Below are 265187 nucleotides of genomic sequence, written 5' to 3'. Positions count from 1 at the left end.
CCTCCCAGGGGAGGGGGCTCCACCCCCAGCCCAGCCCATCACCCCCCCAGCCCATCACCCCCCTCCAACTCCCCACCCCTCCCAGGGGAGGGGGCTCCACCCCCAGCCCTTCACCCCACCCTACCCAGCTCCCCCAGGTGGTGACCTCCACTCCCCCATCCAGCCCAGAGGAGGGGGCTCTACCCCCCCCCAGCCCATCACCCCTCCACACCCTCAGCCCAGGACCATCTCCAGCTCACCCCTTCCACACAAGGGAGACCCAGAGTCCTGAGTTTCCTGGGCCAGCCCCAAGCCCGTGGGGTTTGGGTGGTGTTTACTGGTTTGTCTGTGTTTGGGACAGATGGGGTCTCTAATGTTTTCCAGAGTTCCCTGGAAGTCAGCCCTTTGGGCTTAAAAAAAAAAAAAGTGTGTGTTTTTTTTTTTTTTAACACAGTGATTGAAAATTCCTTTAAAAAAATTACTTAGACTAGGAACCAACACAATCTGTTTCCTCTGAGCTAGATGAGGGTCTCCGCAGGGTTTCCCACCCTCCGGAGCCTCAGCTCGTCTGGGACCAGGGCATGTGCCACCCTGCCCAGCTGGGGCAGACCTTCCACCCACCCCACTGTGCAGAAAGGAACACTGAGGCTGGGGAGAGGAAGTTCCCGCCCAAGGTCACTCTGTTAGTTAAGTGGAGCAGCCAGCCAGGTTTAAAACTTAGGTCTTCGCAAGGTAGATTGGTAGAGATGTGGGACACACACATACACACACACACACACACACACACACACACACACACACACGGGGAACAAAGGCACAGCCAGAGGGAGGTGCAAGCCTGGCATCCCAAGTGAGGACCTAGCTCCCACAGTGGCCAGCACCTACGGGGATCCCCTGGGGGTGGCTCCCGGGCTCGGGGTCCCCTGCTCTCTCCTCCCCGGGACTGGCTTCCAGGCTGGCCACATGCCCCCCCCAACCCCTCCCCCTGCAGGTGGGCAGCACAGTGCTGTGCTTACACTGTGCAGGTGGGGTGGTCTGAGGGAGGACGAGGCCCCGGAGGACGAGGCCCCGCTGGGCCAAAGGTGTGAACAGGTGCAGCTGGGGCTGAGGCAGGGGTGAGGCGGGGTGGGGAGGAGGCCCTGCGCCTGCAGGTGCTCCCCGCAGCCAGCCTCTCTGGTGGGGTCGGTGCCAACAGCTGCCGCAGGACGGAGCTGGGGGAGGGGGCGGGGGCGGGGCCCGGTGTGGGGAGGGGGAGTGTGGACCTCAGAGAAGCCGCGGGGGGTCATCTCCCTGAGTCTCCCCCCCCTTCCACACAGGAGTGGAGAGGGGAGGGCAGAAATGGCAGCCGTGCCACGCGGGGAGGAGTAAGCGAGCTGTGCTATGCACCAACCCCACACCACGGGCGGGCAGCTGCCGAGCCCAGCACCAGCACACGCGGCCCCAGGACGCTGGCTGGGCCAAGGGCACAGCTGGCCAGGTGTGTGCAGGGGGGAGGGAGGGAAGGGGAGGAGGCCTGCCCTGGGACTCTTGTCTTCCACTCAGCACCCCCAAGCGCACTCAAATGAACCCCTGACACAGCTCCAAGAGCCCCCTGGGGGTGGGGGCAGCCCATGAGTACAGACCCCCCCACACACACACATACATCCGCTCCCCTCTACAGCTCCTCAGCCTTCAACCCAGATAAAGACGGATGTGCCAGAGCTGTGCCGCCAGCCAGACAGCGAGGACACGCAGAGAGCAAGCGAGTGAGCGAGGAATAGAGCAATTAGGGCAGAAGCAGAGAGAGAGAGAGAGAGGCATAGAGAGACTGAGGCAGAAACAAAGAGGGGGGGCGGCAGACACACAGCAAGGTAGATTGATATTGAGGCTGAGACAAAGAGACAGACAGAGAGAGACAGAGGAATGGACAGAGACAGCAATTGAGAAGCAGAGACAGAGGGGAGAGGCCAGGGTCTGGCAGGGCTCGGCTGCCTGGAGGGCTGGCTCTGTGCCTGTCTGGCTGGGCCGTGGGGCTTTGTTCCCCGGGGTAGCCTGGGTGCCACCACCTCCGCCTAGCATGCAGGGGCCAGGGTTCGAGGCCAGGGTCCTGCAGGCCCGGCTGCTCTGTCTACCTGCGCATCTGTGCCCGCATCTGTGCCCGGCTCTGCCAGCCCGCACCCCCACCACAGCTTCCGCAGCAGCGGCTCGGCCTCCCTCCCCTCTCTCCTCTCCCCTGCCTCGCCCTCCACCATCGCCGTCCTTGGCCCCCTCACTCACCCTGGTGGCTCGGCTCCCGCTGGGCCTCGCTGGACGCCCCAGGCCCCCCCTGCACATGCTGCCAGCCGCGGCGGGGGGGGGGGGTCGGGGGAGGCTGGGCCTCCCCAGCCTTCCAGTGCCTTCCGTCCAAGTTGGGATGGGGGAGGGGGGGCGCAGGGGCTTCTCGGTCTCCCTGCGCCCCCCCCAGGGGAGGCCGTCCTTTCTCCTTGTCCCTTTCTCCCGGGCCACCACCGCGGGGCGGCAGCCGCCCTCCCCGGCAGCCGCCTCCGGCCTCACCCGCCCCACGCCCCACTAGTCTCCTTTCTCTCTGGCCACAGACCCTGGCCCCTGTGGGGGTCCTCCCCCTCTGTCTCTGGCCCCCCTCTCTTGAGGAGCCCCTCGGATCCTTCTCTACCAGTTCCTCTGTCCAGCCTATCTTTGTGACTCTCTTATTGCTGGGGATCTGGCTCAGTCAGGTTCTCGTCCATCCGTCAGTCTGTCCATCGTCTGTCCATCTGTCTCTCTTGGTCTCTGTCGAGGGCTCTGCTTCTCTCTCTCTCTCTCTCTCTCTCTCTCTCTCTCTCTCTCTCTCTCTCTCTCTCTCTCTCTCCTCGCGATTACAATTTCTAGTCACACGGCAGTGCAGAGCCAAGCTGCCTCGGCTCGCTCCCTCCCCGCCCCCTCCCTCCTTCTTTCTCTCCTTCTGAGGGAGGGAGGGAGGGCTGGCGGACGTCTCTCCTCCCTCCTCCTGGCCCCCTCCCCGGCGCTGCCATGGGAGGCCTCCCCCTCCCCTGCTAATCAAAGGCTCCGTTATCTAATTAACCCATTGGTTCTGGACAGCAGGGAAGGTCGGGGAAGGGGGGAGGCGGCCGGGGATGGCTTGGGCAGTGCCAAGCCAGAGCCTCTGGGCACAGGCACCGACAGCTTCGCCTCAAGGCTGCAGAACCAGAAACTCACTCACCCCCAAGGCCGACTTCCAGCGGGACCCAGCACCGCCCACCCCCAGCCCCTCACTGACCCCACCCTGCTGGACCCACTTTACCATCCCCTGTCCTCCACCTGGGGCCACAAAGAAATCTACCCCAGAGCATCCTCAGCCCTGGACCCCATAGCCGGAAACCTGCCTCCTGGTGATCTAGAAACTAGGCAGACAGACTGGTCTTTATCTGATTAATCCATCCATTCATCCATCCCCCAGCCACCATTTTTCTGTCTGTGTACCCACCCACCCATCCATCCACCACCTTCCTGTCCATCCACCCATCTGTCCATTCATCTGTCCTTCCACCCATCTACTGTTCTTCTGTCTATCTACTCATCCATCCACCATCTTTCTGTCCATCCACCCATCTATTCACCCACCCATCTGTCAAGCCATTTATCCATCCATCATTCTTCTGTCTGTCTACCCATCCATCCGCCTTAGCCATCCACCCATCCATCCATCTATCCATCCATTATTCTTCTGTCTACCCATCCATCCACCTTATCCATCCATCCATCCACTATCTTTCTGTCCTTTTACCTATCTGCCCACCCATCCACCCATCCATCCACCTACCATCTTTCTATCCATCCACCCATCCATCTATTCATCCACCCATAGATCATTCTTCTATCCATCTACCCATCTGTCCACCTATCACCCACCCATCCATCCATCCACCGTCTTTCTGCTCATCTACCTATCTGCCCACCCATTCATCCATTATCCTTTCTTTTCTCCTTCTGTCAACCCTCCATCCATCCACTCACCCATCCACTCATCATTCATCCTTTCCTTCCTCTTCCATCATCACTCCCTCAATCATCCACCTATCCTTCCTTCCTCCATCCACATCCATCTATTCATCCATTATCCATCCATCTTTCTATCAACCCACCTATCCATCCATCCATCCTTTCATCCTCCTCCATCATCCCTCTCTCCACTTATTCTATCCATTCACCTATGCATCCACATTGTATCAGTTTATTTCTCCTACCTTCTGTCCATCCATCTCTGCAACCCATCTCTCTCCCTCTACCCCTCCCTCCCTCCATCCCTCTCTCCTTCCCTTCTTCACCTCCACTACCTCTTCTGCCTGTATCAGTTCCTCCACCATCTACCTACCCATCCACCATCTACCATCTTATCCATCTCATTCCCTCTCATCCATCTACCCCTCCCTCTCCTCATCCATCCACCCATTCCCCATCTCTCCCTCTTTCCATTCATCCCTCCCTACCTCAACCCATCCAAGTTTCCTTTCCCCCTCCCGTTTCTCCTTCCTTCTGCCTCCCCTCTCTCTACTCATCATCCATCCATGCCAAAACTATGTACCAAGTTCCTCCTAGGCGCTACACGCTGAAGTCCACGCTAACAAGTGCATATTCCCTGTGGGCACAGAGCCCCACGCAGCCCTCCCTCACCCCCCCCCATTTACTGCTGGGGCCTGGACTTGAATCCTGAACCTGCTGCTTATTTGCTGGGTGGCCTCAGGCAGTGACTGTTTTTCTGAGCTCCAGCTTTCTCCACAGAGAAAGGAGCGGTATGGGAACCACCTGGGAGGTTGGATAGCTACATACTTAATGAAGGGCTTTGCCACCCCAACTTGACAGACAGTCAGGTCACTTTGGTGCCCCAGGCTAGACCAGCACCCCAAGCCTGCACACCCCACTCCTCTCTTCACCCCTCCTCCCTGCCCCCTGCAGGCAGCCTAGGCCAGACCCTCCTGTGCTCAGGGTCCCACGTGGACTTCAAGCCTGGCTTCTGAGCTGGCCCCAGGACCTTTGAACTTGTTCACAATGCTCCTCCTTAGCTAGGCTTTCTTCCTGCCTTTGGTCACACCTTGGCCTTGATGTCTGTTTCTCAGTGAGGCCATCCCGAGCACCCCACTTCAGATGACACCCCATATCCTTTTCTGGAGCCTTCTCTTTATCCTAACACTTACTACCAGCTATTCTCTTCTGTACTCATTTGTTCCCCTCCAGGGCAGGGCTCTGCTGCATGTTTGGGGCAGTGCTCAGCACATAATAGGTGCTCAGCAAACACTGGATGAAGGCACTGCCATTGCTGCTGGCTTGGGTTTCTCCCCAGTCCCCTGCCGCCTCCCACATAGCCATGCCCACCAGCTGACCCACACCAGAGCAGGACCAGCAGCCCTGGACAGCCCTCATCCTCAGTCCCTGCCTGGCGGCGGCGGGGGCACACCCAAATAATGCCTGTCTTCGGCTGGACCCCTGGACTCCCTCTGTACTGTGGTGCCTAGTCTCAGTACTGTTCGGTCGCAGCACAGCTCAGACACTGCAGTAAACATCATGCCTTCAGGGAGGCTGCACAGGATAGGTCAGTGTGGCCACGCCCCCCCCAGCCTGGCTGTCCCCCCCCCCAAGATCACCACACCCACCACAAAGCACACCCACTCTTTAGCTCTGTCTAGGACAAGCTGTGTGTGCACTGACCCCAGGGCCTTTGCTCTTTTCTTCCCCTTCCCTTCCCAAGGCCCCATGGTTTCCCTGCAGCTCTGAGTACAGATAGGGAAACTGACACCCAGAAAGGCTCAAACATAGCATTAGGAAGAGCCCCCATGTTGGTATCGTCAGACCCACCCACGCTGGCCCTGTGGCACAGACCCACAGGGGAGCAGGAAGAGCATCAGCTCCCTCTGACCCCTGCCCTCTCCCCACAGCACAGGGTGACAACCCGCCAGCCCCCTGCACCCCACTGACAGGAAGGGGGTGTCCCTGTGCTGCTTGCCCAATGGGGGTGCAGACGCAGGGCTGGCCCTGTGCCCAGGCGACCCAGTGCTAGGAAGGAGCGTACAGACAACACAAGGCCCAGGAAGGGTGGAGAGGGCAGAGGGACGGAGAATCAGAGACAGCCAGGGGTGCAGGAGGAGTAATAGATGAAAGACAGACAGGCAGACAGACAGACAGACAGATAGACATACAGAAAACAGGAGTGACCCATGCCCAGCCAGGTGTAGTAGCACATGCCTATAATCCCAACTACTCAGGAGGTGGAAACAAGTCCCAGTTCGGTTGGGGGTGGGGGGGAGGCAATTCAGCAAGACCAAAATACAAACAAAATGGCTGGGGGCATGGCGCATTGGGCAGAGCACTTGCTGCCTGCCCAGCCTACAAGAGGCCCTGGCTTCCATTCCCAGAACTAAACAAACAAACAAACAATTTCAGAAAGTGACTGAGACTGGGGCCCGAGAGGGAGGCACGGGTACTGCGCCCCCCAGCTTCAGCAGCCTTGCAGCTTAGCTCTGAGAGTTCTCGGGCGCTGAGCCTAAAAGGATTCAGGCAGATGGCAGATCGGAAACTTGGGGGCCCAGGAGAGGCGGGGTGAGGAGAAAAGGGAGGGAGGAAATATTCCTGTCAGGCACGCTCATTTTTCTGGGTTAGTTCAGAAGGTGAGAAGGAAAAAGGAGTTCGCCTAGAACCATGGCAAGAGGGATGGAGGGGAGAACCGAAGAAGAACTTCCTGACTGGAGCCAGTAGCCCGGGAGGGTGGATGCACAGCAAAGCTGAAGGGGTGGGGGGAGAAGGAAAGCCAGGACAGTTAAAGCTCAAGGGAGAGGGGACCGCAGCTCGAGCATAGGGACAAGGCCACCTCCCTTCAGGGCTGCCTCTGCACCACTCCATGTCTGAGTGCTTTCCAATAACAGCAAGTCAGGAACCAGTATTGTGGTGCACATCTGTAGTCTCAGCTACTCTGGAGTGGAGGTAGGAGGATCTGAGTCTCAAGCTAGGTTATCAAGAGAACCTATCCCCACCCCCCCAAAAGAAAATCAGGGGCTGGGAAGGTGGCTCTGGGGTAGAGTGCTTGCCTTGCATGCATGAAGCCCTGGGTTCAATTCCTCAGTACCACATCCACAGAAAAAGCCAAAGTGGTGCTGTGGCTCCAGTGGTAGAGCGCTAGCCTTGAACAAAAGAAGCTTGGGGACAGTGCCCAGGCCCTGAGTTCAAGACTCAGGACTGGCAAAAAAAAAAAAAATCAAACTAGGGGCTGGGAAGGTGGCTCAGTGGTAGAGCACTTGCCTTGCATGCATGAGGCCCTGGGTTCGATTCCTCAGCACCACATAAGCAAAAAGAAAAAAGCTGGAAGTGGTGCTGTGGCTCAAGTGGCAGAGCGCTAGCCTTGAGCTGAAGAGCTGAGGGACAGCACCCAGGCCAGAGTTCAGGCCCCACGAGCGGACCCAAAAAAAAAAAATCAAACTAAAGTGTAAAGGTTCTGGGAAGGGGCTCAAGTGGTAGAGTGCCTGCCAAGCAAGCCTATGGCTCTGAGTTCAAATTCTGAGTTGAAATGATAAAATGTAAGACCAGCCTCGCAGTGCCAAGAGCTGAAGTGTCCTCTAAGGGGGGAGGTCAGGGATCTTGGGCACAGCAGAGAGGGGCTGCGGCTGAGGAGAGCCAGGTGTCCCCAGTACTGGGAGGGGGGAGGACACTGCCCTTTCTCCAAGGGATAGCCCAGCTCTGCCTCTCGTTCTGTCTTCCTTGCATCCATGGCCTCTCTTTTTCCCTCTGCCCTTGAGCACTGAGCCATGATCCTCTGCCTCCCTCCGGCAGATGCCGAGAAAGAGTGGGAGTTCCTCTAGTGTGTGTGGGGGGGGTCCCCACAACAGCTGGGGCTGGAGGGGAGGGCACAAGTGTGCAGGTGAAGTGCCCTCGTGTAACAAAATTGGGGGACAGCTGGGCGTGGCTCCTACCTGTCATCCTAGCTACACAGGAGGCTGACATTTGAGGATCGTGGTTCAAAGCCAGCCCAGGCAGGAAAGTCCATGAGACTCTTATCTCCAATAAACCACCAGAAAACCAGAAGTGGCGCTGTGGCTCAAGTGGTAGAGCACTCTCCTTGAGCTTGAAGAGCTGAGGGACAGCGCTCGGGCCCAGAGTTCAAGACCCACAACTGACGAAAGAAAGAAAGAAAGAAAGAGAGAGAGAGAGAGAGAGAGAGGGAGAGAGAGAGGGAGGGAGAGAGGGAGAGGGAGAGGGAGAGGGAGGGAGGGAGGGAGGGAGGGAGGGAGGAAGGAAGGAAGGAAGGAAGGAAGGAAGGAAGGAAGGGAAAAAAGATTGAGGGACAGAGACCCTGATTGGGGTCTTCCTTCCTTCTGGCCTCTCACCAGCCTGGGCACAGATGCCTGTGTGAGAGATGGAGACAGACAGAGAGAGGGGAGCATGGGCAGAATGGAAAGGTGGACAGGATACAGCAAACTGATCCAAGTGGAGAGCATGGGGGCTGCGCAGGCGCAGAGCAGCCGTGGCAGGGCCTGGCTGACCAGAGGGGATGGCGGCCGGGGAGGGGACAACATTGCTTCTAGATCCCTTGGTGCTGACAAGACTGTCGGCAGAGCAGTAACCTTGCTGTCACCCTGTGTCCTCCTCTGGGACGTGGGTGCTAAGGACAAAGGGTGGGGATGGGGTACAGGGAGGGCCGAGAGGAGGGTGAGTTACCAGCCAGAGTGGAAATACTGAGCAAATCTTATTTTTATTTTACTACCTTTTTTGTGGTATTGAGGATTGAATTCGGGGCCTTGAGCTTTCTAGGCAGGCACTCTACCAGTTGAGCCATACCTCCAGACCTTTTGTGCTTTAGTTATTTTTCCAATAGGGTTTTGAGTTTATGCCTGGGCCTACCTGACCTTGATCCTCCTGTTTACATGTAGCTGGGGAGACAGCTATATCCACTATGTCCACAGACTGACTGAGACCAGGTCTCCTGCAGTTGGATGGCTAGGCTAGCCTCCAGATGCAATCCTCCAGTCTCTGCCTTCCAAATAGGAAGACAGGTGGAAGCCATCAGCACTATATCATCTATCCTTATTGGGCTAGAAGAACAAACCTCCCCATTCTGTAACTCAGTCCCCTCAGCTATAAAGCCATTGTTTCGGACTGACTCAGAACCACTGGCTCAGTCAGCGTGGGTGTCCTTGGTTCTCCAAAGAGGAGTGGTTAAGGACAGACAGCCCAACGAGAGGCAGAGCGCCTCTTCTTAAAAGTTGGTACCTGGATCAGGCACTGTGGCTCAAGCCTGCAATCCCAGCTACTTTGGAGGGAGAGACCAGGGGCTGCAGTTTGAGGTCAGCCCAGCCTCCCCTCCTCCCTACCTCCCCCCTCCACACACACACACACACACACACACACACACACACACACACACACACACACACACACCAAGTCTGTAAGACTCCACCTCAATCAGAGCTGGGTGCAGTGCTGCATATATTCCTATTATACAGCAATAAAGGGAAGCACAAATAGGAGGATCATGATTCAGGCTGGCCCAGACACAAAATGAGACCATCACAAAAACAACCAACACAAAATAAGAGGCTGGCAGGAGTAAAGCCCCTGCCTAGCCAGTGAGAGACTGAGTTCCATCCTCAGTCCTGCTGCTGGGAAGGCTGCTTACTCAGGAAGTAGAGATCTGGAAAGTCTCAGTTCCAGGCCAGTCTGGGTGAAAGAAATTAGTGAGATCCCATCCTAATAGTAATAATAATAATTAATAATAATAAACTGAGCATTGTGTCTCAGCTACACAGGAGGAGAAGGTAGAAACATCATGGCATAGATTAGCTCTGGGGATACAGGTAAGCCCCTACCTGAACAATAAAGCAAAAAATGGGTTGGGGGCGTGGCTCTGTGCTGGGGGGCGTGGCTCTGTGCTGGGGGCATGGCTCCTTGCCTAGCACTTATAAGGCTCTGGGTTCCATTCCCAACATGGGACCCCCTTCCCCCAAAAAGTCCTGTTCTCCAAGACTCTATGATTAATCCCATGGTTTTATTACTGTTATTGTTTCCTAATTTCCACCTGGAGGGCCCAAATGCCCATCTCTGAGCCTCAGTTTCCCCCTGTACAGAAGTGGTCTCAACTGGGTCTGCAGTTGTCCAGTTGTCCAGGGCTTGGAGTCCTGGCTCTGCCGCTCCTAGCTGTGGGAGCTTGGGCACACAGTGGGCCTCAGTTTCCTTATCTGTCAAGCTAGCACTGATGTATACAAGCCCCACAGGAGTTCCACCACAGGGCAGGGCTGAGGCTGTGAGCCGCTCTCATTGTTTCTGGCTCTGTTGGTCGCGTCTAGATCAGCAAGAGCAGATATCCTCCATTTCTCCAGTGATTTCTCAGCCTCCCTCCCCCCACCCCCTACCCCTCCCAGCTGTGGCCAAGCTGCCTGAACCTGGAGGTCTCCGGACCAGAACTCAGGCCTGTGCTCTCCTCCCTGGGCTGGCAGGATGGGTTCAGTTCCCCCCTCTCCACACTGGGTCCTGGGGACACCCGCTCTATCACTCCCTGCCCCCCACGATGGGTTCCCCTGATCCACAACCCATCTCTGGGGTCTGCGCAGCCCCTTCTGACTGCCATGACAAGTATGGGGGTGTTCCAGGCAACAAGGGGCACCTGCCACAGTTTCTGCTTTCTTGCCACCCCGTCTGGCAAAGCACTCCAACCTCAGGGACTAGGAAAACCCCAAACTCAGAGGTTAGTTTCCTGTATCCTGCCAGAGGGAGAGAAGCAGTGTTCTCTCCAGGTGAGGGACGGTGGGCAGAGATCTACTGCGCACGCGCGGGCACAGAGGGACCTCACTGTCCGGTTCTGGAGGAGACGCAGCAAAGCCTCCCTCCCCCTGCCCCCGCCAGCTCTGCCCCTGGCTGCACCCCCCCCCCCATGGCTAATGGAGACCACTGGGGCCTAGTGACTCCCTCCATGGCAGGGCTGCAGATCACAGTGAGGGGGCGGGGGGGGGGGGACTGGCCCAGTACAAGTTGTATGTACTCTGTACCCCATCTCCAGGACCACACCCCCCAGATAAAGCACTCTTCCTGCTCACCAACAGGTCCAGGGCAGAAGGATGGAGGGGGACAGAAGGATGGAGGGGGACAGAAGGGACAAAAGCGCAGCCTCTGGGGTAAAGGAAGCTAGGGGAAGACAATGGAGAGCAAGGATGATCACTCAGTGGACATTCAGCCAACTCCTAGGGAAGACAGCTGGGAGAGCCTTGGAAACAGGTAGTGCAAGGGAGGGCTGGCAAGCCTGGGACCTGCAGGCTAGCCCACTGTGCCCCACGGGGCAAGAACTGCTTTTGCAACAGAAGCTGGCGATCTGGATTTTCACACAAAATTGCTATTTAAAAAATGCATTTAGCCGGGCGCTGGTGGCTCACGCCTGTAATCCTAGCTACTCAGGAGGCTGAGATCTGAGGATCGCAGTTCAAAGCCAACCCGGACAGGAGAGACTGTGAGACTCCTATCTCCAAAAACCACCAGAAAACCGGAAGTGGCGCTGTAGCTCAAGTGGTAGAGCACTCGCCTTGAGCTGAAGAGCTGAGGGACAGCGCCCAGGCCCAGAGTTCGAGCCCCACGGCCGACCAAAAAAAAAAAAAAAAAGCATTTAACCAGGCACCGGTGTCCCATGCCTGTCACCCTAGCTACTCAGGAGGCTGAGACCTGAGGATCGCAGTTCAAAACCAGCATGGGCAGGAAAGGCTGTGAGACTCTTATCTTCAATGAACCACCAGAAAACCAGAAGTGGTGCTGCAGTTCAAGTGGTAGAGTGCTGGCCTTGAGCTGAACAGCTGAGGGACAGCACCCAGGCCCAGAGTTTAAGCCCCACGACCGACCAAAAACAAAAACAAAATGCATGTAATCCTAGCCACTCAGGAGGCTGAGATCTGAGGATGGAGGTTTAAGGCCAGTCCAGGCAGGAAAGTCTGTAAGACTCTTATCGCCAATAAACCACCAAAAGCCGGAAGTGGTGCTATGGCTCCAGTGGTAGAGTGCCAGCTTTGAATAAAAAGATCTAAGGGACAACACCCAGACCAGACCCTGAGTTCAAACCCCAGGACCCTGAATGGGCTTGGGGCAGCCAGACTGGTGGAAAGCGATGGGGATGAGAGGGGTGACACCCCAGCACCGGGTCATAGGAGCATCTCAGGCCCTAGGGAAGTGGAGAGATGGGACATGGGAGGGGGAACATGGGGGGTGCCAGAGTGTGGGCTTGGGACATGGTGGCACAGAAACACATGGGCAGTAAGCCAGAAGCCCTCCAGAGATGAGGGCAAGGGGCAAAGGACTTGGGGTGCTGTGTGAAACGTGGATTCCACGCGTTCCTGGCTCTCTGCCCAGGGCCCAGCCCCCTCTCCACGTGGCCCTGCAGTGCCCTGCACCTGGCCAGGCTGGGCAACACCTCCGATGACCCGTGGGGAGGCTGAGGGTTCTGCACCCCTTTGTGGAGGACCCCCTAGGTCTCTGCATGGCTCTGAAGCAGGGCCTGTCTCAGATTGGAGTTTGGACACTAGGGGGGTATCCCTCTGTCACCCCGCTCTCACTCCCTGGGCAGCCTCTCTGGGTGCCCTGGCTCTGTGTCCCCAGGGGCAGGCGGCAGTGGCCAGGCCTCTGCCTGTGTGGCCGGGTCAGGTGGAAGGCAGGGGTCTCTGGGGCCACCCTGGAGGGGGGCTGTCTTTGGGGTTCCATATCTAGGGCTCAGGCTACCACGGTCTGTGGAGGTGTCTGCCTACTCAGTCCTCTGTCCTGTCCTCATTCTGGGGGGGTCTGGTTTGGGGTCCCCTCTGCTGCTCTTTGGCTTAGTGTGAGAATGGGGATGGCAGCTCTCCTACTTGCCCTTCCTTCCGGAAAGTGAGGGGGTGTGGAGCCTGGCGCAGTTTGGAGGGCTGGGTCCCCTCCCTGGTTTCTCCCTGACTCCACTGTCTGTCTGTCCTTTCCCAATGGGGCAGTAGACAGGGGAGAGGGGCGGAGGATGGAGAAGGAAGACAATGGGGCCAAGAGGCACTTGACCTAGGCACATCCTGGTAGGGAGGGTGGGGGTCAGGTTTGTTTTTGGGGGGTGGGGAACAGAAAAGAAGCAGCCTAAGCTACAACCAGCTGTCACTGGAGGCCCAGTTCCTGTCTGGCCTGACTCGGGTGTGAGGTGCATAGTGATGGGCCTGCGGGCAGATCCCAGCTGGGGAGGGGGGGTGTGGAACCTCCTGAGCCCACCCCCACCAGCTGGGCTTCCCCAGGGGATTCCCTCACCCTGGGAACCCCACCCTGGGAGCAGCTCCAGAGGCTGCAGGGCACAGGGCAGGGAGGGGAAGGGCCAAGGCTGGTGGAGATGGGCGTGGGGGCTCAGGGCCCTGGGGAGAGCCCCGAGTCCCTGTGGAAGCTTGGGGGGGGAGGGAGGGCAGGGGAGAAGGAGACTCAGACCAGAGCCGGAGGAAGAAGGAGGGGAGAGGCAGGTGGAGGGGAGGGTCGTGGGATGTAAAGGGGGTGTGGGATGAGGGGGGGGACCCTGCGGATTGAGGTATAGAAGAAAGGTCACAAAAGGGGCCCCAGAAAGAGCTAGGTCTGAGGAGAAAGTGGGGTGCCAGGGAGGAAGGGGAGAAGCTGGGGGTCCTAAACAGAGGGGAGGGCCCAGGGGGGTGGGGGGGGTGGCCGGAGTGGAAGGCCTGGGAGCTGGGGCGCGGGGAGGGGGCCGGGGGCGCGGGGAGGGGCGGGGCTTCGGGAGGGGCGGGGCTTCGGGAGGGGCGGGGCACGGGGAGGGGGCCATGTCCCCCGCGAGGCCGGGTCCGGGAGAGGCCCGAGGACCGAGGCCCTGAGGCGGAACGGGGTCCTGGAGGAGGGGGGAGAGGCCGGGGGCCCCCGGGAAGGCGGGTTGCGGGGTGTCCCACTCCCCATTCATCCCCTCGGTCTTTTCCATTTTCACTTCCCAAACTCCCCGGTTCTCCCCGGTTGCCACGGCAACCGCTCCTGCCAGGCGCGGTCACCAAGGAAACCCCGTGCCCGCCTCTCCCCCTCCCCATCTCCGCGAGCCCCCGGCCGCGGCGAGGGCGGGAGGGGCGCGGGGGGCCCGGCGCGGACCCGCGCCCCGGCCGCCCGCACCCCGATCGCCCCCCGACGCGGCCCGGACTCCGCACCCTGACCACCCGCTCCCCCCGACGCGGCCCAAACCCCGATCGCCCCCCCAGACGCAGCCCAAACCTCAATTGCCCCTCACCCCGACGTGGCCCGAACCCCGTGGCTCGACCGCCCCGTTCCCCCCACGCCCGACGCGGCCCGGATCCCGCGGCCCGAGCGCCCGGCCCCCGACGCGGTCCGGACCCCAGCCCCGATCGCCCCCCCAGCCCCGATCGTTCTCCCCCACCCCCCCCGACGCGGCCCGGACCCCAGCCCCGATCGTCCCCCCCCAACGCGGCCCGGACCCCGACGCGGCCCGGACCCCAGCCCCGATCGTCCCCCCACCACGCGTCTGGACCCCGCGGCCCGGGCGCAGCGCCCCATCCCCGACGCAGCGCCCCGGCGCCCCCGGCCCCGCCCACCGCCCTCTGCGGCCCGGTCCCGCGGGAGGCCGGGACCCCCGCCCCGCCGGCCCCGGCGCCTACTCACGGCGGGCGGGCTCCTTCCGGGGGACAGCATGCCCTGCGGGGGGGACCCCCCAGGGGGCGCCGGGATTGGGGTGCGAGGCCCGCGGCGGGGGCGGGGCGGCCCCCGGGCCCCGGGTGAGGGGGGCCCAGCGCAGACCGGGGTGCGGGGGGCGCTCGGCCTCGCGCCCGCCCGAATCCTGCCTCCTGCCTCCTTCTTCCCAGGCTTCCGTCCTTCCTTCCTTCTTTCCTTCCTTCCTTCCGTCCGTCCGTCCTCCTCCTCGGGCTGCCGGCGCCGCTCCCCCCACCCACCCCCCCCAGGCCCCGGCCCGGCCCCCGCCTCGGACGGTGCCGCAGCCACCGGGAGAGCGCGGCCGAGAGCGAGCGCCGGGGACGGGAGCGGAATACTGATGACGGCGGGCGGGAGGAGGGAGGGGAGGAGGGAGAGGGGGAGGGGAAGCAAGGAGGGAGGGGAGGGGGAGGGGGAGAGAGGCTGAGAAGGAAGGAGAGGTGGGAGCGTGGAGGGAGGGCAGAGGAGGGGACGCAAGGAATGGAGTAAGGGGGGGGCGTGAGGAGGGAGGCGGGGAGGGGGAGGACGGCGGGGGGGGGGACAGAGGGGCAGGAGAGGGAGATGGGGGGAGGAGGAAGGGAGGAGAGGCTGGGGAAGAGGAAGGGAAGAAAGAGGAAAGATGGAGAGGGGAGGGGAAAGATGGGTCCTGGGGTCCCTGCACATCTGCAGAGTGGACAGAGGGCCATTGCCATGGGAAGAGGATGTGGGGACCAAGGACGGAGCCCTGGGGAGGAGGTGAGAGCAGGGAAGGGGGCAGGAGGGTGACCCTGGAAGGAGGCGGGGAGAGGGACTCTTAGAACCAGAGAGAAGTCCCTGGACCAGGAAAAGGGGAGCAATGCTGGACAGAGATTAGGGGAAGGAGGGGGCTGGCAGCCAGGCCACAGAGGTGAGGGTCAGGGATGATTATGGAACTCCATTCTTCCCCCCCTTCGCCCCACCCACTCCATTAGAATGGAGCCTCAGACCCTGGAAGGGGCCAGGGTGGGAATCAAGCACACTGGCAGCTCTGACCAAGACAGAGAAGAGTTGGGGGGCCCTGGCTCAGAGCCTCCAGTCCAGAGGAGTCAGTGGGGCTGTGCCTGCCCGCCCTGCCCCCCCTTCCCCCCCCTGCTCCTGCCTCTCCCAGGTGGCAGCAGCAGGTGCTGGGGTCACACCTGGAGGTGTGAGGCTGCTGGTGTGGTATGGCAGGGAGGTGGAGAGGAGGCCACAGTGTGCCCCACTTCTGCCCTCCTCTACTGGACTCACCTCCCCAGAAGGGGGCTGGGTAATTGGGGGCAAAGAGGAGGCAGCTCCTGACCAGGCTGGCACTGAATATTCTCCCAGATGTTCACATCAGGGCAGGGACTCCTTTCCTGGCTGTCCCCTGCCCCTGCCCCCCAGACACATGGCCATTGTGACCCTCCTGCGGAGAACTCCAGGAGGGGATGGCGCCTCCACCCGCCACCTCACACGACAGCTGTGAAAGAGGGCAGCTGAGCCCTGAAGAGAGCCAGCCCATGAAAGGAAAGGGGGACATGCACTCGTAGGGTGCATGCCTGCAGTCCCAGCTACCCAGGGGGCAGCGTCAGGAGGAAGACCTAGAATTCCAGGCCAGCCTGGGCTACATTTTTAAAAAGCCTAATAGAGCCAGGAGTTAGTGGCTCACACCTATAATCCTAGCTGCTCAGGTGGCTGCAACCTCAAGGATCATGGTTTGAGGCCATCCTGAGAAGGGATGGAATGTAGCATTATGGGTCAAAGGACGCCCTGATGTGACAGTTTCACATGTGCCGTTTGATGGCCATAAATGTTGAAATGGAGTCTCCCAAAGCCTGGAGAACTACAGTGGGCGCTGAGAAACGGTGGGGGAGATTTCACAATCTCATAGCAGGCCTGTGAGTAACAAAGATGGCCCTGGCAAAGGTTTAACAATCAGCTCTTCAGAAACAAAGTAGCTGCTGGGATGTGGGGTGTAGCTCAGAGGTGGAGTTGCTCCCCTCACATGGATGAGGTCCTAGGCTCTACCCCAGCTTTCTCAGAAAGTAAGGTTGCTTCTATTAGAACTTTCATATTGTGTGTGTGTGTGTGTGTGTGTGTGTGTGTGTGTGTGTGTGTGTGTGTGTGTGTGTGTATGTGTTACTATGCATAGAACCCAGGGTCACACTCTATACCATGTTAGTCACGGCTTCTCAGTTCCTTTTGCTCCGTGTGTGTGTGTGTGTGTGTGTGTGTGTGTGTGTGTACACTGCCTGAGGCTTGAACTCCGGGCCTGGGTGCTGTTTCTGGGTTTGTTTGTTTTTTTTTTTTGTCGGTCATGGGGCTTGAACTCTGGGCCTGAGCTCTGTCCCTGTGCTCTTCAGCTTAAGGCGAGCGCTCTACCGCTTGAGCCACAGTACCACTTCCAGTTTTCTAGTGGTTTATTGGAGATAAGAGTCTCACAGATGGTCCTGCCCGGGCTGGCTTTGAACGGCGATCCTCAGATCTCAGCCTCCTGAGTAGCTAGGATTACAGGCATGAGCCACCAGCACACGGCTTCTGGCTTTTTTTGCTCGAGGTTGAGGCTCTACAACTTGAGCCCCAGCTCTACTTTCCCAAAGGAGATTCTTGATTGCCCCCCAACTTTGATTTTAGGAAACAGAGGAGGAAGAGACACTTTCAAAATCATTTCTCCACTCATCAAATCCCAATATCAAATCCTGACATTATGAGAAAAGAAAACGACATGCCAACATTGCTCACAACGCCATGGACAAAGTCCTTAGTAAAATATTGCAGATTCAAAAGAGGAATACCGGAAAAGGTTAATGCAGTGTAACAAGGGGATTTAGAGTGGGGAAAACTATTTGTTTAACATTCAGAAAGCAATGAGTGGAATTCAGCACAATGAGGGCTTGTCATGTGATTATCTCAGGAGAAAAAATAGGTGGCTGGGTGCTGGTGCTCACCCCTGTAATCCCAGCTACTAATGGAGGCTGAGATCTGAGAATCTGGGTTCAAAGCCGACCCAGGCAAAAAGTCTAGGAGACTCCTATCTCTTATCTCCAATTAATCACACACACACACACACACACACACAAGTGGAGCTGTGGCTTAAGTGGTAGAGTGATAGCCTTGAGCAAAAAAGCTCAGGGACAGCCTCCAGGCCCTGAGTTCAAGTCCTAGGACCCACACAAAATAAAACCAACAACCAAAAAAAAAAAAAAAAGTAGGTGAAATGCTCTTGATTCAGACATCATGTATGTAGAAAACCCCAAACAGCCTCTGGAAGAAATATGTGAAATTGAGTTAGGTTGCAATAGCGTTAATTAATTAATTATTTATTTATTTTTTGGGTCCGGTCGTGGGGCCTGAACTCTGGGCCTGGGCGCTGTCCCTCAGCTCTTCAGCTCAAGGCTAGTGCTCTACCACTTGAGCCACAGTGCCACTTCCGGCTTTTTGCTTTTTGCTTATGTGGTGCTGAGGAATCAAACTCAGGGCCTCATGCATGCAAGGCAAGCGCTCTACCACTGAGCCACTTTCCCAGCCCTTGAGTTAATTTTTTTTTAAGACATTTTTTTCCAGGGCTGAGGACTGAACCCAGGGCCTTGCGCGTGCCAGGCAGGCACCCTTCTGCTGGGCTAAACCTCCAGCACCAAGACATAATATTTTTATATACTAGACCAATATGAGAAATATTATTTTCTCCCAAAATAGCATCAAATGCATAAAAATAATAGAGGATGTTGCCGTGGACCAGTGGCTGACACCTGTAATCCCAGCTACTCTGGAGGCTGAGACCTGAAGGTCATAGTTCTGAGCTAGCTCAGGAAGAACAGTCTGCGAGACTCTGATCTCCTATTAACCAGCACATCAAACCAGGGCTGGGAACTCAAGCAAGCAAGCTCAGAGAGCACAAGGTGCTGAGTTCTGCTCTGGAACCAGCAAAATATAAATAAATAAACGCTAGAGGCTGCGCAACTCTTCGCTGAACATTACACAATGTTACTGCAAGAATAAATAGGAAAACCGCATGCTCAGGAGTGTGAGCCACAACTCCACATTTGGTGGTTCATTGGAGATAAGAGTCTCATGGACTTTCCTGCCCAGACTGGCTTTGAAATACAGTCCTCAGATCTCAGCCTTCTGAGCGGCTGGGATTGCAGGCGTGAGCCACCAGCCCCCAGCTGGCAGCCAGTTTTGAAAACAACTTAAATACAAAATCAGGGAGGAGAATGCGTGATCTTGAGGGCTGTGCTTTCACCTGCAACCTGCACTAATCACTCCTACCCTGCTTACTAATCATCTGTCTAGTATTTGGAATAAGTTTGGTGCTGGGTGCTGGAGGTATAGTAAAAAGCTATTGGACTGAGAGTAGTGTCGCATGCCTATCTATAATCCCAACTACTTGGAATGTGGACTTGGGAGGGTCACAGGTTGAGGCCAGCCCAGCCTCCTCCCCCCCCCAAAAAAAGTGAGATCCCCTATCTCAAAAAACAAGTTAGGAGTGATCGTCACACATACCTGTAATCCCAGCTACAAGGATTATAGTCTGAGGTCAGTCCTGGGCAAAAGCCTGAGAACCTATCTGAAAAAAACAAAACAAAACAAAACAAAAAAAAACCTGAAAAAGAACAAGGGGAGGGGTGGCTGAAGTGGCAGAGTTAGTTCTTGGACACATCTCAGCAGAGAGCCAGGGGGTAGAGGTAGACTATACTCCACGGCCTGTCAAGTGCACCTCTCCCGTTGACCCTACAGAGATAGAGATGACCCAGCAACACTGCAGGAGTGGGGAAAGCAAGAAAAGTCTCCACGTTCAGGAACAAACAGGAGAACTAGGAAAGGAAGCCAGAGGTTTCTGGAATAGCACTCTGCTCTTCAAGGCACGGGACCCAGATCTTTAAATAAGTCTGGATGGATTTCCAAGACATATTGTTGCATTTAAAAAGCAGGCCGTAGAACAATATGTACAGTATGTGAGCCATGCTACTCGGGTGGGCGAATACAGTAGCCGGCGCCGGCCGCGTGCGCATGCGCAGACGCGCGCGCAGCCCTGGCGCTTCCAGCTGAGGCTCTGCCACCACCCGCAGGCCTGGACGCGGGCAAGGGGAGGCCTAGATGAGCAACAGGCGACAGTGGGGACCACAGCTCTATCTGGTACACTTTTTCTTTTTTTGTGGTACTGGGATTTGAACTCGAGGCCTAGTAGTTGCTAGGAAGACCCTCAACCCCTTTGTGACTGAGTGTGTGTGTGTGTGTGTGTGTGTGTATTGAGCACTCACACGCGTGTGTCCTTTGTGGGGCTTGAACACAGGGCCTGGCCTGGGCAAGGCTGGTGCTCTGCCACTCAAACCACAACTCCACTTTTGGCTTCTCGATGGTTCACTGGAGATAAAAGTCACATAGACTTCCCTACCTGGGCTGGCTTTGAACCGCGATCCTCAGATCTCAGCCTCCTGAGTAGCTAGGATTACAGGCATGAGCCACCAGCGCCCGGCTTTAATGTTATTTTTAAGAGTCATCTTCTAGGCTGTTCCTGGTAACCTTGAGGTCTATCTGTCAGTCAAGCCGTCCATCTGTCCATCCCCATCTTATTCCTCGCCTCTTGTGCTTTCCCGCCTTTTATGGCTTCTCTCCCTCGAAAGGAGCATGTGCACATGCGCATCTCCATCTCTCCGTGGTTGGGGAGGGGGCAAGGGCCTCTCAGAAACTCTCGCGGGATGTCATACACTCGGCAGCCCGCTTGGCAACTAGTGACGTCATGCAGGCCTGGCCCATCCTTATTGGCTGTTTTCAACCGGCCGGCCATGTGGTGCGGGCTGGCTGGAGTAGGTGGCCAAGCGTTGCCAGGCACCACGAGGCACTCAGCGCTGGGGCTTACAGACCTTGGGAACCCTCTAGAAACTCGTGTCGTCATGGCAACTCAGCCGTCTCCAATTGGGTACCAGAGATATTTCTGCTAATCTGATTGGATCACTTTCAGGTTAATACCTATTTCTGATTGGATGTCAGGGAATTTGGACCACCCCTTTCTCAGCATTTGTCTCCTCTTCTAGCAGGAGTTCTTCAGCAATGTGGGCATAGAAAGTGACCCGGGTTGCCAAGGGGAGTGAGGGGTGTTGGGCTTGGCCAGATCCTGGGGTTGGCTCTTCTCACAGGCAGTGTCCCTTGCTTCCCGTCAGAGGGCGCCAGAGAGCACTGGGCCGGGTGGGTGGGGGGGTGGAGGGAATGCCTTGATGCCTTGGTGACCAGTGATGTCAGCGGTGGTCCGTTCCCGATTGGCGCCCTCTCTCCCTGTATTAGCATATTCATAATGAGACGATGCAGAAATCAAATATTCCTGGATCCAGGAATTAACGTTCTGTTCTCAAATCCTTCAATATGCAAGAGCATTTATCTGCCTTTATCATTACTTCTAATCTCCACAATCATGCCTACGCGAGCAACTTAATGAGAGGCCACTCATTAATAATGGACACCTGTTGTTCAGGCCTGACATCTGTTACCATGTTTTTTTTTTTTTTTGGTAACGAATTGACTTGAAAGAAAAAACATAACAAGTTTTAGGTTGATTGAAAATCTAGTGAGCCATCAGGCACTGGTGACTCACACCTGTAACCCTAGCTACTAAGAAAGCCGAGATCTGAGGATTGAGGTTCAAAGCCAGCCTAGGCAGGAAAGTCCGTGAGACTCCTATCTCCAATAAACCACCAGGCAACCGGAAGTGGCGCTGTAGCTCAAGTGGTAGAGCTCTTGCCGTGAGCTGAAGAGCTGAGGGACAGTACTCAGGCCCAGAGTTCAAGCCCCACGACCAACAAAAAAAAAGAAAGAAAGAAAAGAAATTGACATAAGTTGGGTGTGGTGTTCATGCTTATAGTCCCAGCTATTTGGAAGGTGGCAGCAGGCAGATCTTGAGGTTAAAGCTAGTCCAGGCAAACTCCTAAGACTCCATCTGTAAAACAACAAAAGGCTGGTGGTGTGGCTCAAGTAGTAGTGAGGCTTATCTAGCATTTGGGTGGTCCTGGGATCAACCCCTGGTGCCACAAAATAACAAAAGAAACTGGCAGTTTCATAGGTGAGTGTGGTGTCTGGTGGAGCCATGTCCGATGGCCTAACCGTGAGAACGGTAAGTAGAACCTATTGGAGAAAAGCTTTTTGCAGATGTAATTAAGAATCTCCAAATGGGGGGCTGGGAAGGTGGCTCAGTGGTAGAGTGCTTGCCTTGCATGCATGAGGCCCTGGGTTCGATTCCTCAGTACCACATAGGCAGAAAAAGCCAGAAGTAGCGCTGTGGCTCAAGTGGTAGAGTGCTAGTCTTGAGCTGAAAAGCTGAGGGACAGTGCCCAGGCCCTGAGTTCAAGTCCCAGGACTGGCAAAAAAAAAAAAAAAAAAAAAAAAGAATCTCCAAATGAGATGGTCCTGGCTTTAGACTGGTCCCCAGATCCAGTGTCAGGTGTCCTTAGAAGAAAAAGACACAGGGAGATTTTTGAGCCACAGCAGGGAGAAGGGGACAGGAAGACAGAGACAGAGTGGAGTGATGCATCCAGTAGCCAAGGAATGCAGGGGTCCGCAGCTGCTGCCAGAGGCATGCTGGGAGTTTTCCTATGAGCCTTGGAAGGAAGCTACCTGCTGCTGCCCTGATGGGACTTTTCTTCCAAGAGGAATCGATTTATGCAGACATTTGTTCAGATTGCCCAGAGCAAAAATAAAATAAAATAAATACACTGATGGTAGCATTTGCCTGGAGATATTTTGGAGCAGCTGTAATTGGGAAAGGAGACAAGACATGAACAACAGGGAATGTAGTGGACATCCATTTAGAAGGACTACTGCCCTGAAACGCCTTCAGGACAATCAAGGAATTTCCCTAAATTCCGGATTAAAGAAAGTTACATCTTCAAAGACATGAATTCGCCATTCAGGCCAAAAGCAATGACAGCCTGAGGGTGGTTGAACCAATAGCAAGTGAGACAGGTGGGGGGGGGAGAGGGGGGAGGTAGAAATGGAGTCAGAGATGGCAGAGGGTGCAGCCCAAGGGCAAACTGGATGCAATGATTGGTCCTAGGCGGCCATCCAAGGCCTGAGCATGACCAATCAGAATCCTTTTCCCTAATGTGCTCCAGACTGGGGTAGACAGGATCCTGCTTTGGTCTCCTGGGGGAAACCTGGGAAAACAAAAAATTCTGAAGGGGGAAAAAAAGTGATCACTAAGGGGAGGTGGTGTGTTTTTTTTTTGTTGTTGTTGTTGTTATTGTTTTGTTATCTTGGTTTTTTTTTCTTCTTCTTTTGTGCCAGTCCTGGGGCTTGAACTTAGGGCCTTGGTGCTGTCCCTGAGCTTTTTTCATTCAAGTTTAGAACTCTACCACTCGAGCCACAGCTCTACTTTGGCTTTTTTTTTTTTTTTTTTTGGTGCTTAATTGGAGATTAGAGTCTCAGGGCCTTTCCTGAGGTGGTTGGCTTTGAAGCCCAATCCTTGGATTTCAGACTCTCTCAGTAGGATTACAGGCGTGACCACTGTGCCTGGCTACATTTGGCTGCTTTATTAATGCCATGATGTGAGAACACATCGTCTGTACCCAGGCCGGGGGAGGGACAGCAGCCTCAGGGACACAACTCAATGCCGCCTGCTGCCACGCAGCTGAGCTAGCCCTGGGACTGTATGTCTTCAGGAGATCTGTTACTGGAACACAACAAATCTTCATCTCTGAATCTTTCCCTTGGAAATCCTGATTTAGGGTTTTATTTTTGTTTTTAACCAAACGCTTCCTAATAAATGAAGCATTACAAGCCTAGAGCTCAGAGGCCAGCGCATAACTCCTGCGAGACATGTCTAAGAAGGAAGTCTATGAAAGGGAAGGCAAATGTGAAAGTCACTTAACACCTCGATTCAACCCTGCCTGAAGGCTCCCTGTGCTGCAGTCTTCATTCACAGCGGCATTTGGGGGGTCCTATACACTATAGTGGTACTGACAAAGAGAATTTTAAGAAACTAAAGCTCAGACTGACACAAAGTTGCCCAAATCCTGTCCTGCCTGCCAGGTGTCATCTCAGGAGGCCAGAGATCTGAGGATCGCAGGTCGAAACTCTTATCTCCAGCTAAGCAGCAAAAATCCAGAAGTACTAAAAAATTTTAAAAGGGGGTGAGGGGGGGTGAAATAAAAAATAAATTTAAAAAAAGCCAGAAGTGGAGGGATGGCTCAAGTGGTAGAGCACCAGCCTTGAGCTAAAAGGCTAAGGGACTCAGGCCCTGAGTTCAAGCCCCAGAACCAGCACATACACATGTGTGTACAACACAATAATGATGATGATGATGATGATGATAATAATAATAATACAGTCACAGAGAAGCAGGACCAGGCAGCTTGAGGCCCACAGAGTGTTTATTCTGGCATCAGTAGCAGCAGCAGCAGTGGGCGGGGATCGGCTGGACTACAGAGTGGTACGCAGGGGTAGATACAGATGTGTGTGTGTGTGTGTGTGTGTGTGTGTGTGTGTGTGTGTGTGTGTGTGTGTGTGTCTGGGGTCACACAGAGGATTGGCCCAGTGACATTCACGGCAAGAACCAGGGTCAGGACACCAAGTCTTGGACAACAGTAAAGAGACAGAGACCGACAGAGGATCTAGGGAGAGGGGGTCCCCCAGACATGCATGGCCCCTTGCCTTGTGGGGGAACCCCAGGGAACAGAAGACAAACAGTGGAGGCTGAATGCCCCCCACCCTGAAACAGGGGCCTGGGTCCAGCAGCCTCCCGCCCACGTGCACGCCTCCAGGGGGGAGGAGCGCAGGCCCAGGGCTGCCTGCACCGGCGGCTCGGACACTATGGCTTCGAGGAGATGAGTTTACGGTCCGGGCAGGAAGGGATGGGGTCGTCAGGGGCCCTGGTTCAATCCCCAGCCTAGGCCAGACCTGCACAATGGGCAGAAGAGGAGAGGTCAGAGGAAAGGAGTGATGGCTTCACAGGGAGAAACATGCTGGGCTGGGCCCCAGCCTCCTCCCTCAGTCCCAGAGATCCAGACCCCAGCCTCCTCCCTCAGACCAGAGATTCAGACCCCAGCCTCCTCCCTCAGTCCCAGAGATCCAGAACCTAGCCTCCTCCCTCAGTCCCAGAGATCCAGACCCCAGCCTCCTCCCTCAGACCAGAGATTTAGACCCCAGCCTCCTCTCTCAGTCCCAGAGATCCAGACCCCAGCCTCCTCCCTCAGACCAGAGAGAGATTTAGACCCCAGCCTCCTCCCTCAGTCCCAGAGATCCAAACCCCAGCCTCCTCCCTCAATCCCAGAGATCCAGACCCTAGCCTCCACCCTCAGTCCCAGAGATCCAGACCCCAGCCTCCACCCTCAGACTCAGAGATCCAATCTCTAGCTTCTTCCTCATACAGGAGTCCAGACCCTAACCTCACCCTCAGACCCAGGGGTTCAGACCCCAGTCTCTTCCCTCAGATAAGGAGTCTAGACCCCAGCCTCCTCACTCAGATCTAGGATTCCAGACCCTAGTGTCTTCCCTCAGACCCAGCATTCCAAGCTCAAGCCTCCTCCTCCTGACCCAGGGGTTCAGGCCTCAATGTCCTCCCTCAGACCCAGAGGTCCAGGGCCTCTCCCCCTCCCAATCTGGGTTCCTTACCCCTCACTCTGAGTTCTCTTTCTCTGATAGTCCTTTGCTGCCTTTTGTGAAGCTGGTCAGGGTCTTTTCCTGAAGGAGGAAATCCAGAAGGTTCGGGAGTGGGAGTCAAATCGACCATTCCCTCAATAGGAAAGGGATCGGCCTTCTCCACTCAGTCTCAGCGGAGGAATGGACGGCCAGAGGTTGGGTGACAGCCAGGGTGGGCACGTGCCCAGCCTTCAAGGCCCAGTGCACTCACCTCCACCAGCTGGTGCCAGTGCTCCACTGGCTTGCGCGGGTTGGCCAGCATCTCAGCCCAGTGCTCCCGGCCGTGGGGGTCGGCCGCCTCGGGGCCCACGCGGCATACGCCGATCACCTCGTTGTGCCCGATGCTGTGGGGGTGGAGGAAGGTTACCAAGAGTCAGTGGGCTGCCCTCCACATCCCCCCAGGCCAAGGCGGGGCCCCCTGCTGCCCCCCAGGCCAAGGCTCACCAGTCGTAGTCCACCACTGCGATGCTGAGCCCCACATTCTCCACGCTCTCGGGGGCCACATCGAACACCAGCGCCTCGTTGTACGTGGGGTTCAAGGTGTTCTTCTTGATGGAGGTTTTCCGCTTCTTCAGACGTCGACCCTCACTGATCAGAGAGGCCTTTACGTAGGGATCTGGGACAGGAGAGGGGTGGGACAGTGACCTCCTCCCTCAGACCAGGGGTCCAGGGCCAGCCTCCTCCCTCAGACCCAGGCGTCCAGGTCTAGCCTCTTCCCTCAGACCCAGGATCTGGACTCCAGCCCTCCTCCCTCAGACCCAGGGGTCTAGACCCCAGCCTACTCCCTCAGACCCAGGGCTCCAGGCCCAAGGCTCCTCCCTCAGACCCCAGCCTCCTCCCTGCAGCTCACCTGAGAAGCCAGTAAGGTCCATCGCTTTGAGGTTGGAGGCTTTGATGATGGTCACTGTGAGGCGCCCGGCGGTGGGGAGGTAGCAGAGTGAGAAGTTGAGCTCCCCAAGATCTGCCTTTTCCTGCCATTGGGGAAGAGGGTCAGCAGTGCCAGTCCCCCACCCCGCTTCCTCCCTCTCCAGCCCCCAGCCTCCTTCCTGACACCCAGTGCTCCAGTCACTGGCCAGGGCCAGGCAACTCCCAGGCCACAGCTGCCCAAGTCTATCAAAGCCTAAGGAAAACAAGAGATGTGGGTGTGGGGTGCGGAGGGGAGAGAGACAGACAGATGGAGAAAGAGAAAGAGGGTAGAGACAGAGACCTAGAGAAGGGGACCCTGGGACCACATGAGATTCAAGGAGACAGCTGTAGAAAAGGCAGGAGGTGCACCCAAAATAGGATGGTGCCTGGAGGGAGAGGCTCTGCCTTCCGGGATGCCCAGGGGAAGCAGTGGCCAGAGCCAGTGGGAACCTGTGCCACGCAGCCTCAGAGGGGCCCCTGTTACCCCCCCCACACACACACATGTTGACCGGGCCCCTGCCACACTGCGTCCCCTGGAGTTGCCCTGTGTGCCCCACAGCACCAACTGTGACTCCCCAGAACACAAGCTCCTGAGGACTGTTGGGCTGGAAGAAAGAATGGCCTTGAATGGATGAATGACGGGGGGTGGGAGTAGAAGAGGAAGAGAAGGCATGCGTAAATGGGTGAATGGGCATGTGAGTGCATGAATGAAGGAATGAATGAACTGACAGACGAGCAAATAAACAAATGACTCATCAGTGAGTAAAGGAGTGCATGAATGAATGATGGAGTGGATGAATAAGTGAAGGAGTGGGTGAATGAATGCAGTGGAGGAAGTCAATGAAAGAAGGGAGAAAGGGATGAATGAGTGAATGGAGAGAGAGTGGATGAGTAAATGAAGGAAGGAGTGGGGAAGGCCTTAGGTTGTGAAGGCCAGAGGAAGTGAGAAGAGGGCACAGCAGGAGACAAGATGGTCCCTGGGGGACACGGGAGGGGGGGGCAGCAAGGAGGCGGGGGGCGGGGGAGAGGGGGGAGACAGACAGGAGCTGTGGAGGTAGCCTGGAAGGAAGTTCTTCTATACCCTAGTTACAGGCAGATACTTCACCCAGGTCACTGGCAGGTGGGAAAACAGGCTCAGAGCCAGACCTCTCTGGACCTCAGTCATGGCTTCCTGGCAGGGAACTGGAATGCTGGGAAATCCATGGCTAGGGAGCGGGAGTGTGAGGTTGAGGCTTCAAAGGCTCTGGGCACCTAATAGGACGGACCGTGGAGTCAGGCTGGGCAGGGGCTGGATCTAGACTCTGGGAGAACTGGGGCTGGGGGTGGGGAGAATTGGGGATCCTGGTGTGTCTGAGGCCTGCCAGGGCTTGGGGTGGGGGATGGTGAAGAAACAGGAGGGAATATGAACACGTTAAAATGCCAGGTATTTGCGAGATGAAGGCGTTCAAGTCTGGTGCGCCGGGAGAGGAGGGAAAATCAGGAGGCTGGCGGCAGAGGCTGCTAAGAGAAGCCAGCCAGCTGGAGTCACAGAGCTGCAAATGGAAGCCAGGAGATGTGAAGAGAGGTTCAGAAGTCAGGAATCTGGAGCCAGAATGGTGGTACCTGCTTGCAATCCCAGCTATTTGGACAGTGGAGGAAAAAGGAGCCCCATCGGTGCAGATCAGTACAGACAAAATAAAAATGAAAGAGCTGGGAGCGTGGCTCTGTGGGAGAGTGCTCGCCTAGTGTGTGTGAGGACCTGGGTTCAATCTCCAGTGCCGGCAAATAACTAACTAAATAAACCAATAAGTAAAACGAAGTGGAGAGTCTGAGATCCAGATCTGAGCTGGGAAAGACAAAAGCTCCTCTACTTCCCTCTCCACGCCATTCCTTTTTGTTTTTCTTCTTGTGCTTGCTAAGCAAGGTGCTCTACCACTTGAGCCACACGCTCATCCTTTTTGTTTTGGTTATTTAGGGAATGGGCCAACATGTTTTTCCTTAGGCCAGCCTGGACCTCGATCCTCCTATCTAAACTTCCTATGTAGCTGAGATGTCTCACACACACACACACATACACACACACACACACACACACACACACACACACACACACACTGTCACACACACACTGTCACACACAATTATGTCCACATACTAGTGGTGATCTCTGCCTCCCAAAAAGCTGGGATTACAGGCATGATCCACAACACCTGGCCTCCTCCTCCATTCCTGATTATATGTGGGAAGGAAGCCATATTCTCCGAACACAAGGTTTAGAAAGTCTAGAGACAAAGTGTTAAGATTCTACAAGGTCCCAGTGCTCAAAACCAATAGGCTCAGGCCCCGGGAAGGGGAGAGTCCAGAGAGGGTGCGACTGACCGAGCCACCCTCGATGATGTCCCTCCAGAGCGGGCGGTCGGGGGGCTGCTCGGCCAGCTCCAGGAGGTTGTCCAGCACCACCTGGCCGATGAGGTCATGCCGTGAGAAGCGGTCGAAGTCGTAGACGCTGAAATGCAGCTTGCGCTGGGCCAGCTCGGCCAGGGGCACAGAGAATTGGAACGTCTCATTGAACACGGGGTTCAGGGTCTTCCTATGCACCTGGGGGGGAGGTGAGAGGGGAACGGACATCACGAACCCACCCTCATTTCCCCTGCCAGCACCCTGGGAATCTATGCCCAGGCCCCAGCCTCAGGCCAAGGGTCCAGATCCCAGCCCTCTCCCCTCAGACCTTGGTCTGGAACTTCTTCTTGCGGTCGGGCAGCAGGTAGATCTTGACGTAAGGGTCAGAGAAGCCATTGGAGTCCTTGGCTGGGAGGTCCAGGGCCTGAAGGACCCGCACGACAAGCTGGTCGGAGCCATAGAGGTACCGCAGGGCAAAGCTGATGCGGCCACAGGGGTTTCCCCCCTCTCCAGAGCCTCCGCCCCTGCGGCCGCCAGGGCCGGTGCCCTGGTACAACTCTGGCTTAATCTGCCCGATGAGTTTGGCCTTTTCCTCGCCTCCGGGCAGGGGCAAGGGCAGGGCTGGCGGCCGCTCCTCGCTGCTTGGCTCCGGCTGCGTTGTCAGCGTGTGCTGGGTGAGGGGCCGGGGCAGGGCTGGGTACCTGTGGAGGGAACCAAACTGAGGTCAGTGCACCTCCATCTCTGTCTGCATCCGGGCACTTGTGGACTTTCCTGCCTCTTCTTCAATGTCCAGCCAGGTGATCACAAATCTTGGCCTGAACAAGACACTCATGCCTCAGTTTCCCCATCTGCACCCACCCTGTCTAAGCTCCCTAGACCTGCAGTGGCACCATCCCTCGAAGCTACTCTGGGTCACTGATGTCACAGAGCACTTGCTTTTTGGTCCTCTGGGGGATGGTGGGGTCCACAAATCTCTACAACCTGTCCCTTGTTGCCAGGCTGAGCCTTTCTGCTCCTGCCTGGAGTCTCAGCCTCTAGCCGCTCCCTCTTGATCACCCATGTGGCCCAATGGGGGACCTTCAACACACACAGCAGAATCCCTTCCTCTCCCTCTCTGAGTCTCCCCCGCCTCCCGTAGTTCCCCAGTGCCTCAGACAAAATCACTCATTCTGGAGTGGCCTGGCATCTGCAAGCCCCGTTCCCAAATTCTCTGTTTTCAAACGTGTTTTCAAAGCCCCATAACTCCTGGTGGGTCCCCCAGTGCACCACGCTGTCTTACCAGGGAGCACCATGGTCTTTTCCCACAATGCACTGTGGTCTTCTCCCACGATGCACCGCGGTCTCCTTCCACATATGATGTCTTCCTTTAGCCCCTGTGCCCTGGGGTGGGGTCTCACTGCTGCCTCCTTGTCCACCTAAGCCTCCTTCTCTGGGAAGTCCTGGGCCTCCTCCTAGCCTAGAACCAGGACTTCCAAGGGACCCTGCTGTCCCCCATGCCACCTTCCTGTCTCTCCAGGCCACTCCTGAAGTGGGCAGCTCTGAGGGTCAAGTCCAGGGGGTCTGGGTGCCTTCCTCAAGCTCGGCTGGTACTCAGTCCATGCAGACGAGTAAAGACGAATGAACGACTGAGTGGAGCCCAGGCCTCCGCAGCTGAGCCTCGCTTAGAGCAAAAGGCCATAGGCATTGGGGAATCTCATCGTTAGTCTCCTTGATGTTTCTGACCCTGGATTTTTGTCCGCAGCTCCTTCCTGTCTCTAGACTCAAGAATCAAGGCCTGGGGCTGGGAAGGTGGCTCAGTGGTAGAGCGCTTGCCTTGCATGCCTGAGGCCCTGGGTTCAATTCTTCAGCACCACATAAGCAAAAAGAAAAAAGCCGGAAGTGGCGCTGTGGCTCAAGTGGTAGAGCGCTAGCCTTGAGCTGAAGAGCTGAGGGACAGCGCCCAGACCCAGAGTTCAGGCCCCACGAACGGACCCCCCCCAAAAAAGAATCAAGGCCTCCAGCACCACCACCCCAGTTTAAGTCCTAGGAGTCTGGATCCCCATCTTTATCCTTAAAGGTTCAAAAGTCTGGGGTGGGAAGTGGCGCTGTAGCTCAAGTGGTAGAGCACTCGCCTTGAGCTGAAGAGCTGAGGGACAGCGCCCAGGCCCAGAGTTCAAGCCCCACGACCGACAAAAAACAAAAAAACAAAAAAAAAAAAAACGTCTGGGGTGCCAGCCTCATTCTCTTGGAACCCAAAATCAAAACTCCAAAATCTTCCTGACCTAGGACTCAGTTGAGGCTTAGGCGAAAAGCAGCCACAGAAGAGGAGCAGAAGTGGGGTGGCCCCCAACCCGGGGGGCCCCTCTCACCTGGTGGTAGGCGCCAGGCTTGTGACTTGCTGGTGCGACTGTGCGCTGGGCAGGCCCCCTCCACTGGGGGGCAGCAGGAGCAGCCCTGACCCTGCCCCAGTCTCGGAGGGCAGCTCTGGAGATGTCTGGCTCGGCTTGACCCCAGCGGCCACCATAGCTGCGGCGGCGGCGGCCTCTGGGTACGAGTCCATATCCAGGTAAGAAGGTTCAGGGGGCTCAGAGCCACCCAGGCTGCCCGGCTCCAGCAGCTCAGCAAAGGGAGGATGGTGGACCGCGTGGGCATGGTGTGGGGGGACACCAAGCAGAGGGTGGTCACCCAGGCCAGACCCCAGGTGGTGCCCACCACCACCCACCAGGCCAGCCAGCCCAACCCCGGGGCTCAGGTCCTTACGCAGTGGGCCACCACCCACTGCAGAGCCACCCTTGTCCCGCCAGGGCACCCAGCACAGCTTCCAGGACACGAAGAGAGAGACCCCTAGGAGGACGATGCCACAGAAGGTCACGATGACGGACAGCAGGCTCACAGAAATGTCTAGAGAGAAGGAGAGGGGCCTGGGGTCAGGAAGGGTCAGAGTGCATTTTCTACCTGAGCACTCTGAATGCAGGACTCAATCTGAGCTCTCCACCCCTTGGAAAGAGGTGTTTCTATATAGCCATTTTGGTTTTGGATAGTCCTGGGGTTTGAACTCAGGGCCTTGCCCCTGTGAGGCAGTCACTCTACCACTGACCACACCTGCAGCTCTGAGAAGCAGTCTGCTGCTTTCTGGCCCTCGGATCTTGCACAAGTCTCTTCACCCTTCTGAGCCTCAGTTTCCCCTGTTGAAAATGAGGCTGATAAGCCAGGTGCCAGTGGCTCACACCTGTAATCCTAGCTACTCAGGAAGCTGAAAACTGAGGGTCATGTTTCAAAGCCAGATCAGGTAGCAATGTTAGTAAGACCCTATCTCAATTAGTAAGTCAGGCATGGTGGTATGCACCTGTTATCCTGGATATATGGAAAATATCAGTAGAAGGATTGTGGTCTGGGGCTCAAGTGGTAATGTGCCTGGCTAGCAAACTCTAGTTGTGCAAGAGTCTCAAAGACTCCTGAAGAGAATATCTGGAGGTAATAGTTGGGGGTCCACAAGGAACAACTCCAAAGGTCAGGGGTCAGGCTCTTTCCACTTAGGAGTTTTGGAGATAAGGTAGCAGCAAGCAGGATGGAGGCAGGACTCTAAGTGGATCTGGTAGCAAATGAAATGGAAAGCCGAATTCTTCAAGTCTTGTCTATCATGGTATTGGAGTGCGGGGGCGGCTGTTGGAAGCTGAAGGGTGGGGTGCAGACCTGCATCAGGGCCCCGGGGGTAGCCTCGGATTCGCAGTTCATTGAACTCCTGGCACCTGTCGCTGGTGTCAGCATCCCGGACACGAGCACAGAGGTCCGAAGCCAGCATGAGGGCCCGTCGGCAGAGGCCATCCTCGTAGTCTCCAGACATGGTGGCCCTGGGGTCCTGTGCTAGGGAGAGGTGGGGAAAGGTAAGGAGGGGGACAGGAATGGGGGGAACAGGTGGGCAGGGGTACAGGGGTGCTGAAGAAGGGTAGAGGACAGGCAGGCAGGCTGAGTGAGGGAAGGCCAGCGAAGGGGCAGAATCAGGATGGACCAATAAAGGAGCAGATAGGTAAGGGGACAAAGATTAGAGGTGCACCAGTGGGGGGGGGGATAAAATTCAGGGACGGACCCTCATTCATTCATTCACCCAACTAATATTCATTGAGGGCCAACTGCAGACTTTGGGCTGGCTGCCCCAGATGCAGGGGAGTGGAGCCGCCCAGCTTCTGGTGTACACAGCCCAATAAAGGAGAAGAGCAAAGAAAAACACCAACCACCAGCAAGCAAGACCTGGAGAGGGGCAGTCAGGGCTGGCTCCCTGGAGGAGGTGGTGGAGCTGGCCACAGGCAGCAGGGGCTGGGGCAGGGAAAAGCAGGAGGCAGCTAGGATAGCAGGGACCAGGGGCTTAGGGGAAGGCACCAGGCCGGGGAGGACAGGGGCAGGAGAGGAGGAGGAGAGAGAGAAGTGGGTAGGTATGGAGGTGCAGGATGAGGTGAACTGGAGAGAGACCGACAGACAGACGTTGAGATTTGGGATGGAGGGCTGTGTAAGGGAGCAGGATGCACCGACAGCCCGCTGTGCAAGTGGTAGGAAGTAGGCACAGGGTGGACGGGAGCAGAAATCCAGGACAGATGGAAGGACAGACAGCCGGACCCCGGCCTGGATCCCTGGCAGCCCCGGGAGGGGGCTGGGCGGCACAGGGGGGAGGCCGAGGGGAGGGGAGAGGCAGGGCCCGGGTTTGGAGCCAGACCGAGGACGCAGAGGGCAGGTGGGGGCGGGCAGGTGGGAACGGGCAGGTGTGCTGGGCACCGCGGGCACCGGCGGACTCACCGCGCTTATCCCCGCCTCGTCCTGGGCGCCAGCCGAGGCGGCGGCGGGCGGCGGCCCATGGGGGCTGCAGGGCAGACCAGCGGGGTGGACCGGTCCCCACACGCGGGGGGGGGGGGGGTGCGGGCTCTGATCTGATGGACCGAAGCCGAGAGGAAAAACTCAGCCCGAGCCACCCATCCTGCCCTCCTCCCGCCGGCTGCCCGACCCCAGACGACCCCCGAGAGGAGGCGGGTGGTCCGGCCGCCCCCTCCCACCTCCGGGGAATGCCTAAGGACTACAATTCCCGGTAGGCAGTGCGCTCTTGCCGCTGAGGCTTCACAGACCCTATGCCGCAAGGGCTGCTGGGAGTTGAAGTCCTTAAATGCCCCTCCAGGCTGCAGAGAGGATGGGATTTTTTTTGCAGGTTGGGGCGCGGGGGGGGGGGGGGGGGTTAAGATGCCAGGGTCCCAAGCTGCTGCAGGAAAATAGGGGACAGCGTCCAGGACCTCGAAAGGCCACAGAGTCCCAAATACTTCGGGATCGAGGAATGAGTGGACGACGTCCGCGTTGTGGGGATGGATGGGAGGAGATGGGGTACAGCCAGGTGTGTCGAACCCCCCTTTCCGGGGCCGTGCGCCCCTCGCCCAGGCGGCCGCAAACACCACACAGCCCCCTCCCCAGCCCCAGGTCCACGCGCCGCGGCACCGACCCCCACTTCCCCGCGCCGCCCCCCCCTCGTGGGGTCGAGGAGGAGGAGGGGAGAGAAGGGGAGAGAAGGGGAGGAGAGAGGGGAGGGGAGGGGCGGACTCACCCGGAGCCGCCGCCGCCGCTGCCGCCGCAGCCCCGCGCGCCCGCCCGCACCGGCCCCGCGCGGCTTCTCCCCGCCCCTGCCGCAGGTCCGCAGCTCCTCCCCCTGCACCCCCTCCTTCCATCCCTCCGAACCTGCATCCCGAAAGCCAAAATCGCGAGGCTGCAGCGGGGAAGGAGGGAGAGTGCCCGGGACTGAGGCGCCACAGCCCGGGGACGCCACGCCGGACCCCTGCCCCTCCCCGAGGGGTGGGAGCAGGTGCAGACCTCAGGGGCAGGGCCCCAAGCAGGAGAAGCCATGGCTGGGATTCAGGAAAGTACAGACCCTACGTGCCCTGCCGAAGGGACTTGCGAGTTTGCAGAACCAGCCAACGTACATAACGCATTGGATCAAGGAGGCCCCTAATTAATACTTCCTAAAAGCAACAAATAAGAGCTGAGGGCCCATGGCTCATGCTTGTAATGCTAGCTACCCAAGAAGTTGGGATCTGAAGATGGCAGTTCAAAGCCAGCTGGGGCAGGAAAGTCCACGAAACTCTTCTTTCCTTGAGTGGAAAGGCTCGGAGACAGCAGCCAGGCCCTGAGTTCAAGCCCCACGACTGGCGCGTGCAAACACACACACACACACACACACACACACACACACACACACACACACACACACACACGAGTTTCTGGTATATTGATAGCAGCTAATAACTGCCCGTAGGCCACTAGGAGTCTTAGTCTAAGGGCTTTAAGGAGCTTTCCCCAGTGCGCCTTCACATGGGGACCTGAGGGTCACACAATTATAATTCTTCCCACCCCACAGGGCAAAAGATGGAGACTCACGGAGGCTAACTCCCTGGGGTAGAGTCCAGATCTACAGCGTAGCTGCAGCTCAGAAAGCTGGCATGACACCCCACCATCTCTCCCTTGTCACTGACAACAGTGGCGCTCAATGAATACATCCCTGAGCAAAAGGCTGTTTGCTTCTCCTGCGGAAGCAACGGAACACCAGTGTCGCCTGTGCAGACACCCACAGTGACTAGCACCCCACAGCCACCCCAAGAAATCATGACTCTGAAGTGATACCCAACCTCTTCATGGTTTCCCCCTTTTCCCATGTGGCTCTGCTTCTGTGCCAAGAAAAGCTGGCCTAAAGGCAGGCACCTAGAGGAGAACCTCTGTGGAGGTGGTGCAGGACAGAGCAAGACTATAGAAAACAACTCACAGAGGCTATGTAAGTATGGGCTGTTAAAATTGCCAATGACAACAATTCAAACTGAATTGACTTAAGTATAAAGAGGAAATGTATTGAGTGGACAAGGGTTTCAGGCATAGCTAGATCCAGCTGTCCCAATCATCACCAGGAACCTGTCTTCTCTTTGCACTCTGCTTCCCTCAAGTTGTCTCTGCTCTCAGGCAAGTCAACCTAGTCCTCAGCAGCTACATCCTCAGCTTTGACCAGCCCTGCAACTTCCTGAAAAGAGAAAAAAAAGTCTTAAAGACTTGTCTAAAGATTGTTTGCCCTTGAGATCAAGGTGGTATTGCTCAGAAAAATGGAGAACTGATGCTTGGCAGAAAAGCACAACAGGCAGGGAAGACGAAGAGGCTTGGGAGTGGGGAGGAATAGTCAGAGGTAAGGGCATGGTGGTACATGCCTGTAATCTCAGCACTCAGGCGGTGAAAGCAGGAATTCTAGGGCAGTCTGGGTTACATAGAAAGATGTATCTAGAAAGCTGTGAGGAGGGAGAGAGACAGACAGGAAGCTATCCAGGCCGAGCCCTGCAACCCCACCCTGAAGTCCAAGTCCCCAGTTTCCTCTTCAGAGCCCCACCCCCGCCCCCAGAAGTACCATGGCAACCGGACCCCCAGAGGAAACCCCCTTTCTGTGTGTCACCTGCGTGTAACCAGTTCATGCGTAAGACACAGGAATGGGGGTGCGCGGGACGGGCGGGGGGTGCGCGAGGGAGGGGAGGAGAGGCGGGGGGGCCGGCGGAGAGTTGGGACACGCCGAGGGGGACGCAGGGGCGTCGAGAGAGGGCCACAGGCTTCCAGAGAGGCAGACGGGGATGAAGAGAGGGAGGGCGCGTTGGCCGGGATCATGCTGGGGAAACTGATGCAGGCGGGGGAGGAGGAAGAGGAGGAGGACGACGAGGAGGAGGAGGACGAGGAGGAGGCGGGGGAGATGGACCCGGGGAGGAGAGAGGGGACGAAGATGACGAAGCCCAGAAGAGCGGAGACGTGGGGAGAGGGGCCGAGCGGGAGCCGGGCTGGGAAGTGGGAGGCGAAGGAGGAGCAGGGCTGGAGAGAGAGCGCCCGGAGGCCGGGAGAGACGGAGACCGAGAACGGGAGGTGGGAGAGGAAGAAGTGGGGCGCACATGAAATCCCCGAGGTTAGGGGGACCCGGCTCTCCATGTGGTCCCAGCCCTCCAGCTCGTCGTTCCTCACCCGGGCGGGGTGGACCGGCCCGCGCCCCCCGCCCCAGCCCCCCGAGCCGGCCCCCGCCCTCCCGTCCAGGGCGCAGCGCGAGGCGGAGCCCCCGTGCTCCGCCAGCCAGGGCAGCCCGCACAGGGAGGCAGGTACGCGGGGCGGGCGGGGGTGCACGCGGCCGGCCCTCGTCGCGGGACTGCGCGGTGGCCTTTACCCGCAGCGTGGGCTTGGACCAGTCACTGTCATTTATTTCAAAGCGAAAGACTTCCCCTGAATTCCTGAACTAGCGTCCTTTGGGCTCCAAACCACACTTCCCGTGAGCCTCCGTAGCTTCCCGGCCAACACGCTGGGAAGTCAGACTTCATTTCCCATGAGGCACTGCGGCTCCCCGGCCAATAATCGGTTTCTAGAACTACACTTCCCATGAGGCTCTGTGGCGCCCCGGCCAATTCGCTGGAAGCAGAACTACACTTCCCGTGGGTTTCCGTAGCTCTCCGGCCAATACGCTGGAGCACAGGACTACATATCCCATGAGCCTCCGGAGTCTTAGCAACTTCTCGGAGGCCATTGTTCCCCCTAGATACCCACCCTCGTCTTCCGCTGTAAGCAGAGTATTCTTTCTTCTTACCCTGTTTTTCATTTTCAAATGACCGCATTACCAACTCAGGCACAGAGTCAGACCCCAGAAGCTATTCCTCCCCGTCTAGTCCCCATTCCTTCGATCAGTCCCCATCTTTTTGCCCTTCTACTTCTCTGTATGGTCTGAACTCAAAAGGACTGGAATCTTGATTCAAGTGGTGGGGAGCGTGCCTAACTAGCAAGAGGCTTTGAGTTCAATCCCCACTACCAAAGAGGAAAACAAGATAAAACTTTAAAAAACAAAAAACAATAGACAAAACTAGAAATGGTTTCACCTGTCATCCTAAGCACTTGGGAGATTGAGAGGATCACAGTTCCAGGCCAAAAGGGCACAAGACTGAACAGCAGCCTGGCACATGGTGGCATGTGTCAGTCATCTCAGCTAAACTATAACAGGTGTCTCTGGAGGTTTTAATCATGTGGTGCCAAAATGAAGAGCTATGGTTGCCCTGAGAAGGCAGATTAAGGCAGGAAGGGAGCTGTAGAGGGCAGCAGACCGTGGTTCAGGGGCAGGGTAGAGTCCACCACTGCGTCTGTTGTCTTATCTTGAGGCTCCAGGAGCTAATGCTGTGGCTAAAGAAGTGGTCATTAGTCAGGTGTGGTAGTACAGGCCTGTAATCCCAGCACTTGGGAAGCTGAGGCAGAAGGATAGCAAGTTTGAGGCCTGCCTGGGCTACATAGCAAGATACTGTCTCCAACAAAACAATAGAAACAGACATCAGCTCTGAGCCTGTAGAGGGGTTTGATCTTGTGTGTATTGTGGATGGGCACTGTTTGTGTTCAAGGCTCTGTTGAGGTATGAGTGGGGGCGGGGTTGGTACTCTGTCTTGGTGCATCACGGACACGGTGATCTTGCCAGGTGTTGGTCTTGTTTTGCTCAGCAGGAGTGAATTGTATTGGCTGTCAAAACACTTGGGAGACTGAGGCAGGTGGCTGGGGCTGTGGACACTGGAGCTCACGAGTTGATCCAGGGATCCAGATTGCTTTCATGTTTGGCTCACCATGTCATAGCACCAGGACAGCTGACGTTTTGCTGGCCCAGCCCAGCCCAAGGGGAGGAGGAAAAGGCCCAAGACTAACAATGTTCTTTTCTTCCTCTGGCGATTCTGGGGATAGAATTTAGGGCCTCATGCTTAGTAAATGATGGCTACCACTCTACCACTTGACCCAGAAACCGTTTTGCTTTTTTTTTTTTTTTTTTCAGATAGGGCCTTACTGACTTCCCCCAGGCTGGACTCAAACCTCAATCTTGTCTCTGCCTTCCCAGTAGCCAGGATTCCAGGTGTGTCCTCACCACACCTGGCCTAAGCAATTTTAAGTAAATGACTCCAAAGTTGGACCTCTTTCTAACACTCTGTTAGGGAGAGCATGGTCACATGGCCACACATAGCTGTAAGGGAGGCTGCGCAGCTGTGTGCTAGGCACTGCTCAGTACAACTTCTAAAGTTAAAAGCGAAGGGGACACTGAGAGATGGGCTGTAGGAAGCCAGCTGACAAGTAGGGGCCAGATATGAGGCAATCATCTGTTAGGTTTCATGAAGTAGGCTTGTTTCTTAAGAGAGTTCAGGGGCAGGGGCAAGGGAATACTCACAGGCTAGACTTAAATGCTTTTTGGTTTTGGTGTTGCCATACTGGTTTTGCTCCATTCTTGCTCTTGGTAAGCAAGCACTCAACCACTTGAGTTACTCTACCAGTCCTTTCTTGCATTTTCAAGATAGGGTCACAGAGCTGTGCACTGATGGCTCACACATGTAATCCTAGCAACTCAGGGGGTTGAAATCTGAGGATCGTGGTTCAAAGCCAGCCTAGGTTGAAAGTCCATGAGATTTTTGTCTTCAGTTAATCACAGAAAAAGCCAGAAGCGGAGCTGTGGCTCACGTGGTAGAATGCTAGCCTTGAGCAAAAGGAACTCAGGGGCAGTGCCCAGGTCCACAGTTCAAGCCCCAGAACTGGCAAAAAAAAAAAGGGGGGGGAGTGTCTGTTTATGCCCAGGGATGTGATCCTCCTATTTGTGTTTCCTTTAGTTACTAGGATGACAAGTGTGGACTACTGTGCTCAGCCAGTGGTCTAGATAGTCTGTGAACTTTATCAAAGAGGTTGGCCCCAAACTGTGAACCTCCCTATCTGACTCCTAAGCAGCTAGGATTATTGACTTGAACCACTGTGCTTGACTCAGGCGACATGATACAATGAAGAAGCCTGGTGGGGTTGACCAGAAGGGGAAGCAAAGAGAAGGAAGGCCATTTGCTTCTTCCAGCCCTGTGGTCTCCCTCTGGTGCCCCCTTCAGGCAGAGCTTGATGAGAACACGGCTGTCTCAGCTCCAGCTTCAGGGAGCCATATGAAAGGGCAGCATTTGGAGCTGAGAGATGAAAACCCTAGAGCTGGCCTCTGTGCACAGTGCTGGGCTCAAGGCTGAGGAGGGCTTGGGGACGATGACACTGGGGTCTCTGTCCTCAGGAACTGTCCGTGTGGACCTGGAGACTCCGGAGGAGATACAAGTTCGCAGCCTGGGCAGGCTCTTCAAATCCTCGTGAGTGGCTTCTTCCCCGCACAGCCTCTGCTCTCAGCCGTCCCCCTCCACAAGGTGACAGCAGTGTCCCCTGACTTTCGAGACCTTTGCTCTTTGCTCTCTCCCCAGGAAGCAGTACATGAGGCATGTCATCGCAGAATATGAGGCACTGGACAGAGACCTCCCATGCATCCGCAAGTTCTCCACCCCTCCCGCCGCCCAGCCGCTCTGCCTGTGCATGGAGACCTCAGTGAGTGCCCTCCCCAGTGAGTGCCCCTTCCTCCTCAGTGAGTGTCCTCGGTGGTCCCTGGGTTTCTAGTCTGGGTGGGAATCAGGATTGAGGTGTCTGAGGTTAAAAATCTCGGCTCTGTGGTACACCAGCTGTAGGCTTGGCCCTGGCCCCATTTGCAAGAATCAATTGTGGATTTGTGAAAGGATCACTTGTTAAACTTCAGCATCCCAGAGGGGAGGCAGAGAGGCAGACAGCCCGAGGCTGAGGGCAAAAGGAGCCCTGTGAATCGATCTGCTGAGGAATTCTGTGATGTTTCAAATATAACAAAAAACTCACAAGGAAAAACCCATGCTTTTGCCAGAGTTGGCCATTCTGCAGAGTCCTTTGGCAATCACATCCCACAGTTACAGGTGGTGGCTTTGAGGAGGTGATCCTCCAGACTTTCACTCATCCCTCCTGGGAGTGACCAACTGCCTGGTTTCACACACAAGCTGGGCATAGTACTGTGGTGCGTGCCTGTAATCCCAGCTAGGCAGGAGGGGGAACGTAGGAGGAGCTTGGTCCAAGGCTGGCTCTGGACAAAGCTTGAGACCCTATCTGAAAAGTTAATTTGAAAAAAAGAAAAGGTTAGAAAGGAGGCTAGAGAGGCAGAACCACGCTGGATGCTCTGAATTCAAACTCCAGGACCACCAAAAAAAGGAAAAACCACGCACGCACGCGCACTCACCCCTCCTCACGAGTCTCAGCCTCCGCGGGCTGAGCATCCCTTGGGATGTGCGCGTTAGCCCGGCCACGTCGGCGCCTCCACCCCGGCTTGCGGGCGAGGCCACCCGGGCCACGGGTCCGGCCACCGGCTCCGTGGCTTCCCCTAGCCGGAATGACTGAGGACGATCTCCGGCCCCGGACACGCCCCGGACGCGGGCGGCCCCTGCCCGCTCGACGCCACGTGGAGCCCCGGCGGCTTCCGCACGTGGGGGGCCAGGGTGGGTGATGTGGGGACCGGGCTGGAACCGGGACGTCGAGCACTGAGCCTCTCCACCTGACTCCTCCAGGAGGATTTCACCCACCTGGAGGTGCTGCAGGCGCTGGAGGCCGAGTTACCCGGGGCCATGGAGGGCGGGCGCGTGAACAGCATCCGCTTTGAGAACATGAACGTCATCTGCGGGACCGCGGGCCGCCGAGACCGGTGAGCGCGCGCCGAGGTCTGCGGCGGAAAGCGGGTGGGCGGGGCCAGAGGAAGGCCGTGGGGGCGGGGTTGACAGCGCGCAGCGGGACTGGGCGGGGCCAAAGGAGGGTCGTGGGCACGCGTACTGATTGGCGGGGCTAGAGGACCGCGGTGGGGGCAGGGCCGAGGGCGCGTAATACGGATGGGTGGAGTCTGGGGGGGGGAGCACCGTGAGGGCGGGGTCTAGGACGCCTAAATGGTGGGCGGGCTCAAAGGAGGGCCAAGGAAGGCAGGGCCGAGCGCACTGATACTGGTGGGTGGGGTCAGAGGCACGCGGTAGGGGTGGGGCCTAGAGCGCGTAATGCTGGTGGGCGGGGCTAGAGGAGAGCATGGGAGAGGGGCGGTGGTGAATGCATGAGGGTGCGAGGCCAAGAACGAGGAGGGCGGAGTCGGGAGAGGACAAAGGGGGCGGGCCGAGGACGAAGGGAGATCCCAGGGAAGAGATCCGGAGTGACCTGGGTCGTGATGGGTACAGGTAAAGCCAGGATGTGCGTTCTGCACCTAGAAAGGCTGAGCGAGAAGGGGACACCTAGAAAAACGTAGGTGAGGGTAGGGCCGAAAGGGACTCGAGGGACAGAGTGACCGGTGTACGAGGACGCGGCCGTGACCGCCAGCCAGCCAACGTGGCTCCCCTTTCCCGCCGGGCCCCGCCCCCTCCGCAGGTGGCTCATCTCCGTCGCCGACTTCCAGACGCGCTCGCGCCTGCTGCGCTCGGGCCTCAGCCCCCGCGGGCTCGCGCACCAGCTGGTGCGCCACGACGACCTGCTGCTGGACGACTACCGCCTGCACCTGCGCCGCTCTCAGGTCCGACGGCGCATGCTCGAGGCCCTGGGGGCGGACCCGACCGAGGAGGATTGACGCGCAAGGCGGGTTCCGGCTGTGCCTGCGCCCCGCCCCGCTGGCTCGGGAGACCCAATCCCCAACCCCGGAGGACGAGGGAGCGGCGCCTCCCCAGGAAGGAGGCGGGGCCGGCTCGAGGGGGTGGATACTGCGAGTTTAATTATAAAGAATGACCTGGTACAAAAGCCATTACTCTCTGCAAAATCTCGGTGGGGAGTCAGGGGAGGGAGGTGATGGGGGTAGGGACGAACCCCCACTTTATAATCCCGCCTCCCTAACCTTACTCCAGCCCGGAATGGACCCCGGGGTTCCAATCCTTTCAGGGATCACCGTAGCAACCCATGTCTCTCGAGAACCGACGTCTCCACCCGCCCCTCTCCCTCATCTCCCCACTCCCCTTGGAAGACAATTCTCGGGCTTTTATTTCAGGTTTTTTTTTTTCTGAAAATTTTTTTGTTTTAGGGTTTTTTTTTGTTTTGCTTTGTAATTTGTTATTTCTTTTTGCTTTGTATCTCCTCTCCACCCCGCGCTGCACCCACCCCGTCCAGTCCCTCCCCCCACCTCTCCTCCCCCCCTCCCCACCCCCTACGCCCTCCCCAACCCCGCGGCACCCATCCAGAATGAACAAGCCCTTGATAGACAGGCGCCGCGCAGGCCCCCTGCGGACTGGGGGCATCCGACCAGGGAGAGGGGGCGGGTAGGGGCCAGCGCCACCTCAGCTCTACTCCTTACCCCTCCCCCCTCCCGCGACCCTCCCACAAGGTTCCCCGCAGATCCCTGACGTGGTGAGGGGGGGCTGCCCCTCCCCTCATAGACGGAGCGGCCCCCCCCTCGGGGGTAGGGGGCAGCAAGGGGGGAAATGGGCTGGAGGGGGAGCTCCCTTCTTTGGCAGCTGAACAAGGGGGACCTGAGGGCAATGCCTTCCCCCCCCTTTTACCCACAGCAGGGGAGGGGCTCCCCCGAGGGAAGGGTGGCTTAAAATTCCCAAGCCCCATGAATAAGGGGAGAGGAGAAGCGTGCGGGGAGGGAAGAGCCATGCTGGAGAGGGAAGGGAGATGGTGAAAAGGTGGGGGGGTTACCTTCCTGCAAAATGGACAGATAGGACAAGGCAGAGCAAGAGGGACGATGGAGGGCTGGAGGCAGGGAGGGGAGGTGGCAGGAGAGGAAGCCTGGTGAGCTGTGAGCAAGTGTGCATGCACCCCTCCCTTCTCTCCCAGGAAGGGGCATGAGCACTGGAACGAGGGTGTCAGGAAAAGAAACAGAACAGGATGCATGGAATGAGGGGCATGTGCTGGGGTCCCCAGGCAGGTGGCAGAGGCGGCCTAAGAGCTGGAAGAATCTGCAGATGGGCTGGGGTACTGGAACGCTGGGAAGGAGAGGTTCACAAAGGAGTCCAGAATGGAGTTTGCAGGGGGGGGAGCACATGGGGTGTGTTCAGGGCGGTGACTGCAAGGTGACTGGCCAGAGGGGTTGGCGGTGACTGCAAGGTGACCGGGCCAGAGCGGGTGGGGTGGGAGGGAAAGTGCTTAAATAATGAAAATGGAGGTGTCCTGCCCAAAGGCCACCAGGGCAAGTGTGCAAGGACTGAGCGAAGCCAGAGGCCTTGGGAGAGGGAGGGCGGAGGTTTGTCCCATGTGTGTCTGCATCATGGGTCTAGGAGGGTGGGGGAGAGTGGCATGTGTGCGCAGGGAGGGCCCCAGGGGACGAGTGTGTAAACAGAGGACAAGGAGTGTGAGGGGAGAGATACCACGTGTGCAAGAACTGAGAGCTGAGAGGACCTTGCAAGCTGGAAGCAAAGGCGGTGTGCAAGACGGGTTTGTGCAAAACTGCAGGCTGCGGGGGGGAGAGGGGAAGCAGGCGTGCAGAGCGAGCGTGCAAGAGGCGGGGGGAGGGCAGCGGTGTGTGCTGGGGAGAGGGGAGGCAGGGAGAGCCGAGGGGCTGGAGACGGTGGGTAGGAAGGCTGTGAGAGGGGCGGCAGGTGGTGGAATCTGAGGGCACCCCTTCTCCTGCGGCCTGGGGGACGGCCCCCATCCGGTCAGGCTTGGGGCTGACCCTCTATGGCTCTGTCTGTCCCCTCCCCCATCAACTCTTCCCTCCAGTCCCCCCTCCACGTCACATCGTCCACTACCACATTCCCCCCTTCCCGTGTCACACACGCAGTCTGGTGTCAGCTGCTCCCTCCTGTGAGGTGCAGTGTCCGGCCTCCGGGTCGTCCCCCGTGACCTCAGGGGGTCTCGGGGGACAGGGCAGGGCGCAGTTTCCACAGGGTCCCCGCCCTGGAGGGGTCGTGGGATCTCGAGGCCGGGCGGGCCCGCAGGCCGTCCATCACCTCTCCAGGAAGAACTTGAGCGCGCGGTCGATGTTCATGCGGTGGCCCACCCTGGTCACGCCCAGATCCACGTAGTCCTCCTTGGTCAGGGCGGGCAGGTGCGAGCCGTCGATCTCGTGGTCCAGGAACCGGGCCCGGTGCTCGGCCAGGCCCAGCCACTCCAACCAGTCGGCCACGTCGAACTTGGTCCAGAACCCCAGAGGTTTGGCGCCGAACGGCTTGTCCGGGGGTAGCGAGAGCAGGCGAGTGGGCGAGAGGGAGCGCGAGGCCCCGGTCAGGGCCCCTCCGAGCCCCCCGGAGATCCCGGGGTGCGGTGGCACGAAGACAGGGGCGAAGGGGTCGCTGGAGCCTCCGGCGCCTCCGGTGGGCGAGCCGCGGATGTCGAAGAGGCCCGGGTAGAGGGGTCCAGACGGCAGGATGGGCAGGGACGAGGGCCGGGGCGCGGGGCTGACCTTGTGGTCCGAGGCGGGCAGCAGCGAGGGGCTCGGGGCCCGGCGCAGCAGGGGCGGCCGCATCTCGAAGTCCACGCCCTGGAGGTGGCGGGAGGATGAGGAGGCCGCGGAGGCCGTCGGGGAGGTGGCTCCGGCAGCCCCGGAGCCCGCGGGGGGGACCCCGGCGCCTGTGGGGAGCGGCGGCAGGGGGGTTTTGGGCCAGTTCTGAAACAGGCTGCTGACGGGCTTGGAGAGGAGCGAGGAGGACTGGGGGTCGTCGGAGAGTCTGAAAAGTGACAAGGGGGAGGGGGGAGGGACAGGGTGGGGAGGGCCGAGAGGCGGGAGGGGGGCGGGGAGAGAGATGGAGAGAGAGAGATGGAGGGAGGGCCGGGTAAGATGAATGCCAGGACAGAGTGAAGGGAGAGAAAGAGGAGAGGACAGGGAGAGGGCGACAGCCAAGAGAGATGAAAAGAAAAAGAGACATTAAATGATAATAATAGTTATCGCCACCACTTACTGCTGCTCACGTGTGCCAGGCTTGGTGCTAAGAACTTTAGGTATCACGTCTCAATTTAAGCCCCAGGACAGCTCTGCCGCCCGGGACAACTGCGGCCCAGACAGGGTTAGGTAACTTGCCTAAGGACACACAGCCAGGAAGTGGCAGAGCGCAGTTATAGGGCACCGAAGTCTGAGCTCTTAACCACTACTCTATACTGCCTTTTGGGTTATGGCCAGTCATAGCAGAGTGGAAGACAGGAAGACGAGAGAGAAAGTGAGAGGGAGAAAGAGAGAGAGAGTGAGGGGGAAAAAAGACAGTGAGCATTCATGGGAGAGAGATGGAAGGGAATGGGGGACAGAGAGAAAGAGAGATGAAGAGAGGGAGATGAAAGAGAGAAGAAACAAGGGGAGAAAAATGTTCCCCTCATCCCTTTAGCTCCTCCAACACAACCCTGCCTCTGGGCCTTTGAACTGGCTTTCCCCCTCTGCACACTTGGGTGGCCCCACTCCCTTCCCTCCTCTCAGCTGTCAATTGAGAGCCCTTTTCCAAGCACCCCAAGCTGCCTCTTCATCTTTCTCCCCAAGGATGGCTGCAAGGATTATTTTCCTTCTTGTCCAGCCTCCATCCTCACTTGGGCCTGAGCTTCGCTCTTGCTCAGTGTGGTCTTCTATGTAGATGAAAAGTCCAGCACACAGGCCCTGATAGACTACGTAAGCAACCCTCTCCTCCCTTGAGAACACTCCAGAACGAGTGCTTTAGGTCTCCAAGGCCCAAGAACCCCCCGTGGTGGAACATGAGCCCCAAATGATCCATGGACAAGCAGAAATCCAGGGACCTCTCTTCCTCTGATGCTGAACTAGGAATGTGACTCCACTTCCCCCTAACACTGAGGGTCCAGAGTCGGCTCAGACTGTGGCAATCTCAGCTAAGCAGCTGCTTTGGGAGCAGCTCCCCCCCCCCCCCCCGTCCTTCCCCAGTCTCCCCAGTTTTTGTTCATTTGGTGGTACTGACAATGGAACCCTGGGCCTCTACCACTGTGTCTCCCCCTCCCTCCAGCTCTTTTGCTTCGAATTTGAATTTCAGAAAGGGTCTGGTGCTTTTGCCTAGCAAGCGTCAGACTTCCAGCTTTCTACCTCCATCTCCCCTGTAGCTGGGATTATAGGTGTGTACCACCATGCCCGGCTCTTCCCAAATCTTCAGGTAGGGACTGCCAGATCTCTTCTCTACAGAGAGGTGGAGTCCTTGGCCCAGACCTCGGTCACTCTTGTTAGCTGTGACCTTGGAACCAAAAGCCCCCCAGATTTCAGGGGCCTGCCCCTCAAGGCGCAGACAGGAGCCGGTGTTGTTCTCACTGCGGGGTGCAAGGGATCCTAACAGACTCGGGACGCCACTGGGAGGCGGCAAAGTCGCAGCTTATTCCTGCCAGTGACCCCGGGGCGAGCTCTGACCCCGCTCAACCTCCTCTGCCAGCCTCGTGCGCCCCCCCCCCCCCTTACCTCTGCCGCTGGAGGGAGGAGGTCCGCTCGGGGACGTAGCCGGCTCCCCCGTGGTGGCTGTCCCCGCCGCCGCCGCCGCTGCCACCTCCCCGGGCCCACGGCAGAGCGCCCCCGGCGACCGAGGAGCCCCCGAACTGCTGGAGCTTGGAACTGAGTTCGCTGATGATGCTAGCTTTGACGGTGGCCAGGGCCGAGGCCGGCGGCGGCGCCAGAGGCCCGGGCAGCGGCGGCGGCGGGGGGCCGGGCCCCTCCTCCCAGGGCAGCAGTTTCCGAGGCAGGGAGGAGGCTGTCGGTAAGGGCATCGGTGGGGCTTCGGGCTCGACCGACCCCGGGCTGCCGGCCACGCCCGTGGCGGACGGGCCCGCGCAGGCGCTCAGGGCCAGCAGCCCGTCGGTCCCGGCCCCGGTCACCGAGACCGTGGGGCTGGTGGGGGTGGCGGGGTCGCGCAGGCCCGCGCCGGGGCCGGGCCGGAGGACCCCGCCGGTGCCCAGGGCCCGGCCCCGGAGCTTGGAGGGGGTCATGAGCTGCGGGGGGAAGGGCGGCCCGGGGGCCCCGCCGCCCCCGAAGGCCTGGCCGTCCAGGTAGGCCACGTAGGTGTCCAGGAGCTCGGGGCCGCCGGCCGCCGCCGCCGCCGCCGCCGCCGCCCCGCCGCCCGCGCCCTCGGCCGACAGGCTGCTGAGTGTGGACGCGCTGCTGATGGTCTCCAGCGGGTGATCGCTGCTGCTGCGGCTGTCCACCTCCTCGATGCCCGAGTCGGTGCCCGCGGGCGGGTCGATGGCGGGCGGCGGGCCGGGCGGCGGCGCAGGCGCGGGCGCGGCGGGCGGCCCGGGAGGCGGCGCGTCCCCAGGGACGGCGGGCGGGCCCTGGGTCAGCGTGGCCACCTCGCTGTCGTAGGATGTCAGGCTGGAGGCGGTGGAGTCCAGCGCGGGGCCGGTGGGGCCCGCGCCGGGGGGCGGCCCGGCGGGCGCGGGCCCGGCGGGCGCGGGCGGGTCGGGCAGCGGGTGGGGCGGCCCGGGGGTGAGCGGAGACTCGGGCTTCTCGAAGCTGTTGGAGAACTCGAGGGGCGGCGGCAGCGGCTCCACGAAGAGGAAGTCGCCGTCGTCCACGTCCACCGACGGGGCGGGCGGCGGCAGGACCAGCAGCGGGAGCCCGTTCTCCTCGCCGGGGCCAGCGCGCGGGGAGGTGGGCGCGGGCCGGCGCGGGCTGGGCGGCGGCGGGACCCCCGGGCCGTCGGTGGCCGCGGGCGCGCGGGGCTGGCAGTTCTCCAGGAAGCGCACGTGCAGCGGCAGCCGCTCCGCCTCGTCGGGCGCCGCCGCCGCCGAGCGCCAGGCCTTGCCGGCCGCGGGGTGCGCGTGCGCGTGCGCGTGCGCGTGCGCGGCGGGGGGCTCGGGCCCGAGCTGCAGCAGCAGAGGCCCGACCCCGGGCACCGCGGGGACGCCGGGGCCGGCGTGGGGCAGGCGGTGCAGCAGCGAGCGGCGCGCCGCGGGCGGGCTGGCCTTGTCGGGCCCGCCCAGCCCCGCCCGGAAGCCCAGCTCGCGACGGGCGGGGTCGGGCGGGGCCGCGCCCCAGAGGCGCAGCACGGGCTCGGGGTGCGGGTGGTGGTGCGCGGCGGGCGGCGGCGCCTCGTAGCGCGGGGACGGAGGCCGCGCCGGGGGCTCCGAGGACTCCTTCAGCGCGCGCTCGCGGGCGGCCAGCGCCAGCCCCAGCGGGGACGCGGGGTCTAGGGCCTTGCCGGTGAGCGGGTGGAGCAGCGGGCGCGGCGCGGGGACGCTGGAGAAAGCGCTGCCGCCCGCGTAGGCCCGGCCGCCCGCCGCGTAGCCCGCGGGCTCCAGGCGCAGGTAGGGCTCGGCGGAGAACATGCCCTCGTCGATGGACTTGGAATGGCGCAGCCGCGGGCCCGGGGGCTCCACGCCGCCGCCGCCGCCACCGCCGCCGCCGCCGCCGTCCTCGTCGCCCGCGTCGGTGGACAGGAAGAGCGTGGAGCGGCGGCGGGCCTCGCTTTGCCAGCCCCCGTCGCGGCGGGCCGCGCCCACCAGCGCCGCTCCGAACTGGCTGGTGAAGTCCAGGGTGGCCGGGCCGCTGGGCGAGGCGGGGCTGGGCGCGGGCGAGGGCGCGGCGGCGGCGGTGGCGGCGGCGGCGGCGGGGGGCGGCGCGGGGCCGGGGGTCGCGGGGCCCGGCTCGGCCGCGGCGGGGGGCTCGGCCTCGGTGCTGCTGCCCTGGCTGCTGCGGCCGCTGCTGCTGGTGGACGGGGCCTTGATGATGATGGTGGGGATGGCGATGGAGTTCTTCTCGGCGGCGGGCGCGGCGGGCGGCTGCGGGGAGGCGGGCGCGCTGGCCGCGGGCCCGCCCTTCTGCGGCTCGCCCTCCACCTTGGTCTGCTTCACCAGCGGGCCCTTGCGGCCGCGCCCCGCGCGCGCGGGCACGTACATGGCCGCGCTGGCCGCCCGCGGGGGCAGCTGGAAGTAGCGCAGCGCCGGGGCCTGGGAGCCGGCGCCGTGGTGCGAGGGCGACGCGGCCCCCGGGCTCGGGGTGGGGCTGGGCCCGCCGCCCCGCCAGCCCCGCAGGCTGGGCTGGGGCCCCAGGGCCAGGCGCGGCGGGGGGTCGTCGGGGGACCCGCCCGTCTCCATCTCCGGGGGGTGCGGGGGGTGCGCGTGGTGGTGGTGCGGCAGCGGCGGCGGCGCGTGGTGGTGGTGGTGGTGCGGGGGGTGGTGGTGGGCGGGGGGCAGGGGCCCGCCGTGGAACAGGCTCTTCTCGCGGCCCCCGACGCGGCCATCGGGGGGCGAGGGCCCGTCGAAGGACGAGGGGGAGGAGGCGGGGAGGGGACCCCCGGAGCCCGGGTTGAAGGGGGCTCCCCGCGGGGAGGGAGTGAGGCGGCCGGAGGAGGAGGGGGCCGGCGGGGTGCTGTAGGGGGGTTCGGGTGGGGACGTGGTGGGCGGCGGGGGGATGTCCTCCGAGCCGGGCACCGACAGGCTGCGGCTGAACTTCATGGCTGGCGGCGCCAGATAGGGTCGGTCATCCTCCGCGGCCCCTGGGGAGACAGAGGGGTCCGGGGGGGTCCTGGGCTGCTCCCCTAGGCCGCAGGCACCGCCACCACTCAGAAGGCTCGGGGGCGCCGGCAGCAGCTGCCCAGCGGACGGCGGGAGCTGGGGCTGTGCACTGCGCAAGCGCAGCCCGCGGAGGGAGCCGCCCGGCTGCGTTCCCTCCTCAGGCCACGAGGGGGCGCGCTCTGAACTCTGCAAGAGGGCTGCGTGTGCCGGGGAGACCCTGGGCGGCCAAGGCAGGTGGGACAAGGTGATCCCCACAGCAGGGGTTTGAACGCGGGCCCCGCAGTGGGCCAAGCATAGGCTCCACTACTTGAGCGACATTTTCAGCCCTCTTGTCCTGGGCTTGAATTCAGGGCCTGGGCGCTGTCCCTGAGGCTTTTGTGCTCAAGGCTAGTGCTCTACCACTTGAGCCACAGCTCCATTTCCTGCTCTGGTCTTCCGTTTTTGCCTGGACTGACCTCGGACCAGTATCCTCTTAACTCCACTTCCTGGATAGCTGGAATTACAGACATGGGCCACCATGCCTAGCTCTGATTGACTTCATTTACTACCTCTCTATTGTCCAGTCCCACCTTTATGTCTGGGACCCCATTCTCTCCCATACTGTCGATGCCAGGTGTGCAATAGGTCCTCATTTCCTAGCTGCAGAACTCAATGCTCAGAGAAGTAGAGACACCTGCCCCGAGTCACACAGCAAGGAAGGGAATGAAACATACACACATTTCTCAGACTGAGCCTGACCTGAGTGAGCTGTGGTCTCACATGTGAGCAGAATACATGCCCCCCTGTTCCTGTTTCCCCCACAAATGGTCACCTCGGGTCCTTCATTCTTTACGCTGCCCTCTTTGAGATACATACCGATAGATTTCTGCCGAAGCATCAGCCCAGGTCCAGGAGGCAGGAAAGAAGGGCGTTCGTAACTTGGCTGGGAGCGGTGATGAGGATCGAAGCTTGACTTTAGGGTGGCAGGTAGAGAGAAAAGATGACAGAGAAAAATCAGTGATGGTGTAAGGTCTTGGGGCTTCTCCACAGCTCACCATGCTTTCTCTGAGCCTCTGCAGGGAATAGGAGCACCATGAAGAAGGCAGAAGGGAAGGGTCAAGTGTTCTAAGTGTGGGCAGTGGGGAGAAGGGAAAGGAAGAGTTTGGTTCTGCCTGCTGTACCTCTGAGCTGGCCACTTACTACAATTGCTGCCGAGACCCACATCCCGCCACTCAGCGTTTGCCTGGATGGCTGCAGTAGCCTCTTGCTACTCTGCTTTCTACACAAGTTAGAGGATCTTTCAAAAAAAAATTTAAGGTGTGCTACTGCCCTCCTTAAAAACTGAAAGTCAGAGAAGGAAAGAGCTAACGCTTATACTAAGCTGTTCCACTCGAGGTGGAAGAAATAGTTGTATTGTCAAAGCTCATAGAATTCACAAACATTATAGACCATGATAATGGCGATTTGCCCTGTGAAGATTAAACCGTGTTTGTGACTTTAAGTATTACTATCTCATAATTCTGTGAACTTTGTGAAATTTATGTAATCACTTAATAAAAAATTATTTAAAAAAAACTAAGGTCAGTTGTGTGTAATTCCAGCACTCAAGAGGCAGAGACCAGAAGATTATGAATTTTGAGGCCAGCCTAGTATAGAGTGGAGAAGCAGGCTTCACAGATGCAGAACTCCAGGGTACAGATCACTCACACTCCAGCTGCAGGCTCATTCCAGCAGGCGGATTCTAGTAGGCATCCTTCTGGCTGACCTCTACCCACAGACCCACCCTGCCTCCATCCTTAAGTTTACCCTCTTAGCACCTGGCTTTTGTGACTCACACCTGTAATCCTAGGCATTCAGGAGGCTGAAATCTAAGGATCATGGTTCAAAGCCAGCCTGGAAAGTCCAGGAAAGACTCCTATTTCCAACTAACCATCAAAAAACCAGAAGCAGCCGGGCGCCAGTGGCTCACACCTGTAATCTTAGCTACTCAGGAGGCTGAGATCTGAGGATTGTGGTTTAAAGCCAGCCCAGGCAAGAAAGTCTGTGAGACTCTTATCTCCAATAAACCACCAAAAAACCAGAAGTGGCACTGTGGCTCAAGTGGTAGAGGGCTCACCTTGAGCTGAAGAGCTGAAGGACAGCGCCCAAGCCCAGAGTTCAAGTTCCATGACCGATAAAAACAAACAAAAAAACAAGCAGAGCTGTGACTCAAATGGTAGAGTGCCAATGTTAAGGAGAAAAGCTCAGGGACAGGACCCAGGCCTTGAGTTCAAGCCTTAGGAACGACACTCACACGTACACACTTTGAGGTGGAAGAGGGCAGGGGAAAAAAATGGGAGAGCTTGACACAGTAATACTGAAAGTGACAGAGGAACCAGAACACTGTACAAGAAGGCCCTGGGCCCCAGATGGACAGGCTGAGCTCCACCTACAAACCCAGAAAGCCCGCCCCCTGCGCAGAGGGGAGGCCAATCAGATTGCACCATGTGAGTGACGTCACCAGTTGCTGGGCAGGATCCCGGCACTTTTAGGGTCCCGAACTGGGCCCTCTTGTGTGTCCACACAGCCTGACCAGGGGCTGGGAAATTCCTTCTGGGTGACAGCAGGACAGAGCAGGGAGGGAGAGATACACACAGACCCAGACAGATTGGCAAAGAAATGTGAATCTAGAGTAGGAGAAAGATTGGGGGTAAGAGGGGAGGGAGAAAAACGAGATCAGAATGGAAGAAAAGATGAGATAGGAAATAAATGCCCCAAGGAGGGACAGGAACAACAACGAAAAAGCGCCAGGTGCTGGTGGCTCATGCCGTAATTCTAGCTGCTCCAGAAGCTGAGAGCTGAGGATCAAGGTTCAAAGCCTGCCCAGGCTAGTAAAGTCTGTAAAATTCTTAACTCCAACTAACCAGCAAGAAAGAAACTGGAAGTGGAGCTGTGGCTCAAAGTGGTAGAGTGCCAGCTTTGAGCTAAAAGCTAAGGAAGAACACAAGACCTTGGGTTCAAGCCCTGATACTGGCACAAAACACATAAACCCTCCTCTCAACTGAGAAATTCCAAGATTCCTGGTACACAATTCTTTCCCTTTTTTGGGGGGGGGTGAGGAAAGGGCATGTCACTGGGGAACTGAACTCAAGGCCTCACACATGCTAGGTAAATGTTCTAGCACTTAAGCCACACGTCCAGCCTTTCCAGTTTGTTTGGAGACAGGGTCTTTCTTGCCAACTTTGCCTGGGTTAGCTTTGAGCTTGAGATTCTCTTACCTCTGCTTTGCAAGTAGCTGGGATTACAGGCATGTCCTGCTTGCTACACCTAGCGTGTTAACTGCTCATGATTCTTGTAGCCGCATAAGGTCTTCTACAGCTAGTGGGGGACGTGGCCTGTGAAGCAGCCTTCTTGGGGCCTCTGCACTTGGGCAGGAATATGTCATTTCTCTTTGCTGTCCCATTCTGCAGTGAAAACTCTGCTCTTCTTCAATTAAGGCAGCAGGCAACAAATGCTGCCAGTCTCAGCAATACTGGTGTCTGCCTTCCCAGAAGAAGTCACAGACACTTCCACACCCTACCCAGCCGTGCGGATTCCTCCAAACAGTGTTTATGCTGCTTGTGATTGTGAAATTAGAGTACTTAAGATCTACCGCCAGTCTCACAATGGAATGTGTTGACGAAGATAACCATATTACCATATCACAAATTGGGCTTTAAAAAATATTTTGATAACTCTATTTTGGTTTAACTGGCTTCTTTTATTAACTTACATATAACATTTGTGCATTTATAAGCATCTCTCTCTCCCTCCCTCCTGGTGCTATTGATTAAACCCAGGGCCTTGGGCATGCTGGACAAGCACTCTACCACTTGACCCCCAGCCCTTTTGGTTACATGTTCTTTATGAGTCAGGGATGTTTGGGTGTCCGTGGCTTCATCTAGTGGGAGGCACCAGGGTTCCATCAGAAGAGCCAGGGCTCCCTTGGGGGTGACATTCATGAAGAAGAGGAAAAGCAAAAGAAGAAGGAGCGAATATGATTGGACTATTTTACATGGGTGTGTGAAAGTGGAATTCTAAGCCATTAACACAGTTATAAAAGGGAAGGAGAGGGCGGCTGGGCAGCAGCTCCTACCTATAATCCTAGGTGCTCAGGAGCCTGAGATCTGGGGGTTGAGGTTCAAAGACAGCCTGGACATGGAAAGTCTGTGAGACTCTTATCTCCAATTAACTACCAAAAAGCCAGAAGCAAAGCTGTGGCTCAAGGGGTAGAGCACCAGCCTTGAGCAAAAAAGCTAAGGGAGCCAGGGACTGGTGGCTTATGCCTGTAGTCCTATCCACTCAGGAGGCTGAGATCTGAGGACTTTGGTTCAAACCAGCTGAGGCAGGAAAGCTCGTGAGAATCTTATATCCAGTTAACTACCAGAAAACTGCAGTGGCACTGTGGCTCAAGTGGTAGAGCGCTCGCTTTGAGATGAAGAGCTCAGGGACAACACCACAGCACCAGGCCCTGAGTTCAAGCCCCATGACTGACCAAAAAAAAAAAAAAAAAAAAGCTAAGGCACCACGCTCAGGCTCTTAAATTCAAGCTCCAGTAGAGGGGTGAATTTGATCAGAGTAATATGGAAATATGTAACTATCACAATCACAATTAAACTCCTTTGTACAATTAATACACAAAAGCTGGAGCTTGGCTGGGAATGTGGCTTGGTGGTAGTGTGCTTGCCTAGCATGCATGAAGCCTTGCGTTTGATTCCTCAGTACCACATAAACAGAAAAAGGTGGAAGCTGCACTGTGGCTCAAGTTATAGAGCACTAGCCTTGAGCAAAAGAACCTCAGGGACTGTATCTAGGTTCTTTGAAATGAAATCTTATGTCCTTTGCTGAGTCTCAGTTTTTCTATCTGTAAATGGGCTAATAATTGCTTATTGCAAGCATGATTCTCAGAAATTATTGAGATAATCTATTTAAAACCACAGCTTCAACCGGCACTGGTGGCTCATGCCTGTAATCCTAGCTGCTCAGGAAGCTGAGATCTGAGGATCACAGTTCAAAGCCAGCCCAGGAAGGAAGGCTATGAGACTCTTATCTCCAGTTAACCACCAGAAAACCAGAAGTGGAACTGTTGCTTAAGTGGTAGAATGCTTGCCTTGAGCTGAAGAGCTCAGGGACTGCGCCCAGGCCCTGAGTTCAAGCCCCACAAACGACAAAAAAAAAATTACAGCTTCAGATGGGCACTGGTGGCCTCACCCCTGTAATCCTAGCTACTTAGGGGGCTGAGACTTGAGGATCATAGTTCAAAGCCAGCCCAGGCAGGGAGGGCCATGAGACTCTTATCTCCAGTTAACCACCAGAAAACCAGAAGTGGAGCTGTGGCTCAAACTGGTAGAGCATTGGCCTTCAGCAAAAAAGCTCAGGAACAGCACTCAGGCAAAGTTCAAGCCCCATGACTGGCCAAAAAAAAAAAAAAAGAAAAGAAAGGAAGGAAGGAAGGAAGGAAGGAAAAAGTCACAGTTTCTAGAAATGGTTTGCATTCACCAGAGGTTAGTTTCTTCTTGTGTGGAAGGATTGGCAAAAAAAAAAAAAAACACAAACAGAGAAAAAGAATCTTTTTCTTTGTTTGTTTACAGACAAAGTTTTCCAGGCTGTTCTCAGGCAACCTTATTGCCTTAGCCTCAGACTATAGGTGTATTGTACTGTACCCAGCTTAATATGAGTATGTTAAAACTACTGTATGTTGAGCACCTGTCACCATGGCGATGGCCATGCTGGGGTTGGCCATCTTTTTGCTTCCCTAACGCTCCTGAGTTGGGTCAGAAAGAGGTGGGACAAGAGAAACAAGGGGAGGAAGGATGAATGGAAATAAAAGGAGGGGTGTGGAGGGAGGTAGAATACCAACGATGGGCAGTGTGAAAGAAGGTGCCCAGTGTGGGGGAAGCAGAGGAAGCAGGAAGTGGTCCCAGGAGGAGCCTAAAGAAGGGCGGGGGAAGAGGACAGGTGTGCCCGAGCCAGGCTGCCTACCTCGGTGGCGAAAAAGCCTTTGGGCCGGTGCTTGCCCAGGGATGCCAGGCCCCCGGGCGCAGGGCTCTCGCTTGCGCTGATTGTCTGCTGAGCTGCTGCCAGGATTTCGTCCAGTTTGTCTGCGGGGTCCGGGGAGGAAAGCTTGCTTCACACTCGCCCCACGGCCAGGAGGGAGACAGGGAGCGCACTCGGACCAGAGATGGAAAGGGTCCACCCCTGGAGGTACCGCCTGGCCCGACAGTCCGGGGGCCCCAGCTTTGGGAAGGGGTGCAGGCAGAGGCGAGGTCCCGCAAGGAGGGAGGAGGGGGCCGGCAGGAGGGTGGAGGACAGGGCTGGAGCACCGACTGGGCCCCAAGGTTCTGGGCACTGATGGTGGCCCAGAGAGGGTGGGAGCCGGGTGAGGACTGGGGCAGCCCGGGATCGGGGCTGGGTATCTTACTGAGAGCCATCTGATACACCGTGCGCTTCTTCTCCATGCTGGGCACCGGCGGGGGCTGCTGTTCATATTCTGTGGGCAAAGGGTGGGGATGAAGCGCGCGCGAGCGCCCCCTGCCGGCGAGCGGGACGGGGTGGGCGTGGCCGCCCTGCAGGCCGGTGGGCGTGGCCCGCGGGCGTGCGCAGGCGCAGTGGGGCAGTGAGGGGGCCAGGGGTCAGGGCGGGGCGAGTCCGCAGGGGCCCTCCCGCCAGTCCTGTGCCCACTCACCACTCTTCTTCTTCCAGGGGGAGACTAGCCCGGGGGGGAGGCAGTAGAGGAGCCAAGAGTTAGGAGGTCAGGGGGACGCCAGGGGCCCCCTTCTCTTGGATGCCCTCCTCCCTTAGGGCGCCCTCAGGTTCAGGGCGGTCACATGCCCGGCTAAGCTCCTTGTCAGGGGCAATGGGACCCCCTAGGTTCATTGGGCCCTGTCTGTTAATGGGAACCAGTGGAAAGAGCTAGAGAGTGGGGATGGGTGGTGGAGGGGGTCAGAAGGAAAGAAAGCACGATCGGTGGAGAGGGACAGAGAGACCCCGAGAGGGACACAGAACCAGAGAAGGACAGAGACCCCAAGAGGGACACACAGAGACCCCAAGAGGGGCACATAGAGGCTCTGAGAGACCCCACAAAACCCCAAAAGAGACAGGCCGGGAGAGAGGGACAGAGACCCTGAGAGATTCCAAGAGGACACACAGAGACCCCGAGGGACCCCAAAAGAGAAACAAATTCAGGGGGACAGAAGGAAGTCACAGCTCTGACACCCTTCCCTACGACATACAGGTAGGCAGGCCCCAGGCGGGCCCCAGGACCAGGGGAGGAGACGAGGGACAGGGTGAGGACAAGGACCCCTGGTCACTAACAACACTGACAAACTCAAGGGGCGTCCGGCCCCGCCCCCTCGCCCTCCCTGCCCCATGGCTTGGCGGTTCAGGTCCAGCTCTTACCCATTTCCTCCAGCTCTGAGGTCATGGACTTGGACCGCAGGGAGATGGCTGGGGGCGGGAGCCGCTTGGCCTGCTGAGGTGCTGGAAGAATGAGGTGGGGGGGGCTGGCATTAGCACGACAGAGAGAAACCCCCCATGGCCCCCCAGTGCTACAGTGGCCCTCTGGAGGCAGCACCTTTCTTGTGGACGGCCTCATCCATGTCCGGGTGCCTGGTCACCATGACCACCTTCACCATGAGCGTGTTGCCTCCTTGGCGAATCATATTCACCACCTGCCGGTGGCCTACCTTCACCACATTCTGCCCGTTCACCTGCAAATGGGGAGTGCTTCCGCTTCAGAGCCCTGTCCCCGGGAAAGCTGCCTTCTACCCTTTCCTCCATTCCTCTGTCTAGGAGCCCAGGGATGGGAAGGGAGGGGCCCATCCCCCTCTCCTTGTCTCCCCCCCCCCCAGTCTGGTATGTCTTGGGGCAGCTCTCGGCCATTAGAAAGAGTGGCCTTTAGATGGAATTTCTGGTGAAAGCACAGGTGGGCTACAGGGTAGGGCTGGTGTCCAAGAAGGATCTAGAATGGGTAGTCAGATCTTGGTGTGGATAATGGAGGGGGTGGGGGGGGGGTTGTCTCCAGGACTCACCTCGATGAGGAAGTCTCCCATCCGCAGTCCAGCCCGCCATGCCACACCGCCCTCGTCCACCGATTCCAGGTACTGCAGCGCCGGGAAGGCCGGGGTGGGGGTGAACTCCTCGATGGGGGTCTGCGCTGCCGGCGGGCGGGGTCGGAGGGGAGAGAGTGAAGAGACCCAGCAGGGGATGGGGCTCAGACCCAAGTCACAGAGGCCTCACTGTCGCTGGGGGACCACCAGCACCCCAGGGTGGGGTGGGGCAGTGGAGTGGTGGGCTGGGGTCTTCCCCACCTCCCCTTCCCACAATCCCCACCCTAGCCCTGCTTCCTGGGTCCCCAAGCCCTCAACCCTGCCCCTCCCCTCCCTGGCCAGCACTCACCCTTGGCCCCCCGGAGCACGAACCCAAACCCTTCGCTGTCTTTTTTCTGTAGCAAAACGGTCTTCTCCTTGATGATGTAATCGCTGGCAGGGAAGCAGGAGACATGGGGGGGGGGGGCGGGAAATGATGAGACACAGAGTCCAGGCCCCACCCAGCGCCCAGCACCCCAGCCCCGGATCCATGGCTGTTCATGGCACCTCCTGGGTGGCTCTTCCACACTCTGTGTGCATGTGCTCCCCGCAGCCATCGCAGTCCTCCCCCTCAGAGCTCAGAGTGCTCTGGCTCCCACTCACTGATTTTCATTCATCCATCCATGCTCCCCTCCGCCCGCCATTCAGCAGGTAGTACCCAGCCTGCCCTGCACACGGCACCCACAGGAGCGCAGGGGGAAGGCCCCGCATTACCGCCGCCTGCCTGGGGTCCCCGCTAGCTACTTCCTGTCTGTGACCTTGGGCCTATGCCTTTCACCTTGGGTGCCTCAGTTCCCTTATCTGTTATGGAGGCAATGGCAGGCCCCTGTCTAATGGGATCATGGTGTGGGGGGGCGGGTGGAGGAGGAAATACACAAGCAGTGTTCAGCACAAATACAGCAAAGGTGTGTCTCCAGTGGGCTTCCTTCTCTGTTTTTAGATCAAAGTAGTGTGTGTGTGTGTGTGTGTGAGTGCCAGTCCTGGAGCTTGAACTTAGGGCCTAACTACTGTCCCTGAGCTTTTGTTTGTTTGCTTGCTTAAGACTAGTGTTTACCACTTTGAACCATACCTCTACTTCCAGCTTTTTGGTGGTTAATTGGGGGATAAGAGTCTCACAGACTTTCCTGCCTGGGTGGGCTTTAAACCATGATCTTCAGATCTCAGCCTCCTGAGCAGCTAGGATTTCAACCACCAGTGCCTGGCTAAAGTAAAGTATTAAGCTTACTTTGCCCTACTGGTTTGATAAAACCCATGACCTTGGCATATGGTAGGAAATGGCTCTACTGCTGGCTCTAGCCACCAACTTCCCCCACTTTTTTGTGGCAAGATCTTATTAACTTTGCCCAGGGGCTGGCCTTGAAGTTTTGAACTTCCTGCTTCCCAAGTAGTTGGTATTATAAATGTGCACTACCATGCCTGGCTTGACACACGTCCTCTGATTATACTCCTTCACACCTCACTATGTAGGTATGACTATGTCACCTCCAAGGTGTCTGGGGCCATGGGAAATACAGCTGGCTGTGCTCCGCCCAGTACCGAGGTCACTAGCTGTCTGTGACTTCCTGTCAATGCTCAGCAAAATGCAACTTAAACATGCAGCCCTTCCTCACAAGGCCACCTGCCCTCGGCCCGTGTGGCTACCGTGCAGGCCAGTGATAGCTCACAGGAAGTTCTGGTCGACAGCACTAACTTCTGTGTCCCCCAGCTCATTCCAAGTCTATCTCTGCATGCATGTACCAGCCAGAAAAATACAAACTCTCCACCATGGCCCCTGTCATGCTAGCAGACCCCCAACACTAGAAACTCCCCATGATGGCACCAGCCTGGTAGGGCAGAGCCCACTCACTCAGTAAGTACAGTGAACCCCCAACTCACCACCTTCCTGTCTCAATGTTTGCTTAGGATCCCCCCCAAACAACAGTGCCAGACTCCCCGACATCATCATGGCACTCCTCCCACTGCAAGAGGACTCCACAGCCCAGTGTCCAGCCCACTCCCTTCCAGAACCCCCTAGAACCCTCCAGAGCCATCAGAACGCATGCCCAGCCCTGCCTCTGAGCTCCTCTGAGGCCCAAGGAAAGAGCACTTTCAGCCAGAGCAATGCCTGGGGTGTGCTAACAATGCCCAGGCCCCCTCAGTAAACCCCCCCTTGGGGCCCTAACATGCTCCAATAATAGCCAAGCAGGCTGGCTCCTCAATTACTTGCACCAGAGTCAGCAAAGCCATCCTCCACGCATACTCCCAGGTCTTGCACAAACCCCCACACGCTCCAATAATATAACTCCCCCTCCTTCAATCCCGGTCTATTCCCCAAACGCACCCCCTGCACACATCTAGCAGGGAAAAATAACAGCCCCATGCAAGCACCCCTGAGTGTGGCTCTGACTCCCTGCAATGCCCCAGCTGTGTGCCAATGCCACGGTGTGCTGCCTGTGCCCCAGCAGCCCGGCGCCTGGTGCGCCCCACAGCACATGCACTCAGACACACTCTAGCCACTCAGCCCTGGCTGGCTAGCCTCACTCACATTCCATCCAGAGAGCCCAGTATGATGGCTCACACCTGTAATCCCAGCTACTCAGGAGGCAGAGATCTGAGGAGCACGGTTCCATGCCAACCCTGACAGGTCTTCAGTTAACCACCAAAAAGCTGGAAGTGGAGCTGTGGCCCAAGTGGTAGGGCACCAGACTTGAGCAAAAAAAGCTCAGGGAAGGTGCCCACATCCTGAGTTCAAGCCCCAGTACTGGCCCAAGGGGGGAAATAAAATCCTGGTCCAATAAACACACCCGTACTCCACCCCACCCCCATGTCCTCCTCTGCCTGACCTTAGCTGTGCCCCAAGGGTCAGGCCACCTTTGGGGAGGGATGGGGCAGGTGTGGAAAGGACAGAGTGCTGAGGGAGGGAGGGAGGGAGGCTCTGAGGAGGGGCCAAGAGGAGGCAAGTGGACACAGCTAATGGAGTTGGTTCAAGGGGTCACAGCTGCTTGGTCCTGACCAGGCTTTCCGTGACACACTCGCCCATCCCTGACCCTGACCAAGGCCTCCTCCACGTCCTCCACGTCCTCCGTGTCCTAGCTATGCCCACCACCCCAGGTCTCTTAAGGCCCCCCTCCAACAGCCACCGGTGCCCTTCAGCTCTCCTTCATACATCACTTCTTTTCTTCCATGCAAGCCCCAGACCCCGGCTCCCCCCATCTTTCCTTCTATTCCCCATAATCTGTCTTTCAGCCCCACACCATCTTCATACCCTATCCTGAAACACAGCCCCCCCCCCCACGCTGAGGGGAGCTCTCCCCTGGCAAGACCCTCAGCTCCCTCCTGACAATGGGCTTCTGAGACAGAAGGAAACAGAGGCACAGAGACAGTGACTTCAACAGTACCCCCAGAAAACCATGCCCTCCATTCCACAGCACCCGCATGCCCTTCCCCCCTACCCAGACACTCCAGATTCAACCCCCAGCCACCCCTCCAGCACCTGGAGCCCGTCCAGGTTGAAGCCAACCCCATACCACAGGTGACCCACTGAGGGCCAAGCTCTTCCCCTCTAATTTGCATGTGTATCTGCATATTCACTTAGTCCCTGTTGTATTTACATATTCCCACCAGCCCCTGGAGAGGCTACACCAGCCCTTGCTGCCCGCTTTCTAGCGGTAGAAACTGAGGCACCGAGAAGGAACTCGCTCCAGATCACACCAGCCAGACAAGACCGTGTCAGTCCCAATCTGAGTTCCCTCCCAGAGCGACACCCCCAATAATCAATGCACCCCGAGTGTCCCAGCACCTGGGCCACGACTCTGCGTCCCCCTCACCTCTCCTTCATCCCGCAGACCTCGCAGCCCCACTCCCATGACCTTGCCAGGTCCCCGCTGTTCCGCGAGCCCGCCCCTCACCCCCCACCCCTCCCACCCCCGGGCGGCCCTCGGGGCCCCTCTGTGACCTCCCCCTCCCCCCTCCGCTCCCTCCCAGGCCTCCTCCATCTCCCTCCGGCCTCTCCCGCTCATACGTACCAGGGAGGTGACCCCATGGCGCCCCAGGCTGCTCCTGCACTGTGGCCCCCACCCATGGCCGCGCTCCCGCGCGTGGATCCCGCACCCCTCCTCCGCCGGCGAGCAGCCGCGCTCATTTACATTCTGCGTCCTCCCGCTCCACCGCAGCCCTGCTCAGCGCCACGCGCTCTGCACCCACAGCACCCGGCTCTGGCGTCCCCCCACTCTCCCTCTTCCTGCCCAGACCCCGCCACCCCCCATGCCCGCTGCCCACGCAGCCGCGGCAGCATCCCATTCACGCTGGGGCGCGCTCCACCGGCCCGGCAGGAGCCGGCCCCGCGCTCGCCCCCCCCCACCCCGCGCCACCACCCCGCGGTCTGCGAGGCCAGGGCCCCGCCACCCGCCCGGCCCCCTCGCCCCGCAGATCCCCTTCTCCGCGCACTGCCGCCAGAGGCCCCCACGGGGAGGCCGGCCCCGTCCCCCACGCTCAGGCCCAGCCTGTGGGCCGGGGGGGGCCCTCCACGCTCGGAGCCCCCCCCACGGGCACGGCGGGAACTGGGGGAGGGGCGGGGGGCAGAGAAGCGGGGGAAGGGCCGGGCAGAGCCGTCGCAGTGCCCGGGAGAGACCCACTCCCTCCCACGGGCGCACACGCACACGCACGCAGTCCTGCTGCAGGTCACACAGACAGACACTGTGACAGGGACACACAGACAGATACAGCTGGGGGCGGGTCGCGGCCCCCACCTCCCCGTTTCACACACACACACGCGGGCACACGCACTACCAGTCGCGTGCACTCCGCCACACGGCCACTGTCACACACGCAGCCCCACGCTGTCACTGCCACACGCGCGCTCGCTCGGCCGCAGGCCGCCGCACGCGCACCCACACAGCCGCACACTGACACGCAGCGCGGCGAGCGCGGAGGGAGGGAGGCCGGGGGCGGGGGCTGCGTGACGGGGGACGGCTGTGAATGGGAGCGAGGGGCATGAATGGGGGCCTGGCCCACTCCAGGCAGAGGGGCGGGGACTGGGGGCGCGGAGGGCGGCGGGGAGGGCCCGGCCGGGCACCCGGGGGGGGGGACAGGGGTCCCATGGGGGGGGTCCTGGACGGAGAGCCGGGGAGGCAGGGGGGAGGCGGGGAGGCTTCGCGGCTGAGGCCGTGTGCGGGGAGCGGGGGGGGGGGGGCCGGAGAGGGGGTCGGGAGCTCGGGGAGGGGGCGGCGGGCCCGGGGCGGCGGCGCCGGTTACCTGTAGATGTACCAGACGCTGCGCCGCCGCGGGCCCAGCGCCGGCCAGCTGGAGGAGAGCGCGGGGGGCTGCGGCACGGAGCCCCCCGCGGGGCCGAGCCCCCCGCCCGCGCCGCCGACGCCGCCGACCGCAGACAAAGCCATCGCCGCCGCCGCCAGGGCCCCGGCCCGGGTCCCCGTCCCGGTCCCGGTCCCGGCCGCCCCCGCCGCCGCCGCCGCCGCCGCGTCCCCGCTCGGCCGAACCCCCGTGTCCGGGCCCCCAGGCCCCGCCTCATGCTGACCCGCGCCGGGAGGGGGGCGGGCGCGGGGAGGGGGCGCGCACCCCCGCGGGAGGGAGGGCCGGCCGGGGGCTCACATGCCGGGGCGCGGGGGGCGCGGCGGGCGGCGGCGGCCGGGCTCCACGGACGGCTCCGGAGGCGCCGCGCGCTTTAACCCCTTGGCGTCCTGCGCCGGTGGCGGGAGGGGGCGGCGGGGGGGGGAGCGGGGCCTCGGCGGGAGGGGGGAGGGAGGGAGGGCGGCACTTCCGGTCGGCCCCCCTTCCCCGGCCCTCCCGCGCAGGTGCAGAGGAGCGCACCGCATCACGCCAGGCGCCCGGCCACCGCGTGTGGGGACGCGAGGACAGAGCCCCCCGCCGCCGGCGCGGGGACCCCGGCCCCCACCCCACACCGGCCCGGCACCCCCTCCCCAGGAGGCCCGGAAGAAGCAGGACCTCCAGCCTCGGCCCGGGCCTGGGAGGGGAGGGGCGAGGAGAGGAGGTCCTGTTCCCCCTCCCCTTCCAAGGAAGCGGTGCGGAGGGGCTCGGCCCCCGCGGGCCATGAGAGCGGGGTGGGGGGAGCAGCGGGAGGGGTGCGCGGAGCGGGGCACGCGCCGAGGGGACCCGCCGGGGACGCAGGTGCACCGCACAGGCCCGGCCGGGCACTGCGGAGGGGGCGGGGGGGAGGGACTCAGATGCAGCGCGGCGCGCACACACGCACGCACACGCGTCGCATACACACATACATGTGTACACGCGCCCGCACTCGCACCCGCGCGCGTGTGTACACGCACATGTGCACGCACGCATACAGGCGTGTACATATGCATCCACACGCACACGCGCGAGCACACTAAGCACACGTACACGTGCACACACGTGCCTACACTCGGACACCTTTACGCCACTATACACACGTGCGCGGACATGCACACGCATGCACACACACCGGGAGTGGAGACGGCCAGGCAGGTGTGCGGGACGGGAGGGAAGAAGCTGAGGTCCGTCCCCCACCCCGCACGCACGCGCACACACTCGCACACTCAGCTGCTAGAAAAAGTGACTCTCCTCACTACCCCCCCCCAAGGCCAAGGAGACCCACGGAGAGACAGACAAGAAGCAGATTTGGGGTGCGCGTGGGGGGGCACCTCCATACTCACCGGGGCCCAGCGCGGAGCGTGTCCGGTGGTCAGCACCGCTGACCCTCCGGGCGCCCCCCTCCCCAGCCCGGCCCCAGTCCCCACCGGCCAGAACACAGACACGTAGGTTTGGACACATTTAATGGAAGGGTGCTGTGAACAAGGGGACCCTTCCCTGGACTGGGGGTGCGGGGGAGCTGTCATCTTTCTAGACACCAAATCAGGACCTTCCCTCCCCCCCACGGTCCTTCCCCTGAGGCCCCCAGAAGGGAGGGAGGCACCCCAACATTCCAGACTCCCGGGGGGGGGGCGACACGAACACATGCACACCGGGTGCCGGCGCGCTCGCAGACCGCTCCCCAAGCCCCGACGTGCGCAGCCAGCCGTCCGACACACGCACGCGCAGCACCGACACGCACGCACCCGTCTGCACGGGGCGGGACCCGGCCCCGGGTCCGAGGCGTATTGACAGCCAAATCCATGGAAAGGCTTTCCAGCCAGCCACACATGCGGACAGAAAGGCAGCCATGCAGGCCCGCGGAGACGCGCCCTCGGCTCGTGCACGCGCACACACCCGCACGCGCGCCCCGCCCCCCGGCGCCCGGCCTGACCCCGGCCCCGCCCCGCCCGCCCCTCTCACCTCCCGGGGCCAATCCCATCCATCAAGCTTCAGAGGCAAATCAGCCAGCAGCCAGGGAGGGGAAAGGTGTCAGTGCGCCCGCCCTCTCCCCGCCCCCCGGCCCAGCCCGGCCCTCCCCATCCTGGGGACCCGCGCCCGCGAGGAGACAGGGGCAGACGGGCAGGACAGACACCAGGACGCTAGCCAGCCGCGCCCCCTTGAGCACCCCAGGCCCCATCCAAAGCTGGGCGGACTCAGTGGCTGACAGGGATGGTATGGGTTTTTGGCTGTGCCGTCTGAAGCTAACTCAGCTCCTCCCACCCAGCAGACACCTTCCAACCCAGAGGAGGGTCGCTGTCTAAAGTAGTCTTGCAGTGGGGGTGAGGGGTAGGGGAGGAAGGACACCTGAGGTGTGGGGACATTTACCTTGGGGCATCAAAGCTGTCGTAGGAGCCCACAGTATAGTGCCGGAAGAGTCTCTTGGCCTTGTCACTTCGGCTTTCTGCAAGGGGCAGGGGGGAGAGCAAGGGACACTCTGGGACCCTTACTTTGTAGATCCTCAGCCCATCCCCAGCTCCCCACCAGTAAGCCTGGACCCCCATTCCTGTCTGCAGGAGAAAAAGCTGGGCAGCAGTGGGGTTCCCTCACCTTGCTTGCCCTCTTGGGAGCGGTTTGCCACCTCTTCCAGGCAGTCAGAGGGAAACCATCCAATGCGACCTTTGACCTGGCCTTCCCAGAAGCCTCCTTCCCCGATGCTGAGCACTGGAGAGGGTGCAGAAAACAAAAACAAAAACAAAAACAAAAACCAGCTCCAGATTTCTGCTCCTCAGGCCCCAACACACTGCCCTCCCACAGTCCAGTCCCAGTGTTTGGTGCAAGGGCGGCCTTCAGAATTCTCCATGGAGGTGGGGAGAGGATGGTGGTAGAATGGAATCACATCATGGACCCAATGGGGAATTCAAAAGGCCTGGCAAAGAGATCTACACCTGTAATCCCAGCTACTTGGGAAGTGGAGATTGGAAGGATCAAGGTTCAAGGCCAGACTGGGGGGAAAAAAAGTTAATTCCTCCCCACTGCCCAATCAATAAGCAGAGAATGGTAGGGCAGGCCTGTGACCCCAGCCATACAGGAAGCAGAGGTAGAAAGATTAAGGTCAGGCCACCAACAAAATGTGAAATCCAGTCAGGTGCCAGTGGCTCACGCCTGTAATCCTAGCTAGTCAGGAGGCTGTGATCTGAGGATGGAGTTCAAAGCCAGCCAGGGCAAGAAAGTCTGTGAGATTCCTATCTCCAATTAACCACCAGAAAGATGTAAGTGGTGCTTTGGTAAAAATGTTAGAACACTAGCCTTGAGCTGAAGAGCTCAAGGGACAGAGTCCAGGCCCTGAGTTCAAGTCCCATGACCAATTAAAAAAAAAGTGAAATCCTATCTTAAAAAAATACCTAATGGGGGCTGGGAAGGTGGTTCAGTGGTAGAGTGCTTGCCTTGCATGCATGAGGCTCTGGGTTCGATTCCTCAGCACCACATAAGCAGAAAAAGCCAGAAGTGGCGCTGTGGCTCAAGTGGTAGAGCGCTAGCCTTGAGCTGAAGAGCTGAGGGACAGTGCCCAGGCCTAGAATTCAAGCCCCAGGGCTTGCAAAAAACAAAACAAAACAACAACAACAAAAAACCCTAAGGCGTAAAAGGCTGGGTTTGTGATTCAAGTGGTAGAGCACCCAAGTTCAAACCCAGTACTGTTCCCCCCCAGGATCCCCCAAGATAAGGGGCAGGTCTACACTTGGGCCCTGTGGCCTGCGAGCCTCGCAGTTAGCACAGGTCTGCCCTCTGCCGGTTCACGCAGCGCAGGTGGACTGGATGGACAGAGGGGGCGGGGCCTCCACACTGGTAAGTGATGACCCAGGAAGCCGGTCCCCTTTTGGTTTGAGCTCAGGGCCTGGCACCTAATAGGCAGGCGCTCTACCACTTGAGCCACCCATGTCCCTTGCCCTTTTGCTTTTACAACCAGAGTGTGTTCTGCTAACGCAGAGCGTCCAGGTCAGCAGAGCTTGGAGCTGCAACTACTGGAAGAAACTGAAGAGCTATACATGGATGCTGTGCCTGGGAGAAGGGAGTGAATTAGACAGCAAAGGGGTCCAGAAAGAAAAGGGAGGGAAGGAGGAAGAGGAAAAGGAGGGAGGAAGGGACAGAGAAAGAGGAGAAGGAGGGAGGAAGGGAAGGAGGAAGCAGAGAGGGAGGGAGGAAGAAGGAGAGGGAGGGAAGGAGGGCATTTTGGAAGAGTTGAAATAGAAAATAACAGAACATTTGATAAGCAGCCAACAGAATGAACCCCAGAACCCTGCAGGGGGCTCAGTGAGGACACTGGCTTTGAGGGAGCTCCCTCACTGACTCCTCAGTTTGGGGTTTGGTTCAGTGATTGGGGGTGTGGGCCAGGCCTGGCCTTGGATGCAGGAGGGTGTATAAAGCCAGAGGACTGCCAGGCATAGGTGGCTCATGCCTGGAATCTTAGCTACTCGGGAGGCTGGGATCTGAACATCCCGGTTCAAAGCCAGTGTGGGCAGAAATGTCTGAGAAACTCACAACTCTAACTGACCGGCACAAAGCTGAGTTGGAAGCATGGCCAGGTGGTAGAGCACTCAGAGCCAAGCAAGACTGCAAGACCCTGAGTTTTTTGTTGTTGTTTTTTTTTGGGGGGGGGTCCGGCCGTGGGGTTTGAACTCTGGGCCTGGGCGCTGTCCCTCAACTCTTCAGCTCAAGGCTAACGCTCTACCACTTGAGCCATAGCACCACTTCCGGCTTTTTTCTTTTTGCTATGTGGTGCTGAGGAATTGAACCCAGGGCCTCAGGCATGCAAGGCAAGCGCTCTACCACTGAGCCACCTTCCCAGCCCAAGACCCTGAGTTTTAACTACGGTACTGACTTACAAAGAAAGAGATGACCCAACTCCTGCCACCCCACCAGATCCCTTGGAGGGCATCTACCCCTCAAAGAAAAATGTCAGGTGAGGGTTGCTGGCCAGGCCAGGGGCAGCACCAGAAGCCCTGCTTCTGGCCTGCACAAGTGAGCAGGAAAGACCAGGTTTGGACTGGAGTCTGTCCACCTGGATGATGGGTTTGGGGAGACACTTGTGACCCAAATGCCCAGCCCCACAGTTACCTTTGATCTTCTCGCCCTTGCTCAAGGAGATCTCTCCTTCCCCTTGGGCCTGGTAGGATTTCACAGCCATGAAGGACCGGCCAGGCACGGCTGAGTAGAGCTTTCTCCGTCTTCCGCGGCTGCCCAGGGAGCCCCCGGGGCCCCCAGAGCCCCCGGTGCCCCCGGCCGGGCCTTCCCGGGGGGCTCCACTGGAGCTGTATACACAGAGGGTGTGAGAGGCAGGGGGAGTGGAGGGAAGGGGCGCCTTGGGTGGGAGGGAGATGAAGCATCAGCTCTGGGGTCTGGAGTTCCAGGGAAGAGGGCATTTGGGGGGGTGCCATCTGCCTGCCCATGCCAATCTGCAGCTCCCCTCTCCTGACTGCACCTCAGCTCCGAGCTGCGTCCCAGCCTCTCTACATCACCTCATCCATCATCTCCTGGGTCACCTCCAAGTCCCCTGCCAGCTGCCTCCTTATCCCACAGTGGCGCCTGCCCTTCCTGCCCTCTCCCTTCTCTTCCCTCGGTGGCCTCAGTTTCTTCTGCTTTCCCTCCCCAGCTCATCTGCAGGCCTGAGGACAGGGTCAGGAGAGGGGCTCACCCAGAGACAGCCAGGGGCTTGGAGGGCCCTACCACGCTAGGGACACGGGCTGGAGTTGGGGTGTTTCTAAGGAGGGCATCTGGCTGAGGTGGGGGGGGCTCAAAGCCCTGCCCTACCTGGGCCGCCCACGAGGCTGCCTCTTAGCTTCTTCGGGGTGCCTTCCTCTGGACGGGGAGCGGGCCCGGGCCCCGCGGGGGCTGCTGGCACTGCGGAGGGTCCCGCTGCTGAGCTTGGTGCTGGGGGCTGGGGGCTGGGACTGGTTCTGGGGGCCTGAGGTAGCACCGGGGGCCCCAGAAGACGAGGCTCCCGGGGCCGAGAACACCATCCAGTCTGGCAGTGCCATGCTGGTGTCGCTGTTGGCTCGAAGCAGCGCTGGGGGCACCGTCAGCCCCGCCCCGGGGGTGCCCCGCCGCCGGGCTGCATACTTGGGGGACTCCTGGAAGGGCACTGGTTGGGGCACATGGGGTGGGGGAGAGATGGAGACAGACAGACAATGAGGAAGAAAAGGAGAATGAGAGACGGAGATGAGAATGAGGGGGACTGAACACACCCTCCACTCTTCAGGCCTGGGGATTCTAGGTCTCTTCCTCATCCATCCAATCAAGTTCTGACTGTGTGTGTGTGTGTGTGTGTGTGTGTGTGTGTGTGTGTGTGTGTGTGTGTGTGTGTGTGTGTGTGTGTGTGTGTGTGTGTTCATCCTGGGGCTTGAACTCAGGGCCTGGTTGCTATCTCTGAGCTTTTTTGCTCAAGGCTGGTGCTCTCCCATTTGAGCCACGCCTCCACCTCTGGCTTTTTTTGGTCATTGGAAATGAGTCCCATGGATCTTCCTGCCCAGGCTGACTTTAAAACTCAATCCTCAGATCTCAGCCTCCTGAGTCACTAGGCTTATTGGCCCCAGCACCAGTGCTCGGCTCAAGCCTGGACGCTAATCCCAACATCAACCCCAGTGACCCCCATGGGCTCCCTAGGTGCCACTCACCTACATCCTGTTCCCGATGGTTGCGAATCAGCTCGCCCAGCTCAAAATTCCCAGCAATCACGGCCACCTGGACGGAGGGGTGCAGCCAGAGGTCCAGGGGGAGAGACAGGGCAGAAACTTACTGGGATCTCCCCAACTTAACCTTCCTTCCAACCCGCCGCCCCCTTTTTGCAGCACTGCTTTGTTGCCTGATGCCTCATCCAGCCTTTTTTTTTTTTTTTTTTTTTTCTGTCACAGGGCTTGAACTGAGGGCCTGAGCGCTGTCCTTGAGCTTTATTGCTCAAGGCTAGCACTCCACTACTTTGAGCCACAGCGAGCTTCTGTTTTTAGGTGATAAATTAGAGATAAGAGTCTCAGGCCTTTCCTGCTTGGGTTGGTTTCTTTTTAGTTATTTTCTCTGAGGTACTAGGATCTGGACTCAGGCACTCAAACCGCTGAGCTACACCCTGAATCCAGTCCCGGGTGGCATCTGGACTGTGATTGTCCTGCTAGAATGACAGTGCCCACCACTGTGCTCAGTTATTGGCTGAAAAGGGATTCTGTGAACTTTTCTGCCCAGGAGGGCCTCAAAGCACCATCCTTGCTGACTCAGTCTCCCCACCTGAGCCCGGCTCCCTGAGTCCTCTTTATCGCCGCCCCCACCCCAAGCCTTGCAGCCACTGTCATAGCCACCACTGAGCCCACACCTGGAAAGGAGTCTGTCCATTGTTATTTTTCACATCCTTGTTCGCCCCTCGATAGAGAAGGATCCTGGCACATGTCTCCTGGGTGTGGGGGGGAAACAGAAAACCAAAATCAAGGCTGCTGTGAGTGCCTGGCATGCAGGGAACCACCTGGAAACACGAGGAAGAAAACCTGCTTCGCTCAGGATGGCACCACACAAGCATTCTGGATTTGTCCTGTTTCCTCATTGTGTTGAGACAGGGGCTTTCCATGTAACCCAACCTGTCCTTGAACTCATGATCCTCCTGCCTCAGCCTCCGCTTGGGCTGGGATTACAGGTGTGCATTCATTACTACACTCCGCTCATAAGCACAACACTTGATGGTTAGTCCAAAAGGGTAAAATACACGAGGTTTCAAAGATTTAGTATGGGGAAGAAATTAAATGGTCTAATATTCCATATTTAAGGGAGAAATTAAGTGATGTGCTATTCCTCCCCCCACCCCAGTCCTGAGGCTGGAACTCTGGGCCTGGGTGTTCCTGAGCTTCTTTTGCTCAAGGCCAGCACTCTACCACTTGAGCCACAGTGCCACATCCAACTTTTTTGAGTAGTTTATTGGAGATGAGATTCTCAAAGATTTTCCTGTTAGGGCTGGCTTTGAACTGCAATCCTCAGATCTCTACCTCCTGAGTAGCTAGGATTACAGGTGTGAGCCACTGGTACCTGGCTGTAGCATTCCTTGTTTAAGTGATATTTTAGAAACATCAGGTTAAGTAAAATATGCTACTGCAGTGAAAACCACCAATTCCTCTTTTCCTCGGCCACTAAGAGGACATTTTGGAGCTGAGGCTCGAGTTATATCCTATTAGCCAGAGCTGAACAGAACTAGGGTTTCTGGACCCCAGAGTCATCTGGGGCTGAGGCTCCTGGGCGAGGAGCTATGGCCCAGATTCTACCACTAGATGGCAGTAGCACCACACTCTGCACGGTGCATGGAAGGTACTCATTGGATTTGTCCAAAGTTCCCAGAGAGAAAAATGAGTACCTCTGGTCTCCTAGAAACTTCCAGAACACCTCAAGGTCATGTGGCTGGTGATAAGTAGTGCTCAGACTCAAGCCTAGGACCGTCTCACTCTCTTAGACTCCGAAGGAAGGCCCAGATGCCATCCACACCCATTCTTTACAGTGCCAATCATGTCATCAAACTCTTGCCATGAGCTGGGAAGTCCTCACCTGAGCTACCTCACGGGAGGCTCCTCCTGCCCTGGCTCTAGAGGCCTGGCCTCCCCCTCTGACCCCCCCCCCTTGCTCCAGCCCTGGGCTTTTGCACTGTGATTTCCTCGACGCATAGATCTCTATTCCCAGATTACTTTCTCACCTCATTAGGGTTTTGCTCAATGTCGCCTCTCCTGAGGCAGCCTCTGTCTATGAAAGAGCCTCTGATACCCGTCCTTCCTTCATTGCCAGGTCTCAGGCATTCTTCTAAAGCCAAAATGAGCCTATTTGCCCCAAATTCCACTCTCTATGCCATTTGTCATTTTTGTGTCTCTCCCCACTCACCCCAAAGTTGGTTTTGTTTTTTTGGTTGGTCGTGGACTTGAACTCTGGGCCTGGGCGCTTGCCCCTGCGCTCTTCAGCTCAAGGCCAGCGCTCTACCGCTTGAGCCACAGCGCCACTTCCAGTTTTCTTTTTTTTTTGGGGGGGGTCCGGTCATGGGGCCTGAACTCTGGGCCTGGGCGCTGTCCCTCAGCTCTTGAGCTCAAGGCTAGCACTCTACCACTGGAGTCACAGCGCCACTTCCGGCTTTTTTCTTTTTGCTTATGTGGTGCTGAGGAATCGAACCCAGAGCCTCATGCATGCAAGGCAAGCACTCTACCACTGAGCCACCTTCCCAGCCCCCCACTTCCAGTTTTCTAGTGTTTTATTGGAGATAGTCTCACAGAGTTTCCTGCCCAGGCTGACTTTGAACCGTGATCCTCAGATCTCAGCCTCCTGAGTAGCTTAGGATGACAGGTATGAGCCACTGGCACCCGGCTCATCCCAAAGATTTTACAAAGGGGTACACTTTTTGGGGAGCAGCACTAGGGTTTGAATTCAGAGCCTCGCACTTTCGTCCAGGCTGGCCTGTGATTCTCCTATTTATGCTTCCTTCCATAGCTAGAATGACAGACACACCTGATACCACAGCCCTTCTTTCTTTGAGATGGGATCTCATGAACTTTTCTCCTCCAGGAATGGCCTGGCATCTCCATCCTCCCTCACAGCTAGCAGGACAGCCATGCTCCATCACATTCAGGTATTTGTTGAGATGAGATCTTAAGACAGCTTTGGGGCCAGGCTGGCCTCAAACTGTGATCCTCCCAGTATCAGCCTCTGGAGTAGCTAGGATGACAGGCGTGAGCCATCACATCTGGCTAGTGGATAGGGCTTTTTAAAAACAGCTTTCTTTCCCTTGTCTCAGCCTGTCAAAACCCAGGCCAAGCCCCAGTTCATCGCCACTTGTGCCCCTCTGTTCCAAGTCACAAATGCCTTCTCATCTCAGCCCTTCACAGCATGTCCTCTGAGGCCCCTTGGACAGGGCAAGCTCAGAGAGGGCAGTCCCAGGCTCCAGGCCACACAGCAGTTAGTAGAATAGTCAGTATTCCAACTGACCTTCTGGCCCTGGTGTTCATCTGTGTCCACGTGATGGCCAAGGTGACCATACAGCGAGAGACTCCAGCTAGTGTGGTGGGTGTTCTGTGGGAGTGCGCATGCGTTCACTGTGGCCATATGCTTTTTCACATGTTTGTGTCTGCCCGGGGTCCCACTGAGAACTGTGGGCCCTATCCCTGGCTCCCATCCATGGGGTTGTCATCCTGCCCTGACCACTTTTAGATGTCACAGACTCCGTGGCTCCCCCTACTGGGCATATAAAGAGCCTGACATTTACTTGGAACTAGCGGGCATCTCACAGGGTGGCACAGATTTGTTCGCACAAGCGTGAGCCTCCCCGGCCCTCTCCCTGGTCCGAGCCCCGTCTCAGATCCCTCTCCTATCCCCAGCACCTGGTGCCAGGCACAGGGGAGGTGCTCAGCAAATGTGCACAGAACAAGGATGAGGCTGGGGGATGCAGAGCTGTCAATCAAACTTCATCTGCTGGAGTCATTCATTTATTCATGTGTTGAGTCATTCGATCTGTGGAAACAAGCCACCACCTGTTTTGAGTTCTGAGCCAGTACATAGTCCTGGTAGAAATCCAAGATGGCTGACCCATGATTCGTTCATTCGTTCATTCACTCACTCACTCACTCCCCAGAGATGCAGCTAAGCCTACTATGTGCAAAGGGGCCTTGGGACAGAGCGGTCCATCAGAGCCAGCCCTCATGATCTCACAGCCTCGACATGGACCTGACCTCCACCACCGGGGCTGGATGGGAATGCCAAGATTAGAGAGTGTGGGAAAATAGCCAGACCTAGTCCTGGCCCTTGGGAGCAAAGACAAGGAGATAGAGAGCTAGCCTTGAGCTGAGGAGCTGAGAGACAGCACTTAGGCCAGAGTTCAGGCCCCACGACAGACCAAAAAAAAAAAAAAGAAAAAGAAAAAGAAAAAGAAAGCCAGGCACCAGTGGCTCACACCTGTAATCCTAGCTACTCAGGAGGCTGAGATCTGAGGATCGCGGTTCAAAGCCAGCCCGGGCAGGAAAAGTCCGTGAAACTCTTATCTCCAATAAACCACCAGAAAACCGTAAGTGGCGCTGTAGCTCAAGTGGTAGAGTGCTCGCCTTGAGTTGAAGAGCTGAGGGACAGCGCCCAGGCCCAGAGTTCAAGCCCCACGACCAACAAAAAAAGAAAAAAAAGAAAAAAAAAAGAAACATAGGAAGATAACAGACCAAGATATCCTGAATAAAATGACTACACCCTATCTGAAAAATAACTAAAGCAAAAAACAAAACACAATAAAATGAAAAAACCCCCAATGGACTAGAAGTATGGTTCAAGTGGTAGAGCATCTGCCTAGAATGAATGATGCCCTGAGTTCAATCCCCAGAACCATCTGAAGAATGGAAAATAACCTCCCATTTGTGGACATCTGCTTGGTTATTAGCATGCGGGAGCAAGCAGCACCTAAGTCCCCTGGATCCTCGTCCATGGTGGGTGCTACTGTCATCTTTGTCCTAAATTGTCCCTGCTCATATGAATAAGTCTCCCGACCAGATCCAGAGTGGCACGGGTGGCAACATTAATACTAACAATTATTATGATCAGAGCTGTCATGAATACAGGATGAATACTAGATCCCCAGATCAACATGCTGAGGGGGCGTGGCTTGCGGGGCCCTAGTCTGTAGGAAGGGGGGGGGAGTCCTTCCTGCTCCACTACACACCCTCCCTCCCACCCCACCCCCACAATCTGGACTAGAGAAACCATTTTACCCTTCAAGGGAAAAAAGCAGGGAGGGGACGTGTAGGCCCCGCATGGATTTGGTTTGATAAACACTGAGTCCTCCCTGGCCGATGCCACTGGGCCACACCGGGCCACCTGCCAAATCCCCGGCACAGCAAGTGCTCGCTCACAAGGCAGAAGGAGGTTTTGGAAGACTTCCTGGAGGAAGTGGCTGGCAGACCAGCAGCCTCACAGCAGGCTCCCATCTCCTGGCATCCCCACATTCAAGGGCAGCGAACTGGCAGGGGGTGGGCATGGTAGGAGCAGGGATGCTGGTAGCTCATACTTAGGATCTTAGCTGTTCAAGAGGCCACAAATGTGGCTCAGTGGTAGTGTGCTTGCCTTGCATGCAGGAAGCCCTGGGCTCCATTCCTCAGCACTACATAAACATAAAAAGCCAGAAGTGGGGGCTGGGAAGGTGGCTCAGTGGTAGAGTGCTTGCCTTGCATGCATGAAGCCCTGGTTTCGATTCCTCAGCACCACATAAGCAAAAAAAAAAAAAAAAAAAAGCTGGAAGTGGTGCTGTGGCTCAAGTGGTAGAGCGCTAGCCTTGAGCTGAAGAGCTGAGGGACAGCGCCCAGGGCCAGAGTTCAAGCCCCACGACCGGACCAAAAACAAAAACAAAAACAAAAAAAAAAAAAAAGCCAGAAGTGGCGCTGTGGCTCAAGTACTAGAGTGCTAGCTTTGAGCAAAAGAAGCCCAGGGACAGTGCCCAGGCCCTGAGTTTAAGCCCCAGGACTGGCAAAAAAAAATCATGAGGCTGAGATCAGGGGGATCACAGTTCAAGGCTAGTTCCAGCAAAAGATCTTTCATCCATCTATCCATCCATCCATCCATCCATCCATCCATCCATCCATCCATCCATGCATCATGCATCTACCTGTCCATTATGTGAGACTTCAGCTCAACAGAGAATGCTGGGCATGGTGGTGTGCACCTGTTGCCCAGCTATGATAGGAAGCATAAAGAGGAAGATTATAGTATGAGACCCTACTATCTCAACAATAATCACAGTGAAAAGGGCTGTGGGTATGAGGTAGTAGAGTGTCTGCTTAGCAATCACCAAGTACTAAGTTCAAATCTCCCCCTTCCAAATAAAAAAAAATATATATATATATATATATATATATATACATAAATAAGCAAAAGAAGCAGGAAGCTGCAGCTTCTAGGAGCACTGCTGGGGAGAAGAGGCGCTGGGGCTCAAGCTGTCACCATGAGCACTCCAGCTGCCTTTCCCAGAGAGTCCTACGTGGGGTCCATCCACCAGCCTGGAAAGAGCAGGACCCTATGATCCCTGTCAGGAGCTGCTTCTGGATCTTTCCTCTGTCCCCACTTTGCCATCACAGCTGGCTGAGTGCAGATGTCCAGCAAGTGAAGGCCCACATAGACCCCTTTCCACTTCCTGTCATGCCCCCTCCTCCCGCCTATTTTATGCAGGCCAAGCCCTCTGCCTGCAGCATCCTCCCTCCACTATTCTGTCTGGCTGACTCTTGATTTCATAATAGTCTGACTGGAGCCTCTTCCGAAAGCCACCTCCACCCAGGCCCACATCCAGACCCACGTCCAGATAGCACTCCCTTGGGACCTCACTCTGAGCACTCCAGGCCATAACATCAGGGGGTGTCCCCTAGCAACCAACTCCAGGCCTGATTCAGGAACTTAGGAAGGAACTTGGGGAACATTTGTTGAATAGATGGCTGGTTGGCTGGCTGGTTGATAAGTAGATGGAAAGCTATAAAGATGGATGGAGAATCAGATGAGTAGATGGATGGGTGGATGGATGGATGGGTGAATGGATGAGTGAATGGATGGGTGAATGGATGGGTGTGTGGGGCAGATGAATGGGTGGATGGATGGGTGAATGGATGGGTGAATGGGGTAGATGAATGGGTAGATGAATGGGTGAATAGATGGGTAGATAGATAGGTGAATGGATGAGTGGATGGGTGGGTGAATGGATTAATGGATGAGTAGATGGATGAGTAGATGGATGGGTGAATGGGTAGATGGATGAGTGGATGCATGGGTGAATGGATGAGTGGATAGATGAGTGGGTGTGTGGATAAATAGGTGAATAGATGGGTGAATGGGTGGATGGATGAGTGGATGGATCAGTGAATGGATGGGTGGATAGATGAGTGGGTGTGTGGATAAATAGGTGAATGGATGGGTGAATGGGTGGGTGGATGAATGGGTGGATGGGTGAATGGATGGGTGGATAGGTGAATGGGTGGAGGAATGATGGGTGAATGGATGGGTGAATGAATGAATGGATGGGTGGATAAAGGGTGAAAGCATCGGAGAAGCAGACATGCACATCTGGGAGGCTGGGATGGAGAGGGTCTGAGGCAGGCATCAGTGCGGGGAAGGTGGCTGAGGTGGCTGAGGTGGGAGGGGCTGCCAGGGCAAACCTTGTTGTAGAGAGCACAGATGTGCAGGGCCGTGTTTCCCGAGGCATTCTGGGCTCCGGGTTCAGCCCCGTAGAAAAGCAGGTGCTCCAGGTGCTGAGAGTGACCTCGCTGGCAGGCCTGGGGGATGGGGGAAGACAGGAAGCACAAGGCCTTGATCAGACTCATTCTGAATCCCTCCAGGCTCCTCCCTGTTCTTTGGGGCCATGAGCCCTCCCATTCACCTTCTCTTCACCTTCACCTCTCATTCCTGCTTAGGGACCTAAGATGCCAGCTTTACAAGTACAAATGCTCCTTTGAAGGCCAGAGGGTCCAGTCTGAGCCCTCATGAGGGACAAGAGGGCAGTCCTTGGGACCCATTGTGGGTCCCAAGCTGTCCCGTCTTCTGGCCCGTGCCCCTCCCCAAATACTCTTTTTTTTTTTTTTTTTTGTCGTTCGTGGGGCTTGAACTCTGGGCCTGGGCGCTGTCCCTCAGCTCTTCAGCTCAAGGCGAGCACTCTACCACTTGAGCTACAGCGCCACTTCCGGTTTTCTGGTGGTTTATTGGAGATAGAAGTCTCACGGTCTCTCCTGCCCGGGCTGGCTTTGAGCCGCGATCCTCAGATCTCAGCCGCCTGAGTATCTAGGATTACAGGCGTGAGCCACCAGCGCCCGGCTCCCAAATACTCTTGGTGTGCATCCATGCTCCTGACTTTCCCTCCCCTCTATCCTCACTCACCCCACACAAGAATCCCAGCCTCCTGGAAGCACCAAGGTTCAGTTTCCCTCCCAAACATCCCCTCCCACCCCAGCCTCAAGCACCTGGTGGATTTCCTGCCAGCCGTTCTCGTCAGCTACGCCCAGCTGGGCCCTGTTGTACAGAAGCAGCTCGCAGCAACGGGGGTCACCCCCTACCATGGCCGTGTGGAACAGAGGGGTCAGTCCTCGACGGTCCTTGTAGTTGGGGGACCCCCCAAGGTCCAGAAGCGCCTAAGAAAGGAGGCAGACCCGGGGAGGAAGGACAGTCACAGGAGGTTCTGTAGGACTAGCAGGGAGGTGGCCTCCAGTCACCCACACCGCCAGTGCCATCTCAGCTCTGCGTTCCAGCAGATGCACCTGCTCCCACCATAGATGAGCCACTGGAAGACAGCCGTGGCCAATGTGGCAGTGCCACTCCACACTCTCTAGAGGATGCTTATTGGGGGACCAATGTGAGAATGCAAAACACGAGGGATCTACCAGGGCCCCCGGCCAAATGGAAAATTGTTCTAAAACAAAGTATCCTAAAAATGGGTCTAGAAAACAAGTCAAGCTAGGACAGGGCAGGCTCTGAACCAGCCTCACAGGGACTGGGGTCTGGGGAGCAGGATACGGTTCCAACTGAAGCTTTGGATGTAGAAGAGCAAGCACCCTCAAGTGTTCCAAGGAGAAAGTGCTTGCAGCCAGCCTGCCCCACAAGCAGGGGAGCAGCCAATGGTCTTCAATGGCACCATCCAATATGGCGCCCACATGGGGGCCATGAGCATCTGAATGGGGCTTGTGAGCCAGAGGAACTGACCACTTAATTTTGCTTTATCTTCATTAATTTAAATGTAAACAGCCTTGTGTGGCCAGTGGCTAATGGAATGAACAGTGAAGGTTTGGAGTGTGTGTGTGTGTGTGTGTGTGTGTGTGTGTGTGTGTGTGTGTGTGTGTTCCTGAGGAAAGACAAGGTGCCTCTGGGAGTTGGAGGAGAGGAAAAGCCTTTAAAAAAATTTTTTATGCTGGTCCTGGGGCTTGAATTCAGGGCTGGGATGCTGTCCTTGAGCTTTATTGCTTAAGACTCTTATTCTACCACTTGAGCCACAGCTCCACTTCTGGCTTTTTGCTGGTTAATTGGAGATAAGAGTCTTAGAGACTTTCCTGCCCAGGCTGACATCAAATTGGGATCCTCAGATCGCAGCCTCCTGAGTAGCTAGGATTACAGGTGTAAGCCACCGGTGCCCGGCTTCGGGAAGAAGCTTTCAAACTAGGTCTATACAACATGACTCTGTGTCATATTTCAATGGGGGTAGGGTTTGGATCTACCCAGGTTGGGTGAGGTATGACCCGCTGATGGTCACGTGTGTCCCCATGCAGAGCCTGAGAAAGGTCTCTAATTCAGTCAGAAGAGTGACAACTGAAAGAGGTACCCAGGACACAAAGAAGGACTGTTTTTAACATATAAGGAAGAAAGAAAGAAAGAACGGAAAGAAGAAAGAAAGAAAGAAAGAAAGAAAGGAAGGAAGGAAGGAAGGAAGGAAGGAAGGAAGGAAGGAAGGAACGTGGATGTTGACAGAAAAGCAAGAGAAAAGGAGAGAAGGTCCCAGGAGTGCTGAGGGCACCCTGGTGACTCACCGTGAGAGCAAGGCAGTGCCGGGCACAGGCAGCCTTGTGTAGAGCTGTCATGCCATCCCGAGCCCGGAAGTCGATGTGGGCCCCGCCCAAGCACAGAGTTCGAATCACCTCTACAGAGCCTTCCGTCTGGGCGGCCAACGTCAAAGGCGTCTCTGGGGTGAAAAAGGCCATCCATCACAGGCAGTTCCCACTCCCTGTGCTTCCCACTTCCCAGCTCTGAAGGTTTTTCTGTTTCGTTTTGAAGACAAGAGTTTCACTAACTTTGCCCAGGCTGTTTTTGAACTTGAGATCCTCCTGCCTCTGCCTCCCACATAGCTGCGATTACAGGCTTGCACCACCGAGTCTGACGCCTGCTCTCCTCCAGCGTGTGGAGGACCTCCTCCCTACCTCCTGAGTCCGAGTCATGGTAGTTGGGGTCCAGCCCCTTGTCCAGCAGCCGTGCCACCTTGTCGGATGTCCCAAGCTGCACATACTCCAGGAACTTCTTCAATCCGGTCTGGGGGAGGAGGAAGAGGGGAAGCTGCTCAGAGATCTGAAACAGCGCCACCCAGTGGAAGACAGAGCCAGCCACAGAGAACACCAAAAAGTTTCCAGCAGCCACCTCTAAAGGAAAAAGGAAGCTGTGTGTGGTGGTGCATCCTTGGAATCCCAGCCCTCAGGAAGCTGATGAAAGATTTCAAATTTGAGACAAGCCTAAGCCACATAATAAGATTCTGTCTCAGAAAAAGAAGGCCGGGCACAAGTGGTTCACACCTGTATTCTCAGCTACTCAGGAGGCTGAGATCTGAAGATCAGGGTGCAAAGCAGCCTGGACAGGAAAATCTGTGAGCTTCGCATCTCCAACGAACCACCCAAAAACTGGAAGTGGAGCTGTGGCTCAAGTAAAAGAGCAGTAACTAGCCTTGAGTGGAAAAAGTTTAGGGATAGCACCCAGGTGCCAAGTTCACAAGTGCAAGCCCCAGGACAGACAGACAGGCACAGACAGAGAGACAGACAGCGAGACAGACAGACACACAGACACAGACACACACAAAGACAGACAGACAGACACAAACACACACACACACACAGAGGAACCATCTATTGTACTGGAATTGAACAGCTGAAACTGTTCTTGGATTAATAAATCCACGCTATTACTATTCCAACAGATGAAAGCTATACTGTTATTTTACTAGAATGCCTCCTGTCCAGATCAGCCATGTTCCAGATGGCCAGTGGCCCCCTAGGACCTTTCAGGATGGCAGGGGAAGAAAAGCCTAGGGAACTGAGGAAGGAGTGAGATGTATGGTGTGGGGTGCTAGGGTCCCAAGAATTCTCCTCTTGAGCTAGGCATGGAGACTCACAACTGTAATCCTAGCTACTCAGGAGGCTAAGATCTGAGGATTAAGGTTCAAAGCCAGCCCAGGCAGGAAAGTCTATGAAACTCTTATCTCCAATAAGCCACCAGAAAACCAGAAGTGGTGCTATGGCTCAAGTGGTAAAGTGCTCGCCTTGAGCGGAAGGCTGAGGGACAGCGCCCAGGCCCTGAGTTCAAGCCCCACGACCGACAAAAAAAAAAAAACAAAAAAACCAGAAAATTTCCCTCTCTAAGCCACAGCAGCCCCTTCACATCCTCCAGGTGATCAGGGGAGACTGGGGGAGATTTGGCATAAGGACTGGAGAAAATATGTAGGTGATCCTTGGACTTGGTACATCCAGGTGAGCTCAGAGGATGGTGGAGGAAGGAAATAGCTTCCATTGGACATTGGGGCCTGGCCCACACTGAGGGTTGCTGTGGAGAGCAGGGAGGTGCGAGGGTAGGCATGGAGGGGGGAGGGGGAGAGGGGGTTGTTCCATGCCAGCAGGTTTCTCTCACCTTTGTGTGCAACTTGGCCAGCTGCTTCTCGTCCAAATTGGTCTGTTTGTAAACTCTCGTCTTGTATCGGAACTGAGGCATGGAGGAGAGACCAAGATTGGGAACTGGGGTCTTGACTGGAAGTGTCGGGGTGGGGGTGATGGTGGAAGAGGTGGCCTCTGACCTCTGACCTCTTCCTTATCCCCAGGGTAGGGCAGGACTGGTGTGTCAACAGCTCTGGTAGGTTGGCTGGGCGGCTGGGCAGAGACTGACTTTTCTGAGAGCCAGGCCTACCTTGAAGGCTAAAGGTGTCTGGCTCCTGCAGGGAGTCAAGGACACCTTCCCCAACTCACAGACAAGAAGGGGAGAGGGGGACAAGGACTTTGCGAAGGCCACCCAGGGGGTCAGAGGGGGAGAATGATTTGAAATCAGGCCTTGTTCTGGGCCTCTCTTGCTGGGGAGTCTTAGGAGAGCCCATGAAAGTGTGGGGTGTGTTTATTTTGGGGCATGCCTTTTGTGTTGTTGGTAAAAGGTTGGGGAGATGGAGGTCTCACCTCCAGGTAGGGTACCCCCTTCTCGAAAGACTGGGGGTACTCCCTCAATAGCCTCTCCTCCTCCAGGAAGTTGGCATCGCGGCCGGAGGTGGCAGGCTGGAAAAGGCCATAGTTCAGCACGTCCTGGAGACTCTCACTCAGCGCACACAGCACCTGCTGCTTAGCAGCCCAGATGGTGGCGTCGGGGTTGAAACGCAGGCATTTCTGGAGGAAGAGGGGGACAGACAGGAGGACTCAGGTAGGTCAAGGGTCCCAGGTAGGCTGGGAAGGCATTTCTGGAAATGGGGGCCTTCCCCGGAAGTGGCTTCCCACCAGCTGGGGGCTTCGTCCCCACCTCTGCCAGATGGTGGGTGGGTGGTCAACTCACGGTCTGGTGCAGGTCTGGGATGCCAATCCGAAAAACCATCATGCTGAAGTGGGTGTCGTCGGGCACAGACATGGACCGGCCCTGGAGGCCTCGGGCCGAGGCCAGGCTACCAGGTGCTCCGCTGCCCCGGCCCCGGGTCCCCCGGGGGCCTCGACCTGGCCCGTCGGGGGAGCTGTCGGACTCCGAGCCCCCCTCGAGATACTCGTTGACACTGTGGGGTTCCTCGTCCTCGCTTGTCGCGGGGCTGTGGGTCATCGTGGGGCCACGGGGCGGTGGGGGGCGGCAGCATCACAGGTGACTGCAGGGGACCAGGAGTGAGCATCAGGCTCAGACCCCTCGGGGGCCACCAGCACCCCTCAGTGGACAATCGGTCCGGCACAGGCAGGGAGGAGGCTGGGCATGCGCTCCAGACCTGCCGGCCTCCCACCTCCACCACCACACCGGCCCACACCAGGCCCCTTTCCCTGCCTCGCCTACTTCTGGCACCTGTCTCCTCCCTGCCCTTGGCCCTGCTTGCAGCCCCCCACCCCCCCTGCGCCCCACTTTGCGTGGCCGTGTCCCAGAAACCGCAGAATCACCGCGGGAGCTAGTGGCCCACTTTGTGAGGTCGCAGAAAATGGAGCTAAAATTAGCTTCGGGACAGACAGGTGGACCCACTGGTACCCACCCTCCCGGCCCCACCCTGGCCCCCTGTGCTCCTGCCCAGGCTGACTGAGCCCCGTAGTAAGGAACGGGGGAGGGAGATGGCGGTGCCCTGATGGGTGACTTCACCAAAGCAAGGCCTTCCCAGGGGAGCGAGGGTGCCACCTGAGGGCGCCCCAGGGCAGGGCATCTTGCAGGCTGTCCCTAAGGGGACAGTGAGAGGTTACTGGGGCATCTGAACCAGGTTGGCAGTGGTGAGCAGCAGCCCCCCGGGGTGCGAGCCAGGCTGGGGGAGGAGGGCCTGGGTGGTGGGGTGCAGGTGTCTGTGATGACCTGTGGGCGTGTTCCAGGACAGGCATGGTGGGAGGGGTGGGCCGGCATCCGAGGAGCGGGCAGGGCAGGGGCGGGGGAAGGCTTGGCTGCCAAGGAAGGTAGGAAGTGGGGCTGGGGATCATCTCCTGGGTCCCCACTGTGCCTTCCGAGGGCAGGTCCCTTCCAAATGGTGTGGGGGGTAGAACTGCCTCTCCCAAACACCCCCCAACTCCCACCCCAGCACCGGAAACCAGAATGTCTGGTCTGGTCCCTCCCTCCCCCCCCCCACACCAGGCCCGGCTCCCGCACGGTTGCCATGGAGATGAGAAGCAGTGGAGGGTACTGCCGACTTTGGGGATGGGGGGGCTGAAGCAAGGAAGAGAAAATGTGTGTGGAAGCAGACTTCCAAGAACTGTGGGCGAGAGGGCACCTAGACCCCAGCCGGGGCCCTCCCCCCCCTCCCCGCGCCGAGGCCCCGCCCCCGGGGGGGGACCCCGGCCCGGTCCAGCTCCCCCCCTCATCCCCCTGGCCCCCTCCCCCGGAGCCGCGGCCACTCCCCCCTCGGCTGACCCCGGCTGACCCCCGGCCCCACAGGGGCGGGGCGGGGCGGCGGCCGGCCCGGGGTCCCCCCCTCCCCCGCGCCCCAGCCCCCCGGCCGCTCGGCCCCTCCCCCTCCGGCCCGAGGGAGGGAGCGGGCACACTCCGCCGGGGCGGCATGAATCAAACGCTCGGCGGCTAAGAATAGCTGGCACGCAGCTGGTACCGAGACGGGCTGAGGAGCCGGGGGGCGGGGAGGTGGGGGTGCCCCGGAGGACGGCGGGGGGCGCGGGGGGCGCCCTGGGGGCGGCGGCGTGGCCCGCCGCGGGCGCGGGAGGGCGAGTGGGGGCGGAGAGGGGCGGAGGCCACGGTCGGGGCCCGGGCGGGGGGGGGACCCCGGCCGGGGAAGGGGGGCGGGAGACCCCGGGCCGGAGGAGCCGCGGCGCGGACGGGAGTGCGGGCAGGGGCGGCCTCGGGGGAGGGGGGCGCCCGGCGGGAGACGCGGGGCCCGTGCGGTCCCGGGGTGGGGGGCGCGGGGACCCCGGCTGGGCCCCGGGGTGACCTGGGGGAGGGGCCAGGTGCGCCGGGGGGCGACGCGGGGGAGTGGCCGGGACCGGGCCGGGCGGGAGGCGGGCCCCGGGACCCCGGCCCGACCCCGGAGAGCCCCAGGTTGGGGGGACCCCGCCGCCGGGGTGGGGGCGCGCCCTGCTCTGCCGGAACCCAAGTCGCTGTCCCCCGCACCCCGCACCCCGGGCCCGAGCCCGGCGCCGGGCCAAGGACATCCGGGGCGCCCCCGCCCCCTCCCGCAGCCCCGGCCCCGCAACCCCCGGGCCCCGCACCCGGCCCCAGCTTACCTGCCTGGCGGGGCTGCTGATCCCGGGCGGCGCCCGCGCCCTCCCCCCTCCCCCCACCCCCCTCCCCCGGGGCCGGGGGACCCTCAGGCCATGCCCCACCGCCCCGGGGGGCGAGCGGGCCGGGCGGGGGGCGGCGGGGGCCGGGGTTCACCCCCCCCGCGGGCCGGGCCTGGCCATGCGCCGGGCGCCCCCCCGAGCCGCCGCGCCCCTGCTCGCGCGCCCCGGCTCGGTCCCGCCGGCTCCGGGCGCCGCGTCCCCGCGCTCGGCCGCCGCCTCCTCGTCCTCGGGCCGCGGCCGCCGCCCGCTCCGCGCCGCCTTCTGCCACCGGCTGGCTCGCGCGCTCGCGCCGTCTCTCCCTCACCCGGTCTCTCCCTCCCTCCCCCTCTCCCTCCCGCCCTCCCCTCCCTCCGCCCTCTCCCCTCCCTCCCTCCCGGAGCCGGCGGAGGAGACATCGCCCCTCCCCGCGCCCCCAAACCTCGCCCATCCCCCCCCCGCCCGGCTCCGCCCCGCCCCGCCCCCCCCGCCCCGCCCCCACCCCCGCCACCGGGGGTCCTCACTCACCTCAGGACCGCCCCTTCCCGGGGGCTCCCCCATAGTGGGGACTGGGGAGGGGGGCCCTCTCCTCCCCCCTCCTCTCTTCTCCTCCCCTCCCCTCGAAGGCCACCTCAGCCCAGGGCCCGGCGCACGTGGACCCACCTGAGCCAGGCTCGGGGTCCCCCCAGACAGGAGCAGAGCCCGCAGATGTGCCTTGTCTCCGGGGCATGGCTGCCCTGCCTGCCAGTGCCCCCCCCCGGGGTACACCGCCACAAACGCGCCCAGCTACACGTGCGCTCAGCCCTCCTGCACCAGCCAGCACACGCAGCAACGTGGCGCCAGGCTTGGCCACCACCCACCTGGGCTGTGCACGCCTGTGTGCCCGGCCCTCACAGAGCAGAAGGCTAGGCGCGTGTCAGGGAGGTGGGGCTGCCACCGCGCACACCTCACCCGGCACCCCACACCTGCCCAGCAGCCCAGCTCTCATCCTAGCTCCCCTCCTGGGTAGCAGCCGCTGTCGCTTCTATGTGGTAGAATGTTGGCCATCTCTGTGTTCCCGAGGGAGAAACTGAGGCACAGAGAACTTGCCCCAAGTCACCCAGTTGTAGAAATCGCAGAGGCTTAGGGACAGCAGGCGCCCCTTGTGCTTCATTGTATACCCCTGGCATGCACAGGCAGCTGTGCCCAACCATCTCTACACAGCTGGGTGCCAGTGGCTACCGCCTGTAATCCCAGCTACTCCAGGAAGCTGAGATTTGAGGGTCATGGTTCTAAACCAGCCCAAGCAGTAAAATCCACGAGACTCTTGTACCCATGAACTACCAAAAAGCCAGAAGTGCAGCTGTGGCTCAAGAGATAGAGAGGTCAAAAAAGCTAAAGGTCGCAAAGGCACCTTGAGAAGGCAGTTCTGGGTTTCTGGGCGGCCTGTGGGGTTCCCAACCCCCCAGCTGCAGGCTCTCCGCAGCACCCTACAATGCCTAAGCCGGAGCAGGTGCCTGCCAGCCTGGGTTTGGGAGAGGCCCTTGTAGATGTACCCCCATCCACCCAGGTGGGGAGCAGCTGGGCTCTGGAAAACAGCTGTGTGTTGGCACCAGCTGTGAGGTTGCGTACCCCTCTACAGTTTGCAAGGATGTTGCAGCCTTGCACATGATCTAGGGAGGACCGTGGCTGGAAGTGAAAGCCCAGTGGGCCCAGGCAGGCACCTGAGAGGTCCAAGCTCTGAGGCAGAGCACATCCCGCCCAAGGTCACACAGGCCTCCACCGGGCACTGTGCTTTCTTGGAAGACAAGGTCGAATGCATTGATTTCCAAGGACCGTTCGGGGCTCCCAGACACCCCAGGGCAGATATCCCAGGGCAGACCCCTTTCCCATGCTGGGAGCCAGAGCCTGGGCTGGCTACCTGCACACTGGTGACCTCCAAAGGGCTGTGCCCCCCAGTCTGAGGCTCAATTTCCTTCTTTCAAGAGCTGGCCCTTTGCTGCCTGGCTAATATGCTTGGTGCTGGCTGGCACAAGTGGCCAGGCCAAAGTTGGGAAAGCCCTGTGTGACTCACGGGCCTGGCATGGAGTGTGCCCAGTATGGCCTCCTGCTTCCCCAGCCCCAAGGGGCTTGCCCATCATCTCCATCCTCACTGCAGCCTCCAAATGGGGAATGCAGGTGCGAACAGACCTCCAGGCCTCTGACCAAGCCGTTACCACACTTGGAAAGACTATGGCCAGACTCACAGCTTGAGCGAGCACCTACTATGCGCAGGGAAGGGTCTGATCTCCTGCTTCATGGGTAGGGCACTGCGTAAGTCTCTGCTTTCGTTGGCAAGAGATAGACATAAAGCCACAAGCAGATCTTGTCAGTCCCAATGATACCTGGAAGATAAAAGGTGGGCACTTCAAATAAAAACAGCTTGTATACCAGAAGCTTTTTTAGCTAAAGGTGATTAGGGAAGGCCTCTTAGAGATGAGCAGCTGGGGAGAGAGGCTTCTAGAAGGAAAGAGAATGCAAAAGCTCTGGGTTAGGGAGGAGCAGGGAGGCTGCAGCCTGAGCGGTACCATGGAAGTGGGGGGACATGGGGAGCAGGGGTGATGAGGTCACACAGCTACAAAGGGTTCCTCTTTTCCCCAGCCCCTAGGCAGCAGGCTGGGCTGAGGGCTGAGTCCGGGTTTGGCTCTCCTCCTGCTTCTGATGGGAAGGTAGGGGAGTGGGAATGATGTGATTTGATTTATGGTTTGGAAGGATTGCTCTGGCTGCGGCAAGCAGGCAGCCGGGATTGGAGGGGCTCCGAGGAAGGAGGAGGAGGAGGGCAGGGAGGAGGGGACTGCAGTGGTCCAGGCTGGGAGGAAGCAGCTCCTGGATGGTTTAGAGCTCTCTCTGTACCCAGCCCCATGTCTGTCTGCTCTATCTCCTAGAGAAATTTTCTCTGACAGCTCACTGCACCCCCTGGTACCCCCCACCCCCCTTTGCACAGCCCTGCATCCTGGGAGCTTATCTGTTGCACTGTAGTGGAGCATGTGTGTGTGTGTGTGTGTGTGTGTGTGTGTGTTGGTACTGGGGTTTGAACTCTGGGCCTAGGCACTGTCCCTTAGCTTTTTCACTCAAGGATGATGTTCTACCATTTGAACTACACCTCTACTTGCAGCGTTTTGGTGGTTCATTGGAGATGTCTCATGGACTTTCCTGCCCGAGCTGGCTTGGAACCAGGATCCTCAGATCTCAACCTCCTGAGTAGCTGGGATTCTAGGCATGAGCCACTGACTCCCAGAGATAGGTGTGTGTGTGTGTGTGTGTGTGTGTGTGTGTGTGTGTGTGTGTGTGTGTGTGTGTGTGTGTGTCCCCACAGATATGCACATATACTTTATCTTCTCCCTGGATAAGGGCTGGGTGGGTGGGAATGGCCCATGTAGGTGGACAGGAGGCAGGGAGGGAGTACCCTGGAGCCTGTGAATGGTTTGTGGAAGATGGTGGCCACTGGGTAATAACAACCTTCGCAGCTCCTGAAGTCTGCCCCCTCCTCAGGAATGGCCAAGAGAGAGAGGAAGGAGGATGTGTGGGTGAAGGTCCCATCACCCCACCTCGACCCCTTGGTCCTGAGGTGTTCCTAAAAAGGTCTGAGGCCTGCTGTCCCCAGGATCCTTTGGAGAGCAAGGTTCTATTCCTGATTTGCTGAGCTCTTGGCCAGGCAGAAGGAAAGAACCCTGCAGAAGCCAGCTCTGGAAAGTTGAAGGGGGGTTGGGGGGGCAAGGCGGGATCTTGGCTTTGGAACGTTGGAGGTTTCCGGCCACAAAGGCAGGGCCTCAGGGGAGCCAAGAAGGGCGGGGAGACACACACACACCAAGAAGCCAAGAAGACAGGCCCTCAGGGATCAGAGGAGAGGAGAGGCACCAGAAAGCAACTGGGATAAGTGGGGATCGGGGGCTAGCAATTGGCACCCACGACAAGGGTGCAGTCTTCAGGGAACCCAGCCTCAGCCCTGACATCCAAGGTGCCAAGGTCCTGATGCAGGCGTACTGGTTCTTCGGGGCCTTGGTGGTCCTCCAGCTCTTGGGATTTGGCCATGGGGCTCGAGGAGCTGCGAGGGAGTGGGAAGGAGGCTGGGGAGGAGCCTTGGAGGAGGAGCGGGAGCGGGAAGCCTTGATGCTGAAGGTGAGTGGTGGAAGGGAACCCCCTGGGCTTGGGGGTGAGGACATCCCAGAGTTTGGGAAATGAGGATTTGACAGAATGGGAAGGTGGCTTCAGAGAAGGGAAGCAGGCCATGGAGGGGGGTGGGGGGTAGGGAGGAGAGACGGGACTGATGGCTGCTGTTTGGCCCAGCATTTACAGGAGGCCCTGGGGTTGCCGGATAGGAGGAGGGAGGAGAATCCTGCCTCAACTGCGGAAGGCCAAGGGACTGGGATGACAGAGGAGGATCAAGGGGATGAAGAAGAGGAGGAAGCAACACAGGCTCCCCCCACCCCCAGCTCCAGCCCCTCTCCTACCCCTGAGGACACCATCACTTATATCCGTGAGTAACCAGAAGCCTGGTGGTCTTTCAATTGCTTACAGACCACGGGTGTGACCTCCCAAGAGGCCACTTTCGGAAGTTCCAGAACCCCTTTCCTTCCCTCACTCCTGCCCTCCGGAGTCCTAGGGCCCCGTAGCACCCCATCCCCGGTGGCGCCCCCAGAACCCCATCCGTGAGCACCCTGTCCGTCCGTCCTCAGTGGGCCGCCTGGCGGGCCTGGACGCGGGCCTGCATCAGCTGCACGTCCGTCTGCATGCGCTGGACACCCGCGTGGTCGAGTTGACCCAGGGGCTGCGGCAGCTGCGGGAGACGACTGGCAACACCCGGGACGCCGTGGAAACCCTGCAAGAAGCGCGGGCCCGCGCCGAGCACGAGCACGGCCGCTTGGAGGGTGAGTTCGCGCCCCGCGTGGTGACGAAGGTCGGGGGGGTCCGAGCCAGGTGGGGGAGCCATGGGGACATGAGGAAGTCAGGGAAGCAAAAGAGTCCCCAGAAAATTAGAATGTGTTGGCAGATCTGGGGCCAGAATGACTGGGTTGGGCAGAGGGCGAGACGCTTCTTCCAAGAAGCCTACCCGGCCCTACTTGAACTGCACCACGCCCCCACCGTCCTTGCCCTGAAGTCCCGCCCCCAACGGATGACCACGCCCACACACTGACCACGCCCCGGAGCCCCTGGCTCCACCTCATTGGTTGCTGTAGTTCTGACCCAGCCTCCTCGCTGCCCTCTAGCCCAGACCCTCGCCCCTCCCACCACCACTATGAACACGCCCCCTTTCTCCGCCCGCCTATGAACACTCTGGTCACGCCCTCTTCCCTCCCCGCCCTGCCCGCAGGCTGCCTGAAGGGGCTGCGCCTGGGCCACAAGTGCTTCTTTCTCTCGCGTGACTTCGAGACGCAGCCGGCGGCGCAGGCGCGGTGCGCAGCTCGGGGCGGAAGCTTGGCGCAGCCGGCGGACCGCCAGCAGATGGACGCGTTGGCGCGGTACCTGCGCGCTGCGCTCGCGCCTTACAACTGGCCGGTGTGGCTGGGCGTGCACGACCGGCGCGCCGAAGGTCTCTACCTCTTCGAGAACGGCCAGCGCGTGTCCTTCTTCGCTTGGCACCGTGCACCCAGCCCCGAGCCGGGCGCCCGGCCCAGCGCCGCTCCGCACCCGCTCAGTCCCGACCAACCTAACGGCGGCGTGCTGGAGAACTGCGTGGCCCAGGCCTCGGACGACGGGTCCTGGTGGGATCACGACTGCGATCGGCGCCTCTACTTCGTCTGCGAGTTCCCCTTCTAGCGGGCCGGTTCCCGCCCTTGTGCTCCACCCCACTCCCCTCCCTCCCTGGGCCCCCAAGTGTCCCCCACCCCGGCCGGCCAGGCGCACGTGGAGGGCGGGGGGGGGCGGAGAGGGGGAGCAGGACTCCCCTGGAGTTCAGTAATGGAGATATAACCCTGACTGGCCTAAGTCTCTGCCCCTTCCCTCCCTCTGCCACACCCACACTCCATCTGATCTGGGAAGGAGGGAAGGAGATACCCTGCCATCCCCTAAAGGGGAGTGCCTTTAATCTTACCCCTACCCTTACTCTCTCTGGAGTCATAGAACGGAGCCAGATGTGGAGGCTTACACCTGTAAGCTTAGCTACTTGGGAGGCAGTAATTGGGAAGGTCAAAGGCCAACCTGGGCAAAACGCTCTCAAGGCCGCATCTCAGTCAATAAAAACTGGAGACATGGTATACGTCTGTCATCCCAGCTACTCAGGAAGCATAACTAGGAGATTCACTGTCCCAGACCAGAGCCTGGGCAAAACAACAGCAACAACAAACACCAAGCCTCTACTAAAAAAACAATGCAAAAAAGGTTTGTGGACCTGGCTCAAGTGGTAGAGTGCCTGTCTACAGCAAGCACAAGGCCTTGAGCTTAAAATCTAGTACAGAGAGGGAGAGGGAGAGAGGGAAATACGACAGGACTGCACGTGTGGGCAGGACTGCTCCTATCAGAGGGACTGTGACATTGCTCTAGGGGCCTCCTTTGGCGTTCAAAACCACTGGCACCTCTCAAACCGGTGCTGCTCCGCCAGCTGGGGAACACTCCTTGTCCTTATAGTAGGCAAGACTGGGTAGCACCAACTTGGTGTGTTTAGGGTCACTGGGCACAAGGGAACTGATGGAATGGAGACAGCGTGTGGCATTTTGAGTAGGATCAGCTCTTTTCCTCCCTGGCCTTCCAGGCCTGGGTCAGGAACCAGCTTTGGACACCCCACAGGGTCTGGGGTTCTGAGATCCTTATATGTATAAGTCTCTGTCTCCTTGCTTGGGCCAGGACCACCCATACCAGCTCAGGGACAGAGTTGTGGGCACAAAAAGAAGGCAGAGGCAAGAAGCAGAGAGCCCATTTACCAGAGCTGTTTATGGATCCAGCGAACCCGGGTATTTGTAGCATTAGGGGTTAATTTCTAACTGTGGTCGCCTACTGAGAAACCCACCCCCTCCACCAGGCTGGCCCTCCCAAGTCTCTGAGGAGTACCTGAGGTTTGTGAAGCCAGAGGAAACAGCAGCTGACTGAGATCCATGCTTATGTCATCCCAAGTTAATAGTCCAGGAAGGGTCTTTGGGGGGCACAGGGGAAAGACCCATTTTCTGAACTACAAATCCCAGGAGGACAAGGAGGCAGATTGTCATTTCCCAGCAGCCAGGGAGAGTGTTTTGTAAGTCCCACCTCTCTCTTTCCTTGTGGTGTTTGCCTACATTTCCCAGCAATCTTAAGGGCCATGCCCCCGACAATGTCAGAACTATGCTGTCTCCAATCAGAGCTCATAGTTCTCTTCCCATCCCTTGGCCTCGCCCACGAGCATTTAGGGAAATGTAGTCCGGCTCTGAGCCCCAAGCGTAGGACGTCAGAAGCCACACAGGTTAATGCACCTGACTTCCCAGTAAGTTTTTCAGAACACAGTTATGATCTGTGTGCAGATTATAACTATTTTTTTTTTGTCTGTCCTGGGCCTGGGCGCTGTCCCTCAGCTCTTTAGCCCAAGGCTAGCACTCTACCACTTGAGCCACAGCGCCCTTCCAGTTTTCTGGTGGTTAATTGAAGATCAGAGTCCCAAGAACTTTCCTGCCCGGCCTGGCTTTGAACCATGATCCTCAGAACTCAGCCTCAGAACTCAGCTAGGATGACAGGTGTGAGCCACTGGTGCCAGGCTTTGTAGTTTTGTTTTAATTTTTATTTATTTATTTTTTGTCTGAACTCTGGGCCTGGGCACTGTCCCTCAGCTCTTCAGTTCAAGGCGAGCACTCTACCACTTGAGCCACAGCGCCACTTCCAGCTTTTTCTGAGGAATTGAACCCAGGGCCTCATGCATGCAAGGCAAGCAACTGTACCACTGAACCACCTTCCCAGCCCTTTCCTAGCTTTTTAAAATTTTTTTTAGTTTAAAAAAATTTTTTTTTGGGGTCCGGTCGTGGGGCCTGAACTATGGGCCTGGGCGCTGTCCTTCAGCTCTTCAGCTTAAGACTAACGCTCTACCACTTGAGCCACAGCGCCACTTCCGGCTTTTTTCTTTTTGCTTATGTGGTGCTGAGGAATCGAACCCAGGACCTCATGCATACAAGGCAAGCACTATACCACTGAGCCACCTTTCCAGCCCCCTTCATAGCTATTTTTAAGTGAAATTCATTCATATGAAATCTCAGTGGGCATAGAAATTGGTAAGAAAGCCGGACGCTGGTGGCTCACACCTGTAATCCTAGCTACTCAGGAGGCTGAGATCTGAGGATCGGGTTCAAAGCCAGCCCGGGCAGGAAAGACCGTGAGACTCCTATCTCCAATAAACCACCAGAAAACCGTAAGTGGCGCTGTAGCTCAAGTGGTAGAGCGCTCGCCTTGAGCTGAAGAGCTGAGGGACAGCGGCCAGACCCAGAGTTCAAGCCCCACGACCGACCAAAAAAAAAAAAAAGAAAGAAATTGGTAAGAAATGCTTCTCAGCATTGGAGGCATGGCTCAGTTAACAAGAGCACCAGCCAATGAGGGAAAGCACCTAGTTCCAGGTTCCAGTCCCAGTCTGGGACTTAAGAAAAAAAAAGAAATGTTTCTCAAATTTTGAGTGACTGAATTATGTATTGAATTATAATATGAAATTTCTTCCTGTATTTGCAAAATGTGTGCTAGGCACTGGTCCGCCCAAACTTTAAAAAATACAAATCTGGGCTGGGAAGGTGGCTTAATGGTAGGGTGCTTGCCTAGCATGCATGAAGCCTTGGGTTCAATTCCTCAGCACCACATACACAGAAAAAGCCGGAAGTGGTGCTGTAACTCAGGTGGTAGAGTGCTGAGCCTTGAGCCAAAGAAGCTCAGGGACAGTGCCCAAGCCGAGTTCAAGCCCCAGGACTGGCAAAAACAAAAGCAAATCTTTTTATTTGGAGATAATTTCAAATATACAGAATACCTGCACAAATACGAATCGTAGAGGTACACGAGAACTTTTTACTCAGGTTACTTAATGGTTCAAGGCGTTGTTTGAGCCACTCTCCGTGCCTCAGTTCCCCTCCCGCAACCTCCCACAGAAGGATGTGTGATGTCTGTGAGGATGGCTGTTGGTGTGGGCGAGGCTCCTCCGCCGGGTGCCTGCTCTGATGGCGGTGCCACCTGGCAGGCTGGCTTCCTGCCGGGCCACCGCGCGGGCCCAGGGCGGGCCGCGTGTCGCAGCGCATGGCTGCACACCTGCTCGCCCTCCTCCGGGCGGCTTCCCAGCGCTTCGCCAACGCGGACTGGATGGAGTGGGATCCCGGGAGGGGTTCATCCGCATTGATTTCTTAATGAATGCGGCGACGCCTTCTGACATCCTGCGGTTTTCCCAGCACTGCAAGCTTCTCCCGCGGGAGGCCGCGGTCTTTGGTTGGGTTCTAAGCCCAAAGCAAGGCGCTCCTCCATTGATCCTGTCCGGACCCCTGAGACCAGCGCTCAGCCCGGAAGGACGGCACTGCGATCCTGTCCCTTGCACAGTCGAGGACACTCGAGGCCCAGAGAGGTGAAGTGACTTTTATGAGGTCAAACAGCAAGCAAGTGGTGGAGTCAAGATTTGACTGGTCTGACTCCATGAATCTATTCAACTACTTTTATAGAGCACCTTTCAAGGTAAACGGCAGTCGCGCGAAGAATCCGGACTGGAAAGACCGACAAACCAGTGGGAGGTACACTCATTCTGGGGGAAGTGGGGCAACTTAACATTCCAGAGGAGGGGCTGACATCTGGGGGCGTGGCTAACATCGCGGGGAGGGGCTAACGTTTAGGGGCAGGGCTAACAACGCGAGGGAGGAGGTAACATTTAGGGGCGGGGCTAATATCTTGGGGGGGAAGAGCTGAAGCCTCAGGAGAGGGACTAACACTTAGGGGTGGGGCTACCTCTTGGGGGAGGAGCTGAAGCCTCAGGGGAGGGACTAACACTTAGGGGTGGGGCTACCTCTTGGGGGAGGAGCTGAAGCCTCAGGGGAGGGACTAACACTTAGGGGCAGGGCAAACTGTAGAAGCTAAGGTTCCAGGGGGAGGAGCTAGATTGAGGGGCGGAGCCAACGCCCCAGGGCGGGTCCGCCAGTCCCGGCGCAGGCTGCGGGGCGCGGAGCTCATAGTAAGAGGCGACCCTGCTGGCGCTGAGTGCAGGGAGTAGAGAGCGAGACAGCCAAGGGAGCAGCCCCACGGCAGGATTTGCCTCCCAGGCGGGCGGGCGGGAGGGAGGGAGGTAATTATGCCATCTTAATCACTACCTCTGTTTCTCCCAGGCGAAGAGGGAGGGGAGGCGGCGCCCCCGGCGTGGCCTGGTTTGAGATGTTCCCTGCCGCAGGAGACACTCTGTCATCAGATGTCGGGAAATAGCTGTCGGGAGACTTCACCTCCTGACACCTGCAGCCCCGCCCCGCAGGTTGTAGGCTCTGCTCCCCGGGACGGGAACTTCACTCATTGGAGCCAGGATAGGCTGTCGAGACCGGATTCGAACTTAGGACCCAGGAAGTCCCCAGCCACACCCTACCCTCAACCTGGAGGTATGCAGGGAGGTGTGGGGGGGGACAGGGTGCAGAGGCGAAGGACAGGGCTGGAAAAAGCTGACAGAAACCCAAATCCAGGCCCGGCCTCCGGTCCCTTGCTTTCCCTCCTCCACTCTACGTCTGGGCCACTTGGAGGCCCACTTTAACCCCGGGACAAGGTCTAGCCGGGCCTGCACCCACTTCCTCTCCCTGTACCCTTTCTTTTCCACCACCAGCCCTGCCCCTCGCACCACAGCCTCCTGTTTGGCCAGCCTGGGTTGGGAGCGTCCCTCCGGCAGACTGTCCCTAACTCCCTGCCTCCTCCTCACCCCAGAGGCACAACCAGCAATCAGCTGACTATGAGACCCCTCCCCCCAAGAGACTCCATAAAATGGGTGCACCCACTTCCTGTTGTACTAACAAATCGCTAGGAATCTGGGGGCTTTATACCACACAAATTCATTATCTTACAAGTTCTAGTTGAGGATAAGACTCACATGGACTTTCCTGCCTGGGCTGGCTTCGAGCCACAATCCTCAGACCTCAGTGCCCTGAGTGGCTGGGATTACATGCATGAGCTACTGGCACCCAGCTGGTGGATGAAGCTCTCATAGAGGGGCCATGTAAAGCATTTGGGGGTGATCAGGCAATGCAGAAATTAAGAACAATATATCATCACCAGAACCGGGAAAAGAAGGAGGAGGACCACGGAGAGCCTTCTTGGAAGAGGTGGCCCTTGAGCAGAGCTCTGGATGGTCAGAGAACCCAGGATGCATGAAGTTTAGCATGAATCGAACCCATGCTCCGATCCTGCATATGAAGAAGGTAATTCTCAGCCCCCTTGATGGGGTGAATGGTGGACAGGTCAGGGATTCCAGAGGAGATGACACCTGATTGGAGTTTGAAGGATGAATAAGAGTTTGTTGTGTGCATCATTGGGACAAAACAATGGGTACCAGGGTGAAGAGACGGTGAGGACAAATGCAGGTTATGCACATATGGGTGCACTTGTGAAGGTGTGTGGTTTACTCCAGGAACTGAAAAGGAGGAGGAAGAGGAGGAGAAGGGGGAGAGGAAAAAGGAGGAAGGGAAGTGGGAGCTGGCAGGTTGGTGAGGTGGGTGGAGCTACAAGAAGAAAGGCTGCAAATGCCAGGCTGAGGGGCTTCTTACCCTGGGGAGCAGGCCAGAGCCTCCATTCAAGAAGGAGGAAACTGAGGCCCAGGCCCAGACAGCACTTAACAGTCTCTGGTTTTCAGGCAGACCCCAGCTTCTACTTCCTCTTCTGTCTATTGGTGAGCTACTTCCAGTTCCTACTTCTGCTCAGACACCTGGAGGGCTTCTGACTCCCACTTCTGGTGAGGTGAGACATGTCGGGACTGGGGGGTGGGGAAGGATGAACTGAGGTTCACAGACAGCAGAGCCCCGTTGCCAATCCAGGCCTCTGAGCTCCCAAATATGATGAGCTCATCTGCCTTGCTATGGGATTTGATTTTTTCACTGATTTTTTTTTGGGGGGTGGTCCGGTCGTGAGGCCTGAACTCTGGGCCTGAGCACTGTCCCTCAGCTCTTCAGCTCAAGGCTAGCGCTCTACCACTTGAGCCATAGCTCCACTTCCAGCTTTTTTCTTTTTGCTTATGTGGTGCTGGGGAATCGAACCCAGGGCCTCAGGCATGCAAGGCAAGCGCTCTACCACTGAGCCACCTTCCTAGCCCCTGGATTTGATTTTTTCCTCTGGGCCTCAGTTTCCCCACATGAAGGGCAGGCTGTCTTGAAGGTCAACTCCCTGGCAGCTCTCAAACCTTGAACTTGAGGATACTGGGTTTCTCAGATCAGAAGCTAACAGGCCCATGGGGCAGGAGCTGGTTCCTGGAATGTGTGTGTGGTTGGGGTTTGGCGGGAGGCTGAGGGGCTGGGACTTTGTCCAAAGGCACTGGGGAGCAAAGAGGGTCAGAGGTCGGCTACAGGCTGGAAGCAGGGAGGCTGGGGAATGGGGGGAAGCCCTAGCTGTGCTGGCTGGATGGGGATGAGGTTGTCAAGCAGGATAGGAAGGTTGCGTGTCGGTGCTCAGGCCTGTCATCCTAGCTACTCGGGAAGCTGAGATTGAAGGATTGTGGTTTGAAGCCAGCCTGCCTGGGCAGGAAAGGCCATGAGACGCTTATCTTCAAAAAGTCAGAAAGTGGTGTTATGGCTCAAGTGGTAGAGTACCAGCTTTGAGTGGAAAAATATACGAGACAGTGACCAGGAAGTGAATTTAAGGCCCAGGAGACCAGGAAGGCCAAGGGGTGAAGAGGGGGGAGGTCAGCCGTGGCTGGGTGGCTGGTGGAGTTGCTCTTGGGGTACAGGATGGAGATTTGGGGGGAAGAACTGGGGTGACTAACGTGGAGGCTCTGGGTCCCCACAGCCTCGTCTAGCCCATGGAGAATCCTTCGGAGCCTTGGCTGCCGGCACCCCCTGCAGTACTGGGCCCGCCCTGGGCCGCCCTGGTCCTTCTCTACTCCCTGGTGATGGTCACCTCCTATGTCCTGGAGGTGGCCAGCCATGGCCTGCTGGCCCGGGCCGCTGGGCCCCTCCTGCCACGCCATTTGTCCGCCGCCTGGTTTGGCCACCAAGTCACCGTTGACTTCACCTTCACGGCACTGCTGCCCCTGAGCCTCACCTGCACGCACTCCTGCTGGCCGCTGGGTGGCGCCTTCTGCCGCGCGGACCCCAGCCTGTCCTTCTTCACCTGCTGGGCCAGCGGCCGCCTGCTGGCCCGGGGGGCTGCCGACAGCTACACCTCGCTGTGCCAGCCTGCCTGGGCCCTGGGCCACCACACAGCTCGGCAGATGGTTTTCTGGGCTGGCGGATTCTGGATCTTTCTGCTGGGTCTGGGGGGGCCGGCCCTGCAAGCCAGGAGGGACCAGGCCAGCCTGGCTGTCCCTTCTAATGGGACTCCGGCTGCAGAAGTCCCCAGCCATGGCCAGGGCTTCGGGGCCTGGAACCCCGTGTTAGACCAGCTGGCATTCGGGTTTGGGGTGCCCCTGGGGGTCATGGCTTTCTCTCGCAGCCTCTTGGGGGCCCAGCTGCAGCTGGCCCGGCTGACCGGGCGCCCCCCACTGCTGGGGCTGCCTTGGGCCACTGCGGCCATGCTCTTCCTTTGCTGGCTCCCTTTCCACCTGTTGCTTTTGCTCAAGTTGTTGGGGGCGCGTGAGGCTGGGCTGGACTTGGGGGAGGTCTGGGTGCTGCTCAGACCCCTGGGGTTCAGCCTCGCAGGGGCCAGCAGCTGGCTCCACCCTCTGCTCTGTGTGTGTGGGGGCCAGGCCTTCAGGAGGAGGCTGTGGCAGGTTCTGGGGTCCTGCCAAGGCGCTGGGTTTGGGGAGAAGGAGGAGAGCGCCCAGGCCTGGGCTTGGAGGCTGAGCCATCCAGTGGGAACCTGAGGACACAGTGGGGTGGGGTGGGGTGGGGTCCCCATCTCCTCGACCTCCAAAGCATGTAGGGCTGGGTTGAACACAGCCAGACAGGCTGGGTGGGGTCCAGAGAAGAGAGACAAAAGAGCCGACTGCAACAGACCCAGAGAGGAAGAGAGGAACAGAAGAGAGGGGACGGGGCCCCAGAGAGGGGGAAGAAGAGATCTAGAGAGAGGAAGCCGGGAGAGGTAACTCAGTGAGAACATGTCCCTCAGGCTGCCTGTCTGTCTATCGAGGAGTTGCAGAGTCTTGGCTGCAGACGGAAGTTGAGGCAGGGCCCAGGTGTGAAGCAGGCCAGGCCAGGGTGCAGAAACAGAACTGGAGCTCTAGGGGAGAAGTAGTGGGGGGAGGGCGGGGGGAGAGACAGAGGGGGACAGACAGAAGAACACGGTGACAGAAGGTGAGAGGTCTGGACCTGGATGGGAAGCTAGGAGGGCAGCCATGGCCCAGGACCGGGCCGATGGGACCAGGGTCCCCGTGATTCCTGCGTGTATTAGGCCATTCTGGAGCTACAGAGGAGAGGAGTCCTGCTGCTTGTCAATTAGAACTGATCCCCTTTTTCACCATGCCCCCCCCCAACTCCTGGCCTCTGAGTAGCTGGGTTATAGTCACGCACCACAATTGGCTGTGTCTTGTCAGGGTTGGAAATCCACACGTCCCTTCTGTCTATCCCTGGCCTAAGAAACTACATTTGCCTTTCTTCATTTTAAAGCTGGCTAATTTTTATTTCATGTCCTGAATCTTTGATGTGATTGGGGAAAATCCATTTCCTTTTTCTTTTCTTTTTTGGTGGCGTGGGATTTCCAATGCAGAGCCTCACACTTGCTAGTTTGACACTTTTTTTTTCTTTTGTTGGTCATGGGACTTGAACTCTGGGCCTGGGCGCTGTCCCTCAGCTCTTCAGCTCAAGGTGAGCACTCCACCAATTGAGCCACAGTGCCACTTCTGGTTTTCTGGTGGCTCATCATGAACTTTCCTGCCAGGGCTGGCTTTGAATCGTAATCCTCAGATCTCAGCCTCCTGATTAGTTAGGATTCCAGGTATGAGCCACCAGCGCCTGGCCTTTTTTTTCTATATGATTTGGGGTTCTTGTCTGGCAGGACTGGCCTGGGCCAGTCTATATTGTCTATACAATCTATATTGTCTTATCTCTGCCTTACTCACAGCTGGGATTCTAGGCAAGGGCCTTCCTTGCTTGTTGATGGAGATGGTGGCCTCTGTAACTTTGTGCCCAGGCTGATCCTAGAGCCTCAGTCCTCCTGATCTCTGCCTCCTGAGTAGCTGGAATTACAGGAGTGAGCCACTATGCTAAACCTCTCTTAGGAAAAGGCATTGGAGTGCCCTCTTAACCTTGGCTGTACATTAGGGTCTCTGAGGGTAGTTTTCAACCTTAATGTACTGTACAGTGATGTTACAGCATCCCCAAGTCCAGTTTACTCATTAAAAAAAGGGGGGCTGGGAAGGTGGCTTAGTGGTAGAATGCTTGCCTTGCATGCATGAGGTCCTGGGTTTGATTCCTCAGCATCACATAAGCAAAAAGAAAAAAGCCGGAAGTGGCACTGTGGTTCAAGTGGTAGAGCGCTAGCCTTGAGCTGAAGAGCTGAGGGACAGCACCCAGGCCCAGAGTTCAGGGCCCATAACCGGACCCAAAAAAAAAGAAAAAGAAAAAAGAAAAAAAAGGAAACCCTGACAGGCAAGCCCACGCTGGGAAGGTAAGAGGAAGCCGCTGGATCCCCCCAGGACTTAGAAGCTGCACTGTGGTTTTGTGGAAATCAAGTTCCTTGGGCTGAGGTCAACCACAGCTGGGAACCACATGGGCCTGAGAAAATGGTCCGACTCCGCCCTCGTGTGGTGACTTGTGGAACCACACCCAGGACTCTTCAATACGTGATCCAATCAAACCAGACTGCGCTGAGCTGAAGTTGTGCTAAGAATAACAGATCTGTTTGTAATTGGGGGTTTCTAGTCCTTTCTCTGTAAAACCAGCATGCAGTCCATTCAGGAGCCATGTGATCACATAATTGGGTTAAGATGAAATTGCTCCTTTTCAGAGAAAGTAGGTGAACCTCAAGAAAAGGCTGGGGTGACTTCGTCAATGCATTCCCGGGATGACCTCAGGGAGTGGAAAGGGGAAGTAATGAAAGGGACTGTTCACAGGAAATAAAACAGAAACTGTCAGCAGACTGTCTTTGGAGGTTCTGGATATTTGTCTAGAGGAATGTCAAAAGTTGAACAAGAGTTTGCTAAGATTCTTTTTAAAAACTGGGGGGCGGGGAGTGGAAAGGTTGGGTGTGGTGGCATGCACCTGTAGTTCCAGTGGGAGGAGGCAGGAGGATCCAGGCCTTGTGTGAGAGACCCTCAGAAAAACTAAAGCAAAAAGGGCCGGAGACAAGGCTCACATGGTAGAGCACTTGCCTAGCGAGTGATGCCCTGTGTTCAAACCCCAGTTTCTTCCCCTTCCCCCAAGTAAAAGAGGGGTTGACACCAGAAATAGTGACAGATGTCACACAATCTGTGACTTTCCAGGGCTGCCAGGGAAGGATGTGCAGCTCTAATGGGAACAGGAAGGTTCAGACCCAGGTAGTGGGGTGAAGAGTAAGGCAGGCGGCTGAGGCTCGGTGGACGTCTGGCCTCTCCCTTCCTCCTGGCCTGCATTCCTGAAAGACTCTACCCATCAGGCCTGAGGAGCTTCCCTAATTACCCTCCCCTCTCAGATCCAGGGGTCCAGGCTCCAGCCCCCCCCATCCAAGGGTGCAGCCCCTCCCTCAGAGAGACGGAGCCAGGCATGCTGTGGCGTTGTGTTTATTTGGTCTCAGAGGCCGGGGGCATGGTCAGACGGGTGGGGGTCCTGCTCCAGGGCTGGGGAGCCGGGGTGTCTTCACTGCTGGGCCTGAGGAAGAAGAGCCACAGAGACAGAGAAAGGTGAGGGGACGGAAGGCGGAGGGGGGCAGGCTGGGCCCAACTGCCCTCCCCTCCCTCACCTTGTTGAAGAAGTAGATGGAGGCGATGATGGTCAACACTGCCATGGCCAGAGTCACATTCTGGGGGCGAGTTGAGAGGTCAGCACCCTTCCCCACCCTCCCCAGCCCTGATCCCCCTCCCCTCCCTCCTCTCCCCTCCGCTCACTTCCTGGAAGTTCATGGCCATCTACTCCTTCAAGCCACACACTCCTTGACCTCTGTCTTCCTTCCCAGGCCTCTGAGCCAGAGAGGGAAGAAGCCACTGGAACCAAGAGGGGGTTGTCGGGGAAACCAGAATGGTGGCCATGGAGACCAGAGAAGAGCATTCTGGGTATGAGGCAGGATAGATGGGACTAGGTAACAGGAGAATCAGAAAACACCTGGAAAGCCAGACACCTGCCACCCTAGTTACTCAGGAAGCTGAGATTTGGAGGGTCATGGTTCAGAGTCAGTCTGGTCTCCCTAAAATAACCAGCAAAAAAGCAGGTCTAGAGATAGGGTTCAAATAGTAAAGCAGCAGCCATGAGTGAAAAAGTTGAACAAGAGACCCTCAGGGTGCCCGTAGCTCACACCTGTAATTCCAGCTACCCAGGAGGCTGAGAGCTGAGGATCATGGTTTGAAGTCAGATTGGGCAGGAAAGTCCATGAGACTCATTTCTAATTAATAACCAAAAAGTCACAAATGGAGCTTTGGCTTAAGTGGTACAGCACCAGCTGTACTGCACCAGTCTTGAGCAAGAAAACTCAGGGACGGCACCCAGCCCCCTCCTCCAAATTCAAGCCCCCACAAAAAGAGGGAGAGAACTTGAGTTCAAATTTTGGTAATTGGGGCTGGGAAGGTGGCTCAGTGGTAGAGCGCTTGCCTTGCATGCATGAGGTCCTGGGTTCGATTCCTCAGTACCACATAAGCAAAAAAGAAAAAACTTGGAAGTGGCACTGTGGCTTAAGTGGTAGAGCGCTAGCCTTGAGCTGAAGAGCCGAGGGACAGCGTCCAGGCCCAGAGTTCAGGCCATATGACCAGACCAAACAAAAAACAAAAAACAAAAAACAAAACGGGGCTGGGAAGGTGGCTCAGTGGTAGAGCGCTTGCCTTGCATGCCTGAGGCCCTGGGTTCAATTCCTCAGCACCACATAAACAAAAACAAAAAAGCCAGAAGTGGCGCTGTGGCTCAAGTGGTAGAGCGCTAGCCTTGAGCTGAAGAGCTGAGGGACAGCGCCCAGGCCCAGAGTTCAGGCCCCATGACCGGACCCAAAAACAAACAAACAAACAAAAAACAAATTTTGGTAATTGTGCACGCACGCACATGCTCACACACACAAACAGTAAAACGCTGAGCTGGAGGTGTGGCTCAAGTGACAGCTGAAAGGGATCTAGGAGAGGGAGGATATGATCAGAGGATACTGCCAGTGACTTGTGCTTGGGAGGCTGGGAATGGGAGAATTGTGGTTTGAGGCCAGCCTTGGCAGATGTAAGACTCGCCTTTCTACCTATAGCTGGGCCAAGTGGCATATTCGTGTCATTCCAGCTATACCTCTATGACAGGAAGCCTAGAACCGACAGATCACAGTCTGGGTGTTTGACAGGCCCCGAGTGAGCTCCCATCTCAAAAAATAACCAAACCGAGAAGGGACAGAGGCAAGGCTTAAGTGGTAAAGCACCTGGCAAGCAAGTGCAAAGTCCTGAATTCAGCCCTAAAAAATAGAAAATCAAATAAAAGGAGAACAAGGCAGACGCCGGCGATGGTGGCAGGTGTCAACAGCTGCTCGGGCTTGGTGGAGATGAAATGGGTTAAGCCCGGGCTGCGGGGAGGCCCCGGGCGGTGCGGGGGGCATGCTGGGGCCTGCACTGGCTCGAGGGGGGCCCAGGCAGAGGCTAATGAGCAGGTGAGGCGGTGGCAGACTGCGGCTGAGCTCAGCGTCTGAGCTGTGCGGACATGGCCGGGCCAGGGTTTCGGGGCCACACCGGTGGACCGCTCCTGGTGCTGCTGCTTCTGCTCCCATCCCAGGCCCTGCCCGAGGGACCCCTGGTGTTCGTGGCTCTGGTGAGCTGCCCCTGCCCTGCCTGGCCCCTGCCTTTCCCCAGCCAGCCCTGACTCTGTCTGTCTCCAGGTGTTCCGCCATGGCGACCGCGCCCCGCTGGCTTCCTACCCCACAGACCCGCACAAGGAAGCCGTCTCCAGCCTGTGGCCCCGAGGCCTGGGCCAGCTGACCCGGGTGAGGAGCCAGCCGAGGAGCAGGAGTGGGGCAGGGGCAGGGGAGGGGAGGAGGGTCCACTGAGGCCTGCTGTGTCCCCAGGAGGGGATCCGCCAGCAGCTGGAGCTGGGCAGGTTCCTGAGGCGGCGCTACAAGGCCTTTCTGAGTCCGGAGTACCGACGGGAGGAGGTACTACCATGCCTCACCTTTGACCCCTGTGCCCGATGAGCATTTGCAGCTCTGGCCTTTGACCTCTGTCAACCCAACTGACCTCTGTTGAAACTGACCTCTGACCTCATCTCAACCTGAGCCACATTCCCCGAAGTTTTCTCTGCTGATGCGTTCACTCTCCTCAGTGCCAGCCTTCTTCCCTTCCTTCCTCTTCTGGTGGTCCTGGGGGGTGTCAAACAGGCTTCGTGCCCTGAGCCTGGTACTAACATCTGTCCTTTATGGAAGCTACCCTCCGTCTTCTGGCATCCTCTAATTCATTTTGGGATCAGTTCTTTCTCCTGACCTCAGGTGCCGATTCCTGAGGACAGTCTACCCAACCTCTGACCTCCAGTCCCCAACTCCTGTCCACCTGACCCCTGGTCTTGTCTCCCCCAACACTGCTAACATTGACATCTGACCCTTGGTCCCAACTTCCGACATTAAAGCCACCTTGAATTTTGACTTCCAATGACCCCTTCATGCCCTTCAGCCTATGGCAAGGTGAAGCTGAGGCTTCTGATTGGCAGCCTCCGCTGACCTCTGACCTCTGCTCTGCCTGTCCCAGGTGTACATCCGCAGCACCGACTTTGACCGCACGTTGGAGAGCGCGCAGGCCAACCTGGCGGGGTTGTTCCCCGAGGCCGCCCCGGGGAACCCCGAGGCCGACTGGAAGCCCATCCCGGTGCACACAGTGCCCGTCAGTGAGGACAAGGTCAGCAGCTGGACTGGGCAAAAGGGCCAGAGAAAGGGACAGGGATGAGATGGGAGGGACAGGGCAAGTCACCTGTGAGCCCCTGGCAGTCAATATTACTGCTCAGAGACTTAAGGGAGAACCAGGGCTGGATGATCTCTCCCCCTCCCCGCCCCATGCTGCTGGCCTCTCTGAGCCTCAGTTTCCCCCAGCTGCTGAGGTTTCCCATGCGTAGCTGTCCCCGATACCATGAGCTGCTGCGGGAGTCCACGGAGGCTGCAGAGTACCAGGAGGCTCTGGAGGGCTGGACGGTGAGTGGGGGGCCTACTGGAGAGGGGTGTTGGGATGGACTATCTGTCAGGGCTCACCCAGCTCTGTGCCCCCAGGACTTCCTGACTCGCCTGAGCAACTTCACGGGGCTGACACTGGTCGGAGAGCCCCTCCGCAAGGCGTGGAAAATTCTGGATACACTCATCTGCCAGGTGAGCCCCTGCTTCTCCCCTGCCAAGGGTCATTAGGTCTCCTCAGGCAAAGTGATTTAGCCTGCTGGGACTCAGTTTCCCGGCAGGGAAGGCCACAAGCCCCCCACATGTGGGTGTTTGCCACCCCGTATGCTGGCCACACCTCTGGGTTTGAGGTCAGGCCATGCAGTTCTTCCTGCAAGAAAAGCTCAGAAAGGCTGAGCAGCAGCTGACCTCAAAACCTAAAGAGTGGCTGGGAATGTGGTTCAGTGGTAGAGAGCTTGATAGCATGCATGAAACCCTGGGTTCCATTTTTCAGTACCACATGCACGGAAAAGGCTGGAAGCGGTGCTGTGGCTTAAGTGATAGAGTGCTAGCCTTGAGCAAAAGCAGCTCAGAGAGCTCAGAGGCAGTGCCCAGGCCCCAAGTTCAAGGCCCAGGACTGGCAAAAACAAAAAACCTAAAGAGGATGCTTTCATAGTTTGCTTATCCTTTTTTTTTTTTTTTTGGTGCGGATACTGGGATTGAATTTGGGAGCCTGGGTGCTATCCCTTAGCCTTTCCAATCAAGGCTGGTGCATGCTTTTTTGGTAGTTCACTAGAGATATGTCCCATGGATTTCCCTACCCAGGCTTGTTTTGAATGGGGACCCTCAGGCCTCAGCCTACTGAGCAGCCAGGATGACAGCTGTGCCCAGCCTCCCTGCCCTGTTCTTAAATTGCACAGCTGCTCAGCTCATCTGGGTGCTGCAGACCTTCCTAAAAGGCTGCGCCCCTCTCTTCCTGCAGCGGGCACACGGACTCACCCTTCCGGCATGGGCCTCCCCAGATGTCCTGCGGACACTGACACAGATCTCAGCTCTGGATATCGGGGCCCATGTGGGCCCACCCCGGGCAGCAGAGAAGGCCCAGCTGACAGGAGGTGAGGTGTGGACGGGGAGGCAGCCGCACCCTCCTGGGCACAGGGGCACGGTCTGAGCCCTCTGCTCTGCCCCCAGGGATCCTGCTCGATGCCATCCTCAGCAACTTCTCGCGGGCCCAGCGCCTGGGCCTGCCCCTCAAGATGGTGATGTATTCAGCTGTGAGTGCGCAGGGCAGAGGGAGGGGAAGCTAAGCCGAGGGTGGTGGCCCTGGAGGAAGCTCAGGGCCACAGCGCAGGAGCAGTGTGGAGGGACAGGACAGCCCCTCAGAGGGCCCAAGGAAGTTGGGAGCCCCTGGAAGAGCTGAGTTCAGCCCTCCGCATGCCTGCAGCACGACAGCACTATCCTGGCACTCCTGGGGGCCCTGGGACTTTATGATGGGAAGACCCCGCCGCCGCCCTATGCCGCCTGCTTGGCCTTTGAGTTCCGGAGGTGCCTCAGGGACCCAGAAGATGATGGAGGGTGAGACGCGGGCGGATAGGCGGGTGTCACAGCTTACCCCCTGATGGTAATCCATGGCAGGGGCAAATGCCACCATCTCCTCTCCCCTGGCAGGAACATCACGGTCTCCCTCTTCTACCGCAATGACACCACCCGCCCGCCGCTGCCCCTCAGCCTCCCTGGGTGCCCGGCGCCCTGCCCCCTGGGGCGTTTCCACCGGCTGACTGCGCCTGCGCGGCCTCCAGTGCAGGGGGCCCGCTGCCAAGGCTCCTCTGATCCTGCCACCCCCCCAGGTGACAGCCCCTTGCGCTTGGGTGGGAGTGGGGAACCCCCAAGCCCTGACACCAACTCCCATGTTCTTCCGGCAGCAGCCACGGCGGTACCCCTGCTGGCTGGAGCTGTGGCCGTGCTGGCAGTGCTCAGCCTGGGCCTTGGCCTCCTTGCTTGGAGGCCCAGCTGTCTGCGGGCTTTGGGGGGAGCAGTGTGAGTGGGGCAGTCCCTCCTCCCCAGCTGCCCCTGGACCCCAACAAGTGTGCTCATCTGCTGCTCTGGCTTGTCACTTACTGCGCGTGGGGAGGGAGGATAGGGTGGGGGTCCCTGCGGATGAGGCCATACTTGTTTATGGGTTGGGACATGCACACCTGCCTCCAGCCTTGTAGTGGCTGCACCCAGCATGGACAGCACTTAGTGCTACTGTGACTGTGGGGACCATGCCCCATCCTGGCAGGAGCACCACTCATGGAGGGGACAACTCTGGCCTGCCCAAAACCAAGGGGAGGACTCCACCACTGCTGGCCACTTGGGGAGCCCCACCCTGCTGTCGTGTGTTATTAATAATCACTTCCAAAGGGCCAGACACCACTTGAGCCTCCAACGTGGACCACTGTTGGGTGTTTTCTGGCTCTAGGAGGAGGCTGGGATTGTTTCTGGCTCCCACAAATCCTTTGGTGGGCAAGCCCAGGCGCACCCTGTCTGCCAGGCCCCGCTCAACACCCCAAGACCACAGCAGGACCAAGTCAAGACCCACAGCTCAAAGGGTGATGCACCTGCTATTTAATGGGCACCTCTGCAGTGCTGGTTACCCAGAATCCCTAAACCCACACCCAACTCATGCTGGGGCTCCTCAGGCACCCCAGGAAGCCCAGCCAAGCAAGCTTCCAAAGGGAAGGTACAAAGCAAAGCAGAGGGACAGTGGGCTGAGGACAAGGGAGGACTGGGACGGGGCCTCTCCTGAGCCAAAGTCACACAGGCTTAACAGCAGCATCCTGGCAGACCAGCAGGCTGACTCCTGAGGGTGCAGTTCTGAGTGGGCACTGCTGTGGGCAGCTGGATACCCCCTTCATGTTGGCCCAAGGAAGGAAGGAAGGGCAGCGCGGCACAGGAACGATTCCTTGCTGACGCCCAAGTGCAGTGTCTCGGTGGTAAATGAAGATGGTGCCTTGGCATGGACAGGCTCTGGGGGGTCAGCCAGCTCCAAGGTCACTGGGGCTCTGCTGGAAGGGCTGCACGGTGGCCAGCAGTTTGGTGCCCATGTGGATGGACATCCATGGCCCCAAGTTGCTTTAGGGCAGGATCAAGAGGTCCAGGAAGGGCTGTGTGAAGGAAGGGAGGTAATGGGAAAGTAGGAAGAGACCTACCCTACTTCTTGCCTCTCCTAAGTGGGACCCCTCAGACCTCTGGGTGTCAAAGTTCCCACAGGGCACCATGTCCTCAGGGTGGTCAGAGCCCAGTGCTGGACATCATGGGGGTCCCCAAGTGTAGCCCTGAGACCCTTACCCACCCCACAGCCCATGGCACACTGAGCCCACAGCATTTTCACTCTTTTTGGTTGGCTTTAAGAGACAAGGTCTCACAAGACCAGCCTTGAGCCCACCCCACCCCCTCCAGCCCAGCTTCAGGGCTATTACTGCAGGTAGGTGTCACCCCACTGGGGTTTATACAAGCATCATTACTGACTCCCATCCTTTTAAATTTTCTTCTATCTAGGTCATCGCGAAAGAAGGAAGTGGATTTTCCTGTCTAAACACTGAAACAGTCCAAGTCCCATTATTTCTATCACAACCTCTGTTTGAATGGAAAAATATTTAATATTCAGCTTCCAGAATACAGAAACATCTCAGAGAAACTGTGTGATGCTAGTTTATGTATGTTTGAGGTAATACAGGAAACAATGCTTTTGTGGCTGGCAATACATTCAAAGGAACTTACATTCCAATATGTAAGTTTCTGCAAACAGATGTAAGGTCTTGAAAACCAGGTAAACTTGAAGCAGAATAAGTGTTACTAAAGCCAATGTGACTCCCATCTTTTAAGAGCCCCAGCAGCTCTTACCTGGCAGGTTGTGGGGCCTGGCCCTCTGGAGCACACCTGTAGGCAGGAAGGAGAAGGGGGGGTAAGATGTTGGTGGGAGGCAGGAAAGCTCAGCATCCTGACTTTTCCCCTCCTCAGAGCCTGGGTGTCAAAGGTCCCAGGAAACATGATGTCCTCAGCCTGCCATCGGAGCCCAGTGCTGGACATCATAGGGGCCCCAGTGCTCTCCACAAATCTCAGAGCCACTTGTAGTCTTGAAGGACACAGGGCAGACAGGCACTCAAGAGATCTGGGAAGAAAATGGCAGCCGGTTTTCTTGACTCCTTGGGGGTAGCAAGGGACCAGCCCTCCAAGGTGGCTTTTCTGGAAGGTAGCAGTGAACTTTAGGAGAGGGAGAGCCATGAAGCAAGGTCTGGCCTATGTAGTGCACAGCCCCAACTCTGTCCCTGTCTTTTAAATTTTAAAGGCTAATGAAAATATCCTTGGTGGCTTTTGCCCATACCCCAGGCCTGGTCTCAGGCTGGGATGCCTGCCTTCTGCCAGAACCCTGCTGGGTAGATCTAGGGAGTTTATTTTCAGTCACTACTTTCTCTGCCCAAGTGGAAAGTTTCCCAGAGCTTGAAGACACATGCTCTAACAGGCACACGCCCACCGTATCATTTAGCTCTTTTCAACCATTTGCTAAACAATCTCCAGGGAAATCTTGCCACTTTGGCCTTGCACAAAGGTACAGCGTGACAGGAGGCAGTGCTGTTCTGTACATTGTTCAATGAGCATCTCCAAACCTATGCACAGCAGAGCTTAAGATCTGGACCCAGGCCCAACTGATTATGTCTCAGAAACACCTGCTGTGCAGTCACCCAAGTTTGACCTGATGGATGAGGGACTAGGGCAAGGATTCTCACCTTGAGTATGCAGATGATCTCTTGAAGCAGTTTCATGCCATATCTGTAACACAGGAAAGACTCAGTGAGGGTACTACACCAACAACCCATTGGTCCAGGAGAACATGACTGGGGCCCCTCAGACCCCCAGGTGTCAAAGGTCCTGGGGGGGGCACTATGTCCTCAGGGATGCTCAGAGCCCAGTGCTGGACATCATGGGAGCCCTGGTCCCTCTCTTTGCAGCCAGGTGAAGGCCAGCTGCCTTCAGGAAGGGGGAGCCAAACTAATAGAATATAGGAATGGATAAATGCAAAATCCTCAGCTGCCCCAGCTTTCCCAGTGTCATGGGTTCACTGGGAGTTCTCCAGGTTTGGACAGCCAAACCCACCACATAAACAAAACCCTGGTGCACCACACAGTACCTGCTAGTAACTGCCAACAGTTGAAGCTTTCATGATTAAGTTCCTTCCAACGAAACTCATGAGAATGGGTCAGCAGAAGCTTCTGGGAAAAAAAGGATATGGAAATCAGTCCTATCAAAGGCTACAAGGGCCCTGTCAAGGGATAGAAATTCCAAGCACAACTACCGGAAAATGCTACAACTGTTAGGACCTCAGGAGGGCGATGGTGATGGTAGCCCATACCAGCAATCCTGGCTAGATCTCGGGATCAGGGTTGAAAGCCAGCCGAGGCAGGAAAGTCCGTGAGCCTCTTCTCTCCAATTGTCCACCACAAAGCCGGAAGTGGCGCTGTGCCAGAGCGCTAGCCTTGAGCAAAATAGCTCAGCGAGCGCCCAGGCCCCTAGTTTAAGCCTCACCGCCGACAAATAAAAAAAAGGAAACCGGCGGGATAGAAACCTATCGTTTTTTTTTTTTTGGGTGCTTCTTGAAGTAAAGTCAGTTAGCTCTCTACCGGCCAGAGGATTTTTGTCCCTCAATATCGGATATCCCAGAAGGGTGTAAACCCAGACCTATTCTATAGGTGGAAATCGTTCTCCTACTCCTTTTCCCAGGTCTTTTCCTACCTGACTCACGAGACTCATGTCTCCCTAGGCGCTTGGTCTTCTGACTCTGCCGGGGCGGCAACCTCAGAACCTTTTCTTCTTCCATCCGTTTCAGTTCTGGGTCTAGGTCGCACAGAAATGCCTGCTTCTAGGACCGAAAGAGCGAAAAGGTTCGATCGTCTAGGGAGGCGGGCGACGTGCACACAAGGCGCAGGGTTCTCCCGAGCTGGCAGTCACCACGTGCCAGGCGCCACCTCCCTGCACAGGTCAAGATGGGGGAGCCGGGAGACTTGGGGGCGACACGCACAGCCCGCAGGGAAGCCTGGCTGGCCGAGAAGCGCCCCCCCCCCACCCCCGCACCACGAGGCAGGAGTCGCCAATCCTGCTTCCGCGTGGGGGACCCCCAGGCTCCACCCTGAGGGCGCTCGCTGAGGCCCTGAAGGACCCCGACACCGTCCGTTCGGCATAGGGTTTCTCTGTGCAGCCACGGACGCGGGAACCTCTTGCCAAGTGAATCTCCTATCCCCAAATTGCCCCTCAAAAAAAAACGAATGCGTTAAGACGACCCAAAACGGCCACACTCACCAAGCTTTCCTCTCCGAAAAGGCGCAGAGAGGGCCCCAAGACCTCTTTATATAGTACCCGCCAACCATCAGGCTCCGCCCCTAGCTGTCCGACGTATTCGCCTGTATCAGAACCGCGCTTTGACGTTGGGCAAAAGAAAGAATGCGCGTTTCTCTGGGATATTCTTAAGAAGGATAGACAAAACTTGTTTCTAAATGAGGCTACAAGTGAGTAATAACATATCTGGAACGCTTGTCTATCAGGCGTATCAGGCAATTTCCAGGCCGCGCTTAATGAGGACCGAGGAGAGAGAGTGAGGGCGGGACCAGGGTGAGAGCTTCCGCGCCGGAGGCGGGGCCAAGATAGAAAGACCCAAACAGAGATCCAGCCGCAGTGAGGGGGCGGGGCCATGAGAGATTGACAGAGACTGTCCGGGGTAGGCACCGCGTGGCGGAGTTACAGACTGAGCATGCGCTGTGAGAGGCCGCTCGCCTCTGCGTCTGTGGGGCTGTGCTGGGAGAGCTGCCTGGTCTCAGAACCCTGTGTCTGGGAGGAGGCTGGAGCCTGGACCCCCTCGGGTCTGAGGAAGAAGGCTTGGGTCTGGATTCCTGGCTCTGAGGGAGGAAGCTGGGGCCTGAGTGGGGAGTCTGGGTCTTAGGGCTTTGTGTCCACCCTGGGTTTTGATGACTTAAAAGTCAGGGCTTCTGGCTTCTTGGTACTGTTGGAGATCTGAGAACTATCTTTCAACGGTTAGGTTTTCCAAATTAAACAGAAACTTTTCTACTGTAATTCACCTGCGGTCACCAAGCTGTGTCACACTTTTGATTGCTAAGGACACATTAGGGGAAATACAATTTTTTTTGTTTGTCTCACCCTGTGTCAGTGTATAAGCAATCCATTTATTCATTAATCAAAGAGTGCCTACTTTGTTTAGCTCATGCCTGGGTCATTTGGGTTCTTTTCTTCCTGTTAGTGGGGATATTCCTTGCATGAACCCAGTAGTCTGAGGGGAAAGGAAAAAAAAGGCCTAGATTTTTTTTTTCTCGTAAGGACAACAGACATTCCATCACTGGCTCCTATTGTACTTCCAAGGAAAGGCAATGCATGGTCTGACCAAGGCCCACCACGCCTCTACTGATGTCTGTTTTTCTCTGCCTTGGCTTTCTTTCTGTTTCTGGAACCCATTAGTGTCTGTGTGCTTCAGCACCTTTGCGCGTCCTGTGTTCTCCTCAGAACTCTTCTCCCAAACCATGTGGCTCTATTCTGTCCATCAGATCATCTGACTATAATAGAGCCCTCTTATTCAGCCCTCTTATTTTTATTTCATTGTTTATGGACATCATTTTCTGCTTCTGCTGAAACAATTGCTCCAGCATCTGGCACATAGTTGTGGCTCCACTTATATTTAAAAATGAACAAAAGGGGCTGGGAATGTGGCTTAGTGGTAGAGTGCTTGCCTAGCATGCATGAAACTCTGGGTTCGATTCCTCAGTACCACATAAATAGATGTCAGAAGTGGCTCAGTGGCTCCAGCGGTAGAGTGCTAGCTCTAGCAAAAGAAGCTTAGGGACAGTGCTCAGGCCCTGAGTTCAAGTCCCAGGACTGGCAAAAGAAAAAAAAAAGAACAGCCTTTTGCTGGAGAGAAGAGCAAGGATTAGTATGAGCAATACTGCTAACTTTCATACTGTAGGACAGGCATTTGGGTTAAACAGTGTAGATTAAAATACCACCATCACTCATTTCACAGATGAGGGAACTGGGACGCTATGGGTCACAAGGCAGGCAGTGGCAGAGCTGAGACTCCAAGCGTGGCAGCTTTAACCACAGTGAGAAGGAGACGGAGGGGTGCCCTCAGCCAAGGCCCTTTGGGGGGACCTGGGCAATGACAGAATTTTGTAACTGAGTTTTAACATCATCCTGTTAACAAGGGGCTGTTAGCTTCAAACCGTATTCAAAAAGCTGCTGCACATGTTGGGAGTAGTGGCTCATGCCTATAATCTCAGCTACTTAGGAGGTAGAGATGTGAGGATCTTGGTTTGAGGCCAGCCTGGGCAAGAATATTATTTTGTAAAACAAAAAACTGGAAGTGGTGTGTATGATGTTTTATCCCTGTAATTCTAGTTACTTGGGTGGCTGGGTCTTAATCTAAAGATGGGACCATTTGAAAAAAAAAAAAAGCTTTGACGCTGAAAATGAAAAAAGGCTAGAGTGTGGCTCATGTGGTAGAGTCCTTGCCTAGCAAGCTCAGTGCTCTGAGTTCAACACCTGTAATGTAAGGAAAAAGCTGTTTCTCACAGACCTGGGAGAAGAAAGATGAGGTGAGGATTGGGTGCTGGTGAGGGTGAAGGTAGCGGGAGGCGTGGGGAGAATCTTCCCAGGAGTGGTGAGTTATTGTGGACTCACAAAGCTAAGAGGTTGAAGACCAGGCATGGGAGAGAATGAGTGATTCATCAGACACTGTACCCTTTGTGTGCCAGGCACCAAGGCCCCTTTCTCTTGGCTGCTGTGTATCTTGGTCCTTCATGTCTGAGTCCCTTCCCTCTCTCTACCCAAGGATGGCCACAAGAGGAAGGGCAGTTCCACAGAAGGCTTCAAGGCGCAGAGCTAAACTAAATACATTCTGAGCAGAAAATACTGGTTATTTAAAAATACAAGTTATTAATTTATGTTGGTAAGGGATGGTAGGGGCTCCTGAAAAAAAACATAGGAGACTTGTCAAGGGTGGGGGATATGAAGCAGGCCTGTCAGGTGTTCAACGAGGAGCCACGAGAGCTGTCCGGCAGTGGGGTTCATCCCATGGCCTAAGTCCAGATTGCCTGAATTGCCAGGATGGACCAGAAATTGATGTAATTCAGATAGGAGAAGAAACCTGGGAGAGCAAAAGGGAAGAGAGACAGACAGACAGAGGACAGATGGTTCACTAGCCCAATCCCATGGGCACTACGCTGTGTCTTAACCCCATGATTTGTCCCCTAACCTGTCCCCTGATCATGCCCTTAAACCCCAACCTGACTCCACCCCCTGCCCTCTTCCTAACTCACTTCTGGTGTCAAACCCTGGCCCATCCTTACATCCAGCCTCATGTGTGTTCCCAACCCTTTTTCCCATGTCAGTCTCATCCTACCCGGCCCTGGATTTCTCTTCTTCCCCACACAACACCTATCTCTATTCCTGAACCATAACAGCCTGCCCCCAACCCAGCACAGACCGGTGATGAAGAAGAGGAAGATGCCTGTCCAAGCCAAGTAGAAGCTGATCCCCAGAGTGTAGGTCATGCCTTCCTGCATATACTTGTTGGCCTGTAGTAGGTAGAACAGGACAGCCAGTACGATGCTGGTCCCTGTGTGAGCACAGAGGTGAGAGTACAGAGGGTGGGAGGCCAGGGATGGGATGTGTGAGAACCCTTGCTCAGAGTTGTATGCCCCCCGGCTCTTGTTCATTGCTTCTCTAGTTGACTAACTTCCGGACCCCCCTTTTTTTCTTATTTTCTTTTTTTTTTTTGTCGTTCGTGGGGCTTGAACTCTGGGCCTGGGCGCTGTCCCTCAGCTCTTCAGCTCAAGGCGAGCGCTCTACCACTTGACCTACAGTACCACTTACGGTTTTCTGGTGGTTTATTGGAGATAGGAGTCTCACGGTCTTTCCTGCCCGGGCTGGCTTTGAACCTGGATCCTCAGATCTCAGCCTCCTGAGTATCTAGGATTACAGGCATGAGCCACCAGCGCCCGGCCCCCCTTTTTTTCTTAAAGTACATCTCCACATGGTAGGAAGCTTTACCCCTCATCCTACTGAACAGAAAACTGGCTCAGAGAGATGGTGATTGCTGTGGGTGGATGGGATTGGGGATGAGGTTGGCGGCTGGGCAGAGGTTGGGAGCTGAAACTGTGCTGGGGATGGCCTGGGGGAGCACGTAGATGTTTTATGACTGGGAAAGAGCTCAGAGTTGGGAATAGATGGGGAGGAATTGGAGAGCGAGGTCTACAGGGTGATGGAGCTGGAGCTGGACTGGGGTTGACATTCTCAGATGGCCGGGTTGGAAACAAGTGAAGAAGAACAAGTTGGGTTCCCAGGGGCAGGATCTTGGCACTGCACCTGACATGATGCTGCAGATGAAGAGGAAAAAATCCAGCATGGGCAGGTTGGAGCTGGTGAAGAAGATGGTGCTGATGAGGCCCACAAACAGACAGAAGCAGGTGATGCTGGATATAACTAGGAAGGCCCAGGCAAGGTCCAGCAGGTCTGAGGAAGGGAAGATATCAAGAACACTAAGGCTGTCTTTAAGGCTTTGGGCATGAAGGGGGTGGGGTGTCACCCCTCCTTCCCCCTATCCCATGAAAAGGGTTCTCCTTTAAGAAAATGGAAATTGACATATGCAACCTGCCAGGTGAGGGTCACCCTAGAGCTGGGTTGGCCACCCCAGGGAAGGAGGGAGACACCAGTCCATGCCAGAGCAGGCCTTACATGCATTCTGGTCATATTCATGCATGCAGGAGATGTCTGGACATCGCACAAAGAGGATGGTGTCGATGGCGATGGTTGGGGGTCTCGAGGGACCCCCAGGGGGCATCAGTGGCACCTGGAAGTGGACCCAGGGCTGGCCCAGTGAGATGATTCCGATGATCAGCATGCCAGCCAGAGTCAGCACCAGGCTCAGCTGGCGGCTGATCTTCCTGGCCTCATGAAGCAGCCTCCAGCCTATGGGCAGCAGTGACTGGCGACTGTACTTTCCCCGATACCTGCACAGATCACATGCCAGCCACCAGCATCAGTGCTGGCCCACCTGCCCTGCCCAGCCACCAGACCATCAGCATTGACCCACCTGCCCTGTCTGTCCGGTCCACCCTCTCTCAGAGTTACCTTACACCTGCAACAGCCAGCCATGATGTCTGGTTTCTAATCCAGCAGATTATGTCCTTCTAGTCCTTAACTCTGAGTGTGTGTGTGTGTGTGTGTGTGTGTGTGTGTGTGTGTGTGTGTGTGTGTGTGTGTGTGTGTGTGTGTCCTGGGGCTTTACTTTTTGCTCAAGGCTAGTACTCTACCACTTGAGCCACAGCTCACTTCTGACTTTTTTTGGTGTTTCATTAGAGAGAAGAGTCTCACATAGCCAGGTGCCGGTAGCTCACACCTGTAATCCTAGCTACTCAGGAAGCTGAGATCTGAGGATCGTGGTTCAAAGCCAGCCTAGCAGGAAAAGCCAAGAGACTCTTATCTCCAATAAACCACTCAACAAACCATAAGTGGTGCTGTGGCTCAATGGGTAGAGCACTTGCCTTGAGCTGAAGAGGGACAGTGCCCAGGTCCAGAGTTCAAGCCCCATGACCAACAAAAGAGTCTCAGAGACTTCCCCACCTGGGGCTGGCTTTGAACCGAGAACCTCAGTTTCCTGAGTAGCTAGGATGACAGGTGTGAGCCACAGGCACCCAGCAAGTCCCCAACCTTTGACTGCTGTTCCTCCCGTAGTACTGGAGTTCAGATCTTGGCAGCTCAGCTGGGCATGCCCTCTTACCCGCTATACGCGATTCCTGTGGAACGCCTTGCCAAGTACTGTGTGGTGCTGTTCGGGGCGACTGGGTCACGTTGGTAGCTGTGGTCTTCTTTTGAGGTCGCATCAGAGTCCCAGGCAAGTGACTCCATGCTTTGGATAGTCCCACTCTGGCTGATTGTTGAGGGGATGTTGTCCTGGGGCCAGGTCTGTTTGCCAGCGAGGTTGACCTTTTTGTTTTTTGGTGGCACTTGGCTGGGTGGTGCTTGGGTACTTGCTGGCCCGGAGGAGGACTTGAATTGGACATTGTTCAGGGGGTAAGTGCTTTGATGATCCTGTAACACCGAAGGTGGGTCTCGGGCACTGACCCAGCGGTTGTAGGTGACAGGTGGTGTGTCTTGGATGCTGGCTTGGTGACTGTGGAAAATGGGTGAGGTGTCTTGGATATTGGGCTGGGATGGGAGGAAGCTTACTGGTGGCTCCTGGATGCTGACCCGGCGGCGGCTGGGGGCCAGTGGGGAATCCTGGAGACTGAACCTGTGGTAGCTGGAGGCTGGCGAGGGCTCCTGGATGCTGACCCGGCGGCGGCTGGGGGCTGGTGGGGAATCCTGGAAACTGAATTTGTAGTAGCTGGAGGGTGGCGAGGGCTCCTGGATGCTCACCCGGCGGCGGCCCAGGGCCGATGGGGAATCCTGGAGACTCACTGGCCGGCTGAGAATGCTGGGCAGGGGCTCCTGGATGCTCACCCGGCGGTGGCTGTGGGCTGATGAATGCTCTTGGCTGCTCACGCGCCGGCTGAGGATACTTTGCAGGGGCTCCTGGGCGCTCACCTGCTGACTCTGGACAGAGGGTGAAGAGTCTTGGGTGCTGTTAGCACTGTCCCCCCCCACCAGTCCTCAGCTCCAAAAAGACCTGAGCTCCTCCTTGCACTAGAGCTCCCACCATAGAGCTGGCCACTCCCATTCTCGGCCCAGACCTACCTGCACACCGACCTCAGAGCTACCTACCTGGATAAGGGCAGATGCCATATTTGCTCCCTCTCCTGGGGGAGACATGGCCCCGCTCATAAACCTTATAATAATCTTCCCCCTGTGCCTGCCTGCCCCCACGTGGTCCCCTGGGATGGTCGCGATGGATCTTAACAGGTACTAACCTGGGGGTTATAAGTACTTGGCGGAAAGCCTGGGGTCTCAGCTTGGGTGGTGCTGGGAGGGGCTGGCTGAGGTCTCTGGGGGTCAGATGGGGCTTCCTGGGACATGGGGAAGGTCAGGGCAGGGGCAGGGCTCTGGTGGATTCAGCTAGCCAACGGCCTCAATTTCTCTTCCTGGGCACTGCCACGGCTACCCAGAAGCCTGTGGGTTTCTCTCCAGGGTTCAGGCTCCATCTGTTGGCATTCCCTTTCTCTGCCTTGGTATATGTTTCCAAGTTTCTCCTGCTGTCCACAGGCAGGGCTCAGGGATTCAATCCGGCCTGCAGCTGGGGGCAGGGTAGGTTCTATGACAGTTATAGGGGTTCCAGGGTGGTGGGACGTTGGTCATGGCCTCACGCTCCACGCTGGCCTTTTGTGAGTGACCTGAGGTCTGGGGCTGGGCTGGTGGTGTTGTGGGGGGGGGAGGGGAGGGGACTCAGTGTAAGGTCTGGGCCATGGGGGAGGGGTTGTATTGGATGAGCGAGGAGCCAGGCCTGGGCAGCACATCTGAAATGAATTCTACCTGTTTCTAGAGAGCCCGAGATCTGAAACTAGATCTTGTTCTTCCCACTGGCATCTCCCTTCACCTCCTCCTGCCTCTTCAGGATCCATTTACTCCTTTTAGTCCTTCAGTTCATTGTCTCTCCTGCTCCCCTGTTTTCCTTCCTCTGTTTTATCTTCTTTCACTTCTTTTGGGGTCTCAGAGAAGCCATGGCCCTCAGTTTGGTGTGGCAGAAGACTGGCAGAGGCGTTAATCAGTTGTCTGTGCTGGGCTGGTGTGTGTGTGTGAGGGGCGCAGCTGGCATTTGCTCCAGGCTGCCTGCCTGGGAGCTGGGTGGGGGTCTGGGAGGAAGGCTGGGGCTTCTGGAGAAGGTGGAGAAACAATGATATTGGCCTGGAAACCTCCTGGATGGGTAGGGAGGAGCTGGGCCAAAGCAGGAGATGAGTGTTGGAGGCAGGGAGCAGCCACTGAGGGGGTGAGGCCCTGGGAGTGAGGGAACCCCTGGGAAGTTGGTGGGTTTGGAGGTGAGAGAGAGCAAATAGAAAGCAGCAGTGGCAAGGTGGATAGGGTCACAAGTGTGTGGCACTCTGTATCTCATGGTGTCATGGCTGCAGAGATGGGGAACATGGACGGGAGAAGAGGGGTAGAGGCACAAAATGAGTCCCTTTGAGCTTCGTGTGGGGCTCGCTTTGGAAGGAGGCAGGGAATGCGGTAGGAGCAGTTGGGGGTGGGAAGGAGGTGATGGGAGTGAGGGTGTAGAAGATGATGGAGATGGAATAAAACATGAAGAAAAGGAAGAATGATCCAGTCTTCCCTCCAACAACAATAACAACAAAACTCTGCAATTTCCCAGCGGAACAAGTGGAGTACCTGATTTCCTGGGAGGAGGACCGAAAGTTCATCCTTCGAGGCTGGTGCTTCATCTTCATCATCCTGGCCACCCTGTTGATGTTCAGTGTGGGAGATGGGCGGATGGCCTACCTGCAGGGCCCCTACACTGGCTACCTGGGCTTCTGGACCAACTGCAGGAGGCACAGGTGTGCCAACGTGGGCCAAGTCACAGGTCAGTGTCCCCTCTGGCCCTGCTGAGGATGGAGGGCTCCCAGCAGTCTCTCTGGGGGAGGGTCTGGGGTGACTTTCTGAGTGAGAGTAAAGTTATGTTGGAGTTTCTAGGGGGTGACTGGTTGATACGAGGCTAGGGGATGTTGAGCGTGACTGTGGCTAGACTTTGGGGGTGGGAGTGTCTGAGGGACTGCTCGCAGTGGCCGTGGGCATGATGTGGGGGCATGGCATTGACTGCTGGGGCTGACCACAGTATGTGTTGCCACTTCCCTAGTTCTCATTCACATGAGTAAGGGCTTCATGTTGCTGGCCCTGGGCCTGTGCTTCTTGCTCCTCCCCATCATCATCTTCTCCTTCCGCCCAGTCTTCCGCCGCCTGGTCAAGATCGACTTTGTCTTCAGCTCCCTGAGCATTAGCATTGGTAAGTTTGGCTTGGGAGGGGGCCACCTCGGGGAAGGCCCTGCCCCCCACCCCTCCCAGATCCCCTTTCTGTGTTGAGGTGTGGCTGAACTTACTGCTCTGAAATCTGCCGGTCTTGCAAAAGCCTCTCAGGTGCATTCTCTCTCTTTCTCTCTCTCTCTCTTTTTCTCTCGTCTCTGTCTCTCTCTGTGTCTCTGTCTCTGTCTCTGTCTCTCTCTCTTGCTCTCTTTCTCTCTCTCTCTTTCTGTGGGCATCTCCTTCTTGTTTAGGCTCTGTTGTGTGATGACTTTCTCCTACTGGTTGTTTCTTTCCCCTCCCCCCTTCTTTTCTCTCCCAGTGTCTGGTGTGTGTGTGTGTGTGTGTGTGTGTGTGTGTGTGTGTGTGTGTGTGTGTGTGTGTGTGTGTATGTGGCTGTGTGTCTGTCTGTCTGCTTGTCACAGATGGTGGGAGGGGATGTCTCTGTCCCCCTCCTCCTCCTGGGAGAACTAGGGTCACTGTCCAGCCTCCTGTCTGTCTCTGGCCCCACCCCAGTGCAGGGCTCCTGATTCTCCTCAGTCTGACGCTCTTTGTGGTTGACTGCCAGAGCCTGCACCCCAGGCCACAGGTATCCTACCTGGTGACCTTCTACCTCTGCTTGTGCTCCAGTGGCTTGATGCTGTGGGCCGGTGAGGGCCAGGCCTGGGAAGGAAGGGTGGGGCCTTGGTCGGAGCTGGGGGCAGAGCCCAGGGAAAGAGGCAGGGATGGGTGGGCCTAGATTGGGGTTGGTAGTCCAGCTCCCACGTGCACTCCTCCCGCAGGAGGCCTGTCTTACCTTAACCAAGTGGGCTTGTGGAGCCGGAGGATGCCCACCATGGAGCGGAGAATGAGCTATCGTCGCTGGGCCTTTCAGCAGGGTGCCGTGGGGCGCCTGTCCCAGCAGCAAGATTCAGACCCTGAGCAGACTGAGGATAGTTCATTCTCTGACCAGGGTGACACTCAAGACCCTACCACGAAGAACTCCTCAGCAATTCAGAACACTGAGCTATAACCAGGCCAGGGGCTGGCCTGCCCCTTCACCAAGGCCACTGATATCCCCAACCCCTCTCTGGAGGCCCTGAGAACAGGCCGCACCCTCTGAAGACCACTGTGGCCAACCTCACCACCAGCATTAGGGCCCACACTTTGCCATCCTGTCTCTGCCCACTGAGTCCCCACTCCCCAATCCGGAGGTCTGACACCCCTCTTGGGGTCTGCAGCCTGGACAGTGTGCATAGTTGTAGCCCGGTCCCTATGCTAGCTATGGCAGGACACACATGGCACCCCCACCCCCTTGCCCCTTGCTCCTCCCCCCCCAACTCATGTCCAGCTAGACCTGGCCCTTGGTGTCAGTCCTGCGAGACCACACCCACACACATTACCAGGCAATGCCCACTCAGACCACTACTAGCCAGGCCCCTCCCACCTTCAAGCACTCATGCCACGCCCACACGCCTAGCCCTGTCCCTGTCCCAGCTCAGGCCACGCCCCAAGCTCCCATCCCTTCCTCTGTCCCTGGCATTCTGCAGGGTCCATCTAGGGAGCAGGCCCCTCCCTGGGGGCGTGGCTTGCCGTCAACCCTCTGCCCCCTTCCTGACCTCCCCCACCGAGCTGGGTGCCCTGCGGCTCCTCGGTGCCCCTGCCCTCACAGGGGTCAGCCCAGCGCCCCATGGGCGTCCCCAACTTTGCCCGAGGGTCCCAGCCTTGGTTGCCCCTTTGGTCGTCCACATCGGCACAGCCCCGTGCCAGGGCAGACTGGGATCCGCTGGATGGGCCGGGGGCTGAAAGCCAGATAAAGATAGGAGACACTGGTGTGATGCGTATTTGGCTTTATTGGGAGTGGGGAGAAGGTGGCGTTCAGGAGTTGTTGTTCATAGTTTCCTCTATCCATTGCTTGTACTTGGTAACACTGGTGTAGACACCAGGCTTGTCAGGGCTGCCACATGGGACATGGCCCCAGGAGGTGATGCCTTGCAGCTCCCCATTGCAGATCAGTGGGCCCCCTGAGTCTCCCTGAGAACAGGAAACAGAGAGACAGTGAGAAAGGTCTGTGGACCAGGCTGGAAGACAGGGTTCCAACACAGCAGTGAGGGGGAGGCAACAGGGTCCAGCTGGAAAGGCCAGAGGAGCTAGGTGACCCTTCCCTCCTGGCTCATCTCCCAGCCCCATTCAGGAAGCTTTCTGGGACTAGGCAGAACACATGCCACAGGAGACACTGTGATATGGAGGTGTGCAGTACTTGCCAGGATGGGGGTTCAGGAAGGGAGGAAACTGAGGCACTGGGGGCAGCCTTGGGGCAGATGGCGGGCAGACCTCATTTCAGAATCTGAGTCTCCTCAGTTGGGCCCTGGTGGCTCAGGCCTATAATCCTAGCTGCTCTAGAGGCTGAGATCTGAGGTTCACATTTTGAAACCAGCCTGGGCAGCAAAGTCTCTGAGACTCTTTATCTCTCCAATTAACTACCCCCAAACCAGAAGGGGATCTGTGGCTCAAAGTGGGTAGAGTGCTAGCCTTGAGCAGAAAAGCACAGGGATAGGGCCAGGCCCTTTCCCACCCCATGACCAACAACCAAAAATCCCCCCAAAACTTGGAATCTGTGTCTCTTCTACCAGCCCCACTCCTGGGGCTGGAAGGCCAGATAAAGACAGACCATGATGAAGACTATAACCAGATGAAGACCCCCCCACATGGACGGAGGTGCTGCTTACCACACAGGTGTCTTTGCCACCCTCCAAGTGCCCTGCACACAGCATGAACTCCGTCACCTTCTGGGGATGTGCTTTCCTGCACACGTCATTATCCAGGAGTTTCAGGTCCACGCACTGGAGGTCATCCGGGAACTTGACTGTGGGCCAGGGAGAAAAAGCAGCTGTTAGCTCACCCAGCTGGGGCATTTCCCCCCCCCTCCCTCAGACCTGGGGGGAGGGGTAGGCTCACAGTTTTGTGGTTCGATGCTGCCCCATCCAGAAGCAATGCAGGTTGTATTGATCTCTGCTTCCTCAGTGGGCAAGACCACAGGCTCCACAGCCTTTGTGATGTCCACGGGGGCTGTCAGGCGCAGGAGCATCAGGTCGTGGCTGTAGTCCTCTCCAGGGTGACGGGTGTTGTTCTTCAGGAGGCTCAGGTTGAAGTATGGGTGCGGGAAGCTCTCACTGACCTGGGCGTACTGAGCTTCCTCTTCATCATCAAACAGGTTGTGGCGACCCAGCCAGAGCTGGTAATTGCTGGGAGGGAAATGGAGGGAGTGAGTAGGGAGGCAGAGCTGGGCAGAGACCCCTGTAAAGCAGGTATGGAAGAGTCGTAGAGGGACCAAACTGGAGACAGAGCAGGGAGTGGGAAACGGAGGAAGGGGGAGGGGAAAGGCACACCTGGGGAAATTGAGTGTATGTGTGAGGGAAGACAGGAAGGGGAGAGTGTGAAAGGCAGAGATAGAGGATAGAGGTGCAGGGGCGGAGGGTGAGAGGCAGAGGGGGACAGTGGGAATCTAGGGGTCAGGAAGGAGACAAGGCAGAGGCCATGAGACAGAGGAGGAGAAGGGAGGGGAAGAGCAGGACAGTGGAGGGAAGGGAGGGGTGAGGGGAGGAGGGCCAGGGCCCAAGCTGCTCAGCCACAGCTGGGACTGGGCTGAGAGCTTCCCAGCAGGCAGGGCCTGGCCTGAAGCCCAAGGCCTGCCCCTCCTCCAGGGCCCTGCTCCTCCCTCTCCCTCTTCCTCCCTCTCGCTCCTTCCACTTCCGCTTCCTCCCTCTCCTTCCTCCTCCCTTAGTTGCTCTCACCCAGCTCCAGGCTCCCCTGAGGCTCTGCAGGGTGGACAGAAGGGATGGGGGGGGGGACAGAGGAAAAACCTTCCCTCTCACACAGTTGAAGGACAGCCTTTCCTTTTCTCAGGGGTGCCCAGGAATCCATGCTGGGATTGTGGTCAGCAAAGAGGGAGGAGGAAGACAAGTGAGGCAGAGACCCAGAGACACAGGGGGGACAGAGGCAGGGACACCACAACTAAGAGAGATGGGGACAGAAAGGAAGACAGACGCCCAAGGATACCATGGAGAGACAGAGGTGGACACGGGGGTGGGGGATGTGGACAGGGGGTCTACCCAGCGCTCCCTCTCACTGTTCAGCACCCCTGCAGGCCCTCCCTAGCCCCCCAGCCCGCAGCCTGGCCTGAGGGGTTCTGGAAAGTCCTTGGTTGCTTTCTCCTGGAGCGGGGCTGCCTTCCTCCCCCGGCCACGGGCTCCTACTCACTCGCTGAAGCAGTGGGCAGCCGTCAGCACCCACTGGGAGTTCAACAGGACGCCCCCACACTGGAGGTTGCTATAATGATACACGGCCACCTGATAGGGTTGGGAGTATTTTTCACACTTTGAGCCTCCGATGATACGAGACTGGATAGGGGGCGCAGCACCTGCAAAGGGTCAGCGGAGACCTGGGCTCAAGATTTGAAGCAGGAGGAAGGTGCAGGGCCTGGGCTGGGCACGTGGGGATGCAGCCCCAGGTCTCAGGAGGGATCTGAGGGTCAGGGGCAGCTGGTCCTGAGTGGGAGATGAGACCCAGGAGCCTGGGCAGACAATGCCACCACAGCATCTGGGATGTGGGTCTCCGGATTGGGCTAGAAGTGGTCAGCTAGGCAGGGACAGTTAGAATTCGGGGCAAGGGCAAGAGCAGGGCCAAGGCTAGGAGAGGAGTCCTGGAGGGTTTGGGGTCCTTCCTGTCCAGTAAGATTGTCATGTCGGGGTGATGGGGCCATGAGAACAAACAGTGGTTGGGATGGTGGCGCATGCGTAGGGGCCCTGTGGGGGAGGGCGAGGGGCGCTGCTCAGGGAGGTGGGGTTCATGGCCTGAGCACTGGAGAAACTTGAGGGCATTCTCAGGACAAGCACAGAGAATGGGGTTGAGTCAGGCCCAACCACCAAGGAGACAGGAGAGGAGGGAGTTGGAATCACATGTTGGGGTGCCTAGGAGGCCAGCAGGAGGCCCTGGCTGGGTCCCAGAAAACCAGAGCTGTGCAGACGCAGTACGCAGGTGGAGAGAGCTGCAGCTTGTGGAGGATGAGTTGAAGGAAGGAGGGTCTGTGGGTGTTGGCTGGAGGGAGACTGGGGCGCTGCACAGAGCATGGGAACAGGGAGAAGGATATTGATGGACTCCCCCATGCAAGATGGGGAGCCTTCTGGTGATCCCCGCCAGTTAGTGTGGGGAGCAGGATGGTCCGCTGGATTGTGGGATGTCAGAGACGAGGTGACGTCAGCCTGCGGAAGACACCGCTGGGGTGGGAAAGACACTGGGTGTGCTGAGATTTGGGGGAGCCGCAGGCTCAAGGGTCACAGGAAAATCGGGGGTGGCGGTGGATGACCCAGGGCTAGGGGGTTCCTTGGAAGCATTGGTGAACTCCTAAGAGACAGACAGGTGGCCCAGGCCTTCCCTTCTGGCTAAGGAAGTGGGGAGGTTCTGGGGCAGAGGAGCCAGTGGGGGAAGGAGGAAGGAGGGCGGTGCCCTGGGGGACAGGGGTCTAGGGTGGGCTATGGGCTGCAGACAAGGCTGGAGGAGGTGGGAGGGAAGGATTTAGGGGTGTGGGCAAGGTGGATCCAGGGTTCCCTCCCCTTCCCCCAGTCTCACCAGTTCCCCCCAGTGACAGGGCGAGGCACAGAACCAAGAGCCACATGGTGCTAGAGGCGTCCAAGGCAGGCCAGTGGTGAAGTGGTGAGCTTGGAGCTGGAGTACCTCCTCGTGGAGTCTTTAAAAGCCCTTATCCCCACCCCCCCTACCCTTAGCGCCCCACCCCTGCCTTGCTGGCACTCAATTCTGGGCCCCGCCCCTGCTGATGGAGGCCACCTGCCCCCACCTGTCCCTGAGCTGGGGCAGAAGAGGGAGGACCTGCACCTGTTGTGGTGCAGGCTTGGTCACACTGGCTGAGTGCCCAGTGCCCAGGCCAGCTGGGGTGGGGCTGGGCAGCTCCTGGAGCCTTGCTTGGGGCCACAGAGCCAGCGAGGCATGGTGGGCAGGTGGAGAAGTATCCGACCCCTCACACAGAGCTCCAAGAAGCAATCAGGGCCCTAGTTGCTGTCACCACAAGATAGCAGCTGGCCCGTTTCAACTGGACTGTGAATCCTAGCTTTCAGAATGTTCTAGACTCAGGATCTAGAGCCTCCAATATTTTGTTCTTTTTGTAACACAAAGATGGAGCATCACCACAATCAGAACACCTTCAGAGACAAGAATAGGAAATAAATTTCAGGCTAAGGTTTCAAGATTCACTAAAGTTTCAAAATCCAATGACTCCCCAAAGAATGTTGGGGTGACTGTGGCTCTTCTTGTTACAGCTATGGGTGTTCAAGGTCATGCCCTGCAAAGTGCAGGAGATCTGGTCTACCTCTCTTCCTTGGTGAAGACTTGCATCACAAATTCCTATTACCACCCGAGCCCTACCAAGAAAAGATCTCAGTCTCAAGGATGAAGTTTGTGTGCTTCAAGATTGAGTGACCTTAAAAGTCCTATTTTGGGGGTCTCTGAGGACTATCAAGATTCCTGAACCCTCAATGGTGAAGCCATAGGCCTCCAGCCTGCTTTTTGGCTCATTGGTAAAAAGCAAAGCAGCTCATAGGGTCCACTTCTGTTACTTGTTAGGATGGTGGCTAATTTAAGAAGAGTATTCCCCTCCCCTTTGTTTTTTGGTTGTGGGGCTTGAACTCTGGGCCTGGACTCTGTCCCTCAGCTCTTCAGCTCAAGCCTAGCACTCTACCACTTGAGCCACAGCGCCACTTCTGGTTTTCTGAGTGGTTTATTGGAGATAAGAGTCTCCCGGCTTTTCCTGCCCAGGCTAGCTCTGAACCACGATCCTCAGATCTTAGCCTCCTGAGTGGCTAGGATGGCAGGCGTGAACCAGCCTGGCAGTATTTTCTTTTTTGCCAAGGCTATCAGCTGTCAAGATACTTAGAACTAAATATTGAAGAGAAAGAAGTCATTTACTCTTTGTGACCCAGTGCATGTAGGGTCCCCAAACCAGGATCCAGAGATCAAGAATATTTGGACAGTGCTGCTTTTCACTAGTTCATAAGCATTGCCTTGTTGAGCCTGGTGCTGGTGGCTCACACTTGGATGAGATCTGAGGATGAGATCTGGGTTTGAGACTAGCCCAGACAGGAAAGTCTGTGAGACCTCTATCTCCAAATAATCAGCAAAAAGCCAGAAGTGGAGGTGTGGCTCAGTAATAAGAACACCAGCTTTAAGTGAAAAAAAGCTAAGGGACAATACCTAGACCCCAAGTTGAAGCCCTGGTGGTACTGGAAGGCACACACACACACACACACACACACACACACACACACACACACACACACACATGCACACAAATGCCTTTATTGAATATGATGATGCACTTTACAGACGGAAAAACCAACAATGGGTGTGGCTGGGCCATTAATCGGTGTTTATGTGCGTGGTTGCACACTTCTGCTGGGTGAACAGTACCCTGCTCGGAGTCATTTCCCCTCAGCCAGGGACTGGGAACATGGGTGAAATGGAGCCGCTCCCCACCTAGCCTCTGCCACCCATTTCACATCCTCTCAGAAGAAAGTCACAGAAATTTGCACAGACGAGGTATGGGCAGCTCGCTCTGCTGTCTTGGTGTTGAGTGGGCGAATTTGGAGGCCGGCTTTGGCTTGGAGAGGGCGGAGCCTCATTCCTGGCTACAATGGGGGGGCAGTGAGTGGCCAAATTTGTTCTGGGTCAGGGTGGGCACTTCTGTTCAGGTTGGGACTCGGGGCACAGGCCAGGGGTCAGTTCCTCCTCATGGTCTCTCTGATCCAGTCCAAGTAGCAGCAGACTTTGGAATAGACCCCAGGCTTGGTAGTAGTGTCACAAGGGACGTCTCCCCAGGATACCACGCCCTGCAGGACTCCCCCACAGACCAGGGGTCCCCCCGAGTCACCCTGTGGGGACAATGGAGACTCAAGTAGGAGCTTCCTGAATCCTGTGTCCTCATCTTCATTCTAGTCACTGCTGGACTCCAATCTAACCACTGCCTCACACCTAACCCAATGGAGCAGCAATTCACTCAAACTTGGCTGCACCCAAGACCTTTCCTGTGCACCCCAACTCAGCCTAGCTAGATCCCACTCATCCAGACCAGTCCCGGCTCCGACCTCACCACCATTCCAACCGCTCCTGCTGCACCAGCGCTGAATCCAACCCTCAAACCCTCTCTGGCCCCAAGCAAACAACCTAAGCCAACTCTGGCACCCCCAACATGTCCCCTCCCGGGCCTCCCTCCAGTGGGACACCCCTCCCTGACCTCACAGGAGTCTGTGCCGCCGCCCTCCACTCCTGCGCACACCATGGTATCCCTCAGGCGGCCTGGGTAATCCTTGTTACAAGATGTGTCTGGGATGATGCTGATGTTGGCACAATGCAAAGTGTCCGGCAGACTCACTGAAGAAGACAGTGGATGTGGAAGAGAGCTGTACTTCCTCTGGTATTTTGGAGTTACGTAGAGATAAGAGTTGCACAGACTATCTTGTCAGGCTGGCTTTGAGCTGTGATCCTCCGATCTGAGCCTCCCGAGTAACTGGGCACAGGCATGAGCCACTGTGCGTGGCCTTAGATTCATACTTCTGTCCCTTCCCCCCTCAGGGAAGGAAGATAGATTTCCTCGAAGCCTGCCACCCAAGCCCACCCTTTCACTGACCTTGTGACGTGGGGCTTCCTGTAGTCCCAGACTCATTGTCTGACACCAGGCCCCAGCCCGATACCACGCAGGCCTCACCGGGGTGTGGGCAGCGCGTGGGCAGGGCCAGGGGTCGAACCTGTGGAGTGAGGTTCACGGGGCGGGCCAGCTGCAGCAGCATGATGTCGTGGAGGTGGCTGCGTGGCTCATAGCCGGGGTGCGGGATGGTGCGGAGTACGGCCCGCAGCTGCTCCGGGCCCTCGTGCTTCCGCAGATTGTGCTCACCCAGGTGCACATTCATGAAGCTGGGCAGGAAGGAGCAGTCGGAGAGGTCAAAGACTGGGAAAGCTCTCTCAACTCCTCCTGGGATTTAAGGGTTCAGAACCCACAAACCCCAGCTGAGGCCTTGACCCCCACCTTTTCCTCCTTCAGAACCCAAGAGGGAGAGTCCCTCTGCCATTCAAGCCCTGGAGTACGGGTATCGGGGTGGGCATTGCGATTCCCCTGCCCACCCACCCAGCCATGCATCTCCCTCCCACCTGGCCTTCATACCGCGTTTGGCAGTGGGCAGCAGACAGCACCCAGCGTGGCGAGATGAGGGAGGCCCCGCAGTTGAAGCGCCCACGCTCGTACAGGGCGACTTGCCACGGCTGGGAGTGGGGTGGGCACTCTTCTCCTTCTAGAACCTTGTCGCCATCTCGGGCTGTTAGGAGAGGGGACAAGGGTCTCCTCAGCAACCCTGACCCCCTAGCCTTACTGGTACTTCTCTACTGTACCCCCCCTCCCCCAGTTTAGGAAGCCCTTGCTATTTGCTCAGGGGCCCTAACCTCGGGCCTGGACAGGGCCTGGGTACAGGGGCGGGGAGGAATCACCCACAGACAGGGTGATCCCTTGGGAAGTGTCATTTGAGGTCACGCTATTGTCACAGACGTGGCCACTCGGTGTGGCACGCAGACTTGGCTCACAGTGACCTATCAGCACGATCATGCCTGCACACACGTGCACGTCTCCAGGCCCAGGACAGACAGGGATGGCACCAAAATCCATGCACAGACACCTGAGCCACTATGTCAGGACTGACAGCAGAAACACCCCTGTGTGTGTCTGGACACAGGCGGTTACGGCAGGCACACGCATGCGCACAGCAGCGTCTGCAGGCCCAAGGAGAGCAGAGGCTGAGGCATTGGTGTCATGGATGTGCATATTTGCACACAGAGAAGGCGAGGCTTTACTCCTGGGTTCAAATGCACTGGCTGTGAGACCGAGAGAGACTTGACTTCTCTGTTCCTCCCTAGTCTTGTCTGGAAAACGAGATGGGCTATAAAGATGAAATAAGAGACAAATGCCTTGCCCCCTGTGATTGCTTAATTAGCATAGCTTATTTAGTGGGTTTATTTATTTATGGGGGACTTTATGGGGATGGGCAGCTTGTAGACACACAGATGGTCAAAGGAAGGCAGATGTCCACACAGACTCAGACACAGGGTCAAGGTCAAAAATGTGATTCATCTCCAAGCCATTTTGTCATCATTAAAGATCCAGAACCCAGTGCTGGTGGCTCACGCCTGGCATTCTGGCTATGCAAGCGGCTGAGATCTGAGCACCAAGGTTCAAAGCCAGCCTTGGGCAGGAAAGTCTGTGGGCTTTTCATCTCCAATGAAGGACCAAAAAGCTGGAAGTGGAGCTGTGGCTCAAGAGGTAGAGCACCAACCTCGAGGAGAGAAACTTAAGAACAGCGCCCAGGACCTGAGCTCAAGCCCCAGAACAACCCCCATCTCTCTCTCTCTCTCTCTCTCTCTCTCTCTCTCTCTCTCTCTCTCTCTCTCTCTCTCACACACACACACACACACACACTCTCCAGACATCAACTTAGAAGGCCCACACCTTCCCCTCCCCAGATCGGCCTCCACGTAGCAGACAGACACATAGCAGTAGACACAGCCTTGCAACAGGACGCTGTCACCCATCTCCAGATCATCTACCTCCACATGGGCGGGCATCGTGCCAAAGGACATAATCAGGTTTTGTTTGCTTGTTTTTTTCCAGGTCTCCAGACCCACAGCCCCCCTGCATGGTGCAGTGTAGATGGGACCCCCCCTACCATCCCCTGGAGGTTCAAAGTGGTCCATGGGGCTAGACTGGTACCCAATACTCCTAGCTCTGCCCACCAAGGTCAGGAACTGGAGGCCAGGGGAATGCGGATGTGTGGCCAAGGGGCTTAAGAGAGGAAGGGCGAGGCGTCCTCTGGAGGAGGGCGAGGGCCAGCAGCTGAGACCGGTCTGCACCTGGCCAGTCCAAGCTGGAGAAAGGTAGAGGCCTCAGCTGGGTGCAGCAGGCAGGTGGGGGGCAGGGAGGAAAGGGTATGGGGAGAGCCCCAGGGGTGCTGGCAGCAGAGAGGAGGTCTGAAGGCCCCAGGGGGAACCAGGGTCATGTGCAGGCTGGCCGTGGGAGGGCAGGTAGTGAATATCTTCCTCCTCCACTCAGGGCTCAGGCATCCGGTTACATGTAATTTCTCCCTGGGGGGGTGGCAGTGCATGGAGCTACAGTCCAGCCATCTGGGTGACCTTGAATTTGTGGTCATCCCCCTGTGTGAACCACAGCAGCGAGGAAGTGGTGTGAATGAGTGATGCTTTTCTAGCACATTCTAAGTGCCCCATGGTGCTTACACACTAAACTCACACGAATGGGTAAGGGAATTGCTGGCATCTCTGACATATAGTTTGGCATAGAGATGTTAAGGAACTGGAAAGTGGCAGAAGCAGGATTTGAACCTAGAGTCTGCACTGTTGTTTCACCACCTGTGTGTGTGTGTGTGTGTGTGTGTGTGTGTGTGTGTGTGTGTGTGTGTGTGCACCAGTGCTGGGGTTGGAATTCAAGGACTTGGGCCCTATCCTTAGCTTTTTCACTCAAGGCTGGTGTTCTACCATTTGAACCACAGCTCCACTTCTGAGTTTTTGGTGATTAATTGGAAGTAAGAGTTCTCCTGCCCAGGCTGGCTTCGGGATGCGACCTTCAGATCTCCGCCTTCTGTGTGGCTGGGGTGACAGATGTGCACCACATGCATCTGGAGGCTTGCTACCCTCGCTCAATGCTTGCGGTGACATTAGTGGAATCTTGTTGTTGCTGTCTGGGTTAGGGGCTGTCTGACACACAGAAGGCCCAGAGAACTGAAGTGGTCTCCATAAGGTCACACAGTAAGAAAGGGTCAAACTCAGGATTCAAACTCAGGTTGGTGTTCACTGTTACAGGCAGGGAGAGGCCTCAGGTGTCACCTCTAGAGCCCAGGATGCTGGTCAGGTGGCTGGGGTGGGGGTGGGGGAGAAGTACAGATGAGAGGTGGTTGTAGGTAGCTGGCGGGGGCCAATGGAGGTGGGGCCATTAAGTGGTCTCTGTGTAAGATGAGGCCTGACAGGTCCCAGGACCCATTCTGGGGCAGAAGGGCACCAGCCTCCCACAGACCCCATCACCTGCAGATGTCATCAGGAAGAAGGCGAGAAGCCACATTGTGGAGGAGGGGCCAGGCTCCGCTGAGATCTGGAGACAGAGTGAAAGCTGGGGTGAGTCTGGAACCCCTGTGTCCCATTATGGTCCTTCTAGATCCCAACTCACTCCGTGGGCTTCCTCCTTAAGAAACTTCTTAGCCAGGCTGCTGGGGCTCCCAGCTGTCACCCTAGCTACTCAGGAAGCTGAGAGCTGAGGATCACCATTCAAAGCCAACCCTGGGCAGGAAACTCCTTGAGACTCTTATCTTTAACCACCAAATAGTCAGAAGTACAGCTGTGACTCGAGTGGTAGAGTGCCAGCCTTGAACATAAAAGCTCAGGAACAGTAGCACACAGGTCCTGGGTTCAAGTCTCAGGACTGATGTGCGCATACCCACAAAATTTCTTCTCACCATGCCTTCCTCCCTCTCCCACAGTCACTGCCTACTGTTTCCCCAGGATCTTTACCTCAGGAAGACTCCACTGATCTCTAGGCACCCGGAAGACCCAGGGATCCCCCAGCCTGTCTCACCTCAGTCGCTGGCAAAAGTCTCAGAGCCCTGGCTCAGACCCTGTCTCAGCCTCTTACCCAGTCTCCAGGGGTTCCCTACCCTGTTCTCCACCCCAGCCCTCCGAGGGGGTCTTCCTAACCCAGAGCTGCCCATGGCCCCCCCTACACCCAGCCTGCTTAGGACCCCTAATGGCCCCCAGATGGAGTTTCAGCCTTTGGTCCCCCCACCCACCCAATTCAGGGTCATGAGTCAATTGTCGACTTCAGTTTTCAGGACCTTGTCCTTTTGGACTAGGCCATTGCTACTGTTTCCTCCTTGTGACCTCACGCCTGCAGCTAACCTACTAGGTTAGGCCACATCCTCCTTGAGAGGCCTTTCCTCACCCACAGTGCTGTCTGTGTCCCCTTCTACTCCCCCCTGCATCAGACCAGGAGCCCGCTCTGGGCAGGCCTGCTCTGACTGGACTTGCATTTCCTAGTTCTACTGCCTCAGGACCTGGCAGGTGGGAGATCTGGGGAGTGAGTTAGTGTCCCCTCTATTCCCCGAATCTGTGTTTGTCCTGTGAGGCCTGGCCCCACTCTTAGGAGCCTTCTGGATCTCCTCCAGGGCCTGTCTTGCCTCTGATGGACCAGTTCCCCACACACGCCAAGGCTGGGCTTCTTCCTGCTCCCCCATCGAGGGCCCTGGAGTTCAGTCATGTCTTCTGTGTCCCCAGCACTGCCTGGCTCGAGGCCTGGCACGCAGGAAGCCTCAGGCTGCTTCTGAACCGACTCGAACCAGGATCGCTCATGACCATGTCCTTGGTTCTAGGACGTGTGTCTTCAGGGTCACCCTTCTGGTCCCTCCTCTCCCTCCTCCCCCTTTTGGGGCTCCTGGCAACTTCCAAGACATTTTCTTAGTTCTGATTCAACCTGTAGCCGCAGCAAAGGACACCTGGGCCTACCATGTGCCCTTGACACTTTTTCCCCCTACCCTCTCCCCGCCCTGCCCCCCAGTTTCCCCTCACCACCCCCTTCCAAGTGTTTTCTCAAAGGTCTCACCCCCTCTAGATCCTCCAGCAGCTTCTTGGGGCACTCAGATGGCAGGAGAGGGCATGGTCACTGGAGAGCCTGCCTTTATAAGCTCTCAGCCCCTCCTGGGTCTGGGGATGGGGTGGGGTGGGGTGGGAGGTGGCTCAGAGCTAGCTTTATGGGCAGGACGCTGGGGTGGCTGGTGGGGCGGGGGACTTGGTCTAATGAGCGTTTATTAGAATGAAGCTATTGTGTGAGTCTGTCAGGAGCTCCTCCCCAGGGCCTAGTGCACCCAAGGCAGGGGTGGGGGAGCCCAGGGCAGAAAATTGGAGGATGGCAAAATACAGAGGCTGGGATTTGGGATGTAAGCCTATAGGAACTGCAGTCTTCCTGTTGCTTCTCTGATGGGGAGTTCCGGTACTTGTATTCTACATCTGGGTCATGGGTTCTGGATTTGTGTTTGGTATTGATGACCTGAAGTCTGTGTAGTCTGGGTTTTTTGGAGGTCTGGAGTCTGCATCTTGGGGTGGGGCTTTTTTTTTTTTTGCCAGTCTTGGAGCTTGAACTCAGGGCCTGGGCACTGTCCCTGAGCTTCTTTTGCTCAAGGCTGGCACTCTACCAATTGAGCCACAGCTTTACTTCCAGTTTTTTCTGTGTATGTGGTACTGAGGAATTGAACCCAGGGCTTCAGGCATGCTAGGCGAGCACTCTACCACTAAGTCATATCCCCAGTCCCAGGGGGATGAGGCCTTTGTTTCGCCTTTGAGTCAGACTGGATTCTGGATCCCAGGCCTTCACATTTAAAAGCCAGACTTGGGCCAGGTGTGATGGTGAACACCTATAACCCCAGCTATTCCGAGGCAGAGAGAGGATTGTGTTCCAATGTCAACACCAAGTAAAACTATGAGACTTTATCTTAAAAAAAAAAAGAAAAAACAAACCCAGAAAACCCACCACCACCACTACCACCACCACCACCACCAAAACCATCTGGGCCCTGGGTGGCTCACGCCTATAATCCTAGCTACTCAGGAGACTGATATCTGAGGACCAAAGTTCAAAGCCAGCCCAGGCAGTCTATGAGACTCTTATCTCCAGTTAACCACCAAAAAACTGTAATTGGTGCTGTAACTCAAAATGATAGAGTGCTGGTAAGAAATGTATGCATTATCCTGCCCATGTAATTGTAGCCCCTCTGTACAGTATGTTCTCAAATAAAATAAAATACAATTAAAAAAATTAAAAAAAATGATAGAGTGCTAGCCTTGAGCAAAGAGCTCAGAACAGTGCCCAGGCCCTGAGTTCAAGCCACATGAGCAAAACAAAACAACACCCCAAAACCCCAAACCCTAAAAGCAGAAGGCTTGCTTTGCAAGCATGAGACTGAGTTCAAATTTGAAGTCCTGGCCACAGAAAAACAAAACAAAACACCAGGGCTGGTGTTTGGAATTTGGCACTTAAGGTCAGAACTTTTGTATTTCTTTAGGTCTGCAGTACAAACACTAGATTTTGGATTGTGTGTGTGAGGTGTGTGTGTGTGTGTGTGTGTGTGTGTGTGTGTGTGAGTTTGGGTGTGTGTGAGTGTGGGTGTGTGTACTGAGGCTTAAACTTAGGCTATGGGTGCTTTCCCTTAGCTTTGTTGTTTAAGCCTGGCTGAAGCTCTACCATTTGAACCACAGCTCCACTTCTGACTTTTTAATTTTGCTGGTTAATTGGAATAAGAGTATCATGGGGGCTGCGAATGTGGTTTAGTGGTAGAATGCTTGCCTAGCATGCACGAAGCCCTGGTTCAATTCCTCAGAACCACATAAATGGAAAAAGCCAGAAGTGGTGTTGTGGCTCAAGTTGTAGAGTGCTAGCCTTGAGAAAAAAAAGAAGCTCAGGGACAATCCCCAGGCCCCAGGACTGGCAAAAGAAAAAAAAAAGCCCCATGAACTTTTCTGGCCAGGCAGGAACCATGTCATCATCATGATGTCATTCATGTCACCAGATCTCAGGCTTCTGAGAAGCTAGGATAACAGGTGTGAGCCACTGGCACCCAGATGAATTTTGGGTTTTGGATTTTGGCATGTGGATTCTGGCATCTAGGTCTAGACTTACGTTCGGAGTGCTGGGTCTGGAGTTTCAAATCTACATTGCACATCTAAAAGGCTGGACCAGGGCTGGGAGTGTGGCTCAGTGGTGGAGTGCTTGCTTAGCATGCATGAAGCCCTGGGTTCAATTCCTCAGTACCACATACACAGAAAAAAACCGGAAATGATGCTGTGGGCTCAATTGGTAGAGTGCTAGCCTTGAGAAAAACAAGCTCAGGGACAGTGCCCAGGCCCTGAGTTCAAGCCCTAGGACTGACCAAAAAAAAAAAAAAAAAAAAAAAGAGGTTGGACCAGAGAATGGGCCTGACTTCCAGGCTTCTGGGCTTCCAGGATCTTGCATGTAGAGTATAGACTTATGCTCAAGTCTTGTTGTGGATCCTACAGCCTTGATTCTGGGTTCTGAAGCTGGAATCTGGAGTTTGAATTCTGGAGCCTACAGATCATCACAAAGATGATCCAAGGCCTCAGGTATTTAAGTTTGGCTTCTGGAGTCTCAGAACCCCAGAGACCTTGAAGCAATTGTCTAGATGTCTGACTAATGAGAGGGTCCAAGCATGGGAGGGACTGTTCTGGGGCCTTCTAGCAAAGGACAAAACGTGTCATAAGCCTGCCCCACCCTGGGTCTACAAAGTCATTGTCATCTTCATGGAAAATACCTTCCTGACTGGGGTGAGAACAACAGGATCTCTGTATTTCTAGAATAGCAGACTTTGGTATTTGTAGGCCCTAACACATTCTGGCAGACTAGGTCAATAGGGGTGTGTGTGTGTGTGTGTGTGTGTGTGTGTGTGTGTGTGTGTGTGTGTGTGTGTGTGTGTGTGTGTGTGCCAGTACTGACTCTAGCTATAGTGGCATTTTGAGGTAAAAGTTCCTGAGTTCTGCGCTAGTCCTCTCAGCATTCAGCTGATTCTAGTCCTGGTTCCCCAGGTACAGAAACTGGGCAAGGAACATCGCCTTTCTCAGACAGAAGATGGAGCATCGGAAGACGCCTCATTTCCAGATCATTCAGATGTGGTGCCTTTTCTGAATTTCCCAGAGTGCTTTATCAAGACTCCAGTTTTGCCAGGTGTTGTGATTCAAGTGGTAGAGTATCTGCCTAGCAAGAGCTGGGCCTTGATTTCAAACCCAAGTACCAACAAAGTAGAGTTAACAAAGCAAACCCCAGTTCACAGATGGGTAAATTGAGGTGCAGATAGAGAACATAGATAGGTGGCAGTGTACTGCCACCCTTTAACCCTTAGGTTGTGCTGGGAGGAGTCAAGAAGCAAAAAATCTCTTTTTGCTGTCCTGGAGGAAACCTACCACAAGATGGCACCAAAGTATGCTTGTTCGTCCATGTGAGGGAGGAAGGATGGGCCTAGAGCCTTGGGTCTGAGGGAGGAAGGCTAGGGTCTACAGTCCATGGTCCCTGAAGGAGGGATAGGCCTTGGGCAGGGACAGCAGGTTTAGTGGGTCTTGGTAGGGGCATGATGTACTGACCCAATCCAAAGCAAAAAAGACCATAGGACTTCTCTACATGGCTGCACAGTGGGTTGAATCTACCTAATGACACAGTAGCTACCACTTGAGCCACACTTCCACTTGTGGCTCTTTGGTGGTTAATGGGAGATAAAACTTTGCTGCACAGGCTGGCTTCCAACTGTGATCCTCAGATCTCAGCCTCCCGAGTAGCTAGGATTATAGGTATGAACCAGCAGCGTCCAGTAGTCTCAGGTTTTGACCAGCTGAGCTCTGAGCCTTCCAGGGACCTGGAGTCTAGAAGGGTGGGAAGATGCCACAACTTGGTAGGGGCTCCATTTTCCTAGGGGGTGCCCGGCAAGGCCACTCAGGGGTTGGCTATCATGATGTCTTCGATCCACTTGCGGTAGGGCATCAGCTTGGTGTACAGGGCAGGCCTTCTGGGCAAGGCACAGGGGTCGCCACCCCACGATGTGAGACCTTGCAGCATGCCATTACAGATGAGTGGACCCCCTGAGTCACCCTGAGGGTCAAAGCGACAGAGACAGAGTGAGGAGGTGAGCCCCAGTACCTGCCCCGGGAACCCCCATCCGTCAGACCTGACAGATCACCTGGGTATATGGGAATGTCTCCCAAGCTCAGTTCCGGAAGGAGTGAGCCGTTGCATGAGAGAGAGAGAGAGAGAGAGAGACAGTGGCTGGAGCGAGGGAGGTGAGGGAGGGTGCAGTGGGAGGGGAACTTGGTGGGGAGGGGTACCCCCGGAGAGCATTTACTCCAAGACGGTGGGCTGGCCTCAGGTCCAGCAAAGAATTAGGGTGCCCTCACTCTGTTCCCCTCAAGATCATGGGCCGGGTGGGGGAGAGGGGCCTGGCTCACTATACAGGTGTCCTTGCCGCCTTTCAAGCGCCCAGCACACAGCATGAACTCCGTCACCTTCTCGGAATAGACTTCTTCACATATGCCGTTGGACAAGAGTCTGAGGTCTACGCACTGCAAGGTCTTGGGGAACAAGGCTGAGGGCCAGAGAGAAAGACGGCTGCAGTGTGGACTCTTTGGACCACGGCCCCACACTGAGCCCGCCCCTCACGGCAGGCCCCGCCCTCTGCTGCAGGCCACACCCATCGGACCCTCCTCTCCCCATCGGTCCCGCCCTCACCCTTGGTCCCGCCCCTCACCATCGATCCCATCCTTCACCACTAGCCTCGCCCCTTATCATTAGTCCCACCCTCATCACTAGCCACGCCCCTCTCCTTGAGCTCTATGCTCTCCACCAGCCCTGCTTGCTCATCCGCCCCCTGAACTTTATGTGACAAGGCCCCTCACCACTAGCCCCGCCCACTTGGTGGCCTCGCCCTCGTCACTAGCCATGCCCACGCGGTGGCTCCGCCCCTCGCCACCAGCCCCGCCCCCCCGCAGTGTTTTGAGGTCTCAGATCTAGGCGGCCAGGTCGGGGGGCAGGCGCACATATTTGGGGATGGATGCTGCCCCAGCCTGAGGCGAAGCAGGTGCTCCCTAGCGAGGGCTCCTCGGTGGGCAGGCCCAGGACCTGGACGGCGTCGGTGATGTTGGCAGGCACCGACAGGCGGAGCAGCATCAGGTCGTGGCTGCCGTCGGAGTCTGAGCCCGGGTTTCTGCCCTCCAGGAGGCTCATGTCGTACAGCGGGTGTGGAAAACTGTGTCTGACTGCGACGCGCTGCGCTGAGTCTTCATCCTCCAACAGGTTGTGGCGACCCAGCCAGACCTGGCTAGTGCTGCGAGGAGGAGCAGGGGTGAGGGAAGGCGTGGGGAGACGGGGCAGGGGTGTCAGGAGGGTCCCAGGGAGAGTCGGTGAGAAACAAGGACGGGCTGGGAATGTGGCTTCGTGGTAGAGTGCCTCTTGAGCATGCATGAAGCCCTGGGTTGGATTCCTTAGTACCACATACACAAAGGCCGGAAATGGATCTGCGGTTCAAGTGGTAGAGAGTTAGCCTGAACAAAAGAAGCTCAGGGACAGTGCCTGGGCCCTGAGTTCAAGCCCCAGGACTGGCAGAAAGAAGGAAAGAATAAAAGAAAGAAAGAAAGACAGAAAGAAAGGAAGAAAGGAAGGAAGGAAAGAAAGAAAAAAAAGAAAAGAGGGGGAAGACACATCTGGGAAAATCGTGTAAGCCGGGCGTTGGTGTGAAAGACACATACATACAGAGATAAACAGAGGAGAGAGGCTAGGGGAAGTGAGAGGCAGAGGGGGACAATGGGAACCTAGGGGGCAGGAAGGAGGGGGTGAAAAAGAGACAAGGCAGAGGCCATGAGAAAGATAGAGGAGAAGGGAGGGGAAAATCAGGACAGCAGAGGGAGGGGAGAGGTGAGGGGAGGAGGGCCAGGGCCTGAGATGCCCAGCCACAGCGGGAACTGAGCTGAGGGCTTCCCAGCAGGCAGGGCCTGGCCTGAAGCCTGAGGTTGGTCCCCTTTTCCAGCACCCTGCTCCTCTCCTCCTGCACCCCTACTCTACTCTCCTCCCTCTTCTTCCTCCCCCTTCAGTTGCACCCACCCAGCTCCAGCCTCTCCAGGATCCCCTGGGGCTCTGCAGGGTGGACAGAAGGGATGGCAGGGCGGGGGGTGGCAGAGGAAAACCTTCCCTCTCACACAGTTGGGGTTTCCTTTTCTCAGGGGTGCCCTGGGGTCCACGCTGGAAGTGTAGTCAGCAGAGAGGGAAAAGGAATGAGGAGAAGGGAGACAGAGAGAGACAAGAGAGGACACAGTGATAGATGACCACAGAGATGCCAAGACATGTACAGAGATAGAGACCAGAGTCATCCAGAGATGGAAGGATACAGACCAAAAAAGGAGGACGTCGACCAAAAGCACAGCACTGAAGACACATCCAGAGACCCAGGGACCTGGAGATCCAGCTCAGCCTGTCCCTGACCCACCTGGCTTAGCACTCCCTTTCCCTCTTACCCCAGCTTCACATGAGCTCACCCAGGGAACTGCCAACTTATTCCTCTAGGTCCCTTGGTCCTGGTCATTTTTGGGAGGCTCCTGGGGCTGTGCTGTGCTCCTGAGCCATGCCCCTAGCCTTCTACTCACTCTTTGATGCAGTGGGCAGCTGTGAGCACCCACTGGGGGTGCACCAGGACTCCCCCACACACTGCCAGGCCGTGGTGAGACACAGCCACTTGCCAGGGCTGGGAATGCCGCTCACACTCCCAGCCTCCTATGACCCGGGACTGGATGAAGGGCGCAGCACCTGCAGAAGGGGACCCAGAGTTGGCAGGGCTGGGGGGACTGGACCGGGAGAAGAGCTGTGGGTTTGGAGGGATACGGGAGTGGGGGACCAGGGCGACAATACCTGGGCTGTGGACTAGATGATGGAAAGGACCCAGAATTTGGATAGTTGTCTGGGTTTGTGGGTTCCTGGCTGTTCCAATGAGGGGGACTTCATAGTTTTTATTTTTGTTGTTGTTGTTGTTGGTCATGGGGCTTGAACTCTGGGCCTGGGCACTGTCCCTCAGCTCTTCAGCTCAAGGCGAGTGCTCTACTGCTTGAACCACATGCCACTTCTGGTTTTCTGGTGGTTAATTGGAGATAAGAGTCTCATGGACTTTCCTGCCTGGGCTGGCTTTGAACCACTATCCTCAGATCTCGGCCTCCTGGGTAGCTAGGATTACAGGCGTGAGCAACCAGCACCCGGTGAGAAAGAGTTTTTGTGGGGCAAGATGTGGGCACCCAGGACACAGGCAGGGGAGGCTGTATAGGAGTTTTGTTTTTAGTTTTTGTTTCAGAGATGGGTCATGCTATATGGTCCAGGTTGGCCTTGATTCTCCTGCCTCAGTTTCTCAGGTGCTGGGATCACAGGCTGGCAGTTTGTGAAGGATCTGGGGCAAAGAGCTCATGGCCAGCTGAAAGGCCAGCTGAGAGGGGCTGTGATTTTGGCAGATCCCATGACTCTCGGAAGATGACAGGGTTTGGCAGGATCTGGGTTTTCCAAGGGGTAGATTGGAAGCCGGATACTATGTTCCAAGCCAGTGTTAATTAAGAATCTCACATGCATGGGAAAGATCAGCAGAACTTGGCAGGATTAAGGGCGGTCCTGGCATGTTTTTTATTTTATTTTATTTTGGTGCCAGTACTGGGGCTTGAACTCAGCTTGGGCACTATCCTGTAGATATTTTGCTCAAGGCTGGTGCTGTACCCACTTGAGCCCCTGCTCTGTTTTCAACTTTTTTTCTAGTTAATTGGAGATGAGAGTCTCATGGACTTCTCTGCCCAGGTTGACTTGGAACCCCGATCCTTAGATCAGCCCCCTGAATAGCTCGGATGACAGGTGTGAGCCACCTGCACCTAGTCTGGGAAGATTTGAACCCCACAAGGACAAAGATGACTTCCAATTTGGCCCCTTTTAATGAAGTGACTGGTAGCCCAAAGGAAAGGAAGTTGTGGAGTTCCTGGGAGGGCATGGTGTGGGAATCAGGGCTGGGGAAGGTTTGGGAGATACATGCATAAGCCTGGCACCTGATCTAAGGTGGACAGTGGGTGGGAGGGGCGAGGCTAGGGTGGAGAGAGGGAAGGACTTTGGGGTGAGGGCAGAGTGAGTGCCAGGGCCCCCCCTCCTGTGTTCCCATTGTCTCACCAGTCTTCCCCAGGGACAGAATGACACACAGAATCAAGAACCACATGGTGACTGGAGGTGTCCGGGCAGTAGGCGAGTTCTGAGCTGAGTAGCTTCCCAGAGGAGACTTATAAGCCCTTCCCTGCCCCAGGACCCTGCCCCTGCTTGGCTGGCACCCCATGGCTGGCCAGCATCCTGCCAGAGCTGCTTCGGCCTGGCCATCTTCCGCCAAGAGCTGTGCCAAGGGAGGAGGAGAACCTAGCACTCCTTGTTCTGTGGATACAGCTGGACGAATCCCAGGGGCAGGGCCCGTGGCTCAGGGCTCCTCCGTCTAAGTTTAGAGCTAGACAAGAGAGCGTGACCCTGAAGACAAAGTCTCATGTGCCTAAATCTCAAGCAAATTCTTCACCTCTCAAGACACAGTGTCCTCTGAGCTGTCAGCGCCATGGGCTTGGTTCATGTGTGTGTGTGTGTGTGTGTGTGTGTGTGTGTGTGTGTGTGTGTGTGTGTGTGTGTGTGTGTGTGTGTGTGTGTGTGTGTGTGTGTGTGTTATGGGGCTTAACTCTGGGCTGGGCTCTGTCTCTCAGCTCTTCAGCTCAAGGCAAGCGCTCTACCACTTGAGCCATAGCACCACTTCTGGTTTTCTGAGTGGTTTTTTGGCGATAAGAGTCTCACGGCCTTTCCTGCCCGGGCTGGCTTTGAACCACGATCCTCAGATCTCAGCCTCCTGAGTAGCTAGGTTTATGGGCGTGAGCCATCGGCACTGGCTCATGTGTTCTTTTCAAACATTCAGAGCACTCTGATTCTCGTACTCTCACACCTAGGATCTAGTCCCACAAATCTGTTTTCTCACAATAAAATTGTAGGGTTCCACATATAATAAAATCTCAGGGTTCCACGCAGTCCTCTGCCTAGTGTTCTTTGGTCCTGACACAGAGCGGTGGAGACCATGTGTGCTGAATGCCAGGGGAGAGGGAAAAGAGGGAGTGAGGGGGAGAGAGGGAGAGGGGGAGAAGGGAGGGGGGACATAGAGGCAGCAGTGAGTGGTGGAGAGGAAGGGATATGAGAGGAGGCGGCCCAGGGGCCTGAGGGTGAGGCTAAGGCACACAGGGCTGTGAGTTAGATTGGTGGGGTCCTGGGTGGGGCTGTGTCCTGCCTTATCCTGGAAGACTCAGCTCATCTCAGTGTGGGGACAGCAAACTTGCACTCAGATTCCTCACAGAGAAATGACCACTGTTCCTGCTTATGGTGTCCTGTGGGGGAAATGCACACCAGGCATCCCACGGGCAGACCGTTGGCTCCAGATGTGGGACCACAGCTCTTCCCAGCTCACAGCTGCTTGTGCCCTTCTGTGGTCCCTGGAATTCGGGTCCTCTCCCAGACCTGTGAGGTCCCTATCTCTTCAGTCTCCTTTTCTCGTTGTTCCCAGGTCAGCATGAGCTGAGATGTCCTCCTTCCCTTCCTCCCTCCCTTCCTCCTTCCCTCCCTCCCTTCCTCCTTCTCTCCCTCCATCCCCCCTCTCTCTTTTCTCTCACTATCTCTTTCTCCTCCCTTTCTGAGACACCACGTAAGGATTGGTGGGCACATTCTTTAGCTTTAGGGTTCATCCAGTTGCTACTCAGCCCTTCTGCAGCAAAAAATAGCTCAGGAACAACACCCAGGCCCTGAGTTCTAGCCCCAGGACCAGGACATAGCCACACACCAGAGGACATCAGAGCTTGCTAACATTTTGTTTTAATGGTGAACGGGCAAGGTGGGACTTAGGGATTGGCCTCCATGGTGTCTATGATCCACTTCACATAAGATTGCACTCGTGTGAAGATGCCAGGGTAGCCAAAGACGCCACACTTGGAAAGGCCCCAAGACGCTACCCCTTGTATCACGCCATTGCAGACCAACGGCCCTCCAGAGTCACCCTGGGAGGTGGGGGGGGGGAGACACACAGAGAGAGAGAGAGAGAGAGAGAGAGAGAGAGTACACTTTCAGACATTGCCCCTCCAGAGCAAGAAGATGGGGTTCTGGCAGAGGGTCCTCCTCATTGGGAGGAGACATCAAAACCCAGCTCCTAGCCAGGCGCCGGTGGCTCATGCCTGTAATCCTAGCTACTCAGGAGGCTAAGATCTGAAGATCATGGTTGAAAGCCAGCCTGGGCAGGAAAGTCAGTGAGGCTCTTATTGCCAATGAACCACCAGAAAACCGGAAGTGGGGCTGTAACTCAAAGTGGTAGCAAAAAAAGAGGTCAGGGACAGGGCCTGTGTTCAAGCCCCACAACTGACTAAAAACAAACAAAAAACCCCAACCGGGCTCCGTTAGAGATGGGGGAGCCTCCAGCCCCTGCCTCCCTGCAGTCTGGTCCCCACACTACCACGAGAGGGCGCCAGAGAGCCCAGAGCTGGGCCTTGCCCTGCCTGGGCCCCTACTCATCTTCTCTGCCCCTTCTGCCCCCTGCCCCAGTCGTGCGGCCCCCAGCTGCCCCTTGCCCTCTGGCCCTCTCCCTGGGCACCCAGGCCTGCGGTGCCTCCTTTCCACTCTTTGCTTCTTCCCTGCCCCTTAACTGTCACCCCCTGAATTGCTCCATGTCTGTGGTGAGCTCCCTGTGTTAACATCAGAATGGATCAGGACCTGGGACAGCACCGTGAGTGTGACCAGTACTGGTGATGTGTTGGATGGAGGGGTGGGGCAGTGAGGTGTGCCAGGGATGGGGTAGGTGGGTGCTGAGGACATGAGGGGCGGCCTACCACGCAGGGGCCTCCACCCTCCTTCTGGAAGCCTCCGGCGCAGATCATGGTGTCCGTCACCTTGCTGCTGTAGATGTGTGTGCACCACTGGTTACTGAGGAGCTGCAGCTCTACGCACTGCAGTTTGTATGTTTGTACGTCTGCAGGGTGGGGAGGAAAAGGGTTGTGGGCACCTAGAAGGCTATTTTGTCCCTCTATCCCCCTCCCCCCTCCACCGCTGAGCGAGGGTCTGGGAGGCGCTTACACGTGTCCGGGCCCTGCTTGATGCTGCCCCAGCCGGACATGGTGCACACGGTCCCCTCGGCCGGCCTGAAGAGCGGCAGCTCCAGGAATTGCACCCTGCTGGTCATCCTGGCGGGGTGCAGCAGGCGCAGCAGCATCAGGTCGTGGCTGGGGTCCTGGCTGGGGTCCTGGCTGTGGTCTAGGGTGTAGTTGTTTACCAGACTCATGTTGTACTGCGGGTGAGGGAAGCTGGCATTGACGGGGATGTGCTGACCCTCTTCTGCAATGTCCAGGAGGTTGGTGCCACCCAGCCAGGCAGTGTAATTGCTATGGGAAATGGATGGAGGGGGTGAGGCTGGAGGAGGAGCTGGGGTAGGGGCCTCACCGGGGTGTAGAGGGGTCCCAAGGAGAGACCGAGAGGAAGTGAGCGAGAAACAGAGGGAGGGGGGAAGGAAGGACACAGCTGAGGAAATCAAGTCAGCGTGAGGGTGGTGGGGAGGGGTGGGGGGCTAACAGGAAGGGGAGAGGAGGGTGTGAAAGGCACAAAGAGATAAACAGAGGTACAGAGGTGGAGGGTGGGGGAGCAGGAAGGAGGGGGGTGAGGAGACAAAGGGCATGTGAGAGACACAGCAGGAGAAGGGAGGGGAAGAGCAGGGCAAAGGGAGGGAGGGGAGGGGTGAGGGAGGAGGAGCAGGGCCTGAGCTGCTCAGCTGCAGCCAGACTGGACTGAGGGCTTCCTAGCATGTGGGGCTTGGCCTGAAGTCCTAGGTGGGGTCCCCCCCTTGGACGCCCTCCTTCCCTCTCCTTCCTCCTCCCTCTTCTTCCTCCCCCAGGCTTCCCTGGGGACGTTTATTCTTTTCTCTGGGGTCCCTCTTGGGCCCATCCTGGGAACCTGGCCAGTGGAGATGGAAAAACAGACCTAGAGGGAGATAGATGGGCATGGACCGGGAGGGGGGCTGGATGCAGGGAAGGCCACATGTAGCAACATGGCTAGGAGACACGGACACAGACAGACAGATGGGTGATGTTGAGATGGGGAAAGGAGGAGAGACAGAAATGGAAGCACAGTGGTAGAAAGACCCAGGCAGAGCCAGATCCCAAAGGGACCCGGAGAGGCAGCGAGGAGGAGAGGCGCGTGAGGCCCAGGCATGGTCCTAGAGATGGTCCTGGACTGTAGCTGCTTCTCCCAGGCCACGGGGCTTGGCCTGTCCCCTCCCTCAGGTGCTGGGCCCCCGATGAGGCTATCCAGGCAAAGCCAGCCCTCTAGTCCCCCTTTCCCAGGCCCCACTCACTCTTGGATGCAGTGGGCAGCTGTGAGCACCCACTGGGGGTTCACCAGGACGCCCCCACACTTGATCTTCCCTGAGTGGACTAGAACCACCTGCCATGGCTGGGAGTGTTTCAGGCATTCCCAGCCTCTGACGATCCTGGACTGGATGTGGGGCGTGGCACCTGGGGGCCCAGAAGGGATCAGGGAGTGGGAGAGCCACACTGTGACTGGAGGTCAGGGGTTGGAGCGAGGGCTGCTGGGAAGAGGGGACGGTTGGGGGGCACTTGGTTTTGCAGACCTCAGTGGGGAGGGCTTGCGATGGGGAGGGCAGGGATTTGCCTGGGCTTGTGGGGTGGGATTCTGAATGGACTCCAAGTTCAGGATAGAGTTGAAGGCTGAGCAGGACCCCAGACGTCACCATGGCAACATGGGAATTCCTCAGTTCCTGTGACTCTCCTCAGGAGCCCAGGTCCACATGGGGATACTCTGGGTTCCAGAATATTCCTCTGAACAGAGGGAGTTGTTAAAAGAGTTGGGGGACTCCAACTCTTAGCACAGGGAGAGGAGAAAGTTCCATGGCAAGTGGGAAGAGAGCCGGGGCCTGGTGATGGGATGAGGACCGCCAAGGTTCCAGCATGTGGAGAGACTAGGGAAGGACTTCTGGGGGAGCCTGAGAGTGGGGGAAGTGGCTGGAGACCAGGCTGGGGAGGTGGGCAGGAGAGGGCTAGACTTCTGGAAAGTAGGGGCCCTGGGACCACAGGGAACCTTCCCTCCCTCACTCTCTCCCTCCGGCTTACCTGACCTTCCCAGGGACAGAGCCCAGCACAGGACCAGCACCCACATGGCCGTGGCTGTGTCCGTGGACAGTCAGGTGCTGAGCTGAGAGCTGGGGAGACTTTTTAAAAGCTTTTATCCTTTGTGGGCCCCTCCTCTGCTGCCCTGGCTGCGTAGAAGCTGGCTGAGGCTCTGCCCAGGTTCTGGGTGTGGACACCCCCCTCGGGCATCAATGTCATGAAGGGCACAAAGAAATGAGGCACACCTGGTATCTCCAGGGCACTCCTCACACTGGAGGCTTTCCCAGAGGCGAAGCCCCAGGGGGACAGAGACTGTGATCGCTGCCAGCCAGGGAACATATCTCTGAGAGCTGCCTGAGACAAAGCACCTTGGTACCCCCTCCAATACTTGCACTGAAGCTGTGAGATGCTCCCATCCCTGTACCTCACAGAGTCAAAGCACAAGGCCTTTATCTTTTCACCCCATTCTTGAAATATAGTGTCATAGATTCTCAACAAGTGGGTAATTCCAGTTGTTTCTGCAAAACTAGATCATGTGCTCTAGCTGCATGAGAACTCCATAGCGTCTTCTTTGAAATTACCTAGAATGAGGGGCTGGGAAGGTGGCTCGGTGGTCGAGTGCTTGCCTCACATGCATGAGACCTTGGGTTCGATTCCTCAGCACCACATAAGCAGAAAAAAGTCAGAAGTGGTGCTGTGGCTCAAGTGGTAGAGTGCTCACCTTGAGCTGAAGAGCTGAGGCACGGTGCCCAGGCCCGGAATTCAGGCTCCACAAATGACAAAAAAAAAAAAAAAAAAAAGGGAAAAATTACCTAGGATGAGGAGCAAGACCAGAGTGCATGCAGATACTAACAAGTGGAGGCCAGGAAGATGGGGGTAAAAGTGTGGGATATTTCTGCCTGGGAGTCTGAGCTTTATCTCCCTATAGGTGATTGATGGTGTGTGGAGTGATGAGTCTGAGGCCCTGGGTCCCATCTCCACAACTGTCCATCTCCACAACTCAGCCCCAGCCCAGTTCAACCCAACCCAACTCAACTCACCAAAGCCAGCCTCACACCAATCAACCCAACTCAACTCATTCATCACAATGCACCCCACTCAATTGTATAAAACTCAATTCACCTCAACTGAACACCATCTGATCCAATGCCAACAGGACAACTCCAGCTCAAGCCAAATTTACCAACTCCCAGCTCAACCTAACCCAACCCAATTTAACCTAACCCAACCCAACCCACTTAACCCAATCTAACTGAACTTAATCTACATTAGCCCAACCCAGCCCAAACCCAACTTAACCTAACACATCCCAACCCAACTAACACAATTGAATCCAACTCAACCTAACTTAACCCAACCTAACCTAACCCAACCAACCAGCCCAATACAACTTAACCCAATGTTACCAAACTCAGCCTAACTTAACCCAACCCAACCTAACTTAATCCAACCCAACCCAATCTAACCTAACCTATTCTAAGCTAAACCAATACTAACTCACGTCTTACACATACAAACACCAAACTATAAACATCCATAAGTGAAGTGATAGAAATTAGAGTCAAAGAAGGGCCTCATGGAAGGCTGAGATCCAGAAGATAGTGGTTCAAGTCCAGGCCTGAAAGAAAGTGTGTAACTTTTGGACTTTTGGTCCATTACTTCTTGAGTCCATGATATCCACACAAAATCTGCACCTTCTTCTGCCATCATAAGGAACTGGGCCTAGAACCGGGGTGAGGCTAGAGGACACAGATCAGATGGATGATGAGTGTTGGGGTAGGAACTGTGAATTGTCTGTAGGAAAGGCGGAACACGCACACTGCGTGGCTCCGGGAGGAAGGTCTTCACCAGCCTCTCATGTTTTTTATTACTTCAGAGCAGCAGCAGGAGCAGCAACAGCAACCATCTAACGTATTTGTTGTTGTCTATCAAGAAGGCGTGGCAGCAAGTGTCTTACAAATGGTGTGCCTACTAGAACAGCTGTGTTTAAAGTTCGGCATGGTAAACACAATGTGTCCCTTATAACAGACGTAATGTTTAACGTCCAGTATGATGGTATAATATGTTCCTACAGGCACAACTTGTTTGTGCTCAGGAAACAAAGATACTATCTTCTACTTGGAGAGATAGGAGGCAAGGATGTGCAGCCTCCTCTCCTTGTAAGATGGAGGATTTTCCAGCCGAGGTGCCTTCTCCCGTAGAACTCACCACTGTGTAGACAGAATCCTCCCCCATTGTTCTGATCTTCCTATAGGATTCAGAGGTGAGAGGGAATTAATTAAGGAAGACGTTGCAGGAAATGAAATAACTGTTAAGTAATGAGGTAGAGATTCTAAAAAAGAACCACACAGAAATCTTAGAAATAGGAGAGTGGAAGATGCCCTTTTCCCCACATCTCCATGAGTCTTAGATAAAGCATCCGGCTTCCTCCTTCTACTGACAGAGCAGGAAAACACTTGAGAATTGTGGATTCTCCAGAATCGTGAATCGTCCAGAAAAAAAAAAATCCAAGAAACTTCACCATCAAACTGTACCTTAAGGGACTTAACAACATCTATAGAATATTTTACCCAACAACTGTAGGGTGCATCTTTTTTGTTTTTCTCAACAGCCCATAGACCTCCTCTGAACCAAATCACATTTTAGGACATAAAGCAAAGTTTGAAATAATTTCCTGTGTCTTTTGACAGGTCAGAATGGAAGTAGAAATCAATAAAGAAAAGTCACAGAAACTACATATGTAGGTGAGACTGAACAGCGTCTTTTAGAAAATTATCACTGGGGCAAGAATGCAATTGCAATCATGCTATTCAGTAGACACTACGGGAAAAATGACCTATGTGACTTATGGGCAGGGATGGGAGGGGAAAAACTGGGGGAAAGCAAAGGAAGGGGTGACATTGTTAGAAAAACTGTACTCATTACCCACTTATGAAATGGTAACTTCTCTGTACAACACCTCTATAACAACAATAAAATTGTATATAAGAAGGATTAAGGTTGAAACACTTCTTTTGATTAAAATAGAAGGTAGTTACAAAAACCATCAGTGGGTTATTTTAGAAATAAAGGAAGAGATGTAAAAAATTTCCACAGAATCAAACATGAATGAATAGACAGCTTAGCAGAATCTAAGTCCTAAGTTTGTGCAGTTTAGAGTTTGTGCAGTACTAAGAGCACAATTTTGAGCTACAAGTGCCTACATTAAAAAAAATCAGGTGGCTCAGTGGTAGAGTGCTTGCCTCGCATGCATGAGGCCCTGGGTTCAATTCCTCAGCACCACATAAGCAGAAAAAGCCAGAGGTGGTGCTGTGGCTCAAGTGGTAAAGAGCTAAAGAGCTGAGGGACAGCGCGCAGGCCCAGAGTTCAGGCCCCACAACCGACCCTAAAAAAAAAAATCAGAGTGGTTCACAAATAACCTATTGATGAACTTTACGGTCTTACAGAAAGAACAAACACAGTATTAGTAGATGGGAAAAATCAAAAAAAGAGAAGGATAAAAATTAACCAAATGAGGAAAGAACAACATAAGAAGTCAATGAGATTTGATTCTTTGAAAACATAATCAATATTGGAAAAAAATGTAACCAGATGAACCAAGGAAAGAGACTGAAAATACGTCAGAAAAACAGTTCACATAAGTACCTTGCCCTCCATGTCTGCGGAACTCAACCAATCAGATATGGCCTTATAAACAAAAGAAAAAAATAGTTTTCTGGGAGAAGAAAGAATTCTTCCTCAAGCAGGGCGCTGGTGGTTCACACCTGTCATCTTAGCTACTCACGAGGCTGAGATCTAAGGATTGTGATTCAAAGCCAGCCCAGACAGAAAACTCCATGAGACTCTTTTTTTTTGGGGGGGGGAGGGTCCGGTCGTGGGGCCTGAACTCTGGGCCTGGGCGCTGTCCCTCAGCTCTTCAGCTCAAGGCTAGCGCTCTACCACTTGAGCCCCAGCTCCACTTCCGGCTCATGCCTCAGGCATGCAAGGCAAGCGCTCTACCACTGAGCCACCTTCCCAGCCCAGTCCATGAGACTCTTATCTCCAATAAACCACTCAGAAAACTGGAAGTGGTGCTGTGGCTCAAGTGGTAGAGTGCTTGCCTTGAGCTGTAGAACTGAGGGACAGCGCCCAGGCCCAGAGTTCAAGCCTCACATCCAACCAAAAGAAAAAAATCTTCTTCCTCATGTCTGAAACACACATCACCTATCTATATTTTGCAACTTAGAGTGATGCTACAGGGGCGGAATTTTTGGGGGTAAGCTTTCTGAACTAGTTTTGGGGTTTCAGTCTGGTGTTGGGTTCTTTAATTTGGTTGAGTTAGGTGACTCAGTTTTCTGTAACATCAGCACTGAAAACCAATGACAAACATGGAGACATACACAATATTACCACGGGGAGAGTCCTAATGAACAAGAGGCAAAATCCAGAAGGTCACATGTAGAAAACATTGTGAAATAGATATTTTTAACATTAATAATTACAATGAGATAAGACAGTAGCTCCTAATTGTTCTGGCCAACATGGAGAGAAGGAAGACAGATGAGTTCAGAGCTTCAGAATCCGGCTCAATGGCATAAAGAGTTAAAGTTTCTGTGTATGTCCTGAAGAAAACATTCCAGTTTCATAGACATGGGGCTGAGGTTGCTGGAAATCAAACCCAGAATCTTATATTTCAGTGCCTGGATGGCAACGGACAACATCACTTTTGCTGCTAAGGTGAAGGCACTGTTGGGAACTGGACTGAAGGCATATGGAAGACACAGATGGTAAGAAGCGAATGGAGGAGGTCTGGGATAGAAGATGGAGTTGTCCTACCAAAGATCTTGAGGCAGGTGCATGTAGCCTGTATCTGACAGGCTATGGGACACACTTGGCCTTTATCTTGGGCCCTCCAGGAAGCTGGGCTGTCTTGATTTATGTAATTCCAATTTATGTAATTCCAATTATGTGTGGGGGGAAACCTGGTGATGGGAAATTTTCTTTAACAGTAAGTAAGAAGAGTTTCTGTCTGGAATAATCCAGAAGGAGCCAGCAAGATCCAGCTTTTCTTGAGCACCCAGCTTTGTTTTCTGCCTCTCATCTCCAGCTCCAGCTGGCAGTGCCCAACTGTTTGCGGAGAACTCTTGAAGAGTTTGAGATTTTATTGACTTGCAAACAAATCAGGTAACATCCCATGGTCTGAGAGACACAGGTGGAGCACAACAGATACTGGGTCCAGAGGCTTTCCCGCTCCTGGCACAGTGGGCACTGTGGCATTGCTGACTACGTGTTTCCCCTCTCAGCCCCAGGTCAAATAGAGACCAGAAGCTTCCAGGAAGATTTCGCATGTACAACAACTTACCCCAGTGGTGAGGCATCAGAGATGAAGAGTCGTTCATCTTACAAGGGAAGGAGGCAGCGAGCAGCCCTGTCCAGGATTTCTCCTGCTGAGAGATAGTATCTTGCTGTCTGGAGCACAAACAAATTAGATCTGAAGGAATACCTCATGCCATTATACTGGACATTAAACATTGTGTCTGTTATAAGGGACACATTGTGTTTATCGTCCTGAACTTTAAACACAGCTGTTCTCCTAGGCACACCATTTCTAAGACCACTTGCTAAGTCTCTTTGGTAGCCCACAACAAATACATCATCATCATCATCATCATCATCATCATCATCATCATCATCATCATCATCATCATCATTTGTTATTGTTGTTGTTGTGATTGCTCTGAAGTCATAGAGAAGCAGGAGAGGCTGCTGGAGACTCTCTCCATGCAACATGCGTGTTCCACCTTTCCCTACAGGATAACTCCCTCGTCCTTTCTTAATGACCCTTGCCCATCTGATCTGTGTCCTCAGCCCCACCAGGTTCCAGGTTCACTTCTCTATGACTGCAGGAGGAAGATGGGGGCTTGATATGGACATGCAAAATGTGCCCTTGTGTTGAAGCGTGTGTGTGTGTGTGTGTGTGTGTGTGTGTGTGTGTGTGTGTGTGTGTGTGTGTATGTGTTGCTGGGCTTCAAGGAGACAGAGTGCCATGAACCACAGTGTAGAGAGTGGGGACCCATAGGAGGAAGCCACCAGGGTCCCATGTTCTGTGGTGTTGCATAGCGCCCTGTGTTGGGCAGGCTGGGCTCTGTGTGGCCAGATGTAGCTGATAGGATGGTGCTGGGTCTATAGGCATGAGCCATCATTCCCTGCCTTCAAGACAGGGGAGTAGAGGGTTTCATCACGGTGGATCCCACGTGGGCCCCACCAAGGGAAGCTTGGATCCATCTCAACTCCACAGGATAAAGGAAATGAGAGCCCTGGCTGCCTGTTTGAGGGGACTTGGGGCGGGGGTGGAGCCTTACTTGGAGCTTTGTGTGTGTGTATGTGAGTGTGAGTGTGTATGTGAGTGTGTGTGTGTGTGTGTGTGTGTGTGTGTGTGTGTGTGTTGGTTAATCCTCCACCCTCTGTGTCCTCCCCTGCCTGGCCTTTATTGCTCTACAGACCAGAGCAAGGCCTGGCCTGGGCGGACCCTGGACAGGGCCTGCAGACAACTGGTCCTTCCTCCATGGTGGGGAGGGAATGGGGGCGACATTGGCCTCCAGAGTAGGGGTGGGGCCTGGCCAGCACCAGGGAGGGGTGGGACTCTGAGGGACAATGAGGGCCTTTAAAGGTTCCACAAGGTTCCCAGTTCCTAGCCTGCCCCTGGATGCCTCTGCCATCATGTGGCTCCTGGTTCTGTGCCTCATCCTGTTTCTGGGGGGGACTGGTGAGAGCGTGGGGGGCCTGTGGGAGGGGGCTGAGGTCCTGGATCCAGCATCTTCACTCCTGTAAGTCTTTCTCATCTACTCGAGACTACAGCCCACAGACCACCCTAGACCATCACCCTCCTCCCTCCTCCCCCCCAGGGCTCCTCTGCCCTGGAACCTTCTCCTCTCCCCAGCCAGTAGCAAAAGGGAGGGCTTGGGCCATCTGTCTGTCTCTTAGGGGTTCACCAATGCTTCCAAGGAAGCCCTAACCCTGGATCCACTGCCACCCCTGATTTTCCTGTGACCCTTGAGCCTGCGGCTCCCTCAAATCTCAGCACACCCAGTGTCTTTCCCACCCCAGCGGTGTCTTCTGCAGGCTGACGTCACCTCGTCTCTGACATCCCACAATCCAGCGGACCATCCTGCTCCCCACACTAACTGGCGGGGATCACCAGAAGGCTCCCCATCTTGCATGGGGGAGTGCCCAAATATCCTCCCTGTCTCACGCTCTGCTCCATGCAGAGCCCCAATCTCCCCCAGCCAACACCCCCAGACCCTCCTTCCTTCTACAACTCATCCTCCACAAGCTGCAGCTCTCTCCACCTGCGTACTGCGTCTGCACAGCTCTGGTTTTCTGGGATCCAGCCAGGGCCTCCTGCTGGCCTCCTAGGCACCCCAACATGTGATTCCAACTTCCTCCTCTCCTGTCTCCTTGGTGGTGGGGCCTGACTCAACCTCATTCTCTGTGCTTGTCTGAGAATGCCCTCAAGTTTCTCCAGTGCTCAGGCCATGAACCCTATCTCCCCGAGCAGCGCCCCTCGCCCTCCCCCTCAGGACCCCTGCTCATGTGCCACCATCCCAACCACTGTTTGTTCTCATGGCCCCATCACCCCGACATGACCCCTCCAGGACCCCTTCCCAGCCTTGGCCCTGCTCTTGCCCTTGCCCTTTGACCTGGGAGCCCCAAATTCTAACTGTCCCTGCCTAGCTGACCACTTCTAGCCCAATCCGGAGACCCACATCCCAGATGCTGTGATGGCATCATCTGCCCAGGCTCCTGGGTCTCATCTCCCACTCAGGACCAGCTGCCCCCGACCCTCAGATCTCTCCTGAGACCTGGGGCTGCATCCCCACGTGCCCAGCCCAGGCCCTGCACCTTCTTCCCGCGTCAAATCTTGAACCCAGGTCTCCGCTGACCCTTTGCAGGTGCTGCGCCCCATGTCCAGTCACGGATCATCGGAGGCTCAGAGTGTGAAAAACAGTCCCAGCCCTGGCAGGTGGCCGTGTACAATTTTAACAGAATCCAGTGTGGGGGTGTCCTGTTGAACTCCCAGTGGGTGCTGACGGCTGCCCACTGCTTCAGCGAGTGAGTAGGAGCCTGTGGCCGGGGGAGGAAGGCAGCCCCGCTCCAGGAGAAAGCAGCCAGGGACTTTCCAGAACCCCTCAGGCCAGGCTGGGGGCTGGGGGGCTAGGGAGGGCCTGCAGGGGTGCTGGACAGTGAGAGGGAGCGCTGGGTGGACCCCCTGTCTATGTCCCCCACCCCCGTGTCCGCCTCTGTCTCTCCATGGTATCCTTGGGCGTCTGTCTTCCTTTCTGTCCCCATCTCTCTTGGGTGTGGTGTCCCTGCCTCTGTCCCCCCTATGTCTCTGGGTCTCTGCCTCACTTGTCCTCCTCCTCCTTCTTTGCTGACCACACTCCCAGCGTGGACCCCTGGGCACCCCTGAGAAAAGGAAAGGCTGTTCTTCAACTGTGTGAGAGGGAAGGTTTTCCCTCTGTTCCCCCTATCCCTTCTGTCTACCTTGCAGAGCCTCAGGGGAGTCTGGAGCTGGGTGAGAGCAACTGAGGGAAGAGGAAGGAGAGGGAAGAGAGTGGAGTAGGGGTGCAGGAGCAGGGCGCTGGAGGAGGGGACAGGCCTTGGGCTTCAGGCCAGGCCCTGCCTGCTGGGAAGCCCTCAGCCCAGTCCCAGCTGTAGTTGGGCAGCTTGGGCCCTGGCCCTCCTCCCCTCACCCCTCCCCTCCCTCTGCTGTCCTCTTCCCCTCCCTTCTCCTCCTCTGTCTCTTTCATGGCCTCTGTCTTGTCTCCTTCTCATCCCCTCCTTCCTGCCCCCTAGATTCCCACTGTCCCCCTCTGCCTCTCACCCTCCACCACTGTACCTCTATCTTCTATCTCTGCCTTTCCCACCCTTCCTCGCCTTCTGTTTTTCCCCTAGCTGACTCAACTTCCCTAGTGATGTCCATGTCCTTCTCCTCCGTTTCTCTGCCTCTGTCTCGTTGGGACCATTGTACCCCCTGCCCTGGGGTCCCTGCCCCGGCTCCCCCTCCATCTTTACTCCCTCCATTCCCCTCCCCCACCCCCAGCAATTACCAGGTCTGGCTGGGTCGTCACAACCTGTTTTCAGATGAGGCCACGGCTCAATTCGTCCACGTCAGCGGCAGCTTCCCGCACCCAGGCTTCAACATGAGCTATACTGAAATACACCACCGTGTTCCAGGACTGGACTACAGCCACGACTTGATGCTCCTCCGCCTGAAGGAGCAGGTCCAGTTCACTGATGCTGTGAAGCCCGCCGTCATGCCCACCCAGGAAGCAGAGATAGGCATGAGCTGCATTACCTCCGGATGGGGCAGCATCACCACTGGAGGGAGCATTCTGGATACACATGATTGTAAGCCAGCCTTGGGGTATGAGGGAGGGTGGAAACGCCCTGGTGGGGGAACTAACAGCCATTTTTGCACCCTGGCCACAGTCAAGTTCCCAGATGACCTCCAGTGCCTGGAGGTACAGCTTCTGCCGAGAGAAGATTGTGAAAAAGCGCACCCCCAGGAAGTGACGGAGTTCATGCTGTGTGCAGGGAGCTTGAAAGATGCCGTAGACACCTGTTTGGTAAGCAGCACCGCCGTGGGGTCTCTGTGACTTCTCCATCATGGTCTGACCTTTCAGCCCTCTGGGGTGGGCTGGGACAGGAGATTCAGATTCCGAACTGGGGTCTAGGCATAGCTCCCACCCCCCAGTGCCTCTCTTCCTAAACCCCCATCCTGGCAAAACACTGCAACCCCCTTCCACATCACAGTGTCCCCTGTGGCTTGTGTGTTCTGCCTGGTCCCAGATAGCTTCCTGGGGGTGGGGGTGGGGAGAAGGGGGCTGGGAGATGAGTTGGGAGGGGAGGGCCACCCAGCTGCTCTGGCCTCTCCAGCTGGACCCTGTTGCCTTCCCCTGGGGATCTCCATCCCCACACCTCCCGCCCTGTGTTGGAACCCTATCTTCGGGCCTGGTCCACAGACCTTTCTCACTGTCTTTGATTCCTGTTCCCAGGGAGACTCGGGGGGCCCTCTGGTCTGCAATGGGGTGCTGCAAGGCATCATGTCCTGGGGTATGATCCCCTGTGGTGTCCCGCAGAGCCCGCCCTTGTTCACCAACATTTTCAAGTACAAGCAATGGATAGAGGACACTATGACCAACAACCCCTGAACGCTACCTTCTCCCCACTCCTAGTAAAGCCAAATACGCATCACACCAGTGTCTCCTGTCTTTGTCTGGCTTTCACACCCTTGCCCATCCAGTGGATTGCAGTCTGCCCTGGCCAGGGGCAGGCAGGTGGGGAAGGGCACAGGGCTGTGCCGATGTGGACTACCAAAGGGGAAACCGAGCCTGGGACCCTTGGGGCCAGCCGAGGACGCCCTTGGGGTCTGGAGGTGCTGGGCGGATGGAGGGAGGGGAAGTGAAAGGGGGCGGAGTGTTGACAGCAAGCCACGCCCCCGGGGAGGGGCCTGCTCCCTGGACCAGGCTGTGGACAGGAACAGATGGTAGCTTGGGGGCATGGCCTAAGCTGGCACAGGGCAGGGCTAGGCATGTGGGCGTGGCTGGAGTGCCTGCACGGGGCGTGTCCGGGCCAGGCGTGTGGGAGTGGCTTGGGAGCCAGACACCTGGGGGCTTGGCTAGGAGTGTGGGCGTGGCCTGGGAGGACTGACAGCTGGAGCGAGGACTGGCTAAGCTGGGGGCGTGGCGGAGCAAGGCGCGCATGTGGGGCGGGATGAGTTGTGCTGGGGGCGGGCCCTAGCTAGGCGTGGGGGCGGGGCCTCACAAACTAGCCAGTGTCCAGGCTCAGTGAGACCTCCTGGGGGCAGACACTGTCAGGACCCAGTGGGTGGTGGCAGGATGATGCAGGCAGATCCTGGTGAGGAAGGGTTAATCTGGGGGAGGTGGGAGGTCAAAGGGGACTTAGAAACCGTCCTGTCTGCAGATTCTTCCTGCTCAGTGAAGAGGGACACAAGGACCACGAGGTAAAAGTGGAGGAAGTCAAACCATACCATTGTCCGCAGTCAGGGACTCTCCCCAAACCAGCTTCCTCGCCCTCCTGACTTCCTGCTCAGTGTCTTTGGTGAGTTCAGTGAGCAGCTGAGTCCTCCATGGAAAGGCCCATCCTGGGCCTGCTCCTGCTGTCCTGGCTGGAATGGGGGGAGTCGATGGGGGTGGGGCTAGGCCATGGAAGGCTGGAGGTGAGGGCGAGGGTTGGGCAGGCTAGGGCCTGCTGGCCTGAGTAGAACCCAGGTGTATTCTCACTGCCCACTGCTCTGTCCTTCCAGACTGCATCTCTTGCCAGGCATCAGTGGCTCATGCCTGTAATTGCAGCTACTCAGGAAACTGAGATCTGAGGATAAAAGAAAAAAACTGAGACAAGAGCCCAGTCCATGAGTTCAAGCTCCAATACCAACCAGAACGCGCGCGCGCGCACACACACACACGTTGTGACAGTATGGTGATGTACCCCAGGAATCAGACCTGGGCTCTGCCATGATCCTCTCCTCCTATCCCACCATAATGAGAAGATGATTCTGGGATTCTGGGGCCTTAAGCATTTCCCTCCATGACCCTCCAGGGAGTAGAGTCTGGGTAGGGTGTTCACCCCGGCTCTGAACTCCTGTCTCTGAATTCTAGGCGGTTTCTTAGTCTTGGTCCTATGGACCTTTCTGGAGGAAAAAATTCTTTTCCTGGGACACTGCCCAGTGGATGGGAGGCTGTGTAGCAGCAGTTCTTACCTCTGACCACTAGGTGGCAGGTGCCACCAAGTTGTGAAACCAAGAGTGTCCCTTTGGTCTACGGTTGTGAGAGTAGCCCAGGATGAACTTCCTCTGACTGCCCTGAATCTAACCAGATCCTGGTCCCTGGAGGGGTTAAGACAGGGAAATCCCCAAGTCCTCTCCCCACAACTACCCCTACTAGCTCTCTCTACCTCCCCAGGGCCTCTTCTCTCCATGCTCCACTTCCTCATGTCTAATTCTCTCTGCTACCTTCCTTCTATCACTGATTTCCTAGTTTTGTCATTTTGCTTTTGAAACTATTTCCAGTCTCTCTGCCTCTGTCTCTGTCTCTTTCTCCTCCTTCTCCTTCTCTGTCTCTGTCTCTCTCTTGTGCCAGTCCTGTGGCTTGAACTCAGGGCTTGGGTGCTGTCCCTTAGTTGTTTTTTTTTTTTTTGTCAGTTGTGGGGCTTGAGCTCTGGGCCTGGACGCTGTCCCTTAGCTCTTCAGTTCAAGGCGAGTGCTCTGCCACTTGAGCCACAGCACCACTTCTGGTTTTCTGGTAGTTTGTTGGAGATAAGAGTCACAGACTTTCCTGCCTAGGCTGGCTTTGAACTGCTATCCACAGATCTCAGCCTCCTGAGTAGTTGGGATTACAGGTGTGAGCCATTATGCCTGGCTTATTCCTCCTCCTCCTCCTCCTCCTCCTTTTTCTCCCTCCCTCCTCTCCTCTCTCTCTCTCTCTGCTAGGATTGCAGGTATGAGCCATTGGTGCCTCATTTATTTGGTCTTTTTGACGGCATCATATGATTTTCTCTTTCTCTCCCCATCTCCTCTCAGTCTCTCTCTCCTCTCTCTTATGTCTCTGTCCTCTCCCTCTCCCTTCCCCTCTCCTCTCTTCTCTTCTCCTCCCTTCTGCCTAACTCTGCCCCATCTCTGTATACGTCTGCCATCCCTGTAGTGTGGTTCTGTGGAGGAGACTCGAGAGCCTGGTCTGAGGTCTGTGGCCGGCCACGAGGCTCAGCAGTGGAAAGTCTGGTGTCTTCACTCCAGGGCCTGAGGTTGGGGTCTTCACTGGGCTCTAGACCAGATGTCAGCAGCCTTTGCCATCAAAACATAGAGAGTAATTCTGTTTGGTTTTGCGGGCCAGACAGTTTCTGCTGTAATTTCCTCCTCTCTGCCGTCCTGGTGTGAACGCAACCGCAGCTGCCACCCAAATGAGCACCTGGACCCCGACAGCGCTGTTTATCCCAAAGGCAGCAGCAGGGGTCAGGCAGTAGGGTTGGCCTGTTCCTGGGGTCAGCCTGTGGATCTGCTTGAGGCACCCTGCTTTTGGCCTCAGGGCCGGGCTCTGATCTCAGGCGCAGGGAATGAGAATCTAGGGCTGGGCAGGGTGGAGGGGGAAGAGGGAGAAGGGGTAACTGAGTCTTGAGTCTGGAGATAAGATCCTTTGTGGGGGTGTTGTGGGGGACTGACAGGACCACCTTATTGACTGGCACTTTGTGAACCACTGAATGGTTCTAGAAGGTCACTTGGGGTGACTGGGTCCCCTGAGGGCTCCAGTGTAGGCAGCGTGTTTCCGTGTGGGGAGAATGGTTTAGAGACCAACGGGGGCGGGAGGGGGGGCAGCAGTGTAGGGTGAGGGTCACCAGCTTCATCTCACCCACCCGATCCAGCCCAAGACAAATAGGTGGGAATTAAGTGATAATGATACTAAGTAGTGTAATGATAAAATGTGATGACATGCACACAACAAAAGACTAAATTATAAAAGTAATAATTTAAAAAAAGGGCTGGGAAGGTGGCTCAGTGTAGAGTGCTTGCCTAGCATAAGTGAAGCCCTGGGTTTAATTCCTCAATACTAGCCAGAAGTGGTGCTATGGCTTAAGTGGTAGAGTACTAGCTTTGAGCCAAAGAAGCTCAAGAACAGTGCCCAGGCCCTGAGTTCAAACCTAAGACTGGGAAGAAATCAGTAATAAGAAAATCTTAAATTGTCTTACAATTGTTTGGCATACTTTAATCTAAATTTATTTTAATTGTATATGCATGTCTTTTTTTTTTTTTTTTTTTGGGTCCGGTCATGGGGCCTGAACTCTGGGCCTGGGCACTGTCCCTCAGCTCTTCAGCTCAAAGCTAGTGCTCTACCACTTGAGCCATAGCGCCACTTCCGGCTTTTTTCTTTTTGCTTATGTGGTGGTTGGGAATCGAACCCAGGGCCTCATGCATGCAAGGCAAGCACTCTACCACTGAGCCACCTTCCCAGCCCTATATGCATGTCTTTTACATGTTACTGTGATTCAACTTTTTCTTTTTGGTGACAGTCTTGGGGCTTGAACTCAGGGATTGAGCATTGTCCCTGAGCTTTTATGCTCAGAGCTGGTGCTCTGCCACTTGAGCCACATCTCCACTTCAGCTTTTTGCTGGTTCATCAGAGGTAAATGTTGCACTGACTTTCCTGTTCAAGCTGGCTTTGAATTGTGATCCTTGGGTCTCAGCCTCCTGAGTAGCTAGGATGTCAGCCACCAGTTCTCAGCAGTATCATGCTTTGAGGACATTGATGGTGCATCATTCAAGGGTAGTAGATCGGCTCCATTTCCAGCCCTGTCCCCTTACTCCGCTCTTGATCTCCTTGTATCTCATTCTCCTCTTGGAGCCCCGGGATTTCCTCTCTTGCCACCTGCATCCCAAGGGGCTCGGGCACTTTGAGTCAGGGACCAGAAGGCAGAGACAAAACACAAGTCCACAGAGACGGGGACATGGCACTCACAGACTCCCTCCTGCTTCAAGCTCTGGGTTCGAGACAGGGAATCTGGAGACCCAGATGGGAGCAGAGCCAGCAACAAATGCAGGGGGGCAGCCCCCAAAAGATGGAATGGAGGTAGGAAAAACAGAGGTAGAGAAAGGAAGAAAAGAGAGAGAAGGGAGGAAGAAAAAGGAAGAGAGAGAAAGAGATCTAAACTCTTGGAGATGGAAGTACCTTCTTCCAGCTTATTAAAGCTGCAGCCTGCTGTCATTATCTGTGGCGGCCTGGCTGTGACGCACCTGTCTCCTCACTCATAATTATAACTCAGCTCTGGTGGCCCACCCACCCCATCTCCACCCTCCCCAGCCTTGGTAACAACCCGTTCACCCCAGCGTTTGTGGGCCGACATGTTTCCGAGGTCCACATGGGTGAGGTCATGCAGGACTTGTCCATCCACGCCCGGCCATGTGCGTGGATGGGCAGTCTTCCACACCACCAGCTGTCAAAGATGTGCATTTCCCACGCTTTTTCCTGGTTATTTGAGTTGATGGGGGTTTCCCAAACGTCACATCCCCCTTTCTGCTCATTTGGAATTTAGTAGTTGTTTTAATTTTTCAGTGGTCACCCTAGATTTTTCTTATCAGACATAGTCATGCATTTTTTATTTTAGTTTTTGGTGCCTCGCTATTTTCCCAAACAATGAAGGACTTTAGAACAAATTAATTCTGATCAGTTTTTCAAACTATTGTTCTCCAGTATTAAATTTTTTTTTGATATTGCCTTTTTGTTATTGTTGTTGTTGGTCATGGGGCCTGAACTTTGGGCCTGGGTGCTGTCTCTGAGCTCCAGCTCAAGGTGAGCACTTTACCACTTGAGCCACAGCGCCACTGCCGGTTTTCTGGTGGTTCATTGGAGACAAGTCTCAGGGACTTTCCTGCCTGGGCTGGCTTTGAATGGTGATCCTCAGACCTCAACCTCCTGAGTAGCTTGGATGACAGCACCAGGTGCCATTTTCTTTTAAACTGAAGGTAGCCAAGCATAGTGGCTCATGACTATAATCCCAGCCCTAAGGAGGCTGAAAAAGGAGGATCTCAAGCCTGAGGCCAACCTGGGTTATAGAGTGAAAGCAAAACAAAACAGAAATTGAAGTTAAATTCACATGGCATAAAATTAATCATTGTGAAATGCACATGTAGCGGCACTTACATTAACGTGGTTTTGTAGCCATTACTTCTCTTCTGGCTTTCTTAATTACTGCTGGGAGTCTGGCTGCTTTCCTACTTGCTTTCTTGTAGGTGGTTAGGCCTTTAGCTCTTTACTTCTTTCAGCACCTTCTCTTTGTTTTGGGAACTCCGTACCTTCTTGTGTCTAGACAAGGATTCTCATTAGCATCTTGCTCAGAACATTGTCTTGAGCCATATTTTCTAGCAGATCATTATTATTTTTCAGGATTGTTTTCCTCTCTTCTGTGTTCTCCTTTCTGGGAGGAATTTCCCTCTGGTCTCATCTGCCTCCCAAAGGTCCTCTGACATTATCTCTCACACACTATCCCTCTCACATGATCTATCTTCTTTTCTCCCTGTGTGTTTTGAGTAATTTCTTCTAACATCTCTCTCATTTCACTAGTATTCTATTCAGCACTGTCTAACATGTTCTTTGACATTTCAATAGATGTTATAGGAAAACTGTAAGCGTATAGTAAAATTCTGATTTTGCTTGTTAACTAGAGGTCAAATTTGTTCAAACTTCTCTGATGTTTCTGGCTGCTGCTGCTTTTCCTCCTCCTCCTCCTCCTCCTCCTCTTCCTCCTCCTCCTCCTCCTCCTCCTCCTCCTCCTCCTCTTCCTCCTCCTCCTCCTCCTTCTTCTCTTCTTCTTCTTCCTCTTCTTCTTCTTCTTCTTCTTCTTCTTCTTCTTCTTCTTCTTCTTCTTCTTCTTCTTCTTCTTCTTCTTCTTCTTCTTCTTCTTCTTCTTCTTCTTCTTTCTTCCTCTTCCTCCTCCTCCTCCTCCTCCTCCTCCTCCTCCTCCTCTTCCTCCTCCTCTTCTTCTTCTTCTTCTTCTTCTTCTTCTTCTTCTTCTTCTTCTTCTTCTTCTTCTTCTTCTTCTTCTTCTTCTTCTTCTTCTTCTTCTTCTTCTGCTGCTGCTGCTGCTGCTGCTGCTGCTGCTCCTCCTCCTCCTCCTCCTCCTCCTCTTCCTCTTCCTCCTCCTCCTCTTCCTCCTTCTCCTCCTTCTCCTTCTCTTTCCTCTACCTCCTCCCCTTCTCCTTCTCCTCCTGCTTTCCTTCTCCTTGTCCTTCTTTCTTCTTGCAATCTAATCAGCCTGGCTTGTCTTGTTGAGATGGGATCTCAAAAGATTTTTGTCAGGATGAATCTCAAATGGTGATCCTTCCAGTGTCTGCCTTCTGTCTCTAGGGCTATAGGCATGAGCCATCACACCAGTGTGCTTATCCTTTATTAACTTTGTTGCTCTAAGATGCAAATGTTACCATTGGCAGTATTTGGTATGTTCATTTTCTTGTGCAATGATATTTGTCACTTTTCCTCCTTGTGATGGAATATTCAGGAGTTGTTCAGGGAGGAATGATTTGACTCATGGTGTTAGAGGGTTCGGTCCATGGCTCCTTTAGGTGCAAGGCCAAGCTGGGCTTTGTTGTGGGGAGGGTGGGGCAAAACTGAGCTGCTCACCTTGTGGAGCCAGGAAGCAGAGAGGGAGGGGCGGGGCTTGAGGTAAAACCTTCAAACAATGGATTTCCTCCATCTAGGCCCCACTTCCTGGTTTCCAATAATACCTCCTATTTATGAACTCATCTGTGAATGAGTACCAGCGTCATAGCTGGTACATAGCTGTCATAGCTCAATATCACATTGGGAACCAAGATTTCATCCTCTGAGCCTTTTTTGGTGGGACCTTCCTGATTGAAACCACCACAACCACCCCCATCATGATCAATTTCAGAACATGGTCATCCCTCCCAAAGGAAGCCTGGGCCATTAGAGCAGTCGTTCCACCCTCTCCATCACACTTTGTTCTCAGAAATCACCAGCCTGTCAGACTCTATGGTTTTTTTCTATTGAGGGAATTATATACAATACATAGTTTTTCTTGGTGTCTGAGTTCTTGCAATTAGCATAGATATATGGCCAACATTTCATTTCTTTGTTGATTTATTATTTTGGAGATACTGGGGTTTGAACTCAGGACTTTGCTCTTGCTAGGCAAGCACACTACCACGTGAGGCCTGCCTCCAGCCCTTTTTGGTTTGGTCATTTTTGAGATAAGGTCTTGCTTTTGGCCAGCCTGTGCTTGGACTTTGATCATCCTGTCTATGCTTCTTGCCATTACTGTGATGACAAGCATGCACCAGTTTCATTTGACTTTTGTGACTGAATATTTCATCATATGGGCCTGGCATGATTCATTTGTGCACTTTACTTATTTAGGCTGTTGGGCTAGTTCTGTTATAAAAATACTTCCATAAACATAGGTATGTATATATATATATATATGTATATATATATCTGTATTTTTTTCTATGTAGTCTAAATCCCTAGGCACAAATGTTATAGATGTTAAGCTATTTATTTCCTTATTTTGTGCTTGTATTGGGGCTAGAATGTAGGGCCTGGGTGTTGTTCCTGAACTTTTCTACTCAAGGCTAGAGCTCTACCACTTGAGCCACAACTTCACTTCTGGCTTTTTAGTGGTTCACTGGAGATAAGAGTCTTGTAGACTTTCCTGCTCGGGCTGGCTTTGAAACTCGATCCTGAGACCTCAGCCTCCTGAGTAGCTGGGATGACAGGTGTGAGCAACAGTGCCCAGCAGCATGAGTTTGTTCATGTGTGTACACAGGAGTGGAAATTTTGCGGGTTAGATGGGTGTATTGTCCCCACTGCTAAATGAGATTGGGACAGTACATTTCATTCTACGTCTGGATATCTGTTCTTCCATATTTCCTCATTTTCTCTCTGGACTTGGGAGTAGGAATCTGAGACTGGGAATGGAAGCAGGAAAGATGCCGTGCGCGCGCACACACACACCCTGTGCTCACACTTTTATTTCTGTTATTGATGGGAAGGGATCAAAAAAATTAGTGAAAAACCAACTTTGCAGTGGCAAGTTCAGATCAACATGGGGACGCTAGGGGGCAGTATGTACAGGAAAGGACTCCTGAGTCTGAGGGAAGAGGCCTAGATCTGAGGGAAGAGGTCTGGGCTCCCCTTGAGGAAGTAGGTAAAGGTGTGGGTTCTTAGATGAGGGCAGAGGGGGCGGGGTTTCTTCAGCAGGACCATCATGGGGTTGCTTGGGCTGGGGTGTGTTGGACTAACTGGTCAGGATGGTTTTCGTTATCCAGTTGGTGAACTTGCACAGATTGGTGTAGACGCTTGGTACACTGGGCTGGCCGCACTTGTCCAGTCCCAAAGACACGAGACCCTGCAGGTGTTTGTTGCAGACGATGGGGCCCCCAGAGTCACCCTGTGGTGAAAGTAGGAGGGAAGAGAGAAAGAGAAAAAAGAAAGTCTCAGAACTCAAGACACAGAGAACAGGCGCTACAGGTGGAATCAAAGGGGAACCAATGACACTGGGAGGCGAAGACCGAGCACCACACAGCACAACAAAACACAAGCGCCACACACCTGCCCCTCGGAAGTCCCAGGTGTTGCTCCTGTCCCCTCACAGCTAGCAGATCCCCTGAGGGTGGTCTCTCTCTGTCTCTCCTTTGTCTGTCTGTCTGGGTCCCATCTCTCTCTGCATATAACCTCAGGCCTTCTCTCTCCCTGGGTTTGTCTCCTTCAATTTCTGTGTCTCTTTTCCTTCCCCTCTCTGCATTCCTCTCCCTCCCCCCCCCCATGTCTCCTGGTGTCTTCTACCCATGTTTCTTCCACCCCGTTATCCACCCCATTATCCACCCTCCTCGCTCGGCTCTCACGTTACAGGAGTCCTTGCCATCAGGTCCTCCGCCGGCACAGAACATGCTGTAGTGGTACACAGGCGAGAAGACCTCCTTACACTGCTCCTCTGACACCACTGAGATGTTCACGCACTGGAGCCGGCTGGGCAGTCTGCCTGGGACCCAGAGCTTGGGGGGTCAGGCCCTTCCTGGCTGGATAGGGGGGATTTGTCCCCCATCCCCAGAGGGGCAGATCACCCACCCCCCAGCTCACCCACCGTTCCTCAGCAGACCCCAGCCGGAGACCAGGCATGATTCCCCAGGGGTGGGGCACTGGGTCGCCACGGCTATACTCCGGATGGTGTGGGACTCGACCACCGATTCGTTCAGCTTGATGAGCATCAGGTCGTTGGCCAGAAAGGGGTGGTTGTAGTCAGGGTGCTGGATGGAGAGCGAGGCCTGAAGCTTCCTGCTGCCCGGCTCCTGTTCGGCCTCCAGATTGTGCAGGCCCAGCCCGATGGTGTAGGAGCTGAGGGCCAAGCGGCGGGTGATAGTTTCTGCAGCCGCGTGGGCACCCCCACCCTGTCCTTCACCCCAAGACCCCTTCCCAGCTGGATGCTGTGCTAAGAGCTCCCCAACCACCACCTGAAGCCCTCGGATGGCGGCCCCTGGGACCTGACCCAGCCCCTAAACTGGGATTTTGTCTTGCTTAGGGCTAGTTTCCTAAGCAATAGCATCTGTCTGCCGGCGCCACCCCCTGGGTTCTGCTGGTCCAGGCTCAGTTCCCATGGCAACCACCCACGGAGGGCTGGGCGGAGCCTGATCGTAGGCCCCACCCGCAAGCCTCTCCTTGCCCCACCTCTGTATGCAGTGAGCGGCCGACAGCACCCACTGCGGATGCACCAGGACGCCCGAGCAGAAGAATTCGTCGTCGGCGAACAGAGCTGCCTGCCAGGGCTGCGAGTAGGGGCTGCAGTCCTCCCCGTTGATGATCTGGCCGTGGCTGTGGCTGTGGGAGGCGAGGGACCCTGGGGGCGGAGTCAGGGCTGGGGGCGTGGCTGTGATCTGGGGGCGGGGTCAGGGCTGGCCTGGGGGAGCGCCCAGAAGGCAGGCTCAGAGCTCCAAGGGCGGGGTCAAGATTTCAGGGTGGAGCCAAGGCTGAGTCCTGCCCAGAAGGCGGGCCCAGGGCTCCAGGGGCGGAGTCTCAGTGGTCAGGGCTGCAGGGGCTAGGCCAGATCTGGGGACGTTGAGGCAGGACCAGGGCTTTCAGGGCCCTGTGTGAGTGCAGTGGGATGACCAGAGCCTTGGGGGCCGAGCCAGGGGTCTGGGAGGAGTGTGTGTGTGGTGGAGATGACAGTGTAGGGCCCCTCGGAGTAGGGGAGCGGGCTTGGGGGATGTGACCAACCCAGAGTTCAGGGGTGGGGACAGGTTTGGGGGTCAGGCCAGGTCCCTCCGGGAGAGTTAAAGCCCAACGGGGAGGAGCTTAGGTCTGGGAGCCAGGATGAGCTCACCGCAGGAGGAGGGGCTGGGCTTGGAGGGAGCCCGCCCTCAGGACCCCCACCCTCCCTGCCCTGCTCACCGGGCTGGCAGGGTGTCCCTCCTCTCTTCTCCAGAGAGTAGGCACAGATTCTGCAAGGTGCGGTCCCTGGAACCCCGACCCCCATCTGGTGGTGCCTTCAGCTGGCCCTGTCCCCAGATTGCTGAGATGCAACCCGTGTCACCCAGAAACACCAAACAGCCATCACCTCACCACACGTGTGGCCACCCTCGGCAGACACCCACACACGCATACCTGTGACCCCAAAGAGGAGGTACCCCACAAGCCAGCCCCAGGGAGCTCTTGCTGTGACCATCATCTCAGAACCTGGAAATAAGAACGGGGTCCTGGGGTGAACCTGGAGACCTTTGCCCCCCTTCTCTGTCCCCTTGTGACACTTGGGGTGTTGGTTGGGAGCCTACATTGCCCCCACCCCTACAGATGGGATGGGGGAAGAGAAGGAGGGAGAGAGAGGGAGGGAGAGAGGGAAAGACAAGGAGAGAGGGAGAAGGAGAGAGAAAGGGAGGGAGAGAGAAAAGAGAGAGAATGGCAGGGAGAGAGAATGAGAGAGGGAGAGAAGGCAGAGGGAAAGAGGGAGAGAGGGGAGAGACAGGGAAGAGGAGGGAGAGGAGAGGAGAGGGGAGGAAGGCGGTACAGCATCTCTCCCTCTCCCCATCTGTTCCCAGAGTAAGAGGTAGAGGCGAGATCGAGCCTCGGTCAGGGCACTGGAGGCTGCCGGGGGGAGGTGGAGATGCAGACGCCACAGGTCCAGACAAGAGCTGGGGACAGTCCTCTAGAGTGAGCCCCAAGGGTGAGGGCAAGGGCAGGGGCGAGGGGTGGCAGACTCACCTTCCCCGTGCGGTGGGGACCTGTGCGTCTCACGGCTGCCTCTGGCTCTGAACCTGCTGCTGTGTCTGCTGCGGCTGGATTTATAAACCCCGCCGCTGGGCTGGCCTGCCGCAGGCGGCCGCCAGGGGGCCCAGGGGGCTTCGAGCAGGGGCCAGAGCCTGGGCCCACGCCCAGCCTCGGCTCGGCCGACCTCCTCCCCCTCCTCCTCCTCCCCCTCCTCCTCCTCCTCCTCCTCCCCCTCCTCCTCCTCCCCCCAACTCCTCCTCCCCTTCCTCCTCCTCCTCCTCTTCCTCTCCTCTTCTCCCTCCTCCTCTTCTTCCAACTCTTCTCCTTTTTCCTCTTCCCCACCTTCTACTCTTGCCCTCCTCCTCCCTTAGTCCTCCTCCATCTTCTCTTTCTCCTCTCTTCCCTCTCCTCCTCCTCCTCCTCCTCCTCCTCCTCCTCCTCCTCCTCCTCCTCCTCCTCCTCCTCCTCCTCCTCCTCCTCCTCCCCCCTTCTTCTTTCCTCTCATTCATTCTCATTCATTCTCATTCATTCTCAGGTTCTTTCTCATTCTCCCCCTCCCTCCTCTTTTTTCTCCATCCACCTCTTCCTGTGTTTCCCTGTCACTCTGCAGTTCATGGCCTGAATCTCTCTCTCTCTCTCTCTCTCTCTCTCTCTCTCTCTCTCTCTCTCTCTCTCTCTCTCTCTCTCTCTCTCTCCCTCTCTCCCTCCCTCCCTCCCTCCTCTTTCTCTCTCCCTCTCCCTCCCTCCCCCCTCTCTTCCTTTCTCTCTCTCTGCCTCTCTCTTTCTCCTCCTCTTCTCCCTGTTCATCTTTATTTCTGCTTTCCTTTCTCTCCCCCTCTCTCTCTGTCTCTGCCCTTCTCTGTCTCCTCTGCCCCCTGTCGGAGTTTGGGTCCTGTCTGTCCCTGGCTCATAGTGTCTCTGTTTCCCTGGAGCGACAGACCCCGCCAAGGAGGGTGGATGGGGGTGATGGATGCCCACTGTGATCGGGTTGGGGTGCAGAGCTCATGAGTGGGGGCCAGTGCTGCAGAGGAGACTGGGCAGCTGAAGGCGGGGGAGAGGTGTGGGTGCTGCCCCAGGCCTGGGCCTGCGCCCTGGCTGTGTCCTGTGTGGAATTTGAGGTCAAGGTAGGTGAGCAGCTTATCAGTGCAGATGCAGCCAGAGGCAGGGGCGGAAGGGGCCCAGCGGCGCCGGCCACACTGACCTGGAGGAGCAGGTCCTCCTCCAGCTCTCATGGTGGCCAGGCCAGCGGCCAGCAAGCCCTTGCCATCCTGGTCGCCTCTTGCCGGGGCCCAGGGAAGACTTTAGGGGAGGCACGGGGGGGGGTGGGTGGGGAGGACTTAGTGTAGATAACTCACAAAGCTGGGGACAACAATGCCCTCCCGGGGTGTGCCCAGGTTGGTGTGCTTGATCCAGGGTTCCCTCCAGAAGGGAGAAAGAAGGAATTGGAGAGAGAATCTGAGGTTCCTCTAGCCCTGGGAGAGGGGGTGGCATAAGGAATCCTGACTTTATAGACAGAGAGGAAGGACAAGGATTCATGGCCGTTAAGTAGTCCTGGTGGATGGTGATTTCAGTCCTTGTTTCTAGAAGGTTCCAGAAATGCTGTTATGGCCATCATCACTGTTTAGTAGGAGTCATCACTACCCCAAGGGAGGTCTGACCCAAAGACACTCTGCTGTCCCTCAGGAGCCCCTGGTTCATAAAGACGATATCCATCTGCCTGGATTCCAGAGTGGTTCCAAAGTGTCTGCAGAGAATGGCTCAGAGCAAAGGCATGCGTGTGTATAACATATAATATTATATATATTATATAGTAGAGAGTTGTGAATATGTGTGTGTATGTATAACTTGTGTCTGTGTGTGTTGGTGTGTATACTCATGGGCCAACAGTGCCACCTGATGGACCACAGCAGGCTAGCAGGGGAGACCCAGAGGCTTCAGTCCAATGTGCCACCATGTGGACACCAGGGGACTTGCAGGGGGAGCCAGAGGCTGCAGTCCAACAGCGCCATCATGTGGACACTAGGGGACTTGCATGGGGAGCCAGAGGCTGCAGTATGACAGTGCCACTTCGTGTGGACCAGGGCCAGGAGAGAACCAGAAGCTGTGATCTGACTCTGCCACTTCATGGGGACTGGGGGACTCACATGGGAGGATCAAAGGCTGCAGTCTGAGGGCCACCTCATGAACCTCAGAGGACTCTCAGGGAGAGAACCAGAGGCTGCAGTCTGGCAGTACCACCTCATGGACACTAGGGGGACTCGTAGGGAGAACCAGAGGCTGCAGTCCAGCACTGACACCTTGTGGACACTGAGGGATTTACAGGGGGAACCAGAGAGTGGTCTGGCAGCCCTACCTTGTCAAGGACACTGGGGGACTGGCAAGAGAGAACCCCAGGCCGCTGTCCTACAGTCACCTCGTGGGGACCAGGTGACTTGCAGGGGAGAACCAGAGGCCGCGGTCCCACAGCACCACCTCGTGGGCTCAAGCCTGGCTCAGATGCTGTCCAGCACACGGGAGAAATGTCCACACTCATTTCCTTGCAATGGTGGCCACCAGGAGGTTTCATGTCCTGTGTTTACTGTACTTTGGTGTTACTTAGAGTGAGTTAAAGCTGAGGATGGCCAAGGCTGTGTAGCAGCACCTGGGCCATAAACGCAGGAGATAAAACTCACCACTTGCTGCACATCTTGTGCTCCATCTCCCTGCTCGCCTGTCCTACATCTCTCTGCTCACCTGTGCTCCATCACCCTGCTATCCTGTGCTCCATCTCCCTGGTCACCTGTCTTCCATCTTCCTGCTCCCCTGCGCTCCATCTCCCTGCTCCCCTAGCTCCATGACCCTGATATCCTGTGCTCCATCTCCATGCTTACCTTCACTCCATCTCCCTGTTCACCTGTCCTCCATCTCCCTGCTCATCTGTACTCTATCTCCCTGCACACCTGTCCTCTTCTCCCTGCAGACCGGTCCTGTATTTCAGTGGTCGCCACAGCTCTAAGCTGTGCCAGCTGTGTTTGCATCACTGTCTGGTCTCTGGGCTTTGTCCACCTCAGCATGCCTCATGAGTCACAGGGTCGTGGTGTGTGTCCCCTCGTGGGTGTGTCAGACTCTTTTGGTTCCTGGCCTGGGAAGGAATCACTGAGTCACTAGGAGTGTGTTTGCTGCTTTAATTCAATCCCTGAGCCCTCCTTCCACCCAGTGAAATGTGAACTCACGGTTTGTCCTGACCCTCTACCCTCTCTGCTTCCAGGCTTACTGGCTTTTCCGGGCCATAACTGAGCCCCATCAGTGGCCAGCTAGTGTTTGGCATTCTGTTTGCAAATTGCCTGTTCTTACACATCACCTCAGTTCTGATAAAGGCACTGCTCTCTTTTTCTTTACTTATTAATTCACAGTGGTTTTATTTGTTGTTTCTTTGTTTATTTTAGTATTACAGATCACTTTCCCAATTACATTTGCCTTTGAGCCTTCCACCACCCACCCTCTTGCCATTTTATTTGTGTTTTGTGTTTGGAACAAAATCTCACTAATTTTTTTTTTTTTTTTTGCCAGTCTTCGGGTTTGAACTCAGGGCCTGGGCACTGTCCCTAAGATCTTTGGCTCAAGGCTAGCATTCTACCACTTGAGCCACGGCACCACTTCTGAGTTTTTCTGTTGATGTGGTACTGAGGAATGGAACCCTGGCCTTTATTCATGCTAGGCAAGCACTCTACCACTGAGCCACATTCCTAGCCCAAGTTTCACTAATTTTTAACTTTGCCTAAGCTGTCTTTCAACTCATAATCTTTCTGTGACTACTTCCTAAGTAACTGGGATTACAGGATGGAGCCACCACGCCCAGCTTGATTAGTATTGCTGACATCGCAAGAAGGCTTTCCTATTTCACAGATCCTCCCCCAGATCTGAACGTTTATCTTTCACTTCAAGGTCACTCATTCAGCCTTGGTCCAGTGTCACCTGCGTGACAATCTGAGGGCACTGAGCCAGGCATCCCCTGTCCCTCCACTGGCAGGACTGCTCTTCCATCCCAAGTGAGTGGGGAGCAATGATGCCATTCCAACAGGGTCTTCTGAGATCTCCCTTCTCTCCGGAAATCTGGTTGTCTTTAGATGTGGGTTTTGTTTTGCAGCCTCAGTGAGTGTCTAGGAGGGCGGGGAGCTTTTTTCTTGTACTGCCATGGGGTGTGTCTTCCACGCTTGTGTTAGTGTACAGGCCCAGTGCGTCTCCTCCACATGTGTCAGGGTGCAGGCTGATCACCATCCTACCTGCCCTCCATAGCAGACCCTATCTTCCAACTCCTGGAGCTATCTCTAGCTCCAGAAAAGACACATCTTCATCTGGAAAACGGAACTCTACTCAAGATCTCAGCTCAGTGTTTGGTTTCTAGAAACTTCCCTTCCCATACCAGCCTCTTTCAGTCAGCCTTAGGGACAGCCAACTACTCTGTCCAGACACTCCATTTTATTCTTCTCCCTGAATTGAAGGAAGCTGTGTTCTGGCAACCTCAGCTCAACCTTGTCTTCTAGACTCACCATAAGGTGCCTGGTCCACCCTCGACCATCAATTTTCCATGTAAGAAGAGGCAGAGGTGCCAGCACTGACCTTTCCCTTCTCTTAGCCACCCAGAAAACTATAAGGAAAGTGCAGACAGATTTTACCCTACAGTGATTGCTTTGCTACTGGGGAGGTGGAGACTGAAAGTATCAAAGTTTGAGTCCAGCCGGGGAAAGAAATTCAAGAGACACCCCCCCCCGCCCCATCTCAACAGAAAAATCTGGGCATGGTGGGGTTTTCCTGTCATCCTGGCTGTGATGGACCAGTTTTACAAATGGCAACAGATGCCACAGGTCCTGTTTCGTGCGCAGACCCAGTGTGCTTCTTCCATATACAGGGATTCTGTCTTTCTTGGTAGGCAGTCTATCTCTTGAGCCATTCCTCCATTGTTTTTGCTTTAGTTATTTTTCAAATAAGATCCCCCCATTGTTATGCAGAAATCATCCTGACTCCTTGTGTTTACCTTAACGTTCCATTTTCCATGAAGAATCATAGGTCTTTGTGAGGGAATCATAGGACTTTTGTGAAAGCCACTAAAGAGGAGCTTTTTTTGGGGGGGGAGGGAAGGGAGTTTGCCTCACCAAAAAGGAAGGTCTTACAAGGTGAACATTTTAGCAAGGATTTATTTTTCATAAAACATGGTTGCTGTAGGGAGAAATAGAAAAAAGAGAGAGAAGGAAACATTTCCTGTTCCTTGTGCAGAAAATAGGAGTCAAACATGCCTAAGAATATTTTTTAGGCCAGGCACTGGTGGCTCATGCTTTTCATCCTAGCTTCTCAGGAGGCTGAGATCTGAGGATTGCAGTTTGAAACTGTGAAACTCTCATCTCCAATTAAAAACTAAAAAACTACAAGTGGCGCTGTAGCTCAAACTGGTAGAGTGCTGGCTTTCATCAAAAGAGCCCAGGGACATCACTCATGCCCTGAGTTCAAGCCCCATGACTTACAAAAAAAATTTTTTTTTACTTTTTTTTTTTTTTTTGGTCTATTTTACTCATTCCAATGTTTTCACTTTCTGGAGTTATTCTTAGAGGAAAGCAGCTGTGAGACCAGCCATGTGTGGAGGGAGCGGGGAGCAGCCCCGCTGGTCTTGGTTTCTTGGGGGCTGAATGACCCAGCATGAGAGGCAGAATCAAGGAGGACACACACACACACAGAAGCTGCTTCTTTTCAGGCCTTTTATTTTAAGGACAGAAATGTGAGTCGTGGCTGCAGAGAAGAAATCTTGAGGGAAGACACACTGGGAGACTGAGTCACAACCAGATCAAGACACAGGGCCTGGCCCCTGTGTGTGTGTGTGTGTCTATGTGTGTGTATGCATGTGGGGGGCGGTGAGGGCCCTGAGTCCAAGGGCCCCAGAGAAGCCTGGGAAGGAAGGGGGGGGTGGTCTCTGCTTCTGAAAGATGCTCCAGCGTGCCAGGTTCTGGGGTGACCCGTCAGTTTGACTTAATGGTTTCCTCTATCCATTTGCTGAATCGGCAGAGATTGGTGTAAACGCCAGGCTTGTTGGGCTTGGCACAGGGGAAGTCACCCCAGGACACAAGGCCCTGGAGATCACCATTGCAAACCAGGGGTCCTCCAGAGTCACCCTGTGGGGGATGAGGGAGGGAGAAGAATGGGGAGGGTAAGAGGAAAGGGAAAGGGAGGGAGAAGGCGGGGCAAGACAGAGGCCCAGATGCAGTGAGAGTGAGGGGAGGCACACCAAGACCCCCAGAGACCCCATAGATGGAGAAGGGCCAAGGGCAGCAGACAAGAGGACAGAAGGCGCATTAGGGCCAGGATGAAGCCGTGGATAAAGGGAGACAGAGGGGGACAGACATTAACCTTCCACCCCAGATGCTTTGTCTCCTGCATGGGGAGGGAGGTTCGGGGGTTGAAACTCAGAAAACTTGAGCCCCCACACTTGCTACGCAGGTGCCAGGCTGGCCTCTGGGGCCGAGCCCCGCCCACCAAGGCCCTGCCCACCACAGCCCCACCCAAGTCATGCCCACACCACCAACCTGACCACTCCCACCAAAACCACCATCACAGCCCTGGGCACGCCCACAAAGCCCCTCCCACTACATCACCCTGACCACACCCACCAAAACCACCACTAGTCATGCCCTACTCAGTGCCACCTCCTGGCCACACCCACCACAGCCTCTGCCCACTGCATCACCCTGACCACACCCACCAACGCCATCACTGGTCATGCCCCACTACAGTCCCTCCCCTGGTCAAATCCACCATGATCACACCCACCATGGCCACGCCTACTTGCCTCACGCCAACCCCTTTTTGGTTTAATTAGATAGGGTCTCCTACTTTTGGCCTTAGATCTTGACCCTTCTATTTCTGCCTTTTTCAAAATACACAGGCAAGGGCTGGGAATGCGGCTTAGTGGTAGAGTGCTTGCCTAGCATGCATGAAGCCCTGGGTCCAATTCCTCAGCCGGAAGTGGTGTTGTGACTCAAGTGGTAGAGTGCTAGCCTTGCCCAAAAGAAGCTCAGGGACAGCGCCCAGGCCCTGAGTTCAAGCCCCAGGACTGGAAAAAACAAACAAAACACCAAAAAAAACCATGACAAAACTGTAGTGAGTGCTTTGTGAAGGTAAATACCCCTTAGACATGGGGTCTCCTCTCCCCTTCTCTTCTTTTCTCTTCTCCCCTGCTCTGTCCTCTCCTCTCCCTTCTCCCTGGTGCTGGGAGTCAAGGTCTTGTATATGCTATGCAGATGCTCTGCCACTGAACTATATACACCCTCACCACGGAACTATATATACCCTTACCCTGAGTTTGAACTCTACAGGCCTGGCATTTGCTTGGCCGGATCTCTACCACTTGAGCCTAGCCTTCATGGCTTTGACTATTTTTCTGATAGGGTCTTGGATTTTGTGAGGGCTGGCCTGGATTCCTACCTATGCTCTCCCTCATCGCTGGAATGGTAGGTATGAACCACCACACCCAGTTACTTTGTTAACATGAAGTCTTACAATTTTTTTTTTCTTTTTGGCCTGGGGCTGACTTTGAACCACCATCCTTGTGATCTCTACCTCCCGAGTAGCTGAGATTACAGGCCTAAGCCACTACACCCAGCCCCTCACATTCTGTTTCTATGGGATGGTGCTACTTGGGAATATGAAGTCAGTGAGATAAACGGAGCCCAATGCAGCCTCACCTGGCATGAGTCTCTGCCCGCTTCATCGCCAGCACAGAACATGGTTTTGTCGATCTGTCCTGGGTAGGCATCCTTACACTTGTCCTCACTGAGCACAGTTATGTTCAAGCACTGCAGGACCTTTGGGAAGCTATCTGTGAGACAGAAGAGCATAAGAAGCCCGGGAGGAGGGTGAGGTCGGGTGGGTGGCAGCCGGGGGAGCTGGGGACTCACTCTGGGGACTGGTGATCGTCCCCCAGCCGGACACCAGGCACGTGGTCCCGGCGGACGGACAGCGGGAGGAGATGCGGATGGGCTTGACAGAGTGCGAGCACTTGATTTTCTTGTTCAGTTTGATGAGCATGAGGTCGTTGGAGTGGCCGGGGTGTGAGTAACCGGGGTGGGGGATGGCTTTGGCCCCCTGAAACAGCTGCTGCCCGGCTTCATAGACGGGGGACATGGAATGGTGGCCAAGGCGGACGCGGTAAACCCTGGGCGAAGGGGGTATGGGGCATGATCAGCCTGGCTCCCTGTCCTCGGGGGTGGGCCCAACTCGGCCCCAACCCCAGCTGTGACAGAGCCTGGTCTGTCTCTGTCTCAACCCTCTACCAATTCCTCCACCCCAACCCTGAGTTTCCACCCAGAAGCTCTTCATCGACCCACCTAGAGCCCCTACCCTAGCACCTTTTCCCCCCAACCCTAACCCAACCCCAACCCAGCCCTGCCCCCAGCTCTGCAGCTGCTCCCCACCCCCATCCTCATCCCTGCCTAGCCTCCGTCCCAGAGAGACAGAGAGACCCGTAATTCCCAACTCACCCCAATCCTCCTGCCACCCAAACCATCCATATTTATCTCCCCAAACCCAAACCCAGCCACTGCCAACTCCATACAAGGCCAGCTCCAGTCCTTTCCCACCTTCTACTCCCACCATCTGACTGCTCCATCCTCACCCCACCCCATCCCTGTCCTCACCCCACCCCATGTAAGGCCCGTCCCAACCCCATCTCCATCCCAAACCCTTCCATAAATGCATCCTTCCCCCCACTCCCCGCAGCCACCTCACCTCCATCAACCTGGGTCTCCCTCCCCCCGCCCCCATTTCCCTGTGCCTGCCCCTGCCCCGTGGGCCCGGTCACTCACGGCTTCCGGCAGTGGGCGGCTGTGAGCACCCACTGGGAGTCCACCAGCACCCCTCCGCAGTACAGCTTGTTGGGCCCCAGCAGCAGTGCGGCCTGCCACGGCTGGGTGTCCTTCTCGCAGTCCGAGCCATTCACAATGCGGGAGCTGCCGTCTGATCTGGAGTTGTCCCTGGACCCGCTGTCCGCGGCGTCCCGGCTGTCCCCAGAGGTCTCCTTGTCAGAGGGGTTGTTGCAGGTGACAGCCTCGTTTGTAAGAACAGGCTCTGGGGGTGGGGAGGAGGGGAGAAAGTGGGCGGGGCTCACACTTGGGGCAGGGCCTATGCACTGGGAAGTGGGACTGATCACACGTGTCTGGCCAGACTTCCTGCCACTGATGATGAGGGGCAGGACCAGGCTGCAAGGGAAGGGGGGTCCTGGGCCTTGGCTGGACCTTAAGGGTTCCTGGGCTGGGTTAGAGCTCAGTGGGGGGGACAGGGGAGCCCGGGAAGGGTAAAGCTGGGTACAGAGGCCCTGGGACACCCTGAGGTCCAGGATGCAGGGGTCAGGGCTGCAGGGGTTGTGGAGATGGGACTTGGTTTTGAAAGTGGATGGAGAGAGCAGAGCCTGCCGTGATCAGCTGGGCAGGGACAAGGCCTTGATCTTGTGGGGTCGAGGGGGTAGGAATCCTGCATACAAATGCCCTGACTTGAGGACATGATGGTCTGGGTCCAGAGCTGGGCGTTCACCTGGCAGCAGCCCTCCACGCCCACCACCCTGGGCACAGACACATGGTCAGCCCTCCACGAAGCTTGGTCCAGCCACAGCCACGCACAGACAGACAACATCTTCCTGGCACAAGCACCCATCTCCACGCACCACGCCCAGGCAGGGCGCACAGAGATGCCCCAGAGAAGGCTGGAGCCCCAGACACCCCGGACAGCGGCAGCCATGCGTGAGGCCACGTGGCCAGCCTGGCTACAGACTGTGCCACACTAGCACCACAGATGTTGAGCCACAGAGTGGCCGAGATACACACTCTGAAACACACACCCTGTGTCACACAGTCACACACATGGACGCCGAGGGTTGGTGCCCCTCAAGGTGGGAAAAAACACCCACACGCGTGTGCCTTACACATGCACATACACACACACACACATGCCCGCATCACAGCCCACCCAGACTTGCACGCACTCACCCCCTGCTGGGGTGAGACCCCCCCCCCATGTACACTCACAGGGTAGGAGGGGGCGGTTACCTGTGACCCCCAGAACCAGCGCCGTGATCACCACGCCCAGCACCCACATCCGAGAGGACCCCGCCGTAGCCATGACCTCTGCGCCTGGTGTGGGAACGAGAGGGCTGAGTGATTCCCAGTACCCTTGCCCCCCACCCTTCCCCTCCCTTCCCTGCCCCATTTCCCACACAGACAGGATCCCAAATTTCCACCACCAGCACTGAGCTGACACCCTGGGGGCTGATGGCGGAAGGCAGCCCCGCCGGCCCCCCTGGTCCCTGGGCATCCCATCTGGAACCACAGCCCCCCCCCCCCCCCGCCCTGCAGGCCTCACCCGCCAGCCCAGCGTCCCCGGGCAGGGCAGCGGTGGGTCAGGCTCCCTGCTCAGCTGCTGACATCACACCTTCCTGCAGCCTTCTCTCCCAGGCTGCAGCTCCTGCCGGGTTATAACCACCCACAGGCCCCCGGGGCCCTCCCGGGCAGGGAGGGCCTCCCATCTGGCCTTAGCAATCACTCCTCCTGCCCCCCCTCTCCTCCACCCCAGAGTACCCCCACCCTCTCCGGAGCAGGTGCCACGCCCTTCCTCCTTCACTTCCTCCCTGGGTTGTGGAGGAGGGAGCCCCAGGTCAGCCCAGGCCAGGTCCTCCCTGCTTCAATCTCTCTCTCTCTCTCTCTCTCTCTCTCTCTCTCTCTCTCTCTCAATGTTCTTCTTCCCTCCGACTTCGTGTCTGCTTTCGAAACTCTTCTTCCTCTCCTCTGAGGGTTGTCTTTCCCTATGGAATCTTCCCAAGCCTGTCTCTGCCCATCTCAGACTTGTCTCTGGGGGTTCAGGTCTCTCTGTCTCTGTACACCCCCCCCCCGTCAGTCTTTCTGGGTCTCAGTGTCTTGCTGTCTGTCTGTCTTTGTGAACCTTTCGTGGCAGTTCAGTCAGATCCACCTCCTCTGATTTCTCAAGCATTCTGTCACTCTATCTGCCTTGGGAACCGTATAACCATGTGAGTTTACACACATATGCACACTCACACACACACACATACACACACCCCAAACCATCACTGCAACCCAGACGGCAAACAAATCCATCATCCCTGAGACTGTCCTTGATCCCTTTTGTGAGTGTGCACCCCTCTGTCAAGTGTGCACCCCTCTGTCAAGACCCTTTCCATCTGTTGCTTCTTCCTCCTCTTCCTCCTCCTCCTCCTCCTCCTCCTCCTCCTCCTCCTCCTCCTCCTCCTCCTCCTCCTCCTCCTCCCCTCCTCCTCCTCCTCCTCCTCCTCCTCCTCCTCCTCCTCGTCTTCTCCCACCACCCACCCTGTCTCTGCATCTTCCTGTCTCCCTGGCCATTTACAGAGAAACCCTTCACCACCACCTCCCCCACCCCTGCCCCTCACCTGAGCCCAGACCACCGGGCAGAAGGCGGCAGAGACTCAGGCCAGGCCCCGGCACGTCCTTTGGCTGGGCAGGCATAGCCGAGCGTGGGTGCCGGAGCTGGGCAGGGCTACCTGTTGATAAAAGAAGAGGCTGAAAGCCAGAACAGGGGGCGGCAGCTCCTGGCCCCTTGGGAAATGGGACACTGGGTGGGGATCCTGAAGGGTGGCTGGGCCCTCCCAGAGGTGGCTGTCTGGGCCGCCTCACCTGACCTCTGCCATGTTCTGGCTCCTCTTCTTCCTCCCATCCTAACTCTTTGTCCTGATCTCTGTCCTTGCTAGCAAGTAGAGCCAACATTTGTGTCTTGTGTGCCAGACACAGCTCCTGCATGGGTAAGGTGACAGATGTGAAGCTTATGTCCAAGTTGGGTCCCTTTTCCCCGAGGGCAGGAACGGGGTGCCAGTTGGGGGGGCTCAGAACCCTAAGACTGGTTTGAATCCCCAAGGGGAGGAAATATTCCAAATGCCCAAAACCAGTTTGGGCCTGTTTGGGCCACACCCTATCCCTTCCGTGGTGTTTTGTTTGTATGACAGGGTCTTTCTGACTTGGCTGGCTTTGAACTCGAGATTTTCCCTGTCTCTGCCTCCCAGGTAGTTGAGACTGCCGTAGATGCACCGTGCCTGGCTTCTTTGGTTCCTCACCGGGAGGTCTTTAGGCTTGTCCAGTACCCAGGTGTCCTTCTTTCCCTCCGAGCCCTAGGGTCATGATCTTTTCCTCCTGGTGACCTACAGTTCCAGCCATGTCACCTGTGCCTTGGGATCCAGGATGTCCCCTGGGGTTCCCTCACCCTGTCTTCCTTCTATTAGGAATGCCTCCAGCTCTGTGCGGAGGTCTTCTACCCCATTACCTTCTCCAGCCCTGGCTCAGTCCCATCTTCTCTCCCTGCACCATGACTCCACACGCTGACCCTCAGCTCTGTTCTCTCCCCTCACGTCCATTCTGCTGCCCACACTCCCAACCCTTCTACAGCTGTCTGGGGCCTTCAGGACAAAGCCCAGCCTTCCAGAGTCAGCCTCCTGTTGTCTCCTTCCATCCTGTCTCTCTTCACCATCACCCCTATGCAACCATCTCTAGACCCACTCTCTTCCCTGCTTTTCCTGCTACAAAGACAGCCGATGGGAAAGCCATCTCCGGGGACTAGCATGAGATAGAGTGGTCCAGGCGCCTTACTGGGGCAGGTGGCAATCCAATGGGGTGATAAGGGGCAGAAGAGAAATGGAAAACTACCAGGTGTTTGGTGGCTTACACCCATCACCTTCACTACTCAGAGTGCTGAGATCTGAGGATCATGGTTCCAAGCCAGGACAGACTCGAACCTACAATTAACCACCAAGAAGCTCAAAGTGGAGCTGTGGCTCAAGTGATAGAGAGCCAGCCTTGAATGAAAAAGCTGAGGGACAGCACCCAGGCCCCAAGTTCGTCTCAGAACAGACACAAACTAACCCCCCTTTTGTCCCCCTGTCCTGGGGCTTGAATTCAGGGCCTAAGTGGTGGTTCCTGAGCAATTTTACTCAAAGCTAGCACTCTAAGCACTTTAAGTTTTCTGGTGGTTCACTGGAGATAAGAGTCTCACATGGGGCTGGGAAGGTGGCTCAGTGGTAGAGCGCTTGCCTTGCATGCCTGAGGCCCTGGGTTCGATTCCTCAGTACCATATAAGCAAAAAGAAAAAAGCCAGAAGTGGCGCTGTGGCTCAAGTGGTAGAGCGCTAGCCTTGAGCTGAAGAGCTGAGGGACAGCGCCCAGGCCCAGAGTTCAGGCCCCACGACTGGACCCCCCCAAAAAAAGAGTCTCACAGACATTCCTGCCTGGGCTGGCTTTGAACCACGATCCTCAGATCTCAGCCTCCTGAGGAGCTAGGGTGACAGGCGTAAGCCACAGGCACAAGCCACCGGCACCCAGCACAAAGAGCTTCTATTAGTGACAACTCCACATGGTTCAGTGGTGTCTGTAAGCACATGGGGTGCACTGGCCCATGTATTTCTTGCCTCAATTGCCCTAATGTCTCAGGCAGGAGCTGTTGACCGAGGGAGTTCATCCCCAAGGGATCAGGCAGAGTCTGCGGTCTTGTGTCTTTATTAAACATGCGGGGCCAGATCTCAGCAGGGGCTGGGGATGGGAATATTGAGGATCTAGACAGTGCAGTTGGGAGTCAAGAGTGGGGCCAGCTGGTGGAGTTGGAAGTCAAGCATGGGGCCAGCAGGTGGGGTCAGAGGTCAAGCGTGGGGCCAGCCGGTGGGGTTGGAGGTCAAGCCTGGGTTGTCACAGGCCAGAGTCATCCTGGCGAATGATGTTCTTCACCCATTGGAGATGCATGCAGATATCGGTGTAGACTCCTAGTTTGTTCTTGGATCCGCTGGGGGAATCACCCCAAGCCATAATGCCCCGGAGATGGTTGTCACATATCAGGGGGCCCTCGGAATCACCCTGTCAGAAAGAGGGAGAGAGTGTGATTTAGAAGCCAGAGGGAGGGGGAGAGTGGCTGAAAAACGGGGGTGGGGGTGGAGGGAGAACGATGGAAGGGTGACGGCAGTGTGCTGTACTCATAGCCTGACTCCTGGAAGAGAAACCCTGGCCATGCCACACACGCAGGAGGCAGGACTGTGGAGGGGATCGAGGTTCTAGGCCAGCCAGGATGGAGAGGGGGGATTGAGCAAAACTTCCCATCTCCACAGAGCAAGCTGGATGTGACTGTGAAAGCCAGCCATACAGGGGAGGCACAGAGAGGAGACTGTTGACCCGAGGTTGACCTCAGGGAGAAAGGGAGAGACCTTATCTGCAAGGAAGGAAAGAAGGGAGGGAGGGAAGGAGGCAGAGAGGGAGGGACGGGTGTTATAGCTCAAGTGGAAAAGTGCCTGTCAAGCAAGTTCAAGGCTTTGAGTTTAAATCCTAGTATCACAAATGAAAGAAAGAAGGAAGAAAGAAAGAAAGAAAGGAAAGAAGGAAGAAAAAAAGAAGGAAAGAAAGAAGTAAAGGAAGGAAGAAAGGAAGACGGAAAGAAAGAAATAAAGGAAGGAAGGAAAAAGGAAGGAAGAAGGAAAGAAAGAAAGAAAGAAAGAAGGAAAGGGCTGGGAAGGTGGCTCAGTGGTAGAGCGCTTGCCTTGCATGCCTGAGGCCCTGGGTTCAATTCCTGAGCACCACATAAGCAGAAAAAGCTGGAAGTGGAGCTGTGGCTCAAGTGGTAGAGCTCTAGCCTTGAGCTGAAGAGCTGAGGGACAGTGCCCAGGCCCAGAGTTCAGGGCCCATGACCGACAAAAAAGAAAAAAAAAAGAAAGAAGGAAAGAAAGGAAGGAAGGAAGGGAGGGAGGGGGGAAGGAAGGAGGAAAGAAAAAAAGAGAGAAGGAAGAAAGAAAAAAGAAAGAAAGGAAGGAAGAAGGAAAGAAAGAAGGAGAAAGAAAGGAAGGAAGGAAGGAGGAAAAAAGAGAAGGAAGAAGGAAAGGAAGGAAGGAAGAAAGCGGAGGAGAAGGAAAAGGGGGAAGAGGAGGAGGAGGAGGGGGAATAGTCGGCTAGCACAGCCCCTGCCACCATTCTGGATCTCTCTGGCTCTTGGTCTCTGCCTTCTGTCTCTCTTGGCGGTCTCTCTCTGCCTATCCCTTGCTGTGTCTCTTCCTGTGGCGTGGAGTCTTCTCCCCCTTTCCCGCCTCTGCCCTGGTGTCCCCATCTCTGTGCAGCTGTTTCGGTCTGCGTCTCTCCCTGCCTGTGTCTAGCGGGGTGTCCTTGGCTGCCTGGCCAGCAGGTCTGGGTTGGTTCACCTGGCAGGAATCTGCTCCTTCCTGGTCACTGCTGGCACACACCATGGTCCGGGTGATATGGCCGGGGTAGGCTCCCTCACAGTCTGTCTTCGGCACCAGGTGGACTTCAGGACAGTTAATGTTGTCAGGAAAAACACCTGCTGGGAAAGGGGTGGGTCAGACTCAGCAGGCCCCGCCCTTCCCAGACCTCCCCAACCATTCTGCTCCCACCCTCCAATTGTCCTTATTTCCCATTGGTCCCCTCTGCCTCTCATGCTTAGACCCCTCCCCGCACCCCATTTCTATGGTCACAGCCTCCTGACTGGTCCCTTTTGCTATCAATCTTTCCTCTCATGGGCCCAACTTCCTTCTTCATCATCTCCTCCCTAATCCTCATTTCCTATTGATTCTCACGTTCTGTACTGTTTGTCCCGTCTTCTTCTGGAAATTCCTGTCGACCTTTAGGACTTTCTTCCATTGCATGCACCCTGGTAGGGTGTCCTTCCTTGGGCCTTTCTTGGCCCAACGACTAATCATTCTGAGTAGTCACTACTTGACATTGGTCCTTACCCAATCAGCCCTGTCTTCTGTTAACTGTCGTTTCCTAGTGGCCCTTCATTCAATAGTCCTTCTCCCTCATTAATCCTTGGCTATTGACCCCACCCTCCTTCACTGGCTCTCCTTTCCTATTGGCCCTTCAGCTAACAGTCCATCTCCCCTATTGGTCTTTTCCTATTGACCCTACTCTTCTTTATTGGCTCTCATTTCCTATTTTTTTAAAAATCCAGTTGCCTATATTATTATTCTTTGCTTTTGGTTGGTTATGGGGTTTGAACTCTGGGCCTGGGCGCTGTCCCTCAGCTCTTCAGCTCAAAGGGAGCATTCTACTTCTTGAACCACAGCACCACTTCCGGTTTTCTAGTGATTTATTGGAGATAAGAGTCTCACGGACTTTCCTGCCCTGGCTGGCTTTGAACTGCGATCCTCAGATCTCAGCTTCCCAAGTAGCTGGGATGACAGGAGGGAGCCACCGGTGCCCAGCTTATATTATTATTATTAATCTCTTCATTCACCTTCAGTGGGTCCTGCTCATCTATTGGAATTGTCTCTTCCCTAGTTTCTCCTCTAGTGACTCCTCATGACTACTGGCTCTTTCCCATTAATTTATGTTTTGTTTGTTTTTGAGGTAGAGCTGGCCAATCACCTCTGCCCCCCGCCACCGCCCCGAATGCTGGCCTTGTCCCCTGCACACTTTCTGTACCATTTTCTCTCTCAGTTGATGTGCTTCCTTTGGTTGCCTTGTACACTGATGTCCTCCAGTTACTTCTTCTTTCCTTCAATTTTTTTTCTCATCAGGGCATCCTTTTTTTTTTTTCCCTTTTAACTTTATTTTTGTGTCAGTGCTGAGGCTTGAACTCAGGACCTGGGCACTGTCCCTGAGGTTAGTTAGTGTCCTACCACTTTGAACCACAACTTCACTTTTGGCTTTTTCTGATTACTAGGAGATACGAATCTCATGGGACTTTTCTGTTTGGACTGACTTCAAACTACCATCCTCAGAACTCAGCCTCCCGAGTAGCTGGGATTATAGGTGTGAACCACAGCACCAGGTTCTGGGCCCAGCATTTTATGGCACATCCTTCTCTGCTCTTCATTGCCCTGTTTGCTTTCTCCATTGGCTGAACACTCATCGCCCCCCAAATTCTCAACCTTCTCTCTCCTGTGGACCTTCTGCCCATGAATACATGGGTCCCTGGGTCCTGCCATTCATTGTTAACGTTCCCTCCCATAGCCCCACTACCTGCTGTTCCGTGTTCCTTTTGGCCCTTTCCTTGGGCCTTCCCCCAGTACCTCCCCCCACCCCCAATCCCCTTACTGACTCTCTTCTGTCTTGTCCCAGCCCAGGGTTTGGCAGTGGGACTTATGGGCCGAGCAGTTGGGCTCCTTTGGCAGTGGCTGTATCCTATGAGAGGTCTTCACGGGCCGAGCCAGATGCAGCAGCATGAGGTCATTGTCACGGGTCTTGGGGCGGTAGTTGGGGTGGACGACCTTGCGGACCACAGTGAACTCCTCCTCGGAGCTCCCCTGGTGATGGAGGTTGTGCTTCCCCAGGTAGACCTGCAGTTGCCTGCAAAGGGGTCCGCGTCTCACCTGGAGCCCTGAGGCTGTGGCTGAGTCCTCGACAGGGCCCAGAATCCCCTGCCTGCTTCCCCAGGCCTAGTGCAGGGTGGTTCCATCCTCCAGACTTCTCCAGAATTGTCCTTCCTCCTCCCCCCTGCCTGGGGTGTCCAGTCAGCACCCCATGCCCCCCGGGTTTGCTTCCACAGGCCCCACCAGCTGCAGAGTGGAAATGCTGATCTGTGGCTCTAGTGATAGAGTATTTGCCCATCTAGAACGAGGGGGGGGGGGAGAGACACAGAGAAAGAGAGAGAGGGGGGAAGGAAGGAAGGAGGGAAAGAGGGAGAGGGAGAAAGAGAGAGCATTGGGTAAGAAGGAAGGAAAGGGTTGGGAAGGAAGGGAAAGAAGGAGGGAGGAAAAGAGAAGAGAAGAGATGAGGAGAGGTCAGAAGGAGGGAGAAGGAGGTGTGTGGGGGGGGGCGGTGCATTGGGTCAGAAAGGAAGGACTGAGCTCAGTGGGACAAGTAAACTGAAATCCCAGCACTCAGGAGGGAGAGGCAGGAGGATTGTGAGTTTCAGGCCAGAATGGGCCACACAGAGAGACTCTGTTCCAGAACAAAGAAAAAGGAAAAGAACAGGTAGTGCACCCCTGGTGGCTCACATCTGTAATCCCAGCTACTCCAGGGGCTGAGAGAGCTGTGGATCAAGGTTTGAAGCCATCTGGGGGCTTCTCTCTGCCTGAACCCTCTCCAGAGCCTCCTTGTCCCCCCCCCATCTGAGGCAGCTACTCACGGTTTTTTGCAGTGGGCTGCTGTGAGCACCCACTGACGGTCCACCAGGACCCCACCGCAGAACAAGTGGCCAGAGGTGAAGAGTGCAGCCTGGAAGGGGTGGGCGTCCAGGTGGTAGGGACTGCTGTGCATCACTTTGTCCTGCTCCTCTGCCCAGGCTGAGGAACAGGGGCACTGGGTCACAGAGGGCCCGGAGATCCAGGCCTGTCCACTGGGACAGTCCCCGACAAGGCTCCTTTCCCAGGCCTGTCACACACTGAACCAGGCTCATCATCCTGGTCATCCAGTCATCCCCCAGCCTCCCTCCCGCCTCCCACTTCCTCACCTCTGTTCCTCCCACCCTGACAGCTAAACTCATCCGATACTCATTTTTACTTTTTGTCGGCTGTGGGGCTTGAACTCTGGGCCTGGGCACTGTCCCTCAGCTCTTCAGCTCCAGGCTAGCACTCTACCACTTGAGCCACTGCGCCACATCTGCCTTTTTCTGCTTATGTGGTGCTGAGGAATTGAACCCAGGGCCTCATGCATGCAAGGCAAGCACTCTACCACTGAGCCACCTTCCCAGCCCTCATCTGATACTCTTTCAAAACAACAAAAAAAGAGGTTTTTATTTATTTTTGTGCCAGGACTGGGGCTTGAACTTAGGGCCTGGGTGCTGTCCCTTAGCTTTGGTGATCAAGAGTAGCACTCTACCAGTTGAGCCACACCTCTACCTCCAGCTTTTTGGTGGTTAATTGGAGATAAGAGTCTCACAGATGTTCCAGCCTGGGCTGGCTTTGAACTAAGATCCCCAGATCCTCTCCAGTAGCAAGGATGACAGGGGTGAGTCACCGGTGGCTAAACTCTTATCTCCAAGCTCAGATTCGCTTCCTTCCTAAGCCCCGCCCCCCATCTTCAACTCCCTCTCCAAGCACATTACCCCTCCCCCATCACAAGATCATGCCTGGCCCCCTCTACTTTCACCCTTACCTGAAGCAAGGAGAAGTAACCACAGGCTCAGTGTCCTCATGGTGAATCCTGGGGGAGAGAGGGAGGCAAATGTGCTATTAGTCAGAAACACAGCCCTCACCCTCCCTGTCCTCCCAGACTGGCCCTGCTCTACTGCCCTTGACCTCTGCCCTTTCCTGATTTCTTGTGCCCCCTCAAAAAACCTCCTTCCCTTGTCCTCCAGCTGAGAAATCTGTGAAGGAAAGAGCCCAGAGAACCCCTGGGACCCACTCACTGACTCCCAGTAAGACTTAGTGACTTCTCCTTTCTGCATCCTCAAATCTTGCTTCTCTTCCTTTCCCAGCAACTAGGAATCAGCCTAGGGATCTCCTATCTTCCTATCTGTGGAATGTGTGCACACCTGTCCTAGGGCTGAACACAGGGTCTGGGCGTTGTCTCTTAGCTTTTTCACTCAAGGTGAGCGTTCAACCACTTGAGCCACAGCTCTACTTTGGTTTTCTGGTGGTTCATTGGAGATTAGAATCTCACAGACTTTCCTGCCCCGGCTGGCTTTGAACCACAGTCCTCAGATCTCAGCCTCCTGAGTAGCTAGGATGGCAGGTGTGAACACCAGCACCCAACCTTCGGTGGGACACTTTTCTCTGCACCCACCCTTTGCAGGCTGTGTGCGTGTGTGTGTGTGGTGTGTGGTGTGTGTGTGTGTGTGTGTGTGTGTGTGTGTGTGTGTGTGTGTGTGTGTGTGTGTCTGCATACTCCTTGTCTTTTTTTTTTTTTTTTGGGTCCAGTCGTGGGGCCTGAACTCTGGGTCTGGACACTGTCCCTCAGCTCTTCAGCTCAAGGCTAGTGCTCTACCACTTGAGCCACAGCGCCACTTCCAGCTTTTTTCTTTTAGCTTATGTGGTGCTGAGGAATCAAACCCAGGGCCTCAGGCATGCAAGGCAAGCGCTCTACCACTGAGCCTCCTTCCCAGCCCTCAAGCATGCTCCTTGTCTTAACTACAAGCTCTGTGTGTGTGTGTGTGTGTGTGTGTGTGTGTGTGCATGTACCTTGTCTTACCTGCAGGCTCTGTGTGTGTGTGTGTGCATGTACCTTGTCTTACCTGTAGGCTGTGAGTGTGTGTGCGCACACGTGCGTGTTCCTTGTCTTACCTGCAGGCTGTGAGTGTGTGTGTGTGTGTGCATGTACCTTGTCTTACCTGCAGGCTGTGAGTGTGTGCGTGCACATGTGCGTGTTCCTTGTCTTACCTGCAGGTTGTGAGTGTGTGTGTGTGTGTGTGTGTGTGTGTGTGTGCATGTACCTTGTCTTACCTGTAGGCTGTGAGTGTGTGTGCGCACACGTGTGTGTTCCTTGTCTTACCTGCAGGCTGTGTGTGTGTGTGTGTGTGTGTGTGCATGTACCTTGTCTTACCTTCAGGCTCTGTGGGTGTGTGTGTGTGTTCCTTGTCTTACCTGCAGGCTGTGTGTATGTGTGTGTGTGTTCCTTGTCTTACCTGTAGGCTCTGTGTGTGTGTGTGCATGTACCTTGTCTTACCTGCAGGCTCTGTGTGTGTGTGTGTGTGTGTGTGTGTGTGTGTGTGCATGTACCTTATCTTACCTGCAGGCTGTGAGTGTGTGTGTGTGTGCATGTATCTTGTCTTACCTGCAGGCTGTGAGTGTGTGTGTGTGTGTGTGTGTGTGTGCATGTACCTTGTCTTACCTGTAGGCTCTGTGTGTGTGTGTGTGTGCATGTACCTTGTCTTACCTGCAGGCTGTGAGTGTGTGTGTGTGTGCATGTATCTTGTCTTACCTGCAGGCTGTGAGTGAGTGCGTGCACGTGTGCGTGTTCCTTGTCTTACCTGCAGGCTGTGTGTGTGTGTATGCGCATGCTCCTTGTCTTACCTTCTGGAGTTCTTGGGCTGGAGGAGAAGAACAGCATCTCCTGACCTGCAGGCAGGGGACAGAGAGTAAGGCGGGAGTGGAGGGACTGCAAGTGGGAGAGGGACAGCACAGAGCTGCAGGTCACAGGTTACAGGTTACTGCCTGGTGCCCTGCCTCCCAGACTCTCGTCCCTGAGCCTCCACGTCCCTGCTCTTCCTTTATACCCCAGTAGCCCCTAGGTCAGCCTCTCCCTTTTCTTTCTGAGAATGCCCACATTCCTTCTGCCCCCACAGCAGCTACCCATGACCCCTAATTCAGTTCCAGGAAGGAGGCAGCCAGCCTTGCTACACCTGGTCTGAGGGAGGAGGCTGGGCCTGAACCCTTGGGTCTGAGGGAGGAAGTTGGGTCTGGACCCTGGGTCTGAGGGAGGAGGCTTGGCCCTGGACCCCTGTGTCTGAAGGAGGAGGCTGGGCCTGGACCTTTGGTCTGAGGGAAGAGGCTGGGCATGAACCCCTGTGTTTGAGGGAAGAGGTTGGAGTCTGACCCCCTGGGTCCTGAGGAAGAGGCTGGGATCTGGTTCCCTCAGTCTGAGGGAGGAGGCTTGGGTCTAGATCCCTGTGTCTGAGGGAGAAGGCTGAGGCCTGGACCCTGGTGTCTGAGGGAAGAGGCTGAGGTCTGGACCGCTCAGACTGAAGGAAGGGAGCTGGAGTAGTTCTTCATGTTAGGTTTTTAAGTGGTAGAGACAGATGCTTTCTTGAGGATCAAATGCAAATTGTGAGGCAGAGACTAGCTCCCTGGCCCCCACCTCTGCTCCTAGCCTCCATGACTTCCATCTCCCATCCAGGAGTGCTCAGGAGCAGCAGCCCTCCGGCTGCCCGGGGTTATGGGGCACTGGAACCAACCACTCAGGTTCAGGGCCATCAGGGTGACTCACCTGCCTGTCCTTCTGTGGGTGCGATGACCTCTCTGTCTCCAGGAGGGTGTGAGCTGTGCCCTGCCCCAGGCTGGGTGGGCAACGGGGAAAGGGTGGCACAATGGAGCTCTGTTCCCAGGGTTGGTCCTGTGCTGTCCTTGTCTCTGTTTCTCAACTCCTCTTCCAGGAAGGGCGGTGGGAGGCTAGGCCCATGGCTTCCCTTTGTCCTGTCCTGAACGGCAGTCCTTCAGAACTTTAGGCTCCCCTGATCCCTCTCCCACCCTCCTGTGGGGGTCTCTGGTCCCACCTGTAACCCCCATTTGGTTGGAGCGCGTCTCTCTTTGTCCCAGTCTCTGCCTGTGTATCTCGCTTCCCTCTGCCTCGATCTCCATCTTTCTGACCCTCTCTGCTTTGTCTCTGCATTTTCCTCTTTGTCTTGGATCTGTGTCTCGCTCCCTTTCTTCTAGATTCTCTGATTATTTCTGCTCACCATTTTCTGGGCCTCCTCTTGTCTCTGGAGGAAATGCGTGTGTGCTCAATGTTGCTATGTTCTTGGAGCCATTCTAAAAGGCATTATACAATGCTGGGCACTGGTGGCTTGTGCCCGTCATCCTAGGACTCCAGAGGCTGAGAGATCTGAGGATCTTTTTCCAGCCTGGGCGGGAAAGCCTGTGAGGCTCTGAGCCTTCTCCCTGAACGTGCTGTTCCCACCTTTTCCTGCCAGTCACCACTTGCCCTTCCAGTCTAGGCAAGCGTCACCTCTTCCACGCAGCCTTCCCAGATCACCACCCAGTGTGCACCTGCTGTGGAAGGTTAGTCAGTCTTTCACGTGAATGCCCACAGCAGGTGCCTTCTTCCAGTCACCCTGGACTGGGGCCATCTGGATAGGAGGCCTTGTGTCCCCCACTGGACCTCCAGCTCCTGGAGGGCAGGCCGTGGGGCTGCCTCCCTGCCGAGCCTGCAGTACGTGCACAGGAACCTGGCTCAGAGGAAGCTTGGGAAATGTTGACCAAGTGGTGACACACAGCCTTCTCCTGCCCACCTCTGCGTTCCGCAGAAGGGAACTTAATTGCTCAAGGTCAAGCACATAGGAAGTGGAGGAACCTGAATTGGAACTCCACTTCCAATGAGGGCGGTCATGCCAGCCCAACCCCAAGGCCAGGAGTTCAAACCCCATAATGTACATCGACCCCCCCCCCCCAAGATTTCTTAGTGAGAGTAGAAGCAGGAAAAAAAAATCAGAAATCACAATAAAAACCAATACTCATCAAATGCTTCTGTGGACAATTTCCAGCACTTTCTATACACAGGCTTAATGTTTATCGTAACTGGAAGCGTAGGCGCTCAGCATTTCATTTTAAAGATGAATGGAGATAAGGAAGGAATGTAGCGGGAGTGGCCAATCATCGGGGCGCAGTGGCATACGCCTGCAATCCCAGCACTCTGGAGGCTGAGAAAGAAGGATCTGGAGTTTTAAGATCAGACTAGGTTATGTAGCAAGAGCCGGTATCAAGATGCAAAACCAAAAAAATAAAACCAAATGAGAGCTGCCTGATGGGTAATGGCTCAGTGGTTAAGCTGGTGCTTATCATGTATGCGACTCCAAGTTCCATCCTTAGCAACAGAGAGACAGACCTACAGACAGAATGACAGACAGACACACACAGAGAAAAGGACACATAGAAACAGATGCAAACAGACAGATACAGAGTCAGAGGGTGACAGACACAGAGAGACAGACAGATAAAGACAGAGACAGAAAAAGATATAGAGTCAGAGGGAGACAGACAGGCAGACAGGCAGACAGACAGAGACAGAGAGAGGGGGACACACAGATACAGATGCAGACAGATATAGAGTCAGAGGGTGACAGACAGACAGACAAAAGACAGAGTCAGAGGGAGACAGAGACAGAAAGACAGATGGAAACAGAGAAAGGGACACACAGACAGATGCAAACAGACAGATATACAGTCAGAGGGAGACAGAGAGACAGACACGAGACAGAAACAGAAAGAGAGGGACACACAGACACAGATGCAAAAAGACAGATATAGAGTCAGAGGGAGACAGAGAAAGACAGACAGAGACACACAGAGAGAAACAGAAACAGTCAGAGGGAGACAGACAGACACAGACAGTCAGAGAGGGAGGGAAAATAGTTTGGAGGTGTGAGGAGTGTGTCTTAGATTCATGAAGCTGGGTTCCTGCGGCTACTGCCTCCAACGATTACAAGTTGCCTCCCCAAAGAGTGCTGAAGTTCATTTCCGGTGAATTCAGCTGGGGTGTCAAGTCACACCCTGCCTGCGGGCCTCCCTGCACACAGAGGCAGGGCGACGGGCACACGCAAGCTCCATCTGCCTGTGGTGTCATTATTTATATGTAGTTTGGCGGCGGGGTGGTGGTGGTGGTGGTGGTGTGGGGTGCTTGTCGGAAAGGAAATGTTGACGGACCTCCATGAGGTCCATTAACAGCCAAAGCTGTTAATGCCCCTGACATGTGACACAAGCCAGTGAAAAAAGGGATGGGACCTGGACTCCCATGTCTGAGGGAGGAGGGCTAGGGTCTGGACTCTTGGGTCTAAGGGAAGAGGTTGGCTCAGTCTTGTGAGTCTGAGGGAGGAGGCCTGCGGTCTGAGGAGGGACTAGACATGGACTCCTGGGTTTGAGGAAAGAGGATGAAGCCTGGACTCCTGGGTCTGAGAGAGGAGGATAGGGCCTGGACCGCTGGGTCAGAGGGAGGAGGCTGGGGCCTGGAATCTTGGGTCTGAGGGAGAAGGATGGATCTTGGACCCTTGAGTCTGAGGGAGGAGGGTGGGGTCTGGACTCCTCAGTCTGAGGGAGGAGGACTGGGGCCTGACCTCCTGGGTCTGAGTGGGGGTCTGGGACCATTTTGTATAGCTAGGATTGCATGTATTTTTTTCTGGGTTTCACATTTCCACGATACTAACAATTCTTTCTGACAACCCTGCAGACACCGAGCGACTACTTAAGCCATCTACTTTAGAGCATCTCCAGCCTTTCTCCTCTTTGTTACAGCCCAGTGGTGATTAATTGAAACCTCACTCAACTTTTGAAAAAGAATTTTTTTTATTACTCTGTGGAATTAGAATTACTTGGCTGAAGCCATCTGTGTGTTTGTCCGTTCCAGTGACAACTGTCCGCATTGACAGCCATCTTCTCCCTACAATGTCCACCACCGCAGTGATGCTTTTTTCCATTTGGATTTCCATCGACAATTTTTTTTTTTTGGACTGGTTTATAGACATGGTGTGTTTTGAGGTTTGAAAGTATCTTTGAAGAAAAGTGAGGCTGCATGTGACTTGTTCATCAACTTCAACACCCCGATTTCTGTGGATTTTTCTCTTGGTGGTACACGGTTGCTTGGCTTCGCTTGACTGTCAGCGACGTCTTGATATTACTTGGTTTATCCACTTGGTGTACTTGCAAACTTGGGTGTAGACCCCCGGGTCGTTGGGCTGTCCGCAGGGAAAGGTTCCCCAGGACACTATACCTTGCACGGTGTCATTGCACACCAGCGGTCCCCCCGAGTCACCCTGCGGGAAACAGAGCGTAAGATTAGCTTTGGCCTCAGAGCCAAGTCATCTGTCTTAACCTCCCCGCCCCACCTTAATCAGTCTCATACATTCCCCAATTCAGTCTTGGGTCTACCAGAACACCTTGGCCAATGAGAAAGACCCATTATTTCTGGGAACCAATAAGAAAGCAGAAAGGGGCTACTGTCGTGAAATGGACACACTGGGTTCTTTGAAGACATTGGCTTGAGCCTTGACCAGTGGAACCAATTGGAGGGGGTGGGGGTGGGACTTCCGGGGAGCCAAGTATCAGTTATGTTCAGACAAAGCCCATTGGCTGTCCTCTGTGCTGTGGGAGAAGGGGCTCCTTTTTCTTCCCTGCTCCTTTGGGTGGGAAGGGGGAGCAGGCATCCTTGGAAACCCGGGGCCTGAGCTCTCACATCAGCTGCAGGACTCAGAGCAGAATGGCAATGCTTGGCTTCCTGTTCAAATATCACTGAGGATGGGCTGGGAAGGTGGCTCAGTGGTAGAGCGCTTGCCTTGCATGCCAGAGCCCTGGGTTCTATTCCTCAGCAACACATAAGCAAAAAGCAAAAAGCCAGAAGTGGCGCTGTGGCTCAAGTGATAGAGCGCTAGCCTTGAGCTGAAGAGCTGAGGGACAGCACCCAGGCCCAGAGTTCATGACTGCCATGACCCCATGACCGCCAAAACAAACAAACAAACAAACAAACAAACAAACAAATATTACTGAGGATTCCAGAACATAACAGGAGAGCATTCATTCAAGCACAAGACCTGGTTAACTCAAGACTCACTCACTGAGACCTTGTACATGCATGAAGCTGGCCCTCACCAGGCGAGTGGGGAAGGCTGCTTCTCTAGGCCAGACTTCTCTCTCCTATTCCTCCATCCCTAACACACCTTCCCTCAGATTTGAGAGTAGGGAGACATGGGAGGATTGATGGGGAGAGAGAGGACAGCTGGCCAAACAGGGGTCAGCAACAAAGAAGAGGAATGAAATGGGATTTGGCAGAGAGGTGTGGGGGGAGAGTGAGAGAGAGAGACATTGTCCAAACATGGATGGGTAATTATGATAGAAGGGTTAAGGGGGGAGGAGGAAGAGGGTAGTTGTAGCCTCAAAACCAAGACTAGTGTCAGGCAAGTGAGGCCTATACATTAAACAAACAAACAAAATCTTACTAATCACAATTTTGTTGTTGTTAGCAGTACTCGAGTTTGAACTTAGGACTTTGCACTTGTTAGGCAGGTGCTCTACCACTTGAACCAAGCCTCCAGCCCTGTTTGCTTTGATATTTATGTTCTCACTTTTCGCCCAAGTGGACCTGCACCATGATCCTCCTATTTATGTTTTCTGTGTTATAGGGATGATGGTCGTGTGCTACTGTGTCCAGCTTTTTTATTGCTTGAATAGGTGTTTGTGAGCTTTTTTTTCTGGGACTGGATTCCATCTGTGATCCTACAGACCTCAGCCTCCAGAGTTGTTAGGATTATAGGCATGAGCCATTACGCCCAGCTGCAAATCCTATAGTAAAACAGCTTTATATCGATGCCAGGGGTAGAAAGGAAAATTCAGTAAGACGGACTCATGTTTTATTTAAAGCTCACTGTGCATTTGTGTGTGTGTGTGTGTGTGTGTGTGTGTGTGTGTGTGTGTGTGTGTGTGTGTGCATTTAAAAGAAATCTGTGTCTAGAAATGGTGGTACATGTTCTAATCCCTGCACTTGAGAGGCAGAAGCAGGAGGTTGGAGAGTTCAAGACCAGCATGGGACTACACAGTAAATCCAAGCCAATCTGGGTTAAATATATCTGGTCTCAAAAAAAAATGACACAAAACAAAACAAAAATAATTGCTTAGATGATCAGTTATCTCAAACATGGAGTTCTTGAACCACCTGCCCATTCTGTTTCAGCCCCACGAAGCCCTCCAGCCACCTCTAGGTCTCTCCAACCCCTGAATAGGCTACTGCTCCTGACAAGCGGAAAAAAAGAAGTAGGGAAAACTCAAGAGGCCGAGCCCAGTGGAAGGCCAGAGTAGATTGAGTGCCTGATACTATATTGGATGCTAAGAAGAGACATTTGGGAGCTGGGGGGGCTGGGGAGGGAGGGGTGCTCACGTTGCAGGTGTTGGTCTTGGAGTCTGGGATGCCAGCACACAGCATGGTTTTGCCGAGGAGGTCCTTGTAAACCTTCTTGCAGTCCTGAGCCGAGATGAGCTTGACATCAGAGCACATGAGGTTCTTGGGGAAAGTGGCTGGGGTGGGGGGGAGGGGGAGAGCTGTCAGTTAGAGGTCTGGTGCTGGGGTCAGGAAGGGGGCTGAGTGCTAGAGGGAATGGAGGCCAGTGTTCTAGGACTGAGGTAGGAGGCTGGGCCTGGATCCCTAGGTCTGAGGGAAGAGGCTGGGCCTGGACCCCTGTGTCTGAGGGAGGAGGCTGGGCCCGGACCTCTGGGTTTGAGGGAAGAGGCTGGGCCTGGACCCCCAGGTCTGACGGAGGAGCAGCCCCTGGCTCCCCGCCGCAGGCCTCACCATCGGGGCTGGTGGTGGTGCCCCACCCAGAGACAGTACAGGAGGTCCCAGGAGGCTCGCAGCCTTTGGGCAGGTTGGCTTTCTTCACTTTGCCTGACATCCTGACGCGCTTATTCAGCAGGATTAGCATGAGGTCGTTAGCATGCGTCTTCGTGGAGTAGCCAGGGTGGCGCACTGACTTGGTGGCCTTGATCTTCTGAGCGTTGTTGTCACCGATCTGGTCACTGCCAAGCTGCACAGTGTACTGACTGGGAGCAGGAGAGACACAGAAACTCTGCTCTGAGAGCCAGAACGGGGGGGGGGGGGGGGAGGTGGGGGGGCGGGGGTAGAGACAAGGACAGAGAGAGACAGAAATCCAGAGAGAGAAAGACACAGAGACAGAGAGTGGTGGACAGAGAGAGAGAGAGAGAGAGAGAGAGAGAGAGAGAGAGAGAGACTGAACAGAAATCCAGAGACAGAAGACAGACACCCAGAGAGGGAAGACTCAGAAACAGAGCCAGGAAGCTGGGAAGCAAGTGGGCGCAAGGGGTCAGTTCTGCCCTGCCTACCTCATCTTGCAGTGGGCAGCGGTGAGCACCCAGCGCTCATGGACCAGCACTCCCCCGCAGTGGAGCTGGTCCCCTCGGAGCAGGGCCACCTGCCAGGGATGCGAGCCTTTCTCGCAGGGGTAGCCGTCGATGATCCGATCTCCGCTCTTGTTGCCCTGATCTGTGTGGACACACGGAGGTACTGTGGGTAACCAGCATGGAGGTAGAGAGAGGCAGAGATGGGAGAGCAGGCTGCGCTGGAGACAGGTGGAGAGACGGGACGGGTGCTCGTCGGCCACCAGAGGACAGATCGCCCACAGATGGCCACCAAGAGCGACGGACAGATGCTGAGTACGGACAGCCAGTAGGGACCTGGGGCACCACGGGGACACCCCGTCCAGCCTGGCAGGGAAGGGAGCTGGTCTGGAGGAAGGTGCTCAGATGTGAGGACTCCAAGGGGGCTATCCATGGTGACCCGGGGAAAGCCCTCACCTTCTTTTCCAATGGTCCCCAGGGCTAAGGATAATGACAGAGCCAGCAGGAAAAGGAGAGAGGACTTAGCCATGGTGCCCTCCGCCTCTCTGTCCACCTCAAGAGGACCAGCTGCTGCTTCTGGAGCTGAGGATGGAGAGGAAGGAAGCAAGAGTTCTATGGGGATGTCCTCTGTACCTGGGGAAGCCCAGACCCAGCTTCTTCCCTCAGACCCAGGGGTCTAGGCCCAGGCTCTTCCCTAAAACACAGAGGTACAGATCCCAGCCTCCTCCCTCAGACCCAGAGGTACAGATCCCAGCCCATATCCTTCACACTCAGGGGTCCAGACCCAGCCTCTACCCTCAGATCCTGGGGTCTAAGCCCCTGTCTCCCCGGTTCCCCCTCTGCCCTGCCTGAGTATTTACATGTCTGGAGCCTCAGTTTCTTTGCTGTGAGACATCCTCCAGCCTTCATGCCTGGGGTCCAGAGATTTTAGGCCCCACCCACCCACCCTGCGCATAGCCATAGTTGAGGTCCCTTCATACCTAGCTGTGTCTGATCTGATGTCGGTCAGGGCCTGAGCTGGGAGCCTAGCATGCCGGCCCTTGGCAGAGCGCTGTCTTATACCAGCCCGCCCCCGTCCCAGTGCCCTGGGGCGTGGGTGGGGCCCACTCTAGCTCCTTCCTCCTGTGCTGGGCTTTGGGTTATCTCGCGTCCCTGAGGCTGCCCCAGCCACAGATACTGTGCAGCTCTCTCCGCCCTCCTCCCAGGCCAGGCAGGCCATGCCCAGATGTTCACCCCCGCACATTCTAGGCCCACGTTATCTCCTCCCTGTGACCCACTCAGACAAAGGACTACGTTTCTGGGCTTTGAGGGGCTGGAGCAAAATCCTAGGAGGGTCAGAGGCTCAGGCCTGGATCCTACTATGGGAGGGGGTGGTCTATACCTCTCCCCCACAGGGGATGGGTCTCCTGAGCAGCCAGTGGAGGCTTATACAAGCTAGATCCTGGTGATCTTTGAGCCTTGATTTTACTCCTGGCACTTGTGTGGCTACTACACCTGCTTACTATTATTTGGTGTGTGTTCTCACCTTTCTAAATCCTACTGCCCTTAGGTTTATCTCTGAAATATCAGCACCTCGTGTTTCTGGCAGGGTGCTGGGCAAGGTGGTCAGGAGTTCAGGCCTCGGGCATCCCTTGATGGATGGATGGCAGTGCTGTAGGTTGTTGGGCTTGAACTCAGGGCCTGGGTGCTGTCCTGAGCTTTTTTCACTCAATGTTAGTGCTCTACCATTTGGAGCTCTAGCACCACTTCTGGTTTTCTGGTGGTTAATTGGAGATAAGAGACTCACGGACTTCTCCTGCCAAGGCTGGCTTTGAACTGTGATCAAACAGATCTCAGCCTCCTGGGTATCTAGGCATGAGCCACCAGAGCCTGGCTTTCAAACCGTACCAGCCTTAACCCCCAATCCTGCTTCTCTCTCTTTCTCTCTCTCTCTCTCTCTTTTTTTTTTTTTTTTTTGGTCAGTTGTGGGGCCTGAACTCAGGGCCTAGGCGCTGTCCCTCAGCTCTTCAGCTCCAGGCTAGCGCTCTACCACTTGAGCCATAGCACCACTTCCGGCTTTTTCTGCTTATGTGGTGCTGAGGAATCAAACTCAGGGCCTCATGCATGCAAGGCAAGCACTCTACCACTAAGCCACCTTCCCAGCCCCCTGCTTCATTTTTAACACCCTGATTCATATGTAAACTCAGAACCTGCACCTTGACAGAGTTCATGACTCCAAATATCAACACACACTAAAACCTGGACCTCAACTAAAAGTTATCACCATAGACTATCCCAAACCTGCTTGATGTGCAACTCAGATTTTAGTGTGTGCCATATTCCAGGATGCCTGTGTTGACATCATCCCTGACCCCACCAGTGATCTGATGTCAGCCTAATGCTGACTCCAGACTCACCTGTCTCCTTCCAGTTCCTGCCTCAAGTTCCATCCTCACCTTCACCCCAGCCATCGCCCCCAAGTCCTTCTTCCTTTCCTCAGCTCTACACACAATTAGGCGCCTTTGTGTCAACCTAATCTAACATCAAACCTGCTAGCTCACCCCACATGAGCATGGACACCCTGCTGACTTCACTCCAGCCAATCTCTAGACTTGAGACCTTTACTGCCATTCCATCCAAAATCAGATCCTGGAACTTGGATCCCTGATGATGCTAGATCCTGAGCAGGATACTGGCCTTGAGGAATGTTCACCTTCCTTGTTTGGGTTACCAGATCATGCAGAGGGAGAGGGGGGAGAGACGGGGGGCAGAGCATGGTTAGGCCATGGGATCTCACAGCTCCAGGACCCAGTCATCTGTGTTTCCTTCCTGACAAAGACGAATTTCAGCAAGACTTGTTTACTCCATCTCTGATCATCAGCATCGGGTTCCCTCACCCCTCAGTCCTCTGCCTTGTCAGGGATCTCTTAGAAAAGAAAGGGCTGTGTCATTGAGAGCCCTGTTTATCCATTCCAAAATTGCTAGATTGTGTTACATATCTGTCATTCTGAAAGCCATAGCCCTAATTATTTAATCTGGCTTTGTTGCTAGATCTTGGTCTTCATGAGCAGAGGATATGTATCTAGTACCCAGCCCAGACCAGAAACACAGGAGGCACTTAAATATATACTAGTGTACAGCAGCTGGCACCCACAGACCCACCACTTTATGACTGAATCTTGCCTCGCGTCACCTGAGCCATTCCGTCTTGGGGTGTGACAGAAAGAACGTGGCCTCTCAAGTACGCTGTGAGACAGTCTTATCACATTTCTCTAAAGTGAAGAGAAAAGCCTACTTCTCCAGGGCACTGGGGGGCGGGGGGGAACTATGTGAAAGATGGATGGAAACAAAAATTGATGGGCGAGTGCCAGATGCTGATTTAGCATCAGCTCCCTGACGCCACCATCCAGGGCAGGAAGCAGCTTCTATCTTTATCTACCCACGGGGTGGGACAGCAGGAGCTTCCCAGACTTACTTCCCTGTTCTTCCTCAGGTTCAGCCCAAGTGAGGATGCTCGGTTTCGTTTTATGAATTAAAGTTTAAGAGAAGTTAGATCATCCTGGGTATGGATGGTGTACACCTGTATACCCAGATTTTTTGGATGGAGGAGGATTAAGTCCAATGTTGGCCTGGGCAAAAGCATGAGACCCTATCTGAGAGATAACCTAAAGCAAAAGAAATGGATGTGTGGTTCAAGTTGCATGCTAGCAAGTATAAGCCCTGGGTTCAAACACCAGTAGTACCAGAAAGGGAGAGAGAAAGAAGAAGAGAGAAGAAAAAGAAAGAATAAGAAGGAGGAAGAGAAGGAGAAGGGGAAGAAGAGGAAGAAGAAGAAGAAGAAGAGGAGGAGAAGGAGAGGGAAGGGGTATAGGTTTGATGATTTGAGCAAAGTCTCAGAACTAAGGAGAACCAGTCCATTCAAATTTGAATGCTGGGGACTCAAAAGCCTGTAGTTTGGGGGATGGGAAGGTGGCTCAGTGGCAGAATGCTTGCCTTGTATGCATGAAGCACCGAGTTCAATTCCTCAGCACCACATAAGCAGAAAAAGCCAGAAGTGGTACTGTGGCTCAAGTGGTAGAGAGCTAGAAGAGCTAAGGAACAGTGCCCAGGCCCAGAGTTCAAGCCCCACAACCAGAAATAAAAAAAGCCTGTAGTTTCACCAGGCTTTGGCACATACCTGAGAAGGAAATATCTCTGTTCCCTCCCCACCCACCTCTTTCTAAACACACTGGGTCCCATTCATGTTTCATACCTCCACATCGCCCCAAATCACAGCTCTCTGGGGGTGAATGCCAGCCCCTGTTGCCAAGTCTCACCTGCAATCCTCACCCTCAGACCTACGACCTACCTACTGAACCTTGGTTGGGTGAGTCATGCAAGCAGCTCACATTCACATGTGAGGATTGGCACCTGACGATCCCGCCAGCTGTGCCCTGCCCAGAGGGATCCCGGACATGGTGACTCCAACCCGGCCTGACTCAGCCTGTGCGTTCTGAAACCCATTGTTTCAGAGTGCCTGGGTTCCCTTCCCTCTTCCTTCAAGAACAGTATCCCACTTCTTTCTGGGAGATGTTCTATCATCTGCTGTGGGTCTGGTGAAACTGTCAGTCATAGTTCTCCCAGTTCACCCACCCACGGTGATGGACGGATGACCCAGGCCAAGCTTTCTCTGGACCAACAATGGTGAATCCAAAGGGGAGGGCTCAGTTCAAGCTGGACCAATAGAATTGGAGAGTGATGTGTGCAAGGCATCTCGCTTACCCACAAACCTTATGCAAGATTTATAGACAGCCTGTTTCCTATCACAGGATGGCAAATAGCTGCGGATTAGATGGGACCAGTTACATGACAGGATATCAGTGAAATAATTAACCAATCAGAGACCCACAGACCAAATAGGCACTGATTGGTTGAGATCGGTCACATAACAAGGCTTCAGCCAATTAGTGATTCATGATGTGCTGAAGGAGGACAGATGAGCCCAGATAAATCAGATTCTCTTTTATTAAAAAATAAAATGAAACAAGTACATTCGCTTTTCTAAGAATGTAACCTGGGAAATTCTGAGAGTGAGTATTTGTATCTTTATAATAACTACCGACTACAATATAAAATGTGTTAAGTTTGACCTTATCTGGTGTGAGAACTCTCCCCAAACCCATTTGCTCCCCACTTCAGTTTGGAGAAAATAATTCTCCCCTCCCTCACCCCCCAACCATGGCAGACCCATCCAGACAGCTCTAAACTGGGAAAAAAGATTTCTGGACACATGGGGGCTCTCAAAGTATTTTGTTTTTTTAACCCATCGGTAGATTCACGGGTATCCATTTGTAGCTGCTTAAACTCTTCATGGTATTTCCGTATTCCTGGTACACACGCCACTGGAAACAGGGGAGTAGTGGGGCATGGTGCTGTTTGTTATAATCCCAGCATTCAGGAGATGGAGGTGGGAGGAGGGCAAGTTTCATGCCGGCCTGGGCTACACAGTGAGATTCTGTCTCACCGTAGGAAAAGGGGAAGGATAAGTTGGGGCAGGATCTTCCCCATTCCACACTTCAGCTGCTCAGAAAACAGAATCATTTCAAGACTATCTTTTCCAAGCTGGGTGTCAGTGGCTCATGCCTGTGACCCTACTTATTCAAGATCCTGAGATCTGGGGATCCCAATTCAAATACAGCTCAGGCAGGTAAATCTGAGAGATTCTTATCTTCAATTAGCCAGCAAAAAAGCTGGAAGTGGAGCTATGGCTCAAGTGGTAGAGCACCAGCATTAAGAGAAAAAAAATCAAGACTGCAAAGCCTGCTGGGTGTTGGTGGCTCATGCATGTAATCCTAGCTACTCAGGAAGCTGAGATCTGAGTATCATGGTTCTAAGCCAGCCTAGGCAGAAAAGCCTGTGACCCTTTTATTTCCAATTAACCATCAGAAAACAAGAAGTGGCACTGTGGCTCAAGTGGTAGAACACTGCCTTGAGCTAAAGAGCTGAGACACAGTGCTCAGGCCCAGAGTTCAAGCTCCAGGACTGAAAAAAACAGAAAAGAATGCAAGGCCTTAAGTTCATGGTCCAGAGTTCAAGCTCCAGGATTGGCATCTTTCCCAGATTGACTTCTGGGTACTCAAAAAACTCCCCCCCACCCCACTCCCTCAAATCCTTCCTGAACAAAGGGGAGTGGCTCTTAGTGTGCTCAGATCTACTCAAACCTACCAGCCTCCTCACCTCCCATCCCCCCTGCAGGGTCCAAACACAGATAGGCAAGGAGTGAGCCAGGGCTGAGACTTTATTGGGGGCATCCAAGGGTCCCCCTAAGATCAGTCTCTGTTACCCATGGTTTTCTTCATCCAATCATGGTAGCGGCAGAGGTTGGTGTAGACGCCAGGTCTCTCGGGCCGCCCGCAGGGGTCTGAGCCCCAGGATGTGATACCCTGGAGCACACCACCACACACCAGAGGGCCCCCAGAATCGCCCTGGGTGGAGACAGAGAGGGATTTCCCTTACAAAGCAGCAGCAGGCATTTAATGTGAGCCTATTTAATGTGATTGGTCTCCTATAGCCAATGAGGACAAGAGCATTGTTTCCGGAGACCAATCAGGATAGAGAAGGCAGGGCTTCCAGTGTACTTGGGATGTCTGGATGCACACATGATGTCTAAGAGCAGTGGAGAAAATCCTGACCAATGAGGGAAGAGAGTGTATTTGTCAGGATCCAATCCAAAGAGGGGGCAGTGGGGATGGATAGAGGGGACTGAGCCGATGTTTCCTTTATTGATCTGGGTTACCATACATGAGAAAAAGCAGTGTGGAGGAGAGAGGAAGGGAGGACAAGGTGGGGAGAGGAGGAGAGAAGAGAGAAGGGAAAGGAGAGAAAAGAGAGGAGAGAAGAAAGACAGAGAGAGAGAGGGAGAGAGAGAGAGAGAGAGAGAGAGAGAGAGAGAGAGAGAGAGAGAGAGAGAGAGAGAGAGAGAGAGAGAGAGGAGGGAAAGAGGAAGGAAGAAATAAAGGGAGGGGGGAAGGGAGAGAGCCAGTCTCCATGGAGTAACTTGTCTCTATGGAAGAAATCAAGACATTGGCTTCCAGGATGTTGTCAGTGATGGGAATGACCCCATTCTTGGCCAATGGAAGAAGAAAGCATAGTCTTCATGGACCAACAATGAGGGTAGAGCTTCTGTGAAAGAGAGTAGGGGTAGAGGGAGCCTGGAGGACACCTGACGGGGTCACAGCCAACAGGAAAGAGAATGTCTACCAGTGACAACCCCAGGGGTGGGGGTGGGGTAGGAGGAGACTTCCTGAAGCTTGGCATCAAAGTCAGCAGTGGCGCCATTTTTCTGGCCAGTAGGCAAAGCAGCGTTGTCCCCAGGGAGCCAATGGCAGAAGAAGGGACTCATCCTTGGGACCCCAGCCAGAGAGAAATGATGATGACTCCCTTCCTGGCTACTGCTTGGGTCTACCAAAAAAAAATCTCAGGAACTAATGCTGTGGAACTTGTGGCCTCAGATCCTTTCCTAGTCTCCCTCTGCACATCTTAGGTTGCATTCTGAGAAAATGATGGCAGCCATTCAATGCTTTGTAACCTCCAGGGAGAGAGTTTGCCTTTCTTGGAACCTGGTCCTCACTCTGCAGGGACAAAGATAACCTCTCCAGTTACACACACAACACACACACACACACACACACACACACACACACACACGGCACACACACACACACACACACACACACACACACACACACACACGGCACACACACACACACACACACACGGCCTGGAGCCTGGATGTGCAGGGCAGGAGCCCCAAAGGTTCTCCTTACCTGGCACGTGTCGGCACCGTTGCTGTTGCCCGCACAAACCATACCATCATTGATCTTCCCCGGGTAGGCTTCCTCGCACTTCTTCTGGGAAAAGATTTCTACGTTGGCACAGTTGAGGGTGTCAGGAAAATTCTCTGTGTGGGGGAGAAGCAAGACAACAGATCTCTTTTCTTCCAGTCTCACCTGTGGGTCTACCTTCCCTCCTGAACTGTTCTCCTCCAGTGTCGTCTGGGTCTACCCCTCTCTTGGGAACATCCACAGCTGCATGGGAGCTGTTGGCTGGCTCAGATTTGTGGTTTGATCGCCTCACCCATGAGCAGATTGTTTCTATAGCAATACCCTGTCTCATTGGCCCATAGGAGTCTGACAGGTAGGGGCACGGAGAGTCCTCATTGCCTTTCTGAGCTGAGTCCCCAGACTGCTTTTACTGTGAGGCCAGAGTAAAGGGCTAGATTCTGAGTTTTCAATGGATCTCCAAGCTCTAGAGTCCAGGTGGAAAGGACCTGGGGAGCTGGGTCCCTGGAGTCAGGAGTGAGGAAGGGATTGGAGCCCTGGGTGACAGGGAAGAGGGGATCAGGCTAGGTTTCTGGGGTTCAAGAGAAAGAAAAAAATGATACACAAGATCCTATTTTTCCCGAGTCCCTAAAAAGTCCATCTATCTTCATTCCGTTAAGATTCCATGAGACCCTATTCAAGAAAGTGCTCAGGGTGCTGAGTTTTTTGGGTCCTTCTTAACAGTCTGTTCCTTTATGTTTTCCTTTTCTGTCCTGGGAGCTTTTAAGATTTCCAACATGCCCCCTGCCTCATTGCTTTTCCATCTCGGCTTTCTCCTAAGGAAACGGGGCAGGAAGGAGATTTGCCTATGGTGTTGGGTCCAATGGACCAACTAGCTCCTCTGCTCTCTTCTAGCCACAGCCAAGCCCATACATTACCTTGGGGGCTGGTGACTGTACCCCAGCCCGAGATGGTGCACTTCTGGCCCTGGTGGGTGCAGTGATAGGCCAGGTCGATAGGCTTCACTGTAGGCCCCAGGTCGGCCTGCTTGCGAAGGCGGATCAGCATCAGGTCATGGCTGTGGTCCTCGGGATTGCTGTTGTTGTAGCATGGGTGCTGGATGGAGCGAGCCACATACATTTCCTGCTCTCCCTCGTTTCTACTCTGTAAGCTGTGGTCTCCCAGGCGCACTGTGTATTTCCTGGGAATGCAGGAGAAGGGGAGCTCGGGATGGAGCAGGTGACTCAGTCAACCGTTCCTCTCCTTCAGACCCAGGAGTCCATACCCAGCCTCCTCCCTCAGACCCAAGGGTCCAGGCCCAGCCTTCCCCCCTCAGACCCAGAGGTCTTGCTTTCTCTTCTGAGAACTCCTCCAGTCTTCTTTTCTCAACATCCCCTGCTCCCCCTCCCCCAAATCTGGGCCCGGTCATCACTCACATTTTTTTGCAGTGGGCGGCTGTGAGGACCCAGTTGGTGCCAACCAGGACCCCTCCGCAAATGAGTCGTTGGCCCTGGAACAAACCGGCCTGCCACGGCTGGGAGTGGGGCTTGCACTCCTGACCCTCCAGTATCTTGGAGCCCTGGGCCCTGGAGCGTCCTGCAGCACGAGGGAGGGGGATGGAGCGCCACCCTCACGCATGCGCAGAGCCAGGACCAGGAAAACCACTGTGGGTTCAAACGGACACACAGCCGGGTCTCTGCATGCTTTGTCATGCCAGGATCACACCTGAGGTTCCGGCAGCCACACACACACACACACACACACACACACATACACACATAGGAGTGCAGCGCACGAGTCATCATACATGTTTCCACATACATCTTGGGACCAGGTCCGGTGGACAGCACCCCACCACCACCCCAGTACCACCCAACCCACCTGAGTCACATGTTCCATGTCCCTACCCACATCCCCGGGCAAACCCTTCTCTTGTTCCCTGCTCCAGACCCCTGCATTCACACCTCACCAGGCAAGTCAGCCAGTGGGGGGCAGGGAGGCTCTCCAGCTGCCTGCTGCCCCCCCCAGCCTGCCTGCTGCCCCCTCCCCCGCTCCCCTGGAGGTCCCCCAGTCCCCCTCACCTGCCTGGCCTCCCAGCAGCAAGAGCAGAGTGGTCCACACTAGAGCTTGGCTGGGCATGGTGGCTTCTCAGAGGGGCTGAGAAGAGGAAGGGATCCCAGGGTTTTTGGTTTTTGTGTGTGTGTGTTGTTTGTTTTAAAATCTAAGTGTGGGGCAGAGGAATCCAGTCCTGCATCCCAAGGGGGAAGGGGGCATCTGGGATCCCTCCTTCTTGGGGAGGAGGGAGCTGGGGACCCCGTGGCTGGGTCTGGGCCCTGTGGAAGAGGGGATCTGGGGCCCAGGCTAGTGTCTGAGTACCTCTGCACCTCACCTTCCAGAATCCGGGGGGCGGGGTCACCTACTGATTCGGATTCAGTGGCAGAGGCCTCGTACTTCCGTTCTGTCCACCTGGTACAAGATTCCCAGCCTTTTAACCGGGAGTCCCCGCCCCACCCCGCCTCCTCCCCAGCCGGTGCCCGGCGCCGGGAGCACCCTGCGTGAGGAAGGGCGGAAGGGCTGGACCCAAACCTTGAGGGAGGAGGGACTGAGATCTCCGGACACCTGAGGTGAGGGAGAGGAGGGGCTCAGGGCTGGGACCCCAGGCCTGAGGGAGGAGAGCTGGAGTCGGGACTCCTGGGTCTGAAGGAGGAGGATTAGAGTTTGGACCCCTAGGTCTGATGGAGGAAGCTGAGGTCTGGACTCTGGGTCTGAGGGAGGAGGCTGGAATCTGGACTCCTGGATATGAAGGAGGACTGGGGTCTGGATCCCCGGGTCTGAGGGAGGAGGACTGAAGCTAAATTGGTTTTGTTTTCCCTCCAGGAGGGACTGGGAGCGCGATCGAGGAGGAGGAGGGGCGGGGGCGCCGCAGTAACCGACCCGCATCGGAAGAAGGCCGGTGATCCTGCAGGGCCTGGTGAGGACAGCCTGGCCCACCCTCGGTCGGAGGGGTGCGGGATGTGGGAAGGCAGGTTTGGGAGGCGCCGTGACCTGGTTTCCCCTTCCCCTGGGGGCGGCGGGAGGGCCCGGCTGCCCTCGGCTGGTGGAGCGACGTCAGGCCCGGCTTAGGAGGGGCTGGGATGGGGACGGGCTTCCCTCGTTCGCCCTGCACCTCCCACCTCTGCATCTCACACCGACAGCACCAGGAAGCAGGTCTCCGCGTTTATTGTTGGTCACGCACAGGTCCGCAGAGGATCGATACCCTCCCCGACTCCCCCAGTCCTCCCCGCCAGGATTCAAACCCCAGACCCGCCCAGCGCAGGACTGCGAGGGGCGGAAACCAACGTTGTGGGCGTGGCTGCCGTGCCGCTGGGCACCACAGTGGTCAGGCCTCTGTGGAGAAGGTGTGGCCGGATGGGCGGAGTCTAGAGGAGAAGTCGTCCCATTGGGCAACGTTATTCCTTGGAGGGAGGAGCCTCGTGATGGGGGCCTGCTCTCGGTGATATCAGGGAGCCAGGGACAAAAGGGGGCGGAGTCTCATCTGCTGGGCACCGAGGGGCGTGGCCTTGTCCGCGTGGCCGGGGAGTGGCCTTCCCTGGAGGGGCGGGGCCTGAGGGGCGGAGTCCGCGTCCAGAGCTTGGTTGTAGGTCCAGGGTATTCACCTTTGAGACTTGGGGCTGCGGTGACCCCCGACCCCGCGCCCACCTTGCTCTCCCGGTGGTCCTGGGTGGGAGGGCTCACTGGTTTTCCTCTATGGTTTTCTGAATCCAATCCCTGAAGTGGCACACGCTGGTGTAGACAGCGGGGCGCCGCGGTCTGGAGCAGGGCTCTGAGCCCCCGGACACCACACCTGCCAGGGTCCCATTGCACACCAGGGGGCCCCCGGAGTCACCCTGTGGGGCGGTGCGGGGGGTGGGGGGAGCAGGTGGAGAAATCGTTAAGCCAAACTATTCGTGAGAATGACAGGGTCACAAAGGTTCCAGGCCTCCCTCCCCCCTCAGGCCCAGGAGCAGAAGCTTGGGGACCCCCCTTCTTCCCCCAGCATTCTGACCTCCTAGCCCTGTCTTGTCCCAAGACTCTCTGGGGCTCCCCCCTCTGGCCCCCCAAGACCCAGACAAGTGGCGGGGCTTCCCCTGTCTGCCTCCCTCCCCCTCCTCTCCCCACCCCTCTTCCCCCCCCCCCCCAGCGAAGTCTCACCTGGCAGGAGCCTCGGCCCCCTTCCCACAAGCCGGCGCAGAGCATGCTCTCGGAGATGTGGCCCGGATACGCCCAGTGGCACAGCATGGTGTTCAGGATGCTGATGTTGGCACACTGCAGCGTGAGCGGGTACTGCACTGTTCGGGAGGAAGCCGGCCGGGGAGAGCGGGGTCAGCAGCCGCCCAGCTCTCCCCATGCCCACCCAGCCCCAGCCTCCCTGCAGGCCTTCCACAGGGAGAAAGGGTGCTCAGCTTAAGACTCAGAGATGGAGAGCAGAGACAGGCCCAGGTCTGGGGGTGCCTAAGCAAGTTGGAGGCCCAGGGTTCAAATCCTGGGATCTCCAAAGAGAAGAGGGTGGGGGCTGGGGAGACAGAATAGATGGCTAGAGGAGGGGGAGCTGGCAGAAGGAGAGAGAAGAGAAACCACAAGATGCAGAAACCAGAAGACAAATGTCTTAACTCACACAGGCCAACAGAGAAATCTAGGATTACAGATGAACCCCGTTTGGATCAATATAACTATAACACTGGGGCACAAACTCAGTTGCATGGGGGTGGGGTTGATAGGCCCTGAGCGAGGGGGGTGGGTTGTCAGGTCGCAGCCATTGGGGTGAATTGCTTTGAGCCAGAGAACCCTTGTCCCAGGGACAGCCTCTGTGGACTTTCCCAGGAGGGTTGGGTATGAGGGTGTACAGTCTTGAGGCCTTTGCTTTTTTTGTTGTTTTGTTTCTTGTTTTTGCAGTGGTGAGTCTGGACTGCAGAGCACTGGCGTGTTGAAACATGTTCTGCTACTATGAGGTACGTCTCCTGCCAGGGGCTTTGAGCTTCTCAAATCAGCCCAGAGAGCTGGCTTTCCATATAAAGTCTCCCAAGTTTGACTTACCCCCAGCCACAAATGCAGACTGATTCTTTTTGTCCAAGACAGTTTGTAAACTAATACTGGAAATATTTGTTATTAATAGCAATTAATACTGTTATTTGGAATACCTAATGTAAAGGCTGAGAAGGAGATGCACACTTTATTTCAGTTCTAAGTTGTGTGTATGTTTACCTTGAAAGATCTCGGGAATCAGGATGTGTCTTCCAGTCAAACATGTCTTACCATCGTTATCACTTTTTTTTTTTTTTTTGTCAGCCTTGGGGCTTGAACTCAGGGCCTGCGCGCTGTCCCTGAGCTTTTTCACTCAAGGCTAGCACTCTACCACTTTGAGCCACAGTGCCACTTCTGGTTTTCTGGTGGTTCATTGGAGATAAGAGTCTCACAGGCTTTCCTGCATGGGCTGGCTTTGAACCACGATCCTCAGATCTCAGCCTCCTGAGTATCTAGGATGACAGGCTTGAGCCACTGGTGCCCAGCTTAGTGTTACCTTTTGTTTCCCCATATTCTCTCTCTTCCTCTCTCCCTTTCTCCCCCCAACCCCCACCTTTTTCTTTCCCTGGAACTCAGGATCCTCCTGTTTCAGCCTCCTGAATGCTGGGATTACAGGCATGTGCCATCACCCCTGGCAAATTTTTTTCCTGCATCCTTAATAATTCATTAAGATAGTGATGCACACGAAAATCTAGAGCATTGTGGACTTGAGGAAAGACACTGATGTGTGATGAAGTTGATTAACCGAGAGGGAGGGAGAGTGGGAGAGAGAGGAGAAAAAGAAGAGCGGGAAGATCAGTGCAGCGGCCCTGTACGGTGAGGGGGGGAAGTACCCCGGGCAGAGCCGTACCCTTGGGGCTGGACACAGCGCCCCAGCCTGAGATGAGGCACTGGTCGCCAGGGTCCACGCAGGTCTCACTGACATTCAGGGGCTGCACGGCAGGGCCCAGCCGTGCTGGCCGGGGCAGGCGGATCAGCATGATGTCATTGTTGTGGTCGTTGGCTCTGAGGTCGCTGTTGAACCCAGGATGTGGGAAGAACTCGGTGGCTCTGAAGAGCTGCTCGGAGCCCTCCCACTTCCACAGGTGGTGCTCCCCGAGGCGGACCCACAGGAACCTGTGGGAGAGACAGCAGAAGCCAAGCTGGAAGCCAGTGTGGGGGGAGGGGGAGGCCTGCTCAGCTCCGGGCCTTTTCTGTCTTTCGGGGTGCTGTGTGACCTGCCATAAACTACACACCCCCTCTCTAGGTCTCTGACCTCCCAAACTGGCTTTTTGGCTGCGCGTATCCCCTTCTCGTCTAGCCACCTTTCTCCCTGCCCACCTGGTGCCTCAGTGGTGACCCGAGAAGGTCCCTTGTGGGCACCTGGGGGCCCCACCTTGCACATCATAACAACCCCACCTCCTGCCACCACAGGTCTGGTGGCTTCCACGGGAGTGGCTGTCAGTGTTTTGGGGTGTGTGCATATAGGGGGACAGGATATGGAAAATCCCCACATTGGGGTGCGTCTGTGGCCTCAGGCTTTTCCTATTTGTCACGTCCTTCAATCCCTTCGGCACTTCTTCCTGATACCCAACCTGAGGCTCACTTGCTGAAGTCCCAGCGTGTGCGCTCTGCTCTAGGTCTGTGCTCTGGAGAGGTGAGTGTCTTGTGGAAGTCTACTTGAACCTCCGGCCTCTGACCTCTGACATTAGGCACTAGGCTAATAGCAGAGGACTCGGGGCGTGAGGGGTCTGAGATGTGACTCCGGGCTCTGCTCCTCTCTGATGCCCTGGTAGCCATTCGCACTGGGCAGGGAATTGAGCCCCTCCTCCTCCATCTTGCCTCTGAATCTCTCTCCCACGTCCACATCTCTACTTTTCCCATCTTGTCTTTGGGACTAAGTTGAAAAAAAAGTTCTCTCAGACTGAGACCAAAGCTTGAGTTCATCACAGAGCAGTGCATGATGGGAAACTCCCATCCTGCATCTGGAAGCATCATGCATGCTTTATTCCTGAAGGAAAGATGGCTCATCCAGAGGTGATGCTGGGGGTTCCCAAGTCACATGTGGTGATTCCTGCACCCATAGTCTCCACACTTGAGAAGTAGAGGCAGGAAGGTTGCAAGCTTGAGGCCAGCTTGGGGGTACAGAGTATCACCCTGTCTCAAAATAAACCAAACAAAAAACAAAAAAAGAAGAGGGATTCTGGCACCATTTTGAATCTAGAATCCTATTAGAACACCCAAAATCTTAATGTTCTAGAACTCTATGATCCTAACCTACCCATGCATCTAGAATTCTGAGAGGCTCGAGTTTTGGCATCTTGGGGCTCGAAGGTTCTAACCTTCTGTACTTTCTCTGGATGGCATCTCCTGCATTAAAGCTACGCCTTTCAACAACCTAGCCTTCTATGCTCTTCCGGAAGCAGAAGAGTAGAACTTTCTCACTCTAGAATATGGTTTTAGAAATATATGAGTCTAGGATTCAAATGGTTTAGGACTCCCAAAAAACTGTCAAGACTTAAAGCTTTGGGGGTTAGAAAACCCTGTAATGACAGAATTCTGGGACACTGAGTTCCCCAGATTGACATGTTTGTAAATATAGGCTTCTAGAATTTTCTAGGCTCCAGTTTCTAGAATTCTAGGAATCCTGTCTCCTAGGCTAGGGTGAGTGAGTGAAAGCCTCCAGAACTGTAATGTCTCTGTTCTGTGGGCCTAGAACACTCACAAGGCAAAGCATTCTAGAACGGCAGTCATTACAACTGCCACCTGCTGCGTGAAACACCTTTGGCCACATGGAGGGAAGAACTAGGTGAGGCTTACGACAAACCGCATGGCAGGCACAATGCTGCCACACTCAACCAGGCAGGGGCTGGGATAGAGAGTCTAAGATTCTAGAATTCTGTGGGTCCAACACTGGAGGATTCTGGATTTCTAAAGCTAGAGTGTGCGTGCGTGCGTGCTTGCGTGCCTGTGTGTGTGTGTGTGTGTGTGTGTGTGTGTGTGTGTGTGTGTGTGTATGTGTTTGTGGGGAGGGGGTCTTAGGGCTTGAACTCAGGGCCTGGGCACTGTCCCTGAGCTTTTTCACTCAAGGCTGGTGCTCTACCACTTGAGCCACAGCTCCACTTTGGGATTTTTGCTGGTTCATTAGAGATAGAGCCTTACAGACTTCCCTGCCTGGGCTGGTGTAGAACTGTGCTTCTCAGATCTCAGCCTCCCGAGTAGCTGGGATGACAGCTGTGGGCCACCGGTGCCCGGTGACTCTGGATTTCTAGAGGTCAAGTCTAAGATTTTTAGGAAGAGGCTTTGACTCTTAGATTCTTAGAACCAGGTTGGTAGGAACGCTGGAATTTTAGAATGGAGGAGGCTCCTGAAATTCCTCCCTATTTCATCCTAAGAGTTGGGACTTGGCCTTGCGCAGTCCTGTCCTTCCTGTAATAAGAAGGCCCCCTGATCCCCCAGCCCCCGGCCCCTGACCCCCAGCATGGCCCCCGGCCCCTTGCCCGGTGTGGTCAAGGCAGGGCACTCACGGCTTACGACAGTGGGCAGCTGTCAGCACCCATCGCTCCCTGATGAGGGTGGCCCCGCAGAAGAGCCGGGTGAGGTGGAAGAGGCCGGCTTGCCAGGGCTGTGAGTGGCGAGGACATTCCTCAGCGCCGATGGCACGGGTGTCCGCCTGGCCATGCCCTGGGGTGAGGGATTGTGGAGGGTCAGAGGGCCGGCGGGGAGGGTCTGGGAGGGGTGAGGGCTGCATGGATGGCCACAGCTGGGGATGAGGGGAGTCGAGGCAGGATGGCAGGGTGAACTGCCTCGGGGGGGGGGGGGGAGGAACAAGCATCAGGTCACTCACCTGCCAGGAGAGAGAGAAGAATCCAGGCAAACGCCAGCCTCATGACCTCCGGGTGCTCGGGTCCTCGGGCCTGCACCTAGCGCACCTCCTTCTTTATGGTAAGACATGTTCTCTCTTCCTCCTCCCCGGGGCCGCCCCTGTGATTAATGGGGTTGGGAAATGTGCCTGGGGGAGGGGGAAAGCCCTGGGGCCCCAGCACAGGCCCTGGGGGGAGGGAAGGCCGTGCAGGGCCAGGGGGGCAGGAGGGGGATCCCCTCTCAGGATCTGACCTCAAGCTGCAGGATCTACACCCAGAACCTTCTGTGGCCTGGAGGAGGGGGAGGAGGATCATGGGGACCGAACATGCTCCATCTTGTACAGAGCAGAACCCCTCTCAGGGACCTGGGGCTGCGACTCCAAGGAAAGGAGCCAGGAGGCCCAGGGAAAGAGGATGGGGGGGCCAGAAAGGGGAGCAGGCAGAGAGCATCTCAGAATCGGCCGAAGCTGCAAAGAGCGCCCTGATCCACAGGACACCCACCCCAACCCCTGTCCTGGGTGGAGGGAGCCCCTTCCCACCAGTGCCCAGGCCGTGACTACAATGAGGAGAAATCAAGATTGACCGGAACTTGTCACCATCTGTTCCTTCTGCACCTCCACCACCCCCCCCCATCAAGGACCCTGGTGCCTGTGCACCCACTTGAAACCAAGCACCCCCTCCCCGCCTCCATCTTATGTTGGTACTGGGCCTTGAACTCACGGCCTGGGCACCATCACTGAGCTCTTTTGCTCAAGGCTAGCCCTGTACCCCTTGAGCCACAGCTGCACTTCCAGCTTTCTGCCATTCACAGCAGATAAGAGTCTCATGGGCTTTCTTGCCCTGGCTGGCTTTGAACCATGATCCTCTCAGATCCCAGCCTCCCAAGTGGCTGGAATTACAGGCATAAACAGCTGCTCCTCCCCCTACCTTCTCTGTTAATAATCCTTCCAGATTTTTGCCAATTCCTGAGTGCACTGGCTGCATGTTTCCCAGCTCTTGGTCTGACTCATCTCTGTGTCCCCAGGATCACCCAGTCCTGGGCAGGGCTCTCAGGAGTCCTTAAGAGATGTTAATTGAATGAGTGAACATCTTTCTCCATATCCTTCTTTTTTCTGACGTACTCTTACTCATCCTTCAAGACCCAACCTAAATAACCCTCCACCAAGATGCCTTCTCTGGTTTTTCCAGGCAAAGGTTGACTAGGCACCCTCAGTTCTGTCCACTTTTGCTGTTTGGACCATAGAGTCCAGGACTGGACCACCTGTGTCTGGTGCTCTTGATTGGCTCTGTATTGGTTTGTGACTTAGGTCAAGACCTCAGATCTCTCTGAGTCATTCCATCTGTCAAAAGTGTGGAGGGACCATGTGAATGGACACCTATGAAGCACTTGCAAGATGAGGGGTAGGTAGTGTATGCCTGTACCCCCAGCTACCGTGGATGTACAACAGGAGGGTCTTAGGTTTGAGGCCAGCTCAGAAACTGCCTCAAAAACAAAATATAAATGAAAGGGCTAGGGGTATGGACCAAGCGGGAGAGCATTTACTGAGGGTACTCAGGGCTCTGGGATCCATCCCAGGACCCCAGGAGAGGAGAGGAGAGCGACACGTATGAATGTTGAATAAATAAATCCCACAGAACTTTCTAGAACCCACCACCCACAGCCACGTGAATTCCCTCTCCAGACAAGAAAGTCCTGGAGACCAGGGGCTGGACCCTGCTTAATTCAGAGGGAGAAATTATGGTAGGAAGAACATTCAGGTCACTTGCTCAAGGCCACATATCAGTGACAGAAAAGTTTTTCTTCTCTAGCTTGTGAACTCTAACCTCACCTTTCAAACCCTATGCAAATGTCCCCTCCTGTGAAAAAGCCTTCTCTGACTCTCCAAGGTATGGCTAGTACTTCCTCTGTGACAACACTGTCGCATTTGTGTTCCAGGCCAGTCACTGGGGTAAGTGTTTAGAAAAAATGCAGTGAGCAAGGATCTACAGCTCTGCCGGCCTTGATTTTGTGTGGGTGCTGGGGTGGGAGTGGAGAGGGGGATACACAGACAATAATCAGGTAGACAGGTGAATGAGATAATTTGAGCTGTAATAAGCACTACAAAAGAAATAAACAGCTGTGCGTAGCTGTGCATGCCTGCAGTCCCAGCCATTCCAGGAGTGGAGACAAGAGGATGGAAGTTCAAGGCCAGACCCTCTCTGGAAAATGAGCTGGGTATGGCGGCACGTGTCTATAAACCCAGCATGTACTCAGAGAGGAGGCAGAGGCCAAGCGAGGGCAAAGTTAGCAGAAGACTCTATGTGGAACCAACCAACAAAAACAACTAAAAGCAAAAGGTCTGGGGGTGTGGTTCAAGTGGTGGAGTGGTTATATAGAAATCAAGAGACCCTGAATTCAATCCCCAGTATTGCTGAAGAAGAAAGAGGAGAAGGAGGAGGAGGAAAAAAGGAGAAAAGGACAGAAAGAAATAAGCAAATGAGATTATTGGCCATCCGCCTTTCCCAGGGCAATCCATGAAGGTCTCCCGGAGGAAGTGGCCTTTGAGTAGAGGGACCTGAATGACAAGAATGTATGGCTTGCTCATCTCCACAACCTGATGGGCAGCTTCTTGAGGACAGGGTGTGGTGACTGGCACCCAGTCAGTAAACACCATGGAGGGAGTGAAGAGAACTGGTGAATCGCTTTAGTGCAGAAATCCAGTGAGCACATTTCCCGCCTCTTTTGTTTCTGATGCCTGGATGATGCAGCCGGCTGCTACGCATGCGGGCCTGACATTTCCTGGGTGTGCTGTTGGAGACTGGGTGAGGAAGAGACAGCCCAGGGAGACATCGCCCAGGAAGACATTGCCCAGACCTCGTGCTCAGACCTCAGACACCGGCCTTCCCCTGACCCCGCCCCCTCCCAAACCCTGCTGGGATTGCATACAGTAGTTGCTTTACAAACAGATGTTGGGCTGGATTACAGGTGCCCATGGCTCATGCTGTAATCCTAGCTACTCAGGAGGCTGAGATCTGAGGATCAGGGTTCAAAGCCAGCCTGGGCAGGAAACTCTGTGAGACTCCTTATCTCCAATAAACCACTAGAAAACCAGAAGTGGCGCTGTGGCTCAAGTGGTAGAGCACTAGCCTTGAGCTGAAGAGCTGAGGGACAGCTCCCAGGCCCTGAGTTCAAGCCCCAGCACATTTTCTCTCTCCCTCTCTCTCTCTCTCTCTCTCTCTCTCACACACACACAGAGTCCACCTGCTTTGGTGTACTCTTTCCAACATCTGTTTTATGTGTTGTTTTTTTTGTTTTTGGTTGGTTGTGGGACTTGATCTCTCTTAGCTATTTTCCCCCCTCAAGGCTGGTGCTCAACCACTTGAGCCATGGCTCCACTTTGAGCTCTTTGCTCATTCATTGGAGTTCAAGAGTCTCATCAGGCCACATGGGGCTGCCTACTAGTTTTGCCTGGGCTCTGTGGGTAACCTAACTCCCATCCCTCCCAGGAGAGAAATACTTATAGAGACAGTGTCCATGGGAGGAGAATCCCAGAGAAATTAAAAATAAACCAACTACAGGTGTGTGTGTGTGTGTGCCAGTCCTGGGGCTCCAACTCAGGCCTGGGCAATTTCCCTTATTTTGTTCTCAAGGCTGGCACCTTGCCTCATGAAAGCCAAGAGGGGAGACCAGGAGAGTCCCGGCCAGCCTGGCTAGGACACAGGAATGAGACATTGTCTGGACCCCATCACTGGGGAGTGAGGGACAGGGTTTTCCCATCAGCCCTTGGGGACTGCAGATGTTTGGGAATGAAGACTGCCACACCCTTCTCCCCTACACAGTTACAGGCCCTCGTGGGCAGGTAACGTTTATTCCATGCTTGTGGCTCCCTGCCTTCAGCATTCCCCAATCATCACAAAGATTCACGTAAGCTGTGGCTAAGAGATGGGCACCGCATGGTCTCTGTCTTGTAGGGGGGAGAACCAGGGCTCAGAGAGGGCCTTAGCTTGTCCCAGGGCACACAGCAGCGAGCGGTAGAGGAAGCCATGGTGTCATGGCTCCAGAAACTTCCAGGAGACTATCTGCTTTCTTGCTTCTCTGAACCAACGACACTGACTGTCTGCCCTTGGGCTCCTGTGGGCAGGAGGAGGAGGAGCGAGGGGCAGGTGCTCCCAGGTATGAGGTGGGGGCCGTGGGGGGGTGATGTGGGAGCTATGGAGGGGTCAGTTGGAGCGTATGGTCTTCTCAATCCACGGGACCAGCTTGCAGACCCGGGTGTAGACGGCAGGGTGCTGGGCGGAGCCACAGGGGTACATGCCCCAGGACAGGACACCCTGCAGGGTCTCCCCGCACACGAGAGGGCCGCCGGAGTCACTCTGCGGGGAGAGAGCGAAGGTGGGACCTGCCCCTGCCACCCAGGGAGGGACAGGATGGAAGGGGTGGGGTCTCAACAGCAGTGGGACTCAGCTGGGTGGGAGTTGGGGACCAGGTTGGGGTACACTGGGGAGGGAGGAGGAGGACTTGGGGGTCCGGGGCTGGAAAGGGAGAATGGAGGTGTGCTGGGGTTCCAGTTGGGGCTGTGGCTCATGGTAGGCGGGATATGGAGAAGGGCCAGGAGAAGGGACGGGGCATCTGCTAGGAATGTGTGGAGCATGGGTGTGAGGTAGGGGTGGGGCAAGGTGGGGTGGGGTGGGGCAGGGCGGGCCATCCTGGGCCATCTCTCCATCATCTCCCAGCAGTCCCCCCCCCCTCCACGCCCTCTGCAAGGCAGAGACCTTTTTGAGGTCAGCTCCTACCTGGCAAGGGTCCTGGCCTCTGTCTAGTCCTGCACAGATCATGTTGCTGGAGATCACGCCCGGATAGAAAACCTCACACTCTTTAGAACTCAGGATTGTCACCCGGGAGCAGCTCAGGCCTCTGTTGTACTTCACTGAAGAGGAATGTGCCTGATAAGCCCCAGGCCCAGCCTCCTCCCTCAGACCCGGGGGGTCCAGGTCCAGCCTCCTCCCTCAGACTCAGGGGTCCAGGCCCAGCCTCCTCCCTCAGATCCGGGGATCCAGGCCCAGCCTCCTCCCTCAGACCCGGGGATCCAGACCCAGGCTCTGCCCCTGAGCCCTGGGCCCCAGCTCTCGCCTCTGCGGGAGGCGGTGGTCCCCCAGCCGGCCACGTGGCAGGTGTCCCCAGGCCGGGCGCAGCTGAGCGGCAGCCGCAGCGTCTGCACGCGGGGTCCCAAGTCTGCGGGCCGGCCCAGTTTCAGCAGCATGAGGTCGTAGTCGTCGGTGCGGCGGGGCAGCACCGGGGCCGGGCCCCGGCGGTACTTGGGGTGGACGACAGCCCGGGAAGCCAGGCGCAGCTGCTCCCCTTGGAGAAGCAGCAGGTGGTCGTCCCCGACTCGAGCCCAGAGCGGTCTGGGGGGAGAAAATCCACCTTGGAGGGCTGGGTCCCCGGGAGGGGCGCGGGGCGGGAACCCCGGTGTCAGGAGTGGCCGCGAACCCCGGGGATGCAGCCCGGCCTCCCCGGCGGGGACTTGGCGGGATGGGGGCTTCTTTTAGTTTGGAGCGCCAGTGCTTCGTTCTGTGCCCTTCACGCCCGCAGGGAACCAGGAGCCAGGCGGGGAACACCGGGAAGGCCCGCGCCGCCCCCTGCTGTCCAAGCCGGGCTGGGACTAGGCGGCTGGGCTCAGCCACCCGCGCTGCGCGTCCCCGCCCCTCGGGGGCGTGGCCTCCAGGGCGTGGCCTCCCAGGGGGCGTGTCATTCAACGGGCTTTCTGGGTACGGGCCCTAAGGGAACTTGTCATCCAATAGGCGTGTCTGAGGGGGAGTGTCATCCAATGGCGTGCCCTCCCGGGGGCGTGTCCGCCAGGGGCGTGTCTCAGGGAGTGTGCCCTTCATCCCCAGCATGGCCCTCCGGGGAGACCCCTACTTATTGTCCCAGCAGTGCGCGGCAGTGAGCACCCAGCTCCGGTCCACCAAGACGCCCGCGCAGTGGAAGGACAGGCCGTTGAAGAGGGAGACCTGCCAGGGCTGCGAGCCACGCGCGCACGGGGCGCCCAAGGCCGCTGCGTCCGGGGTCGTGAGGTTTCCAGGGAGCAGCGCCTCGGCGGCTGCAGAGAAACAGGGGACGAGGCAGAGGTCAGAGCTAGCAGGGGCGAGGGCTGGGCCTGGGATCCCGCTGAAGGCAACGAGCAGGAACCCGAGGGAGGGGAGAAGTGGGTGGAGAAGAAAGGCGTGTGAGTGGGGGGGTGGAGAGACGTGGGGGCGTGGCAGAAACAGGACAGGTTGGCCAGGACACAGTAGAGAGGTAGCGGGGTGCAAACAGCCTGAGAAAACAGCAGGCGAGAACACGCAGAGGCGATGAGGGGGCGGAGACAAGGCGGAGCGACAGAAGGGGCGGAGACAAGGCAGAGTGACAGGGGGCGGAGACAAGGCGGAGCGACAGCAGTGGGGGCGGAGATAAGGCGGGGCGGCAGCGGAGGGGGCGGAGACAAGGCAGAGTGACAGAGGAGGGGGCGGAGACAAGGCGGGGCTACATGGCTGGAGGTGAGGGGGCGGGGAAAGAAGGAATGTGAGAAAAAGGGGCGTGGCCAGAGGCCGGTGGATTAGAAGGCTGGGAGAGAAAAGGGGTGGGGTCATCAGATAGCGAAGGAAAAGGGGAAAGGGCCAAAGAGAGGGAGGGCTGGGTGGGACAATCTAGGGTGGAGTGAGAAGCAGGGTCAGAATGAGAGGAGAGAACGCCGCGGGGAAGCAGAGGTCCGGGCGGTGAAGGGACGGGCTCTCCGTGGGGCGGGACACCCAGGGATGGAGCTAGAAGAGCCCCTGTACCCACTATCCTCCACTCCCTACCCCGTGAGCTCGAGGGCTGGGCCGGGGTCCGAGAATCGGCGATACCTCCCGCCCCCTCTCCAATCCCAGCGCTCCCGCCGCCCAGATTCCCTGTCCTCCTGACCCCCATCCCGTCCCCTATTCTCTGTCCCCCTGTCCCCTGTCCCCCTGTCCTCTTGCTCCCTGTCCTGTCCCCTGTCCTCTGCTCCTCTGCGCTGTGTCCTCAGTCCCCTGTACCTGTATTTCCCATCCCCTGTCCCCCTGCCCTCCTGTCCCCCATCCCGTCCCCTGTTCTCTGCCTCCCTGCCCCCCATTCTCTTTCCACCCTCCTGTCCCCTGTCCTCTGTCCACTGTCTCCTGTCCTCTGCTCCCCTGTCCCGTGTCCTCAGTCCCCTGTACCTGTATTTCCCATCCCCTGTCCCCCTGCCCTCCTGCCCCCCATTCCACCCCCTTTATCTGTCCCCCTGTTCTCTGTCCCCCTGCCCCCCGTCCTCTATCCTCTGTCCACTGTCTCCTGTCCTCTGCTCCCCTGCCCCGTGTCCTCAGTCCCCTGTCCCCGTATTTCCCATCCCCTGTCCCCCTGCCCTCCTGCCCCCATTCCATCCCCTTTATCTGTCCCCCTGCCCCCTGTCCCCTGTCTTCTGTCCACTGTCTCCTGTCCTCTGCTCCCCTGTCCCGTGTCCTCAGTCCCCTGTCCCTGTATTTCCCATCCCCTGTCCCCCTGCCCTCCTGCCCCCATTCCATCCCCTTTATCTGTCCCCCTGCCCCCCGTCCTCTATCCTCTGTCCACTGTCTCCTGTCCTCTGCTCCCCTGCCCCGTGTCCTCAGTCCCCTGTCCCCGTATTTCCCATCCCCTGTCCCCCTGCCCTCCTGCCCCCCCATTCCACCCCCTTTATCTGTCCCCCTGTTCTCTGTCCCCCTGCCCCCATCCTCTATCCTTCCACTGTCTCCTGTCCTCTGCTCCCCTGCCCCGTGTCCTCAGTCCCCTGTACCTGTATTTCCCATCCCCTGTCCCCCTGCCCTCCTGCCCTCCTGCCCCCCCATTCCATCCCCTTTATCTGTCCCCCTGTCCCCTTGTCCCCATCCCCTGTCCACTGTCTCCTGTCCTCTGCTCCCCTGCTCCATGTCCTCAGTCCCCTGTCCCTGTATTTCCCATCCCCTGTCCACCTGCCCCCGTCCTCTGTCTTCTGTCCCCCAGCTCACCCCAGAGTTGTGCCACCAGTAGCGGCAACAGCAGCTTCACCAGGGCCTGTGTGCCAGGGCCAGCGGAAAGGAGCAGGGGTTTCATGACTAGGAGTTGGGCTGGGGAGGCAGAGAGGGATAAAACAGATGCTCCTCCTGAGACACGCCCCCCCCCACCTCTGGGGGCCCTGTCTGCTGAGCCTGGGCTGCCCCAGCCCAGCTAAGACCGCGCCAGGGCCTGCAGAGTGCAGAACCGCTGAGGTCCCTCCCGGCACCTTGCGGCCCTCCCCATGCCTGAGGCCAGCGCTCTCTGTGCCCAGGCTGCCCAGACTGGCGGTCGGCCGCACCCAGGCCCCGTTTCACCACCCCCACGGCAGGGGACAGGGTGGAGGCCGAGGCTTTGAGCCAGTGGGGGGGCTCTTCCCAGACCTCCCAGATGAGGGACTTCCCCATCCTGTGGATAGGGAAATCGAAGCGCCAGCAAGGCACCTGCCCTTGGCCCAAGGGTCCGCCACCCATCCTGGGGCACCCCACCCCAGCCGGGAGAGGGCACGGCATCACCTGGAGTCGCCAATAAGAGAGCAGGGCGGAGACCCAGAGCTTCCCAGCCCTGCGGTGTGTGGGCTCTCTGAATCCTCTGCCCCAAGACCCCTGCCAGATCTTCCCTTTTAACCCCCAAGATCCCGGAAGCTTCCCCACCCTCCCCCCAGGGACTCCCTCCTCCCTCCCTTTCTCTCTCCCCAGTTATACGTGGGTGGGGCTGGCACCCAACTTGGGCCTCAGATTCCTGTCCTGGGCGGGGCCCTGGAATACTGGCTTCCCCCGGAAATAGCCTTTGAGGAGCTGGATTCTGGTGGGGGAACCCTACCCAGAAATCTTCCCAGATGTGGGGGTGTACTGGATGGGGGGGTGTTCCAAGGCTCCAGGGATCTGAGTGGTGGGAGGAAGGGTGATGGTGATGGTCACAGATAGGAAATGAACTAGAGAGAGAGGTAGAGGGAGAAGGAGAGGGAGAGGGAGAGGGAGAGAAAAGCCAGAATCCAGAAGAGTAGTGAGGGAGGCTGAGAGCTCAGGGAAAGGGAAGGGCAGAGACTAGTTCCCCATGGCTGAGAGAAACCAAGGCTGAGAGAAGGGGAGTTGGGGGTGAAGGCAGAGAGGGGGGAGGCTGTGGTGCAGGCAGAGAGGCCTAAGCTAAGAGACAGAGGATGAGGGAGTGGGAAGGGGACCCAGGAGGGGCATGGAGGGGCACAGCATTCTGTGGATGGGACAGGGACACCTGTGTCCCAGTGGCCAGTCCTGTGCATGCCAAGGGACGATGATGCCATCACACCTGCGTGCAGCCGCCTCACACCCTCCCTACCACCTGTATCTCCAGGTGACGCACAGGCCCGTGAATCACGGGAGACCTGGGCTGCAAGGGTATCAACATGACTATGGCCACCTCCCTCCTTTTGAGTGAGGGATGGAAGGGTCAGGAAGGACATGACTCACAGACAGTCCACCCAACAACCAGAAGGCCTTAGTTTCAGCTCTGGACTCTTCCTCTTCGTGCCATCTACCAAGCCCAGAAGATGAGTAGAGCACCTAGACGACTCAGGCAACATTCAGTCCATCCAGAACTGAGTTAAAGCCAGGTGTGGTGGCTCACACCTGTGATCCCGGCTACTTGGGAAGCAGAGATCAGAAGGATGGTGGATTAAAACCAGCCCAAGTTTGGAAAAAGTCAGCAACCTATCTCGTATGATCAGCTGGGCAAATTGATGGGAACCAGTAACATGGGAAGCATAAACAGGAGGACTAAGGTCCAGGCCAACCTGGACAAAAACTGACGATGTTATTTGAAAAATAAAACAAGGCTAGAGTCATGGCTGAAGTGGTAGAGCTCCTGTCTAGCAGAAGGCTCTGAGAGTTCAGACCCTAGCACCACTAAAGGGTGACAGGGTAGAAAGAGATAAATAAGTAACAAAGAATTGAGGTAACTTTAGAGGTGGTGGAGCTCAGCTGTTCAATCAAACACCTTGTGACAACAATATTCTGCCTGTGGTTTTGCTTTCTATTACAGTCGCTCTGATCATCTGCATTATTTGTGTCAAGAAGTTACATTTCTGATTTCATGTAGTTTTGATTTTTCTTTTGGTGTGTGTGTGTGTGTGTGTGTGTGTGTGTGTGTGTGTGTGTGTGTGTGTGTGTGTGTGTGTGTGTGTGTGTGTGTGTGTGTGTGTGTGTGTGTACTGGGGCTTGAACTCAGGGCCTGGGTGCTATCCCTTAGCTTTTCCCCTCAAGGCTGGCACTCTACCCCTTGAGCCACGACTCCACTTGTGGTTTTTTTGTGGTTCATTGGAAATAGTTTCACAGACTTTCCTGCCCAGGCTGGCTTACTTTGAGCCTCCATCTTCAGGCCTCTAAGTAGCTAGGATGACCAACGGGAGCCAGCAGTGCCCAGACCCTGCCCATAATAAGCACTCAGTCCATTCATTCATTCATCTGACATTATTTTATTGAAACTTTGGTTAATTCCAGGAACTATCCTTGGGGCTAAAGAGAACACAGAACAAAATAACGACTGTTAACCCCAGGTCTCTGGGGTGCTGACAGCTGTGAAGCAGCACCCTGAGTGGGGAGGCGGCTCTGGCTTAGGGTTTCTGATGGGTAGAAAGAACTGAAATTGGATTGCGAACAAGGGAGACACGGAAGGAGCCGGCCTGTGGCAACTGTCCTTCCATCATCTCATAGTTTAGTTGTTCTTCATCGTCTTATGGATCCAGTCCACGTATTTGCAGACTTTCGTGTAGACCCCTGGCTTTCTGGTCACTGCACAGGGATCCTGGCCCCAGGAGATAATGCCTTGGAGGGACCCGTCACAGACCAGGGGGCCTCCGGAATCACCCTGGGCAGAGGCAGGAGAGAGAAAGACCCAGTCAGGGGAAAAGAGGGGGTACCCAGATGGGTGGTGGCGGTGGCGGCAGAGCTGGGGTACAGAAGACAGGGCTGTTCCTTGGGCTGGTGGTAGGTTGGGGGTGGGTGGGGCTGGGATTGGACATGGGGGTGCTCATGGGCCCAGCGATCACGTTCAGGTGGGGAATATCAATGGGAAACGGGTGGGTCGGGGTTGGGGCTGTGGCTGTGTGTAGATTTCAAAGCTGGGGCTGGGGCTAGAGGTGTGCGAGGCTGGGCCCAGCCTGCTCACCTGGCACGAATCCTTGCCCCCTTTCCGAACGCTGGCGCACAGCATGGTGTCCGTGATGTTGCCAGGGTAGGCGCTCTCACACTCCTTGTGTCCAATGATGGAGATGTTGGCGCATCGCAGGGAATGAGGCAGGTGCACTGTGGAGACAGACAGCACGGACAGGGCAGGGGTGGGCGAGGGACCCTGCCTCTCCTCCCTGGGCCTTTGCACCTGCAGCCGGTTCATCTCTCTGCTTGTAGCAATGGCAATAGGAATAGATTGATTCCATTCCCTCTATGGCTCTCTCTACTCTAATTCTGCTGGTGGCTGTGTGGATTCTCATTTACTAGAGAAGAAAAGCAATCCGGAGAGGCCAGGCCCTTCCCGGAGGCTCTATACTAGGGAGTTACAGTGCTGGGATCACATATCACAACCATCTCTCTTCTTGCTGGTACTTGGATTTGAACTCATACCCTGTTTGTCATGCAGGTGCTATATCTCACGAGCCACATCTGTAGACCTTTATTGCTTTCATGAGTGTTTAAAATTTTTCTTTTGTTTTTGAATAGGCTCTTTCTACCTACACCCTCCTACATAGCTGGGCTGACAGATAAGCACCAACACACCTGATTTCATTTGTTCTCTTGGTTTGGAACAGCAATTCTCCCTGTCTTGTGTCTTGAGTATCTGGGATTACAGGCCTGTCCACAGTGCCCCTTCCTCTCTTTCTTCACCCTCTTCAGCTCTGACTTTTGGATCTTTCGTTTGTCTGATCTCACTTACAGATGTCCCCCCAGTACCCTGTCCTGTGTCCTTCTAAATCTCATCTTGGAGGGTCCTTTGGTCCCCTGTGTCATTCCACATTTATGTCCACCCCTTCCCTCCCTCCCCCCACCCACATTTCCCTCCGGAGCCCCTACACTGGGGGCTGGACGTGGTGCCCCATCCGGAGATGAGGCAGTCAGTGCCGGCGGTGACGCAGTGCGGTGACAGGGTGAGGGGCCGCACGGAGTGGGTGATGACAGCCGGCGACGTCATCTTCACCAGCATGATGTCGTTGCGGTGGTCCTTGTTGGGGAGACTGTTGTTGAAGCCAGGGTGGGGGAAGGACTCGGTGGCCATCCGCCTCTGCTCACAGCCGTCCTGCCGCTGCAGGTTGTGCTCCCCCAGGAGGACCAGGTAACGGCTGAGGTGGGAGAGATGTGGTCAGAGACAGAAAGGTGGGGGTGCACTGGAAGGGGGGGAACACCTTCTAGAACCCAGGGTTCTTCCAAACCTCTCGCCCATGGGAACCCCCGGCCCCCAGCCCACCATCTTCAGTGTGCCATTGCTTGCACCCCAGGCTCCATCTCCAACTTCTTTTGCCACCAACCCCCACCCCCACCCCTCCGGCTCCGGCCCCCTCCCAGCCCCGCCCCAGCCCCCGCACCCACGGCTTGCGGCAGTGAGCTGCGGTCAGGAGCCATCTGGGGGCGATGAGGGTGGCCCCACAGAGGAGCCTCGTCTTCTGGAACAGCGCCACCTGCCAGGGCTGGGAGTGAGGCTTGCACTCGTACCCTTTGATGATTCTGGTCTCTCCCCCTACATGCCCTGCAGGGGTGGGGACCGAAGGAGGACCTTAGGTGGGACAAGAGGAGAAGCTCCAGGACTCTCAGAGTCCAGGGTGGCTGGGGACGGAGAGGGTGGGTGCTCCGAGAGTCTCAACCTGGTGAGCTGGAAGGCTGTGGCCAGGCAGGAAAGACCTGAAGCATTTCCATCTTGGTGGGGTCAGTAAATGGTGGTCCTGAGTACTTCCAGTGACCCATGTCCCCTCCCCCCTCTCCTGGGCCCTCGGGGTTCCCTCTGACTGCCTCTGATGGTAAGGGGGGGGATGTCTGGTATAGCCCAGGGTTATCTGTCACCATGCAAACATCATATGGGTTGTCCTGTGTTTGGAGCCTCAGCTGTGCTGGGATAGGAAGGGGGGGAGACCCTGCCCGCCCCATCCCCCCACCCCTGTACCTGTCACCAGAGCAAGAGTGAGGAATTGGAGAATCATCGCGGCCTGGAGGGGGGCGGGGCAGGCCCCGGGTGCCTCTGGGAACAAGGAGGAAGAGAGGGCTCATCACCCATGGCCTTTCCTGTCTCCCTGCCGGCTTCCCCCGGGGAGAGTCAGGACTGGGGCAAGAAGCCCCTGCAGACAATCTCCAAACCTTAACATAGATCTTAAACTTTTCAAGTGGCCTTGGAAAGGCGGGGAGGGGGGGAGCAAGATCCAAGCTAGAAGTTTCCGGAATGCCAAGGAGGGTGTTGAAAAGCAGCTGGGATGGGCTTGGTGGGGCAAGTCTTAGGCTGGCCTTGTTTCAGTCAGCTGAGGGGCCTCCTGGGCACATTTTGAGGGGTGTCTTCTTTCTGGCTTATAAGACCCAGCCGGGTCCCAGGCTTGGGGGTGGGACAGTGAGGGGGAGGGCAGGGGGCCAACCACTCAGTAATCCCCCCCACTTTTGTGAGCCTGTGAGTCTTGTCCCCAGTGAAGGAGGGGCTCTGTGTGGGGCTAGGAGTCCCAAACCCCTTCTCCTCCCTTCCTCCTGGCTGAACCCCGGGTCCTCTGAAGGACAGATGGACACAACTGGGTGGGGCTGGCTGGGGGAGGGAGGGCCAGTGCCCTGGGCTGCCCTGGCCAGCGGGGGTGGGGTAAAGGGCTGGACTTAGTCATTGGGGTTGAGGTCAGAGGGCATCAAGTTTAGGGGCAGCTAGTCAGAAGTGGCAGGCACACAGAGAGGTAGAAAGCCCTTCCCCTCCACCCGACATCCCACCAACTAAGAAGGGCCAGGCAGAGAAGAGGGAGAGAGGGGTACGGGCCATGTCTAGGATGGCAGGCTCCTGGAAAGGGGGCTTCCCTCCCCTCCCGACTCACAGGCTCTGGGGCTGGAGCTCTAGGGGCCCGGCGGTGACAGCTGCTGGCAGGCTGTGTCGGAGCACCAGGCACTAGGCGGGAGGGAGGGCAGGCGGGCGGGCGGGAGGGAGGGAGGAGGGGAGGGCGGGCAGGGGGTGGCCCGGGGCGGGCCCAGGCTGATTGGCCTCCAAGCCCTGCCTTATCGCCCTAGGGGTAGGGTGTTAGGGGGGCCCTCCCCAGGCCAGGGCCCTGAGACCAAGCTGCCTGCCTTTCTCTGTGGCCTCTCTAAATCCCTCTGCTCTGTGTCCGCCTGTTTGTGGGTGGACAGCCTTCTCTTTCTCGCCTGTCTCTCCCAACTCTGCCTCCCTCTCGTTGCTTGTCATACTGTCATCCTCTCTGTGTGATCTTTTTTTCCCTGTCTTTAGGTTTCTGTCCCTATTATTTCCTCTTTGTGCCTCCTCTTTCTTTCTTTTCTCTCACTCTCTCTGTTTCTGTCTCTCTCTTAGTCTCTGGCTGTCTGTCAGTCTCCATCTCTCTGTCTCTCTCCTTCTCTATCCCTCTCTGGCTCCTTGGACTGTAGCTAATCTTTTCCACCGAGGTCCCTGTGTGTCTCCTTCTGCCCAGCCTTTACCTGGTCAGAGCCCAGACCCAGACGATCCCTGGCCTCCTCCTCCTCCTCTCCAAGGTGGATGGAGGGGGAACTGGGGCGTCACAGAGGTGGGACTGCTGCCAGGCAAAGGGGCAGGACGGGAGGGAGGGGGAGACAGGTCGAGGCCTGTGAGAGCCAAGGCCCAGGGAAGGGAGATGAACCCTCCCCAGAGGCCTCCAAACCCCCCTCCCCCTTTCCTCTAGGACCTCATTTCTCTATGGCTTCTTTCCTGTCCCCCCCCTCCCCAATCAGGCCTCCAACACCAGACATCTGGGTCAGCTGTGCACTTACTCGATGTTGGGTGAACCCGGCTCGATGCCTGCCAATCCTTCAGACACCTCAGTTTCCTCATCTGGGAAATCTGGGTGCGGATCCCCACTTCTCTCGGCTTGTTTGTGTTCGGTCAGATCTGTTCCTGGAGCTTACTCTTCTGTCACCCGTCACCAGATGCAGAACAAGGCGGGGTAGGCCTGGGCTCTGACCTCAAACTCCGGCTCGGCCTCTTCCTACCTTGGTGACTGACGTGGGGCAGGGACTCCACCCCGGTGAGGCTCAGTTTCTTCATCTGCAAGATGGGGCTGCCGGCCCTGCCTCCTGGGGGAAGGTGGGGGTGGGATGAAGGTTGCAGGAAAGTGCTGGAAAGAGCCAGCCCAGCGAGGCTCAGAGGAGCGAGGCTCAGCCGGTGAGGCTCTGCCTCCCTCTCACCTCTAGTGCCCCTGAAGTGACCCCCAAATCCTTGAAGACAAGGTGGAGCCAGAACAAGAGGCCAAGACCTAGGTGTCGTGCTTTCCAACCTGGACTATTGCAGATATGTAAAGTCAATGGCTATGAAAACCTGCTAAATACAATGTATGCTTGGCACACATTGGTTATGGGGGAAATGTTTTATAGTTTGCTAAATCCAAAATTCCTTCCTTCCTTTCCTTTCCATCTTTCTTCCTCTTATGTTGATAATGGGACTTGAACTCAGGTTGCTACTCTACAAGCTTGTGGCTTGTTTGGTGGTTAATTGGAAATAAGAGTCTCACAGACTTTTCTGTCCCAGCTGGCTTCAATCCTTAGACCTCAGCCTCTTGAGTAGCTAGGATGACAGGTGTGAGCCATCCTGCCCAGTCAAATTCTGTAATTTTCACTTAGTAATTCAGAGCAAACAGTTTTCTTTCTTTCTTTCTTTCTTTTTTTTTTTTGTCGGTCGTGGGGCTTGAACTCTGGGCCTGGGCGCTGTCCCTCAGCTCTTCAGCTCAAGGCAAGCGCTCTACCACTTGAGCTACAGCGCCACTTCCGGTTTTCTGGTGGTTTTATTGGAGATAGGAGTCTCACGGTCTCTCCTGCCCGGGCTGGCTTTAAACTGCGATCCTCAGATCTCAGCCTCCTGAGTAGCTAGGATTACAGGCGTGAGCCACCAGCGCCCGGCTTCTTTCTTTCTTTCTTTCTTTCTTTCTTTCTTTCTTTCTTTCTTTCTTTCTTTCTTTCTTTCTTTCTTTCTTTCTTTCTTTCTTTCTTCCTTTCTTTCTTTTTCTAGTTCTCAAGCCATTGAAAATTTTACATACTTTGAGTACTATGTCTGTCACGCTCAGAGGAAAAACACCCTTCATTTTATTGTTGGAAGTAATTTTTTCTACTCTGTTTCCCTGAAGAAACTTCCATCTTTTCTGATATCTTCTGAAAGGGGTGTGTGTGTGTGTGTGTGTGTGTGTGTGTGTGTGTGTGTGTGTGTGTGTGTGTGTGTGTGTGTGTGTGTGTGTGTGTGTGTGTGTGTGTGTGTGTGTGTGTGTGTGCGCGCGCGCGCGCGCACGCACACGCACACGCACACGCACGTGTGGTACTGGGATTGAACTCAAAGCGAGTGCTCCACCCCTGGCCCCCAGTTATCTGCTATCTGGTGAGGCCTCCTTCTTTTTTTTTATTGTGAAAATATTGTACAGAGGGGTTACAATTACATGGGCAAGATAATGAGTACATTTCTTATCAAGCATTGTATGAGGCCTCCTTCTGACCTCAGATCATCTAAGGACAAAGAGACAGACATGACCTGTTCTTCACTGATATGACATTTATTCCAGACCATATCCAGCTCACCCAGCTCCAAGTACCAGAAGGGATGTGGATGCCTGGACTCAGAGGTCCCCAAAAGTTCCCCCAGCTCAACGAGAGTAGGGGCTGAGAGCATCAGAGGAGAAGGGGTCTGGGATCTGAGGCTCAGAGGGGTCCTTGGATGTGTGGCACAGGCTAGTTGTTCCTCATGACCATCATGATCCAGTCCACATATTTGCACACTTTTGTGTAGACTCCTGGGATGCCTTTTTGCCCACAAGGTCCCACGGAACCCCAGGACACCAAGCCCTGAAGGACGCCTCCACACACCAGAGGGCCCCCGGAGTCACCCTAGAAAACAGAAGGCAGAGCGCTGGGGGGATAAGGGACAGATCCCCACACTTGTTTCCTCCCCCATGCCCAGCCCACCCCCTAGGCCCTTGCTGAAGACCCTTGCTCCAAGCCTGCTCTCATGAAAAGAGTACACCTGAAGACAATGACAACCACTGATAGAAGGAAAGACACTGCCCCTAGAGGCCAATCCCAAGGAAGGAAGGCAGGACTCTAAGAGAAAAGCGTAGAAGGTTAATTCGAATTCTGTCCAATGAGTGAAGAGAATACTACCTTCACTGACCAATCAGAGGGAAGGAGGGCAGAATTGTGTTAGCATAGACATGACTGGGGCTTTGGCCAATCAGGAGAGAGAACACTATTACCATCGACCAATCCCAGATAGAGGGCTTTGTTAAAGGCAGTGGCTGGCTCCCTGGCCGTAGGGAAGGAAGCTCAACTTACTCTGTGGGTTACCCCAGAGGGCAAGGAGACAGGATCAGGGATGAAACAGTCCACTGCACTATTCCTGTCTCTGTTCCTCAATCTCAATCTCAGACTGAGGTCTGAGATAGAATCTTCTGGAGCTGGATTGTATAGAGGAAACTTAAGACTGTGGATTCTAATCCTCATCTTGTGTTCCAGATCCTGGCAGATTCTCTGCCCTCCTCCATCCCTTGTATTTTGGGTCCACTCCCCCATCTTTCCTTGAATTCTGTCTCTTCTTCTCTTTATTCTCAGACTCCCTGCCTTTCTCAATGCACCTCTCTCCCCTGACCCTGTTTTTTGTCTTGTCTAACATGCTCTCAGTCTCCTCCTTTCTCCTCAGTCCTGGTCCTGGGGGGCACAGCCTTCCTTTGCTCACCTGGCATGCATCCTTCCCCGGAAGGCCGCCTGCACACACCATATTGTCTGTGACTCTCCCAGGAAACACTGCCTGGCAGGTATCACTGGAAACGATGGAGAGGTTGAGGCACTGGAGTCGGTCTGGGAATGGGCCTAGGGGATGGAAGATGGGTGTCATAGAGTCCCATCCATGCTCCCCAAAGAAGCCCAATGCAAATCCATCCCCCTGTCCTAACACCCAGCCTCCACTACAACCATAAAACCCCTTAAGTTTCAGCTTGATGACTCGATGTCTTTGTAACCCTTGACCCCAGATCACTACTGGCTGGCCCCTTAATTTTTGAGCACCAACCTCATTTCCTTATGATCCCAGCTTCCCGGCATGTCTCCTGTCTCCAGACTTCATAGCCTTGTCTCCACCTGGGATCTTAGCTCTACAGCTTCTAAATCTTCCTTCCTTCCTTTCTTCCTTCCTTCCTTCCTTCCTTCCTTCCTCTCTACCACTGGACTTATCCCTCTCCTTATGCTTTATTTACTTTTCAAGTTTTGGTCTGGGGCCAACCTCAATCGAGATCTTTTCTCATAGTGGGAGCTCAGGGTCAGCTTGCTTATTAAGTCTCACAATCCACCCCTCCTCCCCCCCCTTGACCTTGGGCCACACAGTGCTCTCTGTTTTCGTCTTCCTTATTGTTAGGGTAGCATGTGGGAGCCACCCTGCCTGGCCCTGGAAGCTTTGATTTTCTTCATCCCAATTCCAAAATGTCTCCCAATCCTAGTTCATTTGATTGTAGATTCCCTGAAGCTGAACCTCAGCCCCCTCAGACACGAGATAACATCCTGATATCTTCAGATTCTGACCAGGTGGTGCCAACGACTGGATTCCAGGGCCTCAGCTTTCCAGGGACCTCTGACACCTGAGCCTCTAACACCATTGATAGGTCCTTGACATCACATCATGATTCTGACTGCATCCTTGATCTGACTGCATACTCAACGCCTTAACCTCTTTATTCCCAAGACTGGTCCACCATGACCTCTGACCCCAAACCATGATTCTTAATGTATAAGCCCATGCCCTGGCCCTTTCCCCTCTTCCTTCCCCTTTCATACTTTCCCCACCCACCCCTGTCAATGGAGACCAAGGACAAGACCCCAAGCATGCCAGGTAACTGCTCTTCACGTTGAGCTATACCCCTATCCCTCCTCTTCCTCCTCCTCCTCCTCCTCCTCCTCCTTCTTCTTTTTGGTTGGTCATGGGGCTTGAACTCTGGGCTTGGGCATGGTCCCTGTGCTCTTCAACTCAAGGCGAGTGCTCTACTGCTTGAGCCACAGTGCCATTTCTAGTTTTCTAATGGTTTATCGGAGATAAGAGTTTCACAGACTTTCCTGCCTGGGCTGCCTTTGAACCATTATCCTCAGATCTCAGCCTCCTAAGTAGCTAGAATTATAGGCATGAGCCCAGCTTTCTTCTTCTTCCACTTCCTCCTCCTCCTCCTCCTCCTTCTCCTCCTCCTCCTCCTCCTCCTTTTCCTCCTCCACTTCCTCCTTCTCCACTTCCTCCTCCTCCACTTCCTCCTCCTCCACTTCCTCCTCCTCCACTTCCTCCTCCTCCTCCTCCTCCTCCTCCTCCTCCTCCTCCTCCTCCTCCTCCTCCTCCTCCTCCTCCTCCTCCTCCTCCTCCTCTTCTTCTTCTTCTTCTTCTTCTTCTTCTTCTTCTTCTTCTTCTTCTTCTTCTTCTTCTTCTTCTTCTTCTTCTTCTTCTTCTTCTTCTTTCTTCTTCTTCTTCTTCTTCTTTCTTCTTCTTCTTCTTCTTCTTCTCTTTTTGCCAGTGCTGGGGCTATGAACTCAGGGCCTGGACACTGTCCCTGAGCCTCTTTGTGCTTAAGGCTAGTGCTCTACCACTTGAGCCACAGCACCATTTCCAGATTTTTCTGAGTGATTCATTGGAGATAAGAGTCTCACAGACTTTCCTACCCGGGCTGGCTTTGAACCACGATCCTCAGATTGCAGCTTCCTGAGTAGGTAGGATGAAGGTGTGAGCCACTGCCGGCGCCCAGTCTGTGAGCTGCTGGTACCCGGTCTGTATTTTGTCTTAGAGACAGGATCTCCGTCATTTTTCCCAGACTGGCTTTGAACCCACAACCCTCCTGCCTCCACCTCCTGAGTAGCTGAGATTACAGGCATGCACTACCACACACCACTGCTGTCACATCTCTTCACCTCACACTGGTCATCCCAGAATTTTCCCCATCCTGACTCCCCGGCTCAGATGCTCCCTTACTCCATGGCTGGTTGGTGGTCCCCCAGCCTGAGATGTGACATTGGGTCCCAGCAGGGGCACAAGAAGTGGGCAGGGGCAGGGGCTGGACACTGCGGGTCAGGCGGACAGTTCTGCCTAGGCGCAGGAGCCGCAGGTCATGGTCGTGGCTCTGCAGGGCGCCCTGGTAGCCGGGGTGAGTTATGGAGAAGGTGCTGCGGCGAATCTGCTCGGTCCAGTCCAGCCGGCTCAGGCTGTGCTCCCCGAGACGTACCCAGTACCTGCTGGGGGAGACCGGGGATCCGTGACAGGTAGCCCCCCTCCCCGGCTCCTTCCCTGTCAGTCTGTCCTTGCATATCTGGGTCTTTCCACTTGGGGTGCTCTCTCTATTCCTCCACAGCAGGCCCCTGGGCCTCTGGAGGGCCAGGATGCCTCTGCCTCACCCCGCATGCAGCCAGTGCTGCCCTGGCTCTGCCTGTCCCCCATCTTCTCCATCCCTTGGCTTTTGGTCCCCCCCCCACTTTCACAAGACTCCCCAGAGCATCTGTCCCAGAAAGGAGCTTATTTGTGCAACTCGGGACCACCAAGGCCCAGGAGAGTTGTGTGGGGACCTCTGAGCTGAGACTGGGGTTGAGGAGGGAGACAGGTTTCATACAGGGAAGGAAAGATACAGGGGGAAGGGGAGGGGGTGAGATCCAGGCCCTCCCCCATGCTGCTCCACCTCAGGCCCACTCTTGGGGAAGTCCTCCTCTTCCTCCTCCTCCTCCCCCTCCTCCTCCTCCTCTTCCTGCTCCAAGTCCTGACTCTTGTTGCTGGACCAGCTTCCTCACCCCAGGCCTGTCAGGTGAGTGACACCTGTCGGGAAGCCCTGCCCCCCACACCACCCACCTTTGCCCATCCCAGGATGGGGTGTGCACCAGCTCACCTGCCCTTGCAGTGGGCCGCTGTGAGAACCCAGTCGGGGTCAATGAGGACACCCCCACAACGCAGGTTGCTCCCTTCGAACAGCGCCACCTGCCATGGCTGAGAATTCCGGACACACTCCACTCCATCAAAAATCTTCTCCAGGTCGGCTTGACTGGCGCCTGGCTCAGCAGCAGAGGCTGTAGAGATTGGAAGGAGACATGGGGGCGGGGGGGGGGGGGAAGCCCAGAGGATTGTGGGTGGAGAAAGTAGGGGGTACAGGGAGAGAGGTGCCTAAAACAGAGAGGGAGGGAAGGAGGAGGGGGAGGAGAAGGAAAGAAAATGGAAGGAAGGAAGAAAGAAGAGGAAGGAAGGAAGGTGGGAGGGAGGAAGGAGGGAGAGAGGGAGGGAGGAAGGGAGGAAGGAAGGAAGGGAAGAAAGGGAAGGAGAGAGGGAGGGGAGAGGGAGGGAGAGAAGAAGGAAGGAAGGAAAGGGAGGAAGGAAGGAGGGAGGGAGGAGGGAGAGAGGGAGGGAGGAAGGAAGGAAGGAAGGAGGGAGGGAGGAGGGAGAGAGGGAGGGAGGAAGGAAGGAAGGAAGGAGGGAGGGGGGAAGGAAGGAAGGAAGAGGAAGGAAGGAAGGAGGGAGTGAGGGAAGAGGGATGGAGGAAGGAAGGAAGGAAGGAAGGAAGGAAGGGAAAGAAAGTCTCAAAAGAGAGGGACAGGACACACTCCAGTGAGAGAGAGGAGGTTGAGGTGGTGCAGGGAGACAGGCAGGGCCTGAGATCTGGGGTCCGTGGGGGCACAGGGTGAGCCCCTGTGCCCTTATGGGGAAGGAGGCCCAGCCCCTGCCCCACCCTTCCCTGCCCAGATAACTCACCAAGAACAACCAGGAACACTAAGGCTCTGGGCCTCATGGCAGGCCTGCAGGAAAGGACAGGGAATCTCAGAGACGGTCCTTCAAGGTTCTGTCCCCTCCTTGCTCCCTCAATCTCCCCCTCCCCCATCCCCTGCATCTTATCCTTCCCCTGTCCTGGGTGACCCTCCATGGTCTGCCTCTTCCTCACCTGTGTCTTCGCTGCCTCCTCTCTGTGTCTGTCTGTCTGTCTGCTGTCTTGCTGCCTACCTAGCTGCTTGTCCTCTCATCTGCTCCCATCTACCGGGGCCAGCCACCCCACCTGTCCCCTCCCATGTGGCTAACTGGGCTGTCCTGGCCAGGCCTGGGCCATTCCCTGGTGGAGAATGCTTTCATCCACCGTTCGCTTGGGCTAATGACACTTAACAGCTTCACAGTTAAATGCAGTGAGGAAGGAGGAAGGAAACCAGGGTGGGAAGACACAGCTCCACCCCTGTTCCCTGGTCTCAAGCCAGCCCATGGCCTGGACTTGATGATTCAGGGTGACTGTGGAGCTGGGTTCTAATCCCCACTCCAGTGGTGGGGGGGAGGCAGGGGGAATCACCAGGGAAAGGGGGGCTTGCAGCAAGCTCCCCAAACTGAGGCAGAGGAGGGGAGGAGGGGGGAGAGAGATGGCAAAGTAGGTGGGCCCAGACAGGCAAGAAAGGTTTCCCAAACGATTCTGAAGAGGTCTGATTCTGGTGACATTTCTTAAAGTTAATTCTGAGCACTCTGGAGGACCTTCCACGTGTCTCTATTTATATAGGTGATGAAATGGATTATCTGACGTCATGAAGGTTTCCCTTTAGCGTACGAGTTTCTGTTGCTTAAATGAAATATGCATGGAAAGAAAGAAAGAGGAAGAGGGGGAGGAGAGAAAGTGGGGGGGGGGAGGTCTGTGCTGGTTTTTCTCATAGGGAGCGAGACAGAAGAAGACATGGAGACATAGGGTGGATAAAGGGAGGTTGTAGACAACCCAGGAAGGCACCAGAGATAGATAGGAAAGGGAACTGGAAGACAGGAAAATGCTAAGCCTCCCTCTCCTGTTCCATCTTTCCTTTTCTCCTCAGGTTGCAGCGCTCTGCTTCTGTCTGTTCTCAGAACAATAAAACTTCAGCTTGTGATTTATTGTCCAAAGCCACCAAACGCAACCCCTCCCTTCTTGGGGATTTTGGAGAAATCAAGTTTATTGAGGTGTAATTTATATCCAATAAAAGTCATCCTTCCGCTTCGGGCAGGAGCTGGATAGCTGGATATGATTTTGGCTCAGCCTTAGAAATCTGCTTTTCATGAGGAGTCGGAAGTTTAGATTTATAGTGGGGCATTCCCTCCTCCTAGAACATAGCGAACACACAAAACGGTGGACTTCCTTGTCAGCTCTCTTTCTGTTCATCTCTCCATCTCTATCTCTGGCATCCGTAGCCTCTCTCCATCTCCCTCTCTCTCTCTGACATCCATCTTTCCCTGTCCATCCCTCTCCTCCTCATTCTGCTTCTAGCTGTCTGGATCAGTCTTTTTATTATTTAAGTTTTAAAAAGTGGTTATTATAAAAGTGATGTACAGAGGGATGACAGTTTTAATAAGTCAGGTAGAGAATACATTTCTTTGTGGATAGTGCCCCCCTTCCCTCTCTCCCAGTTTTCCCTTTCCATCCCGGTCCACAAGTTGTATAGTTCATTTTCCACATAGTGTCTAGTGAGGACCACCGCTGCATTTGTTCACTCATTGTCCCTCCATTTCTGTGCCTCCCCTTCTACCCCCCAAAAACAAGTAAATGAACAAACAAGATCAAAATAAACGAAAACAAAAACAGCAGCAAAGGAAAAATAAACTCATTTCCATTTCCTGGAGTTCATTTTGATAAATATTATTTTATACGATCAGATGCACACAGGCATTGCATCTTTATATTCCTCCCAACATTCATTTTTTAAATTAGTGTAATTAATTGCACAAGAAAGTTTCATTGTGACATTTCCACATATGTGTATAATGTATGTGGAACAAATTCCCTTTTCTGTTATCTGTTCCTAAGCCCACTTCCTCACCCTAGTTTTAAACAGTTCTTAGTAGGTTTCATTGTTAATTTGTTTTGGTCGGTTGTGGGGCTTGAACTCAGGACCTGGGCACTGTCCCTGAGCTCAAAGCTAGTGCTCTACCATTTTGAGCCACAGCGCCACTTCCGGTTTTTTGGTGGCTAATTGGAGATAAAAGTCTCATAGACTTCCCTGCTTGGGCCCACTTGGACAGCAGTCCTTAGATCTCAGCCTCCTGAGTTGCTAGGACTACAGGCATGAGACACCAGTGCCTGGCTTCATTGTTTTGTTTTGTTTTTTTTACACACATAAAACTTACAATCACCTCACCCCCTCCTCCCCAGCCTGCTGTTTCTCCTCAAACAGGTTTCCCTTTACCATCATATCTCCTCATCCTCATGATCATTATTTTATTTCAGTTTAAGGAACCCATACACTGTTGGTAGGAATGGAAATTCCTGCAGCCTCTATGACAGTCAGTACGGAGGTTCCTCATAAAACTCAAGATAGATCTTACTTGGGTGTCCAGAGATTTTTGTGTTTTCCATGCTAGTCAACCCTCTCTCCTCATCGTCACCTTTTAATGCCTGGATGTTCCTTCCCTCCCTCCCTTCTTCCTTCCCTCCCTCCCTCTTTCCTTCTCTCCCTCCCTCCTTCCTTTCCTCCTTCCTCCCTTTTTAAATTATTGTAATTAATTGTGCAGAAAGTTTTATTGTGACATTTCCACATATGTATATAATGTATGTGGATCAATTCTACCTTTTCTGTTACTCCTTCCTTCCTTTCCAAGAAGAGCCTCGCTTCCAGCTTCCTTCCTCCTCTTTCGGCCTCTCCTTCCTAGCTCCTTCACAATAGGGTTTTGTTCCCAAGGCAGTGTGTGTAAAGCCAGGGAGTTCCCGGATTCCTAGACTAAGCCTGGTTCTCACCCTGCGAGTTCTCCCCGAATGACTGCATGCACCTTGGGGTGACACCTGTTCCTTCAGGTGGGAGGTGCTCAGGGCTCCCCCCCAACCAGGCATCATGTCTGTCATCAATTTTTTTTGTCCAGGGATGTGATACTCCCAATTTCTGTCTCTCAAGTTAGTAAAAGACTTGGGCCACCACTGCCTGGCTTGGGTGTGTTTTAATTTGGGGGCTGCTAAGAGTCACAGTAGCTGGGTTTTTTGTTTGTTTGTTGACAGAGTCAAAGATGGAGGGCTCTTCCTTCTTTTTTTTTAAATTTTATTTTATTTTATTTGTGAACATACTGTACAGAGGAGTTACAATTACATGGGCAGGATAATGCGTACATTTCTTACCAAGCATTGCAGCCTCCTCCTTTGTTTACCCTTCACATCCCTTCCCAGCCTCCCCCCTTCCCCCCAATCCCAATCCTTCTCCTTCCCCCCTCTTCCCCCCCCCCCCCCGCACTGACGTTGTAAAGCTCGTTTTGGACATGACAACTTGTACTTCTCACTGTTGCAACAGGTCCACCTGTATCCTTAAACAACTGGTTTTTCCCCATCTCCTCCACAAGTTATACTGACATCAAATATAGTGAAAGCAGGGGTTATACTGTGGGGGAGGGACATACAAAGCAACAAAGAGATAATCTTATAAATGCGTTAGAAACACATGCGGGCTCTTCATTCTAAACAAACAATTTTCAGAAATTGTGACTGTGTGTATAAGCTGCTTCACGAGGATGTGCATATCCTGGAGGAATGGTCAGATGAATTCCTTTGGACAAAGGTGCTCACTATCTGTATGATGTCATCAGTATGACATCATACCTATGTCTTCAGTGTCTGTATGTCAATAGTATGATGTCACTTCTGTGCTTCAGGAGAAAGAAGCAGTTGTGAGGGTTCATGATACAACACCCAAAGCGTAGAGCTTTGGCACATCAAATATAGCCATGTATCACTTCACCGTGGGAATGGATCTAAGAAATATGTTCTCAGCTGATTTCGCCATTGGGCAAACATCACAGTGTGTTTACCAGAGCCGGTTGTTGGGCCCAGTTATGGTAGAAAGACTAGACCCAGAGAAACACAAGCAAGGCTTTATCAACATTGTGGTTTTTTTTTTTTTTAATTTTAAACCAGTATTGCTTAATAGTTTACTTAGGATACATTCCCACCAAGAATTCCCATCTAGGTTGTTGTATGCAAATAAAGGATTGAAAGCTGTGGAGAGTGTCCACTCCTGATTGGTTGGTGTAAGTTCCCTTATACAAAATAGGAATTGAAGTTTGCAGAGAATGCCTACAACTGATTGGTTATTGCCTGAGCTCCGTTGTAAGGTAGGTCAACTCATTGGTAGGCTTTGGCAGGGCTGGCATGGGTGAACAAGACTAGTGTGTTTTCAACTCCAGGGCTGTGTGTAAGGCTCCTGTGCAAAAGCAAACGGTCTGATTCCTGCAGGGCATGTCGCTGGGTAATAGGAATTCTTTTTAATTTTTTAAATTTTTAAAAAATTTGTCAGTTGTGGGATTTGAATTTAGGACTTGGGTGCTGTTCCTGAGCTTTATTATTTGGCTCAAGGCTAGCACTCTACCACTTTGAGCCCAGCACCACTCCTGTGTTTTGGGGGGTTAATTGGAAGTAAAAGTTATGGATTTCCCTGCCCCAGCTGGCTTTGAATCACGATCCTCATATCTCAGGCTCCTGAGTAGCTAAGATTATAGGTGTGAGCTACCGGCGCCCATCCCAGGAATTCTTTTTTAAAAATTTTATTTTTATTTACCAACCCCCTTTACAAAAAAAACAGAACAAAAACAAATGGTCTTCACATAGGTCTGGAAGCTGGGATCCTCCTGTCTCTGCTTTTGGAGTGCCGGGATGACAGGCATGCACCACCTTACCTGAGGTGCCAGACTTTCCTCCTGCTTTTAATTGATTGTAGCCCCAGACAGAAGTCAGTGCTTAGCTGGGCGCCAGTGCCTCACACCTGTAATCCTTGCTACTCAGGAGGCTGAGATCTGAGGATCACAGTTCAAAGCCAGCCTGGGCAGGAAAGTCCGAGAGACTCTTATCTCCAATTAACTACCAGAAAACTAGAGGTGGTGCCATGGCTCAAGTGCTAGAGAGCTCTCCTTGAGCTGAATTGCTCAGGGACAAGCACCCAGGAACAGAGTTCAAGCCCCATGATGGAACAAAAATAAAAAAAAAAAGAAAGAAGAAAGGAAGGAAGGAAAGAAAAAGAAAGAAAGAAAGAAAGAAAGAAAAAAGAAAGGAAGGAAGGAAGAGAGAAAGAGAAAGAGAAAGAGAAAAAGAAAAAGAAAAAGAAAAAGAAAAAGAAAAAGAAAAAGAAAAAGAAAATCAGGGCAAAGTACCTGTTAAAGACCTTCCAGGCTGAAGAAGTAAAATCTCAGGGGTACATATCCCCTCCAGCCTGGATGAGGTAAAGTCACCCATGAACTTCCCTTGTGGCAGTGACATTAGTTACTCCCCTCCCCACCCAGTGGGGCTCTGGAAGAGTAAACTGCAAGGTCTTCCCAGGGCCAAACCCAGCTGGACCAAGGCCAGGAAATAAATGCCAGCTACTCTTTGACAAAGCCCCTTTCCCAGTCCTTGGGATCGGAGCCTTCAGCCTGCTGTGGAATGCATTCCTCCCCCCACACACTCCTGTCCTCATTGAAACTCCCCTGGGCCAGGAGCGCAGGTGGCTTCCACATCCCAGGCGAGGGAGGAGGGAGGCCAGAGGCCCAGCCTGGCTGGCTTTCCTGAATTAGTGTTGTGAGTACTTAAGACTCTCCAGCTCAGCTATGCCATTATTTTCTGTTCCACGGGAAGCTCTGGGTGGCTGCTTTGGCTCTGAAATCCCCAGCTGTCACTCAAAGCAGATGGCTCTGGCTTCAGAACATGGGAGACACCGCATCATACCAATTATGTCTGTAATAAGAGCAACTACCTTGGTAATCATGACAATGGTAGCCACCTCTTATGAAGTATTTGCTCTGCCCAAGGTGTTTCCAGGGCTTTCCACCTGTAAACTCACAACACTGCCTGGCCCGTAGACCTTGGGATGTGTCCTGTTTGACAAAGGTTATCAAGACAGGCAGGGTCCTGCACGCCTGTGGTCCCAAGTCATTCAGGAGGCGGAAAGTAGGTGGATTGTGAATTCCAGACAGCCCGCACTTCACAGTGAGACCTCTTACTGTGAATAAACAATAAAAGGAAGCAAACAAGCACACGTATTTATTTATCCATTGTTTATTTATCTAGGTAGGTAGTACTGGGGTTTTCACTCTGCGCTTCCCTGGCTGGTCTTGCTCACAAGCCACGCCTCTGCTCCTCTTTGCTTGGTTATTTCTCAGGGCAGGTTTGGTCTATTGCCTAGGCCCAGCCTTGGACCCCAATCTACCTGCATAGCTGGGAGCACACTGATTTTTTTGTTCAGATGAGGTTTTGCTATTTTTTTTTTTTTTTTTGGTCTGGGCTGGCCTGAACTTTGATCCTCCTGATCTCTGCCTCCTGAGTAGTTAGGGCTACAGGAGGGTAGCTGGGATCACAGACTTGAATTACTTGCCAGGGTATTAATTTTTTGGGAGGGCAGTCAGTCATGGGGCTTGAACTCATGGTCTGGGTGATGTCCCCCAGCTTTTTGGCTCAAAGCTGGCATTCTACCACTAGCACTTATATTAGCACTCCATTTCCAGTTTTTCTAGTGGTTAATTGGAGATAAGAGTGTCACAGATTTTCCTGCTTGGGCTGGCTTTGACCAACGATCTTCAGATCTCAGCCTCTTGAGTAGCTAGGAGTTTTCAAAAATATTCACTGGGGCTCAGTGGCAAAGTGCTTGCCTTGCATGCATGAGGCCCTGGGTTTGATTCCTCAGCACCACATGCAGAAAAAGCTGGAAGTGGCACTGTGGCTCAAGTGATAGAGCGCTAGCCTTGAGCTGAAGACTGAGGGACAGTGCCCAGGCCTAGAGTTCAGGTCCCACGAACCAACAACAACAACAACAAAAGTTCATTGGTATATTTAGTTCTTGATCCTCAGGTGGAGAAAAGTTGGGTTAGCTAGTGACCTGGTCTCTGTCTCTTTGTCCTTATTCCATTCCAATACTGTGTGTCTCTGGATATTGTGCATCATTATGTATCTTCCAGTATTGTGTATCACTGTGTATCTTGTCCAGTTATTAAAGTAATCCTTTGTCTTGGTTATCCTGTATCTCTGCTGTTATCTTGATTACTGTGTTCTTCTTAATTGCACTTATTATTGTAGTTTTTTTAATTGGAGAAAATTTGGCTTAGATGATTAACTATTTAAAGGGCAGATCTTAGCTGGATGATTAGATTTTTTTATTTGTTTTTTCCTCAGTCCTGGGGCTTGAACTCAGAGCCTGGGCACTGTCCCTGAATTTCTTTTGCTCAAGGCTAGCACTCTACTACTTGAGCCACAGCACCACTTCTGGCTTTTTCTGTGTATGTGGTACTGAGGAATCAAACCCAGAGCTTCATGCATGCTAGTCAAGCACTCTACTACCAAGCCACACTCCCAGCCTGATGATTAGCTATTTAAAGGGCAGTTCTTAACCAGGCGACAGTGGCTCACGCCTGTAATCCTAGCTACATGGGAAGCTGGGATCTGAGGATTGCAGTTTAAAGTCAGCCAGTGCAGGAAAGTCCATGAGGCTCCTATCTCCAATTAGCCACAGAAAACCAGAAGTGGAGCTGTGGCTCAAGTGGTAAAGCACTAGCCTTGAGCAAAAGGCACTCAGGGACAGTGCCCAAGCCCTGAGTTCAAGCTCCAGCACTAGCAAAATAATTTTTTTTTAAAGTGGGGAGGACAGATCTTATGTATAAATGTGGAAATGGAGCAATGAAGCTGTGGGAAGTGGAAGGGCTGGCGGGGGTTGGTGGTGGTGGTGAATGTGGCTGGGTACATGGTAGTTTGCATGCATGTGTGTCATGTGGGGACAAAACCTGGGTACAACTCACTGATGCCAGTAGAAATCACGTGTGCAAACACATGGTGTTTGTTCCTCCACAGTGCCATGCATTTGTTTATTAGTCTATATTCCTACAAACTTAGAGGGTGGATGTGAGTTCAAGACCAGCCTGGACTACATAGTGAGACCCCCATCTTCGACAAAAACAAAACAAAAAAAATAAACAAAGATGCTCCAAGTTTTATGACTTGTTCAAAGTAGGGATTTGCATTAAGCAGACACTGGGATAAGCACCTCACCACTCCGTTTTGGGATCTGGGCAGAGATTAGAGGAGGACACATTGAGCAAGGCGGGTCACAGGAACGATACACGACACAGAGGACGGGGACGTGGTGGGCAGCAGAGTCCAGAACGGAGGCCCTTTGGGGCCATCACAGTAGAGGTCAGAGCACCAGTGATGGTTAGGGAGTATGGGGATTGAGAGGGGGTATTGGTGGGCTGGCATTGGAGATTGGGGAGGGGATGTCTGGTGCACTGGGGCTTCTAAGATTCTGAGGAGCCAGAGTCACTGTGAGGAATTCCCCTTCTCTCTCTTCTTCCTTCCTTCCTTCCTTCCTTCCTTCCTTCCTTCCTTCCTTCCTTCCTTCCTTCCTTCTTTCCTTTCTCCCTTCCTTCCTTTTTTTTCCCTTTGTACTAGGGCTTGAACTCAGGGCCTGCACACTGTCCCTGAGCTCTCTCTCTCTCTCTTTCTCTCTCTCTCTCTCTCTCTCCCTCTCTCTCAATTCTAGTGCTCCTTGAGCCACAGATCCATTTCTGGCTTGTTTTTATTTTACTGGTTAATTGGATGTGAGAGTCTCATGGATTTTTCTGCCCCAGCTGACTTCAATCCTCAGATCTCCCACCTCCTGAGTAGCTAAGATGACAGGCGTGAGCCAGCTGTGCCCGGCTTCAATGAAGGGAAGTTGCCAGGATGGAACAAGCGGGTGTGTATCTGGCTTTATGGTGGTTGTGATGGTGCAGAGGGGGCCTGGGGTGTTGTCTGGGTTGGGATGCTCTAGCAGGCCGACAATGGGGTGCTCTTGAGACACGAAATGGGGCAGACTGCATGTCGCCTCAGTTTCTACTGAGGCACCCTGGAGAGAAGGGACAGAGAAGGGGTGATCGGACAGGGAGGTGGCATGGCAGAAGGGGTGGGCAGCAAACCAGCCCGCCTTCACTGTGGGCCCTTTGTCCATCTCTGCTTCTGGGGCTGGTGTTTTTGTATCGTCCTGAGGATCCAGTCCACATATTTGGAGACTCGGGTGTAGACGCCGGGTCGGTTGGGCTGCCCGCATGGGAAGTCTCCCCAGGAAATAATGCCGTGGAGGGTGTGGTTGCAGACCAGTGGGCCTCCGGAGTCACCCTGGGGTTGAGAGGTGGGGAGAGAGAGAGAGAGAGAGAGAGAGAGAGAGAGAGAGAGAGAGAGAGAGAGAGAGAGAGAGAGAGAGAGAGAGAGAGAGAGAGAGAGAGAGAGAGAGAGAGAGAGAGAGAGAGAGAATCCTTATTAGGCCAGATGGGGAGATGGGGGATAGAAGTGGGGACACACAGACACATGGAGTCACAGACAGAGAAAGGGGTTTTATGCACACCAGGATCCACCTGTGCCTGAAGCCCCATACCTTGGGACATCCAGGGACAAAAGCAAGCTTTTTGCTGATGGATTAAGCTGGTGTGAGTTGGGTTTCTGTCCCTTGAAGCTCAGCACTGCCCATTCTAAACCATAGCAGCCAGATATTGGAGCAGACTTTCAGTCCAAAGTGGCAGGGGAATTGTGTCTGCAGTGCCCCCTCCCTGGGCTGGAGGCAGATGGGCTCCCTCCAGCCCTGCCCGCCCCCTCAGGCCTCACCTCACAAGAGTCCTTGCCGCCCTCCTTGGTGCCAGCGCACAGCATGTTGGCCGTGATCTTCCCTGGGTACACCTGGCGACACTCCTCATCAGAGCGCAGCTCGATGTTGGCACACTGCAGGGTTTTGGGGTAACTCACTGGGGAGCAGAGAGAGGGTCTCAGGGAGCCAGTGGGGAGGAGGCTGAGCCCTGAGTTTGTGAGGAGAGTTGGGAACAGATGGATGGGGGGGGGATGGGGAAGGGCGAGAAGATGGAGGGGGGAGGGGAGGACATGGGGAGACAGAGAATTGGAGGTGGGAAGAGGGGAAGGGGTGATGGGGGGGGAGAGGAAGAAACTGGAAAGAGTCCAGCAGAGTGAGGGGCAAGAGTTGGCCTGGTGGGGCCTGCTGTTATCATGGATTCTAGAGATCTAGACATGGCGCAGTCAATTATTCATATGTAACCCTATCATGGTGTATAATCATTTATCCATATTTACACTCTAAGCATTACCAATTATAATGTACAGCTAGAATATGTAAATATACATAATGCATGCAATGTGTGTATTTATAAATGTGTATGCTATAAGTGAGATGTGTAAATAGACAGTATGTGTCAATATGTGTACTTCTGGATTGTAAATACATTTAATAGATAACTGATGAAATACACGGTACTATTTGCAAATACATATTATAACCTGAGTTATATTTAAATTCATAACTTATATAACACATTTAGCGGCCGGGTGCTGGGCTTACCACTGTAATTCTAGCTACTCCGGAGGCTGAAATCTGAAGATGGCAGTTCAAAGCCATCCAGGGCAGACAAGCCTGTGAGACCCTAATCTCCAATAAACCACCACCACCAGAACAACAACAACAAAAGCTGCTGTGTCTCAAGTGGTAGAGCGCTAGCCTTGAGTGAAAAAGCTCAGGGACAGAGCCCAGTCCTTGAGTTCAGGACCAGCACAAATACAACAAAATATCCACATATTTACTTGATACAATTCTCATACAACATCAAGTATATTCCTATCAATATATTGATATATCATGTATATTAAATTACATATTTATATTTTATATTCCTAAAGGATTTACATGTACTATATCCTAATATATCCTATATGTTTTATGTATTATAGATAAGATCATGATGGTTCATTTACACGTAAGTAGGAATATATAAAGTTACAGTAAGGGCTGGGAAGGTGGCTCAGTGGTAGAGTGCTTGCCTTGCATGCCTGAGGCCCTAGGTTCGATTCCTCAGCAACACATAAGCAAAAAGAAAAAAGCCAGAAGTGGCGCTGTGGCTCAAATGGTAGAGCACTTGCCTTGAGCTGAAGAGCTGAGGGACAGCGCCCAGGCCTAGAGTTCAGGCCCCACAACCGCCCCCCCAAAAAAGTTACAATAAAATGTTTACAAATAAATACAAATTTAAATCACACATCTATCATTTGTCAATATATATATAGCATACAATGTTGCTTATTATTTAGTATAATGTCTACTTATTGCTACTCCTTTTCATATATACTTTTAAAATTATCTTTAAGTATTTGTACAAGGGGTTTTTGTTATTATATACTATTATATTTTAGATAAATGTATACAGTTATGTGTTTTCACCTCTTTGTCTATGAGGAGCTCCTCCCTCCCACCACTGCCTCAATTTCCCCAGCCACTCTTGCCATCCTCTGGGCTTACCCTGGGGGCTGGTGGTGGTGCCCCAGCCAGACACCCGGCAGCAGGTACCGACAGGCAGGCAGGGGTCCCGGGACAGCGGCAGGACGCGGACCTGGCCGGTGAGCTGGACGGGGTCCCGGAGCTCCAGTAGCATGATGTCATGGTCATGGTTCAGGTGGGTGGGGCTGACCTGGTACTCAGGGTGGGGGATGGAACGGACCACCTCCCTCACCTGCTCGCCCCTCTCCGTGCGCCCCAGTGCGTGCTTGCCCAGGTGGACGGTGTACCCCCTGTGGGGACGGCCAGAAGACAGGGCGATCAGGCAGAGTACGTGCAAGTCCCGTCCACCCGGCCTTCTCCCCATCCCAGCTGCCTCCTCCTCCACCACCACAATCCCACCCAGGCGTGCCCCCAGCCTCCCCTTAAATCTTGCTGTGCCTCAGGTCCCTCCTCAGCCCCGCCCCCACGGCCCAGCCCCCGCCCACCAGCCCCGCCCCACTGCCCAGGCCCCGCCCCCACTCTCTCAGCACCGCCTCCAAGGCCCATGTCTGCTCCAAGTCCCTCCGAAGCCCCGCCCCTATGGCCCAGGTCATCATCAGCCCCTCCCCACGGCCCAGGCCCCGCCCCAGGTCCCTCCTTAGCCCCGCCTCCCATCCAGGCCCCGCCCCTGGCTCCTCAGCCCCGCCCCACGGCCCTGCTCCCTCATCCCCCACATACTCCTTCCGACAGTGCGCTGCAGTGAGGACCCATCGCGCGTGCACCAGGACCCCACCACAGAGCAGCCGGCCTCGCACCAGCAGGGCGGCCTGCCAGGGCTGCGAGTGGGGCAGACAGGTGTAGCCACCCGGGAGAAAGCCGCTGGTGCCATTGGTGCCATTGAGGATCTTGGGGTAGTCCCGGGAAATGCCTGGGAAGAAGAGAACCGAGAACTGAGGGCCAAGGTGGGAAGGTGGTGAGGGCCCGTGGCTGGGGGAGGAGGGGGAGTGCGGCTCTGGGTCCAGGGCTCATTTGGCCCCTGGGAGCTGCCATGTTCTATCCAGTGGACATAGGTCAGGACCAACAACTCATTTTCCTGTGGAAGAGCCAGTCTGTCGGATGGGCATTGAGATGAGGATGATTCTGGGAAGTGGGGGCTCAGCTTTCTCTCCATCTTAACCATTGTGCCATCTCCGATTTCAGGAGGTGGAAGCCAGACTAACCTTTGTTACTACCTGGGCGCCATCCATCCATCCATCTGTCCCTGCATCTCTGCATAACACCCTCCTCCATCCATCCTCCATCTCTCCACTCATCATCCATGCAAGCCTGCATCCATCACCATTCATTCATCCATCGTCCGTCCATGCCAACCATCCATCCCTCCATCCACTCATCACCCATCCATTTTCCATCCCTGAATCCATCCATGCATCCATCATCATTCATCCATATCCATCCACCCTCCATCTACCTATCATCCATGTATCATCCCTCTTTCCATCTGTCATCCTCCATCCATCCTGCATCCATTCGTCATCTTTTATCTATTGTCCACCATGCATCCATCCATTCATCCACCCATCATCCCTCCATCCACTCATCCATCTATCCTTCCACTCATCATCTACCCATTATTCATTTTCTATCCCCGAATCCATCCATGCATGATATTCATTCATCCATCACCCGTCATCCTTTATCCATCCATCCATCCACACATCTTCATCGTCCATCCATCACCCGTCATCCTTTATCCATCCATCCATCAACATTATCTATCCATCACCCATCCACCCACTTACCACGCATCCACCATCCCCTACCCACCCCCAATCCACCTATTCATCCACCTACCCATCCATCCATTCATTCCTTCAACACTTATTTACTGGGTGCCTCCATGACCTTAAGTACCCCACAGGGGAAATACTGTGGCTGAACTAGCTGGAGACTCATGTTGTCTACTTGAACTCCTCTTAAACTTCTTATCCATCTAGAGTCTTCTCAACCCAGGCTGTCCCTTCTGATCTTTCTCACCACAGTGCTCAGTCCCTAACCTGGGAGTCACCTCTACTTTCCCTCTTTCCTTTATCATTCATAACTGACAAGTCCCATTGACTTGATATCCTGACGATCCACTTCTCCCTAGCTCCCAGCACCATCTTGGGCCAGATCCCGAGTGATGATGATGTCAACATCCTAAATGCGTATATGTTTGCAGTCCTCCAACCAGTCTTCTCTCCCTCCCTCCCTCCCTCCCTCCCTCCCTCCCTCCCTTCTTTCCTTTCTCTCCATTTTGACGATCAGCTTCCCCAACAAGAGGCACCTTCACTAACTAGAGCTCCATCCTTTAGGCTCAGTACTGGGCCCAGCACACACTGGGACCTCTGTAAGTGAACTATGGCTGTGCCAGGGCCTGCATCTGGTAATGGAGGTGCAGCTGTGGGCAGCACAGCATAGAGTCTAGTCATGAACATGCTGTTTGTTTTTTTAAATCACACCAACTTGTACAAGTTACCCACCTCAGTTTCCCCAGCTGAGGAGTACGGATGTCCCTCCATGTCTGTGGACCTACGTGGGAGATGCCAGCCACCCCAGGCCCTGAGTGCAGGGGCGCTCCAGGCACTCCATAAACCTCCACACATCCTCCCTTCCAGCTCCAAGCCACTCCTGATGATTTATGAAGCCTCGTAAAATGCAACTGCTTTGTAAACAGTTACCACCGCAGTGCTGAGGGACGGATGCCAAGGGAGCAAAGGCCCAGGCATGCTGACTACTGGCGCAATGTTTTCCACCCCCCCGAAATATTTACCATTGGCAGTTGGTTGATCCCTTGGGTGAGGAAGTGCAGATAGCAGGTGCTGAGGGACAATGGATGGGGGAGGAGGGGCTGAGGGACAGGGGGCAGGGGGTGCTGTGTCAGCACAGGGCCCAGAGACATCCTGAGTGCCAATCCCGCAGCACACGTGGAAACTTCATACTAATTATCAGCTAGGCTGGGAGCCCCTGCGCCCCCTGATCAGTTTCCTGCTCTGGGATGGGACCTCACCTGCCTTAGAGTTAAGGATCTGATTCTCAGATCTCAGCCTCCTGAGTAGCTAGTACTACAGGCGTGAGCCACTGTGAGCCAGGTGTCTCACTTTTAAAATCAGGAGAAAACAGACATTAAAAAAAAAAAAACTCAGGAGCAAAACACCTGAAATTGTTAAGAAGGGGTGAGAATGTGGCTCAGTGGTTGAGTGCTTGCCTAGCATGCATGAAGCCCTGGGTTCGATTCCTCAGTACCACATACACAGAAAAAGCCAGAAGTCATGCTGTGGCTCAAGTGGTAGAGTACTAGCCTTGAGCTGAAGAGCCGAGGGACAGTGCCCAGGCCCTGAGTTCAAGTCCCATCACCACCACCAACAAAAAAGAGTCCAAAAAAGAGCAAAATATCTGTAGTTTCAGATGGTCCAGCCAAACAAGGATTTATTGTTATTATTTTATTTGCCTTCTATTTGTTTTGAGGCTAGAGAGTGAACTCTGTTCAGAACAATGATATAAATATTACTTCTTAATGCTCTTTTGTTTCAGTTGGAAAAAAAAAAAGAAGCAGGCATTGGTGGCTCACCCCTATAATCCTACCTACCCTTTTATTTGTAATTTGTTTATAATCTGGTTTACTAACTTTGCCTGGCTGGCCTGGAACTCCCCATCCTCCCCATCTTCCTGCTTCCTCCTCTAAAGCGGCTGGGATTACAGGTGTGTACTACCACGCCTGTCTTTGAGCCAACTTTAAGAAAACTCATTAGGGCCAGGAGCCACGAAGATGGCTTCAGGGGCTTCGAGCCTGGGACAAGATGGTTAGGGCGGGCGACTTGGATTAGGATCCTGACTCAGGCCTCTCAGTGTCCTTCTGTCTCCAAGTCTCAGGAATCCAGGCATGAAATGGGTGTAATTATAAAGCACCTACCTCACTGGGCTGTTTAGGATTCTACAAGACACAGCATGTGGGCTCAAGGGCCAGGGTGCAGCAGCAGGAGAGGGAGGGAGGAAATCCTGGGAGTGCAGCTGCCCCGCCTCGGGCCAAGGACAGCACCCAGAGCCAGGCTCTGCTGGGGGGGGGGGGTTGGGGGGTGGCACTCTGACCCTCCTCCTCCAGGTCTGCCTGTGGATCAAAGCCTTCGGGAGGTCCTGCGGGACCCTGTGTACTATCTCTAGCCCCGCCCTCCCCCTTCCTCAAACCTTCACCTCACCTCCCCAATTAATTATTAGCTAATTATTGGAGTAATTGCTTGAATAATGTCTGCATCCCTGCCAGCTAGGCTGTGGGTGCTGAAGGCAGCCATGATGGTGTAGCTCTGTGGGGTCGAGGTAGCTGCCGGACGAAGCCCAGTGGTTTGATAGCTGCTTACAGAATGAAGGAATGAGGGAGGGAGGGAGAGAATGAATGATGCGAGCCTCCACGGAGCTGCCAGAGGCTTTGCCTGCAAAGTCAGGGAAGGGTGTTTCAGATATGAAGCAAGGCCTCTTTGGAGGGCAAATTTTGGGTGGAGTAACCCCAAGGACTCAGTCTAGAATAAACTAGGAGGTTCTGGAAGGAACTGAGAATGGAGAATGGGACAGATTAGGTCTTCTTCCTGCTCCCTCCTCCCCCTTTTTCCTAGGCTTGGGTGAGAGCGTGAGAGGATCCCATCTCACAGAAGAAACCACCCACGTGCAAACCCTGTGACTGGCTCAACAACTGTCGGCGGCATTTGAACCCCTGACTTCCTGGCTGTGTGTGGGGGGCGCCCTGGGACTTGGCATGCTGCCCTGGGGACCCCTGAGAGCTGGCTTACCCTGGAGGTCAGAGGTGGAGGAAGTGGGGGGAGCATTGGGGCCACCCTAGCTGGCAAGCAGGTCAGGCAGGGTCAGGCCACGGTGTGGGGGTGGGAAGGGCGGGGCTAGGGCCCCACACTCCCTCCCCTGTCCCCAGCTGCCTGGGCCAGGCTGCACCCCCATACTCACCCCCTGACAGCGCCAGGGTCAGGCAGGCCATGATGGCGGCCAGGGACCACATGGTGACTCTGGGATGTGCGGGGCCTGGGGAGAGGTTGAGGGGTGCAGTGAGGGGGGGTCCCCCGGGCCCCGCATCTCTCCCCCACCCTGCATCTGAAGCTCTCTGCACTTGAGCTTCTACCCTTGAACTTCATTCATTCCTGCAACCCGCCCATCCCCCACCTGCAGCCATGGTGGGGAAGGGGGCCATGCACTGGGGCCACCTGTGCCCTTGCCCCGCACCTCCCCCTCCTCTCCTAACCATAGCCCCCCTGGGGGGTGCCCACCCCACCCTGTCCTGAGGGTCTTTTCTCTGACAACCTCCTCGCACCTGCGCCTATGTCCCCCGCATTCTGCCACCTCACAGGCCTAGCTATCCTCCGCGACCTGCCATGTCCCCCCCCTCCTCTCCCCCCTCCCCACCCCACCCCCCACAGCCCTACCTGAGTGAGGGCCCCAGGAGAGCTCAGCGCCAGCTGCTTTGAACTTCAGCCCTGGCCCATGGCTTTTAACCCCTGCACTCCCTCCCCCTGCATCAGTTTCCCGGTGCTGGCTCCCCCTCTCCACCCCCCCGACGGCTCCCAGCACCCCCAGTCTGGGCTGGTCCCCAGCGGGGGGCGGGGCCCCGGAGGACAGGCTGGGACCCGGGCCTGGGCCCGCCCACACGGGGTGAACCCACTGTGAACTTCCCGCAGGCCCAGGGCCAAGGGGGAGCCCCCTTCCTGCCCCGGAGTGGGGACCCCAGCCCCCCATCTAGCGCTGCACCTGCATCTCCATCCCAGAACCTAACACTTGAGGTCCTCTTCCACACACCTCACCAGCCCCGCGCCCCATCCCCACTCATCACCTCCAGCCAGCCCCTTCTCACCCGAAATTTAGAGATGCCAACTGTGTTCCATCACCCCCTCTCCCAAGGACAGGAGCCAGCGGCTGGGCACGAGGCACGGGAGGCTGGACAGACAGGTGCAGGTGCCGGAGCTGCCCTGACACCCCGATCCAGCCCGGGGAGCAATGTGGGGTCAGTATGCCTTTAGGGGCAGATCCTCAGGGTGAAGGAGTCCAGGAAGGAAGGTGGGGAGGGAGCGGGTTCTGGGGGCTGGGGGGGGCGAGGAAGGAGGAAGAGGTGGTGGTTGGGGATCGTGGGCGTCTTCTGGAACTGAGGCCGGGCGGGGCCCATACATTAAGCCCAGGGGGTGGAGGGGCAGGGTTAGGGATTAGGAGGACAGAGGTGGGGTCAGAATTTGGAAAGAAGCCAAGGCTGGAAAGAGACACCTGGCAGTTGGTGTCATCAATGAGACGCTACAGGGTCCAGGCAGTGGGGTTCAGGCAATGGGCTGGGGATCGCGTGCACCCTAGTGTCTCTCCGTATTCTGGGAGTTTAGAATGATCTCCAAACCTAGTGCTCAGAGAGACTTTTGAAACAAAGAGTGGAACTACCTACGAGTCTCCGGACATCTACCAAACGAAGCTGTCACAGTTCATCAGCCGGGCACGGAAGGGGATTTATAGACTATCTTAGAGGAGGTGAACTTGTGCAACACTTTGTTCAAATTATATCATGTGCATCTCTGGAATTGTCACAATGAAAGCTCCTTTGTGCTATTCATGTGTGCTAAAAAAAAAAAAAATGGGGGGGGGGGAGATGTTAGCTTTTTGTCAAGCATGGTGGTACACACAAAGCCCAGCACTTGGGTGGTAGAGGTAGAAGGATCCAGAATTCGAGGCCAGCCTGGGCCACACAGCAAGACTGTTGTCTGGGGGAGAGGGGGAAGGATGCTGTTTCTCTTGACTTATTACTAAGTGCCATAGCGCCAGTAAGATCTGATGGAGAAGCACACACAGGTGTAAAAGTGCTTTATTCCACACGGCGCTGTGTGGGTGTCAGCGGCAGTTAATTGTATTTCCACCTGACAAAATTCATTTTCCTGGCTTTGGATAAGAATAATTTGTAGTGCTATCAGCCATCCACCCTTTAAAGTGGTCCCGTTGCTCCATGACAATGAAACATGCCGCAAAATCTGAAGAGCTGTTCTACTATTTTCTTTTTTTTCTTTTCTTTTCTTTTCCCTGAAGACAATCTATTTCAAAGTCTTTCAACGGGAAAAGGAATTCTGTTTAATATGGGATCTGAGGCAGGCGCTGGTGGCTCACACCTGCAGTACCAGCTAACTCAGGAGGCTGAGATCCAATGATCATGACTCAAAGCCAAGTCCCTGAGTTCAAGCCCAGGACAGGCACATTACCCCTTTGCCCTCGCCGCCCCCCCCCCAGCATTGGAAGAGGATTTGTGGTCAGCATTCTGAGGCTTTGAGGGTTGATGGGGTGGGCGTGGGGTGGGGGCTGGGGGCTGGCACGACTGTGGGGGTCCCATGTGAAGGTGACAGAAAGGTTCCTGGGAGTCGCCTCCCTCGGCTCCCTCCACCTTCCAGGGCCGGATTCTGAGTGGGCGCCCAGTTCATTCCTGCTGAGCAGAGCTGGGTTCAGGTGGGGTGAAAAGGGAGGCTGCCGGGTGACTCGAGGTGACGGGCTTGCGTGGGCAGTTTGGGGTACCTGTGCCCTCTTGTGGCCCTGGCTCCGATGCTTCCAGAAAAGCCTTCTGGTCTGGGGAGAGTCCGGAGGCCCCGGCATGGAGGTGGCTGGTTTTGGCATTTGCTGAGGGGTGAGCGCCAGGTCAGCGTGGAGGTGAGGATGCTGGGTGTCTGTTGAGGTCACGGACCCACCGAGGGCTGGGCGCCTCCACCCCCTCACCTGATTATCAAGACAACAGGAGCCCACAGCTGGAAGTCACACCGGGGCTGGCCTGGATCCAGACACCATCTCTCACAGGTCCCCGCCTCTCTCTCCCCTGTGCAGGGCAGGCCCAGAGAAAGGTGGACTAGGATCAGAAAAAGAGATGGGGTTCCCGGTGGCTCAGCCTGTGGACACGGAGGATGTGAGATCCCAGGGGGATGGCTGCCCCGTACCACAGTTTCCCCATAGGTCAAGGGCACAGCACACACGTTTCATTAAATGAGCTATTATTATCTTCTGAAGGAGAGTAGGAGATGCCCCAGTGAGGACTGAGCACCCCCCCCCCCAGTCCACTGAGTAAAGAAACAAAGGCAAAGATGGAGGCCAGCCAAGGTTCCCAGAAGAAGCCTCACCCTAGCTTGGCTTCAACATGGGATTCTTTGTCAAGCAGAAACTGGAAGTTCTGGTTGGAATTGCCGGTTGGGTGGAGAAAGTCAAGCTCCCCACCCAGGCCTGGAGGAGGAGCTCCCCCCCCACACACTCCCCTGCACGCACGCGCAAAGGGAGGGAAGAAGACACCGAGAGGGATGGACAGGGTGGACGGCAGGGAGCCCAGCACACAGATACACGAGTCCTGGACAGCGGGACATCCAGGGAGACACGGTTCTTGAAGAGATGGATAGATTCTTTCCTAGAGTGGGGTTGGCATTCCTTAGGGTTCTGGTCCCCAACTTCTCATCCACGCATGGCACCATCAGGGTAGCAGGGGTTAGATGGTCGGCCTCGCCCACTCCCATTCCCACTCCTGGTCCTGTGCTCTCTGTCCCACCCACTCACAGCCTCTTGAGGGCGCTGTTCTAGCTCACAGTTACCTGTCTTACAAGTAGCAAGTTGTGTGTGTGCGTGTGTGTGTGTGTGTGAGAGAGAGAGAGAGAGAGAGAGAGAGAGAGAGAGAGAGAGAGAGAGAGAGAGAGAGAGAGAGAGAGAGAGAGAGTGCCAGGGCTTGAACTCAGGGCCTGGGCACTGTCCTGGAGTTTTTCCTCTTCCTCTCAAGGCTTAGCGCTCTTCCACTTGAGCTACCGTTCCATTTCCAGCCTTTTGGTGGTACATTGGTGGGACTTTCCTAGCTGAGCCGGATTTGAACTGAGATCCTCATATCTCAACCTCCAGAATCATTGGGGTTACAGGCACGAGCCGTGGTGCTCAACTGCCAGTATCAGTTTTCTGTTTTGTTTTGTTTTTTAAACCAGTCTCATGAATACCCATACATGCTGTGATTTCCCCGTATCTCCATAACAGAGCGAGCTTTGTGTATGTGCCAGTACTTGAACTCACTCACTAGCTGCTCCTCCTCTGGGCAGGGCACCAGCCTCTCCTATTCTTCCTGGTGTCTCCATGGCTCCGTGCTTGGATTGGTGTGATCTCATCTCGTCTTCCAGCGTTACCTGCCATCCTCTTGCCGCCAACCCCCCCCCCAATTTAACGTCTCTGCCAGCCGAACCTTGCTCTTGGACTTTTGGCTTCACCTACAGCTGCCCAGTCTATATCTCCATGTTCAAAATTAAACTCCACAGCTCTTATGTTATCCACATAACTGTCTCCAGACCCTGGTTCACTCTAGTAGGGGATCACACCATCTTTTCATTACTGGACTAAAACTTTGGTCTCCCTTGAATTCCTTTGCACACATCACACATCCAACTTGTGTGTCTGTGTGCATGCACGTGCCAGTTCTGAGACTTTGAACTCAGAGCCTGGGCGCTGTCCCTGAGCTTTTTTTCCTTCAATGCTGGTGCTTTTCCATTTGAGCTGCAGCTCCACTTCCAGGTTTTTAGTGGCTATTGGAGGTACAATTCTCAAACTGCCCAGCCCAGGCTGCCTTTGTAACTCAATCTAAAGATCTCAGCCTCCTGAGTAGCTAGGATTATAGGCGTGGGTCACCAGTGCCTGGCTGAGAGAATGGCTTTGTTGGAATTTGAACTCAAGTGTGATTAAGTCACACTTTCCTGAGGCCTGACAAGGTCAGGGCAGCCTGTGTCCAATCGTTCTTGTCTAGAAGCAGGAAGCTCAAGAAAGGAGAGTCCTGCCCTGGGCCCTGGGCTTGGCTTTGTCCCTAAATCTCTGAGCTGTGCGGCTGGTGGCAGAACAGAGCCAGGGGAGCAGCTCAGCCTCACCCCACTGAGCCACCTGTTGGGACATACGCGCCACTGTGGATGTGCCCTTAGCAAACCGAACCAAGAGATGAGTGAAACATGAGATGACTCCCTTTTTGGTATCTTTTATTTTGATTTGAGACACACTGAGGGTTTTGTAAATTGTCTTCTTTGGAGCATTTGTGTGACTGCTTCAGAGCCTGGAGGGGGGCCTTGATAGAATGATAGGGATGAATTATAGAATGATAGAGATGAATTATAGAACGATGGTGATGTTTGAAGTGCAGAGGGAAAAACCTAAACCACCGCTCCCAGCTTTGGTGGGGCCAGAAGTGGAGGCTGGGATCACGGAGCTGGAGGTTCCCAGTCTGAGAGAGGAGGCTGGGCCTGGACTCCTGGGTCTGAGGACACAGAGGGGCAGCTGACACGCAGTCACTTTGGGGGGGGCGGGGAGGAGGCCTCAAGGGCCTCGAAGGGTGGTCTGGATCCAGCCAATGTGCTTGCACAGGTTGGTATAGACCCCAGGGTAGCCACGCATGGCGCAGCGCTCCATCCCCCAGGACACGAGGCCCTGGAGCTGTCCGCCGCACACCAGGGGTCCCCCGGAGTCACCCTGATGGGGGGGGGCAAAGGCAGAGTCAGGCTGAGGCCGAGGGAGGGAAGCTGAGTGAGACTCCACCTCCCTCCCCAGTCCCAGAGAGGCACAGCTTCTCTTCACTGGACCCCCATTGGTGTTTGTGCCCCACCTCGGGCCCCACGCTGGTGTCCCCCACCCCACCACCATGACTGTCCTGTGCTGGTCCTGGCTCTTCCAGGACCCAACCCAGGGTTGGGCCCAGCTGGGGGGTCCTGCTCCTTGCTTTTCCACTGGACCTCGGCTCCTGAGGGCTTTGGTGCCCATCCCCAGACAGGGCCTCCCACCGCTCCAGAACCCGCCTCACCTGGCAAGAGTCCTTCCCTCCCTGGGGGACGCCAGCGCACACCATGTTGGGCGTGATAGCTCCAGAATAGGCCTGGCGGCAGGTCTGCTCCGGAAAGACACTGATGTCCGCACAGCGCAGGGTTGGGGGGAAATTGGCTGTGGGGACACACGGGGTCAGGACTGGGGCATACCCCACACTGGGACCCAGCCCAGGCCCAGCCTCCTCCCTCAGACCCAGGGACCAGACCCCAGCCTCCTCCCTCAGACCCAGGGTCCAGATCCCAGCTTCCTCCCTCAGACCCAGGGGTCCAGGCCCCAGCCTCCTCCCTCAGACCCAGGAGTCCAGGCCCTAGCCTCCTCCCTCAGACCCAGGGGTCCAGACCCCAACCTCCTCCCTCAGACCCAGGGGTCCAGACCCCAGCCTCCTCCCTCAGACCCAGGAGTCCAGGCCCCAGTCTCCTCCCTCAGACTCAGGGGTCCAAGCCCCAAATTCCTCCCTCAGACCCAGGTTCCAGAACCCATCTCCTGCCATATTAAGAAGGTCCCCATGTCTGTCCCCCCACCCCCAGGGATGCCACTCCTTACCGATGGGGCTGGAGGTGGTCCCCCAGCCCGACACCCGGCAGGGCGTCCCGGGGCTGGCGCAGGCGGAGGCCAGCGCAATGGGCCGCACGGCTCTCCCCAGCGGCACGGCCCGCTGCAGCTGCAGCAGCATGAGGTCGTTGTCGTGGGTGCGGGGGTTGTACTGGGGGTGCGGCACCTGGCGAACCACGCGCCGGATCTGCTGCGTGGCCTCCCACCGCCTCAGGTTGTGCTTGCCCAGGGCCACGTGAAGGATCCTGGCCCGGGACCCCGAGAGGAACACGGCTTAGAGCCCACCCAGAGCCCCCCCCCCCACCGGTTCCCCTCCCTGGCAGGAGATGGCCTCTGCACCTAGCCTGTCCTGGCCTCACCTGGCCGAGCCCAGCCAGGCCTCACTCAGCCTCACCTGAGGCTACTCCCCTTTCCCATTGCACTTGAGTTCCTGGCCCCTGTAGAAGGCTTTGTGTTCTTGGCTTCATTCTTGGGGGTGTGAAGATGCCTATTCTTTGGGTTCTAACTGATCCCCTAAGTTCTAGCTCTAAGCTCTCCCTCAGAACCCATATGCTAGCACAGGCCCCGGGCTGGTTCTAGCCTGGGTGGGTTCTGAGTTCTAGACCTTGTCACGTGTTTGAGTCTAGATTCTAGAGCGAATCCGGACCTCGGCATCACTTCTAGACTCTGATGTGAGCTTCTGGTTGTAGGGATGGGCTAAGAATTCTCTTCTGACCGGCCTCAGTGTGTAACTTCAGTTTGGGTTTTGGATTTTGGTGAAGGCTTCCAGAACAGGCTGAGAATTCCATAACCAGCAATGGATCACAACCCAAGCTAGCAGATTCTACATGATCTAGGTGCTGAGATCAAGCTCTGGAGTAAGCTTTTTTCTAGATTATGTTCTTGCATATGATGTAGTGTGAACTCTTGGTTCTAGTTGAGACCTGTTTTGGAGTAAATGATAGGTTTCCGTGGGGGCTGTTGATTCTCAACTTTGGTCTGAACCCCAGACTTTAAGATGAATCTGTAAACCTTGATAGAGCTCTAGATGATGTCCTGGATCAGAGGAACTAAAAGCTGGATTTTGTTCTGACTTTATGTTACTCTAGAGGTTCCCTGAGTGTTCTAGATTGAACCTTACATAGTGGCATTAATCTGGAGACAGGTGACTCTACTGGGCAGAGTCTGTCAAGGCTGGGGTGCAGAAGCTGGGAAGAGCTCTGAGTTCTTGAGAGTCTGTAGATTATGGCCTCTATCCTGGGATAGAAATTCTAGGCAGCACTCAGAGTGCTGAGATGCTCAAAGAGGAGCTGTCGGTTCAACTACAAGTTCAGCCTTACTTAGATCAGGAAGGAGTTCTAGGTTCTGACTCAATATCCTTACAGCTGAAAGATGGGTTCTAGATTGAGGGGTAGAATTGTTCTGAACTGGGTTCTGGGTTCTAGGTAATGCTCAAGATCCTGTGCCCTGAATGTGGAACAAATCTGGAACGCACTGGCCCACGGGCTGTGGAGTGGATTTCTTTCAGAAAAGCAAAGCAAATCAAAGAAAAGAAAAGCTTATCTGGGTTCAGGAATCTTAGCTGGATTCTATCTCATGAGCTTTGCCTTTCCTCCTAGGCTCTTCTGTAGACCTTCCCACCCCACCCCCCCCCCCCCCCCCCCGCAAACCAGACACATGGCTGCAGACTCTAAAGCACACCGGGCATGGGTGTGGAGGGAGGGTCACTCACGGGCGAGCGCAGTGGGCAGCAGTGAGGACCCACTTGTCGGAGAGCAGGGACCCTCCACACAGGAAGCGCCGCCCCGGGCCGGCCAGCAGCGCCGCCTGCCACGGCTGCGAGTTCTTGTTGCACTCATAGCCGCCGATGATTCTGTGATCGTCATCCACCGGGCTCTGCGCCCGGGCTGCGAGTGGACAGGCCAAGCAGGTGACCCCATCTTCTCCAACCCCAGCCCTGTAGGATGTCCAGCATCCCCTTGCGTCCCCCCTCCCCCCACCACCCACGCCTCTGTGCTCCCAGCCAGGGAGGCTTTTATTTTTTGTGGGGGAAGACTGGGGATTGAACTCAGGACCTCATGGGACTCTGCCAGGAGAGCCATAGGCCTGGGGGCACCAGGATGTTCTGGACCCTTCCCTCAGTGACATTTCCCTGGAGAAATGGTGCTCCCAGGACCCACCCCACGATCCCCCTCCCCCTACGCCCCAACAACCACCTTTGCCACATCATTTCTGCCCCCACGGTGACCAAGCAGAGTCCTAGGTCCACCATCTTGACAGGACTCACTTGAGAACCCCTGTGGGCCCCCCCCATTCCTTACTCACCTCCTCCAACTGCCTTTTTCTGGAACTCCACCATTTCCTACGACATCCCAGTGAGGACTGCCTCCACCCCCCCCCCCAAAACCTGGGCCCTGGGCTTTCTGGACCAGGTTTTCTCCAGCATCCACTCCAGAACCTGTGCTCCAGCTCTTCCCGAAGCTTCCCTGCTCTCTTACCTCCAGCCAAGATGTGGAGGGCTGCCAGCAGAAGGAACATTCTGGCAGATGCAGGTAGAAGATGGGAAAGAGGGAATCTGCAAGAGGCCCCTGGAGATGTGGAGGCAAGACAGACTGGAGGATGGATGAGCGGTGGGGTTGGAGGCCCTCCGGTGAGGACACGGACAACGATGCTCACTCAGGTCCCTCTGGTGTGGGAGGAGGTGGGGTGGTGTCTCCCCAGCCACGCCAGCAAAGCCTTTTATCCCTGGTCAGGTGGATGCCCTGCCCCCACCACCCTGCTGCCTTTTTTTTTATTGCTTGGTTTCCATTCCAGAACTCCCTGCTCTCCTCCTTCTCTCCCTCCCCCTGCCTCCCTCCCTCCATCCCTCCCTTTCTCTCCCCTTCCCTCTACCCTCCCTCCCTCTCCTTTTCTCCCACCCTTCCTCCCCCTTTCCTCCCTCCCTCCCTCTACCCTTCCCTCCTTCTCTTCTATCCCCCCCTTCATCTCCCCCCTTCCTCCCCTCTCTAGCCAAAGAAACAGCCACCAAAGCTGAGACCCGCCCTGGTGAAAGATGCCAAAATCTGGGCAGCCGGGAAAGATGACCCCAGGTGAGGCAGGTGGGTGGGGCGCTGGATGGGTGGATTGGGTGGTGGGTGAGTGAAATCTGGGGAGGGGTACGGGTTCAGAGGAAAGTGCTGGGAAGGAGGGAGGGAGGGCGTGGGGGGGGGAGAGGAAGAGATGGAGACTCACACAGGGGTGGGAGCATGGAGGAAAAGGGGAGAGGTCCAGTCGGCTCCAGACTGGTCCTGGTCCTGGGGGTTCGGTCCTGCCCTCTGCAGCCCCTCCCCCAGCCTCTTAAATTCCCTTAATGATTGTAATTTGTCCCCAGGTCTTTGTAGTCCCACGACAGACCCAGCCCTGGGATGGGGGTGGCCGTGCTGGGTGACTCAGAAGACTTGGTCCTCCCTCTCCTATGTGGGGAGCCCTCCACCTGATATTCGGGGGGGGGGGCGGGGACAGGCTTCCTGGCCACTTCCTTCCCAGGGGTCTGCAGGGTGCAGGCTGGGTCTTGCTCCGCCAGCCAGGCTGCCCCACCGTGCGTCTAGTCCGCATACCTGTCCAGCGCACGAGCACACGACTCCATGGGGAGCCGAGGCCTGCGCAGCGCAGCCCAGCCCAACCTTCGTGGCAGAAAAACCCTGGGCACACAGAAGAGGCTGGCATGGGGGCAGCTGGTGGCTGTAGGCCAGGGCTTCTCTGAGCGGTGAAGTGGCAGGACAGCAACCGGGCGGGCATGCACACGTGTGTGCATGCACACACACATGTTCCACATGCACCTCTGGGGGGAAGAAGAGTGCGGAGGAGGCCCCAAAGAAGTGCATAGGTTGGGGGTGAGCTGAGGTGACCAGAGGCCCCGAAGGATTGACTGCAAGATGGGGTGTGGAGACCAAGAGACGGGCGGTGTGGAGACGTTTTATTTGTTTACGTGTTTTATTGTGCACTGGGCTTCATTGCAAGGTACTTCGCTCATACCCTCCTGCCTCCATACCCTCTCAGTCCCTGCTCCCCCACTTGCTCTTCTCTGTAGCTCTCCTCCCCCCCCCCCCAGTTTTTTTTTGTATGTGCTGGTACTGGGGCTTGAACTCTGGACCTGGACTCTGTCCTTTAACTGTTTCCCCTAAAGCCAGCGCTCTACTATCTGGGCCACATCTCCACTTCTAATTTTGGTGGCTCACTAGAGATAGGAGTCTCATGGACTTTCTTGCCCCTGCGGGCTTGGAACTGTGATCCTCGGACCTCAGCCTCCTGGGTAGCTGGGATTACAGGCATGAGCCACTGGCACCTCTGCAAAGAGGCCCCTTTCGATGTTCACGTCATCTCATTTGCTCACATTTAGATCTAGAGTCTGCATGTGACAGAAAACAGGCCACATTTGTTTTTTTAGTCTGTGTCTTCCTCCTCCTCCTCCTCCTCTTCCTCCTCCTTCATTTGCAGGGACCTGGGGCTTGAACTCAGGGTCTTTTGCTTGGCCAGCTAGTACTCCACCAGAGCCCTGTCCACCACCTTCCCTCCCTCCTGTCAATCAGTGTTCATTGAGCACTTACTATGTACACACACACACACACACACACACACACACACACACACACACACATGGTTTTTAGGCATGGGAAACAATAATGAACAAAATAAACCAAAATAAATTGCTGCCTTATATTCTGGAAGAAAAAAAAAGAAAGAAAATAACTGAACACAATATATACTGAGTCCTGAGGGCTTTGTGACCGGGAGAAGGGTGTGCAAATGTCCTGAGGTGGAGGGGGTATGAGGAGTCTAGGACTAGAGGCCAGGGTGATGAGAAGGGAATGGAGGATGAACTGAGGTACACACAGGGTAGGCGCTCTCTTACCCCCATTTTAGACTGGGAAACTGAGGCAGAGAGAGAGAAAGATAAGCTGTGGCTTGCCCAAGGCCTCCCAGCCGGAAATCGAAGTGTCGGGTCCACCAGGGCCTCGGTATGAAGTGAAGGAGCTCAGCCGATCCTTCCACTGCATGCGTGGGACCGGAAGTGAGATGAGGTCAGGCCCCGCCCCAGGTTGCACAAGGCTCTGAGGTGGCGCGGTGTGGCTCAGTGAGTGGAGCCGGGCAGCCAGCTAAGTGGTGGGATTAACTCCAGACCAGGGGAGAGTCACCTTCCCATTGTTCCAGGGAGAGGAAGAGGAAGGGGCGTGGGCCAGGTGGAGGCCAGGAAGTGGAGGCCGCACCCTCCTCCTAGTAGCTTCTATTTTTCAGGGGTCAGGGGGCTGAGGATGCTGCCTGGGAGTCGGGGGGGGGGGTGGGAATGGACAGGCGCTGGGGGTGGGGGGGACCATCGTCTCCAGCAGGCCGGACAGAGGCAGAGAAAGTACCCGGGCTGGAGAGCAGCCTCGGGAGGCCAAGGATCTGTGGGTGACCACAGAGAGCCATGGAGGGCGGGTGGCATCCTACGGTGAAGGACAGGCATGACAGGCATGACGGAAGCGGAGGGAGGCTGTGGTCAGGCTTGGTGTTGCAGACGTGCTGGGTGGGGGCGTGGGAAGAGCACTCCGGCCAGGGTACAGGGGTCCTCTCCTGACGCTCTCGTGTGAGCCATCGTGGCCCATCTCTTACCAAGCACAAACATCGAAACCGCCAGCGTCACACTGAATCCTCAGAAAAGTTAGTCAATGTTACAGACGCTGGTGCCCGGGTGGGGCCGAGGAAACCAGGGTTAGGGCTGAAGTGGTTGGGCAGAGGTGGCAGAGCCGGGATTTGAACCCAGAATGTCTGGTTGCTAAACACCCAGCCAGTAGCCTGGAAGGGATTGGATTGAGCGCAGATAATTTATAAGAGGGACAAACAGACCTCCCTCTGTCCTCCCTGGGGTGGGGGTGGGGGTTCTGGGAGGAGCAGCTTTTCATACTCTGTGTCTCAGTGCTGCCAAGGGGTGCCCACCTCATCCCCCACTTCACAAGTGAAAAGACAAATGAGGCCAGGTGCCCCAGACCGTGTGGTGAGCAAGTGACAAGAGGCAGGATTTGAACCCGAACCCGCCTGGCTCCGTGCCCCTGTTCCACTCCTGCCAGGTGGCCCTGGGGTGGCCCAACCTCTCTGGCTCAGCTCTTAGGCGTACATCGTGGGTGAACACCCCGCATGCCCCTAGTGCCAGCTGCTGTGCCCGTGTCCTTTCTATTTCCAGCATCCATCCCACCCCATTTCTCCTTTAAGCCCTCCCCATGGTCCCTGGTCTTCCCTCAGCTGCCTGGCTCGCGAGCTAGGTGCAGTGTGACTTCTCCTTGGCTCTTTTCACCTCCAGCTTTGGCAGTTTGTCACTCCAGCTCCAAAATAGAGCAAGGATTCCGCCCACTTATCTCTTCTCAGCCTCCCTCCAGCCAAGCCAACCAGCCTTATCTCTGGCCTGGGCAGGTGCAAGAGCATCCCAACTGGTCGTGCGGCTTCTGTGCTCGACCCCCTCCCCCACCTTCGCACCCCCTGCCATGGAAGGTGGCACCCCAGGGGCTGGAGCCTCATGTCCAGTCCTGTTGAGGCCTGTCCCAAAGCCAGGTGAGGGTTCAGCTGGGACTGAAATCAAACCCAACTGCCCCAAGGCCGGCGGTGGGTAGCAACTTTCCATCAGCCACAGACCCTCCTCTGATGCCCAGGCTGGCATCTCCCTACTTCAGGGCCTGGGTCTTGG

General features: G+C 55.7%; 25 protein-coding genes, 2 long non-coding RNA genes and 3 other non-coding genes across 48 annotated transcripts in view; 6 read left to right on the top strand and 24 right to left on the bottom strand.

Annotated features, from left to right (window-relative positions):
* The window catches only part of Lrrc4b (leucine rich repeat containing 4B), a 30652-nt gene extending 15739 nt beyond the window's left edge, over positions 1-14913 (bottom strand). Inside the window, exon 1 of one of the 2 annotated variants that reach the window (XM_070000878.1) lies at positions 14578-14913. The gene's annotated coding sequence lies outside the window, so the exon portion shown is untranslated. Of the gene's footprint in view, positions 1-2235; positions 2898-14577 lie in introns of those variants that run through there. The other variant, XM_070000880.1, reaches the window with a different exon arrangement.
* Positions 14914-23947: 9034 nt separating this feature from the next.
* Positions 23948-33377, bottom strand: Syt3 (synaptotagmin 3). Of its 3 annotated transcripts, none has more exons than XM_070000474.1 (10): positions 33277-33377; positions 32182-32454; positions 30858-31389; positions 28838-29210; positions 28489-28707; positions 26075-26195; positions 25669-25840; positions 25436-25568; positions 25198-25266; positions 23948-24483 (listed from the first exon to the last, which is right to left on the bottom strand). In XM_070000474.1, the coding sequence occupies exons 2-9, from the start codon at positions 32330-32332 to the stop codon at positions 25201-25203; spliced, it is 1767 nt and encodes a 588-aa protein (XP_069856575.1). In that variant the 5' UTR covers positions 32333-32454; positions 33277-33377; the 3' UTR covers positions 23948-24483; positions 25198-25200. The 3 variants fall into 3 exon arrangements, with proteins under 3 accessions (XP_069856575.1, XP_069856576.1, XP_069856574.1); XM_070000475.1 differs by having other exon boundaries at positions 32182-32352; XM_070000473.1 differs by having other exon boundaries at positions 32182-32347.
* A 2967-nt stretch (positions 33378-36344) lies between these two features.
* Positions 36345-42103, top strand: CUNH19orf81 (chromosome unknown C19orf81 homolog). Its single transcript, XM_070000877.1, has 5 exons — positions 36345-36626; positions 39575-39647; positions 39756-39876; positions 40911-41044; positions 41746-42103. Exons 1-5 carry the CDS (start codon positions 36461-36463, stop codon positions 41939-41941), a joined length of 690 nt encoding a protein of 229 aa, XP_069856978.1. The 5' UTR covers positions 36345-36460; the 3' UTR covers positions 41942-42103.
* Positions 42104-42521: 418 nt separating this feature from the next.
* Shank1 (SH3 and multiple ankyrin repeat domains 1) lies at positions 42522-85070 on the bottom strand. 3 transcript variants are annotated; one of them, XM_070000874.1, is made up of 25 exons: positions 84716-85070; positions 82371-82668; positions 82004-82207; positions 81471-81542; positions 80000-80108; positions 79613-79764; positions 78059-78226; positions 77261-77377; positions 70447-70524; positions 69761-69827; positions 68898-69228; positions 68205-68398; positions 65700-65813; positions 65478-65553; positions 65073-65099; positions 58120-58202; positions 57753-57877; positions 57296-57431; positions 57121-57201; positions 56408-56431; positions 56144-56212; positions 55705-55823; positions 50581-50677; positions 46679-49706; positions 42522-44969 (listed from the first exon to the last, which is right to left on the bottom strand). In XM_070000874.1, the coding sequence occupies exons 2-25, from the start codon at positions 82623-82625 to the stop codon at positions 44249-44251; spliced, it is 6447 nt and encodes a 2148-aa protein (XP_069856975.1). In that variant the 5' UTR covers positions 82626-82668; positions 84716-85070; the 3' UTR covers positions 42522-44248. The 3 variants fall into 3 exon arrangements, with proteins under 3 accessions (XP_069856975.1, XP_069856976.1, XP_069856977.1); XM_070000875.1 differs by lacking the exon at positions 56408-56431; XM_070000876.1 differs by lacking the exon at positions 65073-65099.
* Positions 85071-88573: 3503 nt separating this feature from the next.
* Clec11a (C-type lectin domain containing 11A) lies at positions 88574-91155 on the top strand. The gene is made up of 4 exons (XM_070000472.1): positions 88574-88885; positions 89054-89243; positions 89443-89634; positions 90078-91155. Exons 1-4 carry the CDS (start codon positions 88739-88741, stop codon positions 90521-90523), a joined length of 975 nt encoding a protein of 324 aa, XP_069856573.1. The 5' UTR covers positions 88574-88738; the 3' UTR covers positions 90524-91155.
* A 2847-nt stretch (positions 91156-94002) lies between these two features.
* Positions 94003-99016, top strand: LOC138812530 (formyl peptide receptor 2-like). 2 transcript variants are annotated; one of them, XM_070000471.1, is made up of 6 exons: positions 94003-94250; positions 94345-94413; positions 94999-95259; positions 95924-96066; positions 96498-96601; positions 97643-99016. In XM_070000471.1, exon 6 carries the CDS (start codon positions 97656-97658, stop codon positions 98655-98657), a length of 1002 nt encoding a protein of 333 aa, XP_069856572.1. In that variant the 5' UTR covers positions 94003-94250; positions 94345-94413; positions 94999-95259; positions 95924-96066; positions 96498-96601; positions 97643-97655; the 3' UTR covers positions 98658-99016. The 2 variants fall into 2 exon arrangements, with proteins under 2 accessions (XP_069856572.1, XP_069856571.1); XM_070000470.1 differs by having other exon boundaries at positions 94003-94413.
* A 2457-nt stretch (positions 99017-101473) lies between these two features.
* On the bottom strand, positions 101474-101927 carry LOC138812745 (uncharacterized). Its single transcript, XR_011367635.1, has 3 exons — positions 101814-101927; positions 101669-101728; positions 101474-101577 (listed from the first exon to the last, which is right to left on the bottom strand). It is a non-coding gene; the product is annotated as an uncharacterized lncRNA (long non-coding RNA).
* A 1654-nt stretch (positions 101928-103581) lies between these two features.
* On the top strand, positions 103582-107048 carry Acp4 (acid phosphatase 4). Its single transcript, XM_070000873.1, has 11 exons — positions 103582-103689; positions 103757-103861; positions 103943-104029; positions 104616-104762; positions 104954-105052; positions 105128-105223; positions 105990-106122; positions 106199-106281; positions 106452-106582; positions 106676-106854; positions 106933-107048. The coding sequence occupies exons 1-11, from the start codon at positions 103582-103584 to the stop codon at positions 107046-107048; spliced, it is 1284 nt and encodes a 427-aa protein (XP_069856974.1).
* A 551-nt stretch (positions 107049-107599) lies between these two features.
* On the bottom strand, positions 107600-111428 carry LOC138812746 (uncharacterized). The gene is made up of 6 exons (XR_011367636.1): positions 111344-111428; positions 110780-110906; positions 110178-110259; positions 109777-109819; positions 108893-108928; positions 107600-108153 (listed from the first exon to the last, which is right to left on the bottom strand). It is a non-coding gene; the product is annotated as an uncharacterized lncRNA (long non-coding RNA).
* LOC138812942 (small nucleolar RNA SNORD88) lies at positions 108223-108312 on the bottom strand. Its single transcript, XR_011367657.1, has one exon. It is a non-coding gene; the product is annotated as a small nucleolar RNA SNORD88 (small nucleolar RNA).
* Positions 108999-109089, bottom strand: LOC138812943 (small nucleolar RNA SNORD88). The gene has a single exon (XR_011367658.1). It is a non-coding gene; the product is annotated as a small nucleolar RNA SNORD88 (small nucleolar RNA).
* Positions 109888-109980, bottom strand: LOC138812941 (small nucleolar RNA SNORD88). Its single transcript, XR_011367656.1, has one exon. It is a non-coding gene; the product is annotated as a small nucleolar RNA SNORD88 (small nucleolar RNA).
* A 2544-nt stretch (positions 111429-113972) lies between the features above and the next one.
* On the bottom strand, positions 113973-118282 carry LOC138812529 (DNA-directed RNA polymerase II subunit RPB1-like). 3 transcript variants are annotated; one of them, XM_070000469.1, is made up of 7 exons: positions 117955-118282; positions 117275-117640; positions 116826-117136; positions 115781-116055; positions 115412-115558; positions 114531-114621; positions 113973-114191 (listed from the first exon to the last, which is right to left on the bottom strand). In XM_070000469.1, exons 1-7 carry the CDS (start codon positions 118057-118059, stop codon positions 114038-114040), a joined length of 1449 nt encoding a protein of 482 aa, XP_069856570.1. In that variant the 5' UTR covers positions 118060-118282; the 3' UTR covers positions 113973-114037. The 3 variants fall into 3 exon arrangements, with proteins under 3 accessions (XP_069856570.1, XP_069856568.1, XP_069856569.1); XM_070000467.1 differs by having other exon boundaries at positions 116826-117640; XM_070000468.1 differs by having other exon boundaries at positions 114038-114191; positions 114531-114662; positions 116826-117640.
* A 33-nt stretch (positions 118283-118315) lies between these two features.
* Positions 118316-121788, top strand: LOC138812743 (uncharacterized). 4 transcript variants are annotated; one of them, XM_070000870.1, is made up of 5 exons: positions 118316-118365; positions 119346-119555; positions 119919-119975; positions 120511-120639; positions 120772-121788. In XM_070000870.1, exons 1-5 carry the CDS (start codon positions 118338-118340, stop codon positions 120999-121001), a joined length of 654 nt encoding a protein of 217 aa, XP_069856971.1. In that variant the 5' UTR covers positions 118316-118337; the 3' UTR covers positions 121002-121788. The 4 variants fall into 4 exon arrangements, with proteins under 4 accessions (XP_069856971.1, XP_069856970.1, XP_069856973.1 ...); XM_070000869.1 differs by having other exon boundaries at positions 119829-119975; XM_070000872.1 differs by having other exon boundaries at positions 119829-119975; positions 120511-120578; positions 120772-120937.
* Positions 121789-121801: 13 nt separating this feature from the next.
* On the bottom strand, positions 121802-125702 carry Klk1 (kallikrein 1). Its single transcript, XM_070000868.1, has 5 exons — positions 125597-125702; positions 124229-124388; positions 122927-123213; positions 122698-122834; positions 121802-122002 (listed from the first exon to the last, which is right to left on the bottom strand). The coding sequence occupies exons 1-5, from the start codon at positions 125640-125642 to the stop codon at positions 121847-121849; spliced, it is 786 nt and encodes a 261-aa protein (XP_069856969.1). The 5' UTR covers positions 125643-125702; the 3' UTR covers positions 121802-121846.
* A 1860-nt stretch (positions 125703-127562) lies between these two features.
* Positions 127563-132146, bottom strand: Klk15 (kallikrein related peptidase 15). The gene is made up of 5 exons (XM_070000466.1): positions 132110-132146; positions 129195-129345; positions 128664-128947; positions 128271-128407; positions 127563-127908 (listed from the first exon to the last, which is right to left on the bottom strand). The coding sequence occupies exons 1-5, from the start codon at positions 132144-132146 to the stop codon at positions 127756-127758; spliced, it is 762 nt and encodes a 253-aa protein (XP_069856567.1). The 3' UTR covers positions 127563-127755.
* A 4902-nt stretch (positions 132147-137048) lies between these two features.
* Positions 137049-141867, bottom strand: LOC138812527 (kallikrein-2-like). 2 transcript variants are annotated; one of them, XM_070000463.1, is made up of 5 exons: positions 141804-141867; positions 140261-140420; positions 138662-138948; positions 138074-138210; positions 137049-137720 (listed from the first exon to the last, which is right to left on the bottom strand). In XM_070000463.1, exons 1-5 carry the CDS (start codon positions 141847-141849, stop codon positions 137565-137567), a joined length of 786 nt encoding a protein of 261 aa, XP_069856564.1. In that variant the 5' UTR covers positions 141850-141867; the 3' UTR covers positions 137049-137564. The 2 variants fall into 2 exon arrangements, with proteins under 2 accessions (XP_069856564.1, XP_069856565.1); XM_070000464.1 differs by having other exon boundaries at positions 138131-138210.
* A 1663-nt stretch (positions 141868-143530) lies between these two features.
* On the bottom strand, positions 143531-146873 carry LOC138812526 (kallikrein-2-like). Its single transcript, XM_070000462.1, has 5 exons — positions 146810-146873; positions 146035-146194; positions 144765-145069; positions 144521-144660; positions 143531-143698 (listed from the first exon to the last, which is right to left on the bottom strand). The coding sequence occupies exons 1-5, from the start codon at positions 146853-146855 to the stop codon at positions 143543-143545; spliced, it is 807 nt and encodes a 268-aa protein (XP_069856563.1). The 5' UTR covers positions 146856-146873; the 3' UTR covers positions 143531-143542.
* Positions 146874-153484: 6611 nt separating this feature from the next.
* LOC138812525 (kallikrein-1-like) lies at positions 153485-157044 on the top strand. Its single transcript, XM_070000461.1, has 5 exons — positions 153485-153551; positions 154738-154897; positions 155889-156196; positions 156278-156414; positions 156844-157044. Exons 1-5 carry the CDS (start codon positions 153506-153508, stop codon positions 156997-156999), a joined length of 807 nt encoding a protein of 268 aa, XP_069856562.1. The 5' UTR covers positions 153485-153505; the 3' UTR covers positions 157000-157044.
* Positions 157045-165323: 8279 nt separating this feature from the next.
* Positions 165324-168601, bottom strand: Klk4 (kallikrein related peptidase 4). Of its 2 annotated transcripts, XM_070000459.1 has the most exons (6): positions 168562-168601; positions 167968-168039; positions 167035-167203; positions 166454-166704; positions 166215-166351; positions 165324-165760 (listed from the first exon to the last, which is right to left on the bottom strand). In XM_070000459.1, exons 2-6 carry the CDS (start codon positions 168029-168031, stop codon positions 165608-165610), a joined length of 774 nt encoding a protein of 257 aa, XP_069856560.1. In that variant the 5' UTR covers positions 168032-168039; positions 168562-168601; the 3' UTR covers positions 165324-165607. The 2 variants fall into 2 exon arrangements, with proteins under 2 accessions (XP_069856560.1, XP_069856561.1); XM_070000460.1 differs by lacking the exons at positions 167035-167203; positions 167968-168039; positions 168562-168601 and adding an exon at positions 166821-166929.
* Positions 168602-174287: 5686 nt separating this feature from the next.
* Klk5 (kallikrein related peptidase 5) lies at positions 174288-180017 on the bottom strand. Of its 2 annotated transcripts, none has more exons than XM_070000458.1 (6): positions 180002-180017; positions 178632-178715; positions 177396-177657; positions 176490-176746; positions 176277-176410; positions 174288-174707 (listed from the first exon to the last, which is right to left on the bottom strand). In XM_070000458.1, exons 2-6 carry the CDS (start codon positions 178702-178704, stop codon positions 174555-174557), a joined length of 879 nt encoding a protein of 292 aa, XP_069856559.1. In that variant the 5' UTR covers positions 178705-178715; positions 180002-180017; the 3' UTR covers positions 174288-174554. The 2 variants fall into 2 exon arrangements, with proteins under 2 accessions (XP_069856559.1, XP_069856558.1); XM_070000457.1 differs by lacking the exon at positions 180002-180017 and adding an exon at positions 178945-179123.
* Positions 180018-182113: 2096 nt separating this feature from the next.
* Positions 182114-187682, bottom strand: Klk6 (kallikrein related peptidase 6). The gene is made up of 5 exons (XM_070000455.1): positions 187643-187682; positions 186675-186831; positions 185646-185893; positions 183787-183923; positions 182114-182461 (listed from the first exon to the last, which is right to left on the bottom strand). Exons 1-5 carry the CDS (start codon positions 187680-187682, stop codon positions 182297-182299), a joined length of 747 nt encoding a protein of 248 aa, XP_069856556.1. The 3' UTR covers positions 182114-182296.
* Positions 187683-193495: 5813 nt separating this feature from the next.
* Klk7 (kallikrein related peptidase 7) lies at positions 193496-197579 on the bottom strand. Its single transcript, XM_070000456.1, has 5 exons — positions 197491-197579; positions 197020-197179; positions 196472-196719; positions 196061-196197; positions 193496-193946 (listed from the first exon to the last, which is right to left on the bottom strand). The coding sequence occupies exons 1-5, from the start codon at positions 197561-197563 to the stop codon at positions 193791-193793; spliced, it is 774 nt and encodes a 257-aa protein (XP_069856557.1). The 5' UTR covers positions 197564-197579; the 3' UTR covers positions 193496-193790.
* Positions 197580-203321: 5742 nt separating this feature from the next.
* Klk8 (kallikrein related peptidase 8) lies at positions 203322-206951 on the bottom strand. Its single transcript, XM_070000395.1, has 5 exons — positions 206894-206951; positions 206249-206441; positions 205751-206013; positions 204819-204952; positions 203322-203477 (listed from the first exon to the last, which is right to left on the bottom strand). The coding sequence occupies exons 1-5, from the start codon at positions 206949-206951 to the stop codon at positions 203322-203324; spliced, it is 804 nt and encodes a 267-aa protein (XP_069856496.1).
* A 1592-nt stretch (positions 206952-208543) lies between these two features.
* Klk9 (kallikrein related peptidase 9) lies at positions 208544-213742 on the bottom strand. Its single transcript, XM_070000394.1, has 5 exons — positions 213700-213742; positions 213380-213536; positions 210724-210989; positions 209004-209140; positions 208544-208699 (listed from the first exon to the last, which is right to left on the bottom strand). Exons 1-5 carry the CDS (start codon positions 213740-213742, stop codon positions 208544-208546), a joined length of 759 nt encoding a protein of 252 aa, XP_069856495.1.
* A 3789-nt stretch (positions 213743-217531) lies between these two features.
* Positions 217532-222327, bottom strand: Klk10 (kallikrein related peptidase 10). The gene is made up of 6 exons (XM_070000866.1): positions 222257-222327; positions 221717-221815; positions 219615-219795; positions 218826-219100; positions 218489-218622; positions 217532-218068 (listed from the first exon to the last, which is right to left on the bottom strand). The coding sequence occupies exons 2-6, from the start codon at positions 221799-221801 to the stop codon at positions 217916-217918; spliced, it is 828 nt and encodes a 275-aa protein (XP_069856967.1). The 5' UTR covers positions 221802-221815; positions 222257-222327; the 3' UTR covers positions 217532-217915.
* Positions 222328-224184: 1857 nt separating this feature from the next.
* Positions 224185-228736, bottom strand: Klk11 (kallikrein related peptidase 11). Of its 3 annotated transcripts, none has more exons than XM_070000863.1 (6): positions 228677-228736; positions 226863-226937; positions 226295-226451; positions 225782-226047; positions 224883-225019; positions 224185-224582 (listed from the first exon to the last, which is right to left on the bottom strand). In XM_070000863.1, exons 2-6 carry the CDS (start codon positions 226897-226899, stop codon positions 224430-224432), a joined length of 750 nt encoding a protein of 249 aa, XP_069856964.1. In that variant the 5' UTR covers positions 226900-226937; positions 228677-228736; the 3' UTR covers positions 224185-224429. The 3 variants fall into 3 exon arrangements, with proteins under 3 accessions (XP_069856964.1, XP_069856965.1, XP_069856966.1); XM_070000864.1 differs by lacking the exon at positions 228677-228736 and adding an exon at positions 227758-227830; XM_070000865.1 differs by lacking the exon at positions 228677-228736 and adding an exon at positions 227054-227072.
* Positions 228737-230314: 1578 nt separating this feature from the next.
* Klk12 (kallikrein related peptidase 12) lies at positions 230315-236023 on the bottom strand. Of its 2 annotated transcripts, none has more exons than XM_070000453.1 (6): positions 235819-236023; positions 235632-235675; positions 234778-234955; positions 233877-234136; positions 231615-231748; positions 230315-230770 (listed from the first exon to the last, which is right to left on the bottom strand). In XM_070000453.1, exons 2-6 carry the CDS (start codon positions 235666-235668, stop codon positions 230615-230617), a joined length of 765 nt encoding a protein of 254 aa, XP_069856554.1. In that variant the 5' UTR covers positions 235669-235675; positions 235819-236023; the 3' UTR covers positions 230315-230614. The 2 variants fall into 2 exon arrangements, with proteins under 2 accessions (XP_069856554.1, XP_069856555.1); XM_070000454.1 differs by having other exon boundaries at positions 233877-234133.
* Positions 236024-243660: 7637 nt separating this feature from the next.
* Positions 243661-252134, bottom strand: Klk13 (kallikrein related peptidase 13). Of its 2 annotated transcripts, none has more exons than XM_070000450.1 (5): positions 252083-252134; positions 247832-248021; positions 247136-247404; positions 245446-245582; positions 243661-244962 (listed from the first exon to the last, which is right to left on the bottom strand). In XM_070000450.1, the coding sequence occupies exons 1-5, from the start codon at positions 252132-252134 to the stop codon at positions 244774-244776; spliced, it is 837 nt and encodes a 278-aa protein (XP_069856551.1). In that variant the 3' UTR covers positions 243661-244773. The 2 variants fall into 2 exon arrangements, with proteins under 2 accessions (XP_069856551.1, XP_069856552.1); XM_070000451.1 differs by having other exon boundaries at positions 247355-247404.
* Positions 252135-257416: 5282 nt separating this feature from the next.
* On the bottom strand, positions 257417-261146 carry Klk14 (kallikrein related peptidase 14). The gene is made up of 5 exons (XM_070000449.1): positions 260989-261146; positions 260223-260397; positions 258503-258756; positions 257937-258073; positions 257417-257608 (listed from the first exon to the last, which is right to left on the bottom strand). Exons 1-5 carry the CDS (start codon positions 261026-261028, stop codon positions 257456-257458), a joined length of 759 nt encoding a protein of 252 aa, XP_069856550.1. The 5' UTR covers positions 261029-261146; the 3' UTR covers positions 257417-257455.
* Positions 261147-265187: the final 4041 nt, after the last annotated feature.

This window comes from Dipodomys merriami, unplaced genomic scaffold, assembly GCF_024711535.1.
Source record: "Dipodomys merriami isolate MVZ:Mamm:240054 unplaced genomic scaffold, mDipMer1.0.p SCAF_57, whole genome shotgun sequence".
Taxonomy (NCBI): Eukaryota; Metazoa; Chordata; class Mammalia; order Rodentia; family Heteromyidae; genus Dipodomys; species Dipodomys merriami.
This window is presented reverse-complemented; position numbering and strand designations above follow the sequence as displayed.

Bases quoted from the DNA above. Each gene is read 5' to 3' on its own strand.
- Syt3 (XM_070000474.1), bottom strand. From the start codon at position 32,332: ATGTCTGGAGACTACGAGGATGGCCTCTGCCGACGGGCCCTCATGCTG. The intron at 29,211-30,857 runs GTGAGAGGGGCC...TTCCCTCCACAG, and splicing joins AGCCTGGCGCCTACCACCAG to GTACCCAGCCCTGCCCCGGC. The intron at 28,708-28,837 runs GTCTGAGGGGAG...CCTCCCCCCCAG, and splicing joins AGAAGAAGTTCCAGACCAAG to GTGCATAGGAAGACCCTGAA.
- CUNH19orf81 (XM_070000877.1), top strand. From the start codon at position 36,461: ATGTGGTCCCAGCCCTCCAGCTCGTCGTTCCTCACCCGGGCGGGGTGG. The intron at 36,627-39,574 runs GTACGCGGGGCG...CTCTGTCCTCAG, and splicing joins CAGCCCGCACAGGGAGGCAG to GAACTGTCCGTGTGGACCTG. The intron at 39,648-39,755 runs GTGAGTGGCTTC...CTCTCTCCCCAG, and splicing joins GGCAGGCTCTTCAAATCCTC to GAAGCAGTACATGAGGCATG.
- Shank1 (XM_070000874.1), bottom strand. From the start codon at position 82,625: ATGACCCACAGCCCCGCGACAAGCGAGGACGAGGAACCCCACAGTGTC. The intron at 65,814-68,204 runs GTAACTGTGGGG...CACCCTCTCCAG, and splicing joins CAAGGGCGAGAAGATCAAAG to TGCTCAGCATCGGGGAAGGA. The intron at 65,100-65,477 runs GTAAATGTCCCC...TTGCCTCTGAAG, and splicing joins GACAGCTTTGATGCCCCAAG to CTTGATGGATGGGATTGGCC.
- Clec11a (XM_070000472.1), top strand. From the start codon at position 88,739: ATGCAGGCGTACTGGTTCTTCGGGGCCTTGGTGGTCCTCCAGCTCTTG. The intron at 89,244-89,442 runs GTGAGTAACCAG...GTCCGTCCTCAG, and splicing joins GGACACCATCACTTATATCC to TGGGCCGCCTGGCGGGCCTG. The intron at 89,635-90,077 runs GTGAGTTCGCGC...CCCTGCCCGCAG, and splicing joins CGAGCACGGCCGCTTGGAGG to GCTGCCTGAAGGGGCTGCGC.
- LOC138812530 (XM_070000471.1), top strand. From the start codon at position 97,656: ATGGAGAATCCTTCGGAGCCTTGGCTGCCGGCACCCCCTGCAGTACTG.
- Acp4 (XM_070000873.1), top strand. From the start codon at position 103,582: ATGGCCGGGCCAGGGTTTCGGGGCCACACCGGTGGACCGCTCCTGGTG. The intron at 104,030-104,615 runs GTACTACCATGC...TGCCTGTCCCAG, and splicing joins CGGAGTACCGACGGGAGGAG to GTGTACATCCGCAGCACCGA. The intron at 106,123-106,198 runs GTGAGGTGTGGA...CTCTGCCCCCAG, and splicing joins GAAGGCCCAGCTGACAGGAG to GGATCCTGCTCGATGCCATC.
- LOC138812529 (XM_070000467.1), bottom strand. From the start codon at position 118,059: ATGTCCCAGGAAGCCCCATCTGACCCCCAGAGACCTCAGCCAGCCCCT. The intron at 116,056-116,825 runs GTAAGAGGGCAT...TGATCTGTGCAG, and splicing joins ACAGGAATCGCGTATAGCGG to GTATCGGGGAAAGTACAGTC. The intron at 114,622-115,411 runs GTGCAGTGCCAA...TACCTACTACAG, and splicing joins CATCTGCAGCATCATGTCAG to GCCAACAAGTATATGCAGGA.
- LOC138812743 (XM_070000869.1), top strand. From the start codon at position 118,338: ATGGCCTCACGCTCCACGCTGGCCTTTT. The intron at 118,366-119,345 runs GTGAGTGACCTG...GCAATTTCCCAG, and splicing joins ACGCTCCACGCTGGCCTTTT to CGGAACAAGTGGAGTACCTG. The intron at 119,556-119,828 runs GTCAGTGTCCCC...CCACTTCCCTAG, and splicing joins CAACGTGGGCCAAGTCACAG to TTCTCATTCACATGAGTAAG.
- Klk1 (XM_070000868.1), bottom strand. From the start codon at position 125,642: ATGTGGCTCTTGGTTCTGTGCCTCGCCCTGTCACTGGGGGGAACTG. The intron at 124,389-125,596 runs GTGAGACTGGGG...GACCCTTTGCAG, and splicing joins CCTGTCACTGGGGGGAACTG to GTGCTGCGCCCCCTATCCAG. The intron at 123,214-124,228 runs GTGAGTAGGAGC...TTTCCCTCCCAG, and splicing joins GCTGCCCACTGCTTCAGCGA to CAATTACCAGCTCTGGCTGG.
- Klk15 (XM_070000466.1), bottom strand. From the start codon at position 132,146: ATGTGGCTTCTCGCCTTCTTCCTGATGACATCTGCAG. The intron at 129,346-132,109 runs GTGATGGGGTCT...CTCTCCTAACAG, and splicing joins CTTCCTGATGACATCTGCAG to CCCGAGATGGCGACAAGGTT. The intron at 127,909-128,270 runs GTCAGGGAGGGG...TTGTCCCCACAG, and splicing joins GCGGCACAGACTCCTGTGAG to GGTGACTCGGGGGGACCCCT.
- LOC138812527 (XM_070000463.1), bottom strand. From the start codon at position 141,849: ATGTGGTTCTTGATTCTGTGTGTCATTCTGTCCCTGGGGAAGACTG. The intron at 140,421-141,803 runs GTGAGACAATGG...CCCCTTCTGCAG, and splicing joins TCTGTCCCTGGGGAAGACTG to GTGCTGCGCCCTTCATCCAG. The intron at 138,211-138,661 runs GTGCGCCTGCCC...TCTGGCCCTCAG, and splicing joins CAGCATCCATCCCCAAATAT to CCTTGTTCCCCAAGACCTTG.
- LOC138812526 (XM_070000462.1), bottom strand. From the start codon at position 146,855: ATGTGGGTGCTGGTCCTGTGCTGGGCTCTGTCCCTGGGAAGGTCAG. The intron at 146,195-146,809 runs GTAAGCCGGAGG...CTGGGCCCCCAG, and splicing joins TCTGTCCCTGGGAAGGTCAG to GTGCCACGCCCCACATCCAG. The intron at 143,699-144,520 runs GTAGGCCGCCCC...CCCACCTCCCAG, and splicing joins AGGGTGGAGGCCCCTGCGTG to GGTGACTCTGGAGGGCCGTT.
- LOC138812525 (XM_070000461.1), top strand. From the start codon at position 153,506: ATGTGGCTCCTGGTTCTGTGCCTCATCCTGTTTCTGGGGGGGACTG. The intron at 153,552-154,737 runs GTGAGAGCGTGG...GACCCTTTGCAG, and splicing joins CCTGTTTCTGGGGGGGACTG to GTGCTGCGCCCCATGTCCAG. The intron at 154,898-155,888 runs GTGAGTAGGAGC...CCCCACCCCCAG, and splicing joins GCTGCCCACTGCTTCAGCGA to CAATTACCAGGTCTGGCTGG.
- Klk4 (XM_070000459.1), bottom strand. From the start codon at position 168,031: ATGATGGTCACAGCAAGAGCTCCCTGGGGCTGGCTTGTGGGGTACCTC. The intron at 166,352-166,453 runs GTGGGTGAGCTG...TCTGGGTCCCAG, and splicing joins CTGGGGTCTGCTGAGGAACG to GCAGACTGCCCAGCCGGCTC. The intron at 165,761-166,214 runs GTGAGAGCCGAG...CTTTCACCACAG, and splicing joins ATGGCAAGGACTCCTGTAAC to GGTGACTCTGGGGGCCCCAT.
- Klk5 (XM_070000458.1), bottom strand. From the start codon at position 178,704: ATGGCTACGGCGGGGTCCTCTCGGATGTGGGTGCTGGGCGTGGTGATC. The intron at 176,747-177,395 runs GTGAGTGACCGG...CCCTTCGCCCAG, and splicing joins GCCGCCCACTGCCGGAAGCC to GGTTTACCGCGTCCGCCTTG. The intron at 174,708-176,276 runs GTGAGGCTGCAT...CATCCCCCACAG, and splicing joins CGGGCAGAGACTCATGCCAG to GGTGACTCTGGAGGACCCCT.
- Klk6 (XM_070000455.1), bottom strand. From the start codon at position 187,682: ATGAGGACACTGAGCCTGTGGTTACTTCTCCTTGCTTCAG. The intron at 186,832-187,642 runs GTAAGGGTGAAA...CCTGTTCCTCAG, and splicing joins GTTACTTCTCCTTGCTTCAG to CCTGGGCAGAGGAGCAGGAC. The intron at 183,924-185,645 runs GTCAGTAAGGGG...CTTTCCCAGCAG, and splicing joins CTGGGACAAGACAGAAGAGA to GTGTTTTTCCTGACAACATT.
- Klk7 (XM_070000456.1), bottom strand. From the start codon at position 197,563: ATGGCTAAGTCCTCTCTCCTTTTCCTGCTGGCTCTGTCATTATCCTTA. The intron at 197,180-197,490 runs GTGAGGGCTTTC...GTGTCCACACAG, and splicing joins GGGGACCATTGGAAAAGAAG to ATCAGGGCAACAAGAGCGGA. The intron at 193,947-196,060 runs GTGAGCACCCCT...TGTTTCCCGCAG, and splicing joins CCAAGACCAACACCTGCAAC to GGTGACTCGGGGGGACCGCT.
- Klk8 (XM_070000395.1), bottom strand. From the start codon at position 206,951: ATGCCCAGCCAAGCTCTAGTGTGGACCACTCTGCTCTTGCTGCTGGGA. The intron at 206,442-206,893 runs GTGAGGGGGACT...CGCATGCGTGAG, and splicing joins GCTGCTGGGAGGCCAGGCAG to GGTGGCGCTCCATCCCCCTC. The intron at 203,478-204,818 runs GTAAGGAGAACC...GTCTCCACCCAG, and splicing joins ACGGTGCCGACACGTGCCAG to GGCGATTCTGGGGGCCCTCT.
- Klk9 (XM_070000394.1), bottom strand. From the start codon at position 213,742: ATGAGGCTGGCGTTTGCCTGGATTCTTCTCTCTCTCCTGGCAG. The intron at 210,990-213,379 runs GTGAGTGCCCTG...TCTCTCCCACAG, and splicing joins GCTGCCCACTGTCGTAAGCC to GTTCCTGTGGGTCCGCCTCG. The intron at 208,700-209,003 runs GTGAGACTTCGC...ACCGCCCCACAG, and splicing joins GGGGCCGAGGCTCCTGCCAG to GGTGACTCCGGGGGCCCCCT.
- Klk10 (XM_070000866.1), bottom strand. From the start codon at position 221,801: ATGAAACCCCTGCTCCTTTCCGCTGGCCCTGGCACACAGGCCCTGGTG. The intron at 219,101-219,614 runs GTAGGGGTCTCC...TTCTCCCCCCAG, and splicing joins GCGCACTGCTGGGACAATAA to ACCGCTCTGGGCTCGAGTCG. The intron at 218,069-218,488 runs GTAGGAGCTGAC...CTCTCCCCGCAG, and splicing joins GAGGCCAGGACCCTTGCCAG to AGTGACTCCGGCGGCCCTCT.
- Klk11 (XM_070000863.1), bottom strand. From the start codon at position 226,899: ATGATTCTCCAATTCCTCACTCTTGCTCTGGTGACAG. The intron at 226,452-226,862 runs GTACAGGGGTGG...CCACCCCTGCAG, and splicing joins CACTCTTGCTCTGGTGACAG to GGCATGTAGGGGGAGAGACC. The intron at 224,583-224,882 runs GTGAGCAGGCTG...GCCTCTGCCCAG, and splicing joins GGGGCAAGGATTCGTGCCAG to GGTGATTCCGGAGGCCCCCT.
- Klk12 (XM_070000453.1), bottom strand. From the start codon at position 235,668: ATGAGGCCCAGAGCCTTAGTGTTCCTGGTTGTTCTTG. The intron at 234,137-234,777 runs GTGAGCTGGTGC...GGTCTCCCCCAG, and splicing joins GCGGCCCACTGCAAGGGCAG to CAGGTACTGGGTACGTCTCG. The intron at 230,771-231,614 runs GTGAGCAAAGGA...TCTGTTTTCTAG, and splicing joins CGGGGAAGGATGCATGCCAG to GGTGACTCCGGGGGCCCTCT.
- Klk13 (XM_070000450.1), bottom strand. From the start codon at position 252,134: ATGTGGTCCCTGGCCGCCATCATGGCCTGCCTGACCCTGGCGCTGTCA. The intron at 248,022-252,082 runs GTGAGTATGGGG...TCTTCTTCCCAG, and splicing joins GACCCTGGCGCTGTCAGGGG to GCATTTCCCGGGACTACCCC. The intron at 247,405-247,831 runs GTATGTGGGGGA...CCGTCCCCACAG, and splicing joins GCAGCGCACTGTCGGAAGGA to GGGGTACACCGTCCACCTGG.
- Klk14 (XM_070000449.1), bottom strand. From the start codon at position 261,028: ATGTTCCTTCTGCTGGCAGCCCTCCACATCTTGGCTGGAG. The intron at 260,398-260,988 runs GTAAGAGAGCAG...GTCCACTCGCAG, and splicing joins CCTCCACATCTTGGCTGGAG to CCCGGGCGCAGAGCCCGGTG. The intron at 257,609-257,936 runs GTGAGGCGGGTT...CCCCCCCATCAG, and splicing joins GAGGGAAGGACTCTTGCCAG to GGTGACTCCGGGGGACCCCT.